This window comes from Eumetopias jubatus, unplaced genomic scaffold (assembly GCF_037043125.1).
Source record: "Eumetopias jubatus isolate StellerSeaLion01/CBP00866 unplaced genomic scaffold, mEumJub1_p1.0 scaffold_10, whole genome shotgun sequence".
NCBI classification, from domain to species: domain Eukaryota; kingdom Metazoa; phylum Chordata; class Mammalia; order Carnivora; family Otariidae; genus Eumetopias; species Eumetopias jubatus.
The window spans coordinates 56,519,745-56,800,006 of record NW_028274816.1 but is presented as its reverse complement, the minus strand read 5'-3'; the positions used below and the strand labels follow the sequence as shown (position 1 = coordinate 56,800,006).

At 52.8% G+C, this 280,262-nt stretch overlaps 8 protein-coding genes and 1 non-coding gene across 14 annotated transcripts; 3 read left to right on the top strand and 6 right to left on the bottom strand.

The window, feature by feature from the left end:
- Window positions 1-8,577: 8,577 nt before the first annotated feature.
- On the bottom strand, window positions 8,578-10,928 carry CRX (cone-rod homeobox). The gene is made up of 3 exons (XM_028088180.1): window positions 10,829-10,928; window positions 10,086-10,237; window positions 8,578-9,225 (listed from the first exon to the last, which is right to left on the bottom strand). The coding sequence occupies exons 1-3, from the start codon at window positions 10,926-10,928 to the stop codon at window positions 8,578-8,580; spliced, it is 900 nt and encodes a 299-aa protein (XP_027943981.1).
- Window positions 10,929-30,373: 19,445 nt separating this feature from the next.
- LOC148163250 (tetrapeptide repeat homeobox protein 2-like) lies at window positions 30,374-32,953 on the top strand. Its single transcript, XM_088026947.1, has 3 exons — window positions 30,374-30,398; window positions 30,874-31,040; window positions 32,357-32,953. The coding sequence occupies exons 1-3, from the start codon at window positions 30,374-30,376 to the stop codon at window positions 32,951-32,953; spliced, it is 789 nt and encodes a 262-aa protein (XP_087883073.1).
- Window positions 32,954-43,604: 10,651 nt separating this feature from the next.
- Window positions 43,605-47,519, bottom strand: SELENOW (selenoprotein W). The gene is made up of 6 exons (XM_028088151.2): window positions 47,385-47,519; window positions 46,051-46,075; window positions 45,891-45,944; window positions 45,632-45,706; window positions 45,445-45,543; window positions 43,605-44,009 (listed from the first exon to the last, which is right to left on the bottom strand). Exons 1-5 carry the CDS (start codon window positions 47,429-47,431, stop codon window positions 45,463-45,465), a joined length of 282 nt encoding a protein of 93 aa, XP_027943952.1. The 5' UTR covers window positions 47,432-47,519; the 3' UTR covers window positions 43,605-44,009; window positions 45,445-45,462.
- A 13,434-nt stretch (window positions 47,520-60,953) lies between these two features.
- Window positions 60,954-71,909, bottom strand: NOP53 (NOP53 ribosome biogenesis factor). 2 transcript variants are annotated; one of them, XM_028087938.2, is made up of 13 exons: window positions 71,658-71,909; window positions 71,122-71,186; window positions 69,301-69,409; window positions 68,425-68,624; window positions 67,962-68,032; window positions 66,687-66,782; window positions 65,276-65,380; window positions 64,990-65,199; window positions 64,570-64,745; window positions 64,322-64,388; window positions 63,608-63,684; window positions 63,449-63,505; window positions 60,954-61,934 (listed from the first exon to the last, which is right to left on the bottom strand). In XM_028087938.2, the coding sequence occupies exons 1-13, from the start codon at window positions 71,879-71,881 to the stop codon at window positions 61,919-61,921; spliced, it is 1,473 nt and encodes a 490-aa protein (XP_027943739.1). In that variant the 5' UTR covers window positions 71,882-71,909; the 3' UTR covers window positions 60,954-61,918. The 2 variants fall into 2 exon arrangements, with proteins under 2 accessions (XP_027943739.1, XP_027943740.1); XM_028087939.2 differs by lacking the exon at window positions 60,954-61,934 and adding an exon at window positions 62,455-63,153.
- Window positions 64,170-64,278, bottom strand: LOC114197223 (small nucleolar RNA SNORD23). The gene has a single exon (XR_003606869.1). It is a non-coding gene; the product is annotated as a small nucleolar RNA SNORD23 (small nucleolar RNA).
- A 2,921-nt stretch (window positions 71,910-74,830) lies between the features above and the next one.
- On the bottom strand, window positions 74,831-90,952 carry EHD2 (EH domain containing 2). Its single transcript, XM_028088081.1, has 6 exons — window positions 90,874-90,952; window positions 88,385-88,843; window positions 87,801-87,898; window positions 83,647-84,059; window positions 77,870-78,034; window positions 74,831-75,404 (listed from the first exon to the last, which is right to left on the bottom strand). Exons 2-6 carry the CDS (start codon window positions 88,786-88,788, stop codon window positions 74,853-74,855), a joined length of 1,632 nt encoding a protein of 543 aa, XP_027943882.1. The 5' UTR covers window positions 88,789-88,843; window positions 90,874-90,952; the 3' UTR covers window positions 74,831-74,852.
- An 8,017-nt stretch (window positions 90,953-98,969) lies between these two features.
- BICRA (BRD4 interacting chromatin remodeling complex associated protein) lies at window positions 98,970-175,599 on the bottom strand. 4 transcript variants are annotated; one of them, XM_088027688.1, is made up of 15 exons: window positions 175,516-175,599; window positions 123,249-123,349; window positions 121,979-122,024; window positions 121,851-121,893; window positions 119,645-119,710; window positions 115,817-117,778; window positions 115,060-115,236; window positions 104,637-105,269; window positions 104,278-104,458; window positions 103,860-103,969; window positions 102,818-102,879; window positions 101,277-101,425; window positions 100,983-101,077; window positions 100,644-100,746; window positions 98,970-100,132 (listed from the first exon to the last, which is right to left on the bottom strand). In XM_088027688.1, exons 3-15 carry the CDS (start codon window positions 122,017-122,019, stop codon window positions 99,033-99,035), a joined length of 4,722 nt encoding a protein of 1,573 aa, XP_087883814.1. In that variant the 5' UTR covers window positions 122,020-122,024; window positions 123,249-123,349; window positions 175,516-175,599; the 3' UTR covers window positions 98,970-99,032. The 4 variants fall into 4 exon arrangements, with proteins under 4 accessions (XP_087883814.1, XP_027943982.2, XP_087883815.1 ...); XM_028088181.2 differs by lacking the exon at window positions 175,516-175,599 and adding an exon at window positions 174,661-174,850; XM_088027689.1 differs by lacking the exons at window positions 119,645-119,710; window positions 175,516-175,599 and adding an exon at window positions 174,661-174,850.
- A 44,159-nt stretch (window positions 175,600-219,758) lies between these two features.
- Window positions 219,759-251,369, top strand: ZNF541 (zinc finger protein 541). Of its 2 annotated transcripts, none has more exons than XM_088027687.1 (15): window positions 219,759-220,065; window positions 222,607-222,850; window positions 224,518-226,357; window positions 228,079-228,137; window positions 228,420-228,579; window positions 228,828-228,989; window positions 229,904-230,228; window positions 238,261-238,324; window positions 238,945-239,087; window positions 239,511-239,614; window positions 241,022-241,097; window positions 241,681-241,769; window positions 250,276-250,416; window positions 250,596-250,777; window positions 250,890-251,369. In XM_088027687.1, the coding sequence occupies exons 1-15, from the start codon at window positions 219,759-219,761 to the stop codon at window positions 251,056-251,058; spliced, it is 4,065 nt and encodes a 1,354-aa protein (XP_087883813.1). In that variant the 3' UTR covers window positions 251,059-251,369. The 2 variants fall into 2 exon arrangements, with proteins under 2 accessions (XP_087883813.1, XP_027943971.2); XM_028088170.2 differs by having other exon boundaries at window positions 228,828-228,995.
- Window positions 251,370-255,631: 4,262 nt separating this feature from the next.
- NAPA (NSF attachment protein alpha) lies at window positions 255,632-277,844 on the top strand. The gene is made up of 11 exons (XM_028087889.2): window positions 255,632-255,879; window positions 264,463-264,542; window positions 267,052-267,168; window positions 271,902-271,948; window positions 273,024-273,101; window positions 273,324-273,379; window positions 273,476-273,560; window positions 274,389-274,493; window positions 275,579-275,647; window positions 276,087-276,137; window positions 277,071-277,844. The coding sequence occupies exons 1-11, from the start codon at window positions 255,782-255,784 to the stop codon at window positions 277,170-277,172; spliced, it is 888 nt and encodes a 295-aa protein (XP_027943690.1). The 5' UTR covers window positions 255,632-255,781; the 3' UTR covers window positions 277,173-277,844.
- Window positions 277,845-280,262: the final 2,418 nt, after the last annotated feature.

Sequence of the window (280,262 nt, the reverse complement as noted above, 5' to 3'; positions counted from 1 at the left end):
TCTCAACATAAATGCTTTGCTAGAGGGAAAAACAACCTTAGCTTGACAAGGGCAAGGCTTCCAATACCTTGTAGGTCCTCTTTAGCATAGGAAAGTTCTTTTGCAAGCCTCCCTTTTCCCTTACCTCCCCCAACTCCCAACTGTATAATCTGTCACCCCTCACAACCCCGGGGCAACAGCTCTTTCTGCCTCCCCACCCCAGTCCTGTGTCCGTGCCCTAATAAAACCACCTTTTTGCACCAAAGACGTCTCAAGAATTCTTTCTTAGCCGTCAGCTCCGGACCTCACCCACATTCAAAAACTGCATCAGGAGGACACACGAGGAGCTGCAGAGCTTGGGAGCCCGGAGGAATCCAATAGAGGGTATCTGCAGACGAATCCTATAGAAAACATTATGTTTAATGTTTAATTAACAGGACTTCAGGGCTTGAGAGAACTTACCTGGCACTCCCTGCAAATTCCCCACAGCGCAGTTAGGAACGCTGTGAGTGTATAATAGAGAAAATAAGATCCAGTGTCTTTTTAGAAAATTGCTTCCTTTTGTTCTGATCTCTCTGGGCCACATTTCTGGGAATGATGCTTCTTCCAAATTCTTCTGAGACTCCGGTGGACTTCATGGAAGGGTAGCCCCTTTCCCATCCACTGCTCTGTAGGTTTTCTCTGAAAAACGTCTTCCCTTTAGCCCAGAAAATGGGCTTTAGCTTTATCACCCGGGGAAACATTAAAAAAAAAAAAAAAAATCAAAGGGAAAATTTCGCTGAAGTATCCCATTGAGGAAAATGCAACAAATTATCACATGGGTGGGGGATGGGCAAGATGGGGGGTGGGCATTAAGGAGGGCACCTGTTGTCATGAGCCCTGGGTGTTGTACGTAAGCGATGACTCACTGAACCCTACTCCAGAAACCAACATTGCACTGTACGTTAACTAATATAATCTAAATTTAAAAAATTATCACAGAGAATACCCTGATGTCTGCCTCCCAGAAAGAAACAGAGTATTCCCCCTCAATCCTCAAGCTCCCTCATGGCAGCTCCCAGTCTCTACCAGCAGAGATAACCACAGCCTAGTCTTCTGATATTACAGGTTAGTTTCCCCTGGTTTTGAACTTCACAGGCACAGAATCACAGAACGTGTCCTCTTTTGTGTTTGCCTTCTTTCGCTCATCATTGTTTGCAAGTCAGGCCTGTTGCCTGTGACGACGGTCTGTCTGTGGTCTCATGCCCGACAAGCTTTCCGGAACATGGTATAGCACCTTTGATTTCTCCATTGCATGCGGATTCTTTTGGTATTTTCCTAGGAGTGGAATTTCTGAGCTCAGCTTCAGGAGATTCTGTTTGATAGATGCCCAAAGTGATTTTACCAGTTGATACCTCCTGGGCTTCCATATCCTCCCCCAAACTTAGCACCATCTGTCTTTTAGCTTCAGCCACCCTGATGGGTTGGCAGAGAAAGATCGTTGTGGCTTTATTTTTTATTTTCCCGATGGCCAATGAAGTTGGACACCTTATCCATTTCTGATGGGCTATGTTAGTTGGTCCTTCCAGTTGTTGTATTGTAGAGTTTTCTGCGTACGCAGATTTTGTTAGATTTTTTTCCCCCGTTTGATGTTATTGTACATTGTATCTGTTTCTAAACATTTGTTTTCTAATTATTTGTGGCTGGGATATAGGAAAGTGAGCAGTCTTTGTTGTGGTGACTTGTATCCGGTGAACTTGTGAAATTCTCGCGCTCTAAACGATTATCTGTAGATTCTTGTGAGTTTTCACCTCAACAGTCATGTCACCTATAAACAAGGATAGCTTGCTTGCTTCCTTTCTAAACTGTTATAACTTTTCTTTTCCTTCTTGACCGTATCTTTACATCTTTATCGCCTGGACCTTCAGCACGGTGTTGAAGGGAAGGAAGAGGAGTGGATGTTTCTGTCTCGTTCCCAGTAATGGAAGGCTTTCAACATTCCAACATTAAACATGATGTTTTCTATAGGATTCTTTTGCAGATACCCTTTATCAGATTAAGGCATTCACTTCTCTTCCTCATTTCTAAAAGTTTGTCATTTTTCTTTTTTTTAAAGATTTATTTATTTATTTGAGGTTGGGGGGGGAGAGAGAGAGAGAGAGAGAGCTCACGCACACAGGAGAGGGAGAAGCAGACTCCCCGCTGAGTGGGGAGCCCAATGTGGGACTCGACGCCAAGGCCCTGGGATCATGACCAGAGCCGAAGGCAGATGCTTAACTGACTGAGCTTCCCAGGTGCCCCTGTTATTTTTCATAAAAAAATTGATTTTGAGTTTTATCAAATGTTCCTCCTGCATATATTGGAATGATATGATCTTCTCTTTATTATATTAATGTGACAAATTACCTCCCTTGGTGTTTAACCAACTGAGCCACCCAGGCGCCCTACCTCCCTTGGTGTTTAAATCGGTCTTGCATTCCTGGAATAAACTCAGCTTGGGTCAGGATGTATTATCCTTTCATTATATATGCTGGATTCCATCTGATATTTTGTCTAGGATTTTGATTTCGTGATCTATAATTTTCCTTTATCTCAAAGTTCTTGCCAGGTTTTGGATATCAAGGCCTCATGAAACAAAATGAAAAATGTTTCCTCTCTTTCAGTTCTAGGGAAGCTTGATAAGATTGATGTAATTTCTTTCTCAATTGTTCTGTGAAATGCCTTGGCAAAGCCAAGTGGGCATGGTGTGTTCTTTGTATGAAAAATGTTACTTATGGATTACTCTTCTTTTTAAAAAAATAATGTACTTGTGTTATTTTTATTTACTTATTTATTTTTCAGTAATCTCTACCCCCAACAGGGGGCTCCAACTCACGACCCCGAAATCAAGAGTCACACGCTCCACTGACTGAGCCAGCCAGGTGCCCCTGGATTATTCTTCTTTAATAGGACTATTTGGAGTTTTAATTTTTGTATGCACTTGTTTGGGTAAGTTGTGTTTAGCTGGGAGTTTGTCATCTAAATTTTCAAATTTCTGGGCATACAATTGTTCACAGTATTCTTTTATGATCATTGATATCTTAATGTAGGATTTTTCATGATGCCCTCTCACGTGTTCATTCTTGATAGTAGTAATTTCTTTTTCTCTTTGTTAGTGTTTTTGGGAGCAACTGATTTCCAAAGCCTTTAACAAAACGGCTTGTCTTTTATTTTTTATTGTACATTTTTTATTTTATTAATTTTTGGTCTCATCTTTACTATTTCTTCCCTCATTTCTAATTTCTTGAGATGACGTTAAAGATGGTTGATTTTAGGCTTTCTTTTTATCTGGAGCTGATATATCATTTAATGCTATGGACAAATCAAATGGAAATTAGGAGATCGTGAGTAAATGTATGCCAACAAATTTGACAACGTAAGGAAAAATGGACAAATGCCTTGAGAAATACAACTTTCTGAAACTGACCCAAGAAGAAATCTTAAAATATGAACAATGGTTTATCTGTTAAATAAATTAAGCACATAAATTGCCTTCCTACAAAAAAACTCCAGGCCCATATGCTTCACTGGAGAATTCTATCTCCTATTTAAGGAAGAAGGCGTACCTTGCACAAAAGTCCCCTCCTGGCATCTGTCTTGGCTTTTCTTTCCCTACCTAATCCCTTCCTCTGCTGTGCCTTCTGTGCCTCCCTCCTGGAGCACACTTTCTTCTCCGTTTTCACCCCCCTCTTGCTGCTCCCCAACTCCTCTGTACTCTGAGGGGCTGAAAGCACCATCCCCAAGGTCACATTTGCACACGGCATGGCCCCAGCCACTCCATCCTTGCCTCCCAGCCTCTGTCCCATCTCTACTCTGAGAAGCACCGGGAAGGCTAGGGCTGGACCCCGTTTGCCGTGGGAAGGTTCCTTACCCCTTCCTGACCCATGAAGTAGGGGAGCTGGAGGTTGGAGCCCACTGCATGAAGCTGTAATGAAGATTGGGGGGGCAAAATTTAAGGAACCTGCCTAATGGTCCCTGGCACGTCACAAGCGCCCAATGAAGAATTTGGCTGTGATTTTATTATTACTGCATGTCCTAGGCATGATTTGCCATGGAGGAAGGCATCACTTAGTTAAAACTCATTTGTAGGGGGCACCTGTGTGGCTCAGTCGGTTAAGCGTCTGCCTTTGGCTCAGTCCATGATCTCAGGGTCCTGGGATTGAGCCCCGCGTCTGGGTTCCCTGCTTCTCCCTCTCCCTCTGCCCCTTATCCCCACTTGTGCTCTCTCTCTCTTTCAAATAAATAAATAAAATATTTGTAAAAATAAATAAAACTCATTTATCTTCACGGAGCCCCTCCCCCAGGGGATCATGCATCTGAACCTAATCCCTGCTAATTCTGCTGAGGCTGGACCATCATAAGAAGATTGGAGCATTTGCTAAATTAGTCCTGTTCAGGGATGGAGGAAACAACCGGGGTGGGGGGGCTCAGAGAGCAGGAGGGGTGGGGTGCGGGGAGAACGCAGACATAAAGGGGTGAGGGGAGAGACATAAGCACACCTGAGCTTGAGACTTCGGAACAGGGAAGAATGAGCGGGGATCAAAATCGGAGGGTAGGGGATAAATACCAGCAGGGTCTGGAGGGCCCAGCAAGATGAATATAAAACCCAAGTACCTATTCCTAGTTGTGGGATCTTGGGCAGGTCACCTGACCTTCCCGCAGCCTCGGTTTTCTCATCTGTGAAATGGAGAGAATAAGAGCATCTATCTGACACAAATAGCATCTCTCCGATGGATTGTTTTGAGAATCAAGAGTGTTTGGACTGGCTTTCTCCAGTGTCTGGCAAACAGTACAGGCTCGGTGGATTTTTCTTTTTTCCTTCTAATGTATTGAGGTATAATTTATATCCTGTAAAATCTACCCATTGGAACAGTACAGTTTGAGGAGTTTAGACAATCATATACGGCCATGGAACCACCACCATAATCAAGATATAGAATACACCGGGGGTGCCTGGCTGGCTCGGTTGGAAAAGCATGTGACTCTTGATCTTGGGGTTATGAGTTCGAGCCCCGTGTTGGGTGTAAAGATTATTAAGAAAATATAAATAAACTTTTCCTTTTTGTGGCCAAGTAAGAATCCATTGGATGGGGTGCCTGGGTGTCTCATTTGGTTAAGTGTCTGCCTTCAGCTCAGGTCATGATCCCAGGGTTCCGGGATCAAGTCCTGCATTGGGCTCCCCACTGAGCAGGGAGCCTTCTCCTTCTCCCATTCCCCCTGCTTGTGCGTGCTTTCTCTCTCTCTCTCTCTCTCTCTGTCAGATAAATAAATAAATTCCTTTTTTAAAAAAAAAAGTCCATTGGATGGCCCGACCACATTTTGTTTATCCATTCAATAGTTGATAGACGTTTGGCTTATTTCTGTCCTTTGCTTATTGCAAATAATGCTACAAGGAACAGGAAGCCTCAAGTTTTTGCTTGAACACCTGTTTTCAATTCTTTGGGGTATATACTCAGAGGTGGAATTACTGGGTTGCTACTTTTTTGTCGCCTAATGTACCTATTAAGCAGTCACTCCCCATTCCCTCCCTCCCAGCCAGCCCCTGGGCAACCACAACTCTGCTTTCCCTCCCTATGGATCTGCCTCTTCTGGACAGTTCATATGAATGGAATCCTACACTATGTGGCCTTTTGTGTCTGGTTTCCTCTGTGAATGTACTTAAAATCACTGAATTGCAGACTTTAAGAGCATAATAATGGGGGCACCTCATTGGCTCACTCAGTAGAGTGTGCAACTCTTGATCTTGAGGTGGTAGTTCGAGCCCTGAGTTGGGTGTAGAGATTACTTAAAAAAAAAAAAAGATCTTTTTTTGAAAAGATGACAGTAACGGTTAATTTTATGTGCTGTGTGTTTTACCACAAAAGTAAATGTTTATTGGGCACTTACCACGGACCAGAGGTTCAGGACCAGGTACTTAATGTAAGGATCTCATTTCGTTCTCTCGAGGTAAGTTTTCTCCGTGTTACAGGAGGGGAAGCTGAAGCTGGGAAAAATGAATCACCCAGGATCCTGGGACCAGAAGTGGCCAACCCAGGCTCAGACAGCAAGTGTGTCTGACCCCACCAGCCCTGCGCCCACCCCCACACACACCCACAACACACACACACACACACACACACACACACACACACACACACACACAAATCTTAACCTGGGACTCCGGGACGGAGAAGGACAGAAGCAGACAACAGTGACTTACATTTGGAGAAACAGAAAAATGGGCAAAGAAAAGAGAAGAAAGAGAAAGAAAAAGGTACAAATCCAGCAAAGAGAAATGGGGACCTGGGAGTCTGAGGGACAGTCAGAAGGAAAAGAGAGAAGCAGAGGTGAGAGGGACATGGTGGGGGGTACTCGAGGCTGGCTGACAGGGAGGCCCTGTGGACCCTCCCATGGGCCACTGAGGCAGGAAGCGTGGCCACCACCCCCTCCTTGCAGAGGGGCACTCAGGGGCTCGGCGAAGTCTCAGCAGGTGGAAGCTGGCATCTGGAGCCCATGTCTCTGCTTAATTGGCTTTAGGGAGATACCAAGGAAAAGACAGTGACCAGACAGAGAAAGCACGCGGACCGACCCATGTCCCCAGAGACCGGGGCGGGGGCGGTTGGAGGGACAGAGCGACCTCTTTTTCCACCTCCCCTGGTCGGCCCCTCCTCAGAAATTTAAAAAAAATAAAAATCACCCAGACTTTAGGTGGGATTCAGCATTTTAATCATTGTCACTCTGTGGGTGGCCTGGAGGGAAGGAGACTGGAGTCCCAGTGAGTGGGAAAAGGGACACAGAATGAGGGCGGCTCCCGGACGCTTCCTTCTCCCCCTTGTCACTCGTCCTGGCTTTAGGAAGTAGAACATTTGCCATCCCCAAAGTTCAGGAGGCTGGCCCCGGGAAAGGAAGCCGGAAGCTCCTGAACAGATTCACCTCTAGGAATTCTGCCTGGACCTCCCAACCCCCACCCCAGCTCGCGCTGTCCTCTGTTTATCCTTCGTGCCCCACACTGGACTCTGAGCCACTCCTGGGTCTAACGTCCCAGAGGCCAGCATGACTCAGGCCCATGAGAGAGTCACGTGGTGTGCTGAGTAAACCTTCCTTGTGGGCTCTAGTGATGGCAGTATGCCCTCAGGGCTCTCGGGGGTCTAGGCTGTGTGGACCTCTCCTGGCCTGGACCCGGAAAAACCATCTGAGGCCTCCTGACATCCCTTCCTGCACCGAGGACCTGGAGCTAGCTCCTACCAGCCCATGAGCGCAGATGGCATGCATCGGGCTCTGAGTCCCTGACCTCAGATCGGCGCCTAGATATCAGTCATAGTGGGAGAATTTGCACCATGGAAACTGGCAAATGCTAATATCAGGGCTTTTCCTCTTCTTTGGAGGGCTAGTGGTTACCACATACCAGCACACCGCCGCCTTCCTGCCTTACTTCCGGCTAACTTGTGAAGCCCCCCATGAAAGGCTCATGGCTTCTGTCTCCCCCAGGGCCAAAAACGAAAGAAAAAATCAGACTGAGGAAGCAAGGCCAAAGCACCAAACTTCCAAGAGTGTCAAAATGCTTGACTCCTTCTTAAAATTCTCTCAGGGCTTGTCTCTGTCGCTGGGGGGTCAAGTTGCATGGGAAAACTCCCTCAGGCCAGGCTCTCTGGTCCAATCCCCGCAATGGGAACAGGAAACAGAATCTAAGAGAGGAACTGTGTATTTGAAATGCAGGGCTTTCTCCAAATTCACTTCTCTCCCCTGACCCCCATCTCTTGCCTATTTACAGATGGGAAGCCTGCCACCTCCTCTTCTTTTTCGAAATACCCACAGCTAGAGTTGGGGCCCACAGTCGGGCCAATTGCAACTACCTCAGTTCCTCCAACGCTTGGGTGAAATTCACCTTTAGAAAATCCTAAAACAAAAGGAGAAAAAGGAGACATGAAACAGGCAGCTTGCCTTCCATTCTCCCACCAAATGTGCCCATTCTGAAAGAATGCATGAATGTAGAAATGTCTTTAAGAAAAACCTAAGAAGAAGAAGAAATATATATATATATATATCAAAGAGCCCCCTAAACCTACCATATAAAACCTGACGTGTGCAATCTATAACATCCCCGAGTGGATTTTTTTAATTGAACTGTATACAGTTGGTCTAAAGCTTCCATGGTGGGGCTGCTTAAAAGTCTGTCTTTGGATTTTCTAGAAGGATCTCTAGCCATATGCTAAGGAAGTGTCCTGAGTGGAAGGTACGGAATTGAGCCTCCCTACCTGTCTCTCTGTTCAAGGGCATCTCGAGGCTGACCTCACCAGTACCCCCACATCAACTGCGAGTGTGGTTTAATTTCGTCTCGGGGCACATTCTCGGCACCAGTTTCTGGAGTCTGGGGCTCGTGGTTTACAATGGCAGCTGGGTTGAGGGTCACTAAGACCTACTGAGCCTCACCCCAGGCCCCACCCACCCACCCACCCACCGGAAAGCAAGGAGTCCCTGACGGGGGCGGGGGGGGTACTGTGGTGAGAAAAGCCACGGCCTTTGGAGGGAAGGCCAGCCCCGAGGCTTTCCCAGGGAGGCCCGTCCCGGGGCAGGTTGAGACAAGACGCAGGAGCATATCCTCTACAAGATCTGAAACTTCCAGGCACTCTGATCCTTGTAATCCAGAGGGTCCATGGGGTTGTAGGTGAACTTCCAGGTGCCTGTGGGGTCCTTAAATTCCAAGCTGTCCACAGGACTGTACGTGCCATAGCTCTGGCCCGACAGGGAGGTGGGGGACTGGGCCAGGGAGGGCCCCACAGACGGGCCGGAAAGGGGGCTGAGAGCCGGGCCCCCCAACTGGGGCACCATGGGGGAAAGATAGGGATCCAGGCCACTGAAATAGGAGCTCGGAGACCCATAGGCTGAGGGGGAAGAGCAGAAAGCAGAAGCAGGGGCGTAGGTCATGGCGTAGGGCGCAGAGGTCAGAGGAGGCCCCGAGGCCACCAGCCCCGCCCGCTGGGCCTCCGGCAAAGGGGACTCTGAGGCCGGGCTCCAGATGGACACGGTGGCCACAGCTGTGGTGGGGGAGCCTGAGGGGCCGGGGAGAGGGGGGCTGTAGGAGTCTGAGATGCCCAGGGGGTCCGGACAGACGTCGGAGGAGGATCTCGGCGACAGGCCTGCCTTCCTCTTGGCAGGGCGAGCCTTGGTCTGCGCGCCTGGGGGCTGCAGCTGCTGTTTGTGCTGCTGGCGCTGTTGGCGACATTTAGCTCTGCGATTCTTGAACCAAACCTGGGGGGGGGAGGGGGAGATGGCATGCGTGAGTGGGGAGGGAGCCCCGGAGAGCCCCCACGCTGCCCCGGAATGATGGTGTTAATTGGTGAGGCATGCCCGAGTCACACCGCCCCACCTTGCAGTCGGTCCTGGGGCGCCCGGTCCGTGCATCCTACCAACTATCCATCCATCCATCCCATCATTCCTATCCGCAATTATACACACACACGCACAATCATACGTACATACAAATAATCACACATGCAGTTGTGCGTATAATCGTGCGCACACGCACATGCATCCATCCAATCATACAGTCATACAAATGCACATATGCACACTTATCCAGCAGTCAATTAAGAAACACGCACGAACTACGACTTTGGGGCTGCCTCCGTGGAGCTGACATTCTTGTTGAGAGTGACAGATTAGAAATCAACAGTGAGTACATTGCATAGTATTTTAGAAGGTGATCAATACTTTGGAAGAACCAGTGGAGCAGGAGGAAGGGGCAGCAGAGTAGGGTGTCAGGGGACATTGTGACTTTAAATGTGAGGGTCCATCTAGGTCCCATTGACAGACACGGTGACCCTGATTGGTCGATAAACAAAGACTTGAGCAAAGCAATGGGGAATAAACCTTCCAGGTAGAAGGAACAGAGAGTGCAAAGGGCCTGGGGCCGGAGTGTGCTTGGCAGGCGTGTTAGGGGAAGAATCGGCTGGCAAAGAGAGTGGGAGGAGGGGTAAGGGGCAGTAATGGGGGTGAAGCATTATGAGGGCTATACATGACTTCGTTATGTTACTGTATGACTACTCCCCCTCCCTTCACTCTGGGTCCCAGGAAGGGCAGGAAGGGGCCCAGGGCCCCGAGCACCCCACCTGAACCCTGGACTCGGGCAGGTTGATCTTCAGAGCCACCTCCTCTCGAGCATACACATCCGGGTACTGAGTCTTGGCAAACAGGGCCTCCAGTTCCTCCAGCTGGCTCCGGGTGAAGGTGGTCCGCTCCCGCCGCTGCTTCCTTGGGGCACCTACGGCAGGAACAGGACAACGGGACCATCCAGAGACCCGGATCTCCCAGTCTCTTTGTCCGCTGGCGGGAAGCCCTGACGTCCAGCGGGAAGCCAAGAAGCCCTTTCTGGGGGTGCATCTTCCCAAAAGAAGGGTGCATCTACTCCCTGATCTTATAGACCTCACTCTGTACCCCCCTGGGAAATGGGGCCCCTCTTGGCCCGTCATCTTGGGTCTCATGCCTCACCCCGAGAACTGGCCTTAGCCCTGTAAGCAGGTGTATGAGTTTGGTTTTTATCCCCTTTCTAAAATTTCTTACAAACAAAGGCATGTTCAGTTGAAACACGCCATTGAGAGTACTCAACGCCTTCTGGTGTAGAAGAGTGACAGGTCCAGCTAAAAGGAACCACTTCCTAAATTGCTATGAACACCCCTACGCTTTCCTGCACCCCTCAGTGACGTGGAGAAGTGTTTGGCAAATTGCAAAGAACTACATACGGCTGGTGTGTGACTCCGATATCACTCCAGTAAGTTCCCAGCTTCTTCCTGAGAATAAGGGACCCCGAGGGGCCACCGAGAGCTTGGGGGGTCAGAAGAAGGATGGTACTCACTTGGATAGGACACAGCTTGGTGCATCAGATCCACGCTGGGACCACTCAGGGCCAAGGCGTTGACCGAGTAGTGGGGCCCCGGGTTCATATACGCCATCATGATCTTCGGGGACACCGTGGCCCAGGTCTGTGGGCCTGCAAGAGAGGAGGGGGCGCTCAGACACTCCCCAGTTACCGCGTGGTGCCTGGCAGCCCAAGTCCAAGTCCTGCTTCAGACTCTTCTTAGGTGTGTGACCTTGGGCACCTATCTCTCTGTGCTTCGGTTTCCACGCCTATAAAATGGCCTTCTGCTTAAAGTGGGCAAAGCTTCCCAGAGACCCAGTCTGCAACAGCAGCTGACACTGTAATGCGAATCCTGGGCCCCAGAAACGATGTCCAGCCTCGCACAGAATCACCGACAGCAGGCTGACCCACTGTCCCGGCCTGCTTGGGACGGGGTGGTTTCTAGAGAGGCAGGCATTTCCCCCACAAACACGGGAAGAGTCCCCGACAAACTGGGGTGGCAGAGTAGCATCCAAACAAGTGAAGGATGATCTTCCACGACCACGTGTGACCCATCAGGTGGGCAAAGATAAAAAAGGTCCCTTAGCCCCAGAGCCAGCCTGGGTGCGGAGAAGCAGGCGTTCCCGTGTCCGGTCGGGAGCGCCGAGCAGCGAGCATCATCCATGCATCGGAATAAACTGGAAGCATTGATCAAAATGAAATGCCATCTTTCCTCTCCCCACCCCCTCCTTCCCCGGGGCAATTTGCCTTCGGGGCACCTCCGTCCCCTCGAGGGAAAATGGGAATGCAAATAGCATTTACATCTTTAGGTGGTTGGGTGGGTAAATCCAAGATGCGTTATCAGCTCCTTAAACTAGCACCTAACACCTCGGTCAGCGCCGCGCAGCGAGAAGCAGGGGGCGCCCCTCGCCGTTTGCAAGCGGATGTTTGCACAGGCTCTGCAAGAGGATTTCCAATGCGCGCGTGTACAATCGCCAAAATGCGGAAGCAGCCTCTATGTCCACCAAAGGGGAGGTGGTAAGTAAATTATGCAACTAGATGATGTCACATGTATTCAAGGGCATTCCATCAAGTCACTAAAAGGCCGCCGCGAACTGATTTTTACAGCTGTCTAGTAAATAGTTAAGAGAAATGATCCTACACCTGGCAATAAGAGGAGACGGTGTGTCATTTCTAGATCATCCTGGGAGCCTATTTAACAGAACCCCTCCCAGCCCAAGGGTTATTTCATTTTCTAAGGGACGGGATCTCTGCTCGGGTTACTATTTGCTATGGATCAGCCTCCGGGCTCTGATAAGGTAATCGGTAACTTGCAAGAAGTTTGGTGGCAAATGATTTGTCTCCACAGAAAGGATGACCTCAAGGTCACAGAGGATTTGCTGCCCTGTTGCCCAGTTTCCTTTCTGTTTTCTGCACGTTCCCCGAAGAACCGAATTAGCCACTGCTCCTTGACTTTCCCCCTTTGAAACAGCTGGTTTCCTCATTTAATAACTTAAATAATATTTGATCAGGGCTTATTATGTATGTGTCTGAGAGTCAGGTTTTCCAATTTTGTTAAAATTAGGGATGCCTGGGTGGCTCAGTCGGTTAAGCATCTGCCTTCAGCTCAGGTCATGATCTTGGGGTCCTGGGATCGAGCCCCACATCGGGCACCCCGCACGGCAGGGAATCTGCTTCTCCCTCTCCCTCTGCCTGCCGCTCTCCCAGCTCAAGCTCTCTCTGTCAAATAAAATCTTTTTTTTTTAATTCTTTTTGTTAAAATTACACTTTTTTAAAGATTTTATTTATTTATTTGACACAGAGAGACAGACAGACAGACAGAGACAGAGAGAGAGAGAGACAGAAAGTGGGAGAGAGAGAAATCCAGGTTAGCGTGTAGCAGGCATATTGTGTATGCACAGAAAATTTCCAGGAAGGACAGAGGATACCTACAAGTGAAGCCCTCTGGAGAGGTGTCCTATATCCAAGCCTTGTTTTTGCAGTTTGGACTGCTCTGTCACCGTACGGACATACAAGCTTTTCAAAAACAAAAGCAACGGGCGCCTGGGTGGCTCAGTCGGTTGAGCCACTGCCTTCGGCTCAGGTCATGATCCTGGAGTCCCCGGATCGAGTCCCACATCAGGCTCCCCGCTCAGCGGGGAGTCTGCTTCTCCCTCTGACTCTCCCCTCTCCCATGTGCTCTCTCTCTCTCTCATTCTTTCTCTCAAATAAATAAATAAAATCTTAAAAAAAAAAAAAAGCAACAATAAAATCTAAACAAAACAAAAAGCCATGAGACCCTTTCCGGGGTTCCCGATCACCCCCACTAAGATGGCCTCGGGGAGCCTCCCAGCCTCTCTGGGTGTGTGCATAAGCCGTTCCCTGGGTCAGGAATGCCTCTTGTCTGGTCCCTGTCATAGGCAACCCCTTCTCTTCCTGCAGGCTCCAGCTCAAGCATCAACTTTCCTGGGGAGCCATCTTACATGCTAACCTGGATTTCTCTCTCTCCCTCTTTCTGTCTCTCTCTCTGTCTCTGTCTGTCTGTCTCTCTCTCTCACACACACACACCAATATTTCAGAAATAAGTAAAAGTAAAAAACAGAAGACCTTTGCTTTAGCCCCTTCCCCCCTCCCACTCCCGCTAGCCTGTCCTTCTCATCACTCACTTGGGGGATGGTGTTCTATTTATCATAAACTGGGGTCCTACTGCCCCTCCAAGAAAAATGTTTGAGATTCCACCTTGCTGTAGGAGGTGGGGATGTAGCGAGAAATGAGGCACACAGCATGACTCTTCTCATGGGATTGAACCTCTGGGAAAATGAAATGGGGTAACGGGATAGTGATGGGGTTTGGGGCGAGGGAAAGACAGCTCATCTAGACGGATGGTCAGGGAAGGTCTCTCTGTGAGGATGGGACCTTGGGGCGGAAAAGTGATGGGCTCAGTCACCGTGGGAAGATGCCTCCAGGCAGAGGGAACAGCAGCTGCAAAGCCCTGAGGCTGGGATCATTTTGTCTCGTTGGAGGAGGAAACCAGGTGCCCAATGTGACTGGAGCAGAGCGATCCAGGTGGAGAGCGAACCAGATGATGTAGGGCCTGGCCAGGAAGGTCATGGGGAAGCTCAGTGCTGGTGGTTACAATAAAAGCAAAAAGCCGCTTTAAATCCGAAGACCTGCTGGGCGTTCTAGGAAGCCCCCAATAATCTTCCCCCTGGTAGTTACCCCCTTGTGTTGTCCCCTCCCACAGAGCAGGGCTGCCATGGGCCCCCCATTCGGCACTGCAGAAATGACAGAGTGACCTCCAAGGCTGGCGCTGCTCTGGGGGGAGCCGGTCGGGGTCATGGAGTGGGGTGCGTCCAGGGGGCCAGGAACTGAGGCATCCCGCCAACAGCCATGGGACCAAGCCCCACATGGAAGGTCAGTTCCAAAGCATCAGGCAAGCCCTCCAAGGACTCAGCCCTGGTCGACATCGGACTACATACAACAGTGCGAAGAGACCTGAGCCCGAATCATCCAGCGGAGCTGCCCCGGATCCCTGTCCCTCAGACACTGTATGAGACCCTAAGTGTTTGTTGTTTTAAGCAGCTAAGTTTTAGTGTGACTCATTACACGGCTAGGGCTAACTCACACACAAGCCTTCTCTATGCAGGACGCCCTTATATCAACAGAGCCTTGGAAGGCAGACTCGGCATTCCTGTTATGCTCCCATTTCACAGATGGGAACGTCTTCAGGCTCAGGCAACTTTGCTTGCCCAGGGTCACACACGGACTGTTGGGGACCCGGGATTCCAACCCTGGGTTGGAGGCTTCTGAAGGCTGTTCTCCCGGCACCCAGCCTGGGTTCCCTCTGTCCTCTCGCTCTTCTCCAGGGGAGCTTCTGGAGGGTGCAGAAACAGGGAGACCTGTGGCACTGCCCTGCTAGGGACCAGGTGCAGAGCCTGGAACGAGAGCACCCACGTTCATTGTCTTCCCCGTCAACTCTGCGCCCGGTTAACCAGGCTAAGCGGTTGGCCTTCCAGGAAAGCCCGGCATTCTGCACTGGGGTGATCCACCCCACAGACAGGGAATCTGAGACTGGGGTGAGGAAGGTGCTCACCCAAGACCAAGCAGCTGGTCATGACAATGACCTCCAGGATTGAGCGTTTGCCAGCTTCCTCAAGACAACCCGCAAGGGCTTTGTGGACAATACGTCCGCAAAGAATAATAACAAAAATAATGTCGGACATCCACTGAAATTTTTCTCTGGCAACAAGATGAGACAGCTAGTGAGATCACGGCCTCAGGACTTGCCCGCTCTACACAGGCTTTTGGTGTCCCATCCCAAGAAGCACAGACAGCAACAGCTAGGATGTCTACCTTTTGTTGAGAATTTACAATCAGCCTGACAGCAACCCTGTCATCATCCCGCGGGTGAAGTTCAAGGCAATAATGCTTCATTGTCCCAAAGGTGGGCTGAGGAACACCACTCTCCCTGCCCTGCGGATCAACCCGTGGAAGCCGAGGCTGGCACTTGGGGCTTCTGGGGTTCAGCAGCCACTGGGTCCAGGCTCCCACCTGAGCAGGTGCTCTGACAGGTAAGGCCTGAAGGCTCGCACCCACCTTGTGGGTAGTCAAGGAAACGATCCCATTCTACAGGTGGGGAAACCGAGCCTGAAGGGTACAGAGGAAGGTACCCACCCCCAGTCAGGCGGCTGACAACCATAAGGACCTCCAGTCATGATCCCCCAACTGCGCCTCGAGAACAAGATCTCAGGGAACAATCATCCCGATAAAACTTCCTCCAAGGTAGGTTCTACTAGGATCCTCGCTTCACAGAGGAGGAAACCGAGGCTCAGAGAGTAGAGTCCCCTGCTCTCGACCCCCAACTCTGCCCCCGATCCCCCCAAAGCAGGATGAAGCCAGCTCCCTCTCCTGGGCTCATTGCAGGCCAGGCCTGTGACATGGGGTCCCAGTGGCTCTTCATGGCAACTTGTCATTGTCACCACTTTAGCAGACTAGGAACCTGAGGCCCAGGGAGGTCACGTGAATGGCCCAAGGCCACACAGTGAGTAAAAGGCAGGCTTTAAGCCCAGACTCAGGGGGCCCCACAACAGCCCTGGCAAGACTCCCCCAGGTCAGCCACGTTCAAGGTCCTCCTTTGCCTTGTCTGTGCCGCCCCCATGAGCTCCGCCATCCGGTGGGACGAGGAGCTGAACTATACATGCTCCTGACCCAGATGGGACTTGGGGAAGCAGGAGTCTCTAGAGTAGGGAGGCCCCCAGGTAATCACTCCACCAGCATGTGAGCCGAGAACCTCGGCGCTCCCGGCCTGGTCGGGGCCCCCCCAGGGTCTACCCTTCCTCCCTCCTGCTGCCGGCCAGTGGCTCTTGCGTTCTATTTCTGTCATTCAGCACCTACTCAAATAACTAGGCACCCCAGGCATCCCCCCCATGCCCTGTCCACCCTCACCCCCTCCTGTTGCGCTCCCAGGCCCCCTGCACCTCAGACACCAGGATGGAAATGCCATTCCCTAGAGGACCCTGCAGCAAACATCACACATCCCTTCCTCTCGGCCCCTGAGAACTAAGAACTGAGTCTCCCCTCTCTCACTCCCCCGCCCTCGGTCCCCTCTGCTACTCTTGCAGACACTCACCTTCAGAAACGGGGGGGTGGGGAGGGACGGGACGGGGCTCTCCTGGCAGGTGGCAGAGGCTGAAGGAAACGGGTGCCCTCACAGGGGGAGATTTTAAGCCCCGGCTGGGAGTGATGTCATTTGCGGTGGCCTGGATCTCAGAGGGTAATCCTGGCCCCGGGTGGGGGACTTGACTGGACGCCAGGAGGTGACATTGGCTGGGAGGGGGAGGGGCACCCGTCTGCCTAATCCCCCTCTCCTCCCCAAGGCATCTTGGCAATTAGAGCTGATGGGGACGGGAAGCCCCAGCTCCTGCCTGTGACAAGGAACCCCCACTCTTCAGGGAAGTTCTTCCTGAGGTCTAACTGGTGTCCCTCCCGCTTTGGCATCTCATCATAGAGGGAGAGAAATGCTGGGTGTTGCCGAGAGATTATTTGAAAAATAAGGGGTGCAGGGCTTTCTGCCTCCCCTCCTGGGTCACGCTTTCTCTCCCCAGCAATCTGTCTGCCGACTTATTCAAACCTGTCTGGCCCCATTGTTCGTGGCTTCTGGCTCAGTTTCCCCTTTTCTCTCTGTTGGCCTTGGCCTCCATCACTTTGGTCTCCGACCTTTCTGTCTCTAACGGACATCAGCTTCTCCTACTTGCTCTACTGGTCTTTTTGGGGGGTCTCTGTGCCTCAGTTTCTCTCTTCCTCGGGCCCCCGGCTATGCCATTCCTGCCACTTCACATGTGTGCCCCCCACCTCGTTCTCCAACTCCGTGCCCCTCTGTCCCTGTCTTGATTGATTTCCTTGCATTTCTGCCTTGGTCTCTTATTCTCGGATCTCTCATTCCCTTTCTTTTTTTTTTTTTTTTTTAAGATTTTATTTATTTATTTGACAGAGAGACACAACGAGAGCAGGAACACAAGCAGGGGGAGTGGGAGAGGGAGAAGCAGGCTTCCCGCTGAGCCGGGAGCCCGATGCGGGGCTCGATCCCAGGACCCTGGGACCATGACCTGAGCCGAAGGCAGACACTTAACGGCCGAGCCACCCAGGCGCCCTCCTTCCCTTTCTTTCTCTGCGACTCTGTCTCTGTTTTGCTTGGGGCACCTGTGTCTCTCTGTCCCTGTGTCCCTGTCTGTCCATCTGTCCCTGCAACTCCGGCATACCCGCTGTACCTCTATGCTTCTTTATCCAACCCCCCAAGTTCCAAGCTCTGGTCTTGTTTCTCTCTCTTTTTCACCAACACCTCGTTTGGTTCTCTGATTCTCTCTTTCTTTCTCCCACTTTCCCCCCAATTCTGCTTTTTCCCAATCTCGGTAGCCTCTCTCACTCTGTACTTGTGAGTGGCCTTGTCTCCATCTCCCGCCCTGGGTCTGTTCTATTTCGCCAAACACCCGAGCGTGCACACGCACGCGCACACACCCTCACACACGTACATACACGCGTGTGATGGTGGTAATCCTGCCTCGTGGCTGGGTCATTGTGTCTCACCATAAGGGGCTCTTTCTTTCTCCACCCACACGAACCCCCTGCCAGGGGGAGATTAAGGCCAGCAGCCTGGCTGGGGAATCAGGCAGGTCTCATTAGCTTGAAGAACCAGGGGTGACAGGGAGAGAGGGAGGGGCTGTCTGACCCTCAGTGACCAGTCAAGAGGCTACTGATGGGACAATCCAGTGCTGTTAACAGACTGTCCTGGCCCACTGGAGCAGGGAAGGAAAGGAGGCTGAGCAGGGAGAGCGAGAGAGAGGGTCCTTACGGCCCCATGGAAGAAAAGTATCAACTTCTCCACGTCACCTCCTCCTGGGACTGTGCACCCACCTGCCTGTCAGGGCCCCCCCAGGGTGGGAGGGTGTGCAGACGTGGGTCTCAGAAGGTCATGCACCCATATGGCCCTGGGGGGCAGTTGAGTCCACATTTAGGCCCTTCTTCGGAGCTGGATCCCCCCAGGAAAAGTCAATTTCTTTCTCATTTCCACCTAGAGACTCAGGAGGAGATTTTGTCATTTAGCCTTGCCCGCTCCCTTTTTGCTCACGTTCGTCCCACAGCCAATCCATCCCTAAATCCTGTCATCTCTTCTTTCAGCTAATTGTCCCTCTACAAACATCAAAGCTCTGCTGGGAGACGTTAAAGGAGACCCAAGTCAAGAGTGAAATAAACCAGGGATTGGGAGACTCCATATTGTTAAGATATGTCAATTCTTCTCAGACTAATCGTTAGTCACTGCAATCCCAACCAAAACCTCTCAAAGGTGTGTTTTTGTAGAAACCGACAACCCGATTCAAAAATCTCTATGACAATTTAAAGAATCTTGGGGCGCCTGGGTGGCTCAGTCATTAAGCGTCTGCCTTCAGCTTGGGTCATGATCCCAGGGTCCTGGGATCGAGCCCCGCATCGGGCTCCCTGCTCGGCGGGAAGCCTGCTTCTCCCTCTCCCACTCCCCCTGCTTGTGTTCCCTCTCTCACTGTGTCTCTCTCTGTCAAATAAATAAAATCTTTTTTTTAAAGAAAATTTAAAGAATCTAGAATATCAAAACAATCTTTAAAAAAAAGCTGGAAACTTATATTACCTGACTTCAGGACTTACTGCAACGCTACGGTAATCAAGACAGCGTGATATTGCATAAGGACAAGCAAATCAATCAATGAGACAGAATATACAGTTCAGAAATTGGTCAAAAACTTTATGATTGATTTTTTGACAAAAATGCCAAAGCAAGTCAATAGGAAAGTCTTCAATACATCATGTTTGAACAATGGAATATCCACATAAGAAAAAATAAAAGAAAGAACCTCAATCACAATACACAAAAATTAATTTGAGAGAGATCACAGTCCTAAATGTGAAAAAGCAAAAGTATAATGCCCCTAGGGGTGGGGAAAAAAAAAACCGAAACATATTCTTCTTGACCTGGGGAAAGGCAAAAGTCTCTTAAACAGGACAAAGAAGGCAATCACCATGAAATAGGAAATCAATAAATTAGATGTGATCAAAACTAGAAAATGCTACTCTTCAAAAGATATCATTAAGTACAAGAAAATGCTAGGCACAGTCTGTGAGAAAGCATTTGCAAAACCTATAGCTGGTATAGACCTTATATCCAGAATACAGAAGAGTCCTTCAACTCAATAATCAAACCCCTGGAAGAAACACTTCATAAAAGATATCCTGATAGCCGATGAGCCACACACACACCACAGACAACATTTGTCATCAGGGAAACACAAATTAAAACCAAAATGGCATGTCACAACACGCACACCAAAACGTTTGGTCAAGATGATAAAACCTGGAGTGGAGAGGGGTACGGCCTGCAAAGCGGCCTGAGGGAAACTCCGGTCAGTGCAATATTGTGTATCTCCAGAGGCACGCTGATGACATGAGAGCACCAATCTGTCAAAATGCATCAAACTGATCATTTAAAATGGGTGCATTTTATCGATGTAAATCGTGCCTCAATTAAAAAAAAAAAAAGAGGATGAGGGAAATACCGCTATCCCCGGTGTAACCTGCTCTCACCAGCCCCACCGCTGGGAGCAGCGAAGGATTGCAGCAGGAGGCCCCGCCCCCGACCGCGGAAGCCCCGCCCCTCAGCCCCGCCCCCCGCCCCCGCAAGCCTGGGAGCCTCAGCTCAGCGTGGGAAGATCAAAGCCTCAACTCGGGCCACCACTGGAAGAAAATGCATTCTGTGCCCACCTCTGTGCGATCTGGCCTCTAACCACTCAGTCCCCTTCTGTCCCGCCGGCCTCTTCCTGTCCCCAAACTAGCCAAGAGCAGGAAAGGAGCCCAGAGGAGACTGGAGGTCACGAGGCCCCGCAGGAGACAGGGTCCTGGGGCAGCCGGGGGGTGACAGACACTGGAGGAGATCCAAGGGCTGGGAGGCAAAGGGAGAGAGAGGAGAACTCTAAAGAGGAAATCAATATTCATTTGTTCAGTGATTGAATGCCGGGAGAGATGTAGAGAGGGAAAGAATCTCGGTGTTTTTCAAGGGCCGCCCAGGTCCTTGTCAACTGCAGCAGACGGGGGTAGGTTAGACTGTGGGGGGCCCTCCCCCTGCACCCCGCAGCTCCCTAGCACACTCGCACTGCTTTATTTTCTGCAGAACTCTTACCAACGGCTTGTCTCTCCTCCGCCCCTCTCGCAGGATGTGAGCTCTGGGAGGGCTGGGACCTTGGCTGTCTGGGACAGTCCCAGCACAGAGTAGGTGCTTAATAAAGGGATGGGTGAAGGGCCGAGTGAATGGCAGAGGGGCAAAGAGACACACACACAGGGCAGAGGTGGGCTGTGGTTTTATGGAAAGGGCCAAAGACCTGTGATTGCCGCCGGAGTCAGTGAGGTCCGACTTGGGAGTACCCAACAGTGTTTGCAGATGCTTCGGAGATCACATTATTGCTGAGTTGGTTAGTTCAGGATCTAACTGTCTCGGAAACCCAGGTTTTCTCCACCTCCCGTGTTGGGCAAGGTGGCATCCACCCCAGCTCCTTGTTCCCACTGGACAGGGGAGCCATCAGGGGCTGCAGAGCAAAGGTGAACCCCACGGAGCTGGGGGAGTCTTCCCAGAACCGATGTGGAGCCACGTGAGTCTGGGTTTAAAGCCTGGCTTTCACTCTGCAGTGTCTGAGCAGTTGGGACTGGTGGTCTTCAGGCTTGTCAGCTGTGTGCTGGGGGGGGCAGGGGCGGACACTTTCCTCCCCACCCTTTAGGCTCAGTCTGCCCACCTGTAAATAGGATTATCTCCTTGACCACCCACAAAGTGGGAATCAGCCTTCAGGCCTCACCTGTCAGAGCACGTGCTCAGATGGGAGGCTGGACCCAGTGGCTGCTGATCATCTGGAGCCCGGAGCGCCAGCCTCGGGTCCCACAGGTTGGCCCCCAGGGCAGGGAGAGTGGTCTCCCTTAGCCCATCCTTTGGGATTGTGAAACATCACATTGCTTTGAAATTTGCCCAGGTTGCAGAAGACTTATACAGGCATTTCAGAAGCGAAGATAGTAAATGGCCCATCAATGCATGATGCAGGGCACTGTTTCATCAGTTGCCAGGCAAATGGAAATTAAAACCTCACAGCAATACCTCTGTGTCCCACCAGATGGCTAAAATGAACGTCTGACAATTCTAAGTGTTAACTCGCACACAGCTGGTGAGCACGTAAGGTACTCCAGCCCGTCTAGGAAACCATTGGGCAGTATTGTTAAAAGGTGCACGTGTGCCTATTATATAACCCAGCCATTTCATTCCTCGGTCCATACCCAACAGGAACACGTGCTTATTTCAGGAAGAGGATGAGAAGAACGTTCAGAGCACATCCTCACAATAGCCCCAAACTGGAAGCTACTCAAAGACCCATCCAGAGCAGAACATTCCTGCCCAGAGACAGGTCCAAACTTGTTGGTCTCATGACCCCTTTACGTTCTTAAAAGTCATCCAAGACCCAAAGAGCACCTGTTTACATCAGCGGTATCTACTGCATTTACTGTATTAAAATCTAAAACTGAGGAATAAGGGGCGCCTGGGTGGCCCAGTCGTTAAGCATCTGCCTTTGGCTCGGGTCGTGATCCCGGGGTCCTGGGATCAAGCCCCACGTTGGGCTCCCTGCTCAGCGGGAAGCCTGCTTCTCCCTCTCCCACTCCCCCTGCTTGTGTTCCCTCTCTTGCTCTCTCTCTCTCTGTCAAGTAAATAAATAAAATCTTAAAAAAAAAGTAAATAAAAATAAAATCTAAAACTGAGGAATAGAAAATATATAACGCATTTCTAAGTTCATTTGAAATAAACCCATGACATGTTAACATAAAATGATATATTTCTACATGAAAAAATAACTCTATTTTCCCGAGATGAAAGAAGTTGATGAGAAGAGCGGCACTGTTTAAAGTCTTGCAAATCTCTTTAGTGTCAGACCAAATAAAAGACAGCCGGGTCCCCATAGCGGCTACTGGGTTCATTTGGTCTGTTGAGGTGCATCTTGAAGCCTCTGCAAAAGCCCACTGAGGGCTGGCCAAGGAACGGAAGAAAAGGCTGATTCTATCTTAGCATTATTATGAAAGTTTTGATCTGGTGAGCGCCCCCCATAGGGTCTCGATGACCCCCAGGGGTTCCTGGGCCACCCTTTGAGCTGCTTTTCCACAATAAAAAGGAAGACATAATGAGACATGCAAAACACAAATGAGTCTCACAACTCTTAACGCTGAGCGCAAGAAGCCAAGCACAAAAAGAGAGCACGCAGCGGAGACAGAGAGAGAATATGGTATGGTCCCGTTTACACAGATTACATCTGGCACCCCAAATCTATGGAGTTAGAAGTCAAAGTAATGGTTGCCATTGATGAGGGGAAGGGGAGCAGGTGGGGAAATCAAGAAAGCCTTTTGGGGGGACTGGTTGTGTCCATTTCTTCTTTTTTTAAAGATTTATTTATTTTAGAGGGGGAGGGGCAGAGGGAGAGGGAGAGAGAGAGAATCTCAAGCAGACTCCCTGCTGAGTGAGGAGCCCAACCCAGGGCTTGACCTCACGCCCCTGAGATCATGACCTGAGCCGAAATCAAAAGTGAGATGTTTAACCCACGGAGCCACCCAGGCGCCCCTGGTTGTAACCATTTCTTGATCTAGGTGTTGATAATTGAGTGTGTTCACTTTGTGAAGATTTATCAAGATGTACTCTTCTTCACACATAAAAGATAGACATGAATATGTGTGCTATATGTATTATATATCATGTATCACATAACATTGTACATTATATGCACATCATATATTACATTTATATGCATGTATATATACACGCATATATATAATACACCTTGGGCCCCAACAGTAACTGCAGGTCCTAGGGATATGAGCCCTGTAGTGACTGGACCATAGGGACACCCAGGGTTCCCAAAAGATGGGGCTCTTGAGGGACATAGGGGTGAGATGACCAACCAACCCAGTTTTCGTGGGACTGTCCTGGTTTAGCACTGAAAGTCCCATATCCCAGGGACCCCTGAACCCAGGGAAACGGGGCAAGTTGTCCCCATACTTTGCAGAGGGGATATTGACCAAGCTCAGGAGCATATTTCGGTATAACAATTGGACCCTCCACGGTAGTATGTCAGCTCTGGAGGTGAGGATTATCAATTCCAGCCTTCCTACAAGGAAAACTGAGACTCAGAGAAAGGAGTGCCTGGCCCAGAGACACACAGCTAACAGGGAATAGACACAGTATCCGGGCCTTGGCTGGTTTACCATCAAAACTGTGCCCTGGGTCTGGATGGGGTTTTCACTGGGATGGACAAACCCCGGGGTCCTGTCCGGCTCTTGAAAGTTAACGAGGATATTGGTTATGTCAATCACTATTTTACTGTATTAGACATTAAAACTGAGGAACTTTTCAAATATTTTAAATAATTTTAAATTTATTTAGAATGTATTTTTTAAAAAGTAAGTAAAATAAAATGTATTTAAAACTCTATGTTAAATTTTTTTTAATGCTTTCCTTGGACGCCCCAAAGCTGCATGATGCCTCATGTCAGAGGCAGACCTCAGGGCTCTGCGTAGCTTCCTGACAGGTCAGACCCTTCCAGAACATTCCCAGGTCATCTCTGAGGGCCCTGGTCCGATGCCCCCAGACCCTCACGCTTATACCCACTTTCCTGGTCTCCAGAACCCCCTGTTACTTCCAAAGGGACAGAGACAGGAGAGTGGATAGGAAATCAGGAAATAGGTTCATGATAAATCTTTAAAACCAACAATGTTGGCCCCCTCCTAACCCTTTTAATATAGTTTCCTGAACACCGAGCCCATGTCCCGCTCTGTCCCGCGCTCCTGGCTCTGCTCCCCAGGCTCCTCATCTCCTCTGCCGCCCCCCTGTGGCTGTCCTGGCCCCCGGGTCTCCCCACCAGCCGGTTCTCTGACCCTGTCCTGGACCCATTTAGCAAATGCTCCAATCCTCTTAGGCCAGGCGGGCCTCAGCAGAGCAGAGAGAGAATTAGATCAGATTTGGGGGAGGGAAGGGGGGACACGTGACAGGCTGTGGGGGGAGAGCAGACAGACTGTCAGGATAGAATGAAAACTTCTGCTTCTCCGAAACCCCACGAGGAGGTCTGAGACCTCTCACACACTGAGACCCCGGGAGGAGATGGGGGCAGGGAGAGGGGGAAATGGGGGGAGGCAGGGAAGACACCTGGAAGCGGAGATGTCTTGCTCCCCATGCCTGGAAAGTGTTTTCCCCACCTTTGGCTCTCACCTCCATGGTCACTGTAGAACCTAACGCTTCTGCCTACATTTTCAGGTCTCTCCTGTCCATCGAGACCCTGTTTTGTCCTCCAGAATTATTAATTCCTGGCATGTGTGTTTTTAGGGGATGGATGTTGCTTGCCCTCAGCAGCCACACCCCCACCTTCCTTCATATACAGCAGCTCCGACAGTGGTTAGACTAGGGAAGGGTTTTCAGAGCAGAGGAGAAGGTCGCCCCCAAGGACAGTCAGTTCCTTTAGCATCTGATGAATGTTCTGGACCTCTTCCCAATGACACCATTCTGAAGAGACCCCCCCCACACACACACCCAGGAACTCACAAACCACATTCTTTCCAGAACCTTCTGAACAGGGCAGTGCAAGGCATCAAGAAGAACCTACCGAGGCAGACGGCTGTCTGGTCAGGGAACCAATGTTATGTTCAGCTCTTCCCATGTTCCTGGAACTTTGCTGGGAATTTCTGGAACTCCTCCCCCACCTGATTAGATCCCGGCCCTTATCACAGCCCCTCCCTGTAAAGCTCAGATTCAAGCTGACTTTTTTTATTTTGTTTTTTTTTAAGTAGGCTCCACGCCCAGCTCAGAGCCCAACAACGGGCTTGAACTTACGACCCTGAGATCATGACCCGAGCCGAGATCAAGGGTTGGACACCTAACCGACTGAGCCACCCAGGCACCCCTCAAGTTGACTTTTAACATGCTTTGCTGTGATCCTTTGAGTAGCTATGTTCTATGAAGTCACCTCAAACACCGAAGTAGCAAATTTGGTCGTGCTCTTAGTTTCCTGCAAGCCTCTGGTCACATTTTCATCAACTCATCAGCGTATCACCTTGTTTAATGCATTCTGTTTAAAGAGCTGCTATTTACTATATATTGTCGATTTCTTCACATTGAACTCATGGCCAACAGCACTCTAACTCCCGCCGGAAGGAAGGTCATCTAACGCACAGATTTTTCTCCCGAAGGCACATCCCAGCCTTCTTGCACCTAGGACTACCGGATAGCACCTTGGTGCTATGCATTTTAAACAGCACAATCACCAACAGCAAGCGCAAAAATGCCCTATGACCCAGCAAGTCCACCCCTGGGTATATTCTGCAAAAAAACTGAAAGCATCCACTCAAAACAGATACGTGTATACTCATGTTTGCAGCAGCACTATTCACAACAGCCGAAAACAACCCAACGTGCCTCAACAGGTAAATGGAGAAACACAATGTGGTCTACCCATACGGTGGAATATTATCCAGCCACAAAAAGGAAGGACATGTTTATACATGCTACAATGTGGAGGAACATTGAAGATACTATGCTGGGGCACCTGGCTGGCTCAGTCAGAAGAGCGTGAGACTCTCTCTCTTTTTTTTTAAGATTTTATTTATTTATTTGAGAGAGAGAGAGAGAGAGAGAATCACAAGTGGGGGGGGGGTAGAGAGAGAAGCAGGCTCCCCACTGAGCAGAGAGCCCGATGCGGGGCTCCATCCCAGGACCCCTGATTCTACTTATATGAGGTACTTAGTCAAATTCATAGAAATGGAGAATGGATTGTACACTATCAGGGGCTGAGAGAAGGCAGAAAGATGAGTTCTTGTTTCTGTCCCGGGAAGGATGCAGAAGTTTTAAGTATGGGCAGTGGTGACGGTTACACAATATCGTAACCATTTTAATATTATGATTGTATTTAATGCCACCGAATAGTATACTTACGGATGGTTAAAATGATAAGTATTGTGTATAATATATATATATATAAAACCACAATTTTTAAGAGCACAAAAATATTTAAAAATATTAAAAGCACTAAATATTCCTCAAAAGGACACTTGTTTACAGTATAAGAGCTGAAACGAAAAGGCGGCTGGAAACAGTGTGAAGCTGATCACTCGAATTTTTCACCGCTCTGCACGTTGTCTGTGAACGACCAGGAAAACGCGGGGAGCATTCGTTTTGGGGTGACAAATTTTAGCAAGTAGGGAGATTCACAAATACGGAGTGCATGAACAAGGAGGAGGGGGTGTATTTCAAAAAACAAAAGAGGAAGCAGAGAACAAAGTCCAGAGACACAGGAAGGAATGGCAATCACAGAAAGCCCAGAAGGTTCTAGAAGGCAGAGACCAGCTCCCCCGCCCCCATCAGTCCATCTCTCCAATGTTGTCTTCAAAGTTCCGCTTGCTCGTCTTTGACCACTCTACCTGGGGCCCCCTCTCCCTCGGGGAGTGATGCCTCTCCATTGCACAGAGAACAGGGAGGGGTCTGGCGGTCTGTGAGCATCTCCTGGGCAGGAGGCGGAGATGAGTCAGCCTTTCTGAGAGGACCCAAATCAGGGCTTGCCTGGGAGGGGTTGCAGAGGAGATAAGGAATTGATAGATGGGGAAGGAGCCATTGTTTCCATTCTGATTGAATCAAAAATCAGTGGATTAATTCTTTCTTCTTAGCCCACATTTCCACCAACTCCCTTCCTACCTCCCTCTCTGTGCAGGTAGATTCTGGGCTACAGACGACATCCCCATCCATCTGAATCTGGGAAGCCCAATGAGGAACTCCTGCTCCCCCAGCTGGTTTCCATCCAGCCCTGGAAGGAGTCAGGTCAGAAGAACGGAGAGCCGAGCATCGATGTGCCCCGTGCAGCATCCAAAGCCAGAAGCTGTCCCTGGTTTTCCTGCTTGCAAATCAAATAATTAATAATAATAATAATAATAATAAGCAGTAGAAAAGAGAGAAAATGAGCGTCTGCATTCTCCATAATTCTGGGCTAATTAATTTTTGCTGGCGTTTGCATAATATATTATGTGTATACTTATCTTTTGAGTTGTTTATTAAATGCCTACATTCTCAGAAATGAACAGTGTGCCTGAGACATTACCTGGTGTCAGAAACTGCAGGCTCGTTCAATCATTTAACACATTAGTCATTAACTTTGTGCCTTTCTAAGTCTCTGCCACTCAAACAAAATAAAAAATACATTACAAATCATCAACTGTTACTAAAAGTTCTACCCCAATTCCTTTTCACTATTAAGTATCTTTCCACAGTCCGAGGTGGCCGAGAAGTATTTAATCATCCTCTTAGTGGTGAACATGAGCTCCTGTAACGAACTCAGTTCCTTGAAATTTCAAATAGATATATTGGCGCTTGTTCACAATAGACAAACATCTCCCAGGATAAACCTCTTATGATAAAACCACCGAGTCAGAGGGCACTGTGCTCATTCGATCCTTTACCAAATCCTCACTGGCACCAACTCCAAAATCTCCAAAAATTCTTTGTTACCAACCTCGACTCCATCAATGGTGACGGAAAGCCGCGTTCCCACCCTCCGCCCCACCAGCTCTAGGTGCAACCCGTCACTCAGATCTTCATCAATCCGGTGGGCAATATAATAAGCATTTCATCAATGTATTTTTAATTGATCTGTATCCACATAATATAAAATTCTCCCACTTAAGGTGTACAATTCAATGTTTTGTTTTTTTTTTTTTTACTGGGCATCCATCACCACGATCAACCATAGACCATGACATCACCCCAAATTGAAACCCTGTAACCATTCAAGGTAGTCCCAATTTTCCCCTCCCCCGATCATTGCTGTCTCCGTGGATTTCTCTATCGTGCCCATTTCATGTACCTGGAATCATATCTATGTGACCTCTTGTGTCTGGCTTCTTTACGTTCACGTGACATTCGCAAGGTGCATCCATGTAGCATGAGTGAGTACTCCCTTTTATGGTTGGAGTTAAATAATGTTCCATTGTGTGAATATAGGGCATTGTATCACTTCATCAGTTGACGGACATTTCAGTTTGTTTCCACCCTTTTGCTATTCTGAATGGTGCTGCCATGACTTTCTTATATTTAAATGTATATTTTCACAGCATAGATGGACTTGTCCATCCGTTCACGCCTCTCTTGGACAAATAAATTGCTACATAGCAAAACCTGGGAGGGCAGAGATATTATTTCCCTAGTCACCACTGTGTTCCCAGAGTATTTATGAGGTGTCATGCCTGTTTGACGAGGAAGAGTGGATGGGTTATGGTACTTTCCACCAAGGAAGTCTAAGTAGAGGATCAACATTGACCCCCACTCTCTCACCCCCTTACCCCACTCCGGAGAAGTCACAGTGACTGATCAGTCCTTTCCCCCTGTGGGACTGGGGGCTGGGACCTCAGTGGCAAGACAACTTTGGTCCCACCCCCAGGGGGCTTTAACCCAGGGGAGCTGGACTTACAATAACGATGAGCTAGACCTACAATAACAATTGTAGATAGACCTAAAATAACGATGTTCGTATGCTTTGTTTAATTTTGAACTTGATCTTCTGTGTAATACATTCCAAAAGCATGAGAAGGTCAGATTCCCCATCCTCCTACCCGCCAACCCCAGCTGTGACCCCTCTTCTCAATCTGTGCCTATCTACCAACAAAATGTTACATTTCATTTCTTTTTTTTAATTTTTTTAAAATATTTTATTTATTTATTTGACAGAGAGAGAGAGAGACAACACAAGCAGGGGGAGCGGGAATGGAAGAAGCAGGCTCCCCACTGAGCAGGGAGCCCGATGCCGGGCTTCCAGGACCCCGGGATCATGACCGGAGCCAAAGGCAGACACTTAACCAATTGAACCACCTCGGCGCCCCTCATTTCTTTTAAAAATGAGACAGGAGGTGGCCTCTGGTCACGCCTTATACACCAAGGAAATTGCTCCCTCGTGGACAGCAGAGCCATTGACTTGGTGACCCGTGTGTTCTCACCTGCCCAAGAAGGAGAAAAAGATGTCCGATTAAGGCAGAATCTTGCCAGAAAGGAAGGGGCACGGTGTCCACTTCCGGTAGAATACCACCGTGAAGTACTGGGGCAACCCTCGAATGACGAGATCCCTCTGCTTTGCCTCATTTTGTGTCTGATCCCCTATCCGAAGTACCCTTCCTCTCTCACTGACGACAGTAAAAGCCCTCCCCGGGACCCGAGCCTTGTAGGCCGTCTTCTCCCCGCACTCGAGTCCCGAGCAGACCCTACGCCAGGGAGGATCCTCGCTCAGTCCGATGTCTAGATGTGGGTCTGTGCAGCTTGAGAGGCTGGCTCCCTGGGCCCCGAGCTCCTGAGTCCAGCACACAGAGCAGCCCCCGCTCATTCATTCACTAAGAGGAAGGGGCAGCCGTCCACCGACACCCCCGTCGGGCTCCATCCCGTAGGAAAACCAGCAGCACGGACCCCAAACCACCACCGGGGCCAGCATGTCTGAGCACCCCTCTGTCCAGGACTCGGGGGCCACTTAGAGAAGGGACCAGAAGGCAAGAGTGGTGTTGGGGGGCAAGGGGAGAGGCTGCTGGACCGACCGGGCAGGAGAGGATGGAGGCTGGACGGGGAAGTGGGGGGCTGGGGCTCCCAGGACTGGGAAGGGATGGGATGACCCCAGGGCACTGGCTGGAGGGGCCCTTTCCTGGGACGGGGACCCCGCACCGTGGGCAGCGTGGGGTTCCCCTGGGCGAGAGCCCCCTGAGGGTGCGACCAAGGCTGTCTTGCCACTGAGGTCCCAGCCCCCAGCCCCCAGCCCCGCCCCCACCCACAGGGGGGAAAGGATTACTCACTCACTGTGACTCCTCCAGGGGTGGGGCCGAGGGCGGGTGAGAGAGGGAGAGTCCCAGGACCCTCAGGCTGGGTCTGGGTGGGCACAGCTTGCCGGTGGGTGGGATTTAAGCCCCAGGTCCTGTGGGCCGAGCCTCACCCGCAGCAGCCGAGGAGCGGCGAGGATGCAGGAGCCAGACCCTCCCGCAGGTGCGCCTGGGCCTGCCTGAGCGGCCTGGGCCAGGGGTGGGTTGTCGGGCCGGCCGCTGTGGCCGAGGCTGGGGAGGCCCCCTGTGCGGGGTGGAGGGGGATCCCACACTGTGCTGTGGGGACTTCTGTGGAGCTGCTGCGTGGACTTAAATTCTTGGGGTGGGCCGAGCAGAGGACCTGGTGGGTGCTCGTCCCCTGCAAGTGTGAGGGAGGCTTTGGCCGTTGGTGGGAGGGGCCGGGGGGCCGGGCGAGGTGGGAGCCCACCTGAGGCAGCAACCTGGCTGAGCCTGGGGCGCCCACCGTGCCTGCCTTCCATGGCTGTGGGCCCTGGAATCACAAGACCGGAGCTGTTATCAGGCCCATTTCAAGGACGTGGACACTGAGGCCCAGACGCACCCAGGGACTCGGGCTGGAAGGGGGAGAGCGGGCTGGGGGCTGTCCCTGGCTTGTCTGACCCCGTTTCTCCTTCGGCCAGGCCCCCCAGCACCCCAAAGGCTCCCAAGGTCCAGGAAGAAGCGCACGGTGTACCTCAAGGAGCAGCTGCAGGAGCTGAGGAAACATTTCACGATGAACCATTACCCGAGCTATGGGGAACGCCTCACCCTGGCGGCCAGACTCGACCTGGATGAACATCAAGTGCAGGTACGACCCCCCCCCCCCACCGCCCCCTGTGTCCCCAGTCTTCACAAGATCCACGAAGAAGGTGGCACTTCCTGGGGGCTGAGCCCTCCCCCGCTACCGCTGAGCAGACTGAGGCCAGAGGGCCCCACAAAGTTAGCAAGGGGCCCCGTGTGTAGACCCAGGGCTGGACTCCAAGTTCACCTCAACCCCTGTGCTGTCCAAACCAGCCAACGTGATCCTGCCCGGACTGAAGCCCTAATGGATCTCCAGGCACCAGCACTCGGGGCCTCCGTGAAGCCCCGCCCCAGGGCTCCGGGGTGACCACGCCTCTGCACCCTCCCCTGCAGCCTCCTGCACCCCACACCCTAGGGGCCTCAAATTGGACCTAGGGCCATAGGGAGCGGTATGAGGCCAGCTTTTTATTATTATTTAAATTCAATTAATTAACATATAGTGTATTAGTTTCAGAGGCAGAGTTCAGTGATTCATCGGTCTTAGATAACACCCAGTGCTCATCAATCACATCATGTGCTCTCCTTAATGTCCATCACCCAGTTACCCCATCCCCCCACCTCCTCCCCTCCAGCAGCCCTCAGTTTGTTTCCTATGATTAAGAGTCTCTTATGGATTGTCTCCCTCTCTGATTTCATCTTGTTTTATTTTTTCCTCCCTTCCCCTATGCTCCTGTTTTGTTTCTTAAATTCCACATCTCATTGAGATCATATGATAATTGTCTTTCTCTGACTGACTTATTTCACTTAGCATAATACCTTCTAGCTCCATCCACTTCATTGCAAATGGCAAGATTTCTTTTTTGATGGCTGCGTAATATTCTAGTGTGTGTGTGTGTGTGTGTGTGTGTGTGTGTGTGTGTGTGTGTGTAAAACATCTTTATCCATTCATCTGTCGATGGACATCTGGGCTCTTCCCACAGTTTGGCTCTTGTGGACATTGCTGCTATAAACATTGGGGTGCACGTACCCCTTCCAATCACTACATTTGTATCTTTGGAGTAAATACCCAGTAGTGCAATTGCTGGGTCGTAGGGTAGCTCTATTTTCAACTTGAGGAACCTCCACACTGTTTTCCAGAGTGGCTGCACCAGCTTGCATTCCCACCAACAGTGTAGGAGGCTTCCCCTTTCTCCACATCCTCCCAACATCTGTCTTCTGACTTTTTAATTTGAGCCATTCTCACTAGGGTGAGATGGTATCTGTTGTGGTTTTGGTTTGCATTTCCCTGATGAGATGGGCTTTTTTTCTCCTGAGCAGCCCCACCCCTGGGATGAGGCAAGCCCTTTCACACCTCCTACTTGTCACCTCTGTCCCTCCCTCCAGGTGTGGTTCAAGAACCATCGGGCCAAGCACGCGAGGCTGCAGGGACTGCCCATAGGGCGAGGTGGGGGAGGCGGTGCTGGGCCCCAGGGCCCTGGAGCCCCCACCCCTGATTCTATCCCTGCCCCTGCCCCTGCCCCTGCCCCCGCCCCAGTCCCTTTTCCCTTCCCTGCTCCTTTGCCTGTCCCTGTCCCTGCCCCTGTTCCTGCCCAGGATCCCGCCTCGGTCCCGGTCCCTGGGAGACCCATGTTCCCAGGGAGCCTCTGCATCTGCAGCCCCGCTCGGCTCAGCCTCACACGGGTCTCCCCGGCAGCAGATTCCAGCATCTACAGCCTCCGCCGGGCCTGGTGGGCCCCAGAGCAAGGCTCCCAGGGCCACGTCCCCACTGCCCAGGCCCGTGCCCCGGCCCTGGCCTGGCCTCAGAACTCCTTCGCCTCGGACTTCTCGCCAGACCCCGTGCTGGCCCCCAATTTCCCAGGGCTCCATTTGCCCCAAGACCCCTTGGAGGAACTCCCTTTCCCCTTGATGTCCGGATCTCAAGAGGGAGATGACCTTGAGGATGACAGTGACTCAGAACTCAGGAGGTTACTGGATTTATAGGGGAGTCTGTCCCCACGGAGTCCTGCAGTTCCCACGGGGTCAGAGGGGACGAGGGTTTGATCAGCCTGCAGTTAGCCGCCCGTGGGTGAGGACAGGGGTCGTGATCAGGTGCACTCAGGTGCTCTGTGGTGGGAACACACCCCCATTCACCCCACCTGCGGAGGTGGCATCTTGTGTTCACTGTGAGCCCACCCACTCACTGTGGGAGCCCCCACAGCATTATTTAGGGCGCACACGGGCATTTGTGTGGGATCCCAGGGGTCACGTGATACCCCTGCTAACAGCCTCTGTTTGCTTCGCAATGCTCCAAGAGCTTTCTACCGGCCTTGACCCGGCCTGATTGACCCAGCCGTCCTCTGAGGGTCGGCGTCCTTGGAAACCTTTAGGATGTGGGACTTTTTGATGCTTGCCTGTCGGCTGGCTTGAGGCATCACTGTGGTGATCATCCATTTACTGATGATCAAAGAAGTTACGCCCTCTCACGTGTTAGTCGGACATTAGGAATAGTCACAGCGTTTTCTGGGTTTTTTAGCCCATTTTTCTTTAAAGTAAGCTTTACTCCCGGTGTGGGGCTTGAACTCAGGACACTGAGGTCAAGAGTCACATGCTCTATACCCACGGAGTCAGCCAGGTGCCCCATTTTTATCTTTAACCCATTTATCCTTACATCCCTTTTGATTGCAAATATTTTTCCTATTTGTATTTTTTTCATAAATAAAATTTTGTGATTTGAATGTCGTCTAGTTCAGTGCTTCTGATTATCTGTTCTTACGGACCAGTTTCTTTTCTCCTTACTGTCAGTGGCACAGTGATATGCTGTAAAGCAAAATAAAATTATTAACAAAAAGGAAAAATGACTTAAAACAAAATAAGCCCCATTTTCAAATTGACATAAAAGTTTATAAAAGCTGACATCCCATGGGTCTACATGCCTTGTCCAAAACTGTCGAAACAGTTTACAGAGGGCATCGGTTTGAGATCCCTGGGGTACCGCTTTGACTATAGCTCAGGTTTGATTTGGTTTGGCTTCCTTTTTCTGCTCTAAGTTCATTCTTTTTGCTTTTGCTTTCTTGTTTAAGAAATCTTTCCAGCGGGGCGGGGGGAGGGGTGTCTTTCATTAGCACTTGATCATAAAGATAGTCTGTTTTGTCCTCTAAAATCTTTATAGTTTTATCTCATGTTTAGGAGGTCTTGAATACATGTAGAATTGGTTCTCTATGGTGTGAGGTAGGGACTCAGGGATTTTTTTTCTTCTTTTTCAGAGATTTTCAGTGGTCAGTGGATGAAGGGCCTGGTAATTTGTCATAAATCAAGTGTCCTTTCACGTATGGGTCAGGATCTACAAAGTCTATATTTGGGGTCCATGGTCTCTTTTACCAATTCCATGCTCCCTCTTGGCCTCAGCCTCCAGCTTCTCTGCTGCCCCCGGGTGGCTGTTCTGGCCCCTGGGTCTCCCCACAGCTGTTTCTCTGACCCTGTCCTGTTCCTATTTAGCAAATGCTCCAATCCTCTTAGACCAGGCCAGCCTCAGCAAAATATAGGGAGAATTAGCAGGGATTTAGAGGGACACATGACAGACTGGGGTGGGGAGTGTGCAATTAACCCCTCCTGCTTATGAGAGAGCCCCTGGTAGAAATGTACACAGGAAAACACACTAAGACCCCACGAGGAGACGGAGGGGCAGAGAAACGGGAAGAGATGGTAGAGATGGTGGGAGGGGGACAGAAAGAAGGGGAAACTGAGGCACTGGAATTTCTTGCTCTCAAAACCAGAACATGCAGGCCCCCTCCCCCAGCATGTCACTTCCCATGTGACAGCAGCTGTCCTATATGCTCTAATATCCTTACAAAAAGGTCCTTTAAGGCAGGCAGCTTAATCCCTCGCCTCCAGGAGGTCACACCAAACATCAGAGCATTCGAGTGCCTTTCTGAGAAGACAGGAAGCGCCCGAGCTGCATGGGCAAGCACCAGGCCGCCCAGCTGGAGAGCATAGCCCTTAACCTTCTGCGCCAGCAAATTGTGCCAAGCCCATCTGCTCCTTGGACTCTTCGGAATGGGACATGTAGACAGCTGGACGTCCGTCCATGGGACTCTGGATAACAACCACACCCTCTCCACATGCGCGGGTGTGAGTCATACGGAGTGTGCCATTTATACGCTCAGCACAGAGCCTGATTTACAGGAAGTGCTGAGCAAATGGGTGGTCTTACCCTTCTGCCACCAGACAAGCCCCCACCCCCCACATCTCTTCCCTCTTCTCCCACCTCTCTGCCCTGCCCGCACCCATGTTTCCCATTTCCTCTCCTTCTCTGGTCTCCCCCTCCCCCGCCCCACCCATCCCCCAGTCCTTGGGCTTCTCCCCAGCAGGTTTCCTTGGCCTTGACCCGACTTACCACCTGCCCCCACCCTCTTAGGCCAGGTCAGCATGTGCAGAATCCAAGAATGTTCATAGCAGCTCTATTCATGGCGGACAAAAATGGGAGACAGCCCGAGTGGATGGACTGACAAAATTATGGTATATCCATGCAGCAGGTGCCTCTTGGCAATGGAAAGGAACAAACTATGGATACACACAGCAATATGGGAGAATCTCAAAATCCTTATACTGAGTGGGGAAAAAAGCCAGGCACAAGAGATGATACACTATGTGATTTCGTTTCTGTGAAATTCTATAGGAGGCAAAAACACATCTATTGTTAACAGAAAGCAAATCGGTGGTCTCCAAGGTTGGAAGCATGGAGAGAAAAGGACTACAAATATGCCCCAGGGAGCTTTTTGGGGTAATGGGTGCTGATATCGAATCAGTTACACTGAACACTTCAGACCTGTATACTTTATTTAATGCAGATTAAATAACAATTTTAAAAGTTTAAGGAAAGATTTTTCAGAAGTGTGTAAACTTTTTTTTTTTAAAGATTTTATTTATTTATTTGACAGAGAGAGAATGAGAGATAGAGAGCACGAGAGGGAAGAGGGTCAGAGGGAGAAGCAGACTCCCCGCCGAGCAGGGAGCCTGATGCGGGACTCGATCCTGGGACTCCAGGATCATGACCTGAGCCGAAGGCAGTCGCTTAACCAACTGAGCCACCCAGGCGCCCCAGAAGTGTGTAAACTTTTAATGTGAGGGTTTCTTGGTGAGAAGGAGGGATTTGAGAAGGATTAAATGAGTCAAATCATACAATTTTTTTTTTAAGGAAGGGGGCAGAGGGAGAGAGAGAATCCCAAGCAGGCTCCATACCGAGAACGGAGCCTGATGCAGGGCTCGATCTCACGATGATCATGACCTGAGCCCAAATCCAGAGTCAGACGCTTAACCAACTGAGCCACCCAGACCCCCCAAATCATAGAAATCTTAGCCAAGCCTGAGCTTCTAAGTGCCCAACAAATAGCATCCGCCCGGACGATGGTTAATGATAGCATCGCATAAAGAACTTTCTCGTTGTCTTTTTCTGCTTCCTTCTCTCTCCAACCCTCCACCTGTTGCATCCCTTCTCTGCCTTCTTCTCTGGGTCCCCAGTCTCCATCTGTCACTCAACTCCTCCCAGGTTCCCATCTTCTTTATCTGTTCCTCACCCCCCTCCTCTCCCCTCCTGCATTTTGGACTCTCATCTCTCAGTCTCTGTATCTCTTTCACCCTGAGTCTCTGTAGCATAGACTAACTCAGGGCTGGAGCAGACCCCGGCAGCACCAGGTATCTACTGTGTGACTTGGCGCGGGCAACTACACCTCTCTGAGCCTCAGCAGTCTCAGCTGGACACGCAACAGGCTGCATGTAGTGACTTCCTTCCCAAGAGCACAACTGGATAGACCCTACCACAGCCAGATGATTGTGTAGCCTTGATCTGACGTGAACTCTGCGGTCTTCCTCTCCAGACCCATAACCCCAATCTAGTCATGAGGAAAACTTCAGGCAAATTCCATAGAGGGGCGTTCTCCAAAATATCTGACCCATACTCCTCAACACCATCCAGGTAATCAAAACAAGGGAAGTCTGAGAAACTGCCCAAGCTGAATGGAGCCTAAGGAGACGCGGAATGTGGTGTCCCGGACAGAATCCTGGAACAGAAAAAGGACATTCGGGAAAAACTAAGGAAAATTGAATAAACTAAGGGCTTTAGTTAATAAGAGTGTATCGATAATGGTTTACTCATTGTAATAAATGCACCTGCTCAGGTAAGATGTGAATGGAGCGCTGGATATGTATCTTCTTGATTTTTCTGTAAATCTGAAATCACCCCCCACCCCCAACCCTCCTTCCCAGACTTTCCCCCTCCCTCGGTTTCTCCTCTCTGGTGGGTGCACCCCTCGCCCCCTCTGCTGGGGCGCTGTCTCCCCGGCTCCCGCTTCCCTCTGCTGCCCCCCTGTGGCTGTCCGCAGCAAGCGGTTCTCTGACCCTGTCTCGGTCCCATTTAGCAAATGCTCCAAACCTTAGATCCGCCCCGCCTCAGCAGAGCAGAGAGAGAATTAGATCAGGTGGAGGGGAGGGAAGGGGGGGGAACACGTGACAGGCTGTTGGGGGAGGGCAGACATGTAATAAGAGTGGACAGGCCCGGGGGCTTCCAGGATGCAACAAAAGCTCCTTCCGCTTATCCAACAGACGCTGGTAGGGACAGACACAGAAGGGCATCAGGGAGACAGGTGCAGAGGGCGGGGAGACCCAGCATAGAAGCATCAGGGTGGGCAGTGTCGGGCATCTTGACCCGCCTGAGTCCCTGCAGATTTCGCTACCTCTCATCTAGATTTCTAGGGGGCCTCTAAATAGCATCTCCCTCTGAGAGGGTAACCTGAAGGTTTTTTTTTTTTTGGTGACAAGGCTGACCCCAGGTCTGAGGTGGGAAAAACCAAGACAAGCCTGGAACATCTTGTCCCCCGCAAAGATACGAAACTCTCAGAGATTACTGGGCTTTTATGTCCAAGGACCCAGGGACCACCTCCAAGAAGCTTCAATTTAAGCTTCAAAAGAAATACATCCGCAACAGGTTGAAATACATCAGAAACATAAACACTGATGGGTTCACAATGGTCCTCAAAAAAGAAAGAAAAAAAAACTGGAGGAAGTTGTTGAGACTCCGGTGTAATATTCCAAACACTGCTACATTAGGAAGAATCGTGTATTCCTCCTGCCTTTCTTGTGGAAACTGTAATTCGGTGTAAACAAATAGCTAAAGAAGAAACCTTAGAATTAAGTAATCTTGGGAGCGCCTGGGTGGCTCAGTCAGTTAAACATCTGCCTTCGGCTCAGGTCATGATCACAGGGTTCTGGGATGGAGCCCCGCATCGGGCTCCCTGCTCAGTGGGAAACCTGCTTCTCCCGCTGCCTGCAGCTCCCCCCACTTGTGCTCTGTCTCTGTCAAATAAAAAAATCTTAAAAAAAAAAAAAGAAATGAGCTATTAAGCCATGAAAAGACATGGGGGGAAGTTAAATGCATATTCCTAATTGAAACAAGCCAATCTGGAAAAGGCTACATACTGTATAATTCCAATGACATGATATTCTGGAAAAGGCAAAACTTTGGACACAGTATAGGGATCAGAGGTTTCCAGGAGTTAAGGCGGAGGGATGAACAGATGGAGCACAGAAGATTTTGAGGGCAGTGAGGGTATTGCAATGGGGAATACATGTAGGGTATTGTGGGGTACTGTAATGGTGAATACATGTCATATATTTGTCAAAACCCATAGAATGTACAACACCAAGAATGAACCTTAATGTAAATTATGGACTCGGGGTGCTAATGTGTCAATAGAATTTCACTGATTGCAACAGAAGTACCACTATTGTGGGGGGAGGTGTCGATTTGGGGGAGGCCATGTGTATGTGAGGGTAAGTGGTATACAGGAACTCTCTGGATTTTCTGCTTAACTTTGCTGTAAACCTAAAACTGCTCTGAAAAAATAAGGTCTTTTTTTTAATATTTTATTTATTTGACAGAGAGAGAGAGCACAAGCAGAGGGAACAGGAAAGGGAGAAGCAGGCCCCCTGCTGAGCAGGGAGCCCGATGCAGAGCTCAATCCCAGGACCCTGAGATCATGACCTGAGCTGAAGGCATGATGCTCAACCGAATGAGCCACCCAGGGGCCCCCAGATAGGCACATCTGTAAAGTAGATTAGTGCGGACCGTGAGATGGAGGGAGGGAGGAATGAGGGGGTGGGTGTTTAATGGGTTCAGAGTTTCTTTTTGGAATGATGAAATGTTCTGGAACTGGAAAGTAGTGATATTTGCACATGATTGGAAATGTACTAAATGTCACCGAATCAATCGTGTACCTTAAGATGGTTAAAATGGTAAATTTTAGGTTATGTGTATTTTACTTCGATTCAAAAAACTGCAGGGTGACAGGTACAAAAAGAAAGTGTGCTGGCAGGGTGTCTTCCTCTTCCTTCCTGTTTTGGACACAGATGTGATGCCTAGAGTTGCAATGGCCATCTTGCCACCATGAGGCAAAGAAGCAAGCAGATAAAAACCCAACAAACTAAAGAGAAGAGAATAAAAAGAACAATTCTGAAACCTTGATCACATTGTTGAGCTGACCACCAACCTCAAGACTTCTTAACAATACACGTCCTTGAATTTCTTTTAAATAGGCTCCACCCCCAATGTGGGGCTTGAACTCATGCCCCTGAGATCAAGAGTCCCACGCTCTATGGGCCGAGCCAGCCAGGTGCCCCAATAAATGTCTTTGAAGTTAAAAAAAAAAAAAAAAAAACACTTTTCTTAAGGTGAGAGGAACAGCCTGTCATGAGGCACTGCGACACGGAGCCGCTGAGAGGTAGGGCTGAGGGGAGAGGGGGGTTCAGTCTTTCCCCCAGATGGAGAAAAGTCAGGAAGGGCAGGGAGGCAAGACAAGCAGCTCTCTGAATCACAGGGAAGACGCTACAGAAGCATCGAGGGCAAAACCTCTCATTTTGCACTTGATCCTGGTGACGCCCAGCCTCCACCTGGCGTTGCTTTGATACCTTACCCCCATTTCCCTTGCTTCCTCCCTCCACTAAATCATCACCTGATAGGTGAGGACATTTGTCTGAGGTCCCACAGCCAGCAAGTACTGAAGCTGGGACTGGTTATAGACTAAATGGAAGGGGTCCAGAGAGAGAACTTGAAGAGAGAGAAGATATACTTTTCCCTCCTCTGTATTTATTTGAAAAGGGCCATGTCACCACGCCAAACATGGTGATTCCCTCGACTTCACGAAATCTCAATGACCAGAAGGGGATGCTCTGGTTACCCGGGGGGATGGGGGGATGCTGTTCTCAAAATGGCCACACGGTGTCGCTGTTGGACAAGAATTCACTGCGTCTCCCGGTTCCGGAAAGGAGGGACCTTCCCGGAGGCGTTCTTTTTGTTCCTGAAGGTGCGAATTGTCCCAGTTAAGCAAAAATAGGATCATGGCACTTTCTCTTCCAGGCACAAGGTAAAATTAAAAGGACCGTGGTAGGTATTTCTAGTGCTCACCAATTGTTCCAGCTCACCTCCCCTTCCTGAATGCAGAAAGGCGGCGGTCCCCAGCCCAGTTCTGCCGGTGGGCGGGGTCGTGTGCCCGTTCTGGCCAATGGGCTGCGAGGAGAGCTGGTGTGCGTCACTTCCTTGCTGACGCCTTTAAGAGCCGGTGCGTGGGTCTCTCTGCGCTTCCCCAGCCAGGTGCAGTGAGGATGCTGTGGGTCCAGACACAGCAACAGGAGTCCCCAAAAGTTTAGATCTGCAGCTGCTCAGTAAGGGAAGTGGGGGCGCCTAGGTGGCTCAGTCCGTTAAGCATCTGCCTTCAGCTCAGGTCATGATCTCAGGGTCCTGGGATCGAGCCCCCCTCGGGCTCTGCTCGGTGGGGAGTCGGCTTCTCCTCACTCTCCCTCTGGGCTCTCTCAAATAAATAAATAAAATCTTTTTTTAAAAAATAAGGTAACCATTGGCACATGCCATGCGTATTTGATTGTAAATTTATTTTTTATTTTTTAAAAAGATTCGAGAGAGAGAGAGCATGCACAAGGGGCAGGGGCAGAGGAAGAAGGAGAGACTCTTAAGCAGGCTCCACATCCAACGTGGAGCCAGATGGGGGGGCTCAGTCCCATGACCCCGAGACCACCATCCCAGCCAACACCAAGAGTGGGATGCTCAACCGACTTCGCCACCCAGATGCCCCTGAATGTAAATTTAAATAAAGTAAAATAACACAGTGGAATATTCTTCAGCCACAAAAAAAAAAAAAAAAGGAATAAATGCTGATCCATGCTACTACGGCGATGACCTTGAAAATAATACACTAAAATGAAAGCAGCAAGACCACGCATTGTATGATTTCGTTTTATATGAAATCTTCAGAATAGGGCACATCCACAGAAGCAGAAAGCAAATTACTGGTTGCTCGGGGCGGGGAGTGGAGGGGCTTCCCTCTGTGGTGGTGAAAATGTTCTCAAACTGTTGTGTCAGTTAAGCGTCTGCCTCTGGCTCAGGTCAGTAAAATACCCCCCTCAGTGACACTCACCACATTTCAAGTGCTCAATAGCCCCGTGGAGCCAGTGGCCATATTGTTGCACAGAAAAAGTCCATCCTCACAGAAAATTCTGCTGGACAGTGCCTCTCTAGACCACTGCAGGCACGCACAGAGGACAGTTGCCCTGGAGAGGACTTTGCATGTGTTGTGTTCATCCATAGAGATTTGGGTTTGGTTTTGTTTACTTGTTTCCACTGAAGCATAACCTAGCCTAGCCTCACACATCGGATGTCTTACGTAAAGGGCTTGAGAGTTTTGTGTCATTTAAACTGTCAATTGGCAGCACAACCAACCCTAAGCCAAATGGAGAAGTGAGAGCTGCAGGTGGTGTCACTAGGCAGACCCCAATGTGAACTGAGCGGGCAGACGGGGTCAAGGTCAGGCTCCAACAAGTCTTAGTTGCCCACTTTCTGTGATCTTTCTGTGATGTCTCTACCTGGCTTAGAAGGCAACCACCAAAGAATTGTTTTACTAAGAAAAGCGTCAGAATCGTTAGAAATGAAGACATGCTCGGGGGTGGGGAGCACTGTTTCTCACTGCTATTGTTGATGGTTGTCTTGTGACTTTTCCTGGAAATCACAGTGTACAGATTGGTGGAACACAGGCACAACCTCGTGAGCCCTCAGCATTGACTTTGGGCAGGGACCACATCAGCTCTGTCCTCCTGGAATGAGCGGCTCAGGTTTGACAGTTCATCAGCTTAGAACTGTATCTGAGTTGAGGCAAGCGGCCTCCATAATTCCAAAAGCATTAAGAGTTCCCCAGTGCTGAGGAATCTGATGGTCTTTGTGTGACCCACCACCGTAGAGGTTAGAAAGTATCATTGCCATTGACCCAGCAATTTCCCTTCTAGGCGTACACCCAAAGGAACCGAAAACAGGTGTTCAGACAAACGCATGTGAGCTCAGGGTCACAGTGGCATGATTCACAGGAGCCAAAAAATAGAAACAACCTAAATGATCATCAGCTGAGGAACTGATAGACAAAAGGTGACGGATCCATACAGTGGAATAGTCTTCAGCCACAAAAAAAAAAAAAAAAAAGGAATAAATGCTGATCCATGCTACTACGGCGATGACCTTGAAAATATTACACTAAAGTGAAAGCAGCAAGACCACGCATTGTATGATTTCGTTTTATATGAAATCTTCAGAATAGGGCACATCCACAGAAGCAGAAAGCAAATTACTGGTTGCTCGGGGCGGGGAGTGGAGGGGCTTCCCTCTGTGGTGGTGAAAATGTTCTCAAACTGTTGTGCCGCATGCTTGTATCTGTGAATAGAGTAAAGCTGTTAAATTATACACTTCAAAGGGGTGTTGGGGGCGCCTGGGTGGCTCAGTCAGTTAAGCGTCTGCCTCTGGCTCAGGTCATGATCCCAGGGTCCTGGGATCGAGCCCCGCATCGGCCTGCTTCTCCCTCTCCCTCTATTGTTCTCCCTGCTTGTGCTCTGTCAAATAAATAAAATCTTTTTTAAAAAAAAAAAGAAAGAAAAGAAAAAGAAATGGCCCTCCGTGAAAGGTGTCCCGAAGATATCCAGTCGGTGGTCTGTTTGAAGCGAGACTGGAGTGGCCAGCCTCCCTGCGGGTCTTACAAACGGTCCGGCCCCATGAAAAATTCCTAAGTGGGCTTGTGAGACTTCTGATCACTTCCCCCGACCGACGGTCCCAACGCCGTGGTCCGAGGGGCGCCCGAGTCTCCATCCTCCGCCTGAGTGGCCCCAACAGCCAACCCAGCCCCGTGCCGTCATGTGACGGCTGACCACGGGGTCCTCAGCGAGCTTGTCCGCCGACATTTGCTGATCTTGCTCTACCAGGGGCTAATCCAACTCAAGCAATTCCTGATTTCACTGGCAAGTGCTAGAGTCCGCCCAGGCTCCCAGTCCCTTAGCTGGTGGGCTCAGCCCTGTGACTCGCTCCAAGAGCCGACAGAATGGAGCATGGGAAGGGCTCTCCTATGCTCTCAAGGTGGTGACCAAAGCCGGCTCTGACGTCCCAGGACTCCTCTGCTTTCTGTCCCATTGCTGCTGGAGTCACCAGCGCACCCAGAGGCGAGCCCCAGCTTCCATGGGAGCCCTGTCATCGTGGGCTGAGCTCAGTCTCCCCCCGCTGCCTCAAGCGCACGTTGAAGCCCAGATTCCACGGGAAAAACGGACACTCACAGACCTGTTCTGTTAAACTCACCCAATGTTTATTGAATAGTGAACCATTGCCGATAGTGCTGAACTCTGCAACTCCCTCCCCCGGATCCCTCCCTCGGCCACCCTGAGAAGGAAGCCCGGAGCAGGACCACCCCAAATGCCAGAGAGTAGTCAGGGGGCTGGCTGGGGGATGCGGGGAGATGGGAAAAGGTGGGGGTGGGGGGAGGAAGGAGCAAGGCAGGCAGGGTGCAGGTCTACACTCCAGGTGGGGGGGCACACACACGCACACACACAGGCAAGGACCAGGGGCATCAGTCTCTGCCCCCACTCGGCGGCCGCAGGGACATCAGGGAAAGACCAGGCGTCCATGAGACATTTCAGTCCTTCCCGTCATGAAGCGTCTGCCACGAGGGGCTGGGCCAAGGTCACTGGACTGTGCAGAGAAGAGGTGGAGAGGAGTCAGCTTGCAGGGGACGAGACCAGTGGGGACCCCACGATAAAGGGAGACAAGTGATGGGCAAAATGCAGTCCCAGGGAGAAACTGAGGCACGAGGGCAACCGGATGCCCAGGAGGGAAAAGTTGTAATCCAACAGGCAAGGTGGGCCAAGACTTAGTTCTCGATAAAGCTGGGGGCGGGGGGAAGGGGGGGTACTGCTGGACAGCCACGAGGAGAGGCGACAGGACACCTGTCACCTGTGCCCCACGGGAACACTCGCTCTCCGGACAAGCCGTCCACTGAAATGGGTTTCTGTGATGCCGGTGTCAGCCCACGCCATCCCCGAGCCCCAGAAAGGCCGTGGGGACAATGAGGTATCCTGGTGCTGCCCCATCGCTTCTCCCCTTCACTAACTTTCACGGCTATCCTGTCGCTATCATCCATAACCACGCATGCAATTTTGCTGAGTTCTGAGAGTCCTTCTAGCGAATCCCTGAACCCCCGGGAATTGCACCCACAAAAGAGGAAAACAAGAGCCCCCGCACCCTCCTTTCCCTTACATAAATCCCATTTTTGCTTATGCGGGATGAAAGCATCCACTGATGGACCTCTCCGGAACCCCAGGCAAACTCGTGCTGATGTTAAGTAGCCCCTTGTGAGTTACCGAGAGCTTCGAGAAGCAGCCCAGAAGCCGCCCCGCCACTGGTGTGTTTATGCCAGGGATGTGCTCAATTTCGGGCTTTAAGACTTGAAAGCCCTGCCCCCACCCTCACAGCCGAGCCGCATAATTGAGTCCGCTCAAGCTGCTTTGGAACTATGGAATTCTTGACTTTCTCTGTGTTAATTTGGGGAGCCCTCCTTTTCAGACCTGCACGGGAAGCAAGACACCGCTTTGTGTGTATCGCATTAATTCAATCTGCACGTTCAAATTCACAGGGAAGGTGACCTCGCTCTGCCCTAGTAAAGGACTCTGAGAAAGAGAACTTGAATTTCAAGCATTTGGAAACCAGTCCGCTGGAGCCAAGCCTCCTGGGGACAGGAACTTGGGTCCACCATATGCTGGGATGGAAGAGTCAGTTCCAGAACAACAGGGGAGAAGGGGGAGAGACTGGTGCTCAAGTAGAGAGAATGGGCGAGTACGGTCAGGCTCTCGAGTGTCAGGAGCCAGAACCTGGTTCTGGAGTGGGCTGGCGTCGGGTGCCCAGGTGCCCAGTTCTAGAAGAGGCGGGGTTTGGAGCTCATCTGGAACACATGGGCTTAGAAATGGGAAACCAGGCTCGGGAGGTACTGAAAAGCAGTTCTATGACCCAGAGAATAATATGGACACCACTACCCATTCTAGATTACATCGGGTTGGAAACGAGTCTTAGGTTCGGGGTACATTAGGAACTGGCTGTCGACTGCGGTGTGTAGGAGCTGGGACCCCCTCACCTCTGCCTTCAGGGCACATTAGCCCTGAGCCAAGGCGGCCTTGATGGCTGCCACCAGCTTCAGAAACTTGCTCTCTGTGTCCACGTAGCCATCACCTCTCTGGGGAGGGGAAGAAAAGGGAAGGGCTGAGATCCCAACACCCAGCCAGCCTGAGAACAAGGCGAGACAGACGGACAGACAGCCGTACCTTCTTGGAGTGAACCAGCTTCCCGGCTACCATCACTTCAAAGAAGCCAGTGGCCTGGGGAGTCCCCTCGCCGCACTGGGGAGAGAGATGTTGTTGGAGGGGCCGAGCGGCCCACTTGGGGACACCTGCACCTTTCCAGGAAATGGAGATTATGGGGGTGAAGGGTAGGGCCAGCCCGAACCACTCTGCTGCCGCCTCAGGGTTGAGGGACACACAAGGAGACCCATCTCTGATTCTCATCCCCAGCCCCAAGACTCACGATGTCCAGGCATCCGGGGAACTCATCTTCTAACTTCTTCTTGAGCTGAAGATACTGGGAAGGAGGTGTGGGGGGTCACAACTGGGGTCAACAGGGGCCAGACCAGCTCGCCCCCCTCCCTCATCTTCCAGGGACACCTCGGGCTGGCCCCTCCACTTACCTTGGACTTGTAGCCTCAAGCGCCACTGGTGGGAAGGAGTCCAAGAGGGTGAGTCGACAACAAGACCAAAGACGGGACAGAGAGAGGAGAGGACAGACACACAGAGAATGTTGGAAGGGGCACAGGGACGGGCGACGGGAGTGGACACCCACGCACAAGGAAAACCGGCCCAGAGCAGGGAAGCCAAGAGACGGAGAGGGGGCGCAGGGCAAGTGGGTGACAAGGAGAGACACAAGTATGAGACACAGGCGGGAGGGAGGAAACAGAAAACGGCGTTAGGCTGAGAACCACAGAAGCAGCACCCCCATCCACAGCCCCGCGGGGAGGTGTCCCGAAAACCTTTACTCCCGGATTCCCAGGTCCTCCCAGTCCTGAGGCCGGAATCCAAACGCCTCCCCAACCCCCACGGCAGGCTATTTCCGGACAGGCCGCGTGGGGGCCTCAAAATGTCACTCCACCCTCCGCTTTGCTTGCAGAGGGTGCGGGGACGTTTCTAACGCGCCCGCCCGCAGATCGGAGCCTTTCAGAATCAGCGGCTGCCCCAGGGCATTTCACTCCAGCTTCGGACCTGACCCCACCCTCCCCTATAACGAAGACGGAGCTAATATTCTCTTCCTGCAAGCACTCTCTGGGAGGAGAAATGCGCTGATCGTGCATTTACTAAGCGCCCACAGGCAGGCCTGTCTGCAAGTCCGCATAGTGCTAGGTGTCCCGCAGGGGGGTGGAGCAGTCAACGAGAGAGAAAATCCCTTGTCCACTCGGGGCTTTTTCACGCTAACGGGGAAGCTGGCTCAAACATGCGCTCCCTCCGTGGTCACTACCGAGATCACGCTCTCAACCTCTGCAGATGGGGAAACCCAGACCCGAAAGGAAGGAGGACTACTAACGATGGTCGCCCACAGTCTTCATTCCTTTCAAACCCACGCTGGAACATTCTCGAACCTTCCCGACTCTCGCCGTCCCCACCCCATGACTGTTCATGGTACTGGGGGAGGGGAAACCTAAACGTTGACAGAGGCTCCTCTCCCATTGCAAAAGTGACCCCCCACACACACACCCGCTCCGCAAACGGAGCCCCCGGAGTCGGGTGTCTTAAATGGCCGCACACATGTCTCGGCTCCACCTTCGATAACCTGAGCTGTCCTGAGTGCCACGCACTGGGGAGGTGGATCAACGCCCTTGCTTCCCGCCGGTCCCCTCACGCCCACCCCACCCGCAGCGAACCCCTTTTCTCGGGGAGGGAATCTTCGTGGGTCCAGCCCCCAAGCGCCAGCGCCCAGCACCGTCGGGCCGAGTGGGGGTCGCGGAGGGGGACCCCTGGCCGTCGTGCTTACCAATAAACGACTCGGATGGCGAGGGCCATGGCTGGGGACCGTAGCATGGGCGGGACGCGGACGGTGACCCACCTGCAGCGTGGCCGTGCGAACTCCGAGGCTCCGGGACCGCGGCACAAAGGTGGTTGCTCGGCGTTCCACGGCGCGAACCAATGCGGCGGGGGAGCGGGGACGGCGGGGGACGACGGGCTCCCACGGTGGGGGGGTCAGGGACCCTGCGACCCGCCACCCTGAGCCCCCCACGCAGTCCCCTCCCTTCCCCTGCTGGGGTCAGGCTGCGTCCCGACAGAAGTCCCGGGGAAAGCCTCTGCGCGTCCCCTCCCGGTCCCCCCTCCGAGCCAGAATGGTATGGCCCCGCGGGGCGGGGTTTGGGACCCGAGGATCGGCGAAGAAAACGGAATTGCCAGGGAGGGTGGTGGTTTTCCAGCGTGGGCCGGGAGGGGGCGGCTGTCGGGCCCCTCTCTTTCCCCGGAGAGGGTGGGAGGGCCGAGTCCGAAAGCACTGGGGGTACGCAGGGGCCCGCCCGAGAAGCCCAGGATTCCAGCGAGCTCCTCGCGCCGGGCAGCTGGACCTGAGCGCCGCCTGAGCGCCGTGGCAGTTCCTCCTCTGGCGCTTTCCAGCCCCCTCCGAGTTGAGGGGTTCAGGAAAGTGCTGGAAGCGGGCCGCTAGTTAAGGGATTAGGGCGTGGGCGCCTCCCTGAGCCTCAGTTTCTCTGTCTGGAAGATGGGCGTAATCGCGGTCAGGGACGACTCATTCATTTACCGAATATGTACTGCGGACCGACCTGCTGTCAGCGATGAAAAAATAGACACAATCCCTCTCCTACTGGGAGTGGTTTAGCCTGGGGGCTGGAGGAGATAAGGGAGTTGATGTGCACGTTCAAACTGGAAGGACCGGAGTATCTTGCACTTGGAGATGGCTCAATAAAGACCAACTCTGCCAGAGATCTTCCTGCCCCACCTTCTGTCTCTGCCTCCTGGTCCTTGGTCCTCACCTGCTGTAACCCCCCTGGCTCAGGGCGGATGGCACACAAGGTTCAAGTTCCACTCTGCCTCTGTTGTGTGACATCTGATCCCAGTGGTCTTGGAAGGATGTAATGAGCCTGGGATGTACAGCGCCCAACACAGGGCTGGGTGCAATCAGTGTCCCCTAAATACAGATCTTCCAGAGCCGTCAGAACAAAAACCCAAATCTTGGCACCATCTGCCCCTGCCTGGTCCCATCCTTCCCTGCCTGCCCCATCTCTCAGTGCCCTAGCCACCCGGACCTCACCCACTTTCCTGCCTCTGGGCCTTGGCACATGCTGTTCCTGGTCATCCTGCAGGAATCAGCTCCAACAGATTGTCACCCCCTAGACTCCAGGCCCTGACCTTGACTGCCCACCTGCTGGTACTCATCGACCTTTGTCCCACATTTTTTCTTAAGCTCTTCTTTTCAGCTTATCTCTTAACTCAGGCAAATGGAAAGCAAAACCGCCCCGCCAGGCATTGCAACTGCCCTAAAAAGACCTCCAGACCCCCAGGCCACCCAGACCAGTTTGAGCTCAATCCCTGACTCGCACCTGAGCAGGTGGACGGAGGATGGAGTGATCTCTAGAATGACAACTACCTTTATCTCATTTTTTTTTTAAGATTTTATTTATTTATTTGACAGAGACAGAGCGAGAGAGGGAACACAAGCAGGGGGAGTGGAAGAGGGAGAAGCAGGCTTCCCGCTCGGCGGGAAGCCAGACAGGGGGCTCGATCCTAGGACCATGGGATCAGGACCTGAGCCGAAGGCAGACACTTAACGACTGAGCCACCCAGCCCCACCCCCCTGACCTTTATCTCATTATAATACTGAAATTCCCACCCAAGGAGGAGCACAAAGCCTCATTTACATAACATACAATGCATGTACAGGCATGTTGCCTTAAGGTGCATGAGGAAACTTACGCCCACCTCTACCTAGGTTGACAAGGCTTCCCTATCTAAATATTCATCCTAACCATAAATAAAAGGAACCCATCCAGCCTTGCTTGGGGAGTCACTTTTGGAAGTTATTCCCCGTCATCTCCTTACTTGCTGCAAATAAACTTTTCCTTATGTGACAGCTCAACCTGGTATAGTTTGTGACTCACCAAGGAGCGAACTCACGTTGGTTCAGTTACAATATTATAAGGAAAATGTTGTGCTTCCGTGGAAAACAATGCCTTCTCCATAGTACATCTATATTTGTTGGTCTGTCATCACAAAGTACCATAAACTGTGGCTTAAACCACAGATTTAGCTCACAATTCGAAAGGTCAGAAGTTGGGAGATCTAGGGGCGCCTGACTGGCTCAGTCGGTGGAGCGTGCGAATCGATCTCAGGGTCGTGAGTTTGAGCCCAATGCCGGCCGTAGAGATTACTTAAAAATAAAATCTCAGGGACACATGGGTGGCTAAGCTGGTCAAACATCTGCCTTCGGCTCAGGTCATGATCCCAAGGTCCTGGGATTGAGTCCTGCATCGGGCTCCTTGCTCAGCAGGGAGCCCGCTTCTCCCTCTCCCACTCCCCCTGTTTGTGCTCTCTCCCTCTCTCTCTCTAACAAATAAATAAATAAAATCTTAAAAAATTAAAAAAATAAAAATTAAAAAATAAAAATAAAATCTAAACAAAAAGTTGGAGATCAAGGTGTCAGTAAAATTGGTTCCCTGTGAGGGCTGGGAGAAAGAATACATGCTTTTCTCCTCGCTTCTGGTGTTTTGCTGGCTATCTTGATGTTCCTTGTAAAAGCATCACACATAGCATTTTGTGTGTGTGTGTCCAAATTTCCCTGTTCTATAAGGACATAAGTCGTGTTGGATTAGTGGCCCACCCTACTCCAGTAGGACCTCATCTTAACTACGTACATCTGCAATGAACCTATTTCCAAATAAGATCACATTCTGAGGTCCTGGGGGTTAGGACCTCAACATACATGAATTTGGGGCAGGATGCAATTCAACCCATAACAAATCCTTCAGAGCTGTGGGCTTTGTTTTATAATCCTGTGAACTGTGGTTATGTGATAACGATGCACGATAATTCTCCGCAGACGTGCGTGTGAATTCTGTCTGTGCACGGACAACCCTCTCTCCCTTAGCTTGAGCTGCTATAACAAAATACCACGGACTGTGTGACTTATAAACAGCAAACCTTTATGGGGGAGAGGGACACAAATATTCAGGCCATAGTACCTCCCCAAATGTTCTGCCTCCGGTATTTGCTTCAACATTCCCAGTCTGTAAATGTGTCTGTTCTTTGATCCTCCTCTGAACAGGGAGAGCCCAGCCTCTAACACACGTACACTTTTAGATCTGTATGCGTCATGATTTTCCCGTTCTGATTTTCCCAGAGCCCATCTTGTAACAGTACTGTCCTCCAGGAAGGTCTCCTGAGCCCTGCAGCCTGGGTCGGGGTCCCCTCGGGGCTCCTGCTTCTCTGCTGCCGCTCTGCTTCTCACAGGTCTGGTGACCCCACTGGCTTTCCCAGCACACCCAGCAAGTGGCCAGGCATAGCACAGAAGCTCTGAGAGTGTTTTGTTGGCCAGGCTCTGGGCTGAGACCCTGCCAGGAGCTTCAGAGAAAAGGAACAGCCCCCCCCCCCACACCCTCTTCTGTCCTGAGAACAAAGGGGTCTCTTGTCCAGAAGTGGGGGAGGCTGGAAGAATTAGTCATGATTTTGGGGGCTGGGACTCTCTCTCTCTCTCTCTCTCTCTCTCCGCCTCTCACACACACATAAACACACACACGCACATAGACCAAGGGTAACACACAAGGACTCACTGCCCCCCACCTGGCTACACAACTGCGTGGTCAAACAAACCACAACCCAGCCAGAAACACAATAACGCAATAGCCTACACCTCTCTAGGCTGCCACACAATGACACCAAAGGCACACCAGGACCCCTGTAGACAACAGCCGAGCCAGGGTCACGACACCTCCAAATGCGCCAGACCCAAGGGCAGCCGCCTCCACCCGTGGGAGGTGGGACACACAGCCGCGCTCCAGACACACAACAGCGTGACGCAAGGTGGATCCAGCCAGCTCCCTGGGGGGCACACGATCACAGACAAGGCAGATCCTGCAGAATGCGGCCTCGGGCGCTGACACGCAACATTGTAGGGTCATTGATGCCCGCTGGCATGGCCCTCCCCACCCCCAGCGACACACGGCTCCACCTGTCCCTGGAACATAAACAAATACGTACTATGTGAGGGCGTCGTGAGTGCTGGGAAGGAAAATAAAGCCAGGAAGGGTGGTAGGCAGGGCTGGGGCGGCAAATTTTGTAAACAGAGCGAGGAAGGCTGCTGTGTCATTCATAAGAGCAGCCAGCCCTTAAAGAGGCATGAACTGTGAAGAACCCATTTCACAGACGGGCGGACTAAAGACACTCACCTGAGGTCAGGTGACCCTAGCTGACTTGCTGCGGAGCCTGCACTCTGAGCCGGCTTCCTATGGGCAAGACGAGAAAGGTGGGGCCAGGCTGGGCGGGGCCGGGGGGAGTTGTGAGGGACCCCAAAAGCCCCAAAAGCCCCGAGGGGTGAGGGAGGCCTGAACTTCTAAGGGTCCAGCCTCTGCCTTATTCCAGCCCCAGGGAAGATGATGCTCTGCTCTGAGGCTTTGTGTCCAATGTGTTCCTGGAGCTTGACAAGCCAACCCCTTCCCGTGTTTCAGTGTCTTTAACACTTGGGTGCAGGCGAGGCCAGCAGCCAGGCCACCTTCGTCTGTCTGTCTGTCATTCTGCATGGGGTCAGGGCCTCCCTGGGGCTGTGGCTCCTCCTCATGCCCCCTCCCCCCATCCAGAGAGGACCACTGAGCCCTGAGCGGACTGAGCCCCAGACTGGGGAGGACCCTGTCTCCACCATTCTTGGGACCGGCCTGAGCCAAGGCTCACTTTTTTACTTGGGTTGTCGGTCTTCTAGATCATTAATTTATAAGAGTTCTTTATATATTCTAGCTACAAGTCCTTTGCTGGACATAATGTTTTGCGAACACTTTCCCAGTCTGTGGCGTGCCTTCCCGGTTTTGCAGCAGCGTCTTTTGAAGAGCAAAGGATTTTAATTTTGATGAAGTCCTGTTTGTTTTTGCTTTAATTATACTTTGTCCTTTTTTGGTGTCATATGTAAGGTGTCTCTGTCAAACCTCAGGTCACTAAGATTTCCTCCTATGTTTTCTTCCGGAAGTGTTTGTGGTTTTAGCTCTTCTTTTAGATCTCGCGTTTTCTTTCTCTTATCTGGCTTCTTCTTTTTTTCTTTTAATAAGATTTTATTTATTTGTCAGAGAGAAAGAGAAAGAACACAAGTACAAGCAGGGGAAGTGTAGTAGGTGGAGGGAGAAGCAGGCTCCCCACTGGACAAGAAGCCCGATGCTTCACCTACAAAGCCACCCAGGCATCCCTCCCGCACCTGGCTTCTAATCTTGTTCAAATCAGTCACTGCCACCAGGCCTCTGAGTGGCACGGGGAAGAAGGGGGGGAGGAGAGAAACCGCCATGCTAACCTTCCCTGCTTGTGAGCTTGGCCTTTACTTAGCATCTGGGAAATTGGCTGATAAACATTTTCTTCCAAGATATAAAACTTCCCTAAATGATAAAGGGGTTCACCATGCCTCGGCCCTTTGTACAAAACAATATGGTTCATGCTGACACCTGCTGTCCTTCTAGAAGTCTGGAACAGGGGTACAGTCTAGGCAGATGGTACCTATGTACCAGCCCTACCCCAAATCCTTGGGTCCCGAGTCTCTAGTGGGCTTCCGTGGGCAAAAGCATTGCACACAGGTGGCCTCATGTTCGCTGCTGGGAGGGAGCCAGCACGTGGATCCCTCCAGACCGCACCTGTCCTATCCCGTTATGATCCGCAGTATGTCCTTACTATGTCACTATAATAAATCAACTATATACTGACTCCTATGGGGTCTTCTAGCAAATCTCAGAACACAGGGGGTGGGTGGTGGTTTAGGGCCCCCAAGACCCACCGGTATCCCTGGCCAGACCCTGACGGAGAGGAAAGAATGTGGAAGAAAAAGTCAGTAAGACACAAAGCCACCCATGTTTGATTGTGTTTGGGCTTGAGGGGCCTGACTGGAATCACTCTACGAAATAAAAACCCTACTGCGCTAGGTAGGGAGAGAAGGGGCCGTTTGCAGATTTGGGGATCTAATGCAAATTCCAAATGCATATTTCCAGCCCCTGAATTCCAGATTTTCACATCCAACTGTCTACTTGGCACCTCAGACCGGAACTCCAGATTCCCCCCACCCCCACCTCTGGGCCCCTCCTTCCCATCTCGGAATGGCAGCTCCAGTCCAGCCATAAACCTTGGCTTTCTCCTTTTCCTTGTACATCAGCCACTTATGGTGGATTTAGTCTCAAAGTGTATGCCGGGTGCATCCACCCCTCCCCACCTCCACCTGCCAGCCCACCTCCTACTGGGGCACACTGGGGTCCTCCTGCCCCATCCTCATCGTCTGGCCCCTGCAGCCTGTCCCCCTCAAGGCCGCCAGGGGGCGCCAGGCCCACGTCTGGCAGCTCAGGCCCCTCTTCTGCTCAGAACCCTCCATGGCTTCCACAATACTCAGTCTGAGCAGAGTCATCACGGGGGACGACAAAGGGCCCACACCTTCTGACGCCTCCCTCATCTCTGGGCTTACCCCCTCACACACACAGTTTTTTGTTTTTTCTTTTTTTAAAAGATGTTATTTATTTATTTGAGAGAGAGAGAGCAAGAACAGACGGGGGGGGGGGAGAGGGAGAGGGAGCAGCCGACTCCCCGCTCAGCAGGGAGCCCGACCCCAGGACCCTGAGATCATGACCTGAGCCAAAGGCAGACACTTAACCAACTGAGCCACCCAGGCGCCCCTTTTCTTTTCCTTTTTTAAAACAGTTTAGGGATAATTCACATAACAAAATTAATCATTTTAGAGTGTGCAATTCAGTGGCATTTAGTATGTTCACAGAGCTTCTTCCTAATTTGGAAAATGATCCTTAAGTCTTGGGACGCCTGGGTGGCTCAGTCAGTTGAGCATCCCGCTCTTGCTTTCGGCTCAGGTCATGATCTCAGGGTGCTGAGATGGAGCCCCGCGTCAGGCTCTATGCCTACTGGGGAGTCTGCTTGAGATTCTCTCTCTTCCTCTCCCTCTGCCCCTCCCCCTGGCTCGCACCTGGTCCCTCTCTCTCTCTCTCATAAATAAACCAATCTTTAAAAACAATAAAAAATAACGCGGCGCCTGGGTGGCTCAGTCGGTTAAGCGTCTGCCTTCGGCTCAGGTTATCATCCCAGGGTCCGGGGATCGAGCCCTGCACCGCGCTCCTGCTGGGCGGGGGAAACCGCTTCTCCCTCTGCAGGTTCCCTCTGCTCTTGCTTTCTCATCCTCTCTCTCTCAAATAAATAAAATCTTTAAAAAAAAAAATCCTTTTAGTAAGCTTATCGTTGCTTCTATCAACAGCTACAATTGTGAACATCGTGAATTTTCACAAAACCCATCTTGAAAACAACACACCATTTAAAATATCACAAGCATTCAAAACAATCACATTATGTAAAAACTATATGTAAACCAGGAAAGCGAACTGAGGCGTTTGTTAGCACTGGGGGGGTCCTAATCCCCCTCCCCCGGCCCCCGTGATAATTTTTCTCTCTTTCTAGGCAAGTACCAGGCGCTCAGAATCCAGGCAAATCGTGGTGTGTGTGTGCATGTTTAGCCGGGCGGGGGCGGGGGGGGGGGGGTTCATTTCCTTGCAGACCTTGGCTGATAAGAAGCAGATTTGCATCCTTAAAAGGAAAAGGCATATAAGGTTTTAAAGTAGGGCTTATAGGGTCTTCCGCCACTGGGGGCAGATTAGTCCAAAGTTGCATGGAGTTCCCCTCAGGCCTCTTCCGCTCCCATGGGGCACGCGGGGCCGCCAACACAAGTGCAGGCAGAAGGAGTCAGGTGTGGCCTCTTCTGGCCAGTAGGGTGCCTGAAGGAGCGACAGCAAGTATTTAGGTGTGGGCCACACCAAGGACTATGTGTGCCTGTCCGTGCGGGAGCCTACAGGCACCCAGTGCTGCTGGTGACATAGGTATTTACTCAAATGTCACCCCCTTAGTGAGACCTTCCCTGACCATCCTTTTTTTTTTTTTTTAAGATTTTATTTATTTATTTGACAGAGAGAGACACAGCGAGAGAGGGAACACAAGCAGGGGGAGAGGGAGAGGGAGAAGCAGGCTTCCCGCGGAGCAGAGAACCTGATGCGGGGCTCGATCCCAGGACCCTGGGATCATGACCTGAGCCGAAGGTGGACGCCTAATGACTGAGCCCCCCAGGCCCGAAGTGCACCTTTTTTAAGTTTACTTTTTTCTCACACAGTAAAGTGCACAAATCTTTTTTTTAATCTTTTTTTTTTAAGATTTTATTTATTTATTTGAGAGAGAGAGAATGAGAGATAGAGAGCACGAGAGGGAAGAGGGTCAGAGGGAGAAGCAGACTCCCCGCTGAGCAGGGAGCCCGATGCGGGACTCGATCCCGGGACTCCAGGATCATGACCTGAGCCGAAGGCAGTCGCCCAACCAACTGAGCCACCCAGGCGCCCTTTTTTTTTATCTTTTTAAGTAAGTTCTCGCCCAAGGTGGGGCTCGAACTCACGACCCCGAGATCAAGCGTCGCATGCTCTACCTACTTAGCCAACCAGATGCAAGTGCGCCCATCTTCAGTGGACAGCCTGGTGAATTTTTCATACACGTGACACCACTGAGCCAGCTCTCGGATCAAGATATAGATCAGTTCCATTTTCCAAGCAGTTCTCTCATGCAATGTCCTCGTCAGTTTCCCCCCAAGGATCACCACACATCAGTCTGGCCTGTTCTGGAGCTTCAGGTAAATGGAATCCAAGAGCCCACGCTCTTTATAGGTGGATGCACGGATCAGCGGATGCACACGGATGATACACCAATGGGTGGGTAAGTGGACGGGTGGACGGATCAATAAATGGAGAGATAGATCCATTGTTGGATGAACAGGGTGAACTGACGCCCGCCGGCCCCTAGGGGTTCTGGGTAAGGTCTCAGCCTGGCAGTGGGGTAAGACACAGGGCAGGGGTTCCAGGGTGGGATAGTCAGGCGTGAGGCTTGACACCCCTTGCCCACAGCAAAGTGACAAGGACCTGTAGAGCAACTGTAGAGCTTCTGGCCTCACCCCCAGGGTGACCTGGATCCGCGGCTGCCCTATCTTCCCGCTGGTCCTCCCCCTTTAACCCCTCCTGCTGCCCCCTCCAAGTCTGGGACCCCTGCTCCCCCCCACTCCCTCTCTCCACCTGGTCCAGGCCCAAGTGGGTGTTTGTAACCAGCGCGGACATATTAATCAAGTCTCATCGACTGACCGGGACCTTCGAGCCTGCAAGCTCAGCTCGCTGACCCGCAGACCCCCAGAAGCCCCTCTGGGCGGACCTACAGGGACTTCTGGAATCGTTCCTCCCTATTCAGGAAGCAGCGGCTTCCTCCCACCCGCGTCTAGCTTTTATCCCGCTTGTTGCAGTGTGGCCCCTTGAGGGGTCCTGAGTAGGGTGAAGGGGGAGTTAGGGTCGCGTGGGAACCTCCCCCAGCGGCTGGTCCTGGGCCCGGGCTCTGGGCGGCCACTGTCTCCCCCGCATCTCCACTCACTTCCCCTTGAACTTGGGAGACGCTGCATTTGGACGGTCCCTGCCAGTCACTCAGAGAGAGGAGGACGTTTAACGTTCCCGCAGGACCACGGGCGGCGCCACTAGACAGCTCCCAGCACGGTCACCAGCGGCGTCCCCCCTGCCCTGGATCCCTGGGGCAGTTCTCAGCTATCCGCCCCGGACGCCCGGCCGGCCCCCCTCCCTCCCTCCTGGGGGTACTTCCAGCCTCGCGGGGTGGGGGTTGTGGCAGGCGATCCTCTGACCTGGCCGCTTGGCCGAGTCTCCTTTGCTGGACCCCTCCCCCCCCAATTTCCTCTCCTCTTTCCCTCCCTCAACCCCCCCTCTCCCTTCCCTCTCTCCTCCCTGGTTCATCTACTCTCAACTCCTAGAACCCACTGCCACTGCTTCAAAGCCCACCCGTACCCACAGACTGAACGGCCCCCTGCGCTCCAACCCGAGTCCAGCCACCTCTGCCTCCTCTCTGTTTACAAGCCAGATAGGAGGCTCAAGCTTAACGAGGCCAAAGTCCAATTTCTCTGCACCCCCTCGCCCCCAACCCAGTGTCCCTCCAGGTGTCCCAGACTCCAACTCTGGTCTTTTATCTCCCTCTCCTCCATTCATTCATTCTGTTCTCATTCATTCTGTCTCCTCCATCAGCCAGGGAGGTGTCAGAGCTTTACTTTCTGGAATGTGCGTTCCCCAAACCATCCGTGCCCCATCTCAGTGCAGGGCATCCCCATCCATCCAAATGTTCTGCCTGGAATATCCTTGGTGTTATCCTTGATCTCCCTCTGGCCTTTGCACCAACACCACCCTCTCACCCAATCTGCATTCCACCTTCAAAACCCATCAAGAGTCTGGAAACTTCCACCGATTCCACACGGGTCCAGCAGCATCTCCCGCCTGGACTACAGTGGTGGCTTTCTCACTGGGTTCCCTGCTTCATCTCTGGCCCCCTACAATCTGTTCCCCACCCACAGTCGGAGGGACTCTCTCCTCACACGGTCCCCACGGCCTGGCATGATGTGGTCCCGGGGTGCATCAGGGGCCCCACCTTCCACACTCTCTCCTTGGTTCACTTGGTTGTGGGCAGCCGGGTCTCCCTTGCCCTTCCTGCAGTTCCCAACCCCAGGGCCTTTGCCCCAGAACTGGCTGTTCTGGCCACCTGGAAAGTTTCCCTGTGATACCCACATGGCTGCCCCCCCCCCATTTTATTCCTGTCTCTGCTCAGATGTCAGCTACCAGGAGAGGACTCAGTATTTTGGCTTAGTTCTTAGGTGGCTGAATGGGGCTGGGGACAAACCGAAGCGTTTCAAAGGGACTGGACAGGACTTGGGTTGGAATCTCGAATCTGAGCAAGTCTGGGCAAATCATTCCCCTTCCCTGTGCTTTAGATTCCTCAGTTGTAAAAAAGGGGGTCACAATATCCAGACACAAGGACTTGGAACAGAGACAACTTTGTACAGATGAAACAAGTATTAATTTTTTAAATGGCATTATTGCTATTAAAGGAAAGGGAGGAATCCATGTTGCCCGGTTTCTGGCCCGGGGGGAGGGGGGCTCCTGTGAGTGTCGTTGAGAGTTTGGGTCACGGGACTTTCGATCATCACTCAACATTACTTCCACCCCACCCCCAGACCCTGCGAACATGTAGAAAAGGTGAGGCACAGAGGTGTGGAGTCACCCTCAGCTGTCTTGTCTGTTTGTGCTCCCGCCTCATTCTTGGAAGGCTGGGCTCTCCAAGGGGAATGGAGAAAAACCTGGTTGGATCCAGGACTCTCAAGTCTGTGTGGCCTCGGGTAAACCTCTTGCACGCTCTGGGCCACCATCTCGACGGCTGGCAAATGAACACAGCAAAAAAATGTCAACTTTTCAAAGTGGTTTACGCTCACTCAGACCCTAGAAAGCTCTTAGTATTTTAAAAACGATTTTCCTGAGTCTGAGAGCAATGCATGGTTGTGTGGGGGCAGGGATCAGAGCCTAAATAGAAGCCACGGCAGGGGTTTTCACCAGGAAGGGGGTTAATACGGGGATGGGGGGCTGACGACAGCCCGGGAGGCTGGAGCGGCGGGCTCCGGGCCCGGCCCTCGGGAGCGACCCGCAGGACGACAGCACAGAACCCTCGGAGGCCGCCGCCGGGACCGCTGAGTGCAAGAACGCCCGGCCCCGGCCGTGACCCTGGGGTGTCTGCTGCAGCACCCCCCCCCCCCCCCGTCTCTGGAGGGGTCCGCCTGCCGGAACCTGCTCCGCGGCCAGAGTCCGGCTGCGGGGGCGCCGTCTCCAGCCTCCGCCGCCAGAGGTGAGGGGGGTCAGCCGGGCCCACCCGGGGTCCCCCTGCCGTGAGCAACGCGGGCGGAAACGGAGAAGGTGCAGAAACGCGATGGAAGGAGCAAGAATCTACAGCGATCCGCCTTCCCGGGCGCAGCCGCCAGCGCCTTTCTCTGCGCATGCGTTTCCAGACTTGTACGCACTGGTCAAGGTCATGTGGCGCCCTTGGCCGGTTGAACAGTTCTCCGAGACAGATCCTAAGGGTTTCCCCAGCTCACTACACATTCGTCCGAAAGCGGACTCTTTACAAATGGCGGTGAAATGGCCCAAGTGGAGACGCCCCACTTGTAAATACCCGCGTCCTGCTCTTGCGTCTTTGGAGCTTCGGTCTCTGTTCTTAATTTCAAGTAGCGCGACAGCGGACACCTTTGTATGCATCGAGGGGTCTCCGTCCGCTTCTGAATTCCCGTTTTTAAAAAGGCTTTCTCCATTATGGAAAATTCGGAGAAGCTGGAAATAGTAAGAAGGAAAAAGAATCCCCCGGAATTCCCCGCACCCGCGAGACTCGGCGCCGGTGTGTTTGATGAGCGCCGCACGGACGGCGGCGGGTCCTGTTTGCTTCTGATCACAAAGCATCTGCACATGAACACGGCCCGGTTACTACCCGCGCGCCTGTCCCCTCGGTTACTGGCCGGGCCTGCCCGGGGCCATGACCGGCTTCCTTCCATTCTGATCTGATCCCCCCCCCCCCCGCCCCCACGCCCTGCATGATGCCTCTCCCCAAACTTCCGGCCGTTCCTTAGGGTAAGTTCCCAAGAGTGCAATTAGTTGGGCAAAAGGTAAGAGCATTTGTGAGGAGTGTTTGGCATGGACTGCAAGTTTCCACTTAATTTTTTTTTTTTTCCCTAACATTGTTACAAGAGCAAACACTCACGGAGCGCTTACTCTGTGCTAAGAACTTTCCCGGGGCAGACTCAATCCTTGTCATAAGGCACCATGAGGTATCATTATGTCCATTTTGCAGATGGGGACTCTGAGGTACAGAGAGGTTGAGTCACCTTCACCAAGGTCACACGGCTAGTGTCACACAGCCCCCTTTGAAGCCAGGAAGCCGGCTCCCACATCCAAGCTCTTGATGGTTCTTCCATTTTTTAGTGTCGATGGTCAGAGGCAGATCCAGATTTTGTGGTACCTGGAGCTTTTACCATTTGGGGGACCCCCTTCAGGGAAAATGTTGCAGACTGAAAAGGAGGTGCAGGGCCTTGGAAGGAACCCGTGCAAATCAATGGCCCTGACACTTGAGCTCCAGCAGCATCACGCTCAGCACCCCCCCCCCCCCCGTTCTACCATTCACATGTCACTGTATTTGTTTTATGAGGCATCCAGGCCTCTGTCCACTTAACCCACCCTATTGTTCTATGCATTTCAAAGGAAGTTGCAGACATCAGCGCAGCCCTCAGCTTGCAAATCGTTTGGAGCTCAGGAATTCAGCATTTTTTTTTTAAAGATTTTATTTATTCATTTATTTATTTATTTGAGAGAGAAACAGCATGAGAGGGGAGAGGGCCAGAGGGAGAAGCAGGCTCCCCGCTGAGCCGGGAGCCCGACGCGGGACTCGAGCCCAGGACTCCTGGATCATGACCTGAGCCGAAGGCAGTCGCTTTTTTTTTTTTTTAAGATTTTATTTATTTATTTGAGAGAGAGAGAATGAGAGACAGCACAAGAGGGAAGAGGGTCAGAGGGAGAAGCAGACTCCCCGCTGAGCAGGGAGCCCGATATGGGACTCGATCCCGGGACTCCAGGATCATGACCTGAGCCGAAGGCAGTCGCTTAACCAACTGAGCCACCCAGGCGCCCCGCATTTTTTTTCCTCTTTGGATGTAAAGTGTAATTTATGTGCAGAAAACCGCCCCGATGTGCCTTTGCCCCAGACCCGTGTTCCGCACGCAGGGGGACAGACGCATTTCCTTAGTCGAGGACACGGCGCGGGCTTCCGCAGGGCTCCGCCTCATGTCCAGGCTGCGGGGCGACCCTGGAATAGCTGTGAGCAGCCCACCCCAGGCACCCTCGTATTTGACGCATGCGCTGATGGCCGGCTCCCGGCGTTGAGTTTCGTCCCCAGAATCGGTTTCTGGGATTTTGGGGTCAGAGGCTGAGGCTTCAGGCTCCTTCTGCACAGCACGGCTCTCATTCTCACCTCAGCTGACCATACCCCAGCCCCTCCTCACCCACACGCACAAAGAGCCATTCTCCTGTCTGCACAACACTTCTTTTTATTTTTATGGGGGGGGGGGCGGCAGGAGCAGGAACAGTTCCTTAAAGCCCTGATATTTCATGGGCTATGGGAGGAAGTGGGGTGCGGGGGGGGGCCCTGACATTAGTCTCTCCCTTCATCCACTTCTTTTATAAACTGCTTGCTCTATTTTTATAAACATCGTGTCCTGGAGAAACCTTTCCAAAGGCCACGATAAAAAAGAAGGCAAGGCTAACAACACGACAAACACGGTCTTCTTCCGTCTGACAGAGGACACCGGGCACAAAGTAAAAAGGCAACAGCCTGGGAGAAACGTCTGGAACGTGCAGGACAGACTTCAAGAGCCGTTAACCGATGAAGAGCTACTCCAAGTCACCAAAATGACAGTCTAGGAGGAAAATGGTGCAGAGGTTTGGAGCAGCACGGACGTGCCGGTGATTATGCACACATCTACTCAGCCCCACTGACCACCAGAGTAAAACGAAGGCTGTGAGATCATACAGTAGGCAAGCTAGGAGCAAACAAGCAGGCTCTGATGTCGCTGGAGGGTAAAAACCAGCACATCCTACATGGAGGAGGATTTGACTGAACCTATCAAATGACCCTTTACATATATTTTCCCTTACAGCCCAGAGATTCACTTCCAGGTCCCTGTCCTACAGATACATGTGGAAAGGCCCACGTACGATGTTCCTGCCCCGGCATGAGATGGAGCAACGGGGGCCAATCACGGCGCGGCACACTCATTCACTGAAACTCAGGGTATGCAGCTCTAAAAACTAAGAGAAGCACCCTGTACAGGCACAGAAACTTCTCTAGAAGACACACTAAAAAGCAACCTATAGAACTACATGCGGTAGGACTGTAGCCAAGACATAGAAAAATTAAAACTATTCTATTTTCGTATGTACTTTTGTGTATAATTTAATATAATCACACATGGAACATACCGGAATCATTCACATTGAACTGCAGTGACAGTTACTTTTGCAGAGAAGGGAATGGGTTTGACTGGAAAACAAAGGCTCAGGGCAGTAATTACGGTGCTTTGTTATCTTTATGTCAATCAGCGATTTACAATGAGAATACAGTCCTCTGTTACTTGTAGAAAAAAGGTTTTTTTTTAAAAAATCCTTTTTAAAGCGGTATGGGGAGGAGGGATTAGTTCCTTCTGATGCGCTTCGGGTCCCTCACCTTTACGGCCCCCTCACCTTTACGGCCCCCTCTTGGGAGGGAGTCCATCTGCTTAAAAGTACAGTAGGGTGCTCGGCCAACGTCAGCAACGCCCATGCGACAGGGTCATACGCAAGGCCTGCCTCTCAGTCACCCGGGCAGAGAGCGGTGGGCGGCGTCCCGTCGGACACCCAGCTGGGGTCTCCACCCCTCCTCCCCCCGGCCCCCCACCGGCCTGCAAGCCCCATCTCCTCTGCCTACTTTCCCTAAGATCTTGCCACACCGGGCTTTAGTGGAGACGAATGTTCTGGTGCTAGAGAGAGACACAGAGAGAGAGGGAAGCTGCCCCCAGAAGAGAGACAAGTCACACGGGGTGTCAGTCGGCGGGGTTTTACTGTGGGGTGGGGGCTCCGGCATCCCACGGCGGCTATAACCTGGGGGGCAGAGGAGAGGGGACTGAGGGTGCGTGAGGGGAAGAAGGGCCCCACAGCCTCACCCCCTCGACACCCCCAACTCTGGCTCGGGCCCTTCCATTTCCCTTTGGGGACCCTCCCCCGCCCTGACTCTGGGTTCAAGGGCATCCAGCAGGCTGCCCCTCCCGCGTCTGGCCAGGGGATCCCACCGGGAAGGAAGGAAGGACAAGGGCTCCTCCTTCTCACGCAGCTTGGAGGGGTTTCTGTCACAGCCAGGAGCCCAGCGCGCCTGGCGGGGAAGGGGACTGCCACTCACTGGATCTCACGGAACGCCCGCTTCTCCACGAGCTTCACTTTGTACTTGCGCTTAAACCTGTACGAGGCAAGGGAGCGGTCAGGGGCCGGCAAGCCCACCGAGCACAGGCGTGAAGTTTCCCAGAGCCCTCGCTCCCCACACAGCCCCGGGGACCCTCACTTGGCTCTCTCCCGAGGCTCGATCATGTTTCTCTTCTGGAAGCTCTTGAAACGGTCGCGGAGAATGTTGCCTTCAGGCTGCGGGACACAGAGAGGGAGGCCTCAGATTGGGGGGGGGGCTCTGACCTCTCCTCGGGGCCCAGGCTGGCCCTGCCTGAGCTGGTGGGGTGATGTGTATGGACCCCTGGGCCGCCTGGGCTAGGTTTGCAGAATCAAGAGGATGGAGGCTGCTGAAGAAGCAGAGAGAGCATGCAGGGAGGGGAGCAGCAAAGGCCGGGGGATCAGACCAACAGGGCGCACGGCTGGCCCGCTAATGAAATAAGAGATGGTTGGAGCCCCAAGGCAGGCACAGGGCCCACGGCCGCCGCGAGGAGCCCGGGGCCACTGGGAGCCACGGCAGGTTCTGAGCGGGGGTGGGACAGGGCCCACGCAGAGCTGTAAGGAGACCTGTCCAGCACCGCAGGGCCAGGACACCGGCTTCGGGACATAGCTGGGAGGAAAGCGTCTGCAGGTCACAGGCTCAAATCATCATACCAGCGGACCCCTCACCCCCGAGGACCCCGAGCCCTCAGCCCCCAGGCATCAGCCCAACCGGCCCAACCTGGGGCAGCCATGATGTCGCCCACGGCCCCTGGGGGCACGGGGAGCAAGGATGGGTATCATCACTGGGCCCGGAAGTCTCCCCTACAGCACAACACCCCAGACAGGCAAGTACCTTTAGGGTCCTGAGAGAGTCAGACAACTCTGAGCTGAGCTGCACATCGATGTCGGGGGCCTGGTACCTAGAGAACACGGGCATGGGGTGTTCAGGGGGTCGGCCTTGCCCAGGGCAGAGTTCAAAGGCCCCACCCGGGCAGGAAGCCTTCCAGAACATGGTGCTCTGTGGAAAAGAGATGATCTTCCAGGAGGAGACCCTGCAGGGAACCCCTCCCCCCACCGGCCCCCCCTCCCCCCGGGCCTCACTTGAGCCGCCCCAGCCTCCGGGGCCTGTCCGCCTCCGCCAGCCGCTGCGCCCGCCGCTGCTCCCGCCGCCGCGCCAGCTCCGCCAGCCGCCGCGCCACCTGGGCCTTGATCCCGCGTAGCCTGAAGAGCTCCTGGTGCCGGAGCCGCGCGGCCCGCACCTCGGCCTGCTGCACCCGCTGCGGCAGGGCCGGGCGGAGTCAGGGGCCGGGCAGAGCGAGGCCCCTCCAGCACCCCCCCCCCCCCCGACTTCTTCACAGCAGTTTCCTGAAACCAGCGTCCTTATCCACTGGCGGCCCGCAAATCCCACTCTCCAAATGTAAGGACCAGGGCACGGACACTGGGTCTAGAACACTCCCTGCTGCATCCTGAGCCCAAGCGCTGCCAGAGCAGCAAGGGCAGGCAGCAGCCTGCGGTGCTCACCATCTTCCGGGCCGCCTTCTCCCGCCGCCGCTGCTGCTCCGTCTTCTTCTCCACGGCGGCCAGGCGGCCGGGTGCGGAGGACGCCTCGGCGCCTGCGGCCTGCTCCCCTCCGGCCTCCGCCTCGGGGCCCTTGTCCGGGCCCTCGCCCGGCTCCCCCTCCCCGTCTGACTCCTCCAGCAGCCCCTGGCACAGCTCCTGGAAGGCAGACTCCTGGGGCGGGAGGCAGGAAGCGGTGAGTCGGGGCGGCGGGCGCCGGGCGGGGAGGGGCGGGCAGGTGTGAGCTCACCTGGGTGGCAGGCTGCTCCGAGGGGGACAGGGCCAGCTGCCGCTCCAGCTTCTCCGCCTCCTTCTGCCGCTGCAGCTCCACTTCGTGGGCCGCCAGCAGCAAGGTCTAGGAGGGGAAGGTGGTCGGGTGTGAGGCCCCAGGCCCCCCAGGCCTCTCCTGGGACTTACAGACCTGGCCCCACCCCTGCACCCGAGGCCCCTCTCCACTCCCTGCGCAGCCAGGGGGTGCCCTCTACTCCCGAACCTCCTGTCTGCTCTGTCATTTCTCTTAGAGGACCGCCTGATCCCTGATCTCTGCACACAGTACAGTTTTGTTCACGCGAGACACAGAACAGACAAATCCGTAAAGACAGGAACGACAGTGGGGGCTGCCTAGGGAAGATGGGGCGTGGGGGGTGGTGATGGCCGATGGGTGCCACATTTCTTTCTGGGGGGATGAAAACATTCTAACATACTGGCGAGGGCCACACAACTCTGCGGATACGCTAAAAACCATTAAACTGTGTGCAGTAAGCGGGCGAACCCTCAGGCGTGGGAATTCTATCTCTGTAATACAGTTCTGTGAAGAACAAAAGACTCGGACTGATCTTTCCACGTTGTCCCCTAGCAGCCATATCAGTCCACGGGGGAACGGACTACGGTTCGTGGCCTCCTCTGCCTGTGACCAGCCTCATCCTGCTCCCATTTGAGGTCATGGGGTCTGTTTCTGCGGACACCTTTTATCAGGAGCAGAAAACTGCTCACTCCGCTCCTGGTGGGCTAAGAGGCCCTCTTACCACGAATGAGGCTGAACAGCACTCGCTCGAGCATCCTGCGTCTCAACGATCTCAATCTCTCTCTGGGGACCTATGCTCCCCAGGGGCAAAGGGTCTGTCTCCTCCGTTCATGACATCCACCGCCAAAATACACAGTGACTCTCACAGCCAGGCGTCCCACTGCTGACCTAGCCCAGGCCTGAGAGAAATCTCACCCGCTCAGACTGCTAATATTTCTTTGAAGCCTTTTGCATCTAAGTCCCGTGGACTCCCCGAAAGGTGGCGTGGTCTCATACACCCCTGGGCCTTCGTACACACTGTTCCTTGCACAAGCCTGAAACACCCATTCCCCTCTTCCCACAGCAAGCTCCTCCTCACACCTCTGGTCTAAACTGTTACTCCCTTCCTCCAGGAAGCCCTCCCTGACCCCCAAGGCTGGGTTTGGCGACTCCTCCGGGTTCCTTCATCCCAGGCCTCTGGGTCATCACTGTCTGGGAAGAGGTCTGTCTCCCCCACTGGACCATGAGCCCCAGGAGGACAAGCGGGGGGCTGCCTTAGTTGCTGCTGACTCCCCAGCAGAGGGTGGATACAGAGGAGGTGCCTGGTGAGGCCAAGCCAACCAAGCAGCCAGGCCCCAACTGAGGAGAGACCGTGTACCTGGTGGTCCTCAAAGGATGGGTTGTAGGAGGCTCCAGCCGGTGTCACCTCCACGGCAGGGACCTGGGAGGGCTTGGTGTGCAGATGTGGCGGCCGCTGGAGGACAAGGAAGCATGAAGCCTGGCAGCCCCACGACTCAAGACCTCACAAGCTCGGGTGCTGGGACTCCAGGCTTGGTAGGTAGCAGAGGCCTCGGCTTGGCCCACAGCCTTCAAACTGGGAGGTGCCTGTGGGTCTGGCATCTAGATCAATGGACACCTACTACCCAGCTGCTGTGCTACCCACGGGAGCCACATCCCCAGGAGAAGCAAGCTCCCTGCAGGGAGAGGCCCTGCCTGCCTTTCCTGAGAAAAGTCCCCGTGACCCTGTGGCGGGCAACGCTGGAGAAAACAGGGGTACACGGCACCTTGATTTTAGTCCCCAGTCTGTCACCCTGACACCTGCGGCAGGCTTGGGAGAGGGTGGGGGTGTTCTCTGTCATTCAGAGCAGGGGACAGCGGACAGAGGACTGGCAAAGACTCCTACTGTGGCCCCGGACCCTGCCGGGAGCTGGTGACAAATGCAGAAACCCAGCTCCACAAGGAATGAATCTGAATCCGATCAGGACCTGCACCTCAACAAGACTGAGGCAGGGGCTGGGGGGGAGGGGGGGGCGGCGGGGCGGTGGTGGCTTCCCAACTGGCCTCCGCCCCAGCAAAGGCCCTCAGTCCTCAGCAGAAGTCTGGGGGTAACCCTGGAAGCCCCCTGCCCCCCCCTGCTCCCCACACCTGACTGCCCGCCAGTCCCACCGCTTCTGCCCAAGGGCGCCATCTTGGGTCCCCCCCAGCCCCCACGATCCCGCCTCCACAGAACTGCCACCCGGACCCCATCACTCTCCTGTGCAAAACCACTCAAGGGAACACTCCACACCCTGATTGGCGCTCCCTCCCACCAGGCCAGCGTCCTCCGGGCCTCCTATTCAGCCCTGCCCCTGCGCCCTCGAGGTCCCCGCCTGGGGGCCCTTCCCTCCCGTCCAGGTCCAGGCCCAGCAGTGCCCTGGGCGGACCTGTCCGTCCAGGCCTCTTCCCAGTGAGGCTTTGCTCGCCCCCTGAAGCACCTCCCGCTGACTGCCACCACCCGGCTCTCTCCTCCGGAAGCACCAGCTCGAGGCCCAGCTCCTGCATGCGTGGTCCTGGCCGCAGGCTGAGACCAAGGCTCCAGGGCCCCAGTGTAGCTCCCACCACCCCAGCCCTGCTACGACCCATCGCCAAGGGCGCCCTGCTGCCACAGTCTCACCTTCACCCCCTTCTTCTTGGTCTGCTCCAGGAAAAAGGTGTCCTGGCCGGCCAGGGGTCGCTCCAGAGGGTCTGTGGAGGCAGTGAAGGGTGGCTGCCGGGGGCCTGCCAGTGTGGCCTGAAGGGCTCCCTCCCATCCCTCCCCTGCAAAAAGACACCACCAAAACACAGATAAGGGAAGGACTCACTCTCAGACCCCAACGGGTTTTGAATGCCAGGCAAAAGAGCATATGGACAGGTCCAGAAAGCAGAAGGAAGCCAAGGCTAAGGGGCAGGGGGCGGCCCTCAGGAAAATGCACTTGGGAAAGGGGAGCCCCTCCAAGACGCTGAATTCCGGTGAGGATCATCGAATCAACACCCGCAGAGCACCTCCCTTAGACACTGTGCTCTTGTGCAGCGCACAACCTGCACAACCGTGCATGGCAGCCTTGTCCCCACCCACAAGTAACAACAGGGGCACTCACTGTCTTTGGCCCAGAGATCATAAAAAGGCCTCTTGGTGGTGTCTTGGGGCCCAGGCTTGGCTTTGGTCGCGGGAGGGTTGAGGAGCCGGGCCTGGGCTCTGCGCACCTCCCGGGGCAGCTCGCCCTGCTTGGCCAGCTTCTCCCATAGCTGCTCCTTCCGTTTGAGTTTCCTGGCATTGGGGACCTGGTGGGCAAGGATGCTGGGTGGAGGAGAAGCAGCACAGGTGGAGTGAAGCAGAGGCCTGAGAAAGGGCCCAGCTCCTCCCAGTCGGGCTCTGCACCCCCACCACTCAGCAGCTCCTCCTGCCTGACTTTACTCCTCTGTGCTTCCAAAATGAAAACCTTAATGCCTCCTACCCAGCTTCAGAGCCCATCTCCTGACCCGAGAGCCAACAACACGGTGGCCTCGGCAGCCCTCACCCTGCGGATCTCCCAGGAACCTCACACATCACTTCAAAACCGACCTCAGGTTCGCCCCCACAGCCGTTCCTCCCATATCCCCATCTCAGGAGCCGCCCTCTGTCCACCCCATCACCCATCCAACCTCCCCTCCTTCAGAGCTGTCACTCAGCCAGCCTGATGGACCTCCTGATGGCTCCCACCCATCCCTCCTCTCCATCCCCAGAGCTCCCGGCTGGGCCGAGGCCCCGTACTTGCCTGCTTCAGCCACAACACCCCGGCCCCCACCTCATTTCCTCCCATCTACCCCCCAAAGCCCCAATCTGACCCCATCGCTCTCCTCCAAGCGACGCTTACGTGACCCCCTCCCTCCCTAGGAACTCCCTTAGGGCCAGAAGTGAGTGGCACTGCTGCACAGAAGGGCACGATGCCAGAGTCCAGCAGGGAAGATGGGTCTGGGGGTGGGGGGACACTCACTCTTTGGGGGCAGGGACCTTGGACGTGTTCTCTAGGATGAGGTCAACACGAAGGGGTTTCTTGAGAAGAAGTGACCTTTTCTGGCTTTTGATCCTCCTCTTGTTTGGCTCTGGGGTTGGGAGAAAGGCGCGCAATCAAGGGCTCTGGCCTCCTTGCTTCCCAAGACCAACTTCCCCACCCCCTGCATTTCAGCTCCACAGCAGCCATCAGACCCGCATCCTGGTGCACACACGGAGGCCCCAGGCTGGCCCCAGGCTTCCACCTGGGGAAAGAGGTGCCCAAGGTGTCCAAGCTCTGCCCTGCCCCCCAACACACCCATTTCCTGGGCCACCTGGAGGCAGCCCTGTGCTGGGAACAAAGACAGCGTCAGACCCACAGCCCTGCCCTCTAAGGACTCCCGGACAAGGCAGGAAAACCAGGAATGCTAACGAGCAAGAAGGCGACCAAGTGACACTGAGGCCCAGGGAGCTGGACTCAGGACCGATCCAAAATGGCTGATTCTCAGCACAACAGTTTTCCACCTTCTTTCACTTGATAGCAAAAAGCAAACTCCAGGACCAAATACACTAAGGACAGAACCCACGTCCTTTCAATTCCTAGGCTACATCACAGAAGACTTTACTCCTCTGTCCTTCCAAAATGAAAACCTTAATGCCTAACGCACGGGGTTGTCTGGAAAGGTAATGACGACAACAGCATGAGGCACCGTGATCACCTGGGAAAGCCCACAATCACTATTATCTTTCTTTTTCTTTTCTTCTGTGTCCCCAGGACCTGAAACTGAGAGCCACGAGTCGGTCAGTTACGTGCCACTGGAGCTGCTGTCCCACCAGAACCGAGCCCGTAAGCCACAGCCAGACCAAAAGGCTACGAACACTGCCTGTATCTTTCCTTTTTAAGCCGAAAGCAGAACCTATAGACTGCCTCTCCTCTGTTCCCAAAGAGACTTCATACTGGCCAAAGCAGGCCTTTGTGACTACCCTACCCGTTCACTAGGGCAGGTCCCGCCTTCCCCTTGCTGTTGCACGCCAGATCGGCTCACTCCTGTGAAAGGTGACCTCTTCAATAATCATCTCTCACTCACTTGCCCAAAGTCTCCTGCACCTCGAAGCAGGTCCCTTTCCCGCTCACTGAAACAGGCCCTCTCACGTTCCAGACCCCTGGAGTGAACCCACACATGCTCCCTAAGGGCATCCTGCTGTTAAAGCCCCTTGCCATTTGCTCATTAAGGCAGACCCTTAGCTTGTTTTCTATCCCCTCATTAAAGCGATGGTCTATTTTTGGTCTGTTTTTCTACCTACTGATGGAAAGCCTATCATTCGCTCAAGCCATCCCTAACTCCCCTCTCCTGTACTCTGTTTCAGCAGCACCCCCCCCCACCCCGGCTTTTTGGCAAATAAAAGCAAGCAGATTAAGACGAGCTTCTTATCTACTTACCTATTACCTACTCGTTAAACCAGATCCTCTTATTCTTATTCAAGCACATCTTACCAAAATAGGTCTCATCCCTTACAGCTTTTCTGCCAAGTTAAGAAGAGGCCTGCTAATTTACATGTAATCTATTCAGAGGCAAGACCCCCCCGCTGGCTTCTGTGTGCCAGATGGAGACTTGGGAATTGCCAGATTGAAGACTGAGAGCCCGGAAACCTCAAAAAGAAAATCTGACTTGTTAAGTCTTTCATTCCAAGCCCTCTTATTTATAGTAAAGACCTTTCCTAGCGTATGTCTGCCATCCAAGCCATGTCAATAATAAACACTGTCTCGGAGACTGAGATGGACTAAATAAGGACCAAGCAGGCACCACCGAAAGCTCTTCCTCACCTTTTTTCTTGGAGCCGGTGTCCACGAAGAAGAGTTTCTCATCTGGGGCCTCTGATACCAAGCCACTGGGAGACAGGAATGCAGAATGTCAGCCAGAGACGTTGGGGAGGGTGCAAGCTGCTGGGGAGGGAGGTTTAACCTCTCAGGGGCCAGGCTCTCCTCTAGTACTATGCTCATTCAAGCACCTTCTTCCCGCCATGGGATTCCCTCCACGCTAAAGCTTCTCCCTTCAAATCACAGAATTTAGTACTTAACAAATCATAATGCTTAAAACATCGTAATATTTAACTCTCAGCGCTACGCTAAGGTGGGTGCACGGGGCATACTTACACTACAATTATTACTTACTTCCCTGAATTCTAATTTAACATTGGGTATTCTGTATCGAGTGACCCAAGTCCCCAGACCTCACCCCAGAGTCCAGTGGTGGCCGAAACACACCCGCGCAGCCCCCCGGAAGTCCCCCCAAGCACGCTCGGCCTCGCACCCGGCCACTCGGACCGAGGCCCGGCTCCCGGAAGTCCCGCCCCACGCACCCGCTCGTGCGCTCCTGCAGCCGCACGTCCTCCAGGAACTGGTCAACTTCGAGCCCCAGCGGCTCCTGTGCGAGCCGCCGCCAGCCTCGTTTCTTATTTCTTGGGCCTCGCCGCCGCCGCCTCAGCGCCGGGTCCACCGAAGTGGGCCGCAGTCCCAGGAAGCCGGAATCGGCCTCGCTTTTCGAGCAACGCGTGCCGCCGCCGCCACTACCTCCCGGCGCCATCTTGGCAAAGGAAGCATTCGGTCGCCGGCGCCCCGAAAGTCGGTTTGTGGCCTGCGCGCGCAGGTCCCCCGCCCCCTCCCGTGACGTACTTCCGGTTACCGCCATCTTGGTAAAGTGTCTGGAACCGCCAAGGGGCGGGGGTAAAGGGTAAATGTCTCCTCCCTCTTATGCAAATTCCCGTCGGCCGCGGGTCGTGGGTTGGCGGCTTCGCGGCTCTAGCCCTGAGCAAACACCTTTACGCCGGCCCAGGAATATTTTTAAAATCTGCGTATGTTTTTAATCTGTAACTTATTATTATTTTTAGTCCAACTGTCTTAAGAAAATCAGAACCGTCGGTGGCAGATTCGGCAGAAGACACGCTCCAGTCTGAGAACGTTCGGCTTCTCAGTGTTCCGATCCTAGAATCTTGGAAATCCAAGAGATTTCCGAATGTCGAGTTGGGAGCACAGAACCTCATATTTGCGAGGAGTGTTAGAAACATGCAGTGTTGGCAGTGTAGGATCGGAATCAATCCTGGGCAAACTGCTTGGCTGTGCCTCACTTTCCTCATCTGTGAAATAGGGACGATTATGGTACATCAACCTTATAAATTATTCAGGAGAGGAAACGAGATAAACGCACGATGTTTAAGGTTGTGCGTGGAGGCTGCCTGAGTGGCTCAGTAGGTTAAGCGTCTGCCTTGGGCTGGGGTCATGATCTCGGGGTCCTGGGATCAAGTCCCCAGTCGGGCTCTCCGCTCAGCGGGGAATCTGCTTCTCCGTCTCCCTCTGTGCTTTCTCTCTCTCTGAAATAAATATAAATAAATCAGTCTTAAAAAAAAAAAAAGATTGTGCCTGGTATCTCAGTGTTAGCTATTGTTACTGGCTCGCCCCCTGAGGTTTCATCTTAGAATCAACTAATCTTTGCTGTTTACAAATAAGGAAGGAAGCTCGGAGGCTCTTGGGCGCTGGCAACCATTCATAGGGATCCAGGGCTGCCTACAGGCCGCTCTGGACGCGAAAGGGAAGAAGGCACGGAGAGGGAGGGCGCCACGCCGGTGGTCGCACAACGGAACCCACTCGGGATCCTCGCGACCCGCCCTGGAGCCCCGAGTGCGGACCGCCTGGCTCGGGGGTTTCAGCGCGCAGCCCGCGCGGTTCCCGAGTGCCCGCCAGGGGGCGGTGGGAGCCGCGAAATTGGGAGAGCGCGCGTGGGCGGGAAGAGCGAGCGGTCAGCGTGTCCCGGCGGCGGCGGGTGTGGTCGGGGGGCTCGGCCCGCGCGCGTGCGCACACATGGTGGTCCCTGTGGGCAGCGTCACCTCTCCTCCAGGAGCCCGTTGGTCCCTGGTGTTACGTGTCAGGGGTGGCGTCCCAGGTGGCGCACGCTGGCGGTTGGGGCGGAGGCACGATGTGCCCGAGCTCGCGCGCACACAGCCCCACGCCCCAGGGCCTGGTTCCCAGGCCCCCGCGGCGGGAGGTGGGAGGGAGGGATGTCCCGGAGGGAGGGCCCCTGAGTAACTTTTCTTCGGAAAATATGTCGGTCTGGCCCCCAGCCCAGGCCTGAGTCATCAGGCTCTGCTGCATTGAGTCATGGCCTCCACCCCCCGCCCCTGGGACCTTGGAGGGGACCCCCCCCAACCTCAAGCTCTGCCCAGGGCTCTTTTTCCCCCGGAGTCCGGGGAGAGCCATCCCCAACCCCCCCCCCCAACCCATCCCAAGACGGCCTGACTTCCACGTGGCTAGAAGCCTTGGCTTTATTTGCTCTGTGGGAACGTTCGCTGTTCGGTTCACAGGCCCCTCCTAGGCATGGCGGTGGGGGGGGTGATGGTGGGTGTGGAAATCCCCGCGAGCATCGTGGGGGGGGGGCGTCGTCCCCACCTATGTCGCCCTTCCCCATCTTTTCCATGGGGTCCCCCACCAGGGTCAGGCACTAATAAGTGGTGAAGGCACGGGTGGGTGGAGGGCGGGACGTGAGGGGTCCCTTTAGGGAGGAGAAGGGAGAGCTGTAGCACCAAGAGCCCCCCCGCCACGCATCCCTGAAAGGGGGACTAAAATAAAGCCCTGGCGCCTTTATATCTGGTGGGGGCTCTACTTAAATATGGGCTGATGGCAGAAAGGCTGTGCTCCCGCAGTCTACAATTCAGGCCACCAGCTGTGGGGAGCCTGGGGCGGGGGCAGCCAGGCTGGGTTTTCAAACCAGGGCCCTGTGGGCCGAGGCCAAAAATACCTCAAAGTGGGCAGAGTCTGGGCGAAGCAAGGATCGAAGGGGCTTTTCTGTCTGCTAAGAATTCTTAGTACAGAAAGGGGTGCAACCAGAACTGGGCGGAGGGGCTGAAGAGGGGTCCCTCCGACGAAGTAGGAGGTTGTGTCTCCCCTCTGAGCCCCCAGTGGTCCCAAGGCCTGAGAACAGGATGGAGTTTGGGGGGAGGGGCGGTCCTTGCCCGGATGGGCAAGAAGTGGGGAAGGGGGCCTTTGTGTTTGTTATTTCAAACAAGGGGCCACTGGACTATGGGGAGAGGCGAGGGGTCCTGCCCAGAATTGGGGATCGGGCTGGTTAGGGCCTGTGTCTGTGTGTGTTTGTGTGACTGCGTGGGTATCAGCCCCCTGAGGGCAGATACACGTGTCTGTTTTGCTCTCTGGGGTACTCCCCAGTGCCCAGAACAAGCCCTGCACATCCAAACATAGTACGTGCTCAATAAATACTTGAACGAACGATGACTGAATCGATGGCTCTGTGCGTGTGTGTGTTAATGTCAACGGGATGTGCCTAAGTGTACGTGAGGGTAGAGATGCAAGGCCAGGCAGAGAAGCCTTGCCCCTCCCCTGGTCCCCACTGTCTGGCAGAGGGGAGTAGAGAGACCCCCATCCTTACAGCTGAGAAGGTGGGCAGGCAGCGTGCGTGCAGGCTGGGGCGGGGGTGTGCGTGCAGCCAGCTGGTGCTGGGGAGCCACAGCAGGGCAAGAGGGAGGGAGGGCCGGCAGGCACTGGCTGGCTCACTCTGCAGAGCCCTTGTGGCGCCGCTTGGAGGGCGGCACCAGGCGGCGGGGCAGGTTGGTGGGCAGCCCGTGGCCCTCGAGCTTGGCCTCGATGAGGTGGCTGGCCAGGGCGAACTCCTCGTCATCCAGCATGCCGTCCCGGTCGACGTCACTCAGCTTCCAGATGCGCCCCAGCACCGAGTTGGGGAGCTTGGTGCCCACCATCCAGGTCTTGGCCTTGGTGCCGCTCAGCTTGCCATCGGCGGGCGCCAGGTTGTAGAAGATCTCGTCGTACTTGGACTTGTCCTTGGTCACCACCCACTCGGCCTCGTCGTCCGAGCCCTCCTCGCCGTCCTCCAGGGCCTCATCGGGCCCCCGCTCCACGAACGGGCCCATGTGGGTGCCCTCGAAAGCGCCGCCCTGCACGCCCACCTCGGTGCTCTCCAGCTCTTCCTGCCGCAGGAGGGGCATGAGCTTGGCGATGTCGTGGGTCAGCATCTCGTCCAGGGCCTCCAGCAGCTTTGGCTTCAGCGAGTGGAATTTGGTGAAGTCGTGAGCCATCAGCAGCTCCTGTTGTGGGGTGAGGTGGAGAGGGGAGCGCTGGGAAGTCAGGGGGCACCGTCCTCAGGGCCCCCCAGCCCATGGGGGCAGTGGGACCCTTGGGCAGCTCACTTGGTAGCAGGTCTCGGCTGAGAGGTGCGTACCTGTGCAACCCATTTCACTCGGGCACCCACCACGCAGAAGAGACTAGGACAGCGGGGTCCCAGGGGCCCTCGCCCTGCCCCAGGCGTGCCCCCAGGATCACTGACGGTAGGGATGTACGTGGCCCTGTGAGGACTTAGAGCAGTAGCTGTTTACCAGCCGGCAGAGGATTTCAGTATTCCGACAGTGGCCCCAGCCTTACCCAGCACAGCCCTGGGTCTGCCCAGCCTCTGGGGCACCCCAGCTGCAGCTGGCCAGCACCCCACCACCACCCCGTTGTGCAAATCGAGAAAATTCCATTCCTGCTGCTCCATTAGCTCTGTCACCCCACTTCACAGAAACGGGTGAGTGGCTTGCTGCCAAATTTGGAGGTTAGGTTGGGGATGGCCAGATTCTTAGGAGCTCCTGGGACAACCCTCCCTCCCCCTGCCCCCCTCCCCCCCCAGAAGTCATCCTGTGCTAGAGCAGCTGTGGGGCTGGATTTGTGGTCACGCTGCTTCTCCCCTGCGGCCGCTCTGAGTCACCTGCACCAGGAGACTCACAGCAAAGACCGATCTGGTTCATGGACCCACACTGATTTCCAGAGCCGAGGCAGAGAGGCCCGCTGATCTGGATATAAAGGGGTTGGCGGGGGGGTGTCTGGACTCCAGGGCCAGCCTGCCCAGGTCCCAGCCCAGTTCTGCCACTTAGGAGCTGTGTGCCCTCAAGCAAGTGACTTCACCTCTCTGGGCCTCAATTTCCACACGTGTACAACGGATCAATAACATTAGTGCTCCCCTCTTGGGGGGATGGGAAAGGCTAATGAAGTCATCTGGATAAAGCGTTCCAGAACTGTCAGTGTAATCTTACCAGCTGCTGTTTATCTAGCCCAGTGGTTCTCAGCCACGGGAGATGTTGTCCTTCCCCAGTGGACACTTGGCAAGATGTAGCCATTTTTGATTGTCACCAGCTGGGGGAGGGGTGTGCTACAGGCACCTAGAGGTCAGGAGGATGCAAACATCCCGCAATGCACAGGACACCCCTGACCACGAACACTCGGACCCCAAATGTCAGTAGCGCTGAGGTTGAGAACCTTGACCTAGCCCCAACTCTGTGCCACACACTGATCTTAGGGGGCTGCAAGCACTGGCGGATTCAGCACCCACAGCAATATGTACTATGACAATGCCCATTTCCCAGTTGAAGAAACTGAGGCTCGGGCAAGGTGACTTGTCCAGACTCACAGAGCTAGTAAGTGGCCGAAGGGAAATGCACTCTGCCAGAATTCCTCAGAGTCTTGGGTTAGAAACCATCTCAGACCCAAAGGTCACAGGCTTGGAGTATCAGCCTAATGTAGTCTCAAAACAGAGGCTCAACCCCGGGCTGGGGGGGCTAGTCCCCGCCTCCTCCACGCCTGAGCCTGGACCTCTGTCCCCATGTTTGTTTGGTCCCTCCTGCCCCGCCCGCCTCCAGTAGCTCCAGCAGCTCTTCATTCACCCCCTGCCACTGCACCCACACCCAGTGCTCTCCCCAACACTGGTTAATCCTAGACCTGGACATGCAAGGGGTCCCCCCGTTCCCATTTGTTCCTTCATCCTCAGCACCGGAATCCCTGAACATTACCTGGACACCTGGCCACCTAGAAGGAAGACTACACTTTCCAGCTTACAGCCAGCCTTGGCCATGTGGCTACCTTCTGGCCAAGCGGATGTCAGTGTACCTTGCGGACACAACTCTAGAATTGTCCTTTCCAATACGGGAGCTACGTGTGGTTATTTAAATTTAAATTAGCTAAAATTAAATAAAATCTAAAATGTCAGTTTTAATAGGGCTAGCAGCTACCATATTGCAAGGCAGAGCACAGAACATTTCCATCATGGTAGAAAGTACTATTGGACAGCACTGTTCTAGAAAATGTCCTTAAAGACAGAGACTGTACAGGTAGCTTTCCCTCCCGTCTCCCTCATCCCTTCTTGCTGGCTGGAATGCAGACAAAATGGCTGGAGTTTTGGCAGCCATTCTGTACCACGCGGGGATCTTGGAACTGGAGGCGGGGCATGGAGGAGAACTGAGACAGAGGAGGACTTGGTCCCTAGCTCTGTAAAGCACCAAACCAGCCCTGGAGCACCTTCTAGGATTTTATGGAGAAAAACAAACTTCCGTCCTAATGAAGCCACGGTTCCTTGGGGTTTTCTCTTCATTCCCTTGTCCTAACGCACAAAACCATGCTCTTATGGAACCATTTGCAGGAGGTGCTTTCCAGAACCTGCCCTCCATCCCTCCCATTTTTGAGGGCCCACCCGAAAGCCCACAGAAGCTGACCCCTTCCGCCTCCCTCCCGGGCGACCTCCCACCTGCATCTTCTGGCAGTCCGGGAAGTCACCGGGAGATATGTGATGCTCTAGCTGGATCTTGGCAAAGATGACGGGCAACTTGAGGATCAGCTGCTTCTTCTTGTTCTCCTTCCCAAATACGGAGGGCATCTCCTTCTTCAGGTAGCTGATGATGTACGCGTGAACCTGCAGGAGGAGAGCGCTCACCTGAGCCTGCAGCACCATCACCCGGGGCCCGCACACCTACAGCTCCTGATTCGCGTGGCCCAGAGGGGGGCCTGAGAATGTGCATCCCGACCCTTACAGGTGAGGTGCTGCTGCGGCAGCCAGCAGCCGAGGGCAGAAGACCTCCCCCCAATCTGCATACCGGCCCGAGCCTGTCTCTGGATTGCCTTGTTCACATTCCTGGACAGCTCGTCTGATGCCCAGCGGAATCTGGGCCCGGCCCCCAGAGCTGTGTCACCCTCAGCTGTGCCCGTCGCGGGAACAAAGGGCAATCCCACCTGCTCCCTCCCCAGTTGAGGCCAGACTTCCCTGAAACCTTTCCTGCTTTGATGCTTCTGACTCCTCACCAGCCGCAGCCAGCCACCAGCGAGCCCTTTGCCCTTTGCCTCCTACATCTGTCCGCTCTGTTTTCACTGCTTTGCATCTCAGGGGGGCCACCACCCCCACCTCCCCACACCTGCCTGGGGAGACACAGCAGGCACCCCACTGGTCTTCTGGCCTCTCTTGCCCCTACAATGCCTTCTCCAGGCAGCGGCTGGAGAGGTCTTTTTGTTTTTTAGGAACAAACACCAGATCATGAGACACTGCTCCAAAGTTTCGATTTGCTTCTTATCCAAGTACAAAATTCCGACCATAGCTGACAAGTCCCTACAGCAGCAATTCTCAAAGTGTGGTCTGGGGAACCCCAGGGATTGCCCCCCACCCACCCCAGCCTCTTTCAGGGGTTCACATAGTCAGAGCTATTTTAATAACAACATTAAGGTGCTATTTGTCTTTTGTGCTCCCGTTTCCCCCCCAGGGGACAGTGGAGTTTTTAAAGGCAACAGGATGCATGATAACCGTAACTGAGTGCAGGAACAGATGTGCAAAATCCAGAGGTCTCCTTCGAAGCCAGACATTAAAGAGATTTGCAAAAATGTAAAACCAGGCCACTGTCCTCTGGAATTTTTTTGTTGTTGTTGTTTGGAGAGAATTTTCATAAAACGTATGGGACTTAGGTTACCAAGTCCTGGGCTTATGGTTATTTAAAAACTGATCTTATAATATCTATTATCCATATTAATTAACATAAATTGAACTCTCATAACTCATCGATAACATTTATCATCAATAAATTGCTACTTATTAATAGTTAAATGGTTATTGTTGGTTAAGCAATATTACTAGATAAATATGAAACATTTTCTCAGTTTTAACTTCTGGTATGGCCAATGTAGACAGATTCATCCCATGTACCTACACACTCTTTGGGGCGCTCAATCATTTTCAAGAGTGTCGTGAGCTCCTGTGACTGGAAGTTTCTCCAGAGTCTGGCTCCTGGTGTTTCATCCCGCATCCCCCCTGCCCCGCCTCCGTGCCAGCTTCCTCACCTGCCATCCTTGTCCCAGCATGCTAATATTTTTCTTACCACAGGGCCTTTGCACATGCCACTCTCTGCCTGCAGCCCTGCTCTGATCTCCCCAAGCTGGCTCTCTCAGCTTCCTTTTGATGTCACCTCCTCACGGAGGCCATCCTATGAGAAGCAGGTGCCCCAACCACCACCATCTAATTATTTTCTTTTTCTTTTTTAAGATTTTATTTATTTATTTGAGAGAGAGAGAGAATGAGAGATAGAAAGCACGAGAGGGAAGAGGGTCAGAGGGAGAAGCAGACTCCCTGCTGAGCAGGAAGTCCGATGCGGGACTCGATCCCGGGACTCCAGGATCATGACCTGAGCCGAAGGCAGTCGCTTAACCGAGCCACCCAGGCGCCCCCATCTAATTATTTTTTACCGTCACTTCCCTGGCCCCCAAAATGTTTATTGCAACCCATCCTTATTTTGTTTATCTGGTGGTTTACTTATTCTGCCTCCTTCCATCAGAATGTGAGCTCCAGGAGGGCTGGGATCTTATCTGTTCCCTCTGTCCCTCTGCACCGGCACGGTATGCACAGAAAGCACTCAAGAAATACTTGCGGAGGGAAGCAATGAACTTGGGAACCTTTGAGCCCCAATCTCCAGAGTTATCAAAAAACAAACAAGGAGGACAGAATCATGAACATTTGCATTTTTGAACTGGAAGCTCAGTGATTAACTGCATGTGCTTAAATAAAAATAGACTATATCTGGATAAAGACACAAGAAACTCCTCATGGGGGCTGCCTCCAGGGAAGAGGCCCTGCGAGCTGGTGGGGGGTTGGGGGGAGGATCAGGGCTGGGAGGGAACATGTTTAACCGAGCTTACATGCTTTACCGTGAGACGGTCTTAAAGGTTCGATGGAAAACACTTGTTTGAAAGTTCTCTTAATGAATCATAGGTTTAGAATGCTAAAAATTTTGGCGGTCCCTGGCTGGTTCTGAATCTTTACGTCCCCCCAACTCCACCACTCTGCCTCCTCCAGCCGCCCTGGGCTCCTTGTGCGGGCCTGTTCCTGCCTCAGGGCCTTTGCACTTACTGTTCCCTCCTCCTGGTAGGGTCTCCCCCAGACCTCCACTCTCCCTCCTTCAGGTCTCTGCTGGGAGACCCTCCCTGACCTCCTTAAAACAGTCCCTCGCCAATCTCCTTTCCTGCTTCATTTTCCTTCCTGATCCTTATCACATACAATACTGTATGATATTATAGATTCATTTGTTTAATATCCACTTCCCCAGTGAAAAGTAATTCTACAAGAAAAAAAACAACCTTAACTCATTTGTTCCCTGCTGTATCTCCAGGGCCCCAAACAGTGCGGAAGCACGTTGTAGGTGCTCAGTAACTGTTTGTTGAATGAATGTCACTGAGCCGCCTCAGAGAAACTCGGTAAGAAGACCTAGGGCACCTTGGCCTCTTTAGTATCAGACTCTCTCAAGATCTTGGCCTCAAATATCTCAACACAGTGAAATCGCCCCTTCTCGCCGTTACCACTTCAACCAAAGGACGGAGCCAGGTGACTCATCCACACCCTATATCGTACAGACAGGGAAACCGAGACACCGAGGGGTAGTTACCCAGAGTCCAGAAAGGCCCTGTACTTTGGGGGAGAGAGTGTGGGGAGGTAAATGGTGTGGACTGTTGTTTGATGGCCAGACCAAGTGTGGTGGCGGAATCACACGTGGGGAATGAGTGGGTGACACGGTGCAGGGGAGGGGCAGGGAAGCGCGGTCACAGTTGGACCCTGGGTGAGGGGCACTGGGGAGCCACAGATGGATCCGAGGGAGGGAGGGGAAGGAATGGTCGGTCGATAGGTGTGAGGGGTTAGCGGGGCAGAGGCGTGGCCAGGCTGGTGGGCGGGACCTGCGAGCGCGGGCCAATGGGGGCGCGGGGGCGGGGCCTAAAGTGGCTCCTCGGGGACCCAGAAGAGGGAAGGCGGGAGGGCGCTGATGGCTTTTCCAGAGAGGAAGCGGGGGAAGGTGCCAGGAAGAGATAAGGTGGGAGGGCGGGCTGGGCCGGGGCGCGGGGCCCGGACTCCGGGGTTTGTCCGGGTTTCCGGAGCCGCCTCCTGCCCGGCGGGGGCACCAGGTGTCCGGCCCGACCCCGCGCCTCTGTCCCACGGCCCTGGGCCCCAGCCCCCGCCGCTGTCTGCGTCCCCGAGGGGCCGGGGTTCCGTGGGGGACGAGGGCGAACCGGAGGGGGGCGGCGCTGAGAGAGACACGGAGGAAGACAGAGGGGGAGAGATAGAAAGACAGGCGGGGAGATAGAAGGAGAGAGAGAAAGGAGAGAGGGACAGAGAATGAGGGAAGGGGAGGGGAAGAGCCCGAAGAGAGGACGAACGAGTAAGAGGGAGAGAGAGGGACGCTGTGAAAGAGGCAGAAATGAGGAGAAACACAGAGAGAGAGAGACAGAGACGCAGAGACGGTCCAGAGCCCGGGTGGGGGAGGGGGGAAGGTGGACTCCAAGGCTCTGAGCCGTCCCTGCTGGGCCGCTCCCTCCCAAGGAGGATTCCTGGGGTGGGGGTGGGGTCCCTGACTCACCCCCTCTTTGCTGCTCCTTAAACCAACACCTCAGGCTCCTCCACCCCCCATAACCTTCTAGGCCTCCCTGCCTGCCCAGCTTCCTGCCCCACCTCCACCCTGGCAGCCTCCCCTATGAATGTTCCATTTGGCCTCCAAAATCGCTCTCAGACCAGTGCTCCCCTCCCCCTCCCAAGGCCCTGTTGGGATCCAGGCTCCTCCTTGTTCCTCCGTCCCCAGCCTCCTCCATGGTCTCTGGCCCCAGTTTAACAGCCCTTGAAAGCACCCACCAAAAGGCAGCCTGAGTAGGACCCTGTCCCTCCTCTGCTCTGAACCCTTGCATGGCTCCCCAGTACCCTCAGGACAAAGCGCAGGTTCCAGGTCACAGCCCTGGGTGGTGTGACTCCCACCTCACCAGCCTCAGATTCAGTTATTTGCACTGTCTACACTGGGTTCAACACTGACATTTTCCCTCTCTTCCTTGAAACGGGCCACGTTCTCATCTCCGGTCCATGCACTTGCTGGTCCCACGGTCGAGAATTCCTTCCCCTCCTCACCCTCCTTTTCCTCCCATTTGCAGCTCTGATGCCCTCTCCTCCAAGAAGTCTGCTGCCCCAGTCCCCACCCCACCCCCCCGGCTCCCCAGGACCGGCCCTGACCATGCTGGGTCATCACTGTCTGGGGATGGGTCTGTCTCCTCCCCTGAACTGCCTTGGTCACTGCTGTGTCCTCAATACCACCCAACACAGGGCTGGGGACAGGGGAGACTGTGTCGAACGAGACTGTTGGTTCAACGGCATTCGTTCCATAAATATATACGGAGCACCAACTCTGTTCCAGGTTCTGGGGATACAGCAGCGAACAAATTCAGACGTCTCTGATTCTGTGAAGCTTACATGTGAGTGGAGACAGGTAGTAAACCCAGAAACCCAATGAATGGATGATGTCCGGCCAGGCAGCAATGAATGCTATGAAGGAAACTACAACAAGGATAAAGCAAGACTCACATGACAGGAGCGGGGAGGGAGTTATAGTCATAAGGAGGGAGGGCAGACAGGGAAGCCTTCCGGAGCATGTGGAGCAAAGAGGAGGTGAAGGAGGTGGGGAGCGAGCCAAGTGAGAGAGAGGCGGGGGGGGGGGGGGGCTGTTCCAGGAAGAGGGAACAGTAAGTGCAAAGGCCCTGAGGTAGGAGCGAGGAGGCCAGCGTGAAGTGCAATGGATGATGGGAAGGGAGTGGAAGAGCAGGACGGCGAGGAAAAGCGGCATGGAGGGGGAGGGGGAGGGGGAGGGGGAATGGGATGGCTGTGGACCTCACCGCAGCCCCGGGTGGCTTGTGCGCAGAGGTGGGCCATGATACAATGTGACTGGTGGTGGGACGTGGATGACAGGACACAGAAGAGACAGGGAGATGCGGAAACAGAATGATAGATGCGCAGCAGCAGGGGGATAACTCCCCATGCCATTCGGCTTCCCCCACTCCACCTTGCGCCGGAACGACCCACCCTGGAGGACTCTCTTAGACTGGTGAACTAAGTCATCGGAGAGCCCCTAAGCCAGGGAGACCGGACGGGAGGCAGGGCAAAGGGCAGCCCCCGCCTCCGCGCTCCAGCCCCGCCCCCGCCCCGCCCCACCCCCACCCCCACCCCCGCCCTCCCGCGCTGCTCACCCGCACCAGCCGGGCCCTCTTTACTAGGTCGTTGAGCTTGCGCAGGGCGGCGTGGCGGGGCAGGCCCTGGATGTCGCGGAAGAGGTCCTGCTCCTCCAGCTCGAAGAGGCGCCGGTTGTCGGGCACCAGGAGGGGCTGGGACCAGAAGGAGCCGATGTAGACGCGCAGCACCTCGGGCGTGCCCACCACCTTGCCCAGCGCCCACATGAGCGCCCCGTAGACGCGCATCAGCTGCTGGGTCTCAACCATGTCCGCCTTGTTGAGCACCACGCGGATCTTGTCCTCATGGCCCCGCAGGGCGCCGATGGCCTCGGAGAACTCGTCGGAGATCTCCAGCTTGTGCGCGTCGAAGAGCAGGATGATGAGGTCCACGCGCTCCGCGAACCAGCGCAGCACGGCCGGGAAGTCGTAGCCTGGGGGGACGCAGTGGAGGCGGCACGAAGGGCAGAGGTCAGCCCCACCCCCCACCCCACCCCGCCCTCCAGTCTTTCGCAAGCATCCATTCCCTTGGAGGGATAGCAGACCGTACAGACGTTCAGGTTGTTAACTTTCCGAAACCCTTCTCTGGGCAAAATAGCCAAGGGCCCAAGAGTATCCCATGGCTCTGCCCCCGTCCTCCCAGGCCCCAGAATTACCTCATCACTCTGGCCCCAGGCCCTCAGGCCACCTGGCTAGAGGGCTATCGCCCGCCCCCTTTTCATTCATTCCTTAGGCAGATATTAGTAGCGAGCACGGGTCCGGCTGTACAGGTTGTTAAAATACTGAAGTGTTTTTTTAACAGACTCTATGTGCCTCTATGAACCCCACCCCCACCCCCCCACCCCCCGGGTCTCCCAAGTGCCTCCATCACCCCAGCCCCTCCCTAGGACTTCTGGACCTCCCCACAATCCAGCAACTGAAGAGTCCATGCTGGCTCGGGCTCTGCTCTCGCCAGAGCAGATGGTAAATATTTTGAATTTATTTAACAATATTTACAGAGAGTCTTCTGTGTGCCAGGCCCTATCCTGGGCACCCAGAGATACCGCAGAGGGCACAGAGACAAGTCCTGGCCTTCATGGAGTACCTGTCTCAACAACGGGCTTCATTCATTCATTCCTTCCTCGTTCACTCATTCGTTCACACCCTTTGCTTTTGCTGCTCACTCGTGCATGCAGCAAGTGATGCTTAGGAGAGTAGGGAGGAGGGGTTGGGACGCCCTGACTCCGTGGTCAGGCAGTCCTGGGTTTGAATCCCACCTCTGCCCCACCCCACCCCCCAGCTGTGTGGCCTTAAGCAAGTAGGAAACCTCTCTGAACTTGTTTCTTCTTCTGTAAAATGGAGGTCCTAATAGAATGTGACTTGGAGGGCTGTTGCGGAGATTAAAAGAATATAAATGAGCTAGTATATAACATACAATAAGAGCCTATCTATAAAGAGCTTAAAACAGTGCCTGTTTAAAATGGGTGAGCTTTAGGGCGCCTGGGTGGCTCAGTTGGTTGGGCGACTGCCTTCGGCTCAGGTCATGATCCTGGAGTTCCGGGATCGAGTCCCCGCATCGGGCTCCCTGCTCAGCGGGGAGTCTGCTTCTCCCTCTGACCCTCCCTCCTCTCATGTGCTCTCTCTCTCTCTCTCTCTCATTCTCTCTCTCAAATAAATAAATAAATAAAATCTTTAAAAAATAAATAAATAAATAAAATGGGTGAGCTTTAGGCATGTCAATTGTACCTCAATTAAACAGTTAAAACAGGGGCGGCCTGGGTGGCTCGGTGGGTTAAGCGCCCGACTCTTGATTTCCCGGGTCGTGATCTCAGGGTCGTGGGATCGAGCCCTGCATCGGGCTCTGAGCTCAGGGTGGAGTCTCCTTGAGATTCTCACTCCCTCCCTGTCTGCCCCCTCCCCCTGCTCTCTCTCTCTCTCTAAAAAAATAAATAAATAAAATTGTAAATAAAAATAAACCGTTAAAACAAGCAAACACAATCTGGGAACACGGTAAGTGCTCAGCAGTTATCAGTTGTTATACATGCGGGACACAGTGGGGACCTCCTTCGGGAACTGTCCCCAGAGCCGTCCCTGTCCTGTTCTCATCCGGATCACAGTCCATTGAGGACACAAACCCATCCCCAGAGTGGTCAGGCCAGGGTGGGGGACCCCAGAGAGCTTTAGGAGCCCAGCGGGAGCACCTGACCCAGCCTGGGGGGGGTGGTCAAGGAGGGCTTCTCGGAACAGGGGACACGGTGGTGACCTGGGAGACAAGGCGTTACCTGGCAGAACAGGGAGCCACCGCTGACTCACCTGCCATCACTGCTTGCTCTCCCTGAATCATCTAGTTGAATCTTCAAAACACCCTCGGGAGACAGGCGCTTTTGTGATCCTCATTTTCCAGATGAGGAAACTGAGGCACGGGCAGGTTGAGGGATTGACTCAAGACATGCGGGTGGGAGGTGCGGAGCAGGAGCCTGCATGGGTCTCTATGCTCCACTGAAGAGCGGGTGCTGGGCGCATCCTGCCAAGGGGGGAGCAGGCTCCTTGTGGTCCCTGGGGACTGGACGGCGGGGGGCATTGCTCGGGGGGAGGAAGGATGGCAGCAGGGGCTCCTTCCCTCCCCAATGTCTAAATGCACACACACACACACACACACACACACACACACACACACACACGGGCCAGGATTTGGAAAGTGTGTCTCCTGTGGGGCGGGAGGAAGGCAGTGAGGTTGAGTCAGGGTGGGAACAAGAGACGTGGAGACGTGGCAGAGAGTACCCGGGGCCCAGAGCTACGACACTCACCGGGAACAGAGTTGCCCGCACATCCACAGCGCCTACTGTGTGTTGCACCCTGAAGTGCTTTGCAGGTTTGACATTTAATGTGAACCCTCCGTGCAACCTACGAGGCTGATGCTATCATTATTCCCCTTTTACAGCTGAGGAGAGCGAGACAGGGAGAGATGAGTGGCTCCCCCAAAGCCCATGGTTTAACAAGAGCAGAGCCCAGATTTGAACCCCACCAGAGGCTCCCATATGCTACAATCACACAAAAGTGTGGGCACAGATTTGATACGCAAGGGCAGCCAGCCACCCATCCCGCCAATGCACACACACGTGCGTACACATCCGGACACAGTCATAGCCCCGGGTTCCGTGCACTCCCAGACACACCCCTGCGCGCGCGCACACACACACACACACACACACACACATCCACAGACAGACCGACGGACTCGCCTCCTCTTCCTCTACCCAAGCTGCCAGGGAGGGAGACCCCGTTCTCTACTCTCTCCTCCTCCCCACAACCTCGGGCCCCCACCGAGCACCCCTCCCGCTCTCCCCTCCCGTTCTCCCCGCCCACTCTCCCAGGCCCAGCCCCAGGGGCGGCGCCCCAAGGACTCCCGGCCCGCCCCCCGCCCTCGGGCTGGCCGCTCGCCCTCCGATCGCTTCTGCAGCTGCCCCCTGCCTGTCTCCCAGGGGGACACGCGCCCGCTGGGTAGCAGCCAGGGACACCGTCACCCTCCGCGCTCCCGCCCTGCCCGGCGGCCCAGCGTCCCGTCCCCTCTGCCCGACAGTGCAGCCTCCTTTGCCCCAGTTCCGGGCCTCGGAGGCCGCCGAGCTGGCGCGGGACAGACACTGCGGGGTGACTGGGGGGTGGGGCGCAGATGCAGAACGGGCTGGGCAGAGGTGGGGGCCGGCTCGCCCGGAGGCCCCGCTGGAATTCACCCCCCGCCGCTCCCCCTGCACAGCTGTTTATAAATTCCAGGCCCGGCCTTGGCCCACGCCCAGATTCCCCCTCCCAACCCCTGCTCAGCCCCATCTGCGGCCCAGAGGTGGAGCCAGGAGCATGCCCAGGGCCCAGGGCCTCCCTCCTCTCTGGGTCTCCCGTGTCTCTGTAAGGCTGCCCGCACTCGGGATCTGTCTCTGACTTCGCGGGTCTCCCTCTGTCTCTCTTGATCTCTCCCTCCCCATCCTCCAGACCAGCCCAGGCACGGAGGAGCAGCCTGCTCACACGTGTTCAGGCACACGCCTCCCCTGTCCCTTCTACGTGCACAGACATGGAGGAACCACAGCCTTCCAACTGGCTCCCTTCTGCCACCAGCCAGCTCGGGGCCAGCTGACACAGGCCCGAGTCTCAGCAGAGACCCAGCTGCCTCCTCCCTCAGACCCAGGACTCGGGGCCCCACTCACCCCGGCTCACTCTCTGCTTGGCGCCTGACAGGATGCCCGGAGTGTCAATGATACTGATGCTCTCCAGGACCTGATTGGGGAGCTGGGCGCACATGAACCTGAGGCAGAAGGAAAGTCAGGGGTCAACACAGGGAGAGGCAGGAGGAGAGGACCCATAAGAAGGGAAAATTGGGACCGCACAGAAGGTGACTCAGGTACAGAGCAGGGAAGAATCTCGAAAGATGAGGACAGAGAATGAGAGCTATTAAAAAGCACCTGAGAGCTGATGCTTACTGAGCACATACTTTGTGCCACATGCTGTGCTAAGCACTTTACATGCGAGTGGGGACTATGGTTATCCCCATTTTCCAGATGCAGACAAGAGAGGCACCGAGGGGTTAAGTCACTTGCCCAAGGCCGCCCAGGTAGAGCGGAGGTGGACCCAGGCAGGCTGGCCCTGCACTGGCTTCCCTGCTCCCCATGAGGAGGCGGGAAGGGGGAGGAGCAGGAAGAGAGGAGGGAATTGGAGCGGGAAAGAAAGAAACACAGGCGAGCGTGGGGGCCAGGGATGGGGAGATGCACCCCTGCCTCCCAAGCTGCAACACCTGTTGAGGAAGGTGTTCCCGAAAGGGTTGAGCTTGCGGAAGGGCTTGTCAGGGTCAACCACAAGGGCGTTGCCCGGCACAGTGCCCTCGGTGTCCCCGTGCATGACAGCCACGAAGCAGTCGGTGGTGGGCTCAGGCCCCACGCGGGAGCCTGGCACCTCCTGCTCCAGCAGGTACTGGATGAAGCTGGTCTTGCCCGTGCTGTACTGGCCAGCCACCAGGACCATGGGCTTGCCGTCGAAATCGGCATCCTCCAGGGCCGGCGAGTGGAAGGCGCCGAATCGGTAGTGCTCCTCGAGAGGCAGCAGCTTGGTGCGGTAGAGCTCCTTGAGGGACGAGGTCACAGTGCGGATGGCCTCAGGCTGCTGGCCCCGCGCGCCGCCCCGCTTCAGCCAGCTGAACATGGTGGCTGCACGCTGCCGCTGGTCTCGCCGAGGGAGAGGGGCAGGGGGGAGCTGCCTGCAAGGGGGGGACAGGGCGTTGATGGGGGCCTGCCTGGCGCAGGAGGAATAGGAGGAGGAGAAAGGGAGCCAGAAGGTGGAATGGGCGGTGGGGGGGTGGGAGAATGGGGAGAGGGGGAGCGGCAGAGAGCACGGCAGGGCAGGAGGTGATGGTTCATGGAGGAAGAAGGTGATTACTCCAGCTGGAGGAAGAGAAGGAGATTAACGGTGGGGTGATTGAAGAAGCCGGACTGATGGGGGGAGGCCAAGGGATGATGGACAAAGGGAAGGATGCAGAAGCTGCGTAGAAGAAATGGATTCCTTCATCCGTTTGCTCTTTCCGTCCTCCCCCTACCCATCCTTTCACGTATTTTCACTGAAATCACCTCATGTGTCAGGATTATGGATCCAGAAAGAGGCCTGAGATAGACCCCTACCTATTCAGAGCCCCCATTGAGGAGGAGACCTGGCACCAAGCAGCCAGTGATGCCTGGGAAATGCCAGGCAGTGGACTTGTGGGCACCAGATGGGGACATAGTGAACCGACCACGGGATCAGCAAACTGGCTGAGCTGACTTTTGAACTGCTCCCTTCCATGCACAACAGGGATACCGTGCAAGACAGGCAGAGAGGGCGGTGTGTGCCAAGGCCCCGAGCTGTGAAATGCATGAAGGGGGTTGCTGGACACAGGAAGGGTGGGAAATTAAGCTGAGGAGTTGCCTGGGTGCACCCAGGTCATGAGGGTCCTCAGGTGATCACAAAAATATTAACATTTCTGATCACTGCATGCCGGACGCTGCTCTAACTCATTTAATCTCCCTAACAACATGGTAAAGTAGGGCTGTTACTATCCCCGTGTTTCTGACTCACAAAGGGGGCTCATGAAGATAGCAATAACTTGCCCAAGATCACTTGGTTGGAAAGCGCTCAGTCTGGGACACCAGGCAACCTGACCTCGGAACCTGTGTTCTTATCTGAGTTAGGAAGAGAGAATGACCAATCCAGCAGCGGCAAGCACCCCCAGCACCCAGACTGTGTTCTCTATATTCCCTTACTATCTTTTCATTCTCTGTAGGACCTGTAGTGATGTCCCCTCTTTCATTCCCGATATCAGTCATTTGTCTTTCTTTCTTTTTCTTCCTTGATCGGTCTAAGTAGATGCTTACAATTTTACTGATCTTTTCACAGAACCAACTTTTGGTCAGATTGGAGTCTCCAAACACCATTTTCCATTAAAACAACAACAACAACAACAACAACAACAACAACAGGACTTCTTGGAGAAATGGCTGATTCTAGGGCTGGGGCAGGGGAAGAACAAGTGAGCCTGGATCAGGTAGTGGGAAGGTGCTCAAAGATGGAAGGGGCATGCCACAGGGACGCAAGGACCAGCCTGAAGGAGCTCCCACTGGCCAAAGATGGGACAGTTTGAGCATCGAAATTAACTGCAAATCAAAAATGTTAAAATCCATAAAATCACAGTGACGCTTAAAGGAAAATGAATAAATAGAAAGGAAAAGGAGTAGAGGGGAAAGAGTGACGGAGAGGTAAAGGAGAGGCAGGAACTGGGAACTGGGATCTTGGCAGAGGGAGGGGGCCCTGGGCGGTGTCCCAGGCAGGGAGGGGTCCGAGGCACATTTTAGAGGTAGCTGGACAGGCCGTGGGGTTGGTAAAGAAGGAGAGCAGCTCTCGAGTGGCAGGAGGGACCAAATAGGACCGAGATGGGGGAGGGCAGTAGAGGGAGACTCCAAGGAGGGGATCTCTTCTGGCCGAGAGGATGGGGAGGCCAGTTGGGAGCGGGGGAAACTGAGCACGACGGGAAGAAACCAGGAGGGCAGGGGGCACTCTTACAGGCTGGAAGGAGCTGGAGGGAGTGGGGGAGAAAAGGAGGTTTCGCGGAGCGGGGTGCTGGAGACCCCGGGGACACCGCTACACGTTGCGGGGGGTGGGGACTGAGAGTCTTGGGGCGGCAGGGGAATAATCACGCTCCTAGGCTCCGCGGGCCGGGCGGGGTTTGGGAGGCGACAGCGGCGGTCGGGGACCACTCACCGATGGGGCGCGCAGGCGGCTGCACGGGCGGCGGGCTGGACAGGGGTCCCGCGGGGATCCGAGGCGCCCGCGGAGCGGCCTGTGGTCTAGGTCCGGGCGGGAGCCGTCTGAGCCGGGTGGGGCCCGGAGCGGGGAGGAGGGAAGGGAGGGGCGGGGGGGCGGGACCAGGCGCCCCCCGCCCCCCAAACCGGGAGCCCGGCCTCTGGTGCCCCCTGGTGGGGAGTGGCTGGGCGGCTTCTCGAGATGGGTGAGAGCGGGCTTCGAATCCGAATCCCGGTTGTTCAAAATCCGTTCCACCTCTGTCGCTGGGCCACTCCCCGATCTCTGTCTCTCCTCTTAGCATGGGAGTGTTCATATTAATCCTGCTACTAACAACAGCAGCAGCAACACCAACAATAATAATTTAAAAACTTACCTGAGTTCATGAGATTCCTCTTCTCACAACCGATCCCGGCTCTTCTCTAGAGAACTCAAAGTAAAAGCCAAAGCCCTCAATTGGGGCCCACAAGGCCCTACGCGGATCTGCCCGTTCCCTTTGCCCTCACCTCCCTTCCTCTCCCCCTGGCTCACTCTGCTCCAGCCACGCTGGCTTCTTTGCTGTTCCTCAAGCGCACCAATAGCCCTCCAACCTCAGGGCCTTTGCACTTGCTGTTCCCTCCACCTAAACCACTTTCCCCGCAGGGATCAGAACAGCTCACCCACTCCCCTCATTCGTGCCTGCTCAAATGTCACCTCCTCAGAGAAGCCCTCCCTGATCTCCTTATTTAAGGCTGCCCCCACCATCTATCCATTATCACTGCTTTATTTTTCTCCACAGTTCTGATTATTCTACATTTCTCTGCTTAAGTGACTGTCTCCCTAGCAAGAACACAAGCCCTCTGAGGACAGGGATTTCCAAGTGGGTGGTTTCCTGTCGTGTCCCCAGGCTAGCACCGCGCCGGACACACCAAAAGGACTCAGTAAATATTTGTTGAATTAATCTTTCACGGTTATTGAGCGCCTCCTTATGTGCAGGCTTATTAGCTAAGAGTATTAGCTCGTTGAGTTCTTAGAACGTCCCTGAGAATGGTTATCCCCATTTTACAGATGAGATAAATGAGTCCCAGGGAAGTGAAATCAAAAAGCACAGAAGGATCGTTCAGGGCTTAGCCCTGCACCTGGCCCCTAACTGGTGCTTAAAAAACATCAGGTCATATAATCCAGGTCTGGAGCGGGGTTTTTTCTCTCAGCATGGGAGTCAGAGCATACAAAGCCTCAAGTCAAATCCCAGCCCCGCTACTTGCTTGCAAGAGAACCTCAGGCAAGCGATTCCGTCTCTCTGAGCCTCAGTTTCGCCATCTGTCTTACTACAAAGGACCACTTCCTTTGGGTCTTTGTTCAGATGGTACCTCCTCTGTAAGTCCTTCCCTGACTCCCCCCAACCCCCCACCACCCAGGTACCTACTTCCTTTTCCTTCCTAGCACTTAGCACCATCAGCCAGAAGAGAGATGTTCCTTATTTTTACTTCTTTTTGCACTTTTATTTTCATGTATTTATTTTCAGTGTGACTTATTTTTAATCTGTCCCTGCAGGAATGTCAGCTCCTCGTGGGCAGGGGCTTGGGTCTGTTTTGTTTGCTGTTGTCACCCCAGTGCCTAGAACAGAGCCTAGCACCCAGCAGGCACTCAGTTAAATATTTAATTGGCTGAATTCAATAATGTACATAATGGGGGGGGCACCTGGGTGGCTCAGTTGGTTAAGCATCTGCCTTCGTGGCTCAGGTCATGATCCCTGGGTCCTGGGATCGAGCCCAGCATTGGGGGGGGGATCTCTGCTCAGTGGGGACTCTGCTTATCCTCTCCCTCTGCCCCTCCCCCTGCTTGTGCTCTCTCTCGCTCTCTCTCTGTCAAATAAATAAATAAATAAATCTTGAAAAAATGTACATAATGGGGGTGGTGGAAATGTTCTAAAATTGATTGTGGTGATGGTTGCACACCCCCTGCAAATACACTAGAACCACTGAATTGTACACTTTATTTTTATTATTTTTTTAAAGATTTTATTTATTTATTTGAGAGAGAGAGAATGAGAGATAGAGAGCACGAGAGGGGGGAGGGTCAGAGGGAGAAGCAGACTCCCCGCTGAGCAGGGAGCCCGATGCGGGACTCGATCCGGGGACTCCAGGATCATGACCTGAGCCGAAGGCAGTCGCTTAACCAACCGAGCCACCCAGGCGCCCTCTCGCTATGTCTCTATCTGTTAAATGAATAAATAAAATCTTGAGAAAAAAAAAGTCAACTGTATTCTATAAAGAGGTGTATGAATATAATACATTTTATACATAATTATATAATTATAATACATGACCACATATAATGTATAATGGTGTATATATTATATATATTTAATAACAGGCCTGGGGCTTAGTGGTGGCTAACATTATTACAGCTAGGAGCCAGGTCCTCTTCTGAAACCTTGACATGGGGCATCTCCCTTCCCCCTCGGAGGCACCCCCGGGGCTGCTCAGCCCACTGCGTCGTGCTCAGATGAGATTTGAGAGGGTCCGTGAACTTGGACATGGAGAAAAACATGATATCTGGATCGTTCGCTGAGATTTCACGGTTTCTGTCAACCGTGAACTAACAAAACACAGTGACATCAGCGGGACCTGTATTATTGCCACAAAGGGGAATGTGGTTGTTTTCACCGCATTGTGGTTGTTTTGGGGATTTCCAGTGATTGTTTACTCACCACTGATTAGACCCACCGTTAGCTCTTTCTAATTAGTGTCTTAATATAAGAGCCCTTATTACTGTGTCACAGATTCGTGGGGGGGCTTTAAATACACCAATAGCTGGATTTCAGGATAATTGGTCCCCTTGTCATCCTGCCCTGCCTCATTTTATTTTCATTCTTAATAAGATTTTTATTTATTTGAGAGAGAGAAAGAGAGAGATTGAGCAGGGGGAAGGGGCAGAGGGAGAGGGAGAAACAGACTGCCCGCTGATCAGGGAGTCCAACTCGGGGCTCAATTCCAGGACCCTGAGATCATGACCTGAGCCAAAGGCAGACACTTAACCGACTGAGCCCCCCCAGGAGCCCTGGACGCCGCCGCATTAAACATGCTTTGAGCTCTCAGTTACTGGGGCTACCGTCTTGTCTTGCTGTGTCGCTGATCTCCGAATTGGGAAGTCTCTGTCTGACAAGTCTCTCGGTGCCCTTACAGCCTCGGGAGCCCTCTCCCCATGGCACAAGCTCTCCAAAAAAAAAAAAAAAAAAAAAAAAAAAAATGCCCCCTACCCCTCTCCCTCCCCAGTTGTCAAAACCGGGTGGAGAAATTCTGGCACATTCTACAACATGAATGAATCTTGGAGACGTCATGCCAAGTGAAATAATTCCGTCGCAAGAGAACAGATACTGCATGAGCCCGCTCTGGAGGTGCCGCAAGCAGTGGGGCCCATCCGGACAGAAGGTGGCGGGCTGGGCTTGAGGAGTGGGAGTTAGCGTGTAAGGGGTTAGAGCTGCAAGTTCAGAGGAGAGCCGATGGTGGTGTTTGCACGATGTGAAGGAAGGTACTGAACGTCAATGAGCAGCATACTCAGAAATGGTTAAAGCAGTCAGTTTTATGTTATGTATATTTTATCACAATTAAAGAAGGAAAAAAAAAAAACAAACAAACAGATGGAGCAGGTGGCCAGCCAGAAGTTAGGGATGAACTTCGGCCGCGGTCAGTCTAGGGTTTCAATCCTGCTCTGTGCCCAGGCGACTATTTTTTCCCCAGATGCCTCAGCCAGGAAAGAGGAGACGCCACACGCACCCACCGAGCTGGTTCTAGGATCTGGGAGCAGCGGTCTATGAAGTTTGGTCCCCAGTTTTGGTCTCCTCCCCAGCACGGGGTTGGGGGGGGGGAGAGCCTCTGGCTCTCGCACTGCCCTCTGGGAAAGGCCTTGCTGTTGCCCGCCCCGCCCCCCACTTCCCTGGAAGCTGGGTGTGCAGAGGCCAAGGTCGTGGGCTTGCAGCCAGACCGCCTGGGGTGCAGCCCAGCCTGCCACTGACTGCCGCGGGGCCTCAGTTTCTTCATCCGCAAGATGGGGCTATCAATCCCCATACCGGGGCGTCTGTGAGGACCAGATAAAACATCCTGGGTGAAGGGCTTGAAACAGTGCCCATGGTAAGTGTTCCATAGTTAGTCATCGCTGATTCCCTGCTGGAGCTGCATGCAGTCAACCTTCCAGAACCAAGGCCCCAAGCCCGCGGAAATCACCCGCAAACTTTTTGGCACAGCCACGTGGGGTCTCCCCGGAGCGCTCGGGGATCCAAAGATGTTAAGGACTTCGTTTTGCACGTGGGGAGGTAGGTATACAGCTAGGAAGGGGGACCGTCTCTCTCTCCGTGGCCCTACATACCAGCTTCCCCCGCCACAAACACCCCCAGGGCCTGCAGAGAAACTGGAACATCACCCTGGTCCAGCCGCGTCACCGGGCACCTGGACCTTAGCAGTGTGGCCTCTTGTTTGGGCTCCGGGTCCGCACTGGCCCCATCCGTTCCCCACGCGGCCGCCAGAGGGCGCTCAGGAAACCCAAGTCAGTTTAGCCCTCGGCTTAGAACCTTCGCGTTCTAAGGGTCGTGATCTCAATGTCGTGAGATCAAGCCCCATGTTGGACCCTGTGCTCAGCGGAGAGTCTTGAGATTCTCTCCCTCTCCCCTTCCTGCTCATACACCTGCTCTCTCTCTCTCTCTAAAGTAAATAAATAAATCTTAGAAAAAGAAGAACAGAGATTTATTCTTTCCGCCATAGGTCAGCAAAATCATCACGATGAAGCACAGGGTCCGACACCACAGGCCAGCTTTGTCCCCTCTGACTTCACCTCTCGTTCCCTCCCCCCTCCTCCCACCCCCCAGCTTCCAGCCACATGGGCCTCCTTGCTGTCCCACGACACTCCAGACGTGCTCTTGCCTCAGATGCTTTCCCCCCCAAGAACTCCCTGTGGCTCCCTCCCTCATTTCATGTAGGTCTCCGCTCAAATGTCACCTCCTCAAAGAAGTCTCCCCTTCCCACCCGATCCCGGACACCTTAATGTGCAGTTACACATGTTGTTCACTGCACAAAGCACTCACTGAATGGGTGAGAGGCGGCTGGAATCCAGCTCACACTCTGCCCTTCAAAACTCAGTGCCTGGAAGAAAGGGGCACTGCTTTCTAGTTCACACAAAGGCACCCTAGTTTGGGACTAGAGCCTTGTCCATTCCTCTACCCCCCCTACCCCCACCTGAGGAGATACGCATATGTCCTAACCCCCTGCACCTGTGAATGTGATCTTATTTGGAAAGAGGATCTTGGCAGATGTAAGCAAGTGAAGATGAGATCATACTGGAGTAGGGTAGGCTATTATCCAATATGGTCTCCTTTTAAGAGTAGATACCAACGCCGAAAAAGATGTAGCCACAGGACCAGGAACACCCAGAAAGTGGAATGTCAAGGAAGGATCCCCCTGCAGAGTTTCTAGGGGGAGCATGGTGCTGCTGGTACCTTGGTATGGGCTGTCCAGCCTCCAGAACGAGAAAGAATAAATCTCTGTTCTTTTTCTAAGATTTATTTACTTTAGAGAGAGAGAGAGCGAGCAGGTGCATGAGCAGGAAGGGGAGAGGGGGAGAATCTCAAGACTCCACGCTGAGCACAGGGTCCAACATGGGGCTTGATCTCATGACCATGAGATCACGACCCAAGCTGAAACCTAGAGTCGGTGGCTTAACCGACTGCGCCACACAGGCGCCCCAAATCTGTCCTTTGAAGCCACCCATTTCCTATGGCATCCACAGGGAACAGCCTGCTTGATGGCTGGCTGGAGAGAGGAATCTCTCCATCCGATGCTCTTCACATTTACAGGCGATCCTCATTCTTTATGGATGCCCTATCTGTGAATTCATCTGCTTGTTTTTTTTTTTTTTTAAGATTTTATTTATTTGTTTGACAGAGAGAGACACAGCGAGAGAGGGAACACAAGCAGGGCGAGTGGGAGAGGGAGAAGCAGGCTTCCCGCGGAGCAGGGAGCCCGATGCGGGGCTCGATCCCAGGACCCTGGGATCATGACCTGAGCCGAAGGCAGATGCTTAACAACTGAGCCACCCAGGCGCCCCATCAGCTTGTTAAAATTTATTTGTAACGCCCAAACTCAAAGCACCTTCACAGACATGTGCAGCGCGGCAAAAAAATCTGGGTCACCCAACGTGCATGTTTCCAACTCAAGTTGAACAAGCAACGCTCTGCCCTCTGGTTTCGGTTCTCATACCCGACAAGCATCCTTTTCGAGGTCTGTTTCATGCCATGTTTTCACATTTTTGTGCTTTTGTTGGTGACTTTACTGTTTAAAATGCCCTAGTGCTGAAATGCTGTCCAGGGTGCCGAAGGGGAAGAAGGCTGGGATGTGCCTTATATAGAACACACGTGTTAGGAACGCCTGGGTGGCTCGGTCAGTTAAGTGTCTGCCTTCTTCCGCTCAGGTCATGATCCCGGTGTCCGGGGACCTAGTCCCACATCGGGCTCCTTGTTCAGAGGGGAGTCAGCTTCTCTCTCTGACTGCTCTGCCTGCCTCTCCCCCTGCGTGTGAGCTCGCTCTCTCTCGCTCTGACAAGTAAATAAATAAAATCTTTATTAAAAAAACCATACGTGTTAGACAAGCTTCGTTCAGGCGTGAGTTATAGTGTTGGCCATGAGCCCGATGTGCACAAATCAAGAATATATATTAATAAGGTGTCCTTATGGAAATACACACAAGGTTATGTATGAAATAACATACAAAAATGTGATGGGAGGTTTGTAGGAAGCTAACCGTGTATTTCTGCCAGGAGCGGTAGTTCAGTATTCCCGAATTCCGTGTTCCAGGAGACCACAGAACCTTATGCGGGAATGGTAAGAATCCCCCCCGTTTGGTTTAGCTGTTTTCCATCTGGTTTCTCCACTAACAAGTCAGCCGCCCCCACCCCCAGGGGTAGAGACTTCTGCCTGCCGTGTTCAGCTGCACCCCTGTGCCCAGAACAGGGCCTGGCACCCCTAATAGGTATTCAACAAATAATATGTGCAATGAACCCTCACAATCCCTTCCCCCACCCAGGTCTGGACCCAACCCCCAGACTTCAAACAACACCCCCCTCCCAAGGACCCAAAAGCAATGGGGCCGAGACGGAGTCGGTACAGTTTTAAAAAAAGGATCAGTTTTTAATTTACAAGAGTTCTAAATGTACAGAATTCTCCTTTAAAAAAATCGTTATACACAATAAATACAGTACAAAAAAATTTATCTTACAGTACTAGTTTTGTCTCCGAGATTTCAAAATCTGGCGCGGGTGGCTGGCGGCAGGAAGAACAGAGGGAAGACTGGCTGGGGAGGGATGGAGGGGTGGGGAGGAAGACCCGGGTTTCCTGTTTTGGAGGTGTTCGGATTTCAGTCGAGGGGCGGGAGGGTTCGAACTCTCTCTCTCTCTCTCTCTCTCGCTCGCTCACTCGAGCACACACACAGGGACACGGGACGCGGAGCTGGACGCACACACATGGATGGGACACAGGTGCCCGCGGGCACAGCCCTCCGAGGTGGGGGTCCGGGACGCTGGCTGACGCCCGCCCTTCCCTGCGTTTCCTTTTACAGCCTGTGGGGGGCGGTAGGGAGAGGCTGAGCGAGGCTCGCGAAGGACCCTCGCGGCTTTGAGCGCCCTCGACGCGTGGATCTGTGCGGCCACACGGACAAGCCCAGTACCGGGACACGCGTGAGCAGTGGGTACGACCAGGGTACCTCCATCCCTGGCAAACACACACGTGTCCCCCCTCCCCTCCCCCACGGAGGGGCGGAGTGTGGCAGGAAGCGGGAAGAAATAGGAAATGACACACCGGGATTACCCCCACCTTTGGCAGGGGGACATTTTACATTACAGCCCCCTCCCCTCAATCCACAACCTCCACCCAACAACCCGGCCGAAGCAGGAAGTGGGGGAGGAGGCCTTTGTGACTCAAATAACTTAGGCAAGAAAAATCGGTCAGGGGATCCCCGGCTCGTGTCCCCCAGGAGGCTGAGGTCAGGCGCCCGTCTGCCGCCCCCCCCCGCCGCCGCCGCCGCCGCCCCCCCCCCGCCCGCCGCCGCCCGCGCATGCGCAGGACAGGGGCCAGGGAAGCGAAGACCAGCCCGGTGTTATCTGTTCAACGTCCTGGCGCCGAGGCCACCGTTGTGACTGGAGGGCGGGTAGGCCTCTGGCCTGTGCAGGGGCGACGGGGAGGCAGGCGGGACGGCCGTCGGGGCGGCGTGGGGGTACGGGGGTGCAGGTGTCCGCCCCGGGGCCTGCTGGAGGTTCAGGATGCTGTCGATGGCGCTCTGGAGGTGTTCCGTGAGCGTGTCGTCCTGCGGACTGTCGCTGGAGAAGCTGGCCTGGTCCACGTCGGGCGACTCGGACTTGCGCCGCTTGGCGGGGGGCGCCTCCCAGCCGGGGTCCCTGCTGCCGCTGCCCTGCCCGGCGCTGGCCGCGGGCTCCGGGGGGGCCCCCTTCAGCACGCGCTGGTACAGCTCGTCCTCCACCGCGGCCAGCTCGCGGATGAGCCCGCTCGTGGCCTCGTCCACTTTGGTGGGCAGTGGCGCCGGACTGCTGCCCCGGGCTCTGCCGCTCCCGGCCCCCTCCCCGGCCCCGGCGCCCAGGGCCTCCACGTTCTCGCGGTATGTCTTCCGCAGGGGCAGCCGGGGGCAGTGGGGGGCCAGGGCCGTGGGCTTGCGGTCCGGGGCGGCGGGCGGCGGGTGGTCCACTGTGCCGTTCATCTGGCCCGTGGCCGGGGGTGGCGGTGGCGGCGGGGGCCGGGGCGGGGGCTCTGCTGCCTTGAGGGCCGCAGGGGGCGGGGGCTGGTGCACAGGGTCCAGGGCGGTGTTGTGGACAACCTTGCTGAGCCCAGCTTCCTGCTTGATCTTGAGCTTGAGGCCGATGCGGCTACGGGCCTCGTAGGTCTTGATGGGAGGGCGGTTGCGGGATGGCATGGGGCCGTCCTCATCGGCGTCCAGGGAGGAGGCGGCCGAGGAGGACGAGGAGGACGAGGAGGAGGAGGAGGAGGGCGCCCGTGCCCAGGTCACCGAAGGGGAGCCCCCCGCGCCACCATGCCGAATCACCAGCTTGGTTGGCAGGTGCAGAGGGGGCTGGGCGGGGGCCCCGGACACTGACGATGCTGCTGGGCCCTGGCCAGGGAGCCGGTGTCCCTCAGAAGAGGCAGCGATGGGGAGGCCAAGAGAGCGCGAGGAAGACACATACTCATCTGCAAAACGGGGGCGGGGAGGGGGGCCAGGAAAGCATGAGACGCCTACGCAGAGCACAGCTAAAAGGAGCCCGCAGGCGATGGGCATCAACTATCTGCCAGGCCCCGGGGGCCAAGCCCTTGACTCATCAGACCCTCAGGACGCACCGCTGGGTACCACTCTTCTCAGCGATCCCCAAACCCCCTAATGCGCAAGCAGGAGCTGATGCCGGAGAATGGCCCTTAAATTTTGCAACCACCCCAGTCCTGGCTCTGCTCCTCGCTTTTCTGTCCCCCTGGGGGTGGTGGGATGTCCCAGCCAGGATGGAGTGGAATGGACACACAGGGATGGAGGAGAACAAACTCAGTTCTCTCCAGTCCCAGAGCCTGGAGGTCAGGGTAGGCGCCGCCACAGCAGGAAGGCGGGGCGGAGGAAGGTCAGGCCGCCGTGTACCCCGTCTTCCTGCCCCCAGGTGGAATTCCGCTGCAGGGGCAGGAGCTGGGGCCCCCTCTCCCTCCCCTCCGCTCTTACCGGGCTTCTCCTTGGCCAACTGTTTGTCCAAGGCAAGGGTGGTCTTCTCCTCCTGAATGAACATTCGGTCGATCATCACCATCTCTGCGGAGGGGCTCACCCTCTGAGGGGGAGGAAGAGAGGATGGGCCAGGGAAGGAGCCAGGCGGGGGAGGGCACGTGGGCAACCCGGAAGGATGGGAACGGATTCCAAACGGTCTTGGGATCTGACTACCAGCCTCCCTTCCTCCCGAGGCTTCGAGGCTTCGAGGAGAAGGTCCCCCGCCCCCCCAACAACGGGCCCAAAGAGAGCAAGGAGAAAGGGCGGGGCCTCCCAGGGCGGAAGGTGCCAGCACCCTACCCGGGACTCCTCCAGAAGCAGGAGGCGGTATTTATTGAGCATGGCCTGGGTGCGTTTCAGCAGCTGCGTGGAAACCGTCTCAAACTCCTCGTCCACTGTGGAGGAAGAGAAAAGGTCCGGGGGCACAGACGCTGGGGAGCGGGGCTTGTCCTGAGCCTCAGTCAAGCGGATGCAAAGGGGTGTCTGCACCTGCGTGTGTGTGGTCTCTTCCCACCCCCCTCCCCATGCTAGGGACCAGGGAGGGAGAGTCCCGGGGGAGCGGGGGGGGGGGGGGGGATGGAGTGGTGGGCTCACCTTTGTGGTAGTCGTTGGGGGAGGGGAGGGCACCCTGGTAGACATGGTAGGGCAGGAGGCGATGCAGGGCATCCTCGAAGGAGGGGAAGGCTGTCTTGTAGTCAGGGTGCAGGACGGAGCCCTGATGTTTGTGCAAATGTTCCAGGAAACTGGGGGGTGGGGTGGGGAGAGACCACACACACACACACACACACACACACACACACACACACAAACACACACACAGAGCTGGTGGTGAGGCCGGGAGAAACCAGACCCCGACCCTGAGCACCCGGGCCCCAACACAGACAGCAGGGAAATGCGCTAACGTGGGACGGACGCGCTTGTTCTGTCTCATGGACTCTGGCAACAACCCAAGGGACGGGTGCTATCATTATCCCCACTCTACACACGGGGGAACTGAGGCCCGGCGGAGTGATGTTCCTCCACCCAAAGCACATACAGAGTGGGGAAGAGGCAGAGCTGGGAGCCAGATGCCAGGGCTTGAAACGCATCCGCCTCATGCTATCCTGTCTCCTGCCACCTGGGGTCAGCACGTCCTTACTCTGCCTCAGGCCCAACAGCAACCTCGGGAAGGTGGGGAGCGAGGGAGGTTGGTCCGTTGGGTGGTACCATCCAGTTCTCTCCTGGGCTGTTTTCTACCACATCGCGTGGCAGTGAGTTATGTCTCTTCATTGTGTGATTGTCTCCCTCTCCCCAGACATGTTCATCTCTACCCTGAGCTGAAGACCAGCACCCCCACCACACCATGGGGGCCGGAACCCTGTCTTGTTTTCAGAATCCAGCACAGGACTGGGCACTGAGTGAGTATTTCATAAACACAGTAGAAGGAGAGCAGAAGAGAGAGAATGCAGGCAAGCATCCAACATTTACCCGTTGTCCACCCAGACCCCACCCACCCAAACATCCATCTATCCACCCAAACACCCATCCAGCCAGCCAGCCATGCACCCACCCCAGACCCCATCTAGCTAGCCAAACACCCGTCAGTTCATCCATCCAAATACCCATGTATCCACCCAAACACCCATCCACCCAGACATCCATCCACCCAAACATCCATGTATCCACCCAAACATCCATCCAGATCTCCATTCATTCACCCAAACACCCTTCCATCCAGCCATGCACCCACCCCAGACCCCCTCTATCCATCCATCTAGCCAAGCACCCATCGATCCTTCTAGCCAAATACCCGTTTATCCAACCAAACACCCATCCATCCACCCAAACGCCCATGCAGACCCACATTCGTCCATGCACCTACCCGAACTCCCATCCACCCATTCACCCAAACACCCACCCACCTTACCACAGTCGCAAGGGATCCTCACCTGTTACCCTCTCATCACTACTATTACCACCCCACTCTCTAGAAGGGAAACTGAAGGTATTTGAGGCAAATTATATAGCCCCAAACCACACAGCTAACAAGAGGCAGGGCCCGCGCAACCCCACTTCTGAAAGGTGGTCCCCATACCCTGCTTCCAAGCTTCCAGGAAGGCGGGGGGGTGGGTGCGCAGTGCTGCAATGCAACTCACCAGGCTTCTTTGCTGGGCTGAAGCGCGGGGGGTTTCTTCAGACTGCTCATCTTGCTTTCATACTGCGGGGCAGAGAGGTGAGTCAGAGGCCGTGCCGCCGAGGGGCCTTCCCTTGGCGCCCTGACCCCCTTTCGACCCCGCCTGTGACAAAGACGAGAGCCGGCCCACGTCTCCCCACCGGGCCCCCCCTCCCTCCCGGGGTGGGCTCCTGGCCCCAGGTGCCGGATGTGCTGCCCAGCACATGAACCTGCCGGGAAGACCTGGGCTGGGCCTTGCCTGGCTCGCCACCTGCCCCTTCTCCCATGGCGTGGGTATCGGCCTCCACCTGACTCTTGGTCTGGACACCAGGCAGGCTCCTGCAGGCTCCCTCCCTGCCCATCTGATGGCCTTGGCCTCTGCTCATGGTGCCGGGTTTGGCCCACCTGGCTGCCAGGGTTCTCTCTTTCTGCCCCTGACTCCGCCCATGATGCCTCAAACCTCTCCACTGTGACTTCCCTCTCGGCTGCTAGCCTCGGAGGCCCGGCATCCTGGTCCCCCCACCTGCTGTGTTCTTATCTTCCTGCCTCCCCTCCATTTCCCCACAGACGGCCTCTGCCTCAGTCTCCCCCACTCCCCTCAGTCTCCGCCCTGTCCCCTCCATTCTGGGCCCCCCATCGTGAGACACCCTGGCCCTCCCATCCCCCCCCCAGCTCCGTCTAGGGTCTCACCGCCTCCTTTCGCTTGCCTCCCTCATCCAACCGTCTCCCCACGCCCACGTCCCCCCTCCTCCAGCCTCGAACTCTCCCTGCTCCCACCCCCCAGTGATGGCCTCAGGGACGCACGCGAGCCACCGCTCCTATCGTCACCCTGCGTCTTGGTGTCTGTGGTGCTCCATCTGTCTCATTCTCTGGCCATGCGCCCATCTGGGCTGTCCTGGTGTTGGACCCACCGCCCAGACTGCTCTGTGACGGCCTGTCGGCCTCCTCCGCCCCGCCGGCCCCTCTGCCGGCTCCCCGGTGACCTCGCTCTGGCCCTAGCGCCCCCCAGACGGGGGGCCTCTTACCTGCAGCCCGGAGGACTTCCCTGGCCCAGCCGCAGTGGCCTTGGCCACACTCAGGGTCGGGAGGGTGCTGGCAAAAGCTTTGCTCTCGGCAGGAAGCAGAGGAGGGAGGCCTGAGGGTGGGGGTGGGGGCAGACAGGGCTCAGGGGTCACTGGCACAAAGGCCCCTCCACAACGTGACCCCCAAGCCTGCACCCCGTTCTCCTCTGGTCCTTTGGCCTTGGCAGCCCCGCTAGCCCTGAATCAGGTGCCCCCGCAGATCTGGGGAGACAGCCCTATCTCCTCCACCTTCCCTGTGTCGTGAGGTCTAGGGGACCCCTTGGGCTCACGCCCCCACAGCTCTGCCCCAGCCCGTCCCCCTCCCCCTGCCCACCCACCTTCAGGCCCCCCACTTCTCCTGCGTGGGCTACCTCTCCCCTACCTGCGGTGGCCATGGGTGCCGGGGCAGGGGGATGGCTGGGGGCGGTGGGGGTCCCGGACGGGGCCTGCCCGCTGACCAGCACAGAGGCAGTGGGGCTGGCGAGGGGCCCCAGGCTGGCGGAGGTCTGCGGGGCGGCGGGCGCCCCCCCGGCCTTGTTCTGGAGAATGATTCCGGACGGCACCTGAGGAGGGGGACAGGTGGTTGAGGGGTAGGGGGCACACACTAGGAGTGGCGGCGGCCAGGCACCAGGGCTGGGGATGAAGAGAAAGCTGGAGCGTGGGAGGGACTCCCCATCGGACTGGAGGGGGAGGGCAGGGCTTGCAGAGTGGGTGGTGGGGCTGGTCCCTGCCTCCGATTACCTGGTGAAATCTCTCGAGAAGAGCCTTCGGCTGGGGCAGCGCCGGGAAGGGGGTGGTCACCATCTGGAAGGTCCGAGGAGGCGGTGGGGGGGGCGCTGCGGGCTCAGGGACCAGGTGGAGGGTTGGAGGGGGCGTGGGGGACTTGTGGGGCCCCTGGCTGGGCGGGAACTGGAGCTGGAAGTCGGGGGGCGTAGGGGCTGGCAGCCTGGTGGCTGTATCCGTGGAGGCCACGACAGAGGATGTGGAGGCGGGAGGGAGGTGGGGGGCTGGGGGCAGTGGCCCCTCTGGGGGCTGGGATGGGGGGCGCAGGGGGGGCTGGGGTGGGCCTGGGGCAGTGGGGGCCGGGGTGTTGGCAGGTGGGGGGACTCCCAGCTGGTTCTGGATGACAAAGATGCCAGGCAGGGTAGGGGGTGCCTGGGGCGGGGGGCAAGGGTGCAGGGTGGGCTCTGAGGGTGGGCGGGACAAGCTCTGGGGCTGAGAGGGGGGGCGGGAGTGGGGGCGGGAGGGGGGGCGGGAGGGAGGCCTGGCGGGATGTGGCGAGGGCAGGTGGGGGCTGTCTCCCAGAGGGGCCTGGTGAGGTAGTGACGGGGACGAGGAGGGGCCTGGGCCCTTCAGCGGAGCCGCTGCCGGGATCTGGGCAGGGGAGGGAGGTAGAGGGGAGGGGGCGGGGGTCAGAACCAACCTTGGCTCCCATTGCCCCAAGACACTGGGGACCCCAGCCACACCCACCAGAAACCCTCCTTCTTAGCCACCCCTGTCTTGACAGAAAGGACTCTGCCATGCCTGTCCTTCCCACATCGCGTTTCTGAACTCCCCACTTCACCTGTCCACCTGTGCCCCCAACCCCACCCCTGCACCTGTCCCTACCTCAACCCGCCACCTCTTCCCACCCCACCCCGGTACCTCTCCCTTCCTCATCCCTCCACCAGTCCTCCACCTCACCCTGCACCTGCCCCCGCCTCATCTACAGACCTTTCCCTCTGCTCTCACCCCCTCCCCATTCCCCCCCCGCCCCCCCCCCCAGATGAAGGTGAGCTCTGCAGGGTTTGGGGGCAGCAGCGGAGAAAGCAGTGGCGGCGGCAGGGGGCACCACACCAGCTGCCCAGCGGGGAGGCGGGGGGGGGGCAGGGAGCGTGAGCACAGCAGCAGAGGGGAAGGAGGCGGCCGGCCGGGGGCGGGGGCAGCATCCCAGCCGCCAGCCCCGCGGGGCCAGACCGTACAGCCCCCCACCCGGGGGAGGACGGACGCCAGCATGGATGGAGCGGCTGCAGAACACGGGGCTGCTGGCTGTGGAAGGCACGGGGCGGGGGGGGGGGCGCTGGGGGGGCGCAGAGAGCGGGGGCTAAGGATGACACCTGAGGGGTGGGGCCGGGTCCCTCTAAGTGTCCGTGACCTCTGCCTCCGTGTGCCTATGTGGCCGCGGCTGCAGGCCTCCCTGGGTCCCGTGTGAGCGTGCGGGTATGGGCACGTATGTTTGTGTGTTATCAGACTCGCACATGACATCCGGGCACTAGTCTGTGATAACCGCGACCTTGCCGAAAACACACCTGGGACACAGCACCTCCGCACTGTCCTCCCCCAGAGTCCTAACCTCGGCAGCCATTGTCTCCCCAGCGGGTACCAGCTGAGTCCCGACACTGGGCTGGCACCCCTTCGCTGTCACCGAATCCACACCCCGGTGACAGAGGAGAAACTGAGGCCAGGGAGCCAAAACGGCTGGTCCTGAGTCTCCCTGCCTCCCCCCCGCCCCCCAAAGCTGCCACGCTCCAAAGCTGGGGCTCTTCACTGTGAGCCCCCAAAGTGGGCCGACTCGTGATTTCGAAGTTACGACTTGATTGAAGCTTCCAACACCTTGGACCCTTCTCCAACACCCCGTCCGAGGCTGACCCTGAATAACTTCTGGCAATTCAAAACAAAGCCCCCCACACCAATCCATCCATACACAACCCCAAAGGCTAGCCACCTCTAAGAAGAGATCGGCGAGGCCCTTGGCTCTCGGAAGCGGCTGCTGAGGTTGTCACCCGGACAGCACTGTGGTCTGCGGACTTCGAAAGGGTCGCACGCCCTTTGACCTGGCAATCCGCCCTTGAGGAATCAGTGAGGAACCATTCAGGCACTGGCTCACAGGGCTCCCCCATTGTGGGAGCATTTAGAATAGAGAACAGAGGAAAACAACAGGTTTTGGTAAGGGCAGGGAAGACAGCTGGCTACCTCATGAAGCCCTGGGAAGCGTGTGCTCGGGGCTTGGTGCTGAGAAAGAAAGGCCCCCGAAAGCTAAGGGTAATCAGGAGAGTAACGCATGACATGATGGCAGGACGACCAGCAACACTAGGTTATGCACAGTGGGTAACAGTACTGTCTCAGTGCTAAATCGGCTGAATTTGATACCTCCGCCGTGGTCAGGCAGGAGAATGTTCTTGTTCTGAAAGGCTGAGATGTTAAGGAGTAAAGAAGCAGAACGTCTGCAATTTACTCTCCAAGGGTTCTGAATAAAAATGTATACATATCGAGAGAACGGAGAATAAAGCGAATGTAGCCAGATGTTTACGGTGGGAAAATCTGGGCAGTAGCCAGCTTCCAAGGCGCCCTCCCCCCGTCCCCCGATCCCCCCCCTCCTTACTATTCGGTCTCCTCCCACACGGTGCCCGGGGTTGGTCTCTGGGACCAACAGATTTGGCAGAAGTGATCTGACGCTACTTCCAAGATTCAGTCACAGAAAGGGCTGCGCCTTCCATCCCAGGACTCTCCTTTCTGGTGGATCATTTCCTTTGGGGGAAGCCACCTTTGGAGATTGTTATAAGCTGCCCTTGGAGAAGCCTGTGTAGGGAGGGGCTGAGGCATATTCTCCAGTCCAGTTGAGTCTTCTGATGACCGCAGCCCTGGCTGACTATAACCTCATGAGAGATTATGAGGCAGCACCTTCCAGCTACAGTGCTTCCGGACTCTTGATCCTTACAAGCTACGTGTGAGAAGTGAATGCTTGTTGTTTAAAGCTGCTAAGTTTGGGGGGGGGGGTCATTTGTTACATGGCAACAGATACTAATATATGCGGGTAAAGAGTAAAGAATTCCCATGAGTTCTCTGTACTATTCCTATAACATTGCTATCTAAATTCTTTTTAAGCGTTTAAAAAATAAAAACTGAAAAAGTTAATCTCGTACTCATTAAAAATACAGACAAACACGCCTCCCCTCTCCCCTAACCACGTCAAAAAAACCAAATGATACACTGGGGGAAACAGCTGCAATTCACAGTGCAGACAAAGCTCCTTTCCATCATATATAAACAGCCTCCAGAAATCACTAAGAATAACAACCGGTGAGAAAAAGGCGCCAAGTATATGATCAGACAGTGCACAGAGAAGGAAACACAAAGGCTTATATAGTTCAAGAGAGGCTCCACCTCATTTGTACTAAGAGTAATGCCCATTGAAAGCTCCCTATGGAACCTTTTTCACTCATTGCATTAGGAACAAGCCATGTCTCATAAAGACACTCTCTTCTATCGCCTCTGAGGGTTACTGGCACAATCTGCTAAAACCAGGACAATGCAATCCAGCAGCAGCTGTGCGAATTTAAGTACACATTTGCTTTGACCAAGCAAACAGGCTTCCGGGAAATGACCTGACAGATGCACGTGCACATGTGGGAAATGACAGGTCGACAAGTTGTTTACCACAGCTGTGTGGGGAGGGACAAAACTGGACTTGGCTAGTGTGCATCTACCCAGCATTTACAGAGGAGAGGAATGACAGTCCGTCCCTATGGAGGAATACTTCACAACTCTAACAAGGGATCAAGGAAACTCTCCACATGCTGCCAAAGCAAGCATATAATGTGCTACCTTCTGGGCAGACAGAAACGGGAGAGAAACGTAAATCCACATTTACACTAGGCTGTACGTGCGCAAAGAACTGGAAGGATATACGACAGCTAAGTAACTGTGGTTATCTGGAAGGACAGGTGGGCTGGGAATGTAGGCATGGGTTTGGGACACTCCCCCCCCCCCCGCCTTTTTAAATTTTATTATGTTTTAAAGATTTTATTTATTTATTTGATGGAGAGATAGAGACAGAGAGCACAAGCAGGTGGAGTAGCACGGAGAGGGAGAGGGGGTAGCAGGCTCCCGGCTGAGCAGGGAGCCCGACTCAGGGATCGATGATCCCGGGACCCTGAGCTCATAACCCAAGCCGAAGGCAGATGCTTAACCAATCCCTTTACTTTAAAAAAAAAATGCTTTTTGGAGCGCCTGGGTGGCTAGTCCATGAAGTGTCCAACTCTCAATTTTGGCTCAGGTCATGATTTTAGGGTCATGAGATCAAGTCCCGTGCTGGGCTCCGTGCTGAGCATGGAGCCTGCTTAAGATTCTCTTTCTCTCTCCCCTTGCTCCTCCTCCTGCTCATGCTCTCTCTCTCAAAAAAAAAAAAAGCTTTTTGATGATTGAGTCATGTGAACATTAATACCTAACTGTAAAAATTAAAAATGCTTTAAACGGGTGGGAAAAAAATTAGGCTAAAAGAAAACCTCAGGGACACCAGGGTGGCTCAGTCGGTTAAGTGTCTGCCTTCGGCTCAGGTCATGATCCCGGGGTCCTGGGACTGAGTCCCCACGTTGGGCTCCCTGCTCAACGGCAAGCCTGCTTCTCCCTCTGCTCCTCCCCCTGTTCATGCTCTCTCTCGTTCTCTCTCTCAAATAAATAAAATCTTAAGATATAGCTGGGAAGATGTGCTCAAATTCATATGAGAATGAGAGCAAGCACAGAGGGGTGAGACCCTGCAGCCTGGCCGGGAGCACAGTGATTACTGAGCTGGGGCTGATGAAGCCGCCGGAAGAAGCCTTCACAGGCAAAAACCGCATCCGAGGCGCAACTGCATTAGCGCTTTCCACAAAATGGGAAGCGCATCCGCCCTCTGATCCAGCAGTTCTATTTCTAGAAATTTACCCACACATACGTGCAAAGCCTGGGCCCCAGAATATTCAGAGGAGTGTTATTTGTTGACATACACGGGAAACCACTTCAAGTGCTCTCTCTCGAATAGGGAACCAAGTAAATAACTCACGGTGTGTCTCTATAATGAAAAACAGACAGCAGCGAATTGCAGCCCATAGGCCAACTCTGGCTGGCCTGGCCCACTTGGCCTATCATTTTATATGGCCCACAGGCTGAAAACGGGTTTTATAAATTTTTAAAAACTATTTTATTTATTTATTTGACAGAGAGAGACACAGAGAGAGAGGGAACACAAGCAGGGGGAGAGGGAGAAGCAGGCTTCCTGCCGAGCAGGGAGCCCGATGCGGGGCTCGATCCTAGGACCCTGGAATCATGACCTGAGCCGAAGGCAGACACTTAACGACTGAGCCACCCTGGTGCCCCGGGTTTTACAATTTTAAATGGTGGAAGAGAGGGGCGCCTGGGAGGCTCAGTCGGTTAAGCATCCGACCCTTGATTTCAGCTCGGGTCATGATCTCAGGGTTGTTAGATGGAGCCCTGGGTTGCGCTCCACGCTCAGCAGGGAGTCTGCTTGAAATTCTCTCCCTCTGCCCCTCCCCACCATGTGCACACTCTCCCTCTAAAATAAATAAGTAAATCTTTTTAAAAAATGATGGAAAAGAAACCAAAGATATTGTGATTGGCGACAATGATATGAAATTCAAATTTCAGTGTCCATAAATAAAGTTTTATTGCAACACGTGCACGCTCACTCATTTACGTATATGGTCTAGGGCAGCTTCTGCGCAAAGCCTAAAATGTTTCCCACTGGCCCTCTATATAGAGTGTTGGCCCGACTTCCTTTCAACACGTCTGACCTCGTTCAAGCACCTTAACGTGTAATAGCTTATTTATTCCTCACAACAACCCTGTGACCTAGATGCTGTTATCCTCACCCTCATTTTACAGGGAAGGGAACTGAGGCACACAGAGGCAAGTGACTTGGCTAAGATCACTGAGCCTATAAGTGCAGAGTTGGGATTCTGGAGTCCCCATGTCTAACGACTACCTCAGATGGTGGGTTTCAAATCACACCTAGTGCCTGTTAGTAATGGTTCCAGTCACTTTAGTGGGTCGTGACTAGCATTTAAAAAGAACAGAGGAGGGGCGTCTGGGTGGCTTAGCTCCATCGGTTAGGCATCTGCCTTCAGCTCAAGTCATGATCCTCGAGTCCCGAGATCGAATCCCCCATGGGGCTCCCTGCTCAGCAGGGAGTCTGCTTCTCCCTCTGCCCCTCACCTGCTCGTGCGCTCTCTCTCTCACTCTCTCTCAAATAAATCTTAAAAAAAACAAAAGAAAAAGAACAGAGGAAACTAAATAAAAAATAGTGTATTATCCTGTGAAAGCTGTTTCAGTGATATGCATATACATACAGACACACATGTGCGTCTCAGGGGGTGCTGTACAATGGGAATCTCATGCAAGTCAGCGGTCCAAGAGATCTGGCTGAACGAGCAAAGCAAGGTCCACAAGAACGGGACGGTGTGCTTCTGTGTGTAAGAAGGGAGAGTGTGCACCCGCATGTGCACACGCAGGCTGTCACGTCTAGCTGGCTCCAAGCTCAGACGACAAGGAAGGCCTGTCATGCGCACAGTACAGCGGTTCCCCACCCAGGTGATTCCGTCCCCCAGGCGACATCTGGCCATCTCCGGCCATCGCCATGGTTGTCCCACCTGGAGAAGTGGTGTTGCCGGCAACAAATTGTTGGAGGCTTAGGGATGCTGCTCAGCGTGCCACCGTGCTCAGGACAGTACCCCACAATGGAAAATGACTCGATCCCAAGTGTCCCTAGTGCCTGTGCCATGAGGACACAGTGGGGCTCCACAGAGAAATCGACAGTGGTGGGAGTCTATGGGGAAAGGGCCAGAAATTCCACAGAAAGGAAGGCTCGCTTTCACTGTATGCCCTTTTTTCTTTTTAAACCAGATTTTTAAAACCACGGCTGGGTAACGCTCTTGAATCATGACAAAGTGTGTGTGTGTGTGTGTGTGTGTGTGTGTGTGTGTGTGTGTGTGTGTGTTAAGCCTACCATAAGCAACACACAGCAGGCCTTGAGCTTCCTGAGCAGGATGGTCAGTGTTCCCTCTCTGAAAAGACAGTCAGGGTCCCATGAAGGGACAATTTCGAGAGCCGGGATATTGATGACAAAATCCATCCCTGGAGTATGAGCCCCGAGAGGGCACGGCCGTGGCTGCCTCACCTGTACCTCCCTGCAAAGGGCTGGGCATGAAGCAGGTGCCTGGGGAACATGGGCTGAAGCAATGACCCACCTCCAGTCTGGGAGTGGCATGCGTGCACGCATGCGCATGCACGCGCGCACGCACACACGTTGGCACACTGCTGGTATTTCTGTGTGTCTGTATTCTTCAGTCAATCCAGTCACCCACTTGTCCACCTGTCCATCCATCATCCACCTGTCCATCCACCCACCCCCACCTCTCCATCCACTTGCTCACCCAACAAATATTCATTAAGAACTCCCGTCATGCACTGTCGTGGGCGCAGAGGCTGCAGGTGGCCAACGATGTGTCTAGCCCCGCGCTGGCCTGCAACTGGGAATCAGCTCACGTGCACAGCTGACCTTTCTTCTCAAAGGCCATCCACAGTTTTGTTACTACCCGTACCGCTAATGACAGGTACCTGCTCACCGAATGCCCACTCTGTGCAGAGCCACCGTTTCCCCATAAACCGTGTCTCAGAACGTTTGATGCTAAGCAGGGCTGGGATTCACGCTCAGGTCTGGCTTTCTCGAGACCTCAGGTGTTCCGGCCGCTAACCATTCAGGTTCGAATCCTGGCCCTGCCAGCTAGGTAACCTTGGGCAAGCTACTTAATCTCTGTGCCTCCGTTTCCTCATCTGTAAAATGGGGAGAATATCTACCACCTACCTGATGGGAGGTTTCAACGAGACGATGCTTGTGAAGGGTTCTGAACAGCACTTAGAAATAATAGAAGTGTTACCATTCATGAAGTTTTTACCGTAATGCCCTCTTCCTCATGCCTCTAAATCCCTGAAGCAAGCTCCAGATTATGCCCTGAATCCTCCAATGTCCCTCATCATCGCTGTGACCACCCTGGTCTTTGAAGCCCTGTCATCTTGTCCCATGAGGATCTCGGGACTTCATTCTCGTTGCCCACCAAACCATTTTCCGATGGAAGTCAGAGGGATCACTGAAAATCATATAATCAGCCCGTGCCACGGCCCAGCTGAAAGCTCTCCAGTGGTTTGGCCAGGTCCAAACTCACTGGCCCACGAGGCACTGCCAACCTCTCCGACCCGACCTCCCTCCACTCCCCTTGGCCTATCTTCCATTCCTTGATATCCCAAGCTTGTCCTTGCCTCAGGGCCTTTGCACATGCTGTTGCCAGCCCCCCCCCCCCAACTTCTCTTCCTTCAGGCCTTGGCTTAAATACATCCCCCTCCCTGAGGTGGTTCCTGCCTACTCTCCCTAGAGTGGGTTCCTCCCCTGTTTCCTCATGGGGACCCTGATCCCTTCAATGCTTTCATCTTTCGGGCTGTTTCCCTGCAGCTGACCCACATCTCCTTCGAGAACATTCTCTCCCTTTGACTGCACTGTGGTGTACTCAGCACATGGTGAGCACAGGGCGGGCTCCCGTGCGTGTGCTTGGTTTCATCAATAAATGATTTCCTCCACTGATTTACCCAATTCTACAAACCCCCTGGTACAGCTGACCATGGGAGGCTCGGGGAGGAGAGGCCGCTTGCTGGAGGGACCCAGGCCAGCAGCATCCGACCCACTCTAGAGATGCTGCTTCCAACTGGAGTTGTTCAAAGGCCAGGCGGCTCCTGGCCTCTTGTCTCTCCCCCACCTCTGCTTCTTTCTCCTCCTGGGGGAGAGATGGCTTGAGGCCATCTCAGTCCCGAGTCCCTCTAAGACTGTGATTCTGGACCTGATCCTGTTATACCCCACAACAATAATAATGATAATAAATATTTCTTGAGGGCTTACTCTGTGCTAAGCATATGTTAACTCACTTACTCCTAATAGGCCTTTAAGAAACTATTATTCCCATTTTCCAGATGAGGTAATCAAGGGTTCAGCAGTTACGGGGAATTGCTCAGGGCAGCACAAGGCCAGGCACATACTAAGTGCTGTTCTTCCCCAAATAATCTGTTTAAGGAAAGAAGAAACTGGTCGCTTAAGGTCACATGGCAAGTAGCAGAACCTGAGAGTGAAATCATGGCTGTTTAAGGCCAAAGCCCACGCTGCTTTCTGTCACCCTGACCTTGCTGAATGTCATTCCCTCCTCCACCTCTTACCAACCTCCTCTACCCATCCACCAGTCCTTTCTGAATGAGTACAACATCCCCCCTCCACAACAAAAGGGGGCCCTCTCTAAACTCTCACGTGCTTACGACTCATAGGAGACAAAGGCTAATTTTCCTAATATGTAAAGAGTTTCTACAAATCAACAAGGAAAGGACCAGTAATTTTAAGGACCCCAATTTTAAATTTGGCAAGGGGTATGGGCCAACAGTTCCAGAGAAAACACAAACAGTGCTCAATCTATGAAAACCTGCCCCACCTCATTCACAGTAAAAGAAATGCAAATTAAAACAAAATAAGGAGCCACTTTTCATCTGACCAGATTGGCTAAGTTCAATACGCTGCTGAGGTTGCAGAAGAACAAGCAGAAGCAACAGACTGATGATCAAGGGCAAACCAACTGATACTCCACAGAGGGCAATCTGGCAGCATCTGTCAACGCCCCAAGTGCAAATGGCCTCTGACGGGCCCAGCGCTTTCTTCTTTGAGAACTGACCCTACATAATGACATATCTACAGTCATCCTTTGCGGCTTCGCTCATCGCAGCAAAAAATCAGAAGTGACCTGACTGCCTGACAACAAGGACCGGGGAGATAAAGAACAGCGCATCCACACAGCCAGAGCACCGTGCGGTCCTATGGAAGAACGAAGTACCGTCTCCAAGATGAATCTTTCAATGATCAAAGGTGCGAAACTGCCGAGTGCGCTACCGTGTTTGCAACCACGGGAGGGAAAGAATCCAGATGCCATTCTCCTTGTCCGTGCGTGGGAAAGGCTGCAAGAAACTGCCCTCGGGAAAGCAGGGGGCTGTGGTTCTGGAGAAGGGGCTTTTCAGCGAGACCTTTGGTAGCTTTGGAGATATGAACCCTCTGAATGTCCTGCTTATTCAGATATGAAAATGAGAACTCCCTGCCTGCTGTGTGCACCTCTGCCTAGAGTGTGGGCTCCCCCAGGGTTGCAGGGGGAGTCCATGACTGTCAGAAGACCCTCGGGAACTCTCTGGGGAGCGAAGGAGCACCCTTCCCAAGCCAGCAAGACAGAGAGACAGGCAGGGCAGCCAGAGCGGGGGAGGAGGGAGCGGGAGGAGGGGTCGCAGGGGCAAGGCTCGGTCTGAGCTGGGACAGAGGCTGCTGGGGTTCATCTACCTGGGGGGCCGGCGCTGGGGAAGCCTGGCTGTCGGGGGCCTGAGGGCCGAGGCCAGCTCCTTTGGCGATGGGGGTGCTCGGGGCTGGGTCTTGGGCGGGAGGCGGGGCGCTGACTATGACCGAGGCGGGCACGGAGAGGTGGGGGCCGTCTGCGGAGAGGGGCTGCTGGCTCCTCTCCTGAAATGGGCAGCCCGCACAGGGTCAGAAGGGCCACCCCGCGGTCCCACAGCCTCCCCACCCCGAGACCCCGGCCTCCCCAAGGCTCCGGAGAAGGGGGTGGTGGGAACCGGGCAGAGGGGCACTCGAGAGGCTGGGCGCAGAGGCCAGGACGGCCGGGAGCCCCGGTGTCCAGGCACCAGGCAGGGAGGCCGCAACCCCAGCTCAGTCTGCCCGGGGCCCTGCCAATCTTCCAGCTCCGCCTCGCCCACAGCCTCCCGCCCCGTCTGTCTGTCCGTCCATGTCTTGCCCACTCTCTCCGCAATTCTCACGCCCTCCAGCAGGAGGACGGTCAGTCCATCAGCCAGCCTCCTTGTCTGTCTGTCAGTCCCTGTCACCAAGGGGGGACGCACGCCCCGGGAGCAGGGGTGCCACCTCTGAGACGCTCTCCCTAGCCCACCAGACCCTCCCCAGTCGCTGCCTCCACTGCACACAGTTTCAGCTCCAGCTCCTGGCCCCTCTCTGCAGCATACCCCCTGCCCCTGCCCTGGCCACCTCCTCCGTCCCCCCCCCACATCCCCGCCTGCCCAGCCCCAGTTACCTGGGGCAGGAACATCTGCAGGGAGTCCTGAGTGAGGATGGCCGTGGTGGCGGCAGAGGGCGGCTGTCCCAGGACGATCTTCTCGGGGCTGGACGCCAGGCCTGGGCTGGGCTGGGGGGTGGTGGCCTGAGGCGGGGCGGCGGCCTGAGCAGTAGGGGCCTGTGGGGGCTGCTGCTGGGCCGGTGGCTGCTGGAGGCCCAAAGGCAGTGGGGTGCTGACCGTCGGTGGCGCCTGGGGGGCTGTCTGAACAGTGAGGACAGGCGTGGCCTCCCCCGTGGCAGCAGGGGTGGCTGGCTGCACCAGCCCATCGGGGGTGTTGAGCATGGCCACAGCGCTGGGGGGCAGAGTGACTCCCTGGAGGACGGTCGTGGCAGAGGGGCCGGTGGGTGCCGGCTGGCTCTGCGTGGGCAGGCTGCCTGCGGCCAGGGACACGGGCATCTGGAAGAGCGCCGGCTGGCCCACTTGGATGGGGGCGGCCGAGAGGATGTGGGCTGCGCTGTGGGCCCCAGAGTGGGGGGCCAGCACGGGGCCCAGGCTCAGTGGACCCGCCAGGTTCTGGTTGGTGAGGATGGGGTTTGCGATGAGCTGTCCGCCTGCGTGGGGGGCCGCGGCCGCCAGGATCTGCCCGCCGACGTTGGTGGGCAGGGCAGAGAGCGTCTGGGGGAGCTGGACGGCGGGTGTGCCTGGCAGCAGGAACTGGTTCTGGCCCGGCAGCATGTGCTGGGCAGGGATGACAATGCTGCTGCCTTGATTCAAGAGGTGGACGCTCATTGGCTTGCTCAGGGCCCCGGGGGGCTGGGGTGGGGCGGCCCCGGTCGTGGTGGCAGGAGGCTGCTTGAAGACATTCGCCTGCAGGGCAGGTGCGGGGAAGCCTGACAGCACCACGTTCTGGCCGGCCTTGCCCGCTGCCATGAAAGTCAGGTTCTGGGGGGCCTTGGTCTGCTGTGGGAGGCCCCCCGCCTCGCCCTGGATGGTGAGTGTGGTGCCTGCTGGGGCGAATGGCTTGGGTGTCAGCTGGTAGAGCTTGGGGGGCAGCACGCCGGCAGGCTTGGGCTGGATGGGCGTGGGCGTGCGATGCAGGATCACGTTGGGCGCCGGGACCAGCGGTGACGTGCCGAGGCCGGGGGCCACCGCCAGCGGTGGCCCTGAGGGCGCCCCACTGGCCGCTGCCGTGGCTGCGCCTGCCCCTCCAAACACCGAGTTCCCGTTGAGTGTGGTGGCCACGGCGGTGGGGAGGTTCTTCTGAATGACCAGGCCAGCCCCCTGGGGCGAGACGCCGGCGGACGCCAAGGTCACTGGCTCTGAGGGGCCGGCTGCTGAGGCCAGATAGCCACTGACGGGCACCTGCTTGGCAAGGAGCTGGGAGGTGGGCGGGTTGAGTGCCATGACGGGCTGGCCCACCACCTGGATGGGTGCCAGGCCGAGCGTGGCCGCCGTGGCGCCCCCAGGGCTGCCGTTGGGCAGGCCCTGGAGGCCTGGGATGGGCTGCAGGGTCACATTGCCCAGGCCCACAGGCTGCAGGAAGGGCTGGACGCTCAGGGCTTTGTTGACCACGTCCTGGGGCGGCACCAGGGCCTGGTGGGTCAGCACGGTGGGCGGGGCCTGCAGCCCCAGCAGGTCGGTGCCACCTGGGAACAGGGCCTGGGGCCCAGCGGCCACGGCAGCAGCCCCTCCGGCACCCGCCGGGCCTGCTCCGCCATCCGCAGGCTGTAGGGTGGGCAGCTGGAAGGGGCCCAGGTCCAGCTCGGCCTCGGCCTCAAGTGTCTGCTCAGTGATGTTGGCCTCTTGGAGGCTCTGCTGGAGGATGTCGCAGGGCTGGTCGGCGCCCCCGCCACCCCCGCCACCGCCCCCCGCGGCAGGCGAGCCCAGGATCGCATCCTCCAGGAAGTCGAGGTCCACGCTGGGGGCCGGCTGCGTGGGCTCTGGGCTCAAGTGGTTGCCAGAAGCTTCTTGCACATGGAGCTGGAGGCCGGGTAAGGTGGGAAGGGAAGAGTGAAGGTTAGCAAGGGGCTGGCTCAGGGCACGGCTGAAGCAAAGGGACCCTTGGTGCCAGAGCAGTATGGGCAGAGAGACTATTCCATCTGGAAGTGGCTGGACCTAGGTTCAAATCCCAGCTCCGCTTAGCCGTACAACCTGGGGCTTGCTCAGTCTGGCCTATTTCCTGGTCTGTACATGTCAGCAGAATGGAATAAAGACCATCTTTTAAAGAGCCATAAAAGCCCATAATACTTAATCTGCAATTCCAAAGCTCAAAAGGGCCCTGAAAATGGCAAATGTCTTCATAACTCTTTTGATAGCAAAACCTGACCAAAAGTGACGTGGAGCGCTCGGGGAGGGCCATGATTTGTCCACGTAACGGGACTCTTCTTGACCACAGAAAGGTGTGTGAGCATGCTATGTGACGTTCTGCATCACCTTCCCAGCATCTGGAAAATTCCGAAATCTGAAACGCGCCTGGCCTCAAAGGTTTTGGATAAGAGACCACGGCTGTGTTAAAGACAGGAGCAGCTACCGCCCTGAACCTGATTTTGTGCAGGCGGCGCTGAGTCTGACACGTCTTCCCACGTTGCGTCCCACGCTGTCCCGGATTGCGATCCAGAATGAACACAATCGATAAACGTGTGATCATTTGAGCAAATACCACATGAGCGATAATTATGCTTAGAGCATGTAATCCCCACTGATATTTGACCAGATAACAGATCAAAATTTGGGAGTTTAAAAGATCCGGAGTTCAACCACACGGAGGGCTTACCATGGTACCTGGCACCTTAGCACGTGTGCGAGAAACACCACCTAACGCTATCATTATGCCGTCCATATTGTTGTCGGTAACAAGCTCAGTGAGGCGGGCACTGCCCCCCCATCCTCCTTTCCCAGACGGAGAGAGGGGAGTGCTTGGGAGGAGGGGGCCCCTGCTCGGCCCCCAACCCAGAATCAGGCGGTTCTGAGTTCTTCACCGCTAAATGGCTACAACCAAACCTGCCTCCTAGGATGGTCGTGACTTTCGCTGACCTCACATATGGGAGGCTTAGAACCTGACCAGGGACTTTATAGGTATTTATACTATGAAAGATGAATTATTATTTTGAATGAATTAATATGTTATTATACTTGTTGTGGGCATTAAATAAAAGTGACTGAAAGGGGCTTGGCAGCATATAGTAAGTGTTCAGCAAATCACAGTTATAATGACCAGGAGGGAGGGGGGAGAAGCGATGGGGGGGAAGGGAGAACGAGGAGGGGGGAGGGTTGGGGAGAGGAAGGGAGAAGCAGCAGAGGGGAGGAAGAAGAGGGAAGGACAGCTGGCACAGTCAGGCATACAGTAGGTGCTCAATTAATGTCCACTACGTTCCCCACTCTGGGCTTGGCTCATCACCCCTGCCTTCGTTTTCCAGATGGGAGACTGCAGTCTGTGTCAGTCGATCCCCTTCCCCCAGGTCACACCCCACCACGATGGCTAAGCAGGGACAGGCCTCCAGGCCCCCACACCCTCTGCTCCCGAGAAGAGTGTCCCCGGTGAACCCCAGCATCTGCCTCAATGCCCAGGACCGCTCTGTAGCAACTGATCCCCAAGGCCCGGGACCCAGGACCCTCCCTCACCTCCTCTGAGGAGCCCGTGGGCAGGGCATTCCACTGTGGCCCCACCTCCGCCCCACACTGCTGTCAGTGACTGCCCTCCCCAACCCCCCAGCGAGGTGCCCCAGGGGGATGGTCATGACCCCTTCCCTCTCGCTGTTAGGGCCTCCCTCCTGCTGGCCGCCACCAGGGGCAACATGAGCCATGATTGAGAGCCTGGGGCCCTCCCTGAACCCCTGGGCCACTTACCCCAGGACCTTCATAGAAGGCACTTTGGGCCTCCCCGGGGTTATCCAGGAGGTCATCACCATCGAGCTGCAACAAGACCCGCCCCCACCCAAGGTCAAAGATCAGCCAGGCGGCGGGCAGGCCCTGCTCTAGAACAAAAACCAATTTAAAGTTACACTAGACCAAAGGACAAAGATGGGGTGGGGGGTGGGGGGTGCAAGGAGTACAGGAAACTCCATCTCCAGAGAAGAGGCACCAAAGAACGGGGCTTGGCAGCATGTTTAAAACCCAAGGTGCGCCCAGCACGGAGTCCAAGGCTCTCCCAACATGCCTGCCTGGAACCCTAGGATCCTGCCTCCATGCCTTTGCCCAAGCTGTGCCCCTGCCTTCCCCCTTCACCTCTCTGACAGCACATCCCTCAGGACCAGTCACGGTCACCGCCTCCTCCCAACAGCCGCCCGTCCCACCTGACTAAGCCACTCCTTTCTCTATGCAGCCCAAGTAGCTGGCATGCCCCACCACCCGGCCACCCAGTACACCCTGCCAAGCCCATCTCTGGGAGGCCAGGGACCTGTCCAACTCCCAGGGGCGTCTCTAGCACCTAGAACAGGGCCTGGCATCCACACGAGTGCCTGCTGAATGTCTGTCCATAGCGGAGCCTTCCCGGTTTCTACCTGGACATCTTTCCAGAGCCCCAGCCTGGCACGGCCAACAGCCTTCCTTGTGGAGTCTGCCCCAAACTCCCAAGCTCTGGAGACACAACCCACTCAGCTGCTCAGGCCCAAATCCAGGAGCTAACCTGACACTCTCCTCCTCGACATCTACTCCACCAGCAGGTCTAGTCGACTCTGTGCGAGAAACATCACCTAATACGCTATCATTATGCCGTCCATATTGTTGTCGGTTAACAAGCTCAGTGAGGCGGGCACTGCCCCCCATCCTCCTTTCCCAGACGGAGAGAGGGGAGTGCTTGGGAGGAGGAGGGGGGGGCTCGGCAGGGTCTGGCACCAGGTGGGAAGGGAAGAGTGAAGGTTAGCAAGGGGCTGGCTCAGGGCACGGCTGAAGCAAAGGGACCCTTGGTGCCAGAGCAGTATGGGCCTGGCACCCCCTCCGCTGCCCATCCCACAGCCCTGGTCACCCTCAGCCCACTGCACTCGCCCCTGCTCCACAGATCATCTGTGCTTCTCCTTCCAAGATGTGGAGCTCCGCTCCCCTCCCTGGGAGTGTGGGCTGGGTTGGTGACCTGCTTCTAATGAATATAAGGTGACAAAAGCGATGGTGTGTGACTTCAGAGACGAGATCATAAGAGGCCCCGAGCATCCTCCTGGCTCTCTCTCACTTGGGTCACTCACTCTGGGGGAACCTGGCTGCCATGTTGTGAGGATGCTTAAGGATCTCAGGGAGAGGCCGATGTGGTGAGGCCCTGAGGCCTCCAGCCCACAGCCGTGGGAATGAACCATCAGGGAAGCACGTTCTCCAGCCCTAGACGAGCCCTTGGATGACGGCGGCCCCAGCCAACATCCTGACTGCAACCTCTGGAGAGACCCCCGAGTCAGAAGCACCCAGCTAAGCTGCTCCCCGAGTCCCGACCCTCAGAAACTGTGAGAGCACCAACAAGTTGTTTTAAGTCACTAAGTGTTGGGACAATTTGTTACGCAGCCCTAGATAGCCGATACACTCCCCGTGGCTCAGCACTTCCATTCTCCCCCACTTTGTTCCAGGCCCCGCATGACCTGTGACTTTTGTCCACTCTGGTCTCACCACTACTAGTTTCCCCTTCCATCCGGTCCCACCAGCCTTCTTTCTGTTCCTCGAACACAGCAAATTTTCCTGCATTTCTACCTGCCCTTCCCCTGCCCAGAGCACCATGGGTGCCTCCCTCTGATCCTTCAAGGTCGCCTTCAAGGTCACCTCCCTGCCCACACTAGCTAAAGAAGCCACTGTCCCTGCCCCCCCTTTTGTTTTAAACCATTTTCGTTGTGCCGGGGACATTCTTGTTCCTTATCCTACACTGCAGGGTTCTGTCTGCGATCACCTTTAGCAGTTAGTACTTTGTTTACCAAGGAAATGTGTATGGCATGAGGGCAGGGATCTGTCATCTCTTCTGCTCTTGCCATAACCCCAGGGCCCAGCTCCCAGAATGCAAGAGGCAGATGTCTACTTAATCAGGGGCTCAGGTCTCTCAGCCCCCCACCCCGGGGAGGCCCCTGCCTGCCCCAGCACTCACCTTCTCGGATCCATGTAGGAAGTCATTGAGGGCCTGAGGGTCACTGAAAGACAGAAGGGGAGAGACACTGAGGAGGTGAGGGGCAGGGCAGGGGGGGACAGGGAGGGCAGAGGGAGTCTGTTACTCACCAAATCACGTCTAGTAAGCATCTCCCATCCTCATCATCCATCGCCACTGAACCAGGGGGGGGCAGGAAGGGAGCAAGGGGGACAAGGTTAGACGTAGGCAGTGTGCCAGGACCCTCCCTTCCAGGACCCCTCCTTGGAACCAAGGTCTCTGGTAGGTCAGAGTTTCTGTTCCCTTGAGCCTATGGGTGTGGGTGGGGGTGGTGAGCAGCCAGAGACAGCTGCCTTCTCCTCCTCCCCCGACCTCTTCCCCAGCATCTGATGCCCACAATGAGGACATCCACCAAGACTGAGTGAGCCCTGATCACGTGCAGGCCTGTGCTGAGTGCTTCACACACCCGTAACTCTTTTAATTCTCATGGCACCCCACAAGATGGGTCCTGCCACCCCCACCCGTGTTGCAGAGAAGTAAACAGGGGCCCAGAGCTCGTCATTCATTTCCCAGCCAGCAGGGGGGCAGAGCCAGGCCTTGAACCCAGAGTCTGGCCCAGAGCCTGGGCTGCCAGGCCTCCCTGGGAAGGGGCCTGGCCCAGAGCAGGGTGTGACAGGGGTCTGCCCTGTGTGTGAACGGTCCTGAACTGTTCAGGTTCTTCTCTGAACAGTGCCTTGGAGAATCCGATGAAGGCAAAAGACCCTTCTGACAAAAACACGCAGGTGGGGCGAAACTGTGACACACACTTTCCCAAGGGCTGTGGGACACACACGTGCACACCCTGGGGCCTTGGGTCAACACGCCCAGCCTAGAACACGCCATGCAAAGCTGGCGGGAACACCCCCCTCCACACACACCAATGACTCTCCCTTCCAGCGTTGGCCATGGGGACCATCCCTCGAGGTCCCTCCCAGGCACTGGCTGCACTTGGCAGTGGCGACAATGGGCTCTTGCCAGCTCCATATCCCAGGCCCACCTATGCTTCCTTCTTCCTGTGTCACCACGAGGTCAGTGGCCTACTAGCCCTGCCCTCTCCGACCAGCCCGGGGCAGGGGTTGGGTGAGAAGGGAAGGGGACAGAAAGGAAAGACCTGCAGAGAATCTGGAGAAAAGGGGAACATGGGGAGAAGATCCCACCTGCAGTTGGCATGGAGAAAGGGGGATGGTCCAGATGACCCAGGGGGCCCAAGGCCGGAGGGGGAGGGGCGGAAGGGTGTTGGCTAAGTCAGGCTCTGCCAAGAAGGAGTGTTCCTTCCTCTTTTGGGGGTCAGGGTGGGCCCAGGGAGGTGGAATGAGGGACAAGCACCCCTCCAGGCACGAACAGGGACCCTTGGCCGGTTACCTGCGCTACAAACGAATCATGAAGGGAAGGAGGGGGTGTCCACTCCAGGTCTACGCAGGGCCCCCGGCTGGGGACTTGGGGAGTGTCCTTTCGGGGGCCAGCTGTGGAGAGAATAAGGGAGGCTGTAAGGAAGTCCGTGACAAGGAGAAGGATGGGCAGAGGGAGGGAGTGAGTGGGGAGCCCAGGAGAGGGGTTGACCAGGCCACGTGTAAAGAGGTAAGAAAAGAAGGGGTCAAACACAAGTTTAGGAGCAGGTGAGACAACACTACACGTGATCCCATATGCGACAGGCACACACAGAGCACAGGGTAGGGCGCTACATAGCCACACGTACTACAGCAAGGTAGAACGTCATATGATATAATTTATTGACACCTGGACCTCATAAAACACAGTCGATTCTCGTTATTTGAGGCACTTGTGTTCTGCACAGCTGCCGTGAGCACGCGGTCGTGAATTCCACGCCACCGATCCCGGGGCGGGTAGGGGGTGGGGGGGAGACACAGGGTGGCCTCCTGCGAGCCTTTGCTCACATTCTCATCAACCCATCAATACACAGCCTCAGTCTACTGGTGTTTCTGTTTAGAGACACCTAAGGTAATATAAACTGTTGATTTGTTAACACCGAACCCACGGCTAACAGCTCTGTGCACTCGTGCCTGAAGGACACTCATCTAACACACGCGTTCTCCCTGGAGGGCACATCCTGGCCTTCCTGCACTCGGGGACACCAGGCAGCACTTCAGTCCTACGCCGGGAGCCGTTTTCAACAGCAAAACCACCCACAAAGAGCACAAAGATGCGAAAACCATGGCACTCAACAATATGGGAGCTGAACCAAGAAGGCAAAGCGTGGCCTTGTTCAACCTCAGCGGGCACAGACACTCGGGGCCACTCCGACTTTTCTCAAGTCCCCTGGTGACCAGGGAAGTGCATCGGTACTGATCTGCGGGTTATACGTGCTCACGAGTAGGCAGCTTCACAAATATGGACACGGCTGTGATGACCACGATGTTGGTGCCCGCCCATCACTGGTTTTAAGCGCTCTACCGGTATGAACCATTTCACCTTCTCTAGATCCCTGCAAGGCAGGCACTTTTATTAGCCTGTTCCGTAGATGGGGAAACGGAGGCTCAGAACGGTGTGCAATACGCCCAAGAGCCCTCAACTGGTAAAGCGGCCAGGCTGGGGCTTGAGCCAAGGCAGACTCACTCAGAGTCCCCGCCCTTAACTGCTATCCCATGCATGTGCCTCTCGTTCCTCTCATCATGCTGTTTCTCTTCTAAAATCTGAAGCAAATATGGCAAAAATGTCAAGATAAGATGAAGCTGGGTGGCAGCCTTTGTTATCATTTTAAGAATGCTTGGAATAGTTCAGATTCAAAAAAGCGAGAGGAATGGGAGCACCCAGTGGCTTCCCCTCTTGCTCAGCAGGCCCAGGCCTCAGAAAGATCTAGAAGCCATCTGTCACATGACCCAGGAACATGGGATCCTGTCCCAGTGAGATTCCGGGTGCACTGCCATGGCCTGGGGGTGTCCACGAGCACCCAAGGTGGCTTTGCCAGAGCAGCCAGATTTGTGTGGGGTCTTCCCTCCCCTCTGCGCTGAGTTTCAGGTGTGGCCCAAGCTCTGCAAACCTCGGGCCAGCAGAATTAAGAGCCAGGAGCGAGTGCTTCCTGATCAGAACTCTCCAAATGGGGCCCGCGGGTGAATGTATGTCTCTGTGAGGATTTTTTTAATTTGTGTATGTGCGTGTGTTTTAAGATTTATTTATTTATTTGAGCAGGGGAGGGGCAGAGGGAGAGAGAGTCTTAAGCCGACTCCATGCTGAGCATGGAGCCTGACGTGGGGCTCAAGCTCACAACCCATAAGATTAGACCTGAGCCAAAACCAAGAGTCAGACGCTCAACCAACTGAGCCACCCAGGTGATCCCATTTGTGCATTTTCATTCCACCAGTAACAGCAGAGAAATGAAGGGGGGCTGGTTTTAGACGAGAGGAAAATGCTCTGCCTTGTGATGGGGTGCCTGTTTCGTGAGGGTTTAAAATGTCACAGCTCAGATTTGCGCATGTAAGTTCAAAACATGTAAATCTGACCTTAAAAAGCTCTAAAAAAACCCAAATCGTCACCATCAAGTGGTAGTGGGATGGGGGGGGGGGAACGACAGGGTGTGGCAGGATGTTGATAACGGTTAAGGCTGAGTGAGGGGTACCTGGGGGCTTCACGGTACCATTCTCATCACTCTGTACATTCTGGAAAGTTTCCATAATAAAAAGAAAACGGTATGTCAGTGATCAGCAGGTCTGGTACCTCCGCCTCCCATGTCTCCTATCGGGTTGATGCCAAGAGGTCCAGCATGAAATGACAGGGGTTGGAGTCAGGGGTTCCGGTCCCTGCTCCACCATGTATGGGCTGGGTGACCCCAGGCAAGTGACTTCACCTCTCTGGGCCTCCGTGTGTTCACTGGTCAAATGGGTGGAATCACAGTCCTCATGTCTCATGTGGCGGTGAAGAGTCTCTTAGAACAGGGCCTGCGGTTTGTGCAGAGTAAGTCCTGGCATCAATACTGGCCTTGATCCTGCTGTTTTGTGAGTTCGCTCACAAGAAAAGGGCAAAGGTGCAGCGGCCTCCAGCTTCCACCCTCTGCCTCCCTGACCCTGTCTCATCTCATCCCTGCTGTCTTCACCCTCATTCCCAGGACCTACCCTGGGTCTAGGAGGTCAGAAATTGGGAGAGGGGCCAGAGTGGTTACATTTGGAATAAATGCTTCAGATTCCAGCGCAGCCAACAGCTCCGAGGTGGCGGGGCACCAGTGGCCCACCAAGTGCTCATGGCGGGCATCGGGTGCACCTAGACTGATAAAGGTCCCTTGTGGGACGGCGGGGTGGTATGCTCTGCAGCTAGCCGCCCCAGGGCCCACCCCAGCCCTGCCACTTACTAGCTGTGTGCCTACAACAAGTTACTTAATGCCCCCACACCCGTGCCTCGGTTTCCCCACCTGGAAAATTCAGATAACGGTATGCGCCGCCCCCCCCCGCGGGATTGTTCCATAGGAATGCCTTTAATCTTCGCACGTGGTAAAGTATTTTGTGAGTGATGTATACTACTGCGATAATTTCAACTGACGCTGTGAAGGGGATCTCACGGGGCAACGTGAGATGAAAGCTTTCTGGCCCCAGCCCAGTCAGGCTGGAAAAAAGTCCCCGAGCTCTGGCTTGGCCACCTGCTGCCAGTTGCCCCGTGTCACCCTTGAGCACCTCTGGAAGGCTTTATATACCACCTGCTTCGGCTGTGGGTCATGCACACGGTCCTACTTAAACCACCAGGCACCAAGGCTCCTCGGATCCTTCCAGGTCCGTTCTTACCCCCATTTCTCAGATGAGCTACGCGAGGCTGAACAGAATGGTTATGGAGAGGCCATGGGCCAAAGACAGCCAAGGAAACGTGCCTGCGCGGGGCTAGCCAGCTATACTGCAGCCCTCAAGCCAGCAGTCACAGGGAGACTTGAAGGACACAAATGAACCCACCAGCTGCTGAAAGACAGAATTCGAACACTGGCCGGGTATTTGACAATATTAAGAAATTGTGATTAAGATTCAAAGTGGATGGGGGCGCCTGGGTGGCTCAGTCGGTGGAGTGTCCGACTCTTGATCTCAGCTCAGGTCTTGATCTCAGCGTCGTGAGTTCAAGCCTTGCGTTAGATTCCACGCTGAGCGTGGAGTCTACTTAAAAAAATAATGTAAAAATAGTGTAATAATGGCATCATGGTGTTGTTTTTCTTTTTCTTTAGAGTCCTTACCCTTTAAAAACACACCCTGAAGTATTTAGGAGTGAAACGGTAAAATGCCCAATTTCCCCCCAAAAGAACCTAGTTGTGGGTGTTCGGGGGGCATACAGACCTGTGCCGACCAATACGGCTGACCCCCAGCCACATGCAGCTACGTATAAGTTCAGGTTAATTCAATGGAATTAGGACAGAAGACTTGAATAAGACATTTCTCCAAAGAAGATACACAGACGGCCACAGGCACATGAAAAGACGCTCAACATCACTCATCGTCCGGGCAATGCGGTCGCGACCGGAGACACCAGCTCACACCCATTAGGATGGGCTACTATCAAACGCGGCACAAAACAAAAAGAACCCCAGGCAACAAGTATTGTTGAGGACGTGGAGACATTGGAACCCTCGTGCACTGCTGGTGGGAATGTAAAATGGTGCAGCTGCTGGAAAACAGGCTGGCAGTTCCTCAAAATGGTAAAAATAGCACTCTGCCATATGCTCCGGCAAATTCACTTCTGGGTATATCCCCCCCGCCCCCCCCAAGAACGGAAAAAGGAGGGTCTTGAACAGATCTCAGCACACCCAAAGTCACAGCAGCGTTATCCACAGTCGCCAAAAGGTGGAAACAGCCCACGCCGATGGATGAATGGAGACGCGGTGGCGACTTCCGATGGGATGTTACTCAGGAAGGACATTCGGACACAGGCTACAACCCGAATGACCCGGGAGGACATCGCGCTACGTGAAACGAGCCAGTTACAAAGAGACCCACACTACATGATCCAACATGTAACGTGCCCAGAGACAGAAAGTGGAATGGTGGCCGCCAGGGGCCGGGGAGAAGGGGGGGTGGGGTGGTACTGTTTAGTGGGTGTGGACTTTCAGTTCTGCAAGATGAAAAGTTCTGGAGGTGGATGGGGACCGTGGTTGCACAACAGGGTGAGTGTTCCAATGCCACTGAACTGCACGCTTAAAGATGGCTATAAGGTCGCAGGGGCGGGGGGGTGGGGGAAGGAGCCCAGCTGGCTCAGCCGGTGGAGTGTGGGACTCCTGATCTCCGTGTCATGAGTTCGAGCCCCACAATGGGCGGGGGGAGAGATGACTTACATAAATCTTAAAAAAAAAAAAAAAAATGGCTAAGGTGGTAAATTTTACGTTATGCATATTTTACCACGATAAAAAAAAACCATGAAAATTTTTAAAAAGGACAATGAGGAGTATCAAAGATTTTTTTTTTTAAATTCACATAAGAAAGTTCAATGACATGAAGGTTTTTCTCAATCCCCCTTGCCACGTTTCGAGTGCTCAACAGCCACACGTGGCTGGTAGCTACCGTGTGGGGCAGCATGGACTGGGAACATTTCCATCATTGCAGCAAGCTGGTCTGCAAGAGTGGTAGCAACTGAAAATGGATCAAGGTGGTTCATGACCGGGGTGGGGGGGGGGGTCTGCGTTTGGCTGTTCTCTCTACTTGGTGCACGTTTGAAATTTTCCATAATGAAAAATGCTTACTTAAAAAAAAAAAAAGACTTTTTAATACCAAGTATCATGTCTGATTGTTTATTGTCTGCTTTGTTCCCCTGCGGGATGCCCGTGCTTACACAGGAGGAGCGCCATAAATATTCAGGGAATGAAGAAATGAACATACAGAGGTCATCAGACAAATCCGTTCATTTGTCCAGAGCAGCCTGGTAGAAAGGGCATTTACGAAGTGCTCACTGTGTGCCCAGCCTGGGGATACCCTAATGAGCAAAAGCGCACCCAATCCTTGGCCCTGGGGGGCCTGACTCGTGGTTCTCAATCAGGGGTGGCATTGGACACCCCTCTCCTCAACACACGCATCCCCAAAAGCTTAAAAAAAAAAAGTGACGGGGGGCCACAGTGTGCAAAGTTGCCAGCCCCAAATTGTCCACATGGGAGTGGATGTATTGAGCCCCTGTGGAGCAGAAGCTTTAAGAGCTATCACCTGGCTCTGAGTCCCAGAACAAAGGGGACAGACACATGGACAGAGCTACAGCCAATCCACGAGGGCGCGAAACGAGCCTTTGCCACTGAAAGCCCCGGAGAAGCGGGGCTCGCTTGCTACTGCACAAACTCAGCCAGAGCTGTCCGATGCACCCCGAAGAGCACCCCCACCCCATCCCAGTGCCTCCCTGTATCGGGCCTCATGCTAACGTCATACCCACTGACCCCCTCCTTGTCACCAGTGAGGCAGGAGGGACACTGTCTCGAGCGTCACAGCGCAGGACGCTGGGACTCAGAAGGGTCTGGACACTTGCCCCCAAAACCACACCGGGGGGGGGGGGAGCCAAAATTCGAACTCAGACCCTGTGACTCTGGAGACCTCATTCTTCACCACCGCGCTATAAAAAGCAGGAAAAGCTGGGACCAAAAAACCACAAGCAGCTCAGGAGAACAGGCCTGACGCAACAATGACAAAGTGTCCTTCCAGAAACTGTGTGAATGTCTCCTGCACTGGTAATGTGAGCGGGGAGTTCTGCATTGTCATCAGGAGCCGCGCACAAGCCAGGTCGCCTAGCAGGACGCGGGATTCAAAGCCTCCACTCGGCTCCAGAAACAGGCTCGTTCTAATTTCCCAGCGAAGAGTTTTAGCAACCCCTGGGGGATTGATGGGCAACCAACATGCAAGTCTACAGAACCGTATCCTCTGCCGACAGGAAGGGATAGGAAGAGAAGCCGATGTGGCAAAGCCTAACTGTTGTCTTCCAAACACCACTTCCCCAGCCCTCCCCTCGCCTTACTCACAGAAGCCTGAAGCCGTTCAGGGTAACACTTGCCAACTCCAAGATGTAAACAAAGCCTGTTCTGAGTCAGTCTTTTTCAAACTATGGGTCACGCCTTGGAGGGTTGTGAAATCAAATGAGCAGGTTGTGACCAGGAGTTTTTTTTTCCTTTTAATTAAATAGTATAGAGTAAAACGGAATGGAACAGAATAGGAAATATTAAAAGGCCTCATCCATGGGTAAGCGTTAAATATCAGTTTGTGAGATTGGTTTCAATTATGTGTGTCTGTGTGTGTACGTATTTCCTACTGTGGGTTGTGGTCAAAATAGCTTGAAAATAATTAGACTACACCAGCGGCACTCCTATCCCCTGTATCAAACGTTCACTTTCCTAGGCTTCCTTGAAGCTAAGGCAGCTATGGTTCTGCAAATAGGAAGAGCCAAAGGGCACAGACTTAGGGACAGTTTTTCTTCCAGAATATAAAGACAGAGCTCCTCTAGGGAGAAAATCTTTTGCTCCCCACTTCCAGCTTCGAGTATAGTTGAGAAGACTGGAGCTGCCGCAGCCATTTTGCAACAACGAGGCAATAAACCTACGGCAGTTAAGCCCACCTACAGAGGATAGCCTTTGGGAGGACAGAAAAAGACTGGATTCTTAACAACTCCTCCTGCACTGCCTGCCTCCAGACTTTTTTTTTTTTTTTTTAAGATTTTATTTATTTATTTGACAGAGAGACAGCGAGAGAGGGAACACAAGTAGGGGGAGAGGGAGAGGGAGAAGCAGGCTTCCCGTGGAGCAGGGAGCCCGATGCGGGGTTCGATCCCAGACTCTGGGATCATGATCTGAGCCCAAAGCAGACACTTAACAACTGAGCCACCCAGGCGCCCCCGCCTCCAGACTTCTTAATCCTTACAGATCAAACCACTATTAGGGTTTCTCATTATTTGCAGGCAGACATACCCTGATCACTTAGCTTGCATTTCTAGATATCTCTGCAACCCATCACAAGGACTCTCTCCGGCTTCCACGGGTCAAGGACTGCCCTCTGAGTGTCACTGATTGAGAGGGCTCAGCAAAATGGAACAGGGCTGGTGGAAAGGGGATCTGAAAAAGAGATCACTGTGGCTGATTGCAAAAGTGGCCAGCAATTCTTCTCCCTGGTCCCATCCATACTCTTGGCAGCTCCTCCTACCAAGAGATGGGGTCTGTCACCCCACACCTAGACCTTGGGCTGGCCTGCTGACTCGCTTTGGCCAACAGAATGTAGCAGAAGTGATGGTGTGTCTTTCTAAGCCCCTCCCCCCTGGCTCCTTCTCTCTCTCCCCAAAAAATAAATAAATAAATAAAATCTTAAGAAAGAAAGTCCCATCATCAGGTTATTCCAGCCCAGGTGCCGCGCACGTGTATGAACAGGCCTTCAGCCCTCAGGCTTTCAGTCTTCCCAGCCAAGATCCCAGACATTGTGGAAGAGAGACCCACTGTCAAATCCCATGTCAAATTCTTGACCTGTAAAACCCAGGCATACTACAATTGTTCATTTAAGCTACTACCTTTGTGGATAATCTGTTTGTTTTCAGATTTTTTTTATTTGAGAGAGAGAGAGAGAGAGAGCATACATGGGGGGGGCACAGTGAGACAAGCAGACTCCCCACTGAGCAGGGAGCCTGATGTAGGGCTCGATCCTAGGACCCTGAGATCATGACCTGAGTGGAAGGCAGACGCTTAACCAACAACTGAGCCACCCCGGCGCCCTGTGGATAATTTGTTAAACAGCGATAGTTTGGGGGTTCTTTGTTACATAGCGGCAGCTAACTGATAACAGCCCTCTTCAGAGACAAACGACCAACCTTGACCTCACACCTCTGACTCCATCTGAGTTTTATCCATCACTCTACGTCCCAAACCTCCCCAAGCGCTCTCCTCCTCTCCACAGCCACTGTCCCTGCTCACATAGAGAGCCCATCGTTTTTCATCTATCCATCCACCCAGCCTGTGTTAATACTACCCTTGTTCACAACCGATTGCACCTATTGTTAAAATACTCAAACACTTCCACCCTGATTGGCAAATAAACGCTGCTTGAGCCCCCAGCACTCCACCTGGCCTCTTGGGATGTCCTGAAACACCCCCAGGACCCAGCAACTGCAGGGTGACACCTGGCCCAGCAGGGAGCCTGCAGGATCACCCTTCCACACCACGCCAGGACCACCTAGTCCGTGCTAATGGTCTACTGCTTGTTACAAACTTTAAATTTATTTTATTTTTATTTATTTTTAGAGAGAGAGAGTGAGTGGGGGTAGGGGCAGAGGCTGAGAGAGAGAATCTCAAGCAGGCTCCATACTCAGTGCAGAGCCCAACGTGGGGCTCGATCCCACAACGCTGAGATCATAACCTGAGCCAAAATCAAGGGTCGGACACTCAACCGACTCAACTACCCAGGCGCCCTGCCTGTTACGTGTTTTAAATGTTATTTAAATGTTATTAATGTTATTAAATTCATTCATTCATTCATTCATTCACTCACAGGTGTCACTCAGCACCTCCTACATTTCTGCCCGGCACTGACAAATTGGAGCAGGCAATGACAGTTCAAGTCCACCAGTAAAAACATCAATCAAACCACGCACAAACGACAACACAAAGCCTGCCTCCTCCTGGCCAGGCTCCCTTCCTCACCGGCCACCAGGCTGACCTGCCCGACCACAAGGCTCACCCCTGCTCAGGAGCCTTCCTCACACGGCTCCCTGGTGTTTGGAAGTCCAGGCACTGGAAGTGGTCCGGGTCTGTCCCCTCCACCCCTGAATGCCACAACTTCATGCTTCATCATCCTCTTCATCACCAAAGCCAAGGTTTGCTGAGCGCTTACAAAATGCCCAGTGCTGTTCTAAGTGCTCCATCTTCCTACATTTCATTCTTAACAACAATCCCTTGTAGTAGGTGCCACGATCCTCATACCCAATTCACAGCTGACAAAACCGAGGCAGACAAAGGGGTTAGGGAACCTGCCCAAGGTCACTCAGTTAGCAGAATGGCAGAGCCAGGATGTGAACCCAGGCCAACAGGCTTCCAGGCTCGTGGGAACTACATGATGGTGCCGGACTGGCTAGCTGCCCCCCATCCCAACCCCCAGGGGTACACTTCCTGCAAGGACCTTCAGCACCCCACCTCTTATGCCCTCTTCCCCTTATGCTGTCCTGAAGCATCGCAGAAAACTCAGCTCATTTCCCACACACCTGGGTCCAACACTGAGTGATGAGTTCCTGCAGTGGACCTCACATACCACAATGCCCAGAAACTGCCCTCTTCTGATTTTTCTCAGGGCATCTGTAGCACATTGAATAGTAATTCCCCAAAATGATATGTCTACGACCCCGGACCTGTGAATGTGGTCTTCCGTATTTGGAAAAAAAGGTCTTTGCAGATGTAATTAAGGATCTCGAGATGAGATCATCCTAAATTGTCTGGGTGAGCCCTAAATCTAATGACCAGTGATCTTCTCACGGACCCAAGGGAAGACACAGAAGCTGGTGGAGCTAAAGAAGGACTCTGCCCTAGAGCCTCCAGAAGGTACAACTCTGACTGCCCGGGTGGCCTTGCCAACACCTTGATTTTGGACTTGTGGCCTCCAGAACCGTGAGCCGCCACGTTGGTGGTATTTGTTAGCGCAGCCACAGGAAACTAGTATAGCATGTAAATTTCTAAGATCCATCCTGGGTATACAATATATATACACAAACCACCATGTACAGTTGCACAGGTTGTTCACTACACAAAGGAATTAAGTCATGGGGACAAGTGGGGCCTCAAATCCAGCCAAGGCTCTGCTCACATCAGTGAGACCCAGAGAAGGGCAATATCCACCCGGAGAAAGGACTCTCTTCTAATCCACACAAAGGGGACCAGGGGACTGTGCCCTCCCAGGGGAGACACTTCTTTCAATTCCATTGGAAGGCCCAGTAAGAGCTAGCTCAGCCCTGAATATGTAGCCACTGGCATGCTGTATCTATTTTCAAAGCCAAAAAAGGAAAACAGGGAAAAAATGTTGATTCCTCACCCACTCCCACCCCTTTGGGGAAGAGAGAGAAAAAGCAATTTGAAGAGCAATTAAAATCTACACCATCTTTATTTTCAGTGACCTTTAGAGTTCTAAAATCATTGAATTAGTTTAACAACATTAAAGCATGCCCTATAAAACTTGGATTGCTCATAAAGCGACTGGTGTCTAGTTCCTAAAAGCCTAGTTTATACAGGTAGTTACACACTAGAATAGTTTGTGCCTTTTCTCCCCCCACTATCTACCATCCACTGCTGTTCTAAATGCAGCTATAAAGCTGCGGGCTTGCCAAGAAAATCAGGTATCTCAAAAGGTTTTACATTTTTTCTGAACGCTGCTTTATGAGAAACAGAAGAAACTCCGAGAAGGAGGGAAGCAGGCAGTGGGGTGGGGGAAGAGAACAGAAGGAATAATTAGGTTGACTGGACACAGGGCCTCCCGTGGCATCGGGCAACAGGGAAGGCTTCAAGGTCAGGACCAAGTGGAGCTCAGAGGAACAAAGGAGAAACAAAAAGCTCCAAAACACTGCGCATGCTTTAGACCACTGGGTCTTAAACTTGAAACTGCACCAGAATCACCCGAAGGGCTTTTAAAGTAAGGTTTACTGGTCAGAAGGTCTGGGGCGGGGCTGGGAATGTGCATTTCGAACAAGTCCCCAGGTGATGCAGATGCTGCTGGTCCAGGGACCACACTCGGGAGAACCGTTGTTCTAGAAGCTTCTGTCTCTGTTTTCCTCCCAGGGCTCTTGCTCTCATACTGAACATAAGCCACGGGTTCCTAGCCAGTGACAAGGTGGCCTCACGGGTCAACAGGCCTAAAGAGGTTGCCCATTATCCAAAGCCACTCCCTTCCTGACTTCCTGGTCAACAGAACTTGCATTTGGTTTCATTCAGCAATGTACCCACGCACGAGGATGAGTCACTATGAGCAGAGGCCTTTGCCCCTTGGTCAGAAACTTCCTTCCTCAGCCTCCTTTGAAGTTAAGTTGTGAACATGGGAAAGATTTTTACACTTGGATAAAGAGAGCCCTACACTGGGAAGATTATTTGCCCCTACTCCTTCTTCCTGCCTGAAAATTGATGTGAAGCATGATGACAATGGCTGGTGCTGCAGCAGCTATTTTGAGCCCCAGAGGGAGAAAATTAAAAGAATCAGAATCCAGCAGCCTGGCAATACTGAGTTTCCCCAAATCCCTGGAATGGTCCATTAGACATCTTGTTCCAGAAGAGGATGAGAAACCTGGGTTAACTTAAGTTAAACATACACCTACTCTATGACCATAGTGAAAAGAATGTGTACAAAAACATTTTCACAAAAATTTTCACAGCAGCCTTCTTCACAAAAGCCCTAGACTGGAAACAACACAGATAAATGTACACTGCCTGGTAAATGGGAAAAAAACTGTGTAACAGCCGCACAGTGGACAATAAAAGGGAATCACTACTGTTACCGTCCAAAAACACGGATGAATCTCAAATGCATCGTGGTGAGCAAAGGAAGCCAGACAGAGAAGACCACCCACGATGTGATCGCTCCACGTAAGGTTCTGAGCAAGTGAAACTGGTGGGAAGAAATCAGAGGTATGGTGGCCCCAAGGGGGCAGGCGGAGGGACAGAGGGAGGGGGAATCTTCCCTGATGATGGAAATGTTCTGGATCTGGATGTGGGTAATGGTTACATGGGTAGTATTTGTCAAAATTCATCACGCTGTGTACTTAAGATGTGTGCATTTTGTTGCACGTAAATTATATCCCAGCAAAGCACAACTAGCGTGTAAGAGGAAAAAAAAGCCCGTACAATTGATTCTTATTATTCATGGTAGTTACATTCTATAAAGTCACTACGATCACTGAATTAGGGAATCCTGAACTATTGCTCCTGGGGGAAATCGAGGGTTAGGTCCCCGTGAGCCTCTGGTCACATTTTCATCAGGCGATCAATACGTAACCTTGTTTTATGTGTGTTTCCGTTTAAATACACCTTGTTTAATATATATTGCTGATTTGTTCACAATGAACTCACGCCCCACAGCACTATAACTCATGTCTGAATGAAGCTTGCCCAGCACATGTGTTTTCTACATGAGGCACTTTCCAACCTTCTCGCACTTGGGCGCGTTGGGGAGAGCCTCAGCACTAGGCTTTGGGGCATTTTTAAACGGTGAAATCACCACCACAAAGTGGTGGTGTGAAAAACATGGCACTAAAGGTTAGATCACAAAAGGGCACTTGTTTGCAGTATGGGAGCTAAAACAAGAAGGCAGAGTGTTTGCTTTTTCGATTTCCACTAGGAACGGGCACACAGGGAGACTCAAATTTTTACCCCGGCTCTGTGCATGTCTGCAGACGACCAACACTGTGGGGAGGACTGATGATTGGGTTGCAAGGATGAATACAGAGCAAGCAGATGAATTCACAAATATGGCGTCTGTAAATAATGAGGCTCTCCAGATTCTAATGCATGCACCCCTTACTCAGCAACTTCACTTATGTATCAATTTCACTTATGTGTCCTGTAGGTACAACTGTGAGGTGTACATGTAGGCAGTCGTTTATAAAAGCAAGATATTGGAAACAATCCACTGACCCTCAGTAGAAAACAGGTTGAACGGAAAACTACAGTCCATCTAAACAGGGAAAGATATTTGTTAAAAAAAATTTTGTTGAAAAAAATATGAATATTATTTAAGCCATCACCGGTCAGGTAAACTGTTACTTGCAGCCAAATGCACACAGACCAAAAGCTACTCCGTGGTAAAAGAAAGCGCCGGGATTTGAACCCAGATTTCGTGGACACCGAAGCCTGGACGGCTTTCTGATGTCCGTGAAAACCTTGGATGCCCGAGCATCTGCGGGCAGCGAGCGGCCATCCTTCCCTCCACCCTCCTGCCGTGAAATGCTTTTCTTCCTGGATTCAAGCACAGCTTTCTAATTTCTCATCAGAGCGGAGCTGTCTTCAGGAACTAGCTAACCTCAATGGCTCCAAGACACCATGCTTCCTCCTGTTTCTTAATAAATCCCCCATCCTTCCCTGGGTTTTGCAACCAACACTGTCCGTGTAAAGATGCCCATGAGCGCTGCCTGGAGCGCTGCGGGGGAGTCGCTAACTGCCTTCCTGCTTCCTCTCTGGTTCCTTCTAAACTTGGTTCCCCACTCAGTGGCCAAAAAAACGATTCCATTTTATTTAAGGTTGTGTCGTTCTCAGCAGCACTGGGGAGGCAGCAGCGAAGACAACAGACATCCCTGCTCTCTCAGACTTAATGTTGTGCTGGCAGGAGTCCGACCATGGAGACATACGACATACAGCAGAGTGGACAATGGCAAGGATGGAGGAGAAAGGTGACGGGGGAAGGGGGTAGGGAAGGAGGGGGATGCATTTTTAGCTGAAGTGGTCAGGACATCCTCCCAGATAAGAGGCGTTTGAGTAGACATGGAGAGAAGAACAGAAGCGACGTGGACACACAAGGAAAGGCATCTGAGGCAGAAGGGACAGCAGATGCAAAGACCCTGAGGTGGAAATGTGCTGGGGGTGCTTGAGCAACAGCAAGGAGGTGAAGAGGGGTCAAAGAGGCAAGGTCAAAGGCTAGGCAATGGAGGACCCAGTGGGCCAAGGTGAGGTCCTGGACTTATTCTGAAGGAGCCCAAGAGATAGGAGGGGCTCTCAACAGCATGGGCCATGATCTGACCCGGGTTTCACAGGATGTCTCTGGCTGCTGAGTGGAAAATGGATTGCAGGAGGTGAGGACAGGGGCAGGCAGCCCAGAGGGGAGACGCAGGTGGCGGGGGAAAAAAATGGAAACTGGCCGGATTCTGGCCATGATGGCAGAGCAGCAGAGTCTATGGATCAACTGCCCAGGGGGCAGTAGGGAAAGAGCTGAATCAAGGGCCCTGCAGAATTTGAGCGGGATCGGAGGGCAGAGCGGGTAATTGAGTGTAGCCAGGCAAGATGTGCAAACACAGCCTTATACAAGCTCTCTGGTTTGATCAAGCACCTTCTTCAGTGAAAACGTTTCTATCTAAGGTATTCTGAGGGTCCCAAAGCTACTAATTACCCGGGTTAACGCACCCTACCCAGGGCAAGAGGCGTGTGTTGTGCGCACGCTCGGAGCCTGAGAGAGAGAAAAGGCTGCAGGGGAGCCCGGAGGCCAGAGAGGTGCAGGCCCCCAAGGCCTCCTCTCATAGAAATGCCCTTTGTATCTTGTTTTAGGATCTGTCCTCACCCCAAAATCTAAACAGTTTCTAAGTTTATCTGTGACTTTGAATCCGAAAACTATCTTGGGGTATATGGTGTGAGGTAGGGATCCAATTCCATCTCTCTCCATATGGATGACTATTTTTTGTTTTGGCACCAGCTCCGTTTACTAAGAGTCAGGGGCCACTGCGGCCCCATGCCATGTCCACACATACCCGCCTCTCGTCCTGGGCTCTGTTCTGTTCTGTTGGTAGAAAGTCAATTTCTATTTATTCCCTAACCTCAGAGATAAAACAGATTCAGCTGGACGGGTAATCAATATATGGACTGATGCTGGGCAAAGGTGACAGGCGGTCAGGGGAGTGAGGTGTCTCAGGGAAGGGCACAGGATCCCCAAAGCAGGCAGCATGATGTCCCTTAGCCTGAGAATACATTCCAGAGTAAGTCGACTTATATACACCATACCATTGACTTTTAACTAAACTAATCCTCGTAACAGAGATGGAGGGCACGCAAAAGGGGCTCAAAAAGAGACCAAAAGATTAAAAATAAAGTACAGACACAAAAGCTCACATATCATATGGTTCCATTTATATGAAATTAGATGGAGATGATGGTTGTATAATGTGTACATATGTACTTTATAATAAACAGATGACGGCGAAAAGCTCGGACTTTGCAACCAGACCTCCTGGGTTCAATCCCACCTCTGCCACTTAACTGATGTGTTACCTTGGGCGAGCCACTAGCGCCTCGTGCCTCAGTTTCCTTCTCTGTAAAATCAGGTTACAAGTTGTGTCCACCCCACAGAGCTGTGAGCATGGAAATGAGTTGACACGTGCAAATAGATTGACGCTAAGTCACACGCTTACCATTTTCATAGCCGGGAGCATAGAATCAAAAGTGCTGTGTCCTCAGCCATGTGATCAAGGTCAATATCAGCAGTAATAAGTCAAGCCGACAGTGTGTAGTACCTTTAATGTGACATGAGGAGAAGGGTACTTCACCACTGTGGTCTTCCTTCCCCAAACCCTAACTGCCAGTCTAATCACGAGAAAAACATCAGACAAACCCCCAAGCGAGGCATGTTCTCCAAAACTCTCGACCAGTACTCCTCAAAACCAACAAGGTCATCAACACTAAGTAAAATCTGAGAGACTGTCACAGCCAACAGAAGCCTCGGGAGATACAGTGATTAAATGCAGTGTGGTTTCCTGGACAGGATCCTGGAACAGGAGCATTAGGGGAAAACTAGGGAGATCTGAATACATTCTCCAGTTGGTCGATGGCAATGGACAGTGTTGGTTTCATGGTAACGTTGTAAGATGTGAACATTAGGGAAAACCAGGTGCGGGCTATACGAAAACTCTGTATTACTTTTGCAGCTTTTCTGCAGATCTAAAATTACTTTTAAAAGGGCGCCTGGGTGGCTCCGTTGGTTAAGCGACTGCCTTCGGCTCAGGTCATGATCCTGGAGTCCCGGGATCGAGTCCCACATCGGGCTCCCTGCTCAGCAGGGAGTCTGCTTCTCCCTCTGACCCTCTTCCCTCTCGTGCTCTCTATCTCTCATTCTCTCTCTCTCAAATAAATAAAATCTTAAAAAAAAATAAAAAAATAAAAATAAATAAATAAAGTTACTTAAAAAAAAGAGTTTATTATAGAAACAAAAATCCTCAACGGTCTTCAATGAACCTAAAAGTGTCGGGGGTGCAGCTCTGGTCGACTTCCTGAGAGGCCTGAGCTGCACCCGAGGGTCTGCTTGAACAAAGGCTCAGACACGTGGGGATCTCGGCCTTCCTGTGTGGCCTCACCAGCTTCTTTCTCCTCTGTCCACCGCCCTTGTTCTCCCACAGCCTCATCCCCACATGGCAGCTAAAGGGCTCACATTAGAACCTCAGTCGGCCCAGGTCCCTCCCCTGCTCGGAGCCCTCCTGGGGCTCCCGCCTCCCTCAGTAAAAGCCCAAGTCCTTGCCAAAGCCCTACAGGCTCTGCACCATCTGCCCCCACTTCCTGTCGCTGTCTCCCACCCTCTGCCCCTCATCCATGCCCCTCCAGCCACACCAGCCCCCTCAATACTGCTCTACCACACCAGGCACAAGCCTCCCACAGGACCTTTGCACATGCTGCTTCCGGTCTGGTAGGCATTTGCCCTTACCTCCCTTTCTGTCACCAGGTCAGTGAGACTCAACCCGATTCCGTCTACAACCGCAATCCCTACCCGCCCCCTCGGCACTTCCACCTCCTTGCTTTGCTTTCCTTCGCAGCGCCGATTACTATCTGACGCGCTGTAAACGTGATTTATCTTATCTGCTGCCTGTCTCCGCCAGGAGGGGGTGAGCGCCGGGTCTGTTTGGTTCACTTTGTGTAAACTCTGATGGAATGGCTGAGGGGGACCGCTCTCAGCGGCCACAGCAAATGCTCAAGAGTGTAGGAGCCTGACTCACAACTGACCAGGGCTGTGGGGGGGCGGGGGGGGGACCCATGCCTAGGCTGGCCAGAGACCCCAGGGCCGGGCTCAGAATGGAGGACTGGCCACTGAGATGGGAGGGAGGCCCGAGGGACCCAGAAGAAAGCTGTCAGCGTGAGCTGGGGCGGAGGCGAGAGGTCATGGGGGGGGGGTGTCACAGCCCGAGTGACCACTGTGGTCTCAGATGAGCCCAATCTGTGGGGGAGGGTGGTGAACTTGGGCTTCAGCTCAGAGGAGGGAAAGTGAGAAGTGAGCTGGGGCGGAGGCGCGGGGGGGAAGGGCACTCTGGAGAGACAGAGGGTGAGCGAGAGGAAGGGACACAGAGAAGGTGGGCACATCTCCCCAGGTCAGTGCAGGACACTCCACAGGACCTGTCTGCCTCTCCCACCCTGTGCACCAACCCAGGAGGCAGATTAAGCCAGTCACAGTCTACATCCATGGTTCCTGCCCACTCAATGCCAGGAGCCACCACAATAAGGAGGGCGAGCAGAACTCCGGGCAAATGTGCAGACTGCCCCCTAGGGGGCAGCAGCACCCCCTGCGGACTGTGTCAAGCCCAACAGGACCCCCAGGCAGTGCCTCCCGGTCTACACTGACTGCACGGGTGTCCAGTGCTTGGGCACCACGAAAGAGAACATTTGTCAAGTCTACAGAGCAAGGGTGAAAGAGCTAAAACCAGCTGCAAGGACCACAATCAAGGCTTTCAGTCCTCATCCAGGAAGAATTCTAGAACATGTGACGTGGGACACACATGCGTCAAGAAGGGAGGGGAGCCTATGGACAACCTCCACCTGGCATCACACGGAGCCTGGGGCTACTCTCCGTGTAATTCCGCCCTTCTGAATAATGGCAGATGTGGACCAGAGGGCATGTTCTAGAAGGTTCACAGCACCCCTGAACCGGAAACAACCCAGATGCCTCATCAAAGGGAGAGCGTGTGAATACACTGTGGTAGAGCCACACGATGGAATACTACACAGCAGCGAAAAAGGAACAACACTCAAAAGGAAGAACCTCCAAAAACATGACGTGGAGCAAAAGGAAACACCATCACAGGATTCCATATGTCTGGTACAAACCCAGGCAACACTAAACTATGACGTTATCGTGGGGATTGAGGCTCCTGGTGGGGGATGGAGAGGTCGGGAAGGGAGGTACGTCATGGTCTGCTTCTCATCTGGGAGCTGGTTGTTGAGTGCGTCCAACCCATGAAAATTCATCCAGCTGCAGGCTTAGGATGTGTGCACTTTTCAGGACAATTCAACAAAAAGATCCCCCCAGAAGGGAAGAAAACACCCTCACACGCTCGTCTACTCCCGAAAGGATGCAAAATGGTACAACCACCATTTTGTGCCACACTGGCTGTTCGTCCAAATGTTAAACCCCCTACGACCCAGCAATCTCGCTCCCGGTAGATGCCCAGGAGCAGTGAGAACGCACGTCCGCAGAAAAACCCCTACGCGGACGTTCAGAGCAGAATTCTCCGTAACAGCTCCAAAGGTGGTAACAAACCAAGTACTCACCAATGGATGAACAGAGAAACAAACCGTGGTACATCCACACGGCAGGTATTACTTAGCAAGAAAACAGGGAAGGCATCCTGACCCACGCTATGAAACCACCGTGCAAAGTGAAAGAAGCTGGATACGAAAGACCACCTGTCTCAGGGCTGCTTCTTCAAGTGAGGAAAATGTTCTACAATTTGTGTAGAGCTAATCATGGTTACACAACCCTGCAAATGTATTATAAACCATAGAATTGTCCACTTGCCATGGTGGGGGGGGTGTATGGCATGTGAATTTTATCTCAATAAAGTGGTTGTTGTTTTTTTAAGTATCTGTGGGGGGCTCCTGGGGGGCTCAGTCGGTTAAGTGTCTGCCTTCGGCTCAGGTCATGATCGCAGGGTCCTGGGATTGAGCCCCGCATCGGGCTCCCTGCTCAGCGGGGAGCCTGCTTCTCCCTCTGCCCCAACCCCTGCTTGTGCACCCTTGCTTGCATGTGCTCTCTCTCTCTCTCTCAAATAAATAAAATCTTCAGAGAAATTAAAAAAATAAATTAAAAAAAGTATCTATGGGGTAGGGGTGGGCAAGATGGGTGAAGGCGGTCTAGAGGTACACCTTTCCAGTTCTAAAATAAGTAAGTCATGGGGATATAACGCACAGCACGGTAACTACACTGAATAATACTATAACTGCATATTTGCAAGTTGCTTAGACACTAAATCTAAAAAGTTCTCATCACAAGAAAAAAAATTCTGTATGGCAACGAATGTACACGAGACGTATAGAGGTGATCATTTCTCAGTACATAGAAATATCGAATCAGGGGCGCCTGGGTGGCTCAGTCGTTAGGCATCTGCCTTCGGCTCAGGTCGTGGTCCCAGGGTCCTGGGATCGAGCCCTGATTCCGGCTCCCTGCTCGGCGGGAAGCCTGCTTCTCCCTCTCCCACTCCCCCTGCTTGTGTTCCCTCTCTCGCTGTGTCTCTCTCTGTCAAATAAATGAATAAAATCTTAAAAAGAAAAGAAAAAAGAAAAAGTACGGGTGCCTACTCAGTGGCTCAGTCAGCTAAGCAACTGACTCGACTTCGGCTCAGGTCATGGTCTCAGGGTCGTGGGATCAACCCCCGTGTCAGGCTCTGTGCTGGGCATAGAGCCTGCTTAAGATTCTCCCTCTCCCTCTCCCTCTGCTCTTCCTCCCTCTCCCCTGTGCCTGCAGGTCTCTCTAGGGGAAAAAAAAAAGAAAAGAAAGTAACTATGTATGAAAATATTCCTAGACCCTTTATTTCACAATTCAAAAGAGGAAAAGTAGCAAATATCTACTGACCACCTGTTTAACCCATTTTACACAGTGACAACTGACCACGCCCCTGGCCACAGAACAGGCCTGCCTGGAAGCTGGGCTCCCAACACTCTCGGGGCTGGTTCCTCCTAAGCATGGGGGTGCCTGGGACAGACGTTCTCACCTTTCCTTTGTCTCCTTCCGCTTCGCTGAAAGCATCCATTCATTCACTCAAAATTAAGAAGTATTTCCCAGAGCCACATTACACCTGCATTGCTTCAGCGATCTCCCCACTGGTCTCTCTGCCCCCACCCCACCAGCATCTGGTTAGAACGTGAGTTGGTTCATGTCCCTCATCCGCTGAGAACCCTCATGTGCCTGTCTTACTCGGAGTAAAAGCAAAGTCCTCGCTGTGGCCCACAAGACCCCACAAGATCTGCCACTGCACCCTCTGGCCTCATATCCTGCTCTCTCCCCTTGGCTTGCTCAGCTCCTGCCACATGGACCTCCTCAATATTCTTCAAACACACCAGGCACCGACCTGTCTCAGGGCCTTTGCACTGACTCTTCCCTCTGCCTGGACTGCTCTGCCCCAAAAACCCACACGGCCTCTCCCCTAACCTCCCTCAGGTCTCTACACAAATGTCAACCTCAGTGACCTCACCTTCCCTAACACACTCTATTTAAAAGTGCAGCCCAACCCCCTGCACCCTGATCCCTCTTCTCCTGCTTTATCTCTGTTAGGAACACTTATTGACATCTGACATAGTAAATATTTTACTGGCTTATCTTGTTTATTGTCAGTCTCTGAAGTAGACACTTGAGAAATATTTGTTAAATATTGGGTAACTGTGTACAGTTGTGCACGTTGTACACTGCACAATCCCTCAACCCTTCCCCCTCCACCCCCCAGGGAGGCAGTCCCATCTTAGGACACTGTAGATTTGTGTATACATATGACCACAATTTTCTGGCAGATGGCAGAAAAGGGTCATGAGAAAGAGGCATCTGTTTTTAGTTCCACAAAAGCACCACATGGGCTCATGGAGGCCTGAGTTAAATAAATAGGCAAACTGCTGCTTCAGATGCAGCCAGAAAGCACCACACACACCCAGACTGCATGGGTTCAGAGCCTACTCTGCTATTTAAGCACCTGCCTAACCTTGGGCAAGTTACTTCTCTCTGCACCTCTGTTCTACCTTGGGTCTACGGGAACAGTAACACTCCCACGATACGGTGTGAGGCTTAAACGAATCAATACGTACAAAGTACAAGACCTGCGGCTCAGAGGATGGGCTGGAGAAGTGTGCGCTATTATCATAGTAGCTATTGTTCTCAAATCCCCAGGCTCAAGTTTTGAAAAACACAACTTGGGGTGGGGTGGGGGGGATCCAGTCCTAGGCGCAATGCGCTTCAGCCGGGTTTGTGCTGGGCTGAGCCGCCCCGTGGGCTTTGGGTTCGGAGCCACCTCAAGGGGCTCTGGGGACCTAGGGAGAGGTCCAGCGAGGACCCAGCCCTACTCACCGAGGTTCTGATCTCCTCCCAGGGACAGTGGAGGACGCTGGTATCCACATAGTGGGGCGGAAACCCCAGCTCCGGGGGAACAAGCTCTCAGCGGGCATCCCCGGACCCGTGATGTGCCCGCCTGGCCGGTTCCCAAAACGCCCCTAGACTGAGCTCCACTTCCCGAATTTTCCTCCTGTCTTTAGCTCTCTATGTCACTCTAGTCAACTGTGCAAGAATGAGTGCCCCGAGGGCAAGGGGGAAAAAAGCAGATCGATTGGGAGGAAATATGCCAAAACACTAACGAGGCTGCGCTCCCCGGGGTAACAGAATTACAAATCACTTTTGTGTTCTCAGCATTTCTAGAACTTTGGATATTCCAATGTCGCCCCCGTCTTTCCTCTTTTGTTCCTTCTAATGATCTTGTGCTTTTTTTTTTTCTGTTGAGAAACTGTGTTTTGCTTTCACTTTTTATGGAAACCGCATGCCCCCCAAACGCACACATTGTAAGTGCCACAGATCGTCCCCAACTGAAGCGTGCCAGCCGCCGGGATGGGAACAAGATGAGCTCAGGCCGGCCAAGTGTCCCTTTGAAAGGAAGAACCTCAGGATGCTCAAGAGAGCAGGTTCTGAAAATCCCAAGCAGGGATATGTAACCTATCTGACTCTCACGGGGAGGAACCAGAAGTCAAACCCCCTCAACAGAGGCACCTTCTACAAGATAACTATTCTGGACCCTTCCAAAAGGCAATGTCACAGAACACAAAGAAAAGCCTCCCAACTGAAGGAAGGGAAAGAGATAAGACAGCTAAAATGCAATGCGTGATCCCAAACAGGATCCTCTTGGGGGGGGTGCGTTGGGGATCCAGCTATTCGGGGCGTTACTAGGACAACCGACAAAAACCAGAATACAAAGAATTGTAGAGCAGATAACAGCGCTGGGTCAATGTTCAACCAGGAGCACCTGATCACTATCCTGGGCTTACGTAAGAGAATATCCTCGGTCTTCCGAAACACACATCAAAGTGTCAAGGGCCAAAAAAGCACCTGGTACCATTCCTAATCTCCAGCGGCTTACGTGTGTGTGTGAGTGTGAGTGTGAGAGTGTGTGTGTGTGTGTGTGTGTGTGTGTGTGTGTGTGTGTGTGTGTGTGTGTGTAGAGTTCAGGTCAGACTGGCCCATTTTCCAGATGAGAGCCCTGAGACTCACGGGCAGAATACCTTTTGCACCACTGGCCCACAGAACAAGAGAAAAGGAGGGTGAGGAAGGAAATGCGGTAAAATGTCACAAGCCGGTGAATCTGGAGAAAGATTTCTCTGTATTTGTTATTTTTGCCACTTGTCTCGAGATTTGAAATTTTCTTCAAAATAGAAAGTCCGGCTGGCTCTGGGGCCACGCTGCCTGGATCTGCCCCTCGATCTGTCCCTCTCGGCTGGGCAACCTGGAGTCAGTGACTTGCCCTCTCTGTGCCTCAGTTTCTGTGTCTATAAAACAGACCACGGAGGCCAGTGGTGTTCTGCTTGAACATGCATAGGGGTGTTTTACTGCCAATCTGTGTTCCAATGGGGCTTAAATATTCTCGCCATCACCCCTGCTTACGGGGCTATTTCAGGATTTAATGAGTCCACACGCAAAAGACATCAAATGCTCAAAGTTAACTGTTACCACAATGAGTGAACCAAGGCCATGAAAATGGGTGCCTCATTCACTTCTCCCTTGTCTCACTGTCCATGGACACCTACCAGGGGGGCTGGTCCCTGTCTGGTGCTGGGGAGCTTGGTGATAGCACCATGAGTGGCCCCAGGGACCGTGATACAGGGTCCTGTGTCCTTGGAAGTGGGTGCCCCTGCAGGGCCTGGACCGAGCCCCATTCAACTGTGTCACTCTAACAGCCAGCAAACCAGAAGCCCCAGATATAGATCCGGTTTACACAGAGTTCCTTTGGTGGGCCAAATTTTGGAAAGCCAGAGACGTGTTCTGTAAGAGACTCCCAGGTTTCCAGCTCTTCTTGAAAAACTGGAATATCGGCCCTGGAATGAGAAGTGAGCAGTGTCTGACCCCTTTCGACAAAGGACAGGGATGCAGCACAGAGGAAGAAACTGACCACCCGATAAAGAAGATGACAAACAACCCGATTTCAGAACAAAATAAGATCGACAAGGGGCACATAAGCCAACGGAGAGGTTCAACCTCTGTAGTCAGCAGGGAGATTTAAATTGCAGCCATAATGAGATACCACTAGGTACCCAACAGAATGTCTAAAATGAAATGGACGGACGCTAGCGTGTGGTGGTTAACGATGTGGAGCCCCTGGAACTCTTCAGCCTTGCTGGGGGTAACACAAATCATCACAGCCTCTTTGAAAAACAGCGGGGGCCGTTTCAACTCCAGTTAAACACATTCTTATCTGCCTTAGTCATTCTACTCCGAGATATTTACCCAAGAGAAACGATAGCATGTGTCCACACAGAGATTACTACATGAGAGTTCACGGCAGCCCCACTGGTCAGGGCCAAACACTGGAAATAACCTAAAGGTCCACCAGCAGGTGAACGATACACAAATCGTGATCTGCCCACACCATGGGATCCCGCTCAGCCACGAACGGAAGCAAATGACTGACAAATCCATCACGGACGGATCTCAAAATCACTCTGCTGAGTGGCAGAAGCCAGACGTAAGAAGAGTGCATGCTGTGTGAATCCGTTTATATCCAATTCTAGGAAAGGCAAATCAAATCTATTGTTACAGAAAGCAGATTTCACTGCCTGAGCCCAGGAAGCGGGGAGCACTGATTGCAAGAAGGCAGGAGCGACTCTTTGGGGAAGGCAAATGTGTCTTGACTGTGACGGTGGTTTACAGGATGGTACTATTTGTCAAAATGCAGCCGACAGTACTCTTAAAATGGATGTATCACATTGTACATAAATTATATCTCCATAAAGTTCATTAAAAAAAACACAACAACCGGGTGGCTCAGTTGGTTAAGCGACTGCCTTTGGCTCAGGTCATGATCCTGGAGTCCCGGGCTTGAGTCCCACATCGGGCTCCCTGCTCAGCAGGGAGTCTGCTTCTCCCTCTGACCCTCCCCCCTCTCGTGCTATCTCTCATTCTCTCTCTCTCTCAAATAAATAAAAATAAAAAAAATCTTAAAAAAAAAAACAACAACCAGACTCTGGTGTGTCTGGCTCCAATCCTGGCTCCATTGCTTACTGGCTGTGACTTGGGGCAAGTGTCTTCACTTCTCTGTCTCAGGGCCTTTGCACTTGCTATTCTTGTTGCCGGGAACACCCTTCCTGCAGACAGCAACAGGGCTGGCCCCCTCGCTTTCAGGTCTTTGCTCCAATGTCAGCTTTTTGGGGGAGGGCTGGTTAAAATGACCACTCGCACCACCAGCCCTCTCCTCCCACTTTCCCTGTTTCGGTTTTTTCCCACAGCACTCAGCACCTTCTGAGGGGTCCTATCATGGGTCTCCCCACCAGCAAGCCAGCTCCCCAAGGGCAGGGACCTTCGTCTAGTTCGTGACATAGCCCCCTCCTAGAATACTGCCTGGCAGATCACAGTCACTCTGTAAAAAAACTGTAGAAGAAGTAAACAAAGGGATACGTACTACTCCCATGTGGGGACGTGAGTTGTAAACACTGATAAAGGGAAAAAAGTGCACTTCATGATCCCACCCTGTCCGGGAACCGATGATCAGAGAGGTGAAGACACTGACTCCAGGTCACCCAGCATGTAAGGCGTGGAGCTGGGGTCCCCCCGCTGCCCCGGGGCAGTCTTACTCCATCAACTGCCTTCACTGGATCCCGCACTCTGCCCCAGGGGAGGGCGTGATCGAGGACCTCCGAGAGACCCAGATTTCATGCCGAGTAACAGGGGGCAAGAGGGATTGGGGGTTTCTGTATAAGAAGACTACTCTGTCAAGACCAGGCACCGTGAGGCTGAGAGACCAGGGCCAGATTGGAAACCGATCAGAATTCACAACACACAGCCCCCACGAAAGACACTCCACATCATCAGCCATCAGGGCCACGCAAATCAAAACCATAATGAGACACCACTTCACACCCACTAGGATGATTATAATAAAAAAGATGGAAAAATTAGAGTCCTCGTGACTTGTTGATCGAAATGTAAAAGAGTGCAGCCGCTGGAGAAAACATCTGGCGGGTGGGTGGTTGCTCAAGAAGCCAACAGAGAGTTAGTGTATGACCCAGCAATCCTGCTTGCAGGTGTATATATCCATGCGAGAAGTGAAAGGTCCACATGCAGGTCCACACACGTGCTCGTGCATGAATATTCACAGAGGCATGATTCACAACAGCCAGAAAGCAGAAACGATGCACATGCTCCTTGGCCGATGGGTGGGGAAGCAACAGGCGGCAAATCCACACAGTGGAATATTATTCGGCCAGAAAAAGGAAGGCAGTACTGATCTGCCGCTACAGCATGGATGAACCTCGGAAACACCACACTGAGTGAAGGAGGCCAGATTAAAAAGACTGCATGTTGCAGGAATCCATTTATATGAAATCTCCAGAACAGTGGCAAATCTACAGGAACAAAACAGATGTGGGGCTGCCAGGAGCTCCCAGGGGAAAAGGCAGGACTTGGGGAAATGAGGGCACGATCAATGAGTGTGGGCTTCTTTCTGGGGTGATGGAATATTCTAGAATCCGATGTGGTGATGGTTGCACAACCCAGTGACTATACTAAAAAAAAAAAATCACTGAATGGTGCACCTCAAAAGGGTGAATTTTATGGCATGCAAATTACATCTCCATTTACAAAAATGTAAAAAAAAAAAGGCATATCCCTTGATGATACCAAACGACTTTTAATTTTCTTAGGTTTGATAATGTCATGGTGGTCATGTAAGAAAATGCTTATTTTTGTTCTTTAAATACATACTAAAGTATGTAGCATTAAAATGACAGGAGATCTGGGATTTGCTTTAAAATCCTTCAACAACAACAAAACGGAGATTGATAAAGCCAGTGTGGCCAAATCAGGATGTACGTGGAACTTGGGGATACAAGTAACAGGAGTTTATTACATTGCCGTCTCCACTTTCAGGTACATCTGGAAATTTTCATAAATTTTTTTTTTTTTAATTTGCCCCCAACAATTCCAACTCTGGGATTTTAACTTACAGCTGTCCTTGCATTCATGCAAATCAACACTTTACAGTTACTCAGCGTCGTCTTATTTCTAAGAGACTGGAGCTAACCTAAATATCCAGCAAAAGGTCACTGGTTCAATAAGTTAGGGCCCTCGGATGGGATACTATGCAGCTGTGACAGGCCCTGAAGTTGATAAGTTAGAACCTCCAGGATATATTATTAAAGGCAAAGGGCAGAGCAGTGTTAGAATACCCTGTTATTAGTGCCTGAAAAAAACGTGTGTGTGTGTGCACACACGCCTGTGTGTGATGCTTACACGTGCATGGAACATCTCTTGGGAAAGACCTCTAAAAACTATAAGCGTTGGGGGCACCTGGGTGGCTCAGTCGGTTAAGCGTCTGCCTTTGGCTTGGGTCATGATCCCAGGGTCCTGGGATCGAGCCCCACGTAGGGCTCTCTGCTCGGCGGGGAGCCTGCTCTCCCTCTCCCTCTCCCTGCCGCACTGCCTACTTGTGCTATCTCTCTGTCAAATAAATAAAATCTTAAAAAAAACAAAACAAAACTATAAGCATTTTACCTCCAGGAAGCTGGGAGATGGGGGGAGAGAGGGAGACGTTCCACTAGAAATCTTTGCTACCATTTGAGTTTTTGTACTTGGGCATGTGTTCCTGCTGCTCCCCAAAATACATAATAAACACATATATTTTTAGAAAGCCCCAAAGAAAAGCTGTTTCCTAACCATGGCCGTGTCCCCACACATCTCCCCTGGGGCTGGATTAGAAGGATCAGGTTGTCCCTTCTGCTCCCTCCCCTGGGGTGGGCAATGGGCACCAGGCTGGGGCTGAGGCCTCCCTCCAGGGAGAGCAGAAATGACCCACGGGCCTGCTCAGGGCTCCCCGGGAACGATTTCCAGACTCATACTCCCTTGGCTGAGGCTGGGGAGAGGGAGATACAATACAGAAAGAACTGGAGGAAGAGAGAGGAGAAGAAGGGGGAGGAGGTGGCCTGAGTGCCTGCAAGAACAAAGCAAGGACAGGCCTGGGCAGGAAGCCGCTAGAAAGGCCGGCCCCCACCTCAGCAGAAGAAATGGCCACCAAGGAGCTTTATTCATAAGCGACAACAAACTGGAAAACTACCCAAATGTCCATCAGCCGATGAATGGAGAGACGCAGTGCGGTAGATCCATACAATGGAATGTTATTCGGCCATAAAAAGGAGAGAGGCCCTAACACGCGCTTACAACACGAGTGAACCTGGGGACGTCATGCCGAGGGAAAGCAACCAGACACAAAAGGCCACATAGTGCAGGATCCCGTGTAAAGGAAATGTCCAGAGCAGGCAGATCCGCAGAGATGGAAAGTAGATTAGTGGCTGCCAGGGGTTGGGGGGGGGCGGCGGGGGGGAGAAATTAAGTACAGAGTTTCCTTCTGGGTGATGAAAATGTTCTAGAACTAGATTGTGGTCACGGTTGCACAACTCTGTGAATATACTAAAAACCACTGAATTGTACATTTGCAAAAAAAAAGGAGATGTTTACGGCATGCGGGTAGCTCAAATGTGAAAAAGAAAATGAAAAGAGAAAAACAACAACAGGAATGAACACAGTGATGAAAAGTGACCGTATGGACGGACCTTAAGAACGTTCCGGTGAGTGAAAGAAGCCAGGTGCAGAAGGCCACATGGCGTGGTGTTCCATGAAATGTAGGATTTACGTGAAATCTCCAGAAAGGCAAATCCATAGAGACAAAAAGCAGATTAGCGGGTGCCAGGGGCCGAGAGTGGGGGGAATAGGGAGTCACTGCTTCATCGGTGTGGGGTTCCCTTTTGGGGTGATGAAAACGTTCCGGAACTGGAGAGCAGAGAATATCCTAAAAAACACTGGATTGTACAACTCTAAGTGGATGAGTTTTATGGTATGTGAATTATGTCTCAATAAAGCTGTTTAAAATTTTAAGCAAGGGGAGAAAAAAAAAAAAAAGAAACTGATCACAGGACCCACTTCACCACCCCAACCTGACCCTTCATCCCAGCCTGTACACTCACTTGGGGCACCTCCTGTCAGCACAGCCCCCAATCCCCCAAACACACGGGCCTGGTCAAGAATGGCAGAACCGGAACCCCCACCTCCAGTCCCGGTTGTATTTTCTGGGCCCTCCTTACGTGATGCAGGGGTACCCCCCCAAAGCCATCCTGGGTTGCTTTCCTTCTGTACCCACAGTTGGTAGAGGCGCCACGAGGGTGGGCACCAAGTTTCGGCCTCATATTCTCCTCCCCCCACAACCCGAGCCAAAAATGGGCAAGAAGACATAGAAACCACAAAGGAATGTGAAATGTGCCTGCTTTGTAGAATTTCCTAAGTGCAAAATGCTGATTTCAGAAGCATAAATACCTTTATAAACAAAACAAAACAAAACAAAACACGGACACTGTTATACTTCGCTAAAAAGTAAACACACACACACACACACACACACACACACACACACACACACACACACAGGAAACCAGCCTCGAGGGACAGGACCAGAGGGGACTCCTCCCCCGCCCCCCCCCAATCTACTACCACCTGCTCTTTGTGGTGCCTCAGGAGGTTAAGTTGATAAGAGGTCAGGTTTAAGTCTGGTATCAAGGAGGGAGGAGGGAACAACCACATTGCTCGTAAGCAATTCTTTTTTTTCCACAAAGCTCCTGGGAAGGGTTTCCCCGGCTCCGGTTTCTCTCCCTCCCAATGGGGCCCCCCCCACCTTGTCTTTCCAGTGCAACACCCTGCACTTTCCCACTGGGTGGGGAGAAAAACACAACCAAACACCTTTGACTCATTCCCTCCACAACACATACCTAGTGAGCACCTACTGTGCCCTGGGAGACCCCTCCGGTAAAGAAGCACACCACACCTTCATAAACAAATTAATCTATAACGTAATCTTAGCTGGTGGTAAATGGCTAGGAGTAGATCAGGATACAGGATGAGGAGTGATGGGGAAAGGGAGGTTTCAATTTTAAAACAGGGTCCCGGACAGAGGTGACATTGAAGCAGAAACTAGAATGAAGTAAGAAGAGAGCCACACAAATATGTGGGGGAAAGCACCTCAGAGGCCTCAGGGAACAGTGAGTGCAAAGGCCCCGAGGCAGGAAAGTGCCCGGTTGGCTCCAAGAACAACTAGATCACTATGTGGTGGGTACAGGGCATTAGTAACGATGTTAGACAGGGGGTGGGGGTGGGGAAGAGGCATGGGAAGCCTGTAGATTTTGTTCTAAGTGCTCTCAAACTGGGGTTGGGACCCATGGGGCAGGAGGCAGTCCTCTCAGGAGCCCAGAAGTTGCCCATACAGTTCAAGTCAAACAGCTAATCCACATGCCCCATCCACTAGTACTGAGTCCTTCCCATCCAGTCCACTGGCTATGCCAGCATCAACAAAAACACACCCACTGTGGCGAAGGCTGTTGTGTGTTCCCCCAAAACCACGATTTCCTCCTAGGCGCGCTGTGGGACTACATTTCCCAGCAACCCTTGTAGCTGGGTGTGGTCACATGAGTGCACTGCAGTCACCCGGAAGCAGGAGGAAGCAACATGGGCACTTTCCAGGCCCAGCACATGACCTATTCCTCCATCCTTCCTCATCCACGGCGGGCCCCAGACTTCGGGGAGGGCAGAGCCACAAGAGGGAAGGAGTCTGGTTCCTCAGCTCCTCCCAGGAGGCTGCCCGACAAGAAACACCCTCGCTGGTCCATAACATGCGCAAGAAGAAAATTTTATCATCTTGAGCCACTGCGAGTACAGGGCTATTTGTCACAGCGGCTAGCAGGACCCCCGCTAACTCACATACCCACCAAACTAAGGCTGGTCAACTTGGCAGCCTGCTCGAATGAGGAACCTCTTGCAGAAGTTCCAGAAAGGGAAGCGAGGGTGGGGGAAACTGAGTCTCTGCATGCTTCAGGGTCTAAGAGGTGTGCCCAACTCAGAAAAGCCTACAGCAAAGCTTCAGGGCTGCATCCACGGCCCAGGACTTAGTGTTCCCAAGATGCTCTCAGCCGAGTCAAGTTTGTCTTTTGAAAAGAAACGCCAACTCCATGATCAAAGCTCAGCTTACATCCCCAGCCCGATACCACACCAAGGATGAGAGCCCCAATTTATGAACCACCAGTACCATTCCCGAGGTACTGGGCTACCCCGACAACCCAGCATAGTAGCTCCCTTTATCCCACAGGTAAGGCAAGCTGACACCCACAACCGCTAACCTGACAACAGGAACTGCGGGTTACCACAGGCCCGCCAGGCAGGCGTTTAAATACTCAATTTATCTACGGGCCCCAGGAGGTGGGAGCCTAGAAGAGAAGCTCAGTGAGGCCAAGGACTGTACCTGGCACACGGGAGGTATGTAGGAAATACTAGTTGAATAAATGAACAAACAGTTCCTATTTTCCCTTTTTCCAGATGAGGCAATGAAGCTCAGAGAGGGCATGTCACTGACTTGAGGTCACCCAGCAAAGGGGTGTGGGAACCAGGTTTCGGGTCAAGATCCAACCCCAAGCACTTGCCCTGCCGACTCTGCCAGTCTGTTTCTAATGCCCCTCACCCCCAACCCAGAGCCTGACCCGGACCATCTAAAAGCCTCAGGGCTTTTTCTTGACTGTTCTCAACTGCCCGCCCCTGCCACCCCCACCCCAGTACACTTTCCTTCAGCTCATTCACATCCTCCCAAGTTCCGTGCTCACTAAGTATTCATCCATTCAGCAACTAAGGACTAAGACGCATGCGTGCCAGGCTCTATTCTAGAAACCGCGGGGAGTTGGGGGCGGGGGGAGGAGCGGCATGAACAAAACAAAGATCCCTGTTCACCCAAAGCTTGCGCTTTTGACCAGGGTAAGGATGGAGACAGTAAAGAAGGGTAATATAACGTATTACACTATGTACTTACAAATTAAACTTCCATGTATTTAATTTCTATTAAATAAAAATGTTAATGCTCACTATAAATTATATTTATAAATGTTAAAATAGAAATGCCATCTTATGTACAGAATTATTTATATTAAAAGCACTTACAAATATTATAAAATACTGATATATAAAAAAATCAATAAAATGTAAAATAGATGGAATGTCAGAAGTTGCTAAGTGCTATGGAGGAAAAGCAGAGAGATAGAAGGACCAGGGATTTGTACAATTTTAAATAGGGTGATAAAGGCAGGCGTGGGTGAGGAGGAGGGAGCCATAGAGCAGGGGGACAAGCAAGTGCAAAGGCCCTGAGGTGGACAAGTCAGGACATGCTTCTTGACTTGAGGAAGGAGGCCAGTGTGACTGAAACAGAGTGAGTGAGGGTGAGTAGTTAGTGGAAGATGAAGTTAGATTGTAATCCAGGGACCAGACTGTGTGTAATAACAGCCAAAAGGTAGAAACAACCCCAGAGCCCATCAACCGAAGAATGGATGGAATGGAAGGGTAGGCGCTTGATCCGTGCAATGGAGTACTACTCAGACTCAAAAAAGAATGAAATTCTGATCCGTGCTGCAATATTGATGAACCTTGAAAATATGAGGCTAAGTGAAATAACCCAGACACAAAAGGACAAATATTGTAGGATTCCACAGAGACAGAAAGTAGATTGAAGGTTACCACCAGGGGCTGGTGGGAGGGGGAATGGGGAGCTGCTGAGTAATGGGTACAGAGTTTCTGTTTGGAATGATGAGAACATTCTGGAAATGGACAGGGGTGATAATTGCACAACACCGTGAAGGTACTTAGTGCCACTGAATTGTACACTTAAAAAAGGTGAAAATGGTAAATTTTATGTTATGCGTATCTTACCATAATTACAAAGCAGCTAACGCTTTACTCATATTGTGTTGGATATATCCGGCACTGTTACAAAAGCTGTACCTATGTTAATTCATTTGCTCCTTCAATGACTCTTTAGAGAGGCACCTTCTGAACCAGGGCTGCCCAAGAGAAATATGATGCGAGTCACCTATGTCATTAAAAATTTTCTAGCAAGGGGCGCCTGGGTGGCTCAGCCGTTAAGCATCTTGCCTTCGGCTCGGGTCATGATCCCAGGGTCGTGGGATCGAACCCCCCGTCAGGCTCCCTGCTCAGTGGGAAGCCTGTTTCTCCCTCTCCCACTCCCCCTGCTTGTGTTCCCTCTCTCGCTGTGTCTCTCTCTGTCAAAGAAATAAAGAAAATCTTAAAAAAAAAAAAAACTTCTATGAGTTTAAATATGTTAATTTAATTTAATTTAATGAGGGGGAGGGGCAGAGGGAGAGAGAATCTCAAGCAGGCTCCATGCTGCCCAGCACAGAGCCCTGACATGGGGGCTCGATCTCACCACCCTGAGATCCTGTCCTCACCCGAAATCAAGAGTCGGATGTTCAAATGACTGAGCCACCCAGACACCCCTTAATATGTTCATTTTAATAATATATGTAACCTGATATTTACAAACACGATCATTTCCATGTGTAATCAATATAAAAATATTAATGAGAGCATTTATCCCCCCTATGCACTTCATTCTTTTTTTTTTTTTTTAAGATTTTATTTATTTGACAGAGAGAGACACAGCGAGAGAGGGAACACAAGCAGGGGGAGTGGGAGAGGGAGCAGCAGGCTTCCCGCCGAGCAGGGAGCCCGATGTGGGGCTCGATCCCAGGACGCCGGGATCATGACCTGACCGGAAGGCAGACGCTTAACGACTGAGCCACCCAGGCGCCCCCCTACGCACTTCATTCTAAGACTTTAAAATCTAGGGTGTATGTCACACTCGGCTCAGCCAGTGTTCAAGGGCCACACGTGGCCCATGGCTACTGCATTGGACAGAGGAGCTCGGGGCCACTGTAAGGACTCTGGCTCTTGCTCGGAGTGATGGGAGCCACAGGAGGGACGTGAGCGGCCTCAGGTTACAACAGGGTCCCTCTGGCCGTCTGGGGGGCATGGGGTGGTGGGAGCACCAGGAGGAGAGGCGATGGTGCAGGTGGGAGGTGACAGTGGCTGGGGGCAGTGGAAGGGGTGGAGACGAGGCCAGATTCTGGAGACATTCTGGAGGCAGAGCTCCCAGGCCACGCTGTGGGACTGACCAGGTACCGAAGAGAGGAGAAGAAAACACCAATTTGACCACGTGAATATACTTAATGCTACCGAACAGTACACTTCGAAAGGTTTAAGATGGTTAAGTTTTATGTTATGTGTTGTTTCCTAGAATAAAAAAAAAAAAATTAAATTTAGGGGCGCCCGGGTGGCTCAGTCGGTTAAGCATCTGCCTTCGGCTTTCTCAGGGTCATGATCTCAGGGTCCTGGGATCGAGCCCCGTGTCTGGCTCCCTGCTCAGCGGGGAGCCTGCTTCTCCCTCTCCCACTCCCCCTGCTTGTGCTTTCTCTCTCTCTCTCTCTCAAATAAATTAAATCTTTTTAAAAAATTAAATTTAAATTTAAAAGAGAGAGAAAGAGGCATCAGAGCTGATGCCAAAGTACTGAGCCCAGGCCACTGGGAGGACCACACTGCCATTGAGAGATGGTGACAGCCCAGAGGGAGCAGGCTTGGTTTGGGTTTGGGTTTGGGGTTTGGTTTCGGTTTTGGTTTTGGGGTGGGCGAGAGGTGGGGAGCTGGGTGTTGGAAACATTAAATCTGGGGTGCCTAGTAAACAAGCCGGTAGGGAGCTTAGCAGAGGGATAGAGACTGGATACAAAGCGCCAGAAACCAAGGGGGAAAGGGAATAAGATCCCCGCCCTGGCAAGCCCCGCCCTTAATCCCACTACCTGACATTTATGGGAGTTGGCCTCTCTCTCCCAGTTCCCACAGATCTGGCCCCACAAGGAGCATCTGCCTCAAGGGCAGGCCCCTCTCTGGCCCATCACTCCATCCCTCCTTCCTCCCTCAACACCAGCCACAACCTGACACAGACTCCAGGCTCGGCAGCTCTCGGAGAACGGGTTTCGAGAAGCCTCACCGCCCACTCGTGCCGCCCACCCTGCTTCCTCGCCTGCAGACCCTGTCAAGGCTTGACACGGCTGCTCATTAGAATCGTCTAGCAACGAGCGGAGAACACAGGTAGTAAATATAATCCAGCAGAGTGCAGGAAGACGCCGAGCAGTGCCTGCACCATGCAACCCCTACACGCAACTGAGTGGGTCCCGATCCTTCCTTCAAAACCCTGGAGGTGAGATGTGTTCCGAAATGCAGCTTTTCTGCAGGCTCTGCAGGTAGATAGAGCGCGCACACATCTCTCCTGGAAAACCCTCAGCTCCGAGGCGGCACCCTGTAATCAAACACTAATATTTCTGCAGCCAAACATGTGAACAGTCACATGCAGCACGATAAAGACAGACCATAAACAGCCTGGCTTCAGGTCAGGTCTTGCTGCCCACCAAGGCCCCGTGGGTGAGCCGGCATCGCTGAGGTTGGTGGTGGCGTCTGGATGGCGTGCCTGGCTCGCCGGCTCTCCTAAGAGGGGGAGAATCTTCGTGTGCTAACCCGGGAGGCTCCCCGAAGGCCCAGAAGGAGGCAGCCCATGGGCTCTGGTTTAGACAAACCTGGCTTCAAATCCCCGCTCCGCAATGCTGACCCTGGGCAAGTGGCCTCATTTCTCAGGGTCTCGGTCCTGGGGGCCAAGGAAGGATCTGGCTGCTCCCCTATAGGCCTTACTGTGGTCCTGGAGGGTACTATGCTCTGTGCTGGCAGCATCGCAGTGACAAGGACCCTTGTCACACTCCTGGGAGGAAGACAGCTTCTGCTTCTAGCCTCTTTTTTTTTTTTTTTTTGAGAGCGAGCGAGTGGGGAGGGGCAGAGGGAGAGAGAGAACCCCAAGCAGGCTCCAACAGGCTCCAAGTCCAGCGCAGAGCCTGAAGTGGGCGGTGATCTCACAACTCCGAGATCACGACCTGAGCCAAAGTTAAGAGCGGGCCGCTCGGCTGACTGAGCCACCCAGGCGCCCCTACTTTTATCCTCTTTTAACAGAGATCTGGAGAAGGGCACCTGGGTGGCTCAGTCGTTAGGCATCTGCCTTCGGCTCAGGTCGTGGTCCCAGGGTCCTGGGATCGAGCCCCGCATGGGCTCCCTGCTCAGCGGGAAGCCTGCTTCTCCCTCTCCCACTCCCCCTGCTTATGTTCCCTCTCTCGATGTGTCTCTCTCTCAGTCAAATAAACAAATAAAATCTTAAAAAAAAAAAAAACAAACAGAGATCTGGAGTAACCTGCCTGAGGAAAGAGCGAGCTGGGACCCCAAGCCCAAGATTATCTGACACAGGCCTTAAACACTGTCTAAAACTTGGGTCAGGCCCGTCGGGTTGACCTGTTCCGATGCTGATCCGCCCTCACTCTGATAATAATCTAGTCAAAACACCAACCCCTGTGCTCTCTGCCTTCCCGTGAAATCTTCCCAAACAAAGCCCCACAAGGGAGGTATTATTAGTTTACTCCTCAACAGCACCCCAATGTGCCCCACACTGATGGGGAGCCCAGACATGGGGTCCCCAGACCGATACAGTACGTCTCCTGATCCAGCTAGCTCTAAGGCCACCTGGGACATGCCAGACCTCCTTGACCACCTAGAATATTTTCTGGTCTCTCCACTCCCTTTTTGGTTCCTGTGAAAGCTTCTCCTTCCTTTGAGCTCAGAGGCAGCTCCAGAAGCTGGCCTGGGACTCGAGGCCTGAGAATCATGTAAGCAGCAGGACCTGGGCTGTTTCTCACCAGTGTCCCTAGGGCCCGGCATGGGCCTGGCACCAAGCAGCCACTCAATAAATCCTGGCTGCTGTTTGCAAGGGGTGAGAATGGTAAAGCCTTTCTGGAATGCAATTTGGCAGGGCTCACCCAAGTCTAAATGCACACTTCCCTCTGCCTTAGCAATGCCTCTTCCAGGAATCTGGCCGGTAAAAACACTCTACCACAAGTGACTGAAGGTGTGGATACAAAAATGTTAGGTCGGGTCGCTCCCCAGCTCAAAAGCCTCCCATGGCTCCCACCTTACTAAGAATCGAAGCCCACAGGGTAGTCGAAGGCACAAAATGAAAACTCCAGAGCAACAAAGGGGTAGCATGAATCAGCTAATAATGGAGAGAAGATGGGATACTAAAACACTCATTTAATCCTAAGGCGGCAGGGGATGAGAAGAAAAGGCATAAAAAAACATAGGCAATAAACGGAAAACAAATGGCAAGATGGAAGATTTAAATCCGGCCACATCAATAAGGACCATAAACGTAAATGGTCTAAAGGGGGCTGATCACGCTGAGCAGACTCACATGACTGCCAAGCACTTGACATGCAGCTAGTCCAAACGGAGATGTGCTATGTATAAAATATACACCGATTTCGAAAATTTAGTCGGGGGAGGGGGAGATGGTATAAGAGGCGCTGGCGAAGATGTGAAGAAATCGGAACTCTTGGGGCGCCTGGCTGGCTCAGTTCATACAGTGCACAACTCTTGACCACAGGGTCATGAGTTCAAGGGCCACATTGGGCATGGAGTCTACTTTAAAAAAAAAAAGAAAAGAAAAGAAAGAAATTGGAACCCTGATGCATTGCTGGCGGGAACAAGAAATGGTGCGGCCACTGTGAAAAATCAGCAGTTCTTCTTCCAAGTTCAACACAGAACTCCCACAGGATGCAGTCGTCCCACGCCCAGGTATACGTCCGAGAGACCTGAAAGCAGGGACTCAGGTGATGTACATCAACGTTCACAGCAGCAGTAGTCACAATAGCCAACGGGTGGACACAACCCAAATGGCCATCGAAGCATGAACCGATGAACAAAAGGGGGTGTATACAGACAACGGACTATTAATCAGCCTTAAAAAGGAAATAAACACCAATCCAGGCTGTAGCATGGGTGAACCCTGAGGATATGACACTGAGTGAAAGAAGCCAGACACAGAAGGATGAATACGGTACGATTACACTTCTGTGAGGTGCCGAGGGAAGGCAAATTCAGGGGGACAGAAAGGAGAACAGAGGCTCCAAGCGGGTGAGGGGAGAAGGCGTGTTTAATGGGTAGAGAGTTTCTGTTTGGAATGAAGAACAAGTTCTGGAATGGAGAGTGGTGATGGTTGCACAACGCTGCAAACAGACTTGACGCTGAATCATACCCTTAAAAACAGTTAAAGCGGGGGGCGCCTGGGTGGCTCGGTTAAGCGTCTGCCTTCAGCTCAGGTCATGATCCTGGGGTCCTGGGGTCGAGCCCCACATCAGGCTCCCTGCTCAGTGGGGAGCCTGCTTCTCCCTCTTCCTCTGCCCCTCCTCCCACTCCTGTGCGCGTGCCCGCGCGCTCTCTCATAAATAAATAAAATCTTTAAAAAAAATACTTAAAATGGTAAATTGTATGTTCCACGTATTTTACTGCAATAAAAAGAATGTAAATATCTCGATTTCTACATTGATCACATGTCAGTATAATAGTGTTTGGGATATATTAGTTCATATAAAATATACTCCCTTTAGTTTCCCCTGTTTCTTTCTACTGTGCCTACTAGAAAATTTAAGATAACGTGTAAGGGGCACCTGGGTGGCTCAGCGGGTTAAGCCTCCAACTCTTGATTTCGGCTCAGGTCATGGTATCAAGGCCCACATCAGGCTCTGCTCTGGGCGTGGAGCCTGCTTAGGATTTTCTCTCTCTCTGCCCTGCCCCCACCCCCAAGCCCTCTAGGTAAATAATTAAGTAATTAAAATACAATAAAATAGCGTGTAAGTGGCTAGCATTTTATTTCTACCGGGCAGTGCTGGTCTCAATATTCCAATCATCAGATGGAGACTCTCAGACTGTATGCTATCTGCCAGAGACACACTTTAAATGTAAAGACACACATAGGCTCACAGCAAAAATTGGAACTAAACTATAAAGGGCATCCGCAGAGTGGAGGTTAAATAATTTAGGGAAGGCTCCTCAGCTGCTAAAAGAATGGGATGCTAGACTACAGAAATGGAACCAACTCTAAGACATTTGTCCAATTTTAAAAAGTAAGACGTCAGGGTGTGGGGGGCAGACGAAACAGGTCACGGGGACAGAAAGTACAGCATAAGGAATATTGTGAATAATATCATAATAACTCTGTGTGGTAACTACACGTACTGTGATGAGCACCCCGTAACGCAAAGAACTGTCAAACTGCTATGTTGTACTAATACAGGTGGAAACTCCTACGACATTGCACGCTGACCATACTTCAATCGGAAAAAAAAGATTCGGATCAATAAACACATAAGAGTAAGGTGTGGAAGAATCCACACGGTCTGTGCGATCAAAGGGAAGAAACAAGAAGAGCAGCTGAATGAACCCCAAATTCCTCGCAGAGTCTCTTGGTGGAGAGGGAAGGAACGGGGCGGGGGGGGGGGCGGTAAAAAGATGATCACAGTGTTACTTACACGCCTTTCTTCCTTGTATAATTCATACGCAGCCACCCCCAAAAGCTAAGAGTTAAGGAATCCTATTTTAGCCTTGGGGCCCCATGTGTCCATCCCATTTGCAGGACCCTGGAAGCAACTCAGACACCGTTCGATATCCACGGGACACCGTGCTATTCAAGGGTGTGGATCCCCCCGCCCCCCTGCCCCGCCCACCCTGGGGAGCTTGTCAGAAACCAATTTGGGTTTGAGAAGCTGTGGATCTCAGGCACAGCCCAAGCTGTCTGCAGCAGTAGGTCCAGACTAAAGGCTGGTTGGTGGCAGTAACAGGCCACAGCAGAGATAGCAATAGGACAGTAGCACTTAACAACGTGCTTATGAGGCACCACACACTTGACCACACGTGAGCTCAATCAGACTCCACAGAGGGTCCCACCAGCTAGGTATTTTATTTTTTTATTTTTAAAGATTTTATTTATTTGACAGAGAGAGACACAGCGAGAGAGGGAGCACAAGCAGGGGGGAGTGGGAGAGGGAGAAGCAGGCTTCCCGCAGAGCAGGGAGCCTGATGCGGGGCTCGATCCCAGGCCCTGAGATCGTGACCTGAGCTGAAGGCAGACACTTAACGACTGAGCCGCCCAGGCGCCCCCAGCTAGGTATTTTAGATCTACGATTCCAACCTCCAAAGGTCTCTGACAACCATCCTTTTACTTTCTTCCTGTCTCACTCATTTGGGGGCACAGCCAGGCGGGTGTTCCCGTTACCCGGTGTGGGTTCCCCGTCTGAAATATTCTGCATTTCCAAACACCTACGAGGCCTACCGGGGATTGCCATAAATGCGGTGCTTCTGTTGACGGGCGATGTCACCGAGCCTCCGCGGGGGGGGGGGGGGGGGAAGGCGTCGGGCCCCTCTCGCTGACTGATGGGGAAACTGAGGCTCAGAGAGCTGGAGGGCCCTGGCTCCCCGTCCCACGGGTGGCTCCGGGCCAGCGCTGCCTGGAGTCCTGACCCTCCGCCCCTCGCAGGTCTGGCTGACTCACATCAGCTCACAAGCAAGCTCACAAACACATCCGCCGTCTGGAGGAAGCTGGGCGGCCTCCTCGCTTATGCTAATGAAGACAGAACAGAGGGTAAAAAGAGAAAGAGGAGGGAGGGATGGTGCCCCGCTGAGCCCAAGCCTCCGAAGGCTCAGCTGAGGCCCAAGCTGGATCTCAGGGCAAACCCGGTAAGGTCGAGGGCGGTGGGGGGGGGGGGAAAGGCAGCTTCCGGGATTGTGGGCTTCCTCATGGTGGGGGGGGGGGCCTCCCCACTGTAACCAGGAAGCAGCAAGGTTCACGGCTAAAGACCTGGGCTGTGGGGGGGCCAGACCACCCGGGGGGAATCCCCACTCTGCCGGTTAGCAGCTGTGTGACTGGGTAAGTCACTTAACCGCTCTGGCCCTTAGCTTTCTCATCTGTAAAATGGGGATGCTCACTCACCCACCTCTGCAGGTCGTCCTGTGCAATGAGTCAGTACTTGTAAAGGGCCTAGCCCAGTGCCTGGGACGGTGCTGGCTGTTACTACTGTTGCTGTGGGGACAACCTGTGTAAAGCTCCTAACTGGATCCACAACCCCCTGAAATCCTTGGCCAAATGCTGGGATGTGGAGTCAAGTGCGTGGTTCTCTGGGGAAAGGTCTGACTGGCCTCTGAGCAGGTTCTCAAAAGGACCTAAACCTCCTTCTCGCAGATTGAGAACAACCACATGCTCTCAAGACCTTCGCCCCAAAGAAATAAAAGGTGGACTCTCCCAGGCAGGAAGGCTCGCCCCCAGCCACCAGCTGGCAACACTGTGGGTCACCCCGCACCCCACCCCAGGCCACCTCTGCTCCTGTCCCCAAGCAGCCCCACGCTGGCCCCCGGAACCCCTTCCCAACTGCACATCTTTCTTCTGCCTTCACACCTTGCTCCTCACCTCCTGACCTTTGAGAAAACCTCACTCCTGAGCCCCACCCAGTACCACCCCCCCTCCTGCTCTTCTAGAATCTTCTTTCACTCCTTTCCTTTTCTCTCCTGAGGCTCTAAGCCTGCTCAGCTCCTAAAAAACCGATCCAATATGCTCAACTCACGATCCACGTAAAGGTCGCCTGGCCCTCGCTGGTTCAATAAACCCTGATTACAGACTTATTCTGAGTCAGGTCCTGGGGATGGATCCTAACACAGAAACAAGCTCAGCGAAGTGAAGGAAGTGGGATGTGGTTGTCAAGGAAGGCTTCCTGGAGGAGGGGGTATGTAAGCAGCGGCCTGCCGGAGACAGGAAGGAGTTGGGGAAGATACACTGCAGGTAGAGGGCACAGCAAGGGCAAAGGTCCGGAGAGGCAGGAAAGAGCTTGGGGCACGGAGAAGGCAAGGTGAAAGAAGTCAGGGAAATCCAGGCCACCAGACTAGGGTTTTGTCAGAAGAGGGGAGGGGCAGACTTACCTGAGGGCACTAGGGAGCCAAAGAGTGTAGTAAGATTTTATTTTTGTTAAAGGTCTGGCTGCCAAGAGCTCTCGTCTTCCTGTCTTCCTTCCTCCCTCCCTCCCTCCCCTGCTCCCTCCCTCCCTCCCTCCCTTCCTTCCTTCCTTCCTTCCTTCCTTCCATCCATCCATCCATCCATCCATCCATGAGGCCATCCTTCCCCTTCCTGTAGCTCCTCACTGTATTCCAGTCTGGCTCCTGCTCCTACCTACTTCTCAGACCCAGGAAGCCCCCCTCAAGTCCATTTAAGCTAAGACCTTTCTAGAAGCTCTCTCCCTTTGCTCCTGAGACAGAGACGGTGCCTGATTCCAACCCTCCTCTCCTTCTGTTTTGGCCTCAGAAGTTCTGCCAATACATGGTTGAGCCGATTCTGGACTCTCTCCTGTCCTCTCCCTGGGGAACCTTCCCCATCCCTGGGACTGATCACTCAGTGTCACCATCTCTCACTCGTGACCCCGACAGCTCAACCATTCTGCATCTCTCACCCCTCTGCGTCCCTCCACCATCCATGAGAGTGTTAGAGCTTCACTCCCTGGGGATTGTGCTCCTTAAACTAGAGACGCCTCTACCCGTCTCAAGAGGGGACACCTGCATCTATCCAGTTGCTCAGGCCAATGACCTTTGTGCAAAGCATCCCAACATCTACCAACCACTGTGCCTTCTCTCTGCTGGGAATGGCCTTGAGCCCAAAGCTTGCCCCCAGGAACCCCCTCCTCCAGGAAGCCTGGCCTGATGCCTCCTCCTGACCTCCCCCAGCTCAGCACGCATCCCCGAGATATGGATCTCACCTTGCAGGGAGGATGGGTGTGTTGGTGGCTTCCCTCCCTCCCCTGTCCCCAAGGGCAGAGCTCTGGGGCCAGGCACACAGGAGACCCACTGTGTGGGTCTGAATTAACCGGAGGCATGTACCTGGATTTAAACCTTTGCTCTGCCAGCGGCTAGCTGTGTGACCTTGGACAAGTCACTTCACTTCCTGCTGCCTGTGTGACAGGGAAGTGGTGGCAAGCCAGGGGTCTAGCCCTGGGGAGAATTTTAAGCCAGGACAAGGGACAGATCTGATGGGCAAGGAGCAACATGGGGGGCGGCCGAAGAGCAGGTCCAGAAGTTGGTTCGGTGTGCCCCTGACACATGGGGATAATGCTCCCCTGCTTCAGAAAGGTCTAAATGAAACAGGACTGTGGAAGGGGGACGAGCTCAGACAAGGGCAAAGGGCTGGCCACAGTCCTGATGTGCCCCACAGGCTTGATTCCCGCTGGCAAGCACGCAGGGATCGCGGACTAGGCACTGGGGAGGCAGCGACGGCAGGATAGACAATGTCCATGGAAGGAGGGTCCAGTGTGGCTGGAAGACCCATGGCTCCCTGTCCCAGGTGAGGGGCCTGCAGGCTGAGCCCTGGGACGGGCACTTTTCACAAACACCTCTGGTGATTTGGAAGCAGGTACGTACGTCACTGTTTTGAGAAACAGCATAGGGATTCCAAACGCGGGCTCTGTACTCTCCTCTCTCTACTCCTGTGATATGCCCACCATTAAGTCAGTCAGTCACTCAACAAACATCGGGGCTCAACTGCACGCCAGGAGCTGAGAACACGGAGCACACTGTTTCTCTCCTACTGCAGTTTAGAGTCTGGTGAGAAAGCCAGGCCTGAAGAAGAGCTCACAGAAGACCTACTACATCCCAAGGGGGCCATGGGGGGCCAGCCAGTGAACTGGGGCCTGGGCAGGGTAGGCAGGGGAGAGATGTTCAGAGGCTGAGACTTCCTGGGGGAGGGAGTCTCTCTCTGCTGAGAGAAAAGGAGGCAAAAACCTTCCCATGCACTCCTGCTCCATGAGAGAAGAGAAGGCCTTCCGGATGCCCACAATACGGCTGAAGCTTAAAATGATGCTGCGGAACCAGAAATGCTCAACTCAAAGGACCACACACGGTAGTAGTCTGTGCAATTCGAGAAGGGGCCACGTGGATCCACCTTCGACTGACAAAGAGGACCAGCACTGCCGAGCAGCTGTGGGCAGGGAAGGGCAACAAGGGGACTTCTGGGCCGTGAGGCGAACGTTCTGGATCTCGATGGGGGTGTGGGTGACACAGGTGGCCACGTTTGCCAAGACGCATCAAGAGGCACACTTCAACTCCGCACTTGATCGCGTGTAAATTATGTTTCACTGACAGGACGGGGGGACGGCCTGCATACGTATGTACGAATCTTTCCCGCAACACAACAGGGAGGTCGCTGGGCACGTTCTGGGGAGAAGTCAGGCCAGTGTGGCAAGAGCTTGGCGGGAGAGCGTAAAGAGCTAAGAACCCCCCTCACCCAGCCTGGGGGGGGCGGGGGCTCCATGTTCGAGGATGGCTGAGGTCCCACAAAGGACAGGAGGGAGGTGTCAGTGCAGCAAAATGTCACAGCCCCTTGGTGAGGCAGGAGCTGTGGGCACCTGCCTGCCCAGCACCGCACAGGGGACAAGAGGCAGCACCCATTCTTTGGAGAGGGGGCTCCTGGGAGCTACAACCTGCAGGTGTCCTGGGGGGGATGGGCGACCCTTTGCCTCCAGGTTGCAAAGCACTAGGGGCTCCCCCCCAGGGCCCCAGGGGTCATGAACGAGGATCCGGCAGCCACACACAGACATTCTCCTCTCGCTCTGCTTCGAAGGCTGCCAGGCTGGGGCCTAGGGGACCCAGGCTGGGGAAGGGGGGGGTCACCTAGAAGTCAGTAGCCCCCTCCAGCCCCTCCAAGCCTAAGAAGCACTTGGAAGGGGAGGTACAGAGGGATGGAGTGGCCAAAAGGAGGGGACAGAGGCGGCTGAGCCTGGCCGGGGCTCCAGGGACCCTTCCTCCTACCCTCTTACCCCTGGGAAGAACAGCTGGTTACACACAGTCCAAGTACACACAGAATAATTAACAAAAGCGCCAATGACAATGACCGCCACCGGCTGCCGAGCGCCTCCTCGGAGCCAGGCAATTGTAGAACGCTTTTCCACGCGCGACTCACAAAATGGATGCAAACGCTCTCAGAGGAAGCGTCTCTTATTATTCCTGTGCCCCTGGTTCTCCAACCTGGGTTTAGAGAAGGGAAGTAACTTGCCCCAAGTCATAAGATTAGAAGGGCAGCAGGAGGATGCAAACTGGGGCAGCCGACCCAGTCACCCTCCCCTCCGGGGTCATCCTGTCCATCACCCCGCGCTGGCCCAACTTCTCCGACTCACCCACTACAGAGACAATTTCTGCACCAAACAGCAGAACCGAGGCCACACTGTACATATCCGGGGGTAAATCCCAAACCTGTGTAATCGGAAACAGCCCCCAGGGTCGAAGGCCCGGGGTGGCCAAGACAGGGACCTCACCAAGGTCCCAAAGAAGGCAACACAGAGAAAAGACAATCTGGCCAAAGCCCACTCCCCGCCACCTCAGTCTCCCCAACCTGGGAAATGGGCTTCATGTCTCCTCCCTCACAGAACAGGACAGATCCTGGAGATGGTGAAACCGATTCTGGACCCCAGAAATAGCAATACCATTAGTAATAAAATTGAAATGATATAACGTCTGGAATTTGCTTAAAAGTATCTAGCAGAAGAGAACAACAAAAAAAAAAGTGCAGCGCAGGGAGGTGGACTAACAGAAAAAAAAAAAAAGATGAGCAGAAATCTGTTGAAGCTGGTGATGGGCACAGAGGGGTTGATTTTGTTATTCTCTCAACTCTTGATGGGTGCTTTAAAATCTCCATGCTAGGGGCGCCTGGGTGGCTCAGTTGGTTGGGCGGCCAACTCTTGATTTCTGCTCAGGTCATGATCTCAGGGTCATGGGATCGAGCTCTGCATCAGGGGGATCCGTGCTCAGCGAGAAATCTGCTTGAGATTCTCTCTCCCCCTGCCCCTTCCCCCTCTCTCACTCTCTCTCTCTCTCTCTCTCTCAAATAAATTTTTAAAATGCCAATATTGATTGCCTACAGTTTAGGGGGAAGGCAGTACGGACCTGGTAACAGATCCCACAGGAGACTTTACTACTTTTTTTAATCACCATCATCATCACCACATTTTTTTTTTAAGCAGGCTCCATGCCCAGTGTGGAACTTGAACTCATGACCCAGAGATCAAGAGTCACATGCTCTACGAGCTGAGCCAGCCTGGCGCCCCCCAGGGCTAACATTTTTGAGCACCTGCCATGTGCCAGGCATTGTGTTCGGCACTGAACGTCCATGAGAAGCCGGAAGCGGGCCTCCTGTCCTTCGCGGTCTTTCAGTTGGGGAAACTGAGGTACGGAGCTGAGATGCCCTGTTCCCAGGGTCACGCCACCACCCCTCATGCCAAAGCAGTGCCCTCTGCTGCCATGCGGCTTACTATGCCAACATTGTTCCCCGTGTGCCTTTGGGGAAGACAAGGGAGACCTTTCAGAATGCAGAAGTCAGCATGGGTCCCACAGCAGAACAGTAATCACAGTGAACATAAGGGCAACATCCGTTGCTAGTTTCCGAAAGCCTACTGCAGGCCCAGCTCGGGACAGCAATGCCCCATTCAGCCCTCACAGCAGACCCTACAAGGGAGCCATCGTGGGCCCATTTTACAGATAAGGAAACGGAGACCCAAAAGAGGGATCATTTGGCCTGGGTCACACTACTTAATTAAGTGGGAAAGCAAGCCTTCTCTCCCCTGCCTGCCAATTAGGGTTCACAGCCAAGAGTCTGGCAGGTCCCGGCCCCAGGGGAAAGAACTGCCAAAGAAGGACAGCTAACACCGCCAATGACTGATAAGGCTATCTACGCACTTTATGGGTGGTGTTAGGTAATCCTCAAGACCTTCCAAAAGTTGGCACTGAGATGAACCCATTTAGTAGAGGAGAAAACGGAGGCCCAGAACCAGCAAGCTCCTTGCCTGCAGCCATTTGGCCAGCAAGAGGCGGAGCAAGGGTTCCAACCCACAGACAGTCGGCTTCCCAGAGCTCAGGGCCTTGACCTCCATACCAAGTGGCAAGGACACAACGCAGGCCACGGGCAGAAAGGAAGATGCCAGGAGGTCACAAGAGGCAAAGACACCAGAGCAGGAGAGGAATAGCTTCTTCCAAGCACATCCGCAAAGGTACCTCCGAGGAGCAACTAAATGAGAAACTGCAGACTGCTGATCTAAGGATCCCACTTCTAGGAGTATATCCCACAGGAATACCGAATTCCCGATGACCTGGGAATGCCGCCTTCCAGCGCTGTGCGTTGGGAAACGCTTCTGCACCCATGTTAGTACATGAGGATTCACCCACACCACCGAGTAGCATGCAGCCAAGAAAAAGACAGGAGGAAATCCTCCCTCTACGGTGCAGCAGTCTCCCAGGGAAATAAAGTGGAAAAAAAGCAATTGCAGGGCAAGGAGGAGGGCATGTGAAAGGAACATTCTTTTTTTTTTTTTTTTTTAAGATTTTATTTATTTGACAGAGACAGAGAGAGAGCATGAGCGGAGAGAGGGAGAAGCAGGCTCCCCGCAGAGCAGGGAGCCCGATGCGGGGCTCGATCTCAGGACCTTGAGAGCATGACCTGAGCCAAAGGCAGCCGCTTAACAACTGAGCCACCCAGGCGCCCCAAACAAATATTCTTAAAAGATACACACGCCGTTATAAAAGTGGGTGCACAGAACATCAGGACTGGGGAGCTGCCTCAGGGCGGTGGGGGGAGCTGAGGGGCCCCTCACAGACCACCCAGACAGAACTGCTTGAATCCCACAGCAGCGAACCCAGCCCTGGAGACAACACTTGCCTCCAGCCTCCTCCTGGACTGGGTCCCTGGCACACAGTAGGCCCTCAAAGAAGCTTTATTGGGAACAATTAAAGGAACAAAAGCGCCCTTCCCTGCCAACAGATTCCACGCCACCACGAATGCACAAACTCTGGCACAAAACTAATTGTCACCAAACGAGAAATGTCTCAGTAAACTCTCTCTCTGCTGGGGGACTCTGGCATGTCACGGAGACACAAAGCCTTTAGCCGATGGGGACAAAGCTCTAATGCCTGGCACTCCAGGCAGGGGAGGATTCAGAAGGAACGAGGAGGGAGGGAATCCTTGGGGACAATTCAACCAAACATTTCCCACGTGTCTCTGGGGTGAAGCATCCTACTCTGGGCAGCGAACTCCGGCAGCCCTGCCATGTTCCAACAGGGGGGACAAAACTCATGTGACAAGGGGATTAGTAGGGAGCAAATCATTCTGATGGGGGGGCTGTACATCACGGATGTAGCTCAGGTCACTTGTTTCCCTTGAGAGGGTGCCTGGCAGGGGAAAACCCAAAAGAGACCAGAGCAAGATAACCATGCCCCCTACCCCTCTCCCCAGCAGGGCGGGATGGGGGGGGAAAGGCAGCCCCTCACTGCTTTCCAAGCCCAGGCCCCGCTGGAAAGGAATGCCATGTTTTCCTGTTTCCAATTAACTACCCCCCCCCCCCCCCCAGCAGCAGCCTTCTGCATTCTTGAGACCAGGAATCAAGACAGCCACAGGGGAGAGCTGGGAGGCCTGGCGGGAACTCCTCATTGGTGGCTAGGCCTGGGGCTAAAAGGTGGCCCCCAGGAACCTGGGGAACCCCCCCACCCCAACCCCAGGACGCTCCTACCAGGGCTCAGTGCTGCGCGCTGACCCCTTCCACAGCTTTTGGGGGTGGGAGGGCAAGACCCCATGATCCCAAGGGAAGGCTGGGGGAAGGCCCCAGAGGCCTCTGGGAAGGAAGTCAGCAGGGAGGGGGGTGGAGCCCAGGCCTGTCCCTCTAGGGCCTTACTCATGCTTCTCCACTCAAAAAAAAAAAAAAAAAAAAAAATCAGTTCCTATTTTCAGGAAACGCTCAGGCTTGAGGGACCTGTAGGTGCCCTACAGCCCCTCTCCTCCCACCCCGAAGGATTTATTATGACTTATGCCTCTCATCTCGGGAAGACAGGACAGCAGCTAAGGGACAAGGGCTCTCTCCAAACACTGTCTCCCCGAGCCCTGCTGACAAATGCGAAACCCCTCTCCCACTCTCTCCCACCCCCTGCAGTCTGGGTTGGAGTCCCCTCCCAGTCAAGGAATAGGCTTTCCACGGGCTCAGTTTTCTCATCTGTAAAATGGCGAGATTACCCTTGTTACCCTCTTCACTGGGCGAGCTGGGCCCTCCCCGGTCCCTCTCCCTCAGCAACCCCCCCCATGTTTATCCAGCACCAGTCTGTGCTCAAGGGGAAGGGTCCCCGTTCAGAGAGCTGGCAGGCAGGGGGAACAACACGGATTTACAGATGGCCCTCAACCCCCCTCCCCCCGGGGCCACAGGGACCTCCTCCAGGCCTTTTGCTACTGGTCCTTAAATGCCCAGCACCCAACATTCTTCCCCACCCCCTACAGGCACGCCATATCCCATCTGCTGAATGACAAAAATAACACGTTTGGATAATACTTTCACCCACCTCAAGGTCAGTTAAGGGAATCACCTGCAGATAAAGAAACTGAGGACTTAGGGACTCAAGTGACTTGCCGAAGGCTACAGAGTGGGGCAGGGGGTCTGATGCCAGCCATGGGGAGAATGGGCAAGAAGATTCTCTGCCAGGGCACCACAGAGGGTGGCAGGGCAGAGTGACCACGAAGGTCCCCAATAGCAGCCCGGCGTCCCTGCTGGCAGGGCTTAAGTAGCAGAAGCCGGGACAAGTCCCAGCTCAGGTGCAGGAGAAGGATGACGGTGGGGCCAACTCCCAGGGGCCCCCCAGCCCCCCACCCAGCCAGGCCTGCGGCACCCCTTCCCAGCCCACACACCTCCAAGTCTCAGCTCTTCCCTGCAAACGCTCTGCTCCAGCCACGGGTGAAATGATTCTGCTCTCAGCCCAACTTCCAGGTGTCTTTACCCCTTCCCAAAAACCAGCATGGGGTGGGGAGTTGGGGGGGGCGCCGGACGACGGCGGGGGACATGACAATAGCTTCTTCCAGGTTACTATGATATTTGAGACCCAAGTCAACTGAAATCAACAGGACAAAGCGCCAAAGAGGGGTACAGGAGAACTTAACAGTTTTGAGCTGAGTTGGAGAAACCGGAAATGGTTGCAAATTGGCGCTGTGTGACCCTGGGCAACTCACTTAACCTCTCTGAGCCTCCATTAGCCTGTCTGCAAAATGGGACTAATAACTGTCCCTACTTCCTCCTGGGGCTGTGGCCAGTGTGTAGCAGAAGCCAATCCATAATGCTCCCAGGGTAGAGAGATGTTGTTATTTCCGGCTTCCAGGAGTGGGGGAGCCCTGGGGGAGGGTGGGGTAGGTAAACATGCCCCTGAAAGTCCCACCAGACATCAGCACGAGGGAAGGGGATGATTCTTGAACTGTCCAACTCCCCTGTTCTCCCACCACCCCCGCAGGTCAGAGTTGCCCGAGCCCCTTATGCCCACCCCAGGTGAAAGGGCACAGAAAGAGCCAGCAAACTGTGTCCCCCCACAGGCGCCGGCAGAAAGAAGACGTGAGGGAAACGCAAACCCTCGGTACATCCCCAGATGCTTATTATTCTATTGGAGGGCCGTGTGACAAAAGGGGCTGATTGTCCGGACATGAGGCTGGGCACGGACTGCAGCCCGCGGTCTGGGAACACCAGAGGGCCCGGACCTGTCACCCCGGCCTCCCGGGGAGAGCTGACACGGCGGCCTCTGACCCCACCTCCCAGGAAGTTCAGCTGCTCAGAACCACAAAGCAAAACAAAGGGGCGCGGAGAGGAAGGAGCCACCGTACCTTCCAATCGCCGCTGGCCCCCAAGCCCCGAGCCCCGAGCTCGGAGCCCGAGCAGGAGCCCCAGCGCGGCTCCTCGCCCGGTTCTCCGCCGGCCGCGGACCGAGGCCTGGGCAGCCCCTGGGTCCCCCGTCTCCCCGCGGCCGCCCGTGACAGGAGCCGGGGAAGCAGCCGAGGGGCAGCCAGGGATGGGAAAACCAGATGGCTCCATCCCTCCTCCCTCCTCCTCCATCCCTCCCTCCGGGTGCCCGCGGGCCTGGCCGCCCTCCGCAGGGGCTCGGGGAGGCCGCGGGCCCGGCTCGTCCGGGCTCACCCCAGGGAAAGGGTTGCCTTTGTCTAAAGGTCACCACCCGAGCGTGGTGCCCGGGCTGGGCCTGGTGCCTCCTATTCCCAGGCCGAGGGGGTGGAGATGGGGGGCCGCCCCAAATCTCGGGAGGTGACAAGGGTAAGGCTCCCCTCCCTTCCCTCCCCCTCCCCGTAACGGCCCCCTCCGGGACCAACCAGCTAGCGGGGGAGGGGGTCAACTCCCTTCAGCGCTGGGGGGGTGGGGGACCAAGTCAACTCCTTTCATTGTTTAGGGGCGGTGGGGAGGGGGAGACCCAATGGCCTCCTTCCGCATCCATCCCTCCCCAGCCTGCCGGAGGCCCCGTTTCTCCCGGGCACCCCCGGCAGGGATTTGGGGAGGGGGCGCAGAGGACGGGCGAGAGGGGGAGATGAAGGCTCGCCACCTCCGGCCGGGAGAGCACCGACTGCTGCCCCATTGCCCTCTTCTTCTCGGAAAGGCGGGGAGCAGGGTGAGAGGAGGGGGGCCCCCCGGGCCGGGGGAGGGGGTCTCCCCGCCCCTCCCCCCGTGGAACGTTAGGTCTCGTTTTTCCGCCGCTCCATTGTATCCCCGGCAGCCGGCGGGAGGGCCGGGGAGGCACCGGGCGCCGGGTTTGGGCAGGGGAGCCGGGGGGGGGGGGTCCCCGCAGGATCGGGGCGGCGGTGATGGGGGGAGAGACGCAGAGGGTGGGGGGGCTGCCGGGGGTGGTGGGCGCCGACCAAAAAAAGAGGCAGCGGGCGCTGCGCCCCGGTTGGGGGGCTGAGTGTGTGAGTGTCGGGGGGTGGGTTCGGCCCCGGCTCCGGCTCCCCCCACACACACCCTCGCCGCCAACCCCCACTCCCCCCTCGCTTTTGCGCCCTGTCACAGCCCCGACTCGCAGGTAGAGAGAGTTAAGAGATTTAAAGAGAAATTGCTACATTGTGAGAAACTCACCCTGATGTTTGAGCAGCCGTCGGCGCGGGGTCTCCGAGACGGCCCCGCACGGGCTGCAAAGGGAGGACCCAGAAGGGGCCGACCGGCCGGGCCGGTCAGCGCACTGCCTGATCGCATGGCGGCCGCCCGGCAGCCTCCGCCAGGCCCCTGCCGCCGCCCCGCGCCGCGGCCCGGGCGCCCCGGACCCGCGCGCGCTCCGGGGAGGACCCCTCGGGTTTGAAAAAAAAAAATTTTTTTTTTAATTAAATGCAAAAGAAAAAAAAAAAAACCTTGCAGGTTTTGTGTCCGCCCCCCCTTCCTCCTCCTCCTCCTCCTCCTCCTCCCTCCGCCCTCGCCGGGGGACGGGCTTGAGGGAGGCCCCGCCCCGCGCTCCGCACACCAGCCCCGGCTCCGGACGCCGAGCGGCGGGCCCGCGAGCAAATGGGAGGCCGAGGACGCCCGGGGAGGGTGGCTTCCGCGCCAGCGCCGCCCCCTCCCCAGCCCCAGTCCTGGGGGTTTGGGGTCGCGCCTTCCCAGGCTCTGGTGGAGTCGGCCGACCGCCTCGCACGGTGCTCCAGGTCGGGGGGAGAGGCTAAAAGGATTCGCGCTCCCGGACTCCGGGCGCCCTGCCCGTTGGGGAAGGGGCGCTGTGCGCCGGGGGCGCGCGCCGGACGCGGGGGACAGTCGCCGGGCGGGAGGACGCGCCCAGGGCGGGTGCCGAAGGTTCGAAGAGGTAGCGGGAGTAGGGAATAAAGAGTGGCCGCCTCGCCGGTGGCACCGCGAAGGAGCCGGGAGTGGGAGCGAAAAGGGTGGAAGGTAGCGGGGGGTTTGGGGCGACCGGCCCGGAGGGGCCCCGGGCATGGCTTGATCACTCACCTCAGTCGGTCTTTGCCGACCTGCGACGGCCCGGGGGGAGGGCGCCAGGAACGCGGGGTCCAACTTCAGAGCCTCCTCGAGGCCTCTCGGCCCGCGCTGATGGGATTCCCAGAAGCCCCAGGACGCCTCGGTGGTGTTGGGTCCGTTTCCGCCCCACCAGCCCGTGAACGCCTTGCGGGCGGGACACTTAGATTCCCGCGTTCATTCAGGGAACGCTTGGTGGGTGCCTACTGCGTGTCCTGTGCCGTGCTGGGGGCCCAGCGGGGACCCAGATGGCGCGGACCGGCCTGCCCTTAAGGGGTGCACAGGCCTGGGAGACCTCTATTCGGGTCTTTTATTACCTTCTGTCTCGCCAGTGCCCTAAAAAAGCCCCGTACATACAGAAGCTGCTTAATAAATGCGTGTTGAATGAATTGGTGATCGAGACCTGTGTTTTAAGCTTTAGTGTTTAAACTAGTATGTCGGTGGTACTCTTCATATTTTTTTTAAGAGATCACAGAGTTTAAGGGCCCTGACACAAACCGGTGAGCCCCTGGTTCCCATCCTGCCTTTGCCGCGTCCTTGTTGTGTGACCTTGGGCAAATCACTTCACCTCTCTGTGCCTCCATTTCCTCCTCTCAATCATGGGCCTCACTTCACAAGGTCATTAGGACCAAATAAGCCCTCATGGAGATCTGCACCTGACAAGAAGTGCCAGATAAGTGCTGACCGTTATTGATTATTATATAAAAAGTAAACTTTATCAACTTCAGAAGTGATCACATGGGTTGCCCCAAACATAAGACAGTGGTGAATCCATAAATTATATAGGGGTCATACTGAAGGTATGGGACCCTTCGGAGAAGGGTAATATACACACTTAGACTTTCTTTTTATGTAGCTTGCCCTTCTATTTGCTGTGAGCCAACTGAGCTATGCCTTGTTTATTCATTAACTAACTAGTGCCAATCACAATGTTTTGAGACCTCAGTACCGCCCACCAGGAAGAGACTTCTAGCAACCTTGAATCCCATTTTACAGCGTAGAGAAGTAAATTGGCTTCGAGAGGGGAAGTATTTTTGCCCAAAGTCACACACAGCCAGGAAGTCGGACCTGATTTGAGCTGGGTGGCACTTGGGTCTGTCAAAGCTCCCAGCCCCTGGGGGCGCTCAGCACATGAAGACTGGTTAAAAGTTAGTAGATTAGAGGCACTAGGAGGGGTGACTGTCCACATTTATTCATTCCTGCAGGAAGTATTGTTTGAGTATCTAGTGTGCCAGGATTATAGCTGTGACCAAGAGCACCCTGGTTCCCCCTCTACCCCCCCCCACACACAGCTCACAGTCTATTAGGGAACACAATGTGCAAGTAAGCAAAAAAGACCTAGCTTCAGTTTCCCCCCTGCATTCCATGGCAGGGATGCACTGGTATCCCCCACCCCAAGAATGCTGCCTGGTACTTGATGCTCAAGAAAGGTCTTTGGAACAAAGAATACCCCCCCCCCCCCCCGCCCCAGACACACCGGACCTCTTAGGAAGATGTCCTAGAGGCTATGCCACTTGGAATGGTCCTGGCTGGGTGTGAAGGAAGCCAAGAAAAGGTCAACCCCAAACCTAGCGACAGCTGGCCAAGCCCTGGGAGAGGAAATGTCCAAGGCTAGTGTAGGGTCATTATGGGCCCAAATGAAAAGTGACCTTGAGTCTTTTGGGGATGGCACCCATCTTCCCTTTGAGAATCCCACACAAGTCATGAGTTCTAGGTTAAGGACTGAGTTAGCAAGACCCAGATAGGTTCAGCTCCTTGTCCCAGGGCTACCGAGTCAGGATGGGGGCCAACCCAGTATACCCAGGTGTTCGTTCCATCACCAACTGGCTCGGAGTCATCAGATGAACTTGGGGTGAGTCACTTCTCTTCCAGCTCCTTCACTTTCTCATCAGTACAATAGGAGTGTATAGTCAGACACCAAAATCTCCCTCACCCCGACATTTTATTACAAAAATTTCCAAGCGTGGAGAAGTGGTAGAAACAGAATGAACACCTCATTACCCGCCACTTAGATTGGACCATCGGTATGTTACTCTCCTGGCTTTATCACACATCTGTGCATCTCCCCATCCATCAGATCCGTCTTCTTTGTCGATGTGTTGCAGACATGTTTACCTCCCCCTTAACTTGGTTAACTGGGTAATGCTAACTCCCCACTCTGATCAGTGCTCTGATGAGTGTAATAACCCCCTGGGCCAAGTGCTGACTCCCTTTTAAACCTCAATTCTATCCTCTTTTTTGTGAAGGAGAAACATTCAGAGAGGATAAGAAACCGGATCAAGGTCACACGGCCTGGGATTCAAACCCGGCTCCGTGTCCCCTGGGTCCGAACTTTATAGGAAGATCATGGAGAGGATGAAACGAGACAAGGATCCAGAAGGTCTTGGGGGTGGCCACAAAGCAGTGTACAGATGTGAAAAATTAGGACCAGACAAGATGCACCTACATATCCTCAATAGGCTGCATCTCTGTGTTCTGCTGGGCTCCCGGCACAGGGTCTTTGCCTTCCAAGTTGGGACTTAATCCCATATGGGTGACAGTATCTCCTCTTTCCTAACATGAGGCTGGGCAGGTGCTGAATGAATGGGGTGGGGGGTCCAAAAAAGTTTGCTGTAAGGAAAATGGCTTCTGTAGGTTGTGGCCCTCCCAACAGCAAGCAAAGCCCTAAACATTGGACCTGGGGTTATTAAAACCCCACAGCCCCAACACGAACTTGGGATTTCTGCCCTTATCTCAACGCTTAATGGGACTGTTTTCATTAAAACCGAGCAGCTGAAAAGGAACAGCAGGAAACCCACTATTGGCTGTGGAAAGGTCCAGTACATTGGAGGACTAAGCCGCCCTGTCCCAGGGCCCTGATGCTTTTTTCCACTTTAAGCCCACTGGTTGCAAGTCCCCTTTGCGTTCCCAACCCTCCAGCTAGGAGAGCTCTCCTCCGCCGCACCCCCCTCCCCCCGCCCTCGCATTTCCTGTCTCGTCCAGTCCCACTGCTCGTCCTTCCCCGCCCCAACCTCAGCTCTGCCGACCAGACCCTAATCCCCTTTGCCTCGAACAGAGGCCTGCCCCTCCTATCCGGCCTGCAGCCCAGCTCCTGCCTTGGAGGACCCTCACCAACGTCTGGCCTGATCGCCATCTCCCTACAGAGATGGGGGTGGGATTTCTTTTTTTCTTCTTTTTAAATAAGGGCCCGTCGCGCCCCCTCCCTCGCACGGGCAGCTGCAAAGTTGAAAACCTTGCCAACCCACGTTCTGTTTCTTGATCTGGGAGGATGCCGGTGCTATGGGTGTTTTTGATTTTCGGTTCAGCCGCACACTTAGGATTCATGCACTTTTCTGTATGTATGGAACACTTGAGTAACAAGAGGGAACAAAACAAGAAGCAGCCTTGCCCAATCCTAAAACACCCTGCGGTCCCTTCAGGTTTCGTTTCAATGGGGTTTGAGGAGAGAAAGTTTCCATCCAAGACCTCTCCAAGGGCCTGGGTTTTCGCCGCGCGGCGAGGAAAGAAGGGGGACTCAGAGGGCACCGACTTCGGTCCCACCGCTGCCCTCTGACCGCGCCCTTTAAATATGGCTCGTACAGCCGGAGTGCGCAGCCCCAACTCCCGGCCCTACCAGCCCGCTCGGAAGGCAGACGCCGACAGCGGCAACGAAATCAGGCAGCTGCGAGCCCAGCCCGGCCTCGGGTCCTCAGCGCGGCAAGTGCGGGGGGCGGGGTCTGACCGCCCATTGGTCCACGCCCGGGGGCGGGGCCACCGCACTGTCCCGCCCCCAACCCCTGCCGGGTTAATTGGGCCTCGCGCCGGCTCGGGGAATTATTCATCGGAGGGCGGGGCCTGGGTTTGTTTACACGCTGCCATTGGCTGGATTTGAATCGGCCCGACTGCGGGCCAGCCGCGGGGCGGAGCTTCGGAGGGCCCGGGCTCGCGCCTGACAGGTTCAGGAGGTAGGGCCCGTGCGGGACGCGCAGTCGGAGCAGTGGGGTCCAGGCGGTGGGGGTACCCTCGACGGGTGCGGGCAGCGGGAGTGGGCAGGTTGGGGCTTCCGCTCGTTTCTCGACAAATGCTAATCAAGGGTCGGGTTGGGGAGCATTGTTTTTGTTTTTATAAAAACGCCTGACAGGAAAAAAAAAAACACGAACCGGCAAACAACCTAGCTGTCCATGGATGGGGGACCCCGTAATGGGACACGAAGTAACCGTAAAATAAGGAAGTTATACCCGACCCGACACCGAACAAGCCATGTATCCAGGCAAGAAAAAAAAGGCAAAGAGGGGAGCCGAGTGTATAATGATTTAAAAGTGGGGGCGTGGGTGAAAAAAAAATACAAGCTTTTGCTTGTTAAATGCACAGAATATCTTCGAAAGCAGAAACAAACTGGTAGCAGCATTTGCCTGTGGAGTGGAAGACAGGGTGGGTGGAGGGTGGATCTTTCTGTACTTTTGTAAAGTTCGAACCTTGTATCACCCGTTCAAAGAAACACATACAATGTAAACAAAAATACTGGGTTCTGAGAACTGTCCCTTTGCACCCTCCCACCTTTCCCTTTGCACCCTCCCACCTTGCCCCTACTGCCCCTGGGAAAACTCTTGACTTGGCTATAGAGGCCATGGGTCCCCGACCTGCGCCCCCTGGACCCCCACAATGGCCTTGGGGGTTGGGGGGAGCCTGGCTCAGAATGAGTGTCTTCAATGGCTCCTGCACCACCAGATAGCCAGACTCAAGGAAGAGAATGGCTTTGTTGCTTTAAGTGATTTGGTGATCGCCGGGGGATTTAACATACTAAGGGGCTGCCTTAGCCATTCTTGGGGGAGGATGAGGAGAAACAAGCCTAACCAAGCCCTTTTAGGAAAGAAGCATAAGACAAATCTAGGGCAGGCCCCTTTAAGAAGGGAAGTTGGCCTCACCGATAAACCTTGTGAAGTTGTGAGGTCCACGGAGTGCATGGGCAGAGGGGAGAGTTGTCCCCGGTTTGGATTTGCATTAATGTGTTCTGGGAGATCTATTTTTTTTTCAAAGATTTTACTTATTTGTCAGAGAGAGAGAGAGAGCACAAGCAGGAGAAAGGGCAGGCAGAGGGAGAAGCAGGCTCCCCACTGAGCAAAAGTCCAATATGGGACTCAATCCCAGAACCCTGGGATCATGACCGGAGCTGAAGGCAGACGCCCAACCGACTGAGCCACCCAGGTGTCCCTGTCCTGGGAGATCTAGAGAAGAGGATGAGAACAGCTTCCTGCAACTAATGAGTTTGGGACTGTTGGGGTTCTTACTTGCCAAGATTTCCTCTATATAAATTCGATGATCCGGGGTTTGTGAAACATTTAGTTTGCCGTGAAAGTCACCCAAGCCTAAAGTGAAAATTGCCCACCTACAAGATGTAGTTGTAAGTAAAGCTTGAGTGGCACCACCAGCCCTGGTATATAAAGTCATTGAATGCCCAATCAATTCCTAGCAGATCGGATGTTCTAATATCCCTGGTTTACAGATGTGGAAACTGAGTCACAGAGAGGTTACAGAATTGCCAAAATCAGGCCTCGCGGGGACTCAAACCCAGGCAGCCCTGCTCCAAAGCTCATACTTTTAACTGCTTTATTACACTTGCCCCTAAAAACTGTTCTGTCCTCATGGAGGTGAACTATTTTGCATCTACCTTCTGCAGTAGAGAGTTTTTTGGGTTTTTTTTTTTAAAGATTTTATTTATTTATTTGAGGAGAGAATGAGAGAGAGAGAGCACATGAGAGGAGGGAGGGTCAGAGGGAGAAGCAGACTCCCTGCTGAGCAGGGAGCCCGATGTGGGACTCGATCCGGGGACTCCAGGATCATGACCTGAGCCGAAGGCAGTCGCTTAACCAACTGAGCCACCCAGGCGCCCTGGTTTTTGTTTTTAAAGGTTTATTTATTTGAGAGAGAGAGAGAGAGAGCACGGGGGGAGGGACAGAGGGAGAGGGAGAAAGAATCTCAAGCAGAATCCCTGCTGAGTGCTGAGCCCATCATCACCATCGTGGGGGCCCAATCCCATGACCGCGAAATCATGACCTGAGCCGAAATCAAGAGTCGGATGCTTAACTGACTGAGTCACCCAGGCACTTCTGTTTTGTTTTTAATAAAAGAATTTCAGGTGGTTCTTTCTAAAATTCTACACAGGGCAAACTTTTAAATTTTTTTAAGTACGATTCACAGAGGAAATGTTTTGCCCTTGGCCCTTTTACCCCTCGCTCCATTAAACATTTATCTGAGGCTTACTGTGTGCCAGGCACACTTCTAAGTCTTTCATATACATCAGCTCATTGAAGCATTGCAACAACCCAGAAGTCAAAACTGTTACCACTCTCATATCACAGATGAAGAAATTGAGGTACAGAGAAGTTAAATAAACTGGCCCACAGTCCCACATCTCCCTCCAGAAAAAAAAAAAGAAAGAAAAGGAAGAGCAAGAACGGGCAGGACGTGGCTGGAGAGAGAGGAAGTTGTCCAAAGTTGCTAGGGGAGAGGAAATAATGGGAGCTGACAGGTCGTGATCTCACGGGTCCTGGGATTGAGCCCCACGTCGTCAGGCTCCATGCTCAGCAGGGAGTCTGGAGATTCTCTCCCTCTGCCCCTCCCCCATCTCAAATCAATCAATAAATCTTAAAAAAGAAAAACAGAATGGGAGCTGAGATAAACCTTTGCATTGGTAAACATGGAGAAAATGGCTTTTAGGGAGGTTGGGGGGGATGCTGTGGGTAGTTCACAAAAGGTGCCCAAAGTCAGCAGTCACCAGGGAGATGCAAATGAAAACCGCAGTGAGGCACTCATTCACGCTCACTAGAATGACCATAATGAAATAAAGGGACAAGAACAAGTGTTGGCAAGGATGTGGTGGAATCAGAACCGTCATGCACCACTGGTCGGTAAAATGGTGTAGCCAACATGGAAACCAGTTTGGTGTTTCCTCAGTAATTTGCACATGGAATCACCATAGACCCACTTTCAGGTATACACCCCCAAATAAATGAAAACACGTGTTCAAACAATAACTTGTGCGAGAATGTTCATAGCAACACCATTCACCAGAGCCGAAAGGTGAAAATAACCCATACATCCATCAACTGATAAATGAATAAACAAAATGGGGTATATCCATACAACGGAGTAGTATTCGGCCCCCAAAAAGGAACCAAGTACTGACACGGGCTGCAACGTGGATGAACGTTGAAAATATCATGCTGGGTGCCTAGGAGGCTCAGTCGGTTAAGCATCTGACTTCGGCTTGGGTCAGATCTCAGGGTCCTGGGATGGAACCCCGCATCAGGCTCCCTGTTCAACGAGGAGTCTGCTTCTTCCTCTCCACCTCCTGTTCTCTCACTCGCTGTCTCTCTCGCAAATAAATAAAGTTTTTAAAAGCAACAACAACAAAAGGAAACATCATGCTAAGTATAAGAAGCCAGACACGGAAGGCCACCTATTGTAGGATTCCATTTGTGTGAAATGTTCAGAATAGTCAAATCCATAGAGACAGAAGGTAGGTCAGTGGTTGCCAGGGGCTGGAGGAGGGGGGTGGGGGGGAGGAAGGGAGAGTGATTGCTAAGTGGGTATGGGGTTTCCTCTTTGGGGTGATGAAAATGTTCTGGAATTAGTAGTGAAAGCTGTATGAAATTGTGAATGTACATCATTGTCCCGCAGTGTACACTTTCAAATGGTTAAAATGGTAAATTTCAGGATGGAAAGTGTTTAAAATTAAAAGGTTAAAAATTGTAAGATGCAGGTAAGGAAAGCAGTGGTATTGAGCACAGACGACTTTAAAAGTAATGCACATGGGGCACCTGGGCAGCTCAGTTGTTAAGCGTCCGCCTTCGGCTCAGGTCATGATCCCAGGGTCCTGGGATCGAGCCCCGCACGGGGCTCCCTGCTCAGCGGGAAGCCTGCTTCTTCCTCTCCCACTCCCCCTGCTTGTGTTCCCTCTCTCGCTGTGTCTCTCTGTCAAAAAAATAAATAAAAATCTTAAAAAACAATACAATAAAAAATAATAAAAGTAATGCACATGACAGTGTATACAAGGAGCCAGAAATAGCTGGAGAGGGGCCAGGTGGAGGGAAAGAAGGGGGAGATCGGGGGAGGTGGTAGGGGAGTGAGATTCAGTCAGTGCACCTGCTCTGGAGGGATTACAGAGAGCCCAGGGTAGACCTCGTGAAGCTCTCCCAGGTCTATGGAGGATACAAACCTATCACCAAGGTCGTCAGGGCTGGGATGGGAGATGGCAGGGGGCTGTGGGAGCCCGGAGCAGCTGGCTGCCCCAGCCTGGGGTTCAGAAAGTCTTCCTGGCAGAGGAGAATTGATAAAGAGGAGTTTGATAGGAAAAGGTAGTGCGAGGAGGAGTGTTGATTTTCTGGGCCCAGAGTAGAGAGAGAGCCCAGCATTCCTAAAGCACAGATGAACCTTGACATTCCTGATTGAAACCGTGCTAGGGATATTGCCCTTGGTGGAAAGGCCATACACCCTGAGGCAGCTTGGCGTCCGTTCTTTCAACACACATTCCCTGAGCACCTGCTTTGTGCCCCACCCTGTGCAGGCAATGCTGGGGACCCGGGTGACAGGGACAGCCCAGCCCTGCCCCACCCCAGTGGGGGGAGACAGACATAAAGCAAGCCGTTCCCCAAGTGACAGCTATTAGCCTGATGGCTGCTATGGGAGGTCAGGCAGAACCCGGCCCCCAGGGGCTTCTCAACTTCTGGGGTTCCCAAAGGACCATTTCACAATTTGTGCATAGTATTGCGTTTACTGTTTATATTTTTAATTTGTTCTTTCAACCAACTTGGTTATTTTTCTTCCTTACATGGGTTCCCATGGGGCTACCTTAGGCTCATCCAAAGCACCAATAGTCGTGAAATCACAGGTGTGATGGGCTGGTTCCTTTTTTCCTCCCCACAGCATGCATTAAAATAAATGCATGATCATGAAAATAAGTCAGCTGGAAATGATCTCAAATGCTACTTTGGAAGCCTAGGGCCTGGTCTCGGGATTTGGGGTGACCTTCCTGCGGGAAGTCAGCTGTAAGCTAAAACTCCAAGGTGAATAGAGCTTGTCCAACAAGGTCAGAAGGGAAGAGCAGGTGCAAAGGCCCAGAGAGAGAAGCAGCCCGGCAAGAAGGCAGGCCAGGCTGCTGGAGTGTCAGGAGCTTGGCTGAGAGAGGCCGAGGGACTGGACAGCTTTGTAGGTATATCATGGATTTGGGATCTGATCCCAAAGACGATAGACAGTCATTGAAAGACTTGCTGTCAGCTTCGTTACTTTTAGTCGCTATGCAATTCACATACCATAAAACTCACTCGTTTTTAAGTGTACATACACTTCAGTTGTTTTCCGTACATTCCTGAGGCTGGGCAACCATCACCCTTATCTAGTTCCAGAACATTCCATCACCCAAAAAGAAACCCTACACTCAGTAGCAGTCACTCCCCATTTCCCTTCCCCACCAATCTGCTTTTTGTCTCTATGGATCTGTCTGTGGTAGACATTCCACATAAATAGAATCATACAAAGGTGGCCTCGTGTGTCTGGCTTCTGTTACTTAGCATAATGTTTTCCAAGTTTACCCATGTAGCAGGGTCAGTACTTCATTCCTTTTTATGGCTAAGTAATATTCCGCTGACTTGGATACACCACATCTGGTTCACCTGTTCAGGCGATGGACATCTGGGCTGTTTCCACTTTTTGGGTATTGGGAATAACGCTGCTTTGAACACCCATGTACCAGTTTTTGTGAAAACATAGGTTTTCATTTCTCTTGGGTATCGACCAAGGAATGGAATGAATGGTTTGTTTTTGTTGTCTTGTTTTTGTTTTTATTTATTTACTTATGTGTTGTTGTTGGGTTTTTTTAGATTTTATTTATTTATCTGAGAGACAGAGAGAGCAGGAGCAGGGGGAAGGAGCAGAAGGAGAGGGGGGAAAAAGACTTCCCGCTGAGTGTGGAGCCAAACCTGGGGCTCAATCCCAGTCCCTGGGATCATGACCTGAGCCAAAGTCAGACGCTTAACCAACTGAGCCACCCAGGTGCCCCTATGTGGTTTTTTGTTTTGTTTTATTTTGTTTTGTTTTAAGTAGGCTCCATGCTGGGCTCGGGGCTCAAACTCACAACCCTGAGATCAAGACCTGAGCTGAGATCAAAAGTCCAGCACTTAACCAACTGAGCCACCCAGGTGCCCCTGTTGTCTTGTTTTTCACCTGAAATAAGATCAAACTACAGAAAACTAGCAGAAAGGGTAAAGAGAACCCCCCTTCCCTCAATTCATTAGTCAATAACATTTTGCCACATTTGTTTTATGTCATGACTTTCTGAACATTTGAGGCAACACTGTGTCCCTCGATCCCCATAAACGGTTTGGCATGGAGCTACAGAACAAAGAGATTCTCTTCAGAAACCCCGGGACCATTATTGAAATCAGGAAATGTAACACTGCCGCACTAATACCACTGTTTCATCCACAAATTCACATTCTTTCCATTCGCCTCCATAAGGTCCCTTATAGCAATATGCTCCCCGGTGCAGCATCTCGCCCCGGATCACGCACTGTCCTGAGTCACATCTCTGAAGGGTCTTAGGAAAGGGGGAGCTTTTTTTTTTTTGAGTTTATTTGTTTGTTTATTGTTCATGACTCTATACAGAGCACTTACTGTGTGTCAGGCCTTGGGGCCACAGCAGAGAACAAGCAAGGTTGATGCTGCCCTCCATGGCTTATAGTCTTATAGAAACCAGCAATCAGCCAGCAGTAACAATAAAGCATACACAAGGCCAAATAGGAAAGATTTGGACTGACACAGAGCAGAAGGCAAGGCCCTTACCCAACATGAGGTCTGGGAAGACTTCCTGGGGAGATCTCCTTGTGGTCAGGTGAGCAGCTAGGAAAGGGGGAGCTTTGATCAGCTTTACCCTTCAGTGCATCCCTTTGTCGTGGAGAGGAAGGAAGAGGGAGAGGAGAGGAAGCAGGGACACCAGTGAGAAGGTGGTGCTCGCAGTTGGAAAGAGAAATTTAGGAACCAGATGGATCTCAGTTCAAATTGCGGCCCAATGATTCAGTAACTGTGACCTTGGGCAGGTGACGGAACCTCAGTTGTCTCATCAGAAAAATGGAACCAACCCCTAGGCTTGCTGTGAGAGCAGAGCCCCGGCACCTCGGAGGGAACCAGTCCCCCACACATCCTGTCATCCCTACTTATTCCCACCAATTCCCAGGACCCAGAACAGTCCCAGGTGCTCCCGATCTTCAGAAGTCCTTTTTGGCTCCAAACAAAAAAACGTGTTAGAAGCAGGTGTTACCATCATCCCTGCTTTATAGAGGAGATGTGTTTGTTCTTTCTGGGCGCTCGAACAGAACACCCAAAACTGGGTGGCTTCTACCCAACAGGAGTCTCTTCCTCACGGTTCTGGAGGCTGGTGAGTCCAAGATCAAGGCACAGGCAGATTCAGCGTCCGGTGAGGACCCACTTCCTGCTTCATAGACAGCCAGCTTCTTCCTGTGTCCTCCCTTGGTGGAAGTGGTGTGGGGGGCCTCTCTGGGGTCTCTTGTACAGGGGCACTGATTTCATTCAGCAGAGCTCCACCCTCATGACCTAACTGCCCCCCAAAGGCCCGGCCTGCAAATACCATCATATGAGGGGGTAGGTTTCACCATATGGAGTTTGGGGGAGGGGGACAGACACAAACATTTGGTCTACAGCAAGAGGACACTGAGGCACAGAGAGACCACCCAACTAGTCAGCAGCAGAACCAGGATTAACAGGCAAACCCTGGCCCGCCACCCATACGTATGGTTGTTGCCCGTCTAGGCAAGAGATGATGGCAGCCTGGCCCAGGGCAGAGACGTGGGGATGGAAACAGACGGACCCCCAGGAAGGGAAAACAGTGACTGACTGGAGAGGGGGCTGAGAAAGCAGAAGTCCAGGCCGAACCCCTCCCGAGCGCTTGAGGAGAAATACTTTCTTGCAGGAGATGGAAGGAATAAGAACATCCTGGAAAACTAGAAGGAGCCCAATCCTGAAGTATGTTAGGGCCGGAGGTGGGGGGGTCTTCAGCCTCCGGGGATGGGTGGAGGTGAGGTTGGGGGCTTGGGGAGTGAGGAATGAGATAGAGAGTCCCCAAAGGATACCCAAGGGACTCACAGGACAAACTGGAGAACAGAGTGAAGCCAGAAAATAAGGAGTGTCGGGCAGACAAAGCAAGTGTGGCGAACGGGACTCAGGCCTTGGCCAGCTCAGGAGAAAGGAAGCCGAAGTCTGAAACAGTAAGCATCCCTCTCCCCTGTGCACAAGCCACCCTTATCCACCCTTCCCAGAGTACAAGCCCTTTGCTATGGGACTTTGTGGCTCCTCCCACAAGAGGTGGGGTCTATCTCTCCATCCCCTGACCTGGAACCTGCACCTTGCTCTGGCCAGCAGAATGCGGCAGAGTGGCAGACCCGAGTCCCAAGCCAGGACTCAAGATGTCTGGGTGCTTCTCCTCGCTCTCTCTCTCCTCTGCCTTCGCCTCCAGAACATGCCTGGGCTAGCATGCTAAACAGATGTGAGGGAGAGGGAGAGAAGAACTGAGTCATCCCAGCTGAAGTCATTCCAAACCAGCCAGCCTCTAGCTAACCTGCCAGAGGATGGCAGAGTCGGGAGTGAGGCCCGCCCAGGTCAGACGAGCCTGGCCCAGATTAGCAGAACTGTCCAGATGACCCAAATACACGTGAGAAAAAATAAATAAATAAACGGTCGTTGTTTTAAGCCACTCCGTTTTGAGACGGTTTGTTAGGCAGCTTAGCTGACTGAAGCAAGGGAACAGACTAAGAACTAAGATAAAGGTGTGGGCATCCCCAATACCCAGTACTTTAGGATTTATTGAATGACAAAGGAAATCCAAAATCCTCTCTTTCCTTCAAACTCTTATTCCAAAATGCAGATTCCTCTTGCTGCTAAAAATACAATATATCCCCCTTGTAGGAATGCTGGATTAACACTTTAAGAAAGAGACCGTGGTCAGAGAATGATGGCTTTGGAGCTTGTGCGGTTTACGAGCTGGGAGCTATCACGACCACTTAAGTAAAGGAACAACGGTCTTAATTTCAAAGGGACGGATGATCTTCGGGAATTTCGGGAATGAGCTGAATTTCGGGAAATGAGCTGATAGGTCCAGGTGGAAGGGAGGGCAGCACCAAACTCAGCTACCCATGTCACCTGTACGAAGATGGCTTTGACCACGTCTCCTTGGATGTGTCCTTTCTTCTTTTCTGGATTGCTCACAAGGAAACCATGAGGACTTGGGTAAGGAAGGGAGGGTATCTGTGAACCTGGATCCTTCCGTTAGGAAAAGGAATGTCCTGGGTGTCCTCAGAGACAGGATTCGCTCCGATTTTGTGTTCCCCAAGGAAGGAGCTGTACTGCGGGATCGTTGAGCCTGTGCCTTAAACAGACATGATGTATCAGAGCATGGGCCCATCTGCCAGGTCTGGGCTGGTGCTGCTTGTACTTAGAAAAGGTCATTCTGAGGGCGCCTGGGTGGCTCGGTCAGTTAAGCGTCTACCTTAGGCTCAGGTCGTGATCCTGGAGTCCTGGGATCGAGCCCCGCGTGGAGCTCCCTGCTCAGTGGGGAGTCTGCTTCTCCCTCTCCCTCTCAAATAAATAAAATCTTAAAAAAAAAAAAAGGTCATCCTGCAAGGAATCCGATGACATTGACCGTCATTGAACGAAACAGAAAACAGAGCAGAAGGAGAGAGAGCGGAAATGACCCACAACACACACCCCCACCCCGACACACACACCATTAATCAAAGATATTTATGGCGGCTTCTTTCTGAGGCCAGTCTAGTGTTGAAGAGGGCAGGCTCTGAAAGGAGGTCTCTGGCTTTGTTTCCCACCTCTGCCACCTACTGGCTATGTGCCTTGGGTAAGTCACCCACCTCTCTGTGCCTCAGTCTCCCCATCTGTAACAATCCTCCTCTCAGGACGGAGCAGATGTGAAGGGCTTGGGACAGTACCTGGAGCTTTGTTGTCATTATTATACTGAAAGCCCCGTCAGGTAGGGGTCACAGGGACCAAGACAAACCTGGGCCCTGTCCTCATGGAACAAGCAGAGGAGACACATGTTTAGTACGTCGCTACACGGCGAGTGATTTAATTACAGTTAAAACCGGAATCTGAGCACCTCTCCCCATCACTGTCCCTACTAACTGAGTGCAGGCTGCTGATACCTCTGATATGGCCAATTGCCATGTTGTTCCAGCCGAGGCTCACTCAGCAGCTGATGCTAAAATCACTGGGGAAAGGTTGGTGGGGAGCAGGGTACTCACACAGTCTCAAAGCATCCCCTCCCGACCGCTGAGAAGAGGCTCCTTCCCTCTGGAGACTGCTAGCGGTTACCACCTGTGGGAGCTGAACTCTGTCCTCGATTTTTCTGGCCCCTCTTCTGAGCAGGATGAAGAGGTTCCCGTTTGCTTTTTAGAAAGGACTGCAGCAGGTAGAGGTGGGGGTGAAGGAGAAAGACAGGAGAAGATGGAGAAGCTGAAGTCAAAAAGGGAGAGAGGTGGGGGCTCCTGGGTGGCTCAGTCGGTTAAGCGTCTGCCTTCGGCTCAGGTCATGATCCTGGAGTCCGGAGATCGAGCCCCACATCGGGCTCCCTGCTCCGCGGGAAGCCTGCTTCTCCCTCTGCCACTCCCCCTGCTCATGTTCCCTCTCTTGCTGTGTCTCTCTGTGTCAAATAAATAAATGAAAAATCTTTAAAAAAAAAAAAAGGGTGAGGAAGAGAGGTGGAAGGAAAGGGAAGGGAAGGGGAGGGGAGGAAGAACGGAGATAACCTTGATCCCAAGAAAGGGGAGGGAAGCCAGGGGTTGGTAGGTTGAAAGGGAGGGGGCATAGAAGGGGCAGAAGACGAGGGGCTTGTGCCCTGGGGATGGGCAACAAGAGGATCTGGTCTGGTGACCTCAGTTTGCGCAGGGAAGTGTGGGACTGGGTCCTCAGCTGGAGGGCAGGTGGGGGGCGGTGGGGGCGGCCGGCAAGGTCCTCTTTTGAGCAAGCAGGTACCAGAGCCTACGGAGAGAATGCCCTGTGCCTGTGTGAGGTCTGTGATTTCTCTGGTTCAGGTAAAACCCGTTGGGCTGGCTGTCTGGTTTCTTCCTGCTGCGTTCAGCTGGGGGAGAAAACAGATGGCTGGGGTTTGGCCAGGTGTGTACCTCCGAGGATGAGGGGGCGAGGAGTGTGGAGGTGCTTGAAGGAAGTGAGTCAAAAATGAAACAAGGAGAGGAGAGCTGAGCCAAGCAAAGAGGTGAAGAAAGGGTGGTGGAGAGGAGAAACCAGTGGTCAGGGTGGACCCCTCGATCCTTCTAGAAAGCATCTTCTTCCTTGGCTTTGCTGGGGCTTCCTTTTGCATGGGTTTCCTTCTACTTCTCCGCTTCCCCCTTTTCAGGGTCCTCACTGATTGGCTCCTCCAATGCTTACAATTTTCCAAGTGCAGATTGGCCACCCACCACTCACCTCCCCTTTACTGTGCCTTCCAAGGGCTCGGTGACCACAGATAACATTGATCCCAGGGTGAGAAGCACTGTCCCAACCTGTTGGAAAGAATAGGTGGTCTGCAGGCAGGTGGGGAGTGGTGGGAGGCAAAAGGACCATGGAGGCAGGTCTGTCCACCAATACCCCAGAGAGAGTACATGGAGGGTCTGACTCCTGAGACGGGCAGGTTTCCTGTGGTCATTGCAGCGACTCCCAAACCTGGCTACACACCAGGGTTACCTGGAGAGCTTTAAAACAAAAAATGCTGGGGCGCCTGGGTGACTCAGTTGTTTAAGCGTCTGCCTTCGGCTCGGGTCATGATCTTGGGGTCCTAGGACCGAGTCCCGGATTGGGCTCCCTGCTCAGCAGGGAGTCTGCTTCTCCCTCTGCCTGCGTTCCTCCTGTTTGTGCTCTCTCTCTCTTCCGTGCGCGTGCATGTTCTGTCTCTCAAATAAAAAAGAAATCTTAAAAAACAAGACAAAACAATGCCCGGGTCCAGGCCTGCTCAATTCGTTCACCATCTCCGGGCCTGAGACTGGGCTGGCCCTCAGACAGTGCACTTGCCTCCTTCGCCATTCCGTTTGGGGTTGGTTGTGCAAAATTTGGTCACACCAGGGGAGAAGCTATTGGAAGGTGGTGATTTTGCCTCCCCTCCCACTTTCTCCTCTGCAATTATGTATTATCAACCTTGGGACGGCTCTCGTCATCACCCAGCATATTATTAATATTTATTAAAATTTTTTATTTACTTATTTTAGTGGGGGCAGAGGGAGAGGGAGAATTCCAATCAGACTCTGTGCTGAGGGCGGAGCCCACCGTGGGGCTTGATCCCACGACGCCGGGACCATGACCTGAGCCGAAATCAAGAGTTGGACGTCCAACTGACTGAGCCACCCAGGATCCCTTAATATTAATATTTTTAAGGTGAGATATTTGGAGGACAATTGAGGCAATCTGAATGTGGGCAATATGTTAGATAAAAATCACCGAGTGAGTCTGCAGGTGCACATTTCTCTTCTGGCCAAGCCTAACCCAAAACCACACATGGAAGGAAATTCTGAGAAACGTAGTTCCAACAGAGCTAAGTTGTCACAGTATGAACCCACAGCAGACCCAGAGGGACATTTTTGTAAATGTCAATCAGATCGTGCCCCACCCCCCCCCCATGTGGCCCTTCCATGGATGGCATGAGCTATCCAAATCCCTTCCCAGGGCCCACCGGGGGCTGTCACCTGCCTCCCTAACCTCAGCCAGTTCCCCCGACCAGCTTGCCCGAACCACCCCAGTCCCCTTGGAACTCCTCAGACCTCTACCTGGTGCCACGACCTTTGGACTTGAAGTTCCCTTTGCTTGGAATCTGTGCTCTGCGCGCAGCATGACTCTTTCCATCTTTAGGTCTCAATTCACATGCCACCTCCTCCGAGAAGCCTTCATGGGTCATGCTGTCTAAGGCAGTGTTTCTCAACCTTCAAGGTGCACACGCATCCCATGGGAATCTTTCTAAAACAAGATGCAAGGCCTCCTAATTCAGGAGGTCTGGGATAGGGCCTGTACTTGTGTCTTTCTAGCAAGCAGTCCAGTGCCGCTGGTCTGTGGGCCACGGTTTGAGTAGCAAAGGGTCTAAAGCACCCAGGGGCCGGTCTGTCACGCATCACCATCATGTTTCTTCCTTTTATAGCTCTCATCGCGCTTTGGAGTTAACTTGTTTCTTCTCTTGTTGATTTATGCCTATGACACAAGAACTTAAACCCAGGAGGCCAGGGACATTGTCTGCTTGTTCACGGCGGCATCTTGGCACAGGGCAGGTGCTCCGTATTTGTTAAATGCCTGACTGCAGGGGACTCAATGGTAAAAAGAAAAAGTCCCCGACCAGAGGATACTGAAGGGCAAACTCACACTTACAATGAGATAATGGAGGTGTGGCAGAGTATGGTGAAGGCTTAGCTAGACTTAGCTACTTTTTTTTCCTAATTTTTTTTTTTTTTAAGTAAGTCTCTACACCCAACATGGGGCTTGAACTCAGGACCCTGAGATCAAGAGTCACGTGTTCCACTGACTGAGCCAGCCAGGCGCCCCGAGGTGGGTTGTTTTTAAAGAAGGCTAATCCTAACCTTAATAGGTATTCTTTATTATTTTATGTGTCTCTCTCTCTTTTTTAAAGATTTTATTTATTTAGGGGCGCCTGGGTGGCTCAGTTGGTTAAGCGACTGCCTTCGGCTCAGGTCATGATCCTGGAGTCCGGGGATCGGGTCCCACATCGGGCTTCCTGCTCAGCAGGGAGTCTGCTTCTCCCTCTGACCCTCTTCATTCTCGTGCTCTCTATCTCTCATTCTCTCTCTCTCTCTCAAATAAATAAAAATCTTTGAAAAAAAAAAGATTTTATTTATTTATTTATTTGAGAGAGAGCATGAGCAGGGGGAGGGGCAGAGGGAGAGGGAGAAGCAGACTCCCCGCCAAGCGGGGAACCATGATGCGGGGCTCGATCCCAGGACCCTGGGATCATGACCCAAGCTGAAGGCAGACGCTTAACGACTGAGCCACCCAGGTGCACCCCTGTGTGTCTGTCTCTCTTTCTCTCTACAGTCTCTCAATCCTAAAGTCGGTAAGGGTGTGTCTTAGTCCGTTTGGGCTGCCATAGCAAAAAATATCATAAACCAGGTAGCTTACAAACGATAAACGTGTATTTCTCATAGTTCTGGAGGCTGGGAAGTCCAAGGTCGTGGTGCAGGCAGATTTGGTAGTTTTCCCACTATTACCTCACATGGCAGAAAGGGTGAAGGAACTCTCTGGTGTCTCTTAAAAGGGCCCTAATCTCACTGGTGAAGGCTCCACCCTCCTGATCTAATCATGTCCCAAGGTCCCACCTCCTAATGCCAGCAACTAGGGGTAGGTTTCAACATAGGAATTTGGGGGAGGACACAAACACTCCGACCATAGCAGTGTGCGTCTTTTTCTCTCATCTCCTATGGTGCTAAGCACATTACACTTAGTAAATATGTGCTTGAATCATGTTTATTCATTAAAATGGCGGAATGTCAAGCTTGAAAAAAATTTAATAACGCAGTGGTGGCTGAGCATTGTCAAGGCGAATACCGCCTAATCCTCCTTTAGTGCAATATGGCTGGTAGCCCCCTCTCCCCTGCCCTCAACCGTCCAGTTCCTACAAACTCCCAGATGCCCCCATACACAAATCCCGGGGTGGGGGGAGAGGGAAAAGCATTAGGTCCAGAAGTCAGGACAGCTGCATCTGGCTCTGCTTCTGCCACGGACTTGCTGTGTGACTTGGGGCAAGTCCCTTGCCCTCTCTGGGCCTCAGCTTCCAGATCTGTGCACATTGAAAGGGTTGGACCAGATGGCCGCTCTGCTCCTTTCCAGTTCTGTGTCCTGTTCCATTTTTCTAAATTGAGGTAAGTTTTCTCTGGCGGCTTTAGGGGAATTCTGAGGCTGGGCCTGGGATAACAGGACATGTCCTCAGGTTCGGAAGCCCTGACCCAAGGAGCTGACCCCCCAGAGTCATGCTGCCAGCCAGAGGAGTGCCTTGCTCTAGGCCCCCAAGCTGTGGTACATTCACTAAGCACCAGAAGGAAAAGGCTGTTCCAGGAGCCATCCAGGATTTAGGGCACAGACACACCTCACTTTCCATCTCCTAGGCAACTTCCGGCACAGCGATATTGGCTTGACCTCCACAGTGAGGCCTCAGTGCCTTTGCTCATGCCTTTCTCCTGGCCGGGACTGCCAGCCTCCCTCCCAGCTGCCTAATCATTGACATACGCTCAACGGTTCGTGATTCACTGAGGGTTTTCTACACAGTCTTCCCGTTTTCCCTGAGCCCTCCCACTCGGATGGGTTACTGTCCTCAATCTCTGGGGCAGAAACTGAGTTTTGCCTAAGGCCATATAACCTGTGGGTTGGGGCCTGGGTTCAAATCCAGATCTTTGGATCCTGACTCCTCCATTTACTAAGTAAATCTTTCTGGGCCTCAGTTTACTCATCTGGAAAATGGGGGTAATAATAGTAACTGCTTCAGCAGACGTTTATAAGGATTCAATGAGTTAATATACATAAAACACTTCAAAAACATAGCACGGGTGACCCCAGATCTCACGCTCCTTCCACCAAGCATTCAGTCTCTGGTGGGAGGTTGCTCTTCCCCTACCCTGTGAGCCTGAGCTCAGTCCTACCTCCTGTCTCACCCATCTGAGCACCCTTCGTGCACCAGGCACTGCGTTTGGTATCTCCCCATACAGGCTGAAAGAATTCTTTCGATTGGGCGCCTGGGTGGCTGAGTCGGTTAACCGACTGCCGTCGGCTCAGGTCGTGATCCTGGAGTCACGGGATCGAGTCCCACATTGGGCTCTGTACTCAGCAGGGAGTCTGCTTCTCCCTCTGACCCTTCCCCCTCTCATGTGTGCTCTCTCTCTCATTCTCGCTCTCTCAAATAAATAAAATCTTTAAAAAAAAAAGAATTCTTTCGATTATAGGATGGTAATTGTGGAACACAATCACTGGAAAATGTTATTTCCTTTAATACTTTAAAATTTCATTTGAACTTAATTCTTTATTTTTGTATTTTTGTATTTACTACATTTTAATTTAAATATCAATAAGGTTTAATCCAACTGCTAAATGTTAAGTTCAATTTCATGAGCACGTTTTAATTTAATTTCAATCAATAATTCCAATTTAATTTTAATCAATGCACTTAAATTAATACACTTTAATTTAATTTTGAGAACACAATTTAATGTAATTTTAATTAATAAGTTTTCATTTATTAATAGGTTTTTGCTAATTAATAAGTGTTAATGTCATTTTAGTACATTTTAATCATAATTCATATATTTTAGTGTAATTAATACATTTTAGTTTCGTTAGTACATTTTATTTAAAATTTTTAAAATTTTGTAGAAGACTGAAATCCTTACTGATTATGCTGACGCTCTCCTTGATCCGTCTCCCATCCCAGTCCCCTCCCCAGAAGGAAGCACCATCATTTCTGGGTCCTCTGACAGCCTCGTATACATTCGCATGCATCTAGCCCCTCCCACCCCCCACCAGAGCAAAAACAGTATCTTCAGTTGCACTGGGGACAGATAACTGCTGACTGCCCACCCCGTGCCATCTCCCCCTTGTCTTTGCTTACAGAACCTCAGTTTTGTTTGGGGCAGTTATCCCAGGGCACTGATCATGATTGGCCCAAGCCAATCAGCTCCATCCCATTCCTCTTGCTTTCTCAGACTCCATGCAGTTGTGTTTGGATATGTGACCCCTCTCCCACCCCCCCTCACCCCCCACCACCTCCCTGCTCTGTCCAAGATCGCTTGGAGGATTTCTGAAAAACATGATCAGTTATCTACTGCCACCATAATGCTGCATGAAAAACCACCACCAAACCTCAGTGGAATATAATACTAAGCATCGATTGCTCATGCCTCTGGAGTCAGCTGGAAATAAGCTAGGTGGTTCTGCTGATCATGGCGGGGCCCATGCACATGTGGTCAGTGGCTGTTGAGTGATGGAGGCTGGCCCAGGCAACTAGAGCAACGTGCCTCTCCTTCTCATCTTCTAGCAAGCTAGCCTGGGCATGTTCTCATGGTGATGGCAGACGCTCGGGAGTGAGTGAGCCCAATCTCACACGCCCAGTTCAAACTTCTGTTGGTGTCACATCTGCTAATATCCCATTGGCCAGGGCGAGTTCCATGGTGAAGGCCAGAGTGGGAGGGCACTACAAAGTTACAAAGTCCAAGGCAAGCACACAAGGAAAGAATAGGGCAGCTGTTGCATACTGCCACAGCAAATATGTCCGGATAAAAATATTGAGTGTCTTAAGAAGACAGCCTTTTGCTATTGCTCTTTGTCCTTCCCACTTGAGATGATGGAGTGAATATGTCACATGTAGTGCTACAGCAGCCACCTTGTGACCATGAGGCAACAACAAGGAGGATCAAAAATAACAGTACTCTGAGGACAGCCCACAGCAGAAAGATACACAAATCTGTGGTGATGTGCCCGAGCTGTGGAACCAGCCCCAGGTCACCTACATCCAGTCATTGGTAATTGAATACTCTTTCTTCTTACAGATGAACTCATTCTAATGGATATAGTTTGATTCCAGAGCTGCTAAGCATACCTCTTATCAAGAAAAGCCTACCTCTGCCCCAGCCTCTACCTCAACACTTGACATTTGTGTTTTCCAAATATAACCGCAACACCATCTACTATCCCTACATGCTCTTACAATATGACTTTGGCTTTTCTCCTATTAAGAGTTGGGTTTTGTATGTTCCTTCCCTTTGAATCTGGGCAGGTTTGAGACTATAACAGAAGTGATTTGTTATTCTTTGAATTGTGTCCCCTCCCAAATTTCTGCATTGAAGTCCCAACCCCCAACACCTCAGGACGTAACCTTACTTGGAAATAGGGCTGTTGTGGATGTTAGTTAGGATGAGGTTATACTGGAGGAGGGTAGGCCTCTAATCCAACATGACTGGTGTCCTTATAAAGAGGAGATATTTGGACACAGACACACACAAAGGGAGGATACTATGGGAAGGTGAAGGCAGAGGTCAGGGTGATGAAGCGGAAGCAAGGAACACCAAGGATGTCAGCACACCCCCAGAAGCTGGGAGACAGCCAGGGACAGAGTTTCCTTTCCTCCTGAGGGTTACTCTACCAACACCTTGGTCTATCCTATCGACACTTGGACTTCGAGCCTCCAGAATTTATAAGACAATAAATATAGTTTTGTGGCTTAAGCCACACTGTTTGTGGTACTTCCTTACACCAGCCCGAGCAAACTAATACGTGACTCTATGGGACTTTTGGGGAATGGTCATAAAAAGGCAGTATATTTGTTTAGCTCTCTTGGAATGTGGTCTTTGGAGCTCTGAGCTGCCATACAAGAAGTCCCAGTGCCCTGGGGCCGCCATGTTGGGAAGAAACCAGACCACATGGAGTGGAGGTGTTGGTGTTCTGGGCCAACAGCCCCAGCTGAGGTTCTGGTCAACGCCAGCATCAAACACCAGATAGTGAATGAATAAGCCTCGGAGATAACTCCAGCCCACCCAGATGAGGCTATAACTGCACGAGAGGCCCCAAGCTACTGAATCCAGCCAACCCGCACCCTCCGCCCCAGACTTGTGAACAAAAGAAATGATTGTCATTATTTAAGCCACTGTTTTAGGGCAGTTTTGCTATGCAGTAATAAATAATCAGGAAAAAAATAATCAGAACATTAGTTAACTCCTATTCACCCTTTAAATGTCAACTCAAATATTCCTGGCTAAGCAACCCTTTCCTGACCCTCCAGGCCTGACCAGATTCTCAAGACACACCCTCTCCCTCTCATGGGCCCTCAATTTCTCCTTCCACAGCGCTTGTCACCATCGTGATCAGCTGCATGATTGTTTAATGTCTGTCTTCTCTCCCCTGTGGGCTGCATGGGCAGAGTCTGACAGACTCAGTTATATACCACTCCAGGACGTGGTTCATGGGGTCCAAACATGTCCAAAACTGAGCTTATGGCTGTCCCCCACTCTGCCATCTGTCCCCCACCTCCTGCTAGTGTTCCCATCTTTGTGGTTGGCACTACAGCTCAGTCACCCAATTGCTTGGCTCGAAAATTCTGGAATCAATTTTGCCTCATCTCATTCTCTCTCCTCAGCAAACCCTCTACCTTCGAAACCAATTCTCCCCTAGAAGTTAAACACAGAACTAACTGCCATATGACCCAGCAATTCCACTCCTGGGTGTATGCCCAAGAGAACGAGTACAGGTGTTCAAACAAAAAACTTGTACATGAATGTTCATAGGAGGAGATGATGGATCTTGAAAGAATTTTCGGTGGTGGGCACCATAGCTGGTCATCTTTGAAAATCCAGGTCCTGGCACCACGGTGACTAGGGGGACCCAGTGTATGATGGTGGAGAGCACTGAAGTCCAGAGAGGGGTGCGTGAGCCTATAAATGACTTCAGAACCTTAGAATATTCACATATCAGAACTCCTTCTGGGAGCCGAGCATCTCGCAGGCTGCCCCGGGGGTGCTGAGCTAATCTGGTATCACCAGAGCTGTCGAGGCTGGTGGACAAGGAATGGAGGTTTGCATTGGTGCTGTGGGTTCAAATTCTACTTTGGAAATTACTTCTATTCACACAGGCAGGGGACTGGAGAGGAATGAGCCTGGATTAGAAGACCAGAAAACCGGGCTCCAAACCTTGTTCTGTTCTTGCACGGCATAGACTTAACTCAGTAGGCCTGGGGCATCTGCACCCTGTACATCGCAAAGAGAGCTTTAGCCCTTGTCCCTGGCTCCTAGGAGGTAAAACCTTTAAGCCCTTTGTCTGTCTGTTCTCAACAAGAGTGTTTTTGTTTACCCAGGGTCTTGGCCCACCCAGTGGCAGCTTGACCTCTGGAGGGGCTGGAGACTGAGGTCAGGCACACAATAACACTGGACGCTGAAGCTCAGGTGAGCTTTCCTGGTTGGCAACAGCTCATGCATGTTGTCCCACATCGTGCCTGGAAGAAACAAGTCCTTTCTTATTTGGAAGCTTGTGCCTGGTGTCACTTGGACTCTGCTCCGAGCATCTTTTACCTTTTATCTCTTCCTTTTTTTTTTTTTTTTAAGATTTTATTTATTTATTTGACAGAGAGACACAGCAAGAGAGGGAACACAAGCAGGGGGAGTGGGGGAGGGAGAAGCAGGCTTCCCACCGAGCAGGAGCCCGATGTGGGACTCGATGCTAGGACCCCGGGGTCATGACCTGAGCTGAAGGCAGACGCTTAACCAACTGAGCCACCCAGGCGCCCCTTACCTCTTCCTTCTACTATAACATGGTAACCATGGGTACAACAACCTTGCTGGGTTCTGGGCATCCTTCCAGCCAACCGTTAAGCCTGAGGGTAGTCTTGGGGACCCCTAGAGTTCAGTCCAGTCCTTAACATGCTGTGTCATCCCTTCCCAGTCATGCCTGCCCACCCTACCACCTCCCTATCCCCAAGCCCTGTGAGAAAGCCCAGTGCCCTCGGACATCTCATCTCTCCTACCCCCCCCCCCCGCCCCGCCAGGTAGAAGGAAAAAAAAAATACAAAAATACAAAAATACATTTCTGCTCAGGATTCAACTCTGATTCTCATTTTAAAAGCTTGGAGCTGGTATGGCAGAAAGCTGGAGTATTGAGCAAATGACAAATGAAGGGTGGGCCACAGAGCCTACAATCCCAGTATCTAGGCCCATGTTTCAGACTTGTCATTCTGGGATCTCAGAGAAATCATTCCAGACCCAGCTAGCTATCCTTCCGCTGTTCAAAAACTCACCAGTGCAATGGCTCTCAGCTGGGGGTGATTTTTTTTTTCCCCCTCGGAGGACACTTGGCAAGGTCTGGAGGCATTTTGCTTATCACGCTGTGGGGAGAAGGTGCTCCTGGCCTCTAGCAGGTAAAGGCCAGGGACGCGGCCAAACATGTTACCATGCATAGGACAGCCCCCCCAAACCAAGAAGAACCTGACCCCCCAAATGACAGTAGCACTGAGGTTGAACACTCTGCTTCGGGGACTCCCCGTGGCCCACGGAACACAGTCTGCAACTCCTCCACCTGTCGCTTTCCATTCAAAGTCTCCCCTTCCATGAAACGAGGTGAGTCATAGTACCTACATCGCAGGCTTGTTGGGAGGATGAAGTGAGATTTGCATATAGAATGTTGAGAGGAAGGCTTGGCACATGATAGTCACTGTTGAAATGTTTCCTGTTGTTATTGCTGCTATTATTACTATTAATTATTATTATTATTATTATTCCCTTGGTCTTGGAGTTTGCTGCCACCAGATCCAAGTCTGGCCAGTCTTTGAATCTCCCAGCCTCACTTTCCCTTTTATACCCTTTGTGCAGGGTGCTTCTCCCTCCGCCCCCAACCACACATCCTTTGCGGATACGTTTCAGCCAAGTGTCTGGTACGTGGGAAGCCAGTGATCGCTACGGGGCCCACTGATGCCATCATCCACTGGTCCTTTAAGATGCAGATTAGGTCTGAGACTTTTTTTTTCAGTCGGCTTCAGTCCTCATAACCTTCTCCTTCCTCCTACAGCCCGTGGAAGCTAAGTTCTTCCGTTCGCTGTTAAGCAAACCCAGCTGGTGGTGTTCTTTGAACATCCCGAGCTGTGCGACTTCACATTGGTTTACGACAGATGGACAGACATGCCCAGTCCTACAGGGTTACAGAGATACACAGGTGAGTAAAAGGGTCTTACCTCTTCAACTAGATTTTATGGTCAAATACGAAGGTACTAAGGATTCTCGATTTACTCATTCAATTGACGGATATTTACTAAACCCCCGTGGTGGTAAAAAGGTAAAACACCTGTGCTGTACCTGGCTGTGTACACTCGAGAAAATTACTTAACCTCTCTGAGCCCATTTCCTCATCTGGAAAATAGGGATGATACTAATATTCCCATGTTGTGAGGAGTGAGTTAATACAACTAGAGCTTGATAAATGCTTTCTATTTATACCACTCATTGTAATTAGGGGGACCAACAGTCAAGCAAATTCCACTTTGCTTGGAATTAAGGAGTTTCCAGGGCTAAAATTAGGAAAGTTCTGGGCACACTGGGATGAGTTGGTCATCCTGATATAATTCTAAATTATTAATAATAGTATTATGATAGACGATAACGTCTGCTGCGTGAGGCCAGACCACACTTTCAAGGAGCATATATAGTCTGGTAGAAGCAAAAGAATCACAAAAATAACAAAAAATATTTAGCAACACCTGAGATAGTTAGAAAGATTACTCCAATATAAATACCTACCCTAGGAGGCGCCCCAAAGAGCGTTTTGGTTGAGCAGACAGTCGAAAGGCTTTCGTTGAATGACTTGCAAGATGATCTAGCGCAAATGGAATAATGCTGCAGGAGGGCTCGGTATTTATCCCGTCAGAGAAGCTATTCTATTTCCTTTTTTTTTTTTTTTTTTTTAAGCCAGAGGAATGGTGTTCTTCCGTGGACTCGGATTTCCATGGCTAAATATTAAGAAGCAGGGCTACTTGCTTGCTTGCTTGCTTGCTTGCTTTTCTCCCCCCCGCCCTTGGCATTAGGGTTGTTCAAGTCCTCATTTCAACCAGAAACATCTCACCAGTGTCTCCAGATACTGGGTTTCAGGGTAGGGGAAAGCCAGTCATTTTGATCCTGCTGGCTCACCCCGCTGATTCATTCGTCCCACAATGATGAACGTGCGCTGTGTTCCGAGCGTGGAGCTGAGTCGGTGGGGGGACTGCCACCCTACCCTTGAAAGTGTCTAATGGAGCACCCCCCCAACGTTAGTAGATTCTTGGTGCAAAAATAGTAATTCTCCAAGTGTGGCCTCCCGCCCAGTAGCAGCCACATCACCACCGGAGAAATGCACATTCTCTGGTCCCACCCACACCAGACCTCCTGAGTCAGCCCTCCAGGCTCACTTTTGAGAAACACTGCGCTAGACAGAGGAAGCCCAAGGAAATCTCGGGTAAAAAAGACGTAGGGGTGCTTTTTTACTTTCAAAAGCTTAAAGATACTGAGAGGTGTTTTTTTTTTCAAAGATTTTATTTATTTATTTGAGAGAGAGAGAGAGAGAGAAACAGCATGAGAGGGGAGAGGGTCAGAGGGAGAAGCAGGCTCCCCGCTGAGCCGGGAGCCCGATCCCAGGACTCCAGGATCATGACCTGAGCTGAAGGCAGACGCTTAACCAACTGAGCCACCCAGGTGCCCATGAGAGGTTTTTTTAAAATGACTTTTTTGTTGAAATGAAACTCACATCACATGATATTTACCATTTTAAAGTATGCGACTCAGTGGTGCTTCGTATGTTCGTGATGCTGAGCTACCGCCTTCTCTATGGAGGTCCAGAACATTCTCAGCACCTCAAAAGGAAACCCCATAGTCGCTAAATAATCACTCCCCATTCCCTGAGCCCCCACTGCTGGGCACCCACTAGTCTGCTTTCCGTCTCTATGGATTTGCCTCCTCTGGATATTTTGGCATCCTGTTTTCGGGGTTTACCTATGTCATAGCACATAGCAGGGCTCCAGTCTTCTTCTTTTTCTTCTTTTTAAGTCACCACGTTTAATTAAATTCAGTTAAACAAAAATTCAGAGTGCCAGGCCCTGAAGACACATGTCATCGTATTGTAAGAGAGTGGTTAGTACCAATGGGCTTGGACACCATCCAGTACTGGTTAGGGTCCTGCTTCTACCACAGCTGGGTCCACCTGTTAAGGGGTTTTTATTTGTTTGTTTAAAGATTTTATTTCTTTATTTCAGAGAGAGAGCGCTCGAGAGAGAGCATGAGCAGGGGAGAGGGGCAGAGGGAGAGGGAGAAGCAGGGAACCCGATGCGGGACTCGATCCCAGGACTCTAGGATCATGACCTGAGCCAAAGGCAGATGCTTAACTGACTGAGCCACCCAGGCGCCCCAGTGTGTTTACCTGTTTTGATGTTGAACCTATTTCTTTTTTTTAAATTTTTTTAAGGATTTTATTTATTCATTTGAGACACAGAGATAGAGAGAGAGAGAGAAGAGAGAGCATGAGCAGGGGGAGAGGCAGAGGGAGAGGGAGAAGCAGGCTTCCTGCTGAGCCAGGAGCCCGATGTGGGGCTCGATCCCAGGACCCTGGGATCATGACCTGAGCCGAAGGCAGACGCTTAACGACTGAGCCACCCAGGCGCCCCGATGTTGAACCTATTTCTGATGAACGAAATAAGTCATGGGGATATAACGTTAAGTGTTTCCCTCCCTTTATGGCTGGATAATATTCCAATGTCTGGATCTACCACGTTTAGTTTATCCATTCATTGGTAGATGGACATTTAGTCGTTTCCACTTTTTGGCTATCCCGATGAGTGCTGATGGGGGCTTTTTAAGGCATTTTTATCTGGAAGGACCAACTTGTTGGGAAATGCCCTTCCCCACACAAACCTTAAACATAAGTCTCCATTTGAAAATGGGGGCAAAAGGCCATTTGCACAGATGCCAGCCTCTCCTCCAGACAGAGACAAGACACCCATTCTGAGGCCAGCTCTAATGACCTTCCTCCTGCAGGTATCCTCAGAGATTGGCAATGTCGGGCCCTCGTGAGGCTGTAAGCTCTCCCTCAGTCTACTCCGGGCCCACGGCAAGCTCTTAGTCAACCTACTTATGTGATCGTGAAGCAAGGACCCGAATCCTTCTCTGTGACTTCTCAGCTTTTACTAGGCTTCTTGCATTTTCTTCTTCCTTGCCAGCATAAACCCTGAGCAGAAGACAGACAGGCTCTCAGTATTTCTTAACGTCTATTAATTAAAGGCAAGAATCCTTGTGATTTCACTCCTCGAGTTTCAGTCCCCTCTGGCTAAGTGGCTAAGTCCCCTCTCCCTCGTCCAGGGCCCCCTCCTTCCTGAGTCTCTTGGCCTCCTATGAGTCCCTTCATAGAAAAGCTGATCACTGAGTAGAGCATAAAGCAGATGTTCAAAAGTGCTGCTTAAGGGAAGAAGGAATGGCTTGTTTTTGGATCATTTCAGCAGTTAAGTGCTACTTCCTGTAAGTAGATTCTCAACGGCCAGGACCCCGTGTCCTCATCTGCTTGACGGCCCGGCTCAGGTGTCGCGCAAGTGACACAGCCTTGGTATTTCTTCATGTTTACTAAATGATGAAAAGAACAATGCTTTAAAAACTGTTCCTGCCTAACTGGACCCCCATTTCCTGCGACCAGTGTCCCCTCTCCATTTTGTATCCTCTTCAGAGAACAGCACTCAGAAGGCTCTCAATGTTTGAGATGGGATAGAAGGAAGTACTTGAATTGTTTCAAGTCCATGGTCTTGCTTCTCCAGCTTAACTCTTATTTCTTTTAAAATTTCTTTTTGTTTTTTAACTTAAGTATGGAGTAGATGCTTAAAGATCAAATACACACATATATAATGTAAATATATAATATAAACATATACGCATGCATAAAATATAAAGAACAAGAACAAAATGAGCAGCCATGGTCCCACCACCCAATTTAAGAAAAAAAACGTTCCATTTCCTCTGAAGTTTCCTTGTGGGCCCTCCTCCTTCTCATTCCCTTCTGTCACCCCTCAGAGGTAACTACTTTGCTAAGCTTTGTGTTTATCTTATCTTTGTGTTATCTTATCATTAAAAAAAAATAATCCACAGGGGCGCCTGGGTGGCTCAGTTAGTTAAGTGTCTGACTCTTGATCTCAGCTCAGGTCTTGATCTCAGGGTCGTGAGTTTAAGTCCCACATTGGGCTCCTTGCTGGGCATGGAGCCTACATAAAAAAATAATCATCATCTGTAGGGACGTCTTTGTGTCCCTAACCCTACATTGTTTGGTTCTGCCTCTTTTGAAATTTTATAAGTAAATGAAAACACAGCTGTAATGTTGTGACTGAAATTGACTATTTTCACAGCTGTATAATATTCCATTGAGTAAATGCATCATAATTTTTCCAGTATCCTGTAGATAAAAATCTTAGATTTATAGGAAAGTTGGAAAGATATACACCTCCATATACCCTTCACCCGGTTTCCTCTGATGTCAGCCTCTTACATTATCATAGTATATTTGTCAAAACCAGGAAATCAACATTGATACATTACTGCTGACTTCCAGTCTTTGTTGAGATTCCAGGAGTTTTTCCACTACTGTCTTTTTTCTGTTCTAGGATCATCCAATCCAGGCTTGTGGGGGGCTGTGAAAGCATTGCTGCTTATGATTATTCCTGTACACATCTCCCAACGTATATGAGTCAAGCTTCTCTACAATGAACCCCTGGGTTTGCTGGGGCATGGGATACATTACATCTTTAATTGTATTCAATAAGTCGAATTTGTTCTCCAATGTGACTGTCCCAATTCTACCCATTATGAGTACTGTATGAGTTCCGAGTTCCCCGTGGTCTACCTGATGGAAAAATCTAAAAAATTTGCCGTGCTGGTGGACATGATATGATACCTCCTGTTTTAACTTGCAGTTCTTGTTATTATGGTTCGGCCTCTTTTCATAGGTTTCCTCTGGGATGAAGCGTCTCTTCATATCTTTTTTTTCCTTTAATTTGGCTGTTGCTTTAATTTGCAGTCTTTTAAAATAATTTCTGAACGCTAATTCTTTGTGTTATATGTTGCAAGTGTCTTCTTTGTCCATAAAGTGTTCAGTGTTTGTCAGAGGACGGGAAGACATCAATTTATTTCAGGAGTTTTAAGTCCTGTTCTTTAAACTCTCATGCACTCTGCGACCAGGGTTCCTATTTCCATTAAGGGGATAGATCACACTGCTGAAACTCTATTTTTAAATGTTTGCTAAATAAATGAAACAGCTCTCCTAAATTAAAAGCAGGTGTTTAATTCCCATCTTTGCATAACTTATGGAGGCCTATATGATCTGTCCCTAATTTACTCTCTACTCACATAGATCTAGTCACACTGGTCTCTGCCGTTCTTTAAATGGATCCACATCCTCCTGTCTCAGGGCCTTTGCACTTGCTCTTCCGCCAGATATTTTTATAGATTCCTTTCCTCATTTCCTTCAGGTCTTTGCTCAGTGTAACTTCACCAGAAAGACCTTCACTGACCTATGTATCAAATAGTATCCTCTGACGAGCTCCATCCTCTTTCCTTATTTTTTTCTTTCCACATTGCATTCTAAATGTATTTGCCTGTCCCCCACTAGAGGTATGCTGTTCAGTACCAGAGCCAGTAGCTACCTACCTGTGTCTACCCTTGAAATGCGACGGGTCTGGACTGAGATGTCCAGACTTCCAAAAAAAAAAAAAAAGTAACATTAAAAATTCTGTTTTGGTTACAAATTGAAATAACATTTTGGTTCTTAAGTTAATTTCACGTTTTTGTATTGTTTCATTCGGCAGCGCTACTCCAGAACATAAGCTAAAGCAGGGATGTTTGTCCACCTCAGACGCCACTCTATCTCAGAAAGCAGCTCAATAAATATTTGCTGAACAAAGGAATCCAAAAGTAGAATGCCGGTCTTTTTCTTCTCCTCTCTGTTCTGTCTACCCCAGGGATCCATTTTAGAAATCAACTAAACTTTACTGAGGTATAATTTACATAAAAGTCACCCGTTTAAAGTGTACAATCCAAGGATTTCTAGTAAACCCACCATGTTGCACAACCATCGCCATGACTCACTTTTATTTTTTTTAAAGATTTTTATTTATTTATTGGACAGAGAGAGGGAACAGAAGCAGCGGGAGAAGGAGAGGGAGAAGCAAGCTTCCCGCTGAGCGGAAGCCCGATGTGGGGCTCGATCCCAGGACCCTGAGATCATGACCTGAGCCGGAGGCAGATGCTTAACGACTGAGCCACCCAGGCGCCCCCGTAACTCACTTTTAGAATCTTTCCATCACCCCAATGAGATCCCCTTGTGCTCAGGTACGGATCCCCATTCCCACCCTCAGGCACCTGCAAAGCTACTTTGTGTCCATAGAGGTTCAGCGTTCACTTTCTAGGGAATGAATTCCCCGTCTGAGCTGTTCCAGGGTTCAAACTCCTTCACCAGTCAGCACCCTCCGTCCACTACTCACCCCGTTTCCACCCCTCCCCCAACACAGCTCAGCACGGAGCCGGACCCACAGACCGGACCCACAGACCGCTCGGCGCCTGCACATCAAAGCAGGGCAGCCCCGCATCCTCCCAACCCGCTACAGGGCAGGTCTCCGTGGCTCCCGCTTGCGCCGCGGCTGCCTCGGGAACACGCGGGGCTGCCTCGCTGGACCCCACGACCCGGCCAGGGCGGGGGCTCCCGCCCTCGCAGCCCCCGTTGCGGGCCACCGCAGCTCTGAGCAGCCGCAGGGAGCCCGAGTGCCCCGCCGCTGCGTTCTAAAGCCGCCCTCCAGGAACAATGGCTGGTGCCGCGGGACTCTCGGCCTCCGTGTGTGCGCGGGTGTTGGGGGGCCGGCCCCTCCCCCGCAGCCCCTTCCCGGGTTCCGCCTTGACACTCTCCCGCCCTCAACGGCCCTCCTCGCAAAATGGCGACCAACCGCCTCCTTTCCCGCCCGCCGCAGGTCACCTGATCGCATCAAGGCCCCGCCCCTCGCGTGGCCCCGCCCCTCGGCGGAGGCCCAATAGCTGCGGAGACTTCGCCGCCGGGCGGCACGCGCCGGGAGCCCGGGCGGCGCGAGGGGCGCGCGAGGCCGCCCTGGGCGTCGTGAGGCGACCCTCAGCCACGCACGCGCGCCCGCGCCGCGGGTGAGCTGGCCGCTCCGGGGGCGGGCCGGGCTGCGCGTGCGCGCCCGGCCGGCGGGCGGCGCGAGGGAGGCAGGGGGCCGCTGGGAGGCCCGCCAGGCGCGAGGCTCAAGAGCGGCGCGCGAGCCCCCGGGGCGGGTAAAACCCGGTTGCTGCTGCCCCTGCCTTCTCCCTTTCCTCCCTACCCCCCCTTCCCCGCCCCTCCTCACCTTTCAACCCCTCCCCCCCTTAAAATCTAATTCGTTTATATATTTGTTTTTTTGGGGGCCCATCTCCTTTTCGAGGAGCGCAGCAGGCGCGTCGGGCGCCCCTCTCCCCGCGTCACGCACGCACCTTCTGCACTCCCAACAGCTCCGGACCCTGCTGCACCCCCGCAGCCCTTTCCCGCTTGGAGAAGACTCTCCTCAGGGGCCCCTGGTCCGCTGCATCCCCTTTCTTTCCTCCCCCCGCCCCGCAGGCCCCAACTGCCCCCTCACAGCTACCCAGCTCGCGCCTCGGGGGCCTTACCGACCTCCGCACTTTCTGCACCACGGCCTTGCATTCGCCCTAGCTTCCAGGCCTTCTGCTAAAAATCCCCTTTCTTCTGAATAGGGGACCCAGATTTGTTTCTTTTTAGGATCTTCCAGCAAAAACAAAAATCTCTCCTCTCTTCTTTGATTATACCCCTCGCCCTCCTTTTAGGAACTTCCTCTAGCAAAAAAAAAAAAAAAAAAAAATGTATATGTAGAAATATATATATTTTTTCTTTTCCAGATTCTTTCTCCATTCAGGATCACTTTCCAGCAAAAATTGTTTCTTCCCACCAAGAGCCCCCATTTTTGTAGTATCTTTCCACTGATAACAGACCAACTCAGTTCTTCCAGTTTCTCATGTAATATTTGTTTTTCCAACCCTCTTCCCCACCTCTTCAGCAAAAATTCCTTTCATCACCAGTCCTACCCCAATTAGGCTTTCCCCAGCAAAACCCTCCAGGTCCCTTCCCAAGGAAGGAAGAAAAAAATAACTTTCCCATAACAACAAAACCCCTTTTCCCATCTAGATCTCTCCAATTTAGTATTGCTTTCTTCCTTCTTCCAAAAATTGCCCCTTTCCCTGTTTCACACCTGTGTCCTTGCTTCTTTGGGGACCCAAGTTCTGAATGACTCTTCCTTTCCACCACCTGCTTTCAGGGCAAAAGAAGTTGGATGAGTGTCCTGAATTTACTACCCAGAGTTCCAGGAGGAAATAGCCAGTGGTCTGACGATCACCTGAATCCCCTCCCTGTGGGGCCTAACCTGGACCCTCCTGTTCCCTGGAGAGTCACTCGTTTGCTCTTCTCCTGGTGAGTTTTCTCCCTTTGCCCCTGTCCAAAGATACCTTTTTTTTGTCAGATGGATTCCTTTCTTTCTCAGAAGGGTTTCTAATTGATCCAAGAGTCTCTGTATGAATGGTGAAACCATTACAAGTTGCTTCTTTGGGGAAGTCAGATAAGGAAAAGGTTATAGTGCATGTTGACTTCTCTGGAGGAATGCAGACATTTATTAAATTGATGTATGTTTCATTGTTGGTTGCAAAAATGCTTCCCCGCCGCCCCTCTGGGTTAGGGTAGCAACTTAGATACCTCCAGGTACAGGCAATTAAAGGCCTGCACTGTGGTGAACCAAAGATCATGTGCCCCGTCTAAGTGATACCTACCAGTCTGTGGAAATGGCCGAGTGGAAATGCCAGGACAGTGTTACCAGAACTTAATTTTTTTTTTTTTTTTTTTTTTGAGAAGAGACCAGAACACTGTCTTTATGTGAAACCTTTTGATCTTTAAATGGTGACAATGAATTTAAAAGGCATTTAAAGACTGTGAAGCCCTTACAAAAACATGTCGGCTGGCCAAAACTTTGGAATATTTCGTTTAGCGTTTCTTTCTGTGTTAGATGTGTGTACATGCAGGACTTTTCCTCTTTAGAGCCGCAGTTCTCAAACTTTTGATCTTAAGACCCCCTTATACTTAAAAATCATTGAAGACCCCAGAGAGTTTGTGCATGCGAACTATATATGCTGATATTTGGTGTATTGGAAGTGTAATAAGTTTTAAAACTATTTATTCATATAAAAATAAGAGTAACAAACTCATTATATATTAACAAAATTGACTAATTTTTAAATTTTTTTAAAAGACTATATTTCAGGGCGCCTGGGTGGCTCAGATGGTTAAGCGTCTGCCTTCGGCTCGGGTCGTGGTCCCAGGGTCCTGGGATCAAGTCCCGCATCGGGTTCCCTGCTAGGCAGGGAGCCTGCTTCTCCCTCTGCCTCTGCCTCTCTCTCTCTCTCTCTCTCTCTCTGACTCTCATTAATAAAAAAAAAAAGACTATATTTCAGAACACATAGAATTTAGTGAGAATAGTGGCCTTGTCTTATGCTTTTAGAGTCATCTGGACATTCATATCTGCTTTCGCATTCAGCCTTTTGAGGAATCCCCTGTAGCTTCTGGAAAGTTTCACTGACAGTAAAAAAGGCAGATAATGTCTGAATATTATTATGAAAATAGTTTTGACCTTGAAGACTCCCTGAAAGACTCTTGAGGACCCCAGGGTTCCCCACCCCCATCCACCTCCCTTTGAAAACTGCTGTTCTGGATTTTAATGCTTATTTGCATTTTATGCTAGGATCAGCTTTTGGAATGAGAAGGTTTAAGGTCTCTTTTCCTCCCTTAGTTAATTCTGTGTAAAAATTTTTCCTGGAAATCATAGTCCTAGCCTTCTGATTCCTCCATATCTTCTTTCTCTTTCCTGATGTAAGGTGTAAATCTGCTCTTTTAGTGAACGATCAGAGGAGATGAGTTAACCTTCTGGTTAAAATTATATTGGTTCCATGGCCGGGGGAGGGAGTGTCCTTTGGTTGTTCAGCTTAAGAAAGTAGGTGCAGAGTGTGGGGCAGGAGTCCCAGGCTCAGGTGCGGAATCCTAGCATAGAGAGTGGTTACATGTGAGGGCTTTGACGTCAGACTACCCGGGGTTGAATCCTAACCTTGATTTTGGGCAAGTTACTTACCTTCTCTGGACTTTATTTACCTCATCTGTAAAATAGGGTTAAGAACAGAGGATGTGCCTCAAAGGGATGTTGTGGGAATCCAATGATCCATAAGTGATTCTAGGAGTGCCTGGCACATGACAAAGCCTTGAGAAGTATTTGCTTCTATTGTTGGTATTTATAATGATGATTATAGGGGCCAGGGAGGAAGAAAGTGAGGACTATGGGAACATCTCTTCGGAGATGGCCTTTGTCCCTCACCTCTCTCCTACTGATAACTATCAGGAAATGCAAAATGTAACAATTTTCAAGAGAAGCCAGAAATTAATACATTTAGTTGAAATCTCCCCATTTAAAAAAATGTTGGTGACGAACGCAATTGCAAAAAGACACCGCATAGGCCAAACAAAACAGACCTGTAGTTGCAATAATGTTTGGAGTGGGAAAACAATGAAAGAATTTGCATAGTTGGGGTAGAAGCTGCAAGTTTCTTATTTCTCAGCTTCCAGCAGTCTGATCTTACTCGGACGTGATCACTCTCTCCCTGGTAACCTGACGCAGACAGGGAAAGGAGAAGATGGTGCTTGGAGAAAAAGAAAGAAAGGAAAGGAAAAAGGAAAAAGGAAAGGAAGAAAGAAAGAAAAAAGAAAAAAGAAAAGAGAAAGAGCAGACAGGAGAGTAGGTTGGGGCTTTTCAAAGAGGAAAGGAGGTGGCACATGGGATTTTGTCACACATCTGCAAAAGGAATGCAGAAAGCTTTCTTTGATCAGAGTTAGTTCTGTGCCAGGCAAGATGCTGTGAGGAGTATGGACACGTAGGCAGAGGCACAGCCGTCCTAGAGCTTGTAGTCTGGGGAAAACTAGAAGAACTTGAGAGATCATGAGACTCCGAGACCATTTGGGGTAAGTGTTACGTGGCCTGCCTAACAGGTGCTTATGGAGTTCCGAAGGAGGGAGAGGTAGTCTCAGACTTGGTATGTTGGGAGGGGCCCCTTGGGCCTGCAGTTGAAGGGTTTCATTTGGTAAATCTAAGTAGAGAGAGGTTGGTCAAGGGAAACTGCACAAATCAGGGTCCTAAGGGAAGAGGTCTCCCGGGGGGCCTGGCAGGGCATATAAATGAGTGAGGCGGGAGGGGGTGAGAGATTAGGCGTTGGTGGGGGCTCTGGCAAACCGGAGAGTGCCTGCTCTGTCCAAAGCACCTGCACTTCTCAGCTCCAGCCCATGACTTCCTTGTGATCTCAAGGCTTCTCTTGAAAATTGTTATTGCAGTTGACAGAGCCTCAGATTTTTTTTTTAATATTAAGACTTACTTATTTATAGTAGACTCTATGTCCAACATGGGGCTTAAAACTGGCGGCCAGGAGATCAAGAGTCACATGCTCCACAAACTGAGCCAGGCAGGCACCCCTTTTCCAAGATTTTGAAATAGAAGTTGGAAAGCCTTACTTCAATGAGAAATCTCTAGGTCTGCTGTGAGTGTCCAGTGTGGGAGCTGGCAGGCACTTGTAGCTAGGTACATTTACATTCAATGAAACTTCAATAAAATACATAATTTAGCTCCTCAGTTGTATCTCCTGCATTTCTAGGCACTCATCAGCTGCTAATGGCTGGCGGCCGTCCTCGGACCGTGCAGACTTAGACCATTTCCATCAGCACACAAAGTTCTTTTGGAGAGCAATGCTCTGTCCAAAAGAAGTCTGGTAGATTTTTCGACTGGATAACCAATAGAAAAATATTCAGATTAACTGTGGTGAAATAAAACCTCTTTATGGAGGCGGTAAGTGTTTAGATTGTTGCCTCCTTTCCATCCAAACAATGGCTCGGTAAATGTTATTTACCGGATGGTGTACCTGTTGCTGCAGGCGAGAACGTATGGCAGACCAATCTCCCAAGAGGCTGTGGCATTTCACAGGAGAATCCCTGCCTCCCTCCTGCTCCCACCAGTCATAGAATGGCAGGCCTTTTTAAAAAGAAAAACATTAAAATTGCTTCGGATCCCTAGCGTTGGCTGAAATTGTTTTTTGAACTATTAAACAAGACATAAATGATGATAAAACAAGGCATATGTTCCTAAAGTTTACAGTTCTTGTGGCCCCATAAAGCCAAAATCAATTTGCAAACTAAATGTAACAAAGCAACCAAACCAGCGTAACTCAAATTATAAACATCAGTTTAGTGGGAAGGGTGCTATTTTGCTGAGTTTAGTGGGAGGGGTGCTATTTTGCTGAGACCGAACAGCTTTCTTGAAACAAACATCTTGCCCAAGGCAGACCCTGTGATGTTTCCAGTCTCCTGTCCTTTCTCTCAGTTCCAAATGCAGCAAGACCTCCATTTGTACCACGATGCCTGTTGGCTTTTAGGTGACCCCAAAGGCATTATCATGAACTAAATCCACCTCTGTCCTCTTCTCATTAGCCTGTGGCAATTAAAATCATCCTTTTTGGCATTTGTGCAATTAAAACACACCCCGGGCGTTGAAACCAAATGGTAGTACTGGGTTATAAGGTAGTAAATCAATAATCTGCATAGACTGATTTTCTTCTCTTAGGTGGTTCTCCAAGTGAAAGCACAAAATTATAAAATTCTTGGAAAGAATTGGGAATGTCTGCAAGGTTCCAGGGGACCACAAACCCCGCCCCACAGGGATTAGTGGGGAGCCCTGTACATAGAAGGTGCTAAAACTTGTTGAATTGAATTTATCTGTTGACAGAACAAGAACAAGTTCGATATTGGCTGAAGGGGGGGTTGCTTTAGTAACTGGAAAAGGATGTAAATATCAAAACATGGTCTTTGGACTTTGGGCGTGCCTGCCCCAAGTGGTAATGAGACCAGTTTGTTCTGTGGACTATGGGAGTATGCTGGAAAGCAGGTGATTTGGCCTGTGGGGAATTCTGCCCCTATCCAGAACCTTTTGTGCTTTCTAGATTAATTGGTGTAGCTCAGTGTAAATTTATTTATGGTGAATTAGTATTGCGTAGTGGGTAAGAACACAAGCTGTAAGGTCAGAATATCTAGATTTAAGGCCTGGCTCAACTCCTTGTTAGACGAGTGACTTTGGACAAATTACTTAGCGTCTCCGTCAGTCAGTCCCTTTCCTTCTTTGTAAAACAGAAGTGATACAGCACCGACCTCTGGGTTGTAGAGAGAAGGGAGTGAATGCATGCATGGGAAGCTCTTAGTGCGATGCCTGAGAAGGAGAAAATGCTTCATATTTTATTTTATTAAATATTGCTACATGTTTATTTAATGCTTTCTATTTTATTAGCTTGTTTTTATTATTGGAATATGAAGAAAGAGCTGGCTTCTTTCCTCTTTGGAGTGCTGAAGAGAGCTTATTGCAACACTGTGCAAGGGACTTCAGAATTGGCAGAGAAATTCTTTTTGCCTCAGAATATAAATTTCAATGGTCCCCACTCCCCTTCTCTGCAGTTTAAAAACCCAAAAAACTCGGACAATGCCAGGGTGTCGCAGACCTCATTTGGTGGGCAAACCTGAACTCACATGTTATTCTTTACAGTATTTATTCCATTTACTCTGAGTCATCACAGATCTCGATGCAGAAATAGTGATTTGGTTGCCAGACCCACCGAAGGTTACTTAAAATACCGTGTTTTTCATTGATTTACCCCATATTCTGAATTCTAGAACTCACTTGGGTCTCAGAGTTGTACTGCTGTGGGCCTGTATTCACCTTCTGAGTTTCCCCCAATAAGCTCCACACAGACATGCAGGTAGATGCATGACGTGAAATGCAGATGTTGTGGGCACAGCTTTTCTATTACATTTCAACATGGAAAGTTTAAAAACAGTAGAAACCAATAGCCTAGGAATCTAGACCCAAACTCCAGTTATTCTAGGATCCACCAGATCTGTTACCAGTGAGTCATCAGGCATTTACTAAATGTTTAGGTGAGGACAGAATTATCCATAATAGCCTAAAATGGAAACAGCCCAAATACCCATCAACAGATGAATGGTTGAAGGAAATGTGCTATATGCAGACGGTGGAGTATTGTCTGTTGATAAAAAAGTAATGAAGTAGTGATGCACGCCGCAATGTGGATTAACTTTGAAAATGCTGTTCTTCATGATAGCAGCCAGACGTAAACAGCTGATGTTGTTTGAGTCTATCATTTGTATGACATGGTTAGCCCTCTCATTGAGCCAAACTTTGTGTGCCTGCCTTGTAATTAGTTTTGTTGAGAAAGTGGGCATTTTGGATATTATAATGTGGTGGTGACTCTTGGAATCAGATTCTCCTCCCCCCTACCCCAGGGTTTGTTGCTGCTGCTGCTGCTTATGGGTTGTAATGTTAGGTTAGTAACTTTTGCAGACTCTTTTTGTAGACTGTATTCTTTGTCGTGTGTGGTGAGCGAAGTCTCTGCTCTGTTAGTTTGCGGTCAGCTATGATTTGGCGGAGATTTCCTTAAGTGCCTGGAGTCCAAATATATCTCCCAGTCTTTGCGGTTGGGCTCTTGTGTGAGTGTTGGGACACACCTTCAGCGCTCCACGGGAGTTTGCACCTCTGCCTTCACCTTTACTTCCTGCTTTCACAGACCGACGGGCAGCCAGAAGTGAGAGCTTAGAGCCTTCACAAGTGTTTTCTGAGCATGTGCCTGCCGTGGGCCCATGGCCTTCTCGAGTCCTTGAAATACGTGGATGGTTTTTATTTTTAAAAATTTATTTTATTCTTAGTTAACTAGAGTCCATTGTTTACATTAGGATTCACTCTTTGTGTCGTGTAGTTCTGTGGGTTTTGGCTAATGTATAATGTCATGTACCTACTATTACATGAATCACACAGAATAGTTTCACTCCCCTCAAAGTCCCTCCTGTGCTTTACCTATTCATCCCTCTTCCCTCCCCTCGAACCCTGGCATCCACCAGTCTTTTAGTGTCTCCATAGTTTTGCCTTTTTCGGAATGCCCTATGGTTGGAATCATATAATATGTAATCTTTTCAGACCAGGTTTTTTCACTTAGCAACATGCATTTAAGATTCCTCCATGTCTTTTTGTGGCTTGATAGCTCCTTGCTTTTTTTTTTTTTTTAAGATTTTATTTATTTGCGACAGAGAGCAAGCACAAGCTGGGGGGAGGAGGAGAAGAAGGACAGAGGCAGAGGGAGAAGCAGGCTCCCCACCAAGCAGGGAGCCCAATGCAGGGCTCAACCCCAGGACCCCAGAATCATGACCCATACAAAGGCAGATGCTTAACCGACGGAGCCACCCAGGAGCCACTAGCTCCTTGCTTTTTATTGCTGAATAACATTCCATTGTACATATGTGCCACTCAGGATCACTCTTGTTTGGCTATCCATTCTCCTATTGAGAGACATCTTGGTTGCTTCTAGTTGTTTGCAGTTATGGATAAAGCTCCTGTAAACATTTGTGTGCAGGTTTTGTGTTGACATACGTTTCCAGCTCACTGGGGTAGATACCAAGGAGTGTGATGGCTGGATTGTATGGTGAGACCGTGTTTAGCTTTGTAAGAAACTGCCAGCATGGAAGCTTTTCAAAGCCCTTAGGCTTCAAAGTCTCTCACTGTTTAGCTCTTCCGCCCTGGCTTTCAGTGGCGTATCTGCTGTTGGCCCCAATTCATATCCTTTGCCCTGGGCTGCAGCACCTGCTTCATTGCTTTTATTCTTTAATTTTTGAGCGTTTTTTAGTTGAAGTGTAATTCATATACGCTTATATTAATTTTGGGTGTACAGTATTGCCTTTAATATTTTCAACAAGTGCCATCCCCATGACTGTTCTCTGCTGAGAAAGTTCCAAGTTAGGCAAAATCAAGGCAAGACCTCCGTGTTAGCCCCTCGGGAGCCTTCTGACAGGTCAGGACGGACGAGCTCAGCTGTGTGAGAACAAGATCATCTCTGCTCCCTTCTGCACTAGGAGCCCACGCCAGAACGGGGCTTCTGTCTTCAAAACCACTGCTGGGGGGCGGGGGGGGTTGGGGGATGAGACAGGAGTAAGTTAAAATGCCACAGGACCGTGTTTCATCCCCCTTTGTCTTGTTTGCAGTAAACCTTGGACTGTTTTCCAGAGTTCCAATAAAGTTGATTTTCCATTGCGGTGGCATGGGTGGGAAGTTTTCCAGGTGCTAACTCAATCTTTTTCCTTCTCACCGGGCTATGCAGATAGTCTGTTTCCTCTTGAGTCAGTTCGGTAATTGGTGTCTGTTTACGAATTTGTCCATTTTTCTCAAAGTTAACCTAATTTGTTAGCATGCAGTTGTTCATAGTAATCTTTTATAAGCCTTTCCGGTTGTGTTTCTGCTTTAATTTCTAATTTTAGCCATTTGAGTCTTTTTTCTCTTTTTGGGGGCGGGATAAATTCTACTAGTTCAGATGTTGCATAGTTTATTCCTTTTCTTTCGGTAGTTACACTTGGATTCTTTTAGCATAGGTAAAGTGCAAAGTTAATCATTGTCTTTTCTTTTCCAAATGGTTCAAAACCTATATTAGCCTTTGAGCCAAGGTTTGTGGGCAACCTCCTATGCCTTGTCTGAAAAAGTCTTTGTTGTGCCCTCTTGATACTAGTTTCCCTGCGCATTGAGTTCTGTGCCGGCTCTTGCACTTCTGCTGGCAGTGTTATTCCTTGTCTCCTAGCCTCTGCTCTTCTGAGATGTTTGCCATCAAGCTAGTCCTCATCCCTTTGTAGACTGTTTGCCTCTTCTTTCTGGTCCTTTGTAGGGTCTCCTGTCTGTCTTTCATGGTCAGCAGTTCTACTATTGTGTGTTGAGGAGTGAATTCATTTTTACTCATCCTGCTCTGCCTTGCAGCGCTTGGTCATTAACCATGTACCTTCAGGAATTATGAGCTTTAAGCCTGGTGTCCCTGCAATTCTGGAAATTCCTCCACCAATATCTCTTGAAGATGTTGTGTCTCCTGGGGCGCCTGGCTGGCTCAGTCAGTGGAGCCTGCGACTCTTGATCTTGGAGTCGTGAGTTCGAGCCCCACACTGGGTAGAGAGATTACTTAATATAAAATCTTTTTAAAAAATGTGTCTTCTGTAGTCTCTCCTCTTTTTGGGGGGAAACTCCTGTTGGACAGTAGTAGTCTTTTGCGTTTGCTTCTCCATTTGTAGTGTCTCAGCTTCATATTTTCCATTTCTTTCTCTGCGCTGAATTCTGGGGGGATTTCCTCAGATTGCTCTGCCAGTTCATTATTTCTCTCTTCAGCACTGTTTCTTCTGCTGCTTAGCCCTTCCCAGTGAGCTTTTTTAATTTAAATGTCTTCATGCAAGTTTCACTTGTTTGTTCTTGCCCTGAACTGATTTACTCTTTTCTCATGCTAGGTTTTGTTGTCTCTCTTTGCCCTGTTTTCTTCCTAACTCTTGGGGTACTTCTCTAGGCTTGTGTGCAGAGTTTTTCCTCTTTTCTTTTTTAAGATTTTATTTATTTGAGTGGAGAAACAGACTCCATGCTGAGCAGAGTGCCTGATACAGAGCTCAATCCCAGGACCCTGGGATCACGACCTGAGCTGAAAGCAGACACTTAACCTGCTGAGCCACCCAGGCGCCCCGTGTGCACAGTTTTTCTTTTTAATTGTTTAGTTTTCCCATGGATGGCCTGGCTCTTCCAAGGTCCCAGATCTCCACTTCCTACAAGCTCAGGGCCCTGTTTCCTTTTCTCCCATGTCTGTTATGACCCTGGGTCCCAGCCTCTGGGGTAATGCTCTTTAATAGGAATATAATTTGAACCATATATATATAATTTCAAGTTTTTTAGGAGCCACATTGAAAAACTAAAAAGAGGAAGATGAAATTCATTTTAATCACATATGTCACCCACTGTATCCAAAATATTATCATTTCAACATGTAATAATATAAAAACATACTAAACCTACTTTTTTTTTTTGGTACTAAGTCTTCCAAATTCAGTGTGCAGGTTAGACTTATGGCATGTCTCAGTTTGGGCCAGTCATGTGTCAAGTGCTTCACAGCCCCGTATGACTAGTTGCCATCGTGTTGGACAACCAGGCTCAGTATCTGAGTCTGACTTTCCCCTCTGGCTGACTTGAGCCTACACCTTGAAGTTGCCTTTGCGTTTTCTCATTGTTGCTGGCACATGGGGTTTTGCCTGTTTCCTGAGCTCGGCTGGGTATTAAAAATTATCTTTTGTCATATTTCTCTGTGTTTATAGCTGGAGAAAGAGGTCAGTTCTGTCCACCATGTTGCTGGAAATCCTTTCATTTATTCCTTACAACAACCTTATGATGGAGGTACTCTTATGCCCAGTTTACAGATGAGGAAACTGGGGCTCGTGGAGCTTAAGTGACTTGCCCAAGTTCACATGGCTGTTAAGTGGCAGAGAACAGACCCAAACACAGGTCTGTTTGAATTCCAAGTCCACGCTCCATCCACCACTCTGTATTGCCATCTCATAATTTTGATTCCTCCTCATTCATTTTCAGGAATTAGACAGCACCAAGAGCTTTTCCTCCCTGACTCCTTACACGGCCTTGCTTGTCTGGAGAGTAGCTCTTGGCCAAGACCTGGCAGTGGAGAGCCATGGACCAGTACAGCCTCGGGGATGAGGGTGCCCTCCCTCCAGAGATGCATCTCCCTTCATTTTCCGAGAGCCAGGGACTCAATTGCAGTGACACCCTCAACCGGGATCTGGGTCCCAGCACACAAGACCTGCTCTACGCTGGCCTGAGTGGTTTGGACCTGGACCCCAGCCTCCCAACGCCTGACTTGGCCAGCGAGGCACTGGAGGACAACTTAGACACACTGTCCCTGTACTCAGGGAAGGACAGTGACTCTGTGAAGCTGCTGGAGGAGTACGCAGACCCGGAATCTCAGACTTCCTTACGAGGTGAGGCTGTCTACCTGGGTCCGAGGGCCCAGAGGGCTGTGTGAAAGCTCCTGTGGCCGGCTCGGGGATTGGATAGGAAAATTTTTATCTTCCACAGGTGAATAGGGAACAGGGGACACTTTCTTTTTTAACTTGGGAATTATTTCCAACTTCCTAGTCAAGGAAACAGAACACTGATCCTAAGGAATAATGTTGAGAAACTGGGCCGTTTGTGGATATCCTGATCTTGTGTGTGGTGTGGGCAGACTTTTAAGTTCATAGGAGATTTTCCTACCGATTACATCTCAGAGGCCCTTTTCATGTTTGCAGAGTGACCTGGGATCCTGTCTGTCTGTCACTTGGTTGGCTAACCTTCCCCAGCCTCAGTGTCTTCATCCGTGAAGTGGGGGTCATGAGAGTGCTCACTCTGCTTCCCCCCAGAGTAACAGCAGTAAGAAGCAAGAGAAGAAAGGAATGTGAAAACATTGCATGGACTGCAGAGCACGTGGCAGATAGTACTTATTTCCATCAGAATCGGTGGGGTTCATCTGAGGCCGTCCATCGATTCAGTTCTAAGTCTCTCTCTCCAACAGTAGAGGAGCAAAAGGAGGACTGATGGGGTAGTTAGCCGCCTTGGTGCGATTTTCATTTGGTTTTTGGTTTGCTTTCAGGCTTCCCCTACAAGATAAATCCCGATTTTTAAAATTTTTTAAAAGATTTATTTATTTATTTATTTGGTGGGGGAGGGGCAGAGGGGGAAAGAGAATCTCAAGCAGATTCCCTGCTGGGGCACAGAGCCCAACTCGGGGCTCAATTTCACGACCCCGAGATCATGACCCGAGTGCAAATCAAGAGTCGGACACTCAACCGACTGAGCCACCCAGGCGCCCCAAATTCGATTTTTGCTAACTCTTTTCATGGATAAGTCGCTTAGATGGGTTAACCGAGCTGAACAACTTTTTACATGTCGAGCTTCCTTTCAGATGAGTTCTTTGAACGTATTCCTCCCAGTGGGTTTGTCTGTCAGAGAACGTACGCCGTTTTATAACACTCTCCTAACACTGTGTTCTGTGAAGATCCGGCAGCTTCCTTGGCCGGTGACCCTGCCTGATTTTCAGTGTCCTTGCCAATTTTTTGGAACAACGTTTTGTTTTCTGGTTTAATAGTTGCTTTAATGAGCATTTTTAAAGTAGCTTAGCAGGGCTGAGGACTTCTCCGACAGGAGTTCTGTTATTCCGCATTTAAACTGTTGGGATCAGTCGACCACTTGCCACGGTAATTTCTTACACGAAGAGGAGAGCAGGCACATTGAGAGACAGACGGCCCACAGCCGGACAGAGCTGGGAGACTCCAGTCCAGGCTCCTTCCTGCGGTGTCTCTCACGCTGCACCTGCTGTGCCCACTCCTGCCTCCCCCCTCCCTGCAGCGCCCAAGAGAAGTGGCGGTTTCTAAACTTGCCATCTCATGAGGCGGTCCCAGCCATCTTGAAGACCAATCTAAAGAGCAGGAATATCTTCCACAGTTGGTCCGTCCACCAGACAATTGTGGAGTGACCACGAGTGCCCGGAGGGAATTCCAGGCGCTGGGGACAGCAGGAGCCCGCAGCGTCCTTGCATCCATGGGCTCTATGTGTCCAGTGATTTGAAATCCGCTTCTCTTTAGTCAGATGACACCAAACCTAATCTCTGTCCCTTGGAGCAAGACAAGCGGGTGGTTCCCTCTCCACACACTGGCCCTTGAGATGCTTGACGACCCCGCCCCTCTCCCGCCTGAGCATTCCCTGTCCCCTCCCCGGGTCCCCAGGTGAGTGGTTTGTAAACATACCTTTTATCATTTTACCCCAAGGGATACAGAAAACACGGAAACACATTCAAATACACGAAGAGAGGAAACTGGAAGTGGCCCATAATCCTCCCAGTCTATGCCATTCTCTCAGCTTGTTTTCTATTCAAATTGTTTTGTCTTTTTCTGTTTTGTAACAGATTGCTGTTTTCTCACCGAGTAGCGTGGCATGAAAATCCGTTCATGTCGTCAGATATTTTCCCACGGTTTTATCTTAAATGCTGTGTCCTAGACCATTGAAAGTGTCCTGTGGTCCCCTGCGTGCCCTTTTGTCAGATGCTAGGTTGTTGCTAACAGGAAACGCAGTGCTACTGTTAACTGCTTTACCAGCTACCTCTTTGTACAAATACATATTTATTCCTTTAACATCCCAGAAGTGGAATTGGCTGCAAGGAAGGATTTGTACTTTGCTAAGGTCTTGGATTCTATTTTTCTGGTTTGGCCTTCGAGAGTGCCATGGATGGTCTAGCCATAAAGCCTGGCCCACGGTGGTCACCTTGTCCCAGACCGTCCCTCCGAGTGCCATCCCGCGGGGCTGGCCTGACCGGGGTCCCTTCTCCCCCTCCTCCTGTTCTCTATGCTTGAAGCCGCTGGAGTTGGAGGGCGTGGACCTGGCCCCTCTGCCCCAGCGGGCTGTAGCCGTGAGACCCGCCGAGTGCTTCAGCCGTGCCCTCTGATGTCCCCACACGGCCCTAACCTGTGCTCTCTCCCTCTGTTTAGACCTGGGGCTCGGCACCCTCAAGGTGCCTAAGGAGGCTGACGAAGGAGGCAGGGCCACCTGTGGGAGCACCAGGAAAGGAAAGCGGCAGCATGCTTCCTCCCAGAACCCGCTTCTGGACTGCAGCCTCTGTGGGAAGGTGTTCAGCAGCGCCAGCTCCCTTAGCAAGCACTACCTGACACACAGCCAGGAGAGGAAGCACGTCTGCAAGATCTGCAACAAGGCCTTCAAGCGCCAGGACCACCTGTATGTAGGAGAGTGGTTAGGGGGCCGGTGGGGAATGGGCGCGCGCTGGTATGTAGGAGAGTGGTTAGGGGGCCGGTGGGGAGTGGGCGCGCTGCTCCTGGATCTCCCTCACACCCCCCACCAGGCCACCCGGCCCGCGCTCGGCAGGGGTCCCCTCCTGCTCCCCAGATGGCTGTGAGCTGTGCGCGGACGCCCCCTCCGTTCTTGTCACACTGCCAGCCCTCTGAGCCACGGGGCTCACTCTGCCGGGGACGGGTCCCTCTGCCCAGCCCCCCCATTCACACCAGGGAGGAAAACGCTGCTTCAGTTGCAGGCAGGACCCTTGAGGGTTTCAAGACACACAAGCGCTCACTCCCAAGGCAATTTTGTCATGCAGGGAATTGGGCTAACACTATAGAGAAATGTTCGGAGTCCCTGGCAGGTAGGCGTCCAAGGAGGATGGATCTGTATCTTATGAGGAGTGTGTGTGGGAATAACTCAGGGGCCTGATTCTGAAATGCCTGGCATTGGAGCATTAACGTATTTTTTAAACTCCTTTTTTTTTAAAACAAAACAAAACAAAACTCTTGATTTAAAAAAAATGAAGCCCATTGTAAGAGTTAGGAGCCAGAATTCCCTTTGTTCTCAGTATTTTGGAAATGATGAGCTTTTCTTGCTAGTGAGGTTGGAAAGGCACACTTTTTTTTCAAACCCAGAGACTTGCCAGTGGAAGATGGCAAGACCTTGCATTTTTATGATGCTCCTAACTAGAAACTGGGTCTCCCGACTCCTCCTCTGCAGCTCCCCTCAGAAGGGCTTTGGAGGGAGGGCTGTACTATTTACTGGAGATAACCCCATGTGCCATGGAGATTAGACTGGCCAGGGTAGGGCTGTTGGGAACCTTAGAGCGGGATTTACTCATTTGTTTATGCCAATGATATGTGGATATAGCTGGAAGTATGACGTAAACGTAGTACATATTCGTATTTACTTAATTGCAGAAATTACAGGAGGCGCATTTGGCTGTTTGCTAGAAAGTTTTTACTGATGGGGCATCTGTAAATTTTTTTTTCCCCGGGGGTAGGTTCCAGGTAGGTGTCTCCTTAGAGGAGTGCTATGGGAAGGCAAAGACTCTTTGGCTAAGGGAAGGGTCGTGCTCCATCCAGTAAGTATCTCCTCGAGTGTATCCTGCAGAACATTGGTCCTCAGGGATGCTAAAAGGGGCTATTTGAATAGATGGTGCTGTGGGCAAGTAAGTTTGAGAGACCTGGGAGGTGAGAGAGACATCTATGTACTGTGTGGCTCTTAAATTTGCTACTCTGAACCTCCAAGGAGCAAAAAGTGTTTTTTTCAAAACTTCCTTGCCAGGTGAGCCCATGTCCTCAGGGAGCAACTCTGGAGGACTGGTGTTCCTTGGGAACTCACTTTGGGAAACGCCAGTCTGCCTTTCTTTGATATTTTTTTCCCCCCTCCCATAAGGGGTTTGCTGAAAAGTTGGGGAGAGGAGAACCCTTTGTGTTGCTTTGGCCATCGGAGGGGCCGCTTGGGTCTTTCCTCATGGGGGGGGGGTGAGTGTAGCTTCTGACTGGTGACATGGATGCACCACTGCCCCTTGGGGACCCACTTGGGGCCCCACTGTGAATGGCGGCCAAGGTACCCGCTGACTTGCTCCTCCCGTGTGGCTCCAGGACCGGGCACATGCTCACCCATCAGAAGACCAAGCCGTTCGTGTGCATCGAACAGGGCTGCAGCAAGAGCTACTGTGACTACCGCTCCCTGCGCCGTCACTACGAGGTGCAGCATGGCCTGTGCATCCTCAAGGAGGCCCCCCCGGAAGAGGAGGCCTGCGGGGACTCCCCTCACGCTCCCGAGGCGGCCGGCCAGCCCGCGCCCACTGGCCCACGATCCCTGGCGCCCCCGGAAGCCAGGTCCCCCAGCTCCCTCTTGCCCAACCGAGACCTCCTGCGCTGCATCGTGAGCAGCATCGTCCACCAGAAGATTCCTTCCTCTGTCCCAGCGGCCGCAGGGCCTTCAGACGGTGGAGAGGGGAGGAACGCGGCCTGTCCCTGCGCACCCTCCACCGGGCCCTCCCCCTGCACCCCGGCAGGCATCCCGGCAGCCCCCGGAAACCTGGGCACGGACGTTCCCGAGGAGCCTCGTCCTGCAAGGAAGGAACCTGCCGCTGCCATGTTCACAGCCGTCCACTCGAGAGCTGTGGAGAACGGTGGCACCGACTCAGCGGAGTCCGAGCCCCTTGTGCTCCCACTGCCGCCCACCCTGGAGGGCTGGCCTGAGGGTGGCCCCCTGCCTGCCTGCCTGCCTCTGTTCCGAGGCCAGACGGTCCCTGCCAGTTCCCAGCCAGCCAGCCACAACTTCCAGTGGCTCCGGAACCTGCCCAGCTGCCCCAAGAGCAAAGGGAACAACGTGTTCATGGTCCACAAGGCCCCGTCAGTGCCGCCCTGGGAGGGCTGTGAGTCAGGCCCGGGGCCCAGCAGCACGTCCCCCGCAGGAGAGCCCTCGCCCAGCTCGGGCACCACCAGTCTGGAGGACACGTCGCCCTTCCCTGCCACGCTCCTGAAGGCACCTGGGGAGGCCTCCGGTGACTCCCGATCTGCCGGTGGGGAAGACGACTCGTGGGTTTCCAAGAAAAGCAAGTTTGACTGCGACTCCTTCTCGTGGCAAAACCCAGGGGAGCCGGGCCTCCAGGATGCCCAGAAGCCAAGCGGGCTCCCGTCGGATGCCACGCCGCTCTTCCGGCAGCTCTTTCTGAAGTCCCAGGAGTCTCTGGTGAGCCACGAGCAGATGCAGGTGTTCCAGATGATCACCAAGTCCCAGCGGATCTTCTCCCAGCTCCCCGGGCCTGAGGGCAAGCAGGCCACCCTGAAGCCACTGCCAGGGCCCTGGCCACAGCAGCCCCCGCCACCAGCACACCCTGTCGACTCTCTCCATGCTGGCCCTGGAAGCCCAGAGCCAGAGGGGTCCCCAGCCCGCAGGAGGAAAATCACGCCCGCTTTCCCCCGGGAGGCCTCCCCAGCCAGCACCAGACGGAACTCAAAGGGAGGACCCAAAGTGGCCACCACTCCGCCGTCCCTCACGGCCTCATTGTTGGACCCTCCTGGCAATCCGGACATCTCCTCTCTGGCCAAGCAGCTGAGATCCACAAAAGGGACCTTGGACCTGGGGGACATCTTCTCCCCCGGGGGCCCACGGCAGACCCAGTTAGGTGGGGAGGAGCCCCTCGGAGCCCAGCTCCCAGGGAAGCAGGCCCAGGCGGAGAATGGCATGGCATTGGGGGCCACAAGAGGTGAAAAGAGCCAGGCCTGCGCCCGGGGCGGAGGCTACAGGCTCTTCTCAGGCAACCCCAGGTCCCAGCGCTTCTCGGGCTTCCGGAAGGAGAAGGTGAAAATGGATATGGGCTGCACGGCCTCCCCGAGCCAGGTAGCCATGGCCTCCTTCTCGTCGGCCGGGCCTCCAGCAGAGCCGCCCCAGGACTCCAAGTCCAAGCTGACCATATTCAACAGAATCCAGGTACCTGGGCTCTCCCTCACGAGACCTGACACCTGCCGGTGCTCCGGGCCGTAGTCTCATTCGTGACTTGCTCCTGCCTTTATTGGTTGGTCAGGCATTGTGTTTCATCTCAGGGGCTCCTCCGGGACAGGTTTAGAGAGGCGGGAAGGAAGGTTCATAGAGATTGTGGTTCCTCCTGTCACCCCCACCCCCGAAAGAGCTGAGAATGAGGTCTTTAGAGTTGTCAGAGACGTTTTCTCCTCGAAGCTTTTCCAGCTTGCTTGCTTTTTGCCTTTCACTTCCTTTTGGATTGGCCTCCTTAAATTTTTCAGAGGATATAAAGGTAGAGATCCCGCCTCGGAAATATTTCTACATGCGATGCTGTCTCTCACCTGGTGGGAGTCACAGTCCGAACACTGGCTGGCACCTGCCGAGTGGTAGTAGCTCAGTCCTTGCAGTTGGCACCGGGTCTGGGGGCAGAGAGGTGGGCCGCTCTTCCTTACCACGGCCCGCGGTCCAGCACCCTTCCCCTCACCCCACAGTTGCTTCTTTTTTTTTTTTTTTTAACAGCACATGCCGTTTAATTCACCATTTTAAAGAGTATTCTCCAGTGGCGTTCAGTATATTCACAAAGTTGTGCATCTATTACCACTCTTTGCCAGAACATTTTCATCACCCCAAAAAAGAAGTCCCACACCCTGAGTTGTCGGCCCCAATCTCTCCAGCCCTCCTGGCCCCTGGCAACCATGAGTCTATCTTCTGTGTCGATGGATTTGCCCCTTCTGGACATTCCATATAATTGAAATCATACACCACGTGGCCTTCTGTAGTCTGGCTTCTTACACTTAGTGTGGTGTTTTCAAGGTTCGTCCACATTGTGGCACCTGTCAGTGCTTTGCTCCTTTTTATGGCTGAGCAATGTTCTACTGTATGGTAGTGTCACGTTTTGTTAATCTGTTCATCAGTTGACAGGCATTTGGCTTGTTCCCACTTTTCAGCCAGTGTGAATAGTACTGCTGTGAATGTTCGTGTACAAGGTTCTATGCAGACATAGGTTTCCATTTCTCTTGGGAAATACTGGAGCGGGGCATTCCTGGGTCATATGGCAATTCTATGTTTAACCATTTGAGGGACTGTGAGACTTTTCCAAAGCAGCCACACCATTTAATGTTCCCACCCACAGTACGGGAGGGCTCCAGCTTCTCCAAATCCTCACCAACACTGCTTGCTCTCCAGGCTTGTTATCCCAGCCACCTTCATGGGTGTGATGTGGTATCACATCGCTGTGCTTTGTATTTGCATTGCCCAGGTGGCTGGTGCTGAGCATCCTTTCATGTGCTTAATGGCCATTTGTAAATCCCCTTGAGTTAAGTGTCTTTCAGATCCTTTGCCCGTTTTTAAATTGGCTGATTGGACTTTTCATCACTGAGCTGTATAGGAGTTCTTTATGTATTATGAATACAACTCCCTTGTCAGGTATGTGACTTGCAGTGATTTTCTCCCATTCCGGGGGTCATCTTCTCACTTTCTTGATGGTATCCTTTAAAGCACGGCAGTTCTGAGTTTTAATGAAGTCAAATTTGTCAGTTCTGTCTTTTCGTTTCAGTGTCATCCAAGGCCCCAGTGCCTCCTCCAGGGTCACAAAGAATTGTACATCTATGCTTTCTTCTCAGAGTCTTACAGTTGTAGCTCTTGCATGCCTCCTTTCCAATATGTTGGCTCAGATGTATTTTCATCTTCAGGGTGGAAATATCTACCGGCTCCCCCATCCGCTGAAGGAGGAGAACGTGGCAGGTGGATGGTAAGTTCAGAAGCCATACCCTGCCCGGCCTGGAGGTGCTCAGCCCCTCCGATTCCTCTGGTGGCTTTTATGTGCTGGGCCTGGGTCACCAAGTTCTGGATGCCTCAGTCCTGAAGAGGTATGCACCCGGCCATGAAGAATTGGGGTATCCTCTCTCCACTTCTTAGGGTTCATCAAGAGTTATCAATGGATCAGACTTAAAAACAAACAAAAACAAAGAAATTAGTGATGGGGACAAAGTCCTATTCTCCCGTTCTTCCCTCCTGCCATGTTTCCCCACAGTAACCAGCAAAATGGGGGCCCTGCAGACTGGGCAGAGCCAAGGAGCACTTATGTCTGCAAGAATTGCAGCCAGATGTTTTATACAGAGAAAGGGCTGAGCAGCCACATGTGTTTCCACAGTGACCAGTGGCCGTCACCTCGAGGGAAGCAGGAGCAGCAGGTGAAGGGGCGCGCGCAGTCGGCTCTGTGCTTTCAGGGTTTCTGGCAGGCTTTCAGGGATTAGGTGACCGGATGTCATTTATCTCAGGATGGAGATGTCCCCCTGGGGGAAGCCTGGGCAGGGGGCCAGTAGTCAGGGCTGTGCGGCTCCCCGGGGTGGGGGCGGGCGGCCGGCACTGCAGGCTGGAGCAGCTCTTCCCCTCTTGCCCACCCGTTAATCTTAAAAAGCCATCAATTCTCTGCATTTAGGTGTTTGGCACAGAGTTTTGCAAGCCATTGAGACAGGTGCTGAGGCCAGAGGGGGACGGGCAGAGTCCCCCAGGAGCTAAGAAGTCCTTGGACAACACGGCTGCAGCCTCTTTGGGGATCCCTGTGCCTGTAGTTCCAGGGAACCAACCCTCTGGGAGCACCGCCAAGGTGGGTGCGGGTCAGGCTGCTTCCTTCCTGCTGCTTCCCCCACCTGCGTAAGGCAGAAGCTGTGGGGGGGGGGGGGTAGTCCAGACCAAACGTCAGAAAAATATCTGAGTCTCGGAGAGCGTGTTCGTTCAGTCGTTACCATCCTCGGAGCTTCCTGGGTGCCTGCCTGTGGTGGCAGTGCTGCGGACTCTGGTGACCGCGCCCCCTGGGGCTGCCGGTCCAGCAGAGTCAGTAGACCTGTCCCCAGACGGTGGTGCCCCAGTGTGGGCTGGGCCGTGAGGGGGAGCGAAGGGAGCTGAGGGCACCCTGAGGGGGCACCAGGGACACCGCCTGAGGAGGTCAGGGGGGTCTTCCTGGAGGAGGGGTGTGGGAGCTGAGACCTGGAGGAGAGGAGGAGTGAGACTGGCAGAGAGGAGGGGAGATTGCGTGGAGGTGAGAGAGCATTCCAAGTTCAAGTGACCGGTCTCTTCAGCCCGTACTGGAGGATCTCGCTGGACAAGCCCGTGCTCGACTCGGGGATGAGGTGCTCGGATGCCTCTGCTCGTCTCACAGGACCTGCTGCTGCATTTCCTCTGGTCATGCTGTGGCCGTGTCCAGCCCCCACTCTCTCAGGGCCAGGCGGTTTAACAGCTGAAACTGGCCTCACCTGTTCCCAGATTGCCCTGCATCAAGGCCTGTCCTTGAGGGCACGGGTGCATGGGAGGGCTCCAGCGGCTTAGTTAGGCTCTGGGGTCAGGCTCAGGCGCGGGGGGCCCTGCTAGGCTCCCTCTTCTGCGGGCCCCAGGCGTGGTGTCCCTCTGTGTCCGGAGTCCGTTCTCTCTTCCCACTCTCCTGCCATCCTGAAGGCCGAGCCGTGTGGTGGGTGGCCTCAGGCGATCCCCTGAGTCCTGAACTCTTTTCTTTCCCAGGGACAAGAGAAAGACGGGGAAGACAGAGACAGCAAGGAGAGCAGCCGGCATAGGAAGCGGAAGAAGCGCCCCCAGCCCGAGGCATCGTTCGCCCCTCCTCCACCCTCTTCATTTGGGGAGCCGGGCCTGGGAGGATGCCACCAGAGCTGTCTGCGGTCTCCAGTGTTCCTCGTGGACTGCCTCCTCAAGGGACTGTTCCAAGGCTCTCCTTATACGCCACCCCCTATGCTCAGCCCCATCCGGGAGGGCTCAGGGCTGTACTTCAACACCCTCTGTTCCACCTCTGCTCATGCCGGTCCCGACAAACTCATCAGCAACATGCTTGGTGAGTGACGCTGGGCATCATTATGGTCTCTCCTCCGCGTGTGGCGGGCCTGCTGGGGGCCAGATCCACTCCCACCTGCTGCATGGGGGCCAGACATTCTCTCCGGCCCGTGGCTGTGCCTGGTGTGTGAGTCCCGCCGCTGTTCGGAGGTATCCCAGCACCCTCTGGGACCGGCAGCCTTCCAGGTGCTTGGAGTTTTACAGCCAGAAAGAAAATACAGAGACTGTTCAGCCTGCCCACCCTTCTGCCTGCCCTTTGAGTAATTTTTAACAGTTTGGCCGGAATAGAATTCATAAACCATATGAATCACCCATTTGAAGTACATGGTATTTCTTTAGTATACTCACAGGGTTGTGCGCCCATCACACCATCTAATTTTAGGCCATTTTTGTCACCCCCGGAGGAAGCACCGTATCCATGCAGTCACACGCACCCCATTGCCCCCATCTCCCCAGCCCTGAGCAACCGCTGATCTGCTTTTGCTATGGATCTGCCCGTTCTAGACATTTTGTATAATTGGAATCCTACAGTGGGTGACGTTTTGTGTTTAGTTTATTCACTTAGCATCCATGTTCATCTACGTGATGGTACATGCCACGGCTTCATGCCTCTTTATGGCCCAATAATATCCCATGGTCTGGACATAGCACATTTTATCTGTCCACTCATCAGTTGGTGAGCGTTTGGGTCATTTCTGTCTTTTGGCTACTGTGAATAATGCCGCTCATGAACATCCATGTACGGGTTTTTGTTGGACATATGTTTTCCATTTCTCTCGCGTATATTCCCAGGACTGCAATTGCTGGATCATAGGGTAGCTCTGGGTTTAACCACTTAAGGAGCTACTGGACCATTTCCAAAATGACGGGCCCATTTTAAATTCCCACCAGTGTCGTATGAAAGTTTCAGCTTCTCCACGTCCCCGTCAATACTTGTGATCTTTCTTCTTATATAACCATCCAAGCATGTGTACAGTGGTTTCAATCTGCATTTCCCTGATGGCTATTGAGACTGAGCATCTTTCCGTGTAGTTACTGTCCATTTGTAATCTTTTCAGATCCTTCTCCCATTTTTTTAATTGAGTTGTTATCTTTTTATTACTCTGTTGTAAAAGTTTCTTATATATTCTGGAATTAAGCCCTTTATCGGATACACGGTTTGCAAATTCTCTCCCATTTTGGGCATGGTCTTTTCATTTTATTTGTGGTCTTGTTTGCAGGACTAAAGTTTTTTTTTTTTTAATGGTTTATTTATTTATTCATGAGAGTCAGAAAGAGAGAGAGGGGCAGAGGCAGAGGGAGAAGCAGGCTCCCCGCCTAGCACGGAGCCCGATGCGGGACTTGATCCCAGGACGCTGGGATCATGACCTGAGCTGAAGGCAGACGCTTAACCATCTGAGCCACCCGGGTGCCCCAGGACTAAAGTTTTTAATTTCGATGAAGTCCAATTCATATTCTGTCACTGGTGCTTTCAGTGTTGTATCAAAGGTTTTGCCTGAGCGAAAGTCATGAAGATGTCCTTCTGTGTTTTCTTGTAAGAGTTGTGTCATTTTAAGTCTTAAATTCATGTCTGATCCATTTCAACTTGTATATATTGTGTAGGGTGGGAGTCCAAATTCATTCTTTTGCATGTGGATATCTATTGTTCCAATACCATTTATTGAAAATACTGTTCCTTTCCTTTTGAATTGGCCTGGCGCCCTGTGGAAAGCCAATTGACCATAAATGATTTGAGGTTTTTCTCCCCCCCCCCCTTTATTTTAAGATTGTATTTATTTGACAGAGACACAGCAAGAAAGGGAACACAAGCAGGGGGAGTGGGAGAGGGAGAAGCAGGCTTCCCACCGAGCAGGGAGCCCGATGCAGGGCTCAATCCCAGGACCCTGGGATCATGACCTGAGCCGAAGGCAGACGCTTAACAACTGAGCCACCCAGGCGCCCTTTTTTCTTTTTTAATACAGACATTTACAGCTATAAATTTCTCTCAGAGCACTGCTTTAGCTGCATTTTACAAGTTTCAATATGTTATATTATTTTCATTTATCTCAAAGTATGTTCTGATTTCTTTGTTCTTTTTTTTTTTTAAAGATTTTATTTGAGAGAGAGTGAGCGAGCATGAGTGGGGGTGGGGAGGGGCAGAGGGAGAGGGAGAAGCAGTCTCATCGCTGAGCAGGGAGCCCGATTCGGGGTTCGATCCCACAACACTGAGATTATGACCTGAGCTGAAGGCAGACACTTAACCAACTGACCCAGCCAGGTGCCTCTGATTTCTTTTTTGATACAGTGATTATTAAGGAGTGTGTCATTTAATTTCCACCTATTTGTGAATTTTCCAAATTGCCTTTTTAAAATTTATTTTTAATTTAATTCTATTGTGGTCAGAGTACATACTTTGTATTAGTTCAGTGCTTTTACATTTTTTGAAGCATTTGTATGGGCTAGAATATGTTCTGTCCTGGAGAACGTTCCATGTGTAATTGAGAAGAATGTATTCTCCTGATGGTGGATGGAATACACTGTAGATATCCGCTATGTGTAGTTAGTTCAAGTATTCTACTTCCTGTTGATCTTCTGCCTAGTCGTCCTATGCATTATTGAAAGTATTTAAATTTCCAAGTTTTTTTTTTAATTTATTTATTTGAGAGAGAGAGTGCGCACATGCATGCTTAGGGGGGTGGGCAGAAGGAGAGGGAGAGAGAGTCCCAAGCACACTCCACATCGAGCATGGAGGCCGACTCAGGGCTCGACCCCACAGCCCCAAGATCACCACCCGAGCCGAAACCAAGAGTCATTTGCTCAATGGACTGTGCCACCCGAGCGCCCCTCCAACTATTATTTTTTAATTGTTCATTTTATCCTTCTGTCATTTGTTGCATTGTGTATTTAGGGACTCCGTTTTAGGTGCATTATGTTTATATAATTGCCATATTTTCTTGATGGCTTGACCTTTTACCATTATGGTATGATATCATTTATCATTATTACAATATTTGTTATTTTCTTGAGTAATATTTTTTGTTTTAAAGCCTAATTTGCAGGGGCACCTGTGTGGCTCAGTCGGTTAATCATCCAACTCTTGTTTTCGGCTCAGGTCATGATCCCAGGATCCTGAGCTCTCCCGGCGTTGGGCTCCACACTCAGATGTCTGCTGGAGATTCTCTCTCTCCCTCTCCCCCTCCTCCCACTCTCTTTCTTTCTCTCTCTCTAAAATAAATAAATCTTTAAAAAACAATAGAGTCGAATTTGCCTGACATTAGTATAGCCATTTCATGTCTTTTACGGTTGTTGTTTGCTTGGTATGGTTTTCCCTGTTCTTTTTTTTTTTTTTTTAAAGATTTTATTTATTTATTTGAGAGAGAGAGAATGAGAGATAGAGCGCACGAGAGGGAAGAGGGTCAGAGGGAGAAGCAGACTCCCTGCTGAGCAGGGAGCCTGATGTGGGACTCGATCCCGGGACTCCAGGATCATGACCTGAGCCGAAGGCAGTTGCCTAACCAACTGAGCCACCCAGGCGCCCGGTTTTTCCTGTTCTTTTACCTTCACCCTGTTTGTGTCTTTGAAAATAAAGCAGGTCTCCTACAGGCAGCGTCAATTGGGTCATATTTTTTTATCCAGTCTGACAAACTGCCTTTTGGTTGGTCTGTTTAAGCATTCTCTTTTAATGTTCCAGTGACGTAGTTGCATTTATATCTGCCATTTTGCTTTTTATTTTCTATATGTCTCATGGCATTTTCTCCTTCTGTTCTTCCTTGTCTGCTTTCTTTTGTATTGAGTATTTTCTTGTACAACACATCCCTTCCTTTAATTAATTTTTCACTTTCTCTTAGTCATTTCTTAGGAGTTGCTCTAGGACTTAAAACATACATCTTAATTTATCAGAGTGTGTTCAGTTGTGTATTAATTTAATAAAGTGTAGGAACATTGCTATCTAATTCTGTTTCTTCTAACCCTTTTGCTATTATTGTTACATATATGCATGTAACAGTGTTTTATATATATATATGTAGATAATAGAAACCCAGAAGCATACTGTCATAATTATTACTTTATATAATTTTATGTTATATAAAAAAGAATAAAGGAAAACAGGCATTATTTATAGAGTTTGTTAGAGTACCCTTCTCATTAACCATTACTGATAACTTCATTTATTGCTGTGGATTCGAGTTACTGTCTGGGCTGTTACTTCTTTACTCTAATGCAACTCCTTTGTGCTCTTTTTGCCACATATAGTGTATTTCTATATTTTATAGGCCCACAATACATACTGTTTTATACAATTGTTTTTTAAGTCAATAAGAAAAGAAATACGTGATCATAATTTTATAATTACCCATATAGTTACCTTTACCAGCACGCTTTGTTTCTTTGTTTTGATTCACATTACTATCTCGTGTCATTTGCTTTCAGTCTAAAGAACTTTCTTAGTTGTCTCTTATCAGTATGGAGATATAATTTACATAAAACTTACCCTTTAAAGCATGTAATACAGTGGGTTTTATCACATTCACAGAACTGGGCAACCATTCCTACCATCAAGTTTCAGACATTGTCATCACCCCCAAAAGAAGCCCCACACTCATTTGCAGCCACTCCTGTCCCTGTCCCCCAACGCCAGCCGTAGGTAACCTCTAGTTTACTCTCTGTCTCTATAGATTTGGCTAATCTGGACATTCCATATACATGTATTCCTGCAATGTGTGGTCTTTTGTGACCGTCTCCTAGCATGATGTTTTTAGGTTTCACCTATGTTGCAGTATGTGTCAGTATTCCATTCCTTTTTATGACTGAATGATATTCCACTTTTACTTTTTCTTTTTTAAAAAGATTTATTTATTTTAGAGAGAGAGAGTGGGGGGAAGGGCAAAGGGAGAGGGAGAGAGAATCTCAAGCAGACCCCCTACTGAATATGGAGCCCGACGCGGGGCTCGATCCCACAACCCTGAGGTCATGACCTGAGCTGAAACCAAGAATCAGACACTCAGCCAACTGAGCCACCCGGGTGCCCTTCCACCTTTACTATTTCTTATAAGACAGATCTAATAGCAACAAATCTCAATTTTTATTTATCTGAGAATGACTTTATTTCACAGTTATTTTTGAAAAGTAATTTGCTGGATATGATTCCTGGTTGACAGTTTTTTACTTTCAACAACTTGAATATGTTATCCTTCTGCCTTGTGACCTCCATTGTTTCTGACAAGAAGTCGGCTGTTAATCTTACTGGGGCGCTCTTGCATGAAACAAGTTGTTTTTCTCTTTTTACTTTCAGGATCTTCGTCTTTGCCTTTCAACATTTTGCCTATGATGGATGTGTCTAGATGTAGAGCTCTTTGTGTTTGTTCTGTTTGGAGTTTATAGAGTTTCCTGGATTATATCGTTTGTTTGTTTTACCAAATTTGGGAGGATTTCAGCTCTTGTATCAATGCCATGATACTTTACGTGTTTTTTCGTCCCTTTCTTCTCTCTTTCTGGTACTCTCATTACAAGTATTTTGCTGCACTTAATGATGTCTCTCATTTCCCTGAGGCTCACAACATTTTTCTCCATTCTTTTTTCTCTTCTTTAGATTACATAATCTCCATTGATCTATCTTCAGATTTGCTGATCATTTCTCCTGCCAACTGAAATCTGCTGTTGAGCCTCATCTTGGTTATTGTGATATATATATATATATATATATATTTTTTTTTTTTTGACAGAGACACAGCGAGAGAGGGAACACAAGCGGGGGGAGTGGGAGAGGGAGAAGCAGGCTTCCCGCGGAGCAGGGAGCCCGATGCAGGGCTTGATCCCAGGACCCTGGGATCATGACCTGAGCTGAATGCAGACGCTTAACGACTGAGCCACCCAGGGGCCCCTATTGTGATTTTTTTTTGAAGATTTATTTCTTTTGGTGGGGGGGAGTCAGAGGGAGAGAGACAATCTCAAGCAGGCTCCCCACTGAGCACAGAGCCCCATGCGGGGCTCAATCTCATGACCTTGAGATCATGACCTGAGCCGAAATCAAGAGTCGGACTCTTAACTGACTGAGCCACCCAGGCGCCCTGGTTCTTGTACTTTCTTTTAACCCCAGAATTTCCATTTGATTCTTTTTTAAAATCTTCTGTCTCTTAATGGTATTGTCTTTGATGAGAAATCATCTTATCTCCCTTTAATTCTTTAAGCATGGATACTGCAGGGAGAGGGGGTCCATCTCCTTGGATGCACCTGCCTAGAGTAGGGCACTCCAGGTAGAGCTTGTTACATGGAGCTGTGGGTTGGGTGGGTGACAGGCAGATGCCACAGACTCTCACTGTTCTTACCAATATTTGGTCATTTTCTTAAATGAGTATTTTCTTTTTTTTTTTTAAGATTATTTATTTATTTATTTGACAGAGATATAGCGAGAGAGGGAACACAAGCAGGGGAAGTGGGAGAGGGAGAAGCAGGCTTACCGCTGAGCAGGGAGCCCGATGCGGGGCTCGATCCCAGGACCCTGGGATCATGACCCGAGCCGAAGGCAGACACTTAACAACTGAGCCACCCAGGTGTCCCTTAAATAGTATTCTCTAAAATGCTGTATGCCTTTAGGACAACTTCCAGAGACTTTAACTTACTCTTTTTTAAAAATAATTTTTATCAGTTAATTTGTTGTCTTGCTTAGTTCCTTACTCTGCTTTTTAGAAGTCCAATCCCTCCGTGCAATCTTTTTTTTTTTAATTGTGTGTTATCAGGGCACCTGGGTGGCACGGTCAGTTGAGTGACCACTTCTTGGTTTCAGCTCAGGTCATGATTTCAGGGTTGTGAGATCGGGCCCCACATCAGGCTCCATGCTCAGCACCAAGTCTGCTTAGGTTACTCTCTCTCCATCTTCTGCCCCTCTCCCCTGCCTCTCTCTCTCAAATAAATAAATCTTTTTTTTAAAAATTGTGTTTTATCATAAGTTAACATGAGTCCCCCTTAAATGAGTAAGTATGCAGTACATCATTGTTGATTATAGGTACCACATTGTACAGTGGAGCTGTAGAGCTTATTCATCTGGCTTAACTGACGCTTTATGCTCATTGATTAGTAAATACGCATGTTCCACTACCCCAGCCCCTGGCAACTACCATTCCACTTTTGATTATATGAATTGGACTATTTTCTTAAGATTTTTATTTGTTTTGAGAGCGAGAGAGTGAGCATGCATGCAGGTGGGGGGAAGGGGCAGAGAGAGAAGGAGAGGGAGAGAATCTCCAGCAGGCCCCGTGCCGAGTGCAGAGCCTGTTGTGGGGCTTGATCCCAGGACCCCAAGATCATGACCCAAGCCAAAACCAAGAGCCGGACACAACCAACTGAGCCACACACACGCCCCTGAATTGGACTAGTCTAGATACTTACATAAGTGGAGTCATGTAGTATTTCCTTCTCTGTGACTGGCTTGTTCCACTTGGCATGATGTTCTCAAGGTTTATTCATGTTGTTGCATATTAAAGGTTCCTTTAAAAAAAAAAGGTTAGCTAGTATTCCGTTGTATGTAAATACCACATTTTCCTTACCCACGCTTCTGTCAATGGACATTAGGTTGTTTCCACTTGGCTGTTGTGAATAATGCTGAGTAAACATGGAAGTGTAGATATCCCTGAGAGATTGATTTCAGTTCTTTTGGATAAATACCCAGAAAGGGGGGGGGGCACCTGGGTGGCTCAGTTGGTTCAACGTCTGCCTTTGGCTCAGGTCCTGACCCCAGGGCCCTGGGATCGAGCCCCACTTGGGGCTCCCTGCTCAGCGGGGAGCCTGCTTCTCCCTCTCCCTACACCATTCCCCCTGCTTTTGCTCTCTGGCTCTCTCTGTGTGTCAAAAAAATAAAATCTTAAAAAAAAAATACCCAGAAGTGGGGTTGCTGGATCTTATGGTAGTTCTACTTTTAATTTTTTGAGTAATCTCCCTACCGTGCAGTTTTAAAGAGCCTGCTTTTAGCTGCTCTGCAAAGGCAGGCAGAAGGGGTCCCCCAGATCACTTACGGTCAGTCTTCTTGAGACTTGTTGTTGTTGTTGTATGTTTTCTAGATCAAGCGGATGGCTCTTTTGGCATTTGCATGGTAAAGGATGACACCAAGATCAGCACTGAACCGTGAGTTGGAACAGACTTAGCACCTGAGGGTGGGTCCTCCCAAAGGGGGGGTGCTCTTACCTCCCTGCGGGCCAGTGTCCGTTTTTCCCAGGGGCTCCTTCATCATAGGGGATCCAGTCTAGCTACGGAGCCTCCCTAAGAGAGAAGTGGTGCACTTCTGTGCGTGTATGTGGGAAGCTCCCTCAGTATTCTTTCTGTCCAGACATACCGTAGCTGGGGCCAGAGGAACAGAATGCCCAGGACCCTGGGGTCCTACGTAGAATTGGTGGTGGTACCACCACGTAAGACTTTCGAGTGTCCGTGGAATGTGGCTCGATCAGTATGGACGTGGGTGTAGAAGCATGCCGGCTGTAAGCGTATACCTCCCCTGCCCTAGACCCAAAGTGACTCCTGAGGCCAGAGGTACAGCAATAAGGAAAACCAGAGGAAGGAAGGAAGTCCCCCCTTGAGAGGTTTCTGGAATGCCTGCACATATCTGTCAGGGATGATGGACGCTGAACACGTCTGGCAGATGGCAGGGCTGCAGCCGGAGACCGGGGCACACCGCCCATCTCTGTTTCATTTCCCGTCTTGGTCACATGTGTATGTCTTGCACGTCTGTGTGTGTGGCCTCATTTCAGACACATCAACATAGGAAGCCGGTTTCAGGCTGAGATCCCAGAGCTCCAGGAGAGATCGCTGGCTGGAGTTGATGAGCACGTAGCTTCTCTGGTTTGGAAGCCATGGGGAGATGTGACGACCAACCCAGCAACGCAGGACAGAGGTGGCTGAGATTTTGGGCCCAAATTCCCGAGGGCCCTGCCGCCACCCCCGCCCCCCACCCCCCGCCATGTCTGAGGACTTCTGCCAGTTCTCCCCTCGGCTGAGAAGCAGTACCCCGGGGTGAGGGGGTGGGGAAGGCTCGCCCTTGGTGCTGTGTGGCTTTTCTTGAGCCGCACTCCCCTGCCCCCAGCTGCCTTCTCATGCAAGCGCAGCCAGGCTGTTCAGAGCAAGTGCCAGGAGCGGGGTTTGTGCCCTTCCTCCTTGTCTCTCCCTTCCTTCCCTCATCCCGCTTTCAGCTGAGACGTGAGGAGGCCGGTGACAAGGAGCCCCCTCTCTGTGCTGTCGGGGAAGTCTCCTCCCTGGAGCTCGCTGACTCCTTGTGTCTCCTCTCACCCCCTGTGCTGGGACCGCTCGCCGGAAACAGTGACTGAGCTCTGCAACGTGGCCTGCTCCAGCGTGATGCCGGGAGGGGGCACCAACCTGGAGCTCGCTCTGCACTGCCTGCACGAAGCCCAGGGCAACGTTCAGGTGAAGTGGAGGCAGGGGTAGGGCAAGGGGGAGTCTGGAGAAGCCCCCTTCTCTCCTGGGGCCGGGACCAGCAGGTGCATGCCGTGTGCGGTCTGCTTGGGGGTTTGCGGCTCACGAAAAGTGAAGGCAGGCCACTCTCCTTCGTCCCGGTGACTTTGGGATTGGTGTGGTCCTTGTGAGCTGCAGCTGTGGGCTCAGTGAGTCAGCTGTCTGTGTGGTGCAACAACAACGCCCGGGGTCCTCGGAGACATCTCCGGGGCACTGGGCAGCTGGTGCCCAGGAGACCCATCATTTCGGGTCCTGTGCTAATCGGGTTTACTTATTGAGCTTTCTCTCTTCAATTAAAAACCCGTGTATGGGGTGCCTGGGTGGCTCAGTTGGTTAAGCGACTGCCTTCGGCTCAGGTCATGATCCTGGAGTCCCAGGATCGAGTCCCGCATCGGGCTCCCTGCTCAGCAGGGAGTTTGCTTCTCCCTCTGACCCTCCCCCTTCTCGTGTGCTCTCTCTCTCTCATTGTCTCTCTCAAATAAATAAATAAAAATCTTTTAAAATAAAAAATAAATTAAAACCCGTGTATGAAAACCTCTGATGCAGTAGAACGGCCTCTGCCTCCTCCAAGGACCCTCTTCACAGTCTTGAGTAGTGAGAGAGGAAAAGTCCCATCACCTGAGGTCGGTCCCCAAGAATCAGTGCCACGGTCATGCTTTTTCTTGAGCCGAGAGGCAGCGGCCAGCACGTAGTAGGTGCTCAGCAGAGTGATCAACACATCTTTATGGGGTTCGACTGAATGCTTGGTAATGTGGTGGCACTGGGGCCAGGGCCGGCTTGGGGGCCCCAGTCTTGGTTTCATGCTCTGCTGCTGCCATCTTGAAATTCTTAATAAGTTTTGAACAAGGGCCGTTTTCATTTTGTGCTGGGTCCCACAGATCCCCTGGCAGGACCTGACTGTGGTTCCTCAGGGGAGCAGGACAAAATCCCTCTCTTTGTGGCTTACATTTTAGAAGAGTCAAAACAGGAAGTACATTTTAGAAGATGGCTGGATAATCGTTAGTGCTATGAAGGAAATAAAGGAGGGCAGTGGGCAAGGGCAGTGCTATTCCAGATGTTGGTCCTTGATGGTAAGGAGCGCGCACCAGAGTAAATCCACACACTGTCTCCTGCATCAGGAGCACCTTGCCGTGAGAAGTCTGCGTCAGCTGCACTCAGCAGTCTGCTTAGTGGCGTAGTCTGCGGGGCCACAAGTGGTTTACAGGTGGTGGCTGGTCCGTGGACCAACCACACTCCGGGTAGTAGGGCTAGGGAAGGCCTTAGGGAGAGCTGGAAGTGTCTTTGGAAGGAAGGAAGGAATGGAGGGAGACTCTTCATTGTGTCCCTTTGTAAAGTAGCCTGCAACTCCTCTCGTTCCAGATTGCCCTGGAGACCCTCTTACTCCGAGGACCCCAGAAGCCGCAGACTCACCCACTGGCCGACTACCGCTACACAGGTGACTGGGCGAGGCTGTGGGTGTGGTTTTTGCCAGGCAAGACCTTGTGAACAGTCAGTCCCAACAGCAAGCTTTGCCTGTGCCTTTTGGGAGTTCTCTTGGGGTCTTCGCTTGTCTTTCCAGAAAGGCCTCTCCTCTTCCGGGCTGGGGTGGGGTGGGGGACTCTGTGGCATGTTTTCTTCTAGTTGCGTCCTACCATTCCCTTTCCAGTGGTTCCCTCGTGGGCTGTGCCCAACCTGGAAGGGGATGCCCCTGGCCAGGGGGAGGCGGAGGCAGGCTGAGCTTCAGCAGTGGGGCGCGCCAGCCCTGGAGTCAGGCAGTCTGGGGCCCTCCCCCAGCCTCAGCAAGTCCCTCAACTAGTGCCAGCCGTGGCTGCCTCCGTAAAGTGCAGATCCTAACGGGCCCTACCTGCTAAGGTTTTTGTCAGGATTGTGGGAGATAAAGGAAATAAGGGGCTTAGCAGAATGTTTGACACATAACTATGCTTAGTGATGGCAGCTTTAAAAAGGAGGGTGGTCTGCACATCAGCCCTGTCCTGCCCGCCCCAACCCCCCCCCCCCGTGCTTGGCTCTTTCTCTAATAGGTTCAGACATCTGGACCCCCATGGAGAAGAGGCTTTTTAAGAAGGCATTCTGTGCCCACAAGAAGGACTTCTACATGATACATAAGACGGTAAAGTGAATGTGGGTGCGCTGGTGTAGGCAGGGCCTCGCCTCACGCAGCTGAGCCGAACTAGAGCAGAAGGGCCTGTTGGGGGTGACGCTCTGCTAGTCTCAGAAACGGTTCATAATTTTAAAATGCCATTGTTGTGAACACTTCCAAACAGTCCAGAAATGCATCAATGCTCAGTGCTCAAATAAATGAACGCTCCCATTCTCAACTTGAGAAATGCTCCGGTAAAGGCCTCCATGCCCCTCCCCACAGCCCTCCTTCTGGTGGCTAACCTCGGCCTGTTAGCTTGTGTGCCTCAGCTTTGCGCTGCCCGTGCACATCTCACACGCGTACGTGCGCGTACTTATAAAAGGCTGAGATCCTACCTCACTGGATATCCTGCTGGGTTTTTTGTTCCTTTGTTAATCTGATGTACACAAAACTGCACATAATCAAAGTGTAACATTTGATGTTTTCGTGTATTTATACACCTACAAGACCATTCACGCGGTCAAGATCACAAACACATCAGTCACCCGCACACGTTTCCCCCTGCCCCTCGGTCCTCTTTCCTGCCACCGCTGTCCCTAGTCCACTCCTTGCCTCCTTTCTGTCACTGTAAATTAGTTTGCGTTTTCCAGAGTTTTCTGTGAATGGAATCGTCATATGACATGCGCTCTGCTTACACCTAGCATCAGTGAGATCATCCGTGTTGTTGAGTAGCAGTCCTTCACCCCTTTTCATTGCCGGGGAATGTTTTATTGTGTGGGTGTACCACCATCTATTTAATCTTTCACCTGTTGCCACCTGGGTGGTTTCCAGATATCAGCAATTATAGGTACAGCTGCCGTGAACACTCATTCACGTACAGGGCTCTCAAGGACCAGCACTGTTTTTCTGCGGGGTAAATACCTAGCCAGGGGAATGAGTACATCATATGGCGAGTGTCATGTTTCACTTTGAAGAAACCACCACATGTTTATCCAAAGCGGTCGTAGCATTTCACGTGCCCACGGGCAGCTCACAAGAGTTCCTGGTGCTGCACGCCCTCCCCAGCACACCCCACCGTCAGGCTTCTTTTTGCCGTTCTAATGAGCACAGAGCGTTCTCTCCCTGCGCTTCCTGGAAGACTAACGATGCTGAGCATCTTTTCACCTGCTTGTTTGCTTTCGCTGTGCCTCATGTGGTAAGGTGTCTGCTCCCAATCCTTTGCCTATGTTTTTTTTGGGGGGGGGTGTTTGTATTTTTATTAAACTGTGGGAGTTCTTTATTTGTTCCGAACACAAGCTCTTCATCCAGATACCTGCTTTGCAGATGTTTGTTCCCGGTCTCTGACTTCTCAGTTTTGGTTCAACAGTGTCTTTTGAGGAAAAATTTTAGACTTTGAGTAAGCTCAGTTTATTAATTTTTCTCTTATGGACCATGCTTCTGGTGGAGTCTCTAAGAAACCTTTGCCTACCCAAAGTCATCAAGACTTTCCCCTACGTTTTCTTCTAGAAGTTTTATGGTTTTCAGTTTTACGTTTAGATTTATGACCTGTTCTGGATTGATATGCAAGGTATGGTTGGAGTTCTTTTTTTGCATATGCATATTTAATCGTTCCAATACCTTTTGTTGAAGAAACTACGTTTTCTCCACTCAACGGTCTTTGTACCTCAGCCAAATATCAGTTGGCCATATATGTATGTGTTTATTTATGGGCTGTCCATTTTGTTCAGTTGATCTATTTGTCTACTTTTTTTTTAAGATTTTATTTATTTGTTTGACAGAGAGAGACACAGCGAGAGAGGGAACACAAGCAGGGGGAGTGGGAGAGGGAGAGGCAGGCTTCCCACCGAGCAGGGAACCCGATTTGGGGCTCGATCCCAGGACCCTGAGATCATGACCTGAGCCGAAGGCAGACGCTCAACGACTGAGCCACCCAGGCGCCCCCTATTTGTCTACTGTTAAGCTGTTAGCATGCTCATTATTACTGTTGATTTATATCATCTGCAAATAAAGACAGTTTCATTTCTTCCTTTCCAATCTGGATGCCTTTGATTTTTTCTTGCCTCACTGCACTGTAGAACCTCCAGTACCTTGTTCGTAGAAATGGTGAAAGTGGACCTTCTGGACTTGTTCATGATCTTAGAGGGAAACCAGCCCCTATTTTCCCTCTTAAGTATGACATTAGCTGTGGGGTCTTTGTAGATGTTGCTGATCAGGTTGAAGAAATTCCTTTTATTCCCAGTTTGCTGAGAGTTTGTATCAGTAAAGGATATGGGGTTGTATTGATAGTGCTTTTTCTGCATCTGTTGAGATGCTCATATGGTTATTCTTTTTTATTTTAGTATGGCCAATTATATTGATTTTTGATTGTTAAATCAACCTCACATTTCTGGGATGAGCTCCACTTGGTCCCGGAGTCTTGTCCTTTGTATATATATTGTTGGATTCTATTTGTTAACACTTGGTTTAGAAGTTTTCATCTGTGTTTGTGAGGGATATTAGTCTGTAGCTTTCTTTCCTTGTAATATCTTTGTCTGGCTTTCATATCAGGGTAATGCTGACCTTATTGAATGAGCTGGGAAGTATTCCCTCCTCTTCAATTTTTTTGGAAGAATTTGTTTAGAATTAGCTTTATTTATTCCTTAAATATTTGGTGGTGAAGCCACCTCGGCCTGGAGTTTTCTTTGTGGGAAGGTTTTGAAGTGCAGATTCAGGTTATTTCATAGATGTAGGGCGATTCACGTTACCATGTCTTCTTGGTAGTTTTTCTTTCGAGAAATTTGTTCATTTCTTCTAAGTTGTCTGATCTATTGGCTAAAATTGTTCATAATAGTCTCATATTGTGCTTTTTATATTCATTGACTATAGGGATGTCACCTCTCTCATTCCTGATATCAGTAATTGGTCTTTTTTTTCCTGACCAGTCTGGCTAGAGATTTACCAGTTTTACCGATTTTCTCAAGAACACCAGCTTTGGCTTGTTGATTTTTTTTCTATTTAATTGATTTCTGCTCTGCTGTTTATTATTTCTTTTTTTTAAGATTTTATTTTATTTATTTGACAGAGAGAGAGATGGAGAGCAGGAACATAAGCAGGGGGAGTGGGAGAGAGAGAAGCAGGCTTCCCACAGAGCAGGGAGCCTGATGCGGGGCTCGATCCCAGGACCTTGGGACCTCATGACCTGAGCCGAAGGCAGACACTTAACGACTGAGCCACCCAGGCGCCCCTGTTTATTATTTCATTTCTTCTGCTTGCTTTGAGTTTAATTTGTTATTCTTTTACTAGCTTCTGAAGGTAGAAACTGAGATCATTGATATGAAACCTTTCTTCCTCCCTAATATAGGTATTTAGTGCTACAAATTTTCCTCAAAGTACTGCTTTGATACATATGTTGGGTTTTCATTTTTATTCAGTTCAAAATACGTTTTCACTTCCCTTTTGATTTCTTTTTTGACCTATGAATTATTTAGAAGTGTGTTATTTAGTCTCCAGATATTTTAGGATTTTCCAGAGTTCTTCTGTTACTGACTTTTAATTTAATGTCTCTGTGGTCAGAGAAATACTTCATATGACTCAAATCCTTTTAAATTTTTTGATCCTTGATTATGGCCCAGAATACGGTCTACATTTTAGTAGATGTCCTGAATACACTTGAAGAAGGTGTATCCTGCCGCTGTTGGCTGGAGCTCTAGAAATATCAGTTCAAGGGCGCCTGGGTGGCTCAGTTGGTTAAGCAACTGCCTTCGGCTCAGGTCATGATCCTGGAGTCCCGGGATCGAGTCCCACATCGGGCTCCCTGCTCGGCGAGGGGCCTGCTTCTCCCTCTAACCCTCCCCGCTCTCATGCACTCTCTCTCTCTCTCTCTCTCATTCTCACTCTCTAAAAAATAAATAAATAAATCTTAAAAAAAAAAGAAATATCAGTTCAAGATGGTTGATAATGTGGTTTGGGTCTTCCATCCCTTTACCATTTCCTTGCCCTAGCAATTATTGGGAATGGGTTATTAAAATATTTGGCTGTGACTATGGATCTATTTTTCCCTGTAGTTCTTTTTTTTTTTAATATTTATTTATTCGAGAGAGAGAAAGAGAGAGAGAGAGAGAGAGCGCACATGAGAGGGGGGAGGGTCAGAGGGAGAAGCAGACTCCCTGCAGAGCAGGGAGCCCGATGCAGGACTTGATCCAGGGACGCCAGGATCGTGACCTGAGCCAAAGGCAGTCACTTAACCAACTGAGCCACCCAGGCGCCCCTTCCCTATAGTTCTATCAGGTTTTGCTTTGTGTATTTTGAAGCTTTGACTTAGATGCATGAATATGTAGGATTCTTATGTCCTCTTGATTAATTGACCTTTTTATCATGATGAAATGATTTCCTTTATGCCTGGTATTATTCTTTGCTCTGAAATCTATTTTTCTGCTATTATATAGCCAACTACTCCAACTTTCTTATAATGGATGTTTGCATGGTATAACCTCTTACTTTTAACCTATTTGTGTTTTTATATTTAAAGTGTGTTCTTCTAAGTAGCATGTATTAGATGGTGCTTTTTTATTTGTTGTAATCGAAGTATAATTAACATGGAGTGTTATATTAGTTTCAGGTGCACAATATAATAATTCAGCACTTCTGAGCTCATCAAAATAAGCATGCTCTTGATTCCCATCACCTATTTCCCCCTCCCCCCACCCACCTCCCATCTGAGAACCACCAGCTTGTTCTCTGTGTTTAAGAATCTGTCTTGGGGCGCCTGGGTGGCTCAGTTGGTTAAGCGACTGCCTTCGGCTCAGGTCATGATCCCGGAGTCCTGGGATCGAGCCCCGCATCAGGCTCCCAGCTCAGTGGGGAGCCTGCTTCTCCCTCTGACCCTCTCTCCTCTCATGCTGTTTCTCTCTCTCTCTCTCGCTCTCTAATAAATAAATAAAATCTTTAAAAAAAAAAGAATCTGTCTTAACTGTCTTTTTTCTTTTTTGATTTGTTTCTTAAATTCCACACATGAGTGAGATCATACGGTATTTGTCTTTCTCTGACTTATTTCTCTTGGCGTTATACTCTCCAGATCCATCCATGTTGTCACAAATGGCAAGATTTCATTCCTTTTTATAGTTGAGTAATATTCTGTTATATGCTTTTTAAAAAAATATCCAGCCTTTTTAAAATTTTTTTTTAGAATTTTTTTGAAAGATTTTATTTATTTATTTGAGAGAGAGAATGAGATAGAGAGAGCATGAGAGGGGGGAGGGTCAGAGAGAGAAGCAGACTCCCTGCTGAGCAGGGAGCCCGATGCGGGATTCAATCCTGGGACCCCAGGATCATGACCTGAGCCGAAGGCAGTCGCTTAACCAACTGAGCCACCCAGGTGCCCCTCCAGCCTTTTAATTAGGGTGTATTTAGACCATGCACATTTAACGTGATAATAGAGATGGTTAGGTTCAAGTCCATCACCTTGCTGTGTATATTCTGTTTGACTCATCTGTTCTTTGTTTCTCCTTTTTGCAATTTTTCTACCTTCTTTTGGATTAATGTAGTAAATTTTAGGATTCCATTTTATCTCCTTTGTTGGCTTATTGGCTATAACTCTTTATTATTTTGGTGGTTGCTTTAGGGTTTATACTATGCATCATTAACTTACCACTGTCGAACCTTCAAGTGATTTGATAGCGCTTCATGTACAGAATGAAAACCACAGAGTAGTGGGCTTCCATCTCTCCTCCTGGCCTTTATACTGTGATTGTCACGCCTTTTATATATGTTACGAATCCCTCAATACCTTGTTACTGTTTTTGTTTGAACAGCCAACTATGTTTAGAGAGATTTAAAATACAAAGTCATATTTTTACCCACATAGTTACCATTTTTACTGCGCTTGCATCCCTTTGTATGGATCCATGTTTTCATCTGGCATCATTTTCCAGAAAGAAATAGATGCGAATCCTTTACCACTTTTTGTGGTTCAGGTTTGCTGGTCATGGATTTTTCCAGCTTCTGTGTATTGAAAAAAGTCTTTATTTTGCCTCCATTTTTGAAAGCTGTCTTTGCTAGGTATGGAATTCTAGTTTGACAGGTTTTTGGTTTTTTTTTTTTAATTCTTGAAGTCATTTAAAGATGTTGCTCTATTTTCTTCTTGATTTTGTTGTTTCCACCAAGAAATCTACAGATTTTCTTGTCTCTGTTCCTCTGTATAAAACATGTAGTTTGTTTGTTTGTTTGTTTGGTGGCTGTTTATATGAATTTCTCTTCATCCCTGGTTTTGAGCAGTTTTATTATGATGTGCTTCAGTATGGTTTTCTTCATTTTTTTTCTTGTGGTTGGGGTTGGTTGAGCTTCTTAGATCTGTGGGTTTGTAGGTTTCATTAAATTTGGGGAAATTTGGCCTTCTTTCTTCAGATATTTGTGTCCCTCCCTTGTCCTTCGAGGACTCCATTGACTGTGTGTGTTTGTGTGTGTGTGGCTTTCTGCACTTGCCCCGTGGCTCACTCATGCTCTTTTTCATTTTTCCCATCTGTTTTTCCTCTGTGTGTTTCATTTTGGATGGTGTCTATTGCTGTATCTTCAAGTTCACTCATCTTTCCTCCTGCAGTGCCAAATCTACCATTAATCCCATGCCGTGCAGTTTTCCTCTCGGACATTATGGTTTTTATCCCTAAAAGTTTTCTTTGGGTCTCTTTCATATCTTCCATGTCGTTACTTAAATTTTTGATCAAATATTATGCAGACACAATAAATTTAATGTCCTTCCCTGCTAATTCTAACATCTGCAAGTATTCTGGCTTGATTTTGACAGATAGATTTTTCTCCTCATTATATGTCATATTTTCCTGCTTTTTCGCATGCCTGGTGATTTTTCACTGGATTCCAGGCATTGTGAATTTTAGCTTGTTGGGTGCTGGATATTTTTGCATCTTATAAATATTCTTGACCTTTGTTCTGGCACAGTTACTTGAAAACAACTTGTTCCTTTTGGGTATTGCTTTAGGTTTTTTAAGGCGGTACCGGAACAGCTTTTTGTTTACAGCTAATTATTTCTCATTTCTGAGGTGATAACCCTTCTCATTACTCTACCAGTGTCCCATGAATTAGGAGGTTTTCCACCCCCAGCTGGTGGAGACAGGCACCGTTCCTGGCCCCTGAGAGCCACAGGCACCTTTCCCTCTGATCCTTTCAGATGGATCTTTACTTAGCATTGGCTTGTCTCTTCACACCCACTTCACTGAATCCGTGAAGGGAACTCTGTCCAGATCTCTGGCGTTTTTCTCCGTGCTGCTGTCTGCTCTGCTGTCCTCTGTCCTGTGGACTCTTGCCACCTTGGTCTCCCCAGGCACTAGGCTCCTCTCAACTCAGGAGTCTGCTGGTCCCTCCCCCTGGGCCGTGGTCTGGAAACTCTCCCAAGGTGGTAGTGTATTTTCTACCTCTCAGAAAGATGTTTTTTGACTGATGCCTAGGGTTTTACCAACCACTGTTTCCTATATTTTGTCTATGTCTTTTCATTGTTTGGGATGGGAGGGAGATCTAGCTCCTCCTATTGCTCCATCTTGTTTGGAAGCAGAAGTTCAACTTCTTGGCTTTTTTTTTTTAAACTTAGTACTATTTCCTAGATGGGCAGGGGATGTACTGTTTTGACTCTTAGTTTGTGACGACACACAAAGCTGAAAAAATTCACACAGAGAAGGTATTTTCTGAAGTGAGCTCCAGATACTGGGATGCCTGGGTGGCTCAGTCGGTTAAGCGTCTGCCTTCGGCTCAAGTCATGATCCCAGGGTCCTGGGATGGAATCCTGCATCTGGCTCTTTGCTCAGTGGGGAGCCTGCTTCTCCCTCGGTTCCTCCTCCCACTTGTGCTCACTCTCTCACTGTATCTCTCTTTGTCAAATAAATAATCTTAAAAAAAAAAAAAGTGAGCTCCAGATACTAAATGACCCATTGAATTTACCTGAGAAATGTTCCTTCTGGAGCAATTAATAAACTTTTCCATCGTGTTTTGTTTTTACAGATTTTATTGTCACAGAATCACTTCTTAGTGGAGGGAGGAGCAAACGGTGGGGTCTAAATGGCCAGGATCGAATTGTGCCCTCAGAACCTCTTCCTTCTCTCATGGGCCCCTTCCCTCTGGACTTCAGGGCCCTGCCTCACTGTCGCAAAGGCTGTGTGGCCCCCACTGCCTCAGGGCATTCTGCTTTCGTGAGTCCCAGTTGGCAAACACGTGGCTCCTAGGCATGATGGCGCCACGAGCATCCTTGTAATCTGCCTTCCAGTGCGCCTTCCCATAGGGGAGGACCCTGGGACGGACCTGCCCCCTGGGGTGTGCGGGGCTTAGCCAGTGCTGGCTGTGGTGGCTTCACTCTGAACCCCTCGTCACCTGTGAGGACTTTGTGATTCTCTGCCCCTTGCAGTGAAGGGGCATGCCGGCTGATGCAGAGAGACATTGCAGGAAGGCTTTCAAAAAGTGACTGGCCCCATGGGGAGGGGACTTTAGGGCGTCATGGCGACACTTGAGGCTGCTCGTGAGGTGTTGCCCATAGCCGCCTTCTGTTTTCCTTCACTAGATTCAGACAAAGACTGTAGCCCAGTGTGTTGAGTATTATTACATCTGGAAAAAAATGATCAAGTTTGACTGTGGCCGAGCCCCAGGACTGGAAAAGAGGGTCAAGAGAGAACCAGATGAGGCAGACAGGACAGAAGCAAAGGTAGAAGGTCCAGGGGAAGGTGGGGCTGGAGTTCGGTGCAGATCGGGATGGCACTGCCCATCCAAGTCAGGGAAGGGGGAAGGGCGCCCACTGGGAAGGGCTTCCCTGCTCAGCCTAGAGGCTCCCTGAGAAGGGTGGAGGGTTGGCACCCTTCCATCGTCATTTCTGTTCCTCTGCAGGTCATTTGCAGCCCTCGGGAGAGGCCCAGCCACCGTCCCACTCCTGAGTTCAAGATAAAGACGAAGAGTTACAGGAGGGAGTCCATTCTCAACTCCAGCCCAAATGCCGGCCCCAAGCGGACCCCTGAGCCACCAGGGAGTGTGGAGGGCCAGGGTGTCTTTCCCTGCAGAGAGTGTGAGAGGTATCAGCCCTGTCCCTGGATGTGCCCACACCACCTCCTCTCAGCCCCCCTGGCGGCCCTTGGGCAACCCGCTTCCCCCTGCTCTGACTTGTGTCCTTTGGTGACTTCTCAGGGTGTTCGACAAAATCAAGAGTCGAAATGCCCACATGAAGCGCCACCGGCTTCAGGACCATGTGGAGCCCATCGTCAGGGTGAAGTGGCCTGTGAAGCCCTTCCAGCTGAAGGAGGAAGAAGAGGAGGAGGAAGAGATAGGGGCTGACATCGGCCCCCTGCAGTGGTGATTGGGGTGGGGTGGAGGGAACTGGGGCAAGGCAGCCAGTCTGGATGGGGGCCTCCAGCCTCGTCACCTTTCCCCTTGGCCTCTCCAGCGGGTTTGGGGTACCCCTCTGCCTCCTCCCCACCCTTACGGTCCCTCACTTGCCAGCCTGGCATGGAAACGTGGACGTTTGGCCATAAATAGGCAGGAGAAGCCCCCAGTCGTTAGACCGCTGTTGGCTGGTGCCAGAGTCTCCAATCTCCTTCGGTTTTAATTAGTCTCTTCCTTTCTTTCAGTTCCACTCCTTCTAGAGCAGGGAGGCTTGGGGGGGGGGGGCGGGGGGGGAACAAGGTAGATCTGGATAGCTCTTAAATCTTTGCCTCAGTTTTGGGGTTTGGTTACATTTGTTAGATAAGGCCAAGACGTAGAGAATCAGTGGGAAGATACTTTCAGATCTCCAACATGTTGGGGCCCCCTCACCAGGGGAGTCTCTCTGCATTCCAGATTCAGTCCCTAGTCTTGCAATGACTTGTACATTGTTAGGTTTTTTTTGTACGTGTCGACTTGTAAATCTTATTAAATTGGGTTCTTGAGCAGCTGTCTTCTGGCTTCCCCGGCCTGTTGATCCGACAAAGGCTTTTGAGCCCCTGCTACTCGCTGGAGCCACAGAGATGAGTAAGCTGAGTCCCGGCCCCGGAGGAGAGGAGCCGGGGGCTTCGTACACTCACCCAGCCAGCATTTAGTAAGCACCTACCATAGAGCATAAGCCCGACCGACTGTGCCCAGTCTGTGCAGTGGGGCTACAGTGACACAGGAGGAACAAGGCCCCTCCCCTTGTGGGACTTCCATTGTCCGAGTGAGAGAGTCGCGGTGATGAATGAGTGAAAAGGTGATTTGAGATACTGATTGTGGGGATGCTCGTGGCCACGGGAGCAGGGGAGGCAGCATGGGCTGCCGGGGTCGGGATGCGTGGTGGCTCCCGTGGCTCAGCTGTGAAGTCAGGTGCGCCCACAGGGGCGAGCCTCAGCCTGTCGGCTGCCGCAGCAACAAAAACCACCTCTTCCTACGCCAACACCCAGACCTTGGGAGGCTGCGGGGAAGAGAGCCCATCCCTCCTTCTTGTCCCTTCCGAAGAGCCAGGAGAGCTTGTAGCAGCCCCTAGCAGGACGCCCCTCCTGTCCCACTGGCAGAGCCCATGCTCTTTCTCCACTGATCCCCAAGAGCTGGAAGGAAAATGGCCACAGTTTTCCTGGACACTCAGGCTGTGTCTCCAGGAACCGGGGGAAACCAGTGTGATCCCTCAGGTGTGTTGCCACTGGGTCAAAACTGGAATTCTGTGTGCAAGGAAAAGAGGAGGAGAGGGCTACGGGCAGGGAGACCGTGTGTCCACCACAGGGCAACATAAAATAAAGCGGGGCGCCAAGTCCCGGGCAGGGTCCGAGGCATGGCACACAGTGGCCGGCCAGGGAAGGCCACACCGAGGACGCTGCTGGGGCCAAGGTCTGGACGGCTAGTGGAGGGTGGTCCAAGAGCCTCCAGCTCCTCTGTGGAGCTTGTAGGAGGCGAGATGGCAAACACAGACAGTAGGCATGGTGGTAAGAAGGTGAGCCAGTGGCCTGGGCTGAAGAGGGACAGAAACTCGGGGAGTGGGGAAGCATCTTAGGTGTAGACTCAGCCTTGCTGGTGGGTCCCCTCCCAGGGAGAAGTGGTAAGGGAAAGGACAGGTCAGGGCCAGCGTGGCAGCTCTGGGGCTCGGCACCTGAGTAGATGTCAGTAAATCAGATGGGGAAGAGCAGGGATACCTCAGAGGACTGATCACCTCGAGGTGCGATTGGGTCCATCATAGTGGGTGCTGCATTCTGAGAGACTGGGGGGGGGGGCGGGAGCAGGGCAAAGCGTGGTGTCAGGAGCCATCCCAGGCGGCCGTGTCACGGCTAAATAAATCTTAAAGCCGGGGCAGGAGGGGGAGCAGAGGAGTAAGTTGAGTTTGAAGGACTTAGGACCCTTGTGGTTAAGGGAAAGGGCTCGGGCTCGGGCCTCCTAGGAACCAGAATTTACAGCCAGACTCCTCTTCTTTCTTTGTGATCTTGGGCAAGTCACTTTCCCTGTTTCAGCCTCCGTGTTCTCAGTCTGTGAAACGGGATGGGAACTGCCTTCCCCCACATCCTGGTTCAGTGAAAAGACATAAATGACGCATCTAGCAGGGTGCACCGCAGGAACAGAGCCGTTGCCATAAATGGGTCCTCCTGCTCTTATTGTTTGGGTCCCGCCCTGAATGACAAGCTCAGCTGCTGGAAATGAAAGACCCTGACTTAATGGGCGGGTGGTATGTTAGTTCTCTAGTGCTGCATAACAAATTGCCCTGAAATTTAACAGCGTTAAACAAACTGGAGCTTTTATAAATAGCACCACTCAGCCGGACAGGGAACCGAAACTGCTTGTGGTAATCCAGACTCTCCCCACCACCCCCACCCGATCTGCGGTCAGAATACAGTGGCCACCACAAGAAGGTGGTCTGAGAGAGTCCCGAAGTCAGAGCAAAGGTTTCTTGTGAATTACTCCCCCTCAGCTAAGCCCCATCCTCACCCCCAAATAATAGCTTTTTCTCACCCAGTGGTCCCTGGGTTATCTGCATGTGAATCATCTGGGAGTCCTGTAAGAAAATGTATATTCTTGTATCCTGCCACCGACTTTCATAATTGGAATCGTTGGGGGTAGGGCCCTGGAACTTGAATTTTTTTAAAGAAGATTTCATAGTAGAATCGTTTTTAGAAAGATTGTGAAAATGGTACTGAGAATTCCCATATACCCCATACCCAGTTGCCCCTATTATTTCTTTTAAAGATTTATTTATTTGAGAGAGAACTCGAGTGGGGGGAGGGACAGAGGGAGAGAGAGAACTCTTCATGAAGACTCCCGGCTGAGTGCAGAGCCCAACTGAGATCATGACCTGAGCTGAAACCAAGAGTCAAGCCGCTTAACCAACTGAGCCACCCAGGCTCCCCCTATTAATATCTTAGATAAGTATGGTACATCTGTTATGATTACCAAACCAATATTGACACATTATTATTAACTAAAGTCCATACTTTATTCACGTTTCCTTAGTTTTTACCTAACATTCATCTTCTGTTTCAGGATCCCACCCAGGACACCAAATTACATTTAGTGGGCATGTCTCCATAGGCTCCTCTTGGCTGGGACAGTGTCTCCAGCTTTCCTTGTTTTTAATGCTTTGACAGTGTTGAGAAGTCCTGGTTAAGTGTTTCGGAGAATATGCCTCAACTGGGGTTTGTCTGATGTTTGTGATTAGATGGGGAGAGGGTGGTGTCAGGAGCCATCCTTCACAGAAGTCACGTGCCATTCACATCACAGTATTGAGAGCACTTCTTATCAATGTGATTCACCACTGTTTGTGTTAACCTCAGTCACCTGGCTGAGACTGTTTGTCAGGTTTCTCCACTGGAAGCAGTCTCCCCATCCCTTTCCCATACCACACTCTGGAGGGAAGTCCCTGGGTGGTCCACACTGAGGAGTGAGGAGTTACGCTCCACCTTCTGGAGGGAGGAGTCTACATGAACTATTCAGAACTCTTCTGCATAAAATATTTGTCTATCTGCCCCGTTTATTTGTTCAGTCATTCACTTATACCAGCATGGGCTCAGGGATATTTTATACATTGGATTATAATCCAGTACTAGTTTATTGTGTTGCTCAAAATGTTCCAGCTTTGGTTTTTGGGAGCTCTTTCAGTTGGCTCCTGTGTCTCTTTGACATACCCTACCATTTGATACAAACACACACACACTCTCGCTCGCTCTCCCCCCCCCCCCCTTTTGGCACTACAAGATTCTCCAGGCTCATCCTGTGTAATTTCCTGCCCGAGCCTCAAAGCAGCCATTTATCAAGGAGTCCTGGTTCCTTTTATTGGAGAATGGTATTAAAAACAAAGATCTGGGCTCTGAGTGAATTTTTGACACGCTCTCTCCAGCTTTTGCTTTTGTTTTTATTAATGAATCCAGAGTCCTCGCTCAGTTTTCTTTCCCCGTCTAAGGACTTTACCGGCCTTCCCAAACCAGTTCCAGTATCCGTCAGCAGAGGGCGCAAGAAAAGGCAGAGCGCTTTCCTCACCGCTTACGCCTCTCCTAATGAAGAACCGCGCGAGTTAAGGAGCGGAGGCGGGGACTGAGCTGTGCGCAGGACACCTGTCAAACCCGGAGGAGGGCGGGGCGTATCTTCCGGCCGGGGCCGGGCGCTGTCATGTGAGGGTCAATGGTCAGCTGACTGGGGCGCAAGTTCCGCGGGGAGGTACGGGCCGAGCCGGGGGATGCTGCTGACTGGTGGAGCAGGAGCCAGAAAGCCCCACCTCGGGACGGGTCTTTGACGGTGGGGACTACGATTGGCTTATGCGAGTCACGTGGGATGTCGTAGAGCGCACCAGGAAGAGTGGAGTGTCCTACGCGGAAGTATGCGCAAGCGTTGAAACATCGCGTCGCCGATTGGCGGCCGTGAGTCACGGGGCGGTGTGCGGCGGCTGGCGAGGGCGTGGCCGGCAGGGCGCGCACCTCCCTACCAGATCTCTGGTTGGCCGGCGCACGTCACATGGTGCCGGGCAGCGGGCGGCGCGCACCGGTGCGACGTCAACGCAGCCCTGTTAAGCTCCCCCGACCTGTCTACCGCGGCCGGGCCTCTGCTGAGTCCCCCGGGGGCCCGGGTCGGGCGGTTTGCTGAGTACCCTTGCGGCCGCCATGGACAACTCCGGGAAGGAAGCGGAGGCGATGGCGCTGCTGGCCGAGGCGGAGCGCAAAGTGAAGAACTCGCAGTCCTTCTTCTCGGGCCTCTTTGGGTGAGAACCACGCCGAGGGCTGGGCTGGGACCTACACTGAGAGGACGACGGAGTCATGGCCTGAAGCGGTGGGGCGGAGTCGCACGGCTCGAGCCTAGAGAACGGAGGGGATTCCGGGAGGAGGTGCCGTGGTCTAAAGTAGCGGAGGGGACCCAGGCTAAGGGCAGGGGGCCCGGGCAGTAGCAACACGGTTGTAGGGGAGATAGTCTGAGGTGTTGGGAGGATCTTGGGCTGAGGGCACCCAAACCGAGGCCGCACCGTCTTGAGGCGGTAAGGGGACCCAGGCTGAAGGTGGGCCAAGAGGCCGCAGGAGAACCTGGGCCGAGGCAGCACGGCCTGAGGCCCTGAAGGGGACCGGCGTGGGAGAGCAGCCAGGTCAAAGAGTCTTTTGGAGTTCTAAGAGAACCTATCTGAAGGATCCCTGATGGGCACGGTGGGGCCTGGGACCGAGGACACCTGCCCAGCAGATTGACCTTTCCAAGGCGAACCGCAGTGGATTTGCATGAGCTCTGGGCGATGGGGCTGAGGGAGTCAGGGCTGAGGTGATCCTGGGAGTGATGAGCCCAGGTGTGAGGTGTGTGAGGGTGCCTGAGAGAAAGCTGCATGAACTGGAGAAAGAACCTTGGACTTGAGGTGCTGGAGAGCATTGAGGATTTTAAATGGGGGCCGTCTTAGTCTGTCTGGGCCGCTATGACAAAGTACCCTAGAACGGGTGGCTTATAAACATCAGACATTTACTTCTAACAGTTTGGAGGCTGGAAGTCCCAAGATCCGGGTGTTGGCAGATTTCGTGCCTGACGAGGGCCTGCGTTCTCATAGACAGGGGACTTGTCACTGTGTCCTCACATTGTGGAAGCAGTGATGGAAGGGGAGAACTGGCCCTCTGGGAGGCTCTTTTATAAAGGCATTTATCCCAGTCAGGAGGGCTCTGCCTCGCGATCTAATCACTTCCCAAAGGCCCCCATCTCCGCATACCGTCATCTTGGAGGTTAGGATCTCGACACATGAATCTTGAGAGGACACATTCAGTCCGTAACAGGGCCGTTCTTGGAGGGTTCCCACTGGCCTTTTAGAAAGGACTGCAGCAGCTGGTGTGGGGGAGAGTGATGGTAGTAATACCAGATAGTATTTATTAAGTGCTCTGATTCTGAGTCAGACCTGGCTCAGGCACCTTATCTGTGTCTTTGCATCGAATCCTCACAACATCCCTGTGGAGGCGGACAGACTTACTTGCCTGATTCCTCAGTAAGTGGGAGACCTGGGCCTGTCTGATCCCAGAGCTGTCTTTGCTGCCACACTCATTTCCCCCCCGAGGCTCGTGCCCATTTCTGGGCACTACACTTAGGAAGGATGTTGGCAGACTTCGGTGTCTCAGGGGGCTCCTACCCTATAACTCCTCCTCCCTCCCTGCCCCACATGGCAGTTTTCTCCAAACATTTAAGTGAAAGAGCTGTGTATTCATCCCAGTCCCTTCCAGCTCCAAAAGTAGTTGAGATGGTGCTGAGAGGGGAGTGGGCAAGGCGAGAGCAGAGGACAGGGGTACTGACGGGAGCCTGTCTGAGAGCAGGGAGTACGACGACAGGTCAGCCCAGAGGACTCCTCTTGGCCAGCAGCCACTCCGGGCACCTCCTCCCCTCTGGAGCTGGGGTTTCATGTGTTCAGCACCTCACAGCCTTTTCTTACAGCCCCTAGTGGCTTCAGGGACCGGAGAAGGGAATGTTGGGGCTCAGCTTGTCCCTCGTGCCTTTCCCTCCCCTTTCAGAAACCTCAGCAGTAACCTTCCAAACTGAGAGGTCTCTGGTCATGTCAGAGGGCCAAGTAAGATAGCGTCCACCTGGGATCTGGGGCAAGCCCGAATCCTTGGATGTTAGGGCCTTCTTTGTTCTTCACTGTTGCTGGGCTTCCAGACACTAGAGGGCTTTGGGGCACCAGTGGCCCGCGAGGGAGGCGGTACCAGCCAGTTAGTAGATTCGAGCTCCTTGTGTACCTTCCCTCTGGCTCCCTCCTCCTCCCTAAGTCCCCAGCCAGAGAGCATGCCCCTGCGGCAGCGAGCTGTAGGGAATGGGGGGTGGGCAGCCCAGACTTCTCTCTGGAAGCAAAAAGATGGAGAGTTCCTGAGTAAAGCACAGTGAAACCGCAGAAAAGGGGAGGGGAGGTATGCCTTCTCCTTCTTCCTGCTCTGAGGCTTCAGGTGGATTCACAAACTTCCCCGCTGTGCTCCCTCTGGAATGGTACGAGTTCTAAACAGTGGTTGTGTTCCCTGGGGCTTGTCCTCATCCCTGACACCTCCACCCCCGCCCTCCCAACCCCTGCCTACCGACATCCAAGACAAAAACTTTTCCGCTTGGATACCAACGTTGATAGGAAGTATCTGAGGAAGTTTCTGCGTCTGTGAAATGAAAATCATAGTAATACCTACTTCGTGGGGTGGTCCTAAAGAGTAACGGAGAACGTGCTTGTGAAGTGGTGAGCATTTAAGTGCTCACTGTTATCATTGAGTGCTGTTACTGGAAGTTGGGTGGGAGGCACCAGAAAAATAGGGATGATAAGGTGTTCCATAGACCGAGAGCACGTAGACCGAGAGCATGTTCCTAAAGATGGAATCAGGTCCTGACCAATCAGGTCCTGTTTAAACTGCCTATGGGCACCTGCAACCCCCAGGAACGCTGGAGGCTGGCTTTTGTAGGGGAAGAATGGCTGCCTGGGTAGGGTGGGTGGGCCCTTTGCCAAGCCCCGTGTGGGAACCGCAGCTTCCAGCTGTGCTTTGGACCACCTTCCACCTGCAGAGCCTGCACGAGCCCGGCCTGCCTGTTTCCAGCAATCACTGTGGCCACTCAGAGCGCCCTGCCCCCTGCCAGGCTCCATGGCTGAAAACTCAGGTGTCCCTCGCCCAGTCTCAGAGTGGAGTCCTTCCTGAGGGACTGCAAGGTTTGGGGGTACCCCGGCCATCATTTTGCTGCAGTCCCAGGGCTCTGCCTTTCTCGGTGGGACGGGGGGGGGGGGACTTTGCCGCCTGGTTATACAGAACTTCCAGTGCTTCTGTTTGGGACAGGACAGCTGAGAGACCGAGGTCTTTCGGAAACATCTATTAAGGAAAGGAAACACATTCAGTTCTTGGGCTGCAGTGAAGTCATCTTGTTGGGGTGCAGAGGGGCATCAGTAGGAGAACTAGAGGAGTACCCGCCCCGCCGTGCGCAGGCATGCCCCCCCCCCTTCATTGAGCTTACTGTCAGGAAGGCAGTGGCCCAGAAATAAGCACTGTCCGCAGGATGTAGTGAGGGGGGTGGGGAGGCTGGAGGCCCAGGGCCCTGTGGAAATCAGGAGGGTGCCACCTTGCCAACCTGGGGGCAGGGGTGATAAAGCTCATGCTGAGATTGGAAATAGGTAAACAGTTCTAGAACGTGCCCTCTCTGCCAGCCTGATAAGAGCCAAGCTGAGCGCCTGCCATGAGGCAGGCACTCTCTCAGGGGCTACCTGCAAGATTTCAAGGGCCCCCAGCAGCCCCGCTAGGGACGGTGTCTCCCCCTGGGTCACAGAGGGACCCGAGACGTGCAAGCCACGAGCCTGCATTTGAGTCCAGGCCTAACTACAGTCCCCGATTTTTCCACCAACCCCTCGTGACTCTAGAATTCCCCTTGCCAGGTGGCTGGCAGCCCTCGGAGCGTGTTTCTCCTCCTTCATATAATAGCAGCCGTTTGAGCACCTGTTCTGCTCTGCTCTTTGTGCCAGGTATGGCGCATATGTCATCTCTAATCCCCACAGGGCTGCTTCCCAGATCAGGTTCCTTGTCTCCATTTTACAGATAAAGCAACTGAGGCTCTGCGATTGCCAGCCCAAAGTCCCGCCGTTACCAAAGTGCCTGAAACTGGTCTCAGCCCCTCCCTTGGCCCCCAGGTCTGTTGTGTAGAAACCCGTTACAGACGGGTCACAGGAGTGTCACAAGAGTGACCTGGGGTGGTTGCAGAACCCAGCCATTAGCGCGTAACAGGTTTAGCCTTTAGTCCTTCCTGGGGCCTGTGTGCGCACTGGGGGGTGGGGGAGGGAGGCCAGGCCCTGCCCCACGGGAGCCCATACCCATCAGGCCGGGGTGAGGGGGTGCACTACCGAGCGGGGGGGGCGGTAAAGGGCTTAGCCTTGCAGGGGGGCAGGAGGAGATGCCGGGGGATCCCACAGCTCTGTCTCTGACAGCTCAGTGCAGTCAGCAGAGGAAGAGGGCTGGTGGCTGCCCGCTCCCTGGGCCAGGTGGACCTTCCATGTTCTCTCTGTTTCTTCCGCCTGCAGCACTGACGGGGCCCTCTGTGGGGGGCTGGTTTAACTCCCTCCCTTGCCTAGAGGGTGCTCAGCGCGGCTCCAGCAGAGAGCAGCGTCTGCTCATCAGGGAAGGGAAATCTGCACAGCGTTGGCTGTTTAATCTAGAGCAGAGGCGAGAGCAGGCGGGGACCTTGTCCATCTTCTCGTTTTGCAGAAGACCCTTGGACGTGGGGAAGGAAGCCTCCCAGGTCACTGAGTGAGACACAAGGCAGCACTTGATCTCCAGGCCTGAGTCCTGTTTCTGGGCCCTGCCACTTTCTGGCAGCATGAGTGTGGGCAGGCCCCTTAACCCCTCTGAGCCCAAGCTTCCTCTTCGGTGGAGCAGGGCTAATACCCAGAGCGTTACTGTGAGGAACCCTGTGCTCCTACCAAGCCATTCTAATCACGTAAAGGAGGTGTGTAGGATGTTGAGACACGGTAAGGGTGGGACGGGCCCTGGGGTCCCTTCTTGCCCACCCGGGACACTGGAGAAGCAGAGAAACGGGGGACAGGAGTGAGGGGCAGTGGCTTTGGCCCTCAGGAGGCACAGGAGGGCCAGGGAGGGTCGAGGACCTACAATGGGAGTCACTCCATCCGCCCTGCCCTTTGCAGCCCTTAGGAGAGTGCTGGTGGGCCGGGTGGCCTGTTTCTGGGAGCCAGGAGGTGCCCAGGGGGTGGAGGAAGGAGCGAGGGAGGCTGAGACTCTGCCCTGCAGACCCCCCTGGCCCAGGGCCCACCGGGCCGTCTGTGCATCGCTGGCACCGCGCGCGCCTCTCCATATGGCAGTCGCTGGAGGTTGGTGGCTGTGCCTGGGAGCCCTGAGACTGCTTCCTCCGCCTGGGGAGGGGGCAGAAAGCAGAGCCGAGTGGGTAATTATAGACAGGCCTGCACCAGGCTGGCCCAAACCAGTTCCCTCTATTCCCGGCGTGACTCGGAGCTGGAGCCGCGGGATGGGGAGAGCTAAGCAGAGGCAGCTCGGGGGAGGTCAGTGGGGGAGGGACCGTCAGCTGTCGCCTGTGCTGCCACCGGGCTCTTCGTGAGAGGTAGGCCCAACTAGCTTTTCTGGATCTCCTGCGGGAGGCATTGGAGGAGGCCTGGTTTCTTCCTCGAAGGGAGTTTGCCACACTCCGATGAGTGCTCTGAGAGCTGCCCTAACCTCGGGGAGAAGTCCTGTAGTAAACCGGAGATTTATCCTGTGGGGAGGCAGCTTGGTAGAGCACTGGAGCTGAGGACTTCTTCCTTCTGGTCACTGGCCCTGCCAGACACCTGCCTGTTACGGTATAATAGGGCCTCACCCCTTCCCCTGGCCTCCAGCATGGGGGTCCCCCACCTGCCCCTCCAGCCTCATTTCCTACCCTTCCCTGCACTGTAGCCAGCCGGGCCGCTGCTGTTTTGAACTGGCCACGCCTGTTGGTGTCCTAGGGCCTTTGCACATGCTGTGACTGCTCTCTGGAGGGCTCCTCCCTCCTTCTGTCAGTGGCTCCTTGGTTGTCTTTGAGGACGGAACTTGACTTTCACATCTTCACAGCAGTGGTGGCGTGGATCTGCCCATCCAGAGCGGCCCCTCCTCCCCCAGTCCCTCCAGTGCTTACTCACTCGGAAATCACCTTACTGATGTCCTGTTTACTGAGAGCCAGGTCTTTCTCCTTGGTTTACTGCTAGTATCTGCAGTGTCTGGCACATAATAAATGCTCACATTTGTTCCCCAGGTGAATGAGTGGCTGTGGGAAGGGCTTCTGTCTCAAGATCTGCCAGTGACCCAAGGCGAGTCACCTGTTCCCCTCTGGGAACTCCGCTTCCATCTCTTACAGGAGACGATGGAACTCCAGAGATTCCCCAATCATCATCTGGCATGGAAATGGCCAGGACCCAAGTCGGGAGAGGAGGGAGGAGGCAGACCTAAGCAGACATTAATCCCTGTGGTTTTCCCTCTCCGTAGTTAGAATCACTGACCCAACGCAGGGCTGGCCTGGGATCACAGAATTGCGGCCCGGCAGCTGACAGACAGCCTTTGTGTGCTGTGTTCACTCTGTCCCACCGAGCTGAAACAGACCAGCTGGGGCTGGCTCTGTTCATTGTCAGTCACCCCGCCTTGGGCCTCTCGGTGGGACAAGCCGTTTCTGCTCATCCAGGAGCCTGAGGTTTTTCAGAGGCTGGCCGAATCTGGATAGGACTTCGTTGTTCCCACAGAGAAGGGAAGGATGAGCTAGGGGATCCACGGCGTGGGGAGACATGACCTCGGTCTGTGAACGCATCCATCCCCTTTAAGTCAGAGAACGTTCTAGAGAAGGTCCCCCAGAGGATTTTTGTATCTAGGCCTCAGAGGCCCCCCTACCGCCTGTGAAGTTCCTCACCTCTCCAAGGCCAGGAGTGGGTTCTAAAGAGGTCACTCCAAGCAGGGGCCCCAAGCCCAAGGTGTGTTGGGCCAGCTGGGGTGAAGCTGTCGAGGGAAGACCCTGGGACCCAGCAGAGTGAGCATAGGAGTGCATTCCCTGGGGGGGGGGGGGCACTTCCTGTGGAACAACAGAGGGTAGGGGAGACGCCTCAGCACAGCCCCAGAAGGCAGAGACTTTTCAGCTAAGAACTTACCTCCTGTGATGTGGATTCATGAGGCCGGGATTCCAGTCCTGGCCAGCCAGCTGGCCTGCCCTGGGGTATATTTACAAACGGAAACAGCCTGACTCGGAAACAGCCTGGAAACAGCCTGACTCCGAAGGGGTCGCTGGGGCCGCTTTCCAAGCAGTGGGTCTACATCAGCTTTTTCCTCCAGAACTCACCTGAGCTTTCTGATTCACCCAGGCCCATTGTTTAAAAAGCCGGACTCCAGGCCCCACCCAGACCTGCTGAGTGAAATCTTCCAGGAGGGTGGTTAGGGGGCCTGGTGTGATCACTGTAACTCGCAGGTCCTGTGATTCAAAGAAATGGACTGAAGGAAGGAACGCTGTGAACACGACTCCCAAAACTACCCCGGAGGCCCTCCACAGCTGCAGCAGGGGCTGGTCGGTTTCCAGGGCCAGTGGACATGGGTCGGGGGGGGACAGGAACCATGATTTGTTTGGCTTTCTATTGGAAAATGCCTCTCTTTTCTCCTCGTTCGACACAAAACACTGATGTCAGCGAAGAGAGGATCTGAAATCCATTTGGTGGAACTCGGCAGGTAGGGTTTTTTCCTACTGGTTTATGTGGGCCATGGGTGTTGGAACAGTTGCAGAGACCACAGACCTCATGAGCTGAGGCGGGTTGCATTCTCGGCGGTGGAAGGACAGAAACATGGCGGGGGCTCGCAGACAAGGTACTCATGAAGGAAGAGCTTCCGATGCACCGCTTGGAGATCTCAGGAGGGCAGAGGAAAGCTGCCTAAGCAGAATGCTCTTTGATTTTTTTTAAGTACTCCTCCGTATCTCTCAGACCCCTGCTCTGGCGCAGTAAGTTCCTTGAAGGTAGTTTTGCCATTTTAAATAATTCTGCACTGAACATCCTTATACCTCTTCTGATTGGTTTCTTGGGGTAGATTGCTAGACATGTAACTCACTGCTGGACCATAGAACCAAATGTAAATCCTGATATTTAGAAGTCATGTATATCTTTTCTGTGTTCTATGTAAATACATTTTGGCAGGTAAAATAGGCAGAAGATAAGAAAATTCAGGCAGTACAAAGGAGGAGTGTAGGGTGCGGAAATCTTGTCTCTTGCACCTGGCCCCACAGTTCTGTAGACCCCACCTTAGAGAAGAAAGTCTAGTTTTTTGTGTATATCTGCTACGTCCTGAATTAGTAACGGCACACTCGTAGGGTCGAGAGGTCTTCCCTGAACACCTGCAGCGTGTAAGGCATGGGCTTCAGGCATTGGGGAATGGACAAGTCATCCAGAGCTGGGCTCCTTCCCCAGAATGCTTTGCAATCTCTTGGCAGGGCGGTGGGGGAATTTGCATAGAGCCTGGGAAACCAGCGTTCACTGAGCAGAAGTGGAAGAGGCCGTCAGAGGCTGGGCTCACTGGGAGGTTGGGAAGTCTTCCCCCTCCCCTACCCCATCCCCGCCGAGTGGGGGTGACCCAGGCCTCCCCAGGGAGGGCCCAGGCAGCCTGCATTGAGTGTGCCTTTGTGCCGGGGAGGGGAGCGGGGGCCGCAGGCTGGGTCTCCCCTGAACCCTCAGCAGAGGCCTGGGCTGCAGTGGGCTTCACAGAGGCCTTATGGGGGGGTAGGGGCACATCTCCACTGTCACCAGGACAGAACGCTGGCTTGCTTCTTACTACCAGATTAGCGCATCTCATCTCCTTTTACCTTCTTTCCCCAGAGGCTCATCTAAAATAGAGGAAGCGTGTGAGATCTACACCAGAGCAGCAAACATGTTCAAAATGGCCAAAAACTGGAGTGGTATGTGATCTCTGCTAGAACCCCTTCGTGCTCCTTTCTCTTTTCCCTTGACTTCCAGTCCTGAAGGCCTGGCTTTGGGGCTTGCCTTGCAGCCCCCAGTCTCTCCATGCCACCTCTGGCACCGGAAGCCCGTCGGCCTGCCACTGGCTCACTTGGAGCCCACTGGGTTATTTTACTTGGGCCGCAGGGCCTTGGCGAGAGGACTGTAAGGATAAATAAATGATTGAATCCACATAGCTCTTGGAGGGGTTTCTCCTTAAACTCCGAATGTCCGGTTTCCCCGGAAATTCCTCCCTACTGCTTTTATCAGGTCTGAATGCTAGACGTAGCAGACCATTCCAGTGGTTCCAGTGGTCACCTTAACCATTTATCAAGTGTGCCCCTAAGTGCCAAGCATGCGTATTGAATGGAATCGTCACAGCAGCTCTGTGAGGGGCACTACCGTTAACATCCCCGTTATTGGAAACTGAGGCTTGGCTCAGACCCGGGCCTGAGGCGCCACTACTGGTGAGGGACAGAACCAGAATTCAGAAGGCAGAGCTCCAACTCTGGAGCGGCCTCTGTGTGGCTTCAGGGCCTTTGCAGGCTCTCTCTTCGTGGCACAGCTCAGGCTGGCCGTGTGACCCCGGGCAAGTTACTTCCCATTCTGACTCCTGCTGAGTCCGACAGCAGGGACAGCGGCAGTCCCGCCCCCATGGGGCTGCAGTGGGCATTCATGGAGATCAGGCATCCCCACCGAGGGCAGCCAGCACTCAGTAAATGTGGTGGCCCCGAGCTCCGTGTTTGTCATGCCTGGGAGCCCACCACCTCCCCGCGTCAGGGTGGAAGGAACCCTGGTCGGCAGATTAGCAAACTTCAGGAGTGGCTGTGAGGTGCCCACCGGAGCCTTCTGTGTGCTCTCGCACACCGTGTCACAAACTGCTGCAAGGGCCTCCCCCCAGAACAGGGCATCCCAGGTCATGCGCCTCCGGAGACACTCAGAACCTGTGTTCGTGGGCGGAGTGAGACCAGAGTCGCCATTCCTCTGACTTGGCTTCAAGGTTGTGGTCAGACTGGCGCTTGGCCGGCTCCACCAAGGAGAGGTGGATAGGCAGGGAGGGGCTCCTGGAGGCCTGAGAAGCCAGAAGAGCTGGTCGGGAGCTGCCTGAGGGCCTGGAGGAGAGCTTTGAAAATCTAGCGCGTTGAGCTTCTCAGGGCTGATTCCAGGACTCAGCCTCAAGCTTCAGTGAGATTGGATCAAGGAAATCGAGCAAAGACAGGTTTGGGACCCCAGGAGGAACTTCCTGACCAGAAGGAGACACAGCCTGGAATGGGACCCCAGGAGGCCCCGGTGAGATGGAGTCTCCTCATTTTCTGAGAACATTTTTGGTTTCCTGGAAACTGAGCTTTCACCAGATAGATAGTGCACACAGCCACGTGCCCTGTATAATTTCGTGCTCCCAAACTAAGGAGGTGCCTTTAGAGAAAGAGTATTTCTCAGTCGCGTAGACATCGCTTTGCCCCTAAAATGTGTTACTTCCTTCCCATCCCCCCCCCCCCAGCTATTCAAACAAAGATCCAGGGCCGTGTTTCATTTTTCTCCCAACGATACTGCTTTTCTGGAAATTTTGCACTCACGTTTGAGCCCTTAAAAGTAATAAATCATACATGATGGAAACTGGGCTGCTTTGTCTTTCCTGCTGCTCTGAAGTTCCAGGAGGGGGCCAGACCCTCTGGTCTCCTTCCGGCTCCGGAACTGTGTGATTCCGACGCAGCTGGAGGAGGAGGAGGAGGAGGACGGAGGGCAGTGGAGCCTCAGGTGGGGGCTGGCTGAGCTGGCGGTGGGCGTTGGAGCTTCCGGTCAGGACCGTCCCACCCCTGCTCTCCAGCCCCAGAGGAGGAGCCGGGCCATTGTCTTCTGCAAGCTGCCAGGCAACTTAGGAGACAGACGGGTGACCACAGTGGCTTGGGAGCAGCGCAGGATGACCACCTGCAGCCAAGTACTGGACAAACTGGGCCCCCCATGTGGTCTGCACCGCCCTTTGCCCAGCGGCACTTGTCCCCATGCGCTCGAGTTCCTGCTGTCCCACGGGGCCACTGCGGGGGTCAGCTGGGGATAGTTTCTGTATCCTGCATAGCTCTCGGCCCCGTCTGCCTTCTTGGATCTTTAGAAGTTGGTGGCCCTGGAAATACCGGCAGAGGCTGAGATTAGGGCCATGGGATGTTAGCTGGCCCCCACCTGGCTCTCTCTTTGTATACACAGGGCTCAGGGGCCTCCCCCTGAGGCAGCTTCCTCCTCCCTCCGCGTCCACCTCATGGACCTTCAGGAGCCTCAGCCCAGGAGTCAGGAGGCCTCAGGTCGACAGGGCGAGGCCTTCACCTCAGCACCACCTCCCCACCCCCGCCAGGCCAGTCCCTTCCTCTCTCCAGAGCCCTCTGCATTCCCGAGAGCCCCTTCCCGGGCCAGCGTCGGGATGGCTTCTGACAAGCGGAGCCCCACTAAGGCTGAGCTCATTCTTCTCTGTTCCAGCTGCCGGAAACGCTTTCTGCCAGGCAGCCCAGCTGCACCTGCAGCTCCAGAGCAAACACGACGCGGCCACCTGCTTTGTGGATGCCGGCAACGCGTTCAAGAAAGCCGACCCCCAAGGTGAGCCTCCACGGGTCTCTGGGGCCAGCTGAGCACTCTCCACGGAAGTCCTCAGGTCTCCGTGAGGCGCCGGTTCTCTCCAGGGACAGGCGCCACAGGCTGGCCAGGGAGACACTTGCGCTTGAACTTCGCAATTGGCTCCCTTCCGGTTGGCATTTGCATCCCGCTCCAAGCCTCCGCCTCCCCCTGCTACTTTGTGTGCGCAGCTGATCGCTTCCCTCCCAGAGCCGGGGAGCATTTGGGAGTGGGAGTTACATTGCAGACCCACCGCATGCCAAGGAGAGAGGAAAATCTGTTCTGTTGTCAGAATTAACACGCACAGGGGGGTGGGAGGGGGTTCTGAGACCAGCCAGGTAGGAGTTGCTGCCGAAAAAGGAGCGGAAATTATCCTAACCTGGCTTCCCTACACCCTGGGGGGGGGGGGGGGGGGGTGGAATCAGAACACAGCCCATGATGGGAGTTGCCAGAGGGAACAAGTTACTTAAAATGAGGCAGCGTTGGGGAGAAAAGCCCGGTTTGGGACTGACTCATGGTGAGAAAACCATTCGTCCCGTCGGGCACATCCCGAAGCAGAAGCACAGCCCGGTGGGTACCAGAATTTTGGGTCTCAGGGAGCTGGAATTTTAATTTCTGTTTTCCATCTCGCTGCCAGACACAGGTTGCTAATTTTTTAATTTTAGCAAGCAGAGATACTTTTTTTAGGTAACCATCTATTGTTACTATTCTCTCATGAGAGAATAGGAAATACATGAATGTTTTAAGAAAAAAAAAAAGGGAGATGCCTCGTCTTGGAACAAAGACCTGCCCTTCCCAAGAGAGGACAGTTTGCAGCTGGGCACCGAGGTGTTTGCAAGGCTTGGTAAGCACCAGTTCCTACCCCGGTGCTGGCGAGTTGTTGGCGGATCCGTTACCACCGCCAGGGACCGACCTGTCGTTCCCAGGCAGGGATTGGGTCTCTGTAGACCAAGTAGCTTCTCTGTATCCCCAGACTTGACCAGTCACTGCTGTGTACCTGGGCATCCCACAGAGGTTGGCCTGAGGGGCTCACGTGGTGGGCCCAGGCTCGGCAAGAACCAGAGGGGAGGCCTCGTGGAGGGGTGGGCCACAGCAGGCCGTGTGGGAGATGTGAGGAGGACCCAGGGCCGCCTCGAATTACCCAGGGACGTCTGTGTCCCGTCTCCCCAACACCAGCCTTCCCTCTGCTCCCTGGGGAACTGGTCTTCCTGGATTGCCGCCCTAGCATCTGTGCTGTTCAGCTGCTACTCCGGAGTGACCGGAAGGACTCGTTTCTGGGGCAGAAGTTGAGTGCCAGGCTTCATGACCTGTGTGTGGCCCCATTGGCTCTTTAAACAAACCCGAGTACTTCCCTCGGATGGGCCCCCACCCGGCTCCTCGATGTTGCGTCTGTGATGTTGCGTCCTTAATCCTTTGGTGGCTTTTGATCTGAGCTTTTCCAGCTCGAGGCAGGGTCCTGCAGGGCATGTGTTCGGTGCTGGGGCCTGGGCTGGGGGTGTGGCCCTGTGCTCAGCCTCAGGAAGCACGGAGGGTGAGAGGTGTCTCACGTTGGGTCTGCTGACGTGGCCATCGTGGGGCCCCGGGGGCCAGCTTGGTTTCTCCAGGGATCAGCAAGCACAGTTTGCTGCCCTGGGAGCTGAGGCAGGGAGGGAGGGGTGGGCCTGGGGTGGGAAGGACCTTTCAGGCAGCAAGAGGAGCAGTGACCAGGAGAGGAGCCTATTTTGGGCACAGCCCTGAGTGGGCACCTTGGCTGGAGCACCAGCTTCTTGGTGCTGAGCAAGGGTGGGGGGCACCGGAGCAGTGACCCAGCACCGCCACCTCGCGGACTCCTCGCCCAAGTAATGGTTCCTGTGGCGTGTGGCTCAGCGTGGTCTCCTCTGAGTCTAGACCAAGCCTCTTCTCCTGTGACCTCAGGCAGTTGCTTCATCTTCTGGGTCTCCGTTTCCTGGTCTGGTAAAGGCAGAGACCACATGTGAGAAAAAGCACAGGCTTGGCCAGCACAGCACCTGGCGTGTGATAAATCTCTAGTGAGGGGTGGCCCGTGGCCCCCATCAGAGGCCCGGCCTCCTCCCTTTGGCCACTCGGCTTGTAAAACAGAGCAGGAGGGCCCACTCGGAACCCCACTGGGCTTCCCCAAGCAGGTGGCCAGCTCCCTGGGGCCTTGCTGGTCCCCTTAGCCGCCTGGAAGGCCTCGGTCCTGTGTCAGCACCTCCTCCAGGAGTCCTGGAGGGCCCTCCCCGCGAGAGGCAGCCGGTGCCCAGCCCGCACAGAAGGCCTGCCAGAGCCGGCCAGGGTGGAAGGAAAGGATCTGGCGCCTGTCAGCGTGCTCTGTCTGCGAGTCTGCCTGGAATGGTGGCCTGGGGGCGGGGGGGGCGGGTATGTGATGCCTCTAGCTGTCGGTGGTTCCCGGGTTTCCCAGCCTTTCCCAGCCTCTGCCGGCTGCTCTGGAGGGACTCAGGCCAGGGAGGCCCCTAACCCCAGCCGCCTGAGCCGGCCCGGGGCTGCATGCTCGCGTTCCTGGGCGCCTCCCGCGAACCAGACGCCGCAGTAGCTTTCTCTAACCCAGTCCGCTTCCTTGTGGGACTCTGCCTTGTGCCTGCGTTGCACCCAGGAGGGCTGAGTCCCGGGCTTGATGTGGGAAACGGCAGCCAGACCCGGAGGCCGCTGGAGCCCAGCAGGTGGGGCGAGGGCGCTGGGTTGCACGGCTCCCCGTGTGCCTAAGCCAGCACCCTCCCCCCTCTGGACCGCAGAGAGCTGGATCTCATCCAGGGGTGCTCTGGCCGCTCATCCCCGGGGGCCTGGTGACTGGAGATAAGCCAGCCGTGTCCCGTGTGTCAGCCGCTGGTCTACCAGCGCTTGCTGGGGTGTCCCCGAGGCAGGAGCCCACGTGAGGGGGACTTAACCCTGTGAATCCATCATGCTGCCTGGGAGTGATCTCCTGCCCCCTCTGCCTCTCCAAGGGCCATGCCCTGCTAACAGCGCTCCGGCACCGGGCCCCTGTAGGCCTGGGGCGGCCGCTGTGGGGGAGCGTGTCCTACCAGAGAGAGGAACTCGCAGCCTCTCCCCCTCCTGGGCCTGCTCATCTCCCTGGGAGGCGCTTAGGCCACCTCAGCGCGCAGGTGCTGGGTGGGGCTCCCCGGTGTCCCAGAAGAGGGAGCCGGTGAGTCTCCCTGCTGGCCACAGGGCACCCCCCTCCCGCCCCCCACCGGCATGGAGGCTGGAGCCGGGTGGGATGTGCAGAGGCGGCTCCCTGCAGCCCAGCCGGCGAGCTCCTTATCAGCCTTAGCGTCCTGTTGCAACCAGCCCATTGCCGGTTCATCAGTTCAGGAATTCTGTCTTTGGGAAAATACGTGCATGTGTTCAAGCGAGTCTTGTTTCCGACTAGTTTTTTGTGTGTGTTCTCTCCTTCTGCCTCCTCTTTCCCTGTTTTTTCTTCTGTGGTGCCCTGGGCTTCCAGTTGTCAGCTTCAAAACCCTGACCAAATGGTGTAAATTCTCTGAATCTTTCTGGCATCTCCGGAGGCCTTTCAGAATTGTCCCAAACCTACAGGTTCTCCCTCCCTCAGAGGAGTGCTCACAGACACCCACCTTTCGCATGTAAATTTAGGGGGGCTTGTGGACTCCCTGAAGGCCCAGTCCCAGGTCCGAGGCTGAGAGCCTCTGTTCACATATCCTCCCCACCCCCCCACCCCCACCCCCTGGTAGTGAGACCTTTAGCCCCATAAGAGCAGGTGCCAGCTTCGGCCCTTCTCCGTGGCCTCTCCGCCCAGCGGGCCTGGCTGGCTGTGGGGGCCCTGGGGGCGGACCAGGAGCCTGCTGGGTGCCCTGGACGGACGAACTTGCAGCCCCCCCCCCCCCAGCTCTGAGCCCACGTCCTGGCTCTGTCCAGGCTCTCCATCCTCCCCCCCCCCCCACACCTCCCCCAACACCTTTTCCTCGGAGATACATTTAAAAAATCCACCCTGAGAGCTCATCTCGGTCTGCTAGAAAATGCCTCCCACTCATGCTGCTCTCTCTCCTCCAAATAATGTGTTAAAAAAAAAAAAAAAGCCATACCCAAATTTCAGGTCTTGGAAGAGGTAGTACCACAAAGGTAGCCGAATTTCTCCTCTCGTGGGCCTTCCTGGTGTTTGCTGTGTTGCGGGGGGGACCTGTGGTTTGAGGAGCTGACCAGTGGCAGGGGAAGAGACAAGAGCAGAGGGCTCTGCTGGACGCAGACACGTGGGCAGGAGCCAGTGATGGAGATTCCAGCCCAGGGGACCTGGGTGTCCCGGCATCCAGCTCCCTCCTGCTGTAGATGGAGGCCAGACAGGTGCAGGGGACATGGGGCAGTGCCAAGGTGCCAGAGCCCCGGGGAAACCTGGGCATCCCTCAGGTGTTAGGCCCGGTCTCCTCTGGTCCCCCCTTTCCCCTTGCCAGCCCCTCTTGTCATGGAGGGTAGGGCCCTCGCTGGCCTGGCTCCGAATGCCCATGGGAGGCTGGCTGTCGGCCTGTGTTCCGTCCCTGGGGTCGCCGGGAAGGCGGTGGCGCTGTGGCAGCCCTCAGTAAAGTCACGGCCTGCACAGTCCATGGCTCTGAGCACGTTCCCTGGGGCTCACGGACCCCTTCAGCTCCCCGCCCAGCCACGGGAGCACAGCCCTGCCGCCTCCTGTCGTGGCTTCTGCCCAGATGACTTCTCGTTCTCATTTCTCCTCCTCGCCTCCCTTTTTCTCTCCCCAGAGGCCATTAACTGTTTGATGAGAGCCATCGAGATCTACACAGACATGGTAAGGGGGGCTGCCCATCCTCTCCCCCTCCTGCCCCACCATATTGCTCCAGCCTGCCGTTCCAGCTCCGGCACCAGGAGCAGGCGCGAGGGGGAGTGGGAGCTGCGGGAGTGTGGTCACCTGGGCCAGCCCCTGCCCCGCCCCAGGGAGCACCCCCATGATAGGGGAGGCCTGGAGGCGGCTCCGCCAGGGAGCCAGGACCAGACTCCTGTCCGCTCTGCTGCTTTTGCCCCTCACCCTCTATCTCTGTCTCGTCGGACCCCTTCCCCTGCCAGGTCCCGGGCCATGCTGGAGTATCGTAGATGGAACAGTGCTAGAGGTTTAATCCTCCCCGTGTGACAGGAAAGGGGGGCCCAGACAAGTGACGTGACTTGCCCAGGGACACATGGCCACAAACAGGAGTCGCTGAGCCCAGAGCTTCGGCCTTTCCTGATGTCCCTCAGCAGGGCCAGGCACCTGGACGCCCGCTGGGGGGAGGCTGGTGGCCTGTGCTCAGCCCCTGTGGGAGCTCCAGGCCTCTTTCGGGAGAACTGTGCATGTCTGTGGGGGAAGCTGGGGGTTGGCCTGGGTGGGGGGCGGCTTCCATGGCCACACTGGGGGCCGGGGGGAGGCCAAGAAAGGCTGTCTCTTCTGCAGTAGGGATGCCCAGCTGTCAGCCTGGTTTCTCCAGAGCTTTTACCAGGCGATTCTAGGCTGGTCTTTCCACCTCTGTGGGCCATCTGTCAAATGCTTCCCCAGGCCGGGCCCTCCACCAGGTACCCGTGCCCCCATGACCTTGGCGTTGCCTCGTTTGCCCATGTCCCTGTGGACAGGATGGATACGGAGGCTGAATGGGGAGGCAAGTGCCCAGGGTCACCCCGTCAGGGCGGCACTCGGACCCAGGCCTCTCAGTCGAGCCTCCTGTTGAAGGCCTATGCCCCCCTGGCTCTCGGTACCTTCTTGTGCACACCTCACTGGTGCGGCCAAGGGACAGGGACCCACCAGCTTTGGGGACCTGGAAGGGCAAGAGCGGGTTGGGGTGGGGCGCTGGGGACATCACTCGTCACAGAGCCCCCCCCCCTTGTGTCCCACCCAGGGCCGATTCACGATTGCGGCCAAGCACCACATCTCCATCGCCGAGATCTATGAGACAGAGCTGGTGGATATCGAGAAGGTGAGTGGCCGTCGGCCCTGCCTGGCCAACGGTGGGGAGAGGACCACAGTGGCCGGTCCCCTCGGACTGGGGTTCGTCTCTCTGCTCTGTCCACTTGGGAGGTTTCTGGTGGCTGAGTCCTGGAAGAGGGGCATGGGGCATGGGCAGAACTTGCGTGCAGGCCCCAGGGCCGGGCCCGTGGTGGACAGCGGTCACCTTGCCCCCTCCCCGTGTCTCCCCCAGGCGATCGCCCACTACGAGCAGTCTGCAGACTACTACAAAGGGGAGGAATCCAACAGGTACGGGCCGCGGGCTCCCCTCTCCCTGTCCTCCCCAGGCCCCAGTAAGCCCCCAGGCCACCACCGATCTCTCTCTTCTCCACCCACCCCACGCAGCTCAGCCAACAAGTGTCTGCTGAAGGTGGCTGGTTACGCCGCTCAGTTGGAGCAGTATCAGAAGGCCATTGACATCTATGAACAGGTGGGAACAGGCGGGGCTCCGAGCCCTGCTCTCTGGGAGGGCACTGTGCCCAGCATCTGCACAGTGCTCCCTCCCCCTGCCTTCTGTCACATGCCTCCCTCCGTTACCTCTCTGGCGCTCATCCTGTCTTTGCTGGCTAAACCTTTGTCCACCCACGACCCCACACGGTCTCACCGCCCTCTCCCTGTACGCTTCTCACAGGGAGCTTCTGGGGAGGCCCAGGGTCCTGGAGGGAGTGAATCACTGAGGCCTGGGGTGGCCAGAGGTAGCTGAGGAGCCTGCAGGAAGGGGACCAGGAAGCATGGTCACGAACGTGGTGGGCGGGACAGGGAGGGAACGTCACATGGGTGCGCAGGCTCCCCTGGGCTGTGTGGGGAGGGCTGGGCGGGCCAGGCTGTCCTGGTGGGTTCAGTTTGGCCAAGAGAAAGGCAGGCAGCTGGCCTTGGAGGAGAGGGGGGCGGGCGCCACGTCTCATGTTCCCGCAGCTTGCCACCCCTCTGCCCACCGCGTGCCAGCCTCCCGTGGGGCCTGACAGCAGGGCCGCCTCCTCCCCAGCGTCGTGGGTGCCTCAGGGGGCCTACGGACACCTGGCTTCAGCCCTGTGGCAACACCCATCTCCTGCCATACCCTGGGCCTTCGCTGCCCACACACCACCGGCTGACTTCCCTGGGGCTGGTCCTTGGCTTCCCTGCCCTTGAGGTCCCGGGTTAGCAGGACCTCACCCGGGACACACATGCAGCTCCCAGCTGGCCCCCAGGTGCCTGGCAGTGACCCTGGCCCTCTGGCTGCCTGCCCCAAGCTTATGGTGCCGCCTCCACATGGTCACAGGTGGGGACCAACGCCATGGACAGCCCCCTCCTCAAGTACAGCGCCAAGGACTACTTCTTCAAGGCGGCCCTCTGCCACTTCTGCATCGACATGCTCAATGCCAAGGTGAGCTGGGGCCCCGTGGGCCCGCCCAGAGCTTCCCCCACCTCCCAGTGACCACCTCGGAGCATAGTGTCCATCATTAGGCCAAATCACCTTCTAACCCCTTAATAGAGGTGAGCCCCTCCCTCACGTCCAACACCCAGCAGTCAGCTGCAGACAGGAAATGCGTGTTCTCACTGGTGTGTTCCTGGCCCTGGTGTCACCTGCCCAGTCTCGGCCACTTTTGAGTTTATCCAGCTCCGGGCTCACTCAGTGCCAGGCCTTGTCTTCAGCAAAAGCACGTTTTGAATCCTTCCTTGCATTCCTTGAGGTCAGCGTCACTGTCCCCTGTTCTACAGATGAGGACGCTGAGGCTGAGACCAGAGACCCTTATGCAAGGCCACATGGCTGGGTTCCAGATCTTTGACTCCCAGTGTCTTGATCTGAACCATAGCATGTGTGCCCACACCACCCATTTTCAGGGCTTTTTGGCAAGAGAGGGGGCCCGTGCTGGGCGAGGGGGTGGGGAACGGCCCAGGGGGGAGCTGGAGTTTTCCTGGATGCAGCGTTGCTGGGGCCCCAGCCGCACTGCCCTCCGCCACCCCTGCTCCCGTTGCGGGTAAGAGCTTGGGCTCTGGTGTTGAGCTGGTTCGCGTCCCCACCCCCACGTCCCCTGTGCCCTGAGCAGGTCGTTGGCGCGTTTCCCCACTTTCAGAATAGGGGTCACCGTCATTTGACCCTTCCTGGGTCCACATGATGGTTAAATGTGGGAAGCGCCCAGCACCAGCCCTGGCATGTAGGATGGGTTCATACGAGGCAGTTGTCATTTGCCCCCTACCCTGGGCACTGGCCTGGGAGACACCACCACCCCCCCACCCCCCCGCTGCTTCATCCCCACAAGCTGTCTCTGCAGCAGGCTTGGCTGGGCACAGCCCCACAGAGGTGCCCTCCAGGCACAGAGCCAGGTGACACTGGAGGCCAGGGGAAGGGCGCAGAGCGCTGACGGGGGGCCAGATGTCTCAGATCCCCTTGGCTGCCAGGCCAGTGGCTCCAGTGGCCTATCTTCATTAGCTTGTCCCCTTCCTTCCTTCCACCCTGGCAATGTCCAGCTCGCTGTCCAGAAGTACGAGGAGCTGTTCCCCGCGTTCTCTGGTTCCCGGGAGTGCACACTGATGAAAGTGAGTACTGGGCGCTCTGCAGCCCTCTCCCCGCCCTTTCCCTGCCCCTTCCCTGCCTCTGGGCCTGGAGGGCTCAGCCAGGATTGGGGGTTGGAGGTGGGGGGGTACCCGGAGGCTTGGGCTCTGGTTACTATAATCATCAGGGTTTGTACGGCGGTTCTTAAAGGTCTTTTGGTTTTGTTTTATTTTCCCTCATTTGGGCCTCTGTTTTCTTGATGAGAAAAGTAAGGCTCGGGTGGTGATGGAGGTAGGGGCAGAGCGATCTCTCACATGAGCATGCGCACACGCACACGCACCGGGCAGGGGTGGAACCGGCCCCTTCCTCCGTCCCAGCACGGGAGCCCCCTGACCCGCCCCCCCCCAGGATGGTGTGGGTCTAATCCAGGTCGGGCCTCAGGCCAGCCTTGGTCCCTGACCCCTGCCTGCCATCTTCTTGCAGAAATTGTTAGACGCCCATGAGGAGCAGAACATCGACAGCTACACCGAGGCGGTGAGTGGCCGGGGCCAGGCCGGGGTGGGGGGCGCCCTGCACAGACACGCTCTCCCATGAATCCCACCCTTTCTCCGGCCCCCGTCCTGGCTGTGAATCCCTTTCTCCAGTCACCCCAGGATCCTCACAGGGAGCCCCAGAGGTACAGGAGGTGTCCTTCTCCTGTTAGAGATGATGGCACTGGGGGGAGGTGAGGAAACTCGTCCTCTGCCCCTTCGGGGCAGAGCTGGGAGGCAGACTGGTGTCTGTCTGTCCCTGAAGGCCAAGGTCTTTGCACCAGTGAGTGTCCCTGGTGAGCAGTTGGGAGGAGCAGGGAGGGAGAGAGATGAGCCGTGGAAGCGGGGGGGCCCCCTTCCGGCACCAGCTTCCTTGGTAGAACCGCCCCACAGAGGTGTCTCTCCCTTTTCTTACTCTCTTCTGAACAATCTGGAACTTGGTTGGGCCCAGCTCCGGTCCTAATCCAGTCGTCTAGACTGCATCTGTCAAGTATTGTCTCTTGGGTGCCCCTCAGAAATCCTACCCCACCACCAATGACAGAGACCAAAGTCCCTCTGGTCCATCCTGCCCCGGACGGTGGGCGGGACGTCAGGAAGCTCAGGCACAGAGAAGGCAGGAGCGGGGCCGGGGCAGGGCAACAGGGCTCAGTTCTCTCCCTGGCCCCGTCCCCGTGGCGCTTGGAACAGGCCTTCACATCTCCAGGCCTGTTTCCCACCCATGAAACAAGGAAGCTGGACCGTTTTATGCTGCAGCATCCTTTCTTTGTCTCGAGGCAGCCTTAGAGGGAGCCCCCTCTCTTTGTTCCTCCTCAGGGAGGCGGGCTGGGACACATGTAGAGAATTTGGGGACCAGAGACTGGGCTTGGGGACAAGGATGGAGCCAGGGCCAGGTACAGGACCGGCTCCCCTGTCACCTTCCCTTCCCCGTGTGTCCCAGGTGAAGGAGTACGACACCATCTCCCGGCTGGACCAGTGGCTCACCACCATGCTGCTCCGCATCAAGAAGACGATCCAGGGGGAGGAGGAGGACCTGCGCTAAGCCCCACCCAGCCCCCTGGCACCTGTCTTCCTGCCCCGTGTTCTCTACCCCCGCGCCCCTCCAGCGCGTGAGCCCAGAGAGAGAGATGGGGCCGAGACCTTGGCTGTGAGACCTCCCTTCCCTTCCCACAGAGGAGTCTCCCCAAGCCACAGTGCGGGCTCAGCCCTGCTTTGGGGCCCCTGAGGCCAGGCCTGCTGGCCAGACAGTCCCCCTCTGTTCTTGCTGCATCCCTCGCCGCCTACCCATTTATTTAAGCCCCTCAAAGATGCCCCTTCTCTGCCCCAAAACATAGACTCTTTGACACAGACCTATTTGCTGTGGGTGCTGCCAGGGGTGGGGGTCGGCATCTGGTCCCCCATCTCCTGACCAGCTGAGGCACGAGGCTGGTTTCTGTCGTTCCCACTTGTCCTCCAGCCGAGCTCTGAGCACATGCAGCTGCTGAGATCTGCTCTCTCCACGGGGGTGGGCTCCTTCCCCTCCAGTGCCGGGAACCCCTCCCCACCCCCACCCCCAGCCTCCTGCAGCCCTGACCTCTCAGGATAGACAGGCCCTGGAGCTCAGAGGGTCATCCCTGCACCCACCCCTACATCTGCCTCTTCCCTAGTGCTTTGAGGTTTTGTGGTCGGAAGCTGCAGCTGGCCTGAGAAAGAAAATAAAAAAGAACACTTTGCATGAGTCTCTCTTCTTCCTCCTCACCTCTGCTGCCCCCTTCTCCCTTCAGGGCTGGTGTCCTGTCTTCCTGCCCCTCCTGGTCCCTGCCTTGGGCTCTGGGCACACTTGGTGGGAAAGAAGAGGGCGAGCATAACTGAAGATGGGGCTGGGGTCAGAGGTCCTGGGGGAGGCCCGGGGATGGGTGAGCTCGGGAGTCTGGGAGCGCCTGGCTTGATCCTATGGCCTCTGGGTTCTGCGGGCCTCAGTTTCCTCCGCTGGGACGGTGGGTGGCAGTACCAGCCCTCAGCTGCCTGGAGAAGGGAGGGTACGGACAGTGGCAGAAAGGAGCGTGGAAGAGGCCCCTCGTGGAAGGAGTGTTGGAAGCCCCAGTGGTACTTGTTCCAGGCGCCCAGGATGAGGGGGGACGCGACTTAGGTGGGCAGGGCACGAAGAGCAAGCGGGTATGGCGAATGGAAGGGGGGACGGACAGGAGCCCTCTGCCTGGGAAAGGTGGGCAAGAACCACCTGCCTCCGCCACGTGCCACAGCGGAGGCCCGCGTGGAGGTGAGCAGTCCAACACGCGTGGGCTGGGAGGGGACGGAGCTGGAGGAGGCTCAGAGTCACCACTGGATGGGGTGTCAAAGTGAACGGGGGGCAGGATGAGAGGAGGGGCCGCCTGGGAGACCCAAGTCAGGCTCCTCGAAGAGGTACTCCAGGCTAGAGCCTGGAAGAAGTCCCAGAGAGGTTCAGGTTCACCGTGTCGAGAGAGAGTGGACTGCAGCACCGTGCCCTGCTCCTGGCCCCTTGAGCTCCTCCCACAGCTCAGATGGGTTGGTGGATGATGGCTGCCTAGGGCTCAGTCAGGACTCCTGAGACCGGAGATCAATTACTGATGTCTGCCACAGGCACCGGCTGAAGACTAAGGAGCGCCACCATCTGTTTCTGCCACCCGTGACCTCAATAGTGAGTCTCAACCCTGGCTGGGCTTAAAATCACTTAAAGTACACAAGCTTGGGTCAAAACGTGATAAATTGTGATTTGGGTGAAGCTCCCCCCCCTCTTTTGGGAGGTTCTGGTTTTGGTTTTTTCCCGAAAATTCCACAGCTGAGTCACATGTGTCGCAAGGGGTGGAAATCACTGAGCAGAACGATTCTTTCCTTCCCAACCTATAACTTCATTTATTCATTTGACAGATGTTAAGTGAATGTAGCTTAGAGGTTACCACGTGAGGGAGAAGCAGCCTGAAGAAAACATTCTTCAGAAGCAGAATTAGACCCCACATTTGATTGACTCAGCGAGTATCCACTAAGCACCAACTGTATACCATGCCTGGTCTAGGCCCTGGGAATACAGAATGAAACCACATAGCTAGACCCTGCCCTCCAGGAGGATTTGGCCACCAAATCCCGAAGTCGGGAATGGACACAAACTCCCCTTAACCACCCTCCAGATCCCATGTGCCTTTGAGAACTTTCCCCTTATGTCTTATGTAACAATGTCCCTGGTGCTTGGCAAAGGGGCTGGCATGGAGTCTGTGGATTTCTTTCTCTCTCTCTCTTTTTTTTTTTTTAAGATTTTATTTATTTGAGAGAGAAAGAATGAGACAGAAAGCATGAGAGGGGGAAGGGTCAGAGGGAGAAGCAGACTCCCTGCTGAGCAGGGAGCCTGATGTGGGACTCGATCCCGGGACTCCAGGATCATGACCTGAGCTGAAGGCAGTCACTTAACCAACTGAGCCACCCAGGCGCCCTGGAGTCTGTGGATTTCTAACACATTTACTGAATGCTTGCTTTGTGTCAGGCCTGGTGGTCCAGGAGCTGGGGATCCAACTGTGACCAAGGGAGATCCAGTCACTACCTTCACGGATCCTGCAGTCCTTGTTTACGTGTGTGTGCACCCGCGCGTACACTCGTACTTCCTGCAGTGTGTGTGTGTGTGTGAGAGAGAGAGAGACAGACAGACAGAAGATTAGCTCAACATGGCCAGACAGTTGGCCAACTCTTATCTTCTGGAAATGAGGTACAGGTGGATACACAGTCCCTCAAACACCTGATGCCTTTCTAGGTCCAACAACAACAACAAAAAACATATGAACCCCTGAAGACCCCAGAGCCTCCCCCACTTTCCAGTCGTATCATATGAGCCACAATTTCATCCTCTAAAAATTGGGACAATAAACTCCTTTGCAGAGTTGGAAGGGTTCGTCAAGATTGATGTGTAAAGGATGACCTGGCACACGGTAAGTGCTCAATAAATGCTGAGTAAAGGAAAGCAGGGTAACAACAGCTGGGTGGCCGTCAGGATTCAGAGATAATCGGGGCCAACATCACTGGTACGAAGTAGGTATTCAGTGAAGGAGGTGGTTCGTTGCCAGGACCGACAGCCAGATCCTTTTTCCTTGGGTATGAATGCATTTCACCACTTTAAAGGTAACGTGAT

What these genes read in the sequence shown, in the direction of transcription:
- CRX (XM_028088180.1), bottom strand. Translation starts at nt 10,928, where the DNA reads ATGATGGCGTATATGAACCCGGGGCCCCACTACTCGGTCAACGCCTTG. An exon ending in CCAAGCTGTGTCCTATCCAA is followed by an intron (nt 10,238 to 10,828) that starts GTGAGTACCATC and finishes TTCCTGCCGTAG; the next exon opens with GTGCCCCAAGGAAGCAGCGG. An exon ending in TGCCCGAGTCCAGGGTTCAG is followed by an intron (nt 9,226 to 10,085) that starts GTGGGGTGCTCG and finishes TCCCCCCCCCAG; the next exon opens with GTTTGGTTCAAGAATCGCAG.
- LOC148163250 (XM_088026947.1), top strand. Translation starts at nt 30,374, where the DNA reads ATGCAGGAGCCAGACCCTCCCGCAG. An exon ending in GGAGCCAGACCCTCCCGCAG is followed by an intron (nt 30,399 to 30,873) that starts GTGCGCCTGGGC and finishes TCCTTCGGCCAG; the next exon opens with GCCCCCCAGCACCCCAAAGG. An exon ending in TGGATGAACATCAAGTGCAG is followed by an intron (nt 31,041 to 32,356) that starts GTACGACCCCCC and finishes CCCTCCCTCCAG; the next exon opens with GTGTGGTTCAAGAACCATCG.
- NOP53 (XM_028087938.2), bottom strand. Translation starts at nt 71,881, where the DNA reads ATGGCGCCGGGAGGTAGTGGCGGCGGCGGCACGCGTTGCTCGAAAAGC. An exon ending in CTGCAGGAGCGCACGAGCGG is followed by an intron (nt 71,187 to 71,657) that starts GTGCGTGGGGCG and finishes CCTGTCTCCCAG; the next exon opens with TGGCTTGGTATCAGAGGCCC. An exon ending in CCAAGAAGAAGGGGGTGAAG is followed by an intron (nt 66,783 to 67,961) that starts GTGAGACTGTGG and finishes CTTGTCCTCCAG; the next exon opens with CGGCCGCCACATCTGCACAC.
- EHD2 (XM_028088081.1), bottom strand. Translation starts at nt 88,788, where the DNA reads ATGTTCAGCTGGCTGAAGCGGGGCGGCGCGCGGGGCCAGCAGCCTGAG. An exon ending in CAAGCAGAGAGTGAGCCGGG is followed by an intron (nt 84,060 to 87,800) that starts GTGAGTGGGGCC and finishes GCGTCCCCCCAG; the next exon opens with GCTACGACTTCCCGGCCGTG. An exon ending in CGGACTGCCAGAAGATGCAG is followed by an intron (nt 75,405 to 77,869) that starts GTGGGAGGTCGC and finishes ACCCCACAACAG; the next exon opens with GAGCTGCTGATGGCTCACGA.
- BICRA (XM_088027688.1), bottom strand. Translation starts at nt 122,019, where the DNA reads ATGGATGATGAGGATGGGAGATGCTTACTAGACGTGATTTG. An exon ending in CCCCAGCGCCGGCCCCCCAG is followed by an intron (nt 105,270 to 115,059) that starts GTAGATGAACCC and finishes TCCCCTGCCCAG; the next exon opens with ATCCCGGCAGCGGCTCCGCT. An exon ending in GGCACCCATGGCCACCGCAG is followed by an intron (nt 103,970 to 104,277) that starts GTAGGGGAGAGG and finishes CCCCACCCTCAG; the next exon opens with GCCTCCCTCCTCTGCTTCCT.
- ZNF541 (XM_028088170.2), top strand. Translation starts at nt 219,759, where the DNA reads ATGGACCAGTACAGCCTCGGGGATGAGGGTGCCCTCCCTCCAGAGATG. An exon ending in GAGGGAAGCAGGAGCAGCAG is followed by an intron (nt 228,580 to 228,827) that starts GTGAAGGGGCGC and finishes CTCTGCATTTAG; the next exon opens with GTGTTTGGCACAGAGTTTTG. An exon ending in ACTCATCAGCAACATGCTTG is followed by an intron (nt 230,229 to 238,260) that starts GTGAGTGACGCT and finishes TATGTTTTCTAG; the next exon opens with ATCAAGCGGATGGCTCTTTT.
- NAPA (XM_028087889.2), top strand. Translation starts at nt 255,782, where the DNA reads ATGGACAACTCCGGGAAGGAAGCGGAGGCGATGGCGCTGCTGGCCGAG. An exon ending in AGCTGGTGGATATCGAGAAG is followed by an intron (nt 273,102 to 273,323) that starts GTGAGTGGCCGT and finishes TGTCTCCCCCAG; the next exon opens with GCGATCGCCCACTACGAGCA. An exon ending in TCGACATGCTCAATGCCAAG is followed by an intron (nt 274,494 to 275,578) that starts GTGAGCTGGGGC and finishes GGCAATGTCCAG; the next exon opens with CTCGCTGTCCAGAAGTACGA.